A 288,358-nucleotide genomic window follows, 5' to 3' on the forward strand; every position below is an offset into this window, starting at 1 on the left:
TTTTAATTTCTGGTATATATCACAATGACAATTCCGTTGCCAGGAAAAGTGGTACATGTACAGTTCTACCCACTAAAATTAGCTTATTGGAAAGAAAATTTAACAACAAAGATGTTTCCGCAACAGATTTTAACTCTATTTTATATTTCAAAATGGTTTACCGTCGTTAAAAATAATTTTATAAATGAACATGTACCACTTTTACTGGCAACGATTTTCGGTTTCTGTTGCATTTTGTTCCCATTAATAGTGGTACATGTGCATTTTGTTCCAACAAACTTGAAATTTGTAATAAAACTTTGCATATTTCTCATTACTACCTTTAGGTACGCCAGTCATAACAACTTGGTACGTTGAATTGCAGAAAATTAAAAATTTGAATTTTATTGAGGTTTTTGGAAAAATGCGTCTCCTGTAAAATTTACTCAATGTAACATGTACCACTTTCGCTGGCACCGGTTCAATTGTTCAAAAATCATTCTGAATGCCAGCACTTTCTCAGGATTGTATGAAGTAATGCCAAAGTTTTTACTGGATTTTTCCTGAATATCCACATGAAATTCTTTTGAAGCTTTTTCTTAAGATTTATTGTAAAAACGTGAACATTTTTCAAAATTGTAGCTGCAGTCCGCTAATGCAAAAGTGTCTGCGGCGTGATGCCAAAAACCATCTGCGGCGGAATTTTTTTAAAAATATGTTTCGAATTTTTCCTTTCCAATTATGTTTGTGGAAATTGAGACTGAATCGCAGGCTAGGATGGTCAAATAACGCAGATATGCATCGGCGTTTCGACCGACGCTGCGTTACCGGTTTTTTCGATGCATACCTACGTCTTTTTAACGCTCAGTTGAAAAGACGCTACGTGGGCATCGGCCCTAAGATGCGCTTTGCGTTTAATGATTAATTCATTAAATTTTAAAGATTTGTTTTTTTTTACACCGCTAACAATCACCTAAAGTTTTTCGTGTAAAAAAAACCACGTGGTTCGAGAGCAACACCCCACTCCCCCCATGTGGCTTATCGTGGTCATTTTCCCCCCCCCCCCCCCCCATTTACGACCACGTGGTTTCTGGACGGCCCCAAAGACAAATGGTTTGGTCTTTTGATGAAATGAGATGATACTGCCTTTAGCAATGCTAACTGTCATTAAGTTTCTGGAACACCACATTTCAAAACAATCTGCCATCTTCTGAAGCTCCATGCAATCTTGTACACTCTTAATTATCATGTAGGTCTTGACTTGACATCGTCTGCGAAAAACGATCGGCATCCGGGTGGCAACAATATACACCCGGTTCTTTTTTTACACGGGTATGTTTTAATTGATTACGACCTTTAACGTTGAGGAAACTATGAGTTAACCCCATGAAAAAAATCATAAAAAATCAAAGAAAATTCAGGTGGTATTTAAAAAACTGTGAAAAATCAGGTTACCCGGGAAATTAAAGAATACCAACCGTGTAAAAAAATATTGGGTGTTTCGATTTCATTTATGAATAGCACAAAAAGCAATGGGCCCATATTGCTTCCTTGAGGTACTTCGGAAATGTTACAAAACGTTTCAGACTGTTCGGTTCCTTTTTTGACACACAGTGTGCGATTAGACAGGTACGATCCTAACCATGAGACAAAAGTGGGGGAAACGCCAATTTTATCCAATCTAGCTAGTAATATTCCATGGTCAACACAATCAAAGGCTGGTTTGAGGTACAGACAGCATCAACCTGAGCACCAGAATCCATGCTACGTAGGCATGTGGAAAGGAATAATGGAATACTGCAGATTCGAAATGATTTCGGGGAAATGGATCTCGGAGAAGTGTCCCATTCGGAGTTTTCAATTTCGGGGTACTGTCCAATTCGGGGTTGAGGCCTTCAGGGTAATGTTATTCGGGGTATTGGATTGGAGCTATAATATGCAACATCTCTCCTTTGATATAAAAACGACAATAAGTATAACTAATTGAACATATTCGACTTTAGTTCCGAAATTGGTGATTTCACAATTATTATGCCAAATGACCATTATACCAAACGACCATTATGCCAAACGACCTTTATGCCAAACGACTTTATGCCAAATGACCTACCACCTTCGCCGACGACGACTCAGAACCCGGGTTGGGGTTCCCGGGCTGCCCGGTCACTGGTGGGGTAGGGACTTATAGCCTTTTTTTTTTCCTGTCGGGTACAATATCCACTGCGACCAGATATTTGATCTATTGTGGCGGGCCCCTTTTTAATGTATAGTAGAAGTCAGATAGTCTAAAACACTATTGTACTTATAGCCTTGGAGTAACCAAGAAATACCCGAAAGTCTCGAGTTGTGAGAGCTTGCTCCCAAGATTGATCTCGGGGTCCCAGTGAAGCCGTTGAATTAGTCTTCAGTGAAAAGAGCACCCTGTGATGAAATTACGGACAAAAGCAAGGAGGTTGCCGGATCCACGTGCTTGCCGTCGTTGTAGGCGTTCTGCAGTACATCTCCCAGGTATGCGAAGTATGTTCCCGTGCCGTATTCCGGTCGGAACGCGTGTTGGCGGAAGCCGAACCAACCATCGGCTTCTAATTTATCCCTCAGACGACGATTCACTGATCTCTCAACGACCTTGGAGACACAAGATGTTAGTGATTAGGTTTGATCAGACCATGCTTGGTTGATCAACTCCAGAAACCGGATTTTGGCGCAGGGAGGGAGGTTTTTGATCATGGGATAACCAATCCCATCGGGACCTGATGATTTTCCGTTACTCCTTGAGAGGGCGAACGACAGCTCAGGAGCGGAAAATGGAGAATTAAAAGCGGCATTTTGTGAATCCTGAGTAGGGTGGTCGGTATTGGCCATTTTTGACAAATACCGGTATTCGGTATTTGGTGGAATCAATACCGGTAATACCGGTAAAAAACGGTATTTGTGAAAATTTCAGATATAAAAACTTTTGGGCGAAAAACAATATTTATTAATAAACTTCAAGTGTAAAAACCCAAGTTAAAAACCATTGCTGGTTGAGCTGGGCAAAGTGAAATTTAAGTAGACATAACATACTGAGCAATTCATTTCCCAATCCGCATCGGATTTTGTTGACAATGTTTCCAGCTGCTGAGAATGCTTTCTCTGGTTCAATCGAAGTTGGAGGAATGGTTCCAAGAGCGTCGAAAATCAATCTCAAGTACTTGCCTTTAATCGCTTTAGATTCATAGTAGGAGAAATCTTTATGAATTGCTTGCAAGGATCCTGCCATCAAGGTAATTGCCACCAGCAAAGTATTATGCTCTGGTACGGTCTCTTAACGAATTGTTCTTTTACCGATAAACCAGAAAAATCGTCCACAGAGGTATCTTCTATGCATCGGCTGTCAGGGGTGGTCATTGCCTATGAATTCTGCTTCAAGATCTTGTCCACTTGCTTAATCAAAGATGGATGTCTTGAAGAAAATGTCAAAATCAATTATTTCTGATCGTCTCTTGGATTCGTTCTTTGAGAGCATCGCAACGGCGGCAATTTCTGTGGCTTTACTTGCCACGTCGGCAGAGTAGTTCCACAGTAGCTTGAACATGTTCGAGGGCTTGAATTATTTCACCTACCGAAAACAAAAATCATAACCACGGAAGATAAGTTTGGATTGCAGCTTCAAATCGATCAAAGTCTTTTGAAGGGCCCCCTGAAACTCGTAGAACCGTTCGAGCATGGATAACATGCTATTCTAGCGTGACTTAGAGTCAGTCACCAATACAAGTTTTTTTTCCGAATTGAGAACGGACATATTTTTGCAGCAAATCATTTTTCACATGTTATCTCCGGAAGAGAACTATTAAGGCATTTTTAGCGACGAATTTTTAGCTTAACTGAAAACTATTATTCAAGATTTTTTATACCAACAGCGAAATTGAAAATACCGGTATTTTCCGTCTCTAAAACTGGTATTTTCGGTACTCGAAATTGGCCGGTAATACCGGTATTACCGGTTAGACGACCCTAATCCAGAGGAACTCGAAAGTTGGAGAGAGACGAAGAGCTGCTGGCAACAGTCCGCTGAAAATGATCTGCATAGTCGTTGACGGAGACTAAACCAGCAAAATATTCCCCGAGAGCATTGGCCACCTCCGGGGGATCGGAACTGGTACGATCCGGTGTGTCGAGATAGATAGGGGAAGATCTTCGTTTACCGCTGAGTGCGTTCACTTTTCCCCAAAGTTCGGCCGGAAGTCGGGAAAAGCTGTGGGTGTTTTGTGTTGTGTTTCGTTCAAATTTGCGTCGAAGTTGGTGGTCATCATATGCCTCCCAGTCGGCGGCATCATAGCGCCATCTTAGCCTCCGGGTGATGTCCGGGGGCGAAGCGTGGACAGTGACCGAAATCGAATAATGATTGCTCCCGAAAAGGTCAGTGAACACATCCCATTTAAGAGATTGGAGTATGGACCGACTGGCTGCGGTCACGTCGATGGCGGTGGCCGAGTGGCCGTTAAAAACGGTGAACGAACCGCTATTTAGACTTACTAGGGCCGCGTTCTAGAAAAAGTCGAGTAGACCGTACTACGGGGATCAGACATACGATCACCCCAGGCTGGATGATGCGCATTCATATCCCTCATGAGGAGGATAGGGGCGGGGGAGTTGTTGATGATATCGCTTACATTTCTTTCGATGCCTGATTGAGGGCCGCAGGGTAAGTAGAGATTTACCACGCTGACTTTATAACTACCTCGGACACAGACTCCAACAACTGGAAGGTCATCGTCGAGCTGAAGTGCATCGAACGGGATATCCACTGGAGACAGAGATTGTCTTCCAGCGGAAGAGTGGGATCGGGAAGGAAGCAAGTATGCTGTCGTGGTGGAAACCCAGTAGAATGTAGAGGCGAACTGTTCGATGTACCAGTCGAGTTGTGCTGGTCAGAGAGGATGAAACCAGGTGATGCGTTCAGTTGTTATCCCCCAGATAAGACCGGGGGGGAGGGTGTGCCGTAATTGACGGAAGACTCGTGCAAGTTCAGGACTGTATGTTTTCTGGACCCAGGGAAAGGGTCGGAAGAAGGAGCTGGGCCAAATTTCTGGAAGTTATAGGACTTATAACCCAAGTTGGGGTGCCTGGGATGCCTGGGACGCTGGGTCTGGACTTATTGCCCGGGTTGGCGTCCCCGGGGTGCCCGAAAAGCAAAAAAAAACTAACAGTTTTATACAACATGTTTTTCAATTATATTTTTGATTGATTAGGGTTGTTCCATAACACACGAGAAAGGCACAATCACTGCTAGGAGTATAAATCTGGATTTTTTAACCCTTTACAACCCAAATTTTAATTTTCGCTCAAAATCACTATTTTGCTTTCTAAAATCGATCTAAACACGGTTTGGGCAATATTTTTTTTAATGCGCTATTTTATCAATTTCATACTTTGATTTTTAAGAATTTTGTTTAACAAGTTTTCAATCCAATCAAATAATTTCTTGAATCTATTAACTTTTTCTTATTTTTCAACATATTTAGAGTTTAAAAACTCCTATTCAATGCCGGCTCAGGCATTGAAAGCGTAAGTGAAGCGGACGAGCATTGATCTAATTCAATCTTAGCATCCTATGCCAGTGAGTGAACAGCCTGTCTCAGATGGATACCAAACAACGATTATGGGCGATCGTTGCTGCGTAAACAACGAGCAACAGGGTTCGCCAAGCCAAACTTGGTAATGGTATCCAGGGAAGCTACGACTGGAGCATTTGTGTTACGCTTGTTCTACTGGAATAAAACACATTAGGAGTTCTGCTTTATTCACTCTGCTTTCAAGTTGCTTGGATGGAGGAGAGAAAGTATTAAAGCCTCCCATGCAATGTATCAGAGTTCCGTTCTCACAGCGGACTTCATTTTCCTAATGTCTGAAAAGATTTTTCTAACAGAGTGTGGTAACAACACTCATTGTTAGCACGGTGCCCCGGTGGACCGTTATTATGAAATAAAAATGTCCATCAAAACCAAGCACAGGGCTCGATTCCTGTGGTAATTCTGCACCTCTGGACCAATTTTTAAAAAAATCCCTAAGAGGAATCTCGAGCAATCTCGATTTGAAGTTTTTAATTGAGAAATTTCAAAAGAATCTATATTTTTATTCAATAATATCCCCAAAATACCTTCAAAGCCGTCCAAAAAGTGGTCCAAGTTGTTTTCAACCAGTTTGCATTTGTTGTCTTTATTACAATTATAAATTTTTACAACTGGTTAAGCTCACCAAACTGACTTAGGTATGTTTTTTGTATGACTTGAAGCCGCATATCTGCAAGAATGCTATACCTCTCGTTCAGAACCATTCATGAATTCACGTGCAGGCTGCAGATTCTTTGTTGAATGCCATTCAGATTAAAGTTTGTATTTTTTTTATTGTATTCAAAAATGTATTCGAGCATCAGAAGTAAAGATTGGAGTACGGAAAAAAAAATGATGAAAAAAACCAACAGCTTAAAGATTTGTTTAAAGTAGTGTAGTTGTTTAGCATTATATAACAGGTTAGATCTTCGTCAGATGCTGTAACAATTGAATTGACGGAGCTTTATCATATTCTGAGATTTCCCCGCAAAAGGATCATCGGACTGGTGATTACTCCAAAGATGGCGGTAAAGAAAAGCTACGATTTTCAAGAGTGAGCTCTTCATATAGAATGAGATCTCGAGAACCAAGGAAAACATCAGGAAAAATGCACTAGAGAAAGAAAAAAAATTACAAGCTTTGTGTATATTCTTTTGGGTTTTTGGTTACAAAGAAGATAAAATATTCAATTTTTGAACTTTTAAAAACACTTTAATAAAGAAATAAAATGAACCTTTGCTTATCTCCGTCACTACACATCTAATTCGGAATTGTTAATACGATTTTAAAGTTGCTCGAGAAGTGCCATGTTGAGTAAATTTATGGGTGAACCAAGTACAGATGAGGCATCAACAAATTGCATAGAGTTCACTAGAATCCCGATCTTTCGGATTACGTCATTACTCTGCTTAAACATTAACAATTTTCAAATTAATATTTCAATCAGCAGGTTCTGAATGATTTCAAAAAAGTGTACGCAAGATACAGCTCGAGCATGGTTTTGAGGAAGCAATTGATGGCTTTTCTAGCAGCTTCCATTCACGTACCATATCTTGAATTATCATGTTTCAGAGTTCTGTAGAAGTACCGGAATAGGTTTTGGACATGCTTTTTCTAGTCCGTTGATTAGAACTTTGACGAGATTTGACGATTAATAAGTGCTGTGATCGAGTATAACAGCTTCTTACTACTATTATTCTACACGAACTCTGGTCTTACTTCTCTCCATTATGAACATAAACACTAAATTAAAATTAATTTTTATCTTTCATTCTATTAAACATTGAAAGCAACACTTATACTAAACTCGAGCAAGTTAGCCATACAAAAACATACTTAAGTTAGTTTGGTAAGATAAGTCAGTTGTAAATATTTATAGTTCTAATGAAGGCAACGCGTGCTTAGGGCCATCGTTGGCGTTGTGCAAGAGAATGGTGTGTGGCGGCGAAGGATGAAACAAGAGCTCGCCCAGCTCTACGGCGAACCCAGTACCCAGAAGGTAGCTAAAGCTGAAAGGGTACGATTGGCAGGGTATATTTCAAGAATGCCGGACAGCAACCCTGCAAAGCTGGTGGTTACTTCCGACCGGCAGGTACAAGAAGAATTGAAGGACATCTGTCTAGGTGGATTAATCAGGGTTATATGGATATATGGATTCTTTTGAAATTTCTTAACTTTAAACTTCAAATCAAGATTTCTCGAGATTCCTCCTAGGTATTTTTTTAAAAATTGCTCCAGAGGTGCAGAATTACCACAGGAATCGAGCCCTGTACTTGGTTTTGACGGACATTTTTATTTTATAATAACGGTCTACCGGGGCACCGTGGTTAGGTTACCAAGTGATTTGCCTCGCTCTGCTTTCTCCCATTGGTGAGCGTTGAAGATCTTTAAACATTGAATCAACGAACGCCAAATTTCAACGATCTAGAAAGCATCAGCGATTGGGTCGCAGTAGAGCATCAAGTTGGCATGAATGTTTTCGATTTTACTCATGATCTGATTTTTTTCAATGCCAGCCTGGCTTATTGCAATTTTGAAATTTTCAGTGTTATTTTTTTTTTTTCTGTGTAACGAATTCGATAAATATTCACCACTATAACCTTCTATTGAATAAGGTTAGTTGTATAAAAATACTGAACTACACATATTTCACTCTTGAAAGGAATACGAGCGAAAACACACAGGAACAAAATATGAATTTTCAGTATTCTATCTTTTTTTCTTTATCTTCTATATAATAAAAATGAAATGGTCTGTGTTCGTATCCGCATAACTCGAAAACGGCTGGATGGATTTTCTTCATTTCTTCAGCAGATATGTTCGATATCGTTTCCGACGGGTTTATATGATATTTTCTCATGCGAAAATTACGAGTTAGATTGAGTAAATCGTGAAAAAGTAAAATTAAGATTCGTATGGAAATTTCGCACGAGCATATTCGCCTACTATGCAGGACAACGTCTGCCGGGTCGACTAGTATATATATAAAAACCAATCTATGTATGTATGTTCGCCAACTACTTCTGAACCACTTGGCCGATTTCAACCAAATTTGGTACACACATTCTCTATCCTCAGGGAAAGTTAACAAAGGTGTGGGATAGTCATTTGGAAAAGGGGGAGGGGTTTTGTTCAGAAAACTAACAATTCTATGTAACTTTCAACTACCAAGACAGATATAAACCAAATTTTGTACACATATTCACTACGAGAAGGTGGTCATATGGGAGGGGCAGTTGGGCAAGGGGGAGGGGTCTAGAGGGAGAGGTTTTGTTCAGAAAATGGGCTATTCAATTATGAGCCCCTGTACCGATTTCAACCAAATTTGGTACACACATTCTATATCATAAGGATAAGATAACAAAGGGGGTGGGATGGTCATTGGGAAAAAGGGGAGGGTATAGGGGGAGGTGTTGTCTTTGGAAAACGAGCAACTCAGTGTAACTTCCAACCCCCAGGACCGATTTCAATCAAATTTTGTACACATATTCACTATGAGGAGCCGATCATATGGGAGGGTAATTTGGAAAAGGGGGGGTGGGGTTGGAGATTGGGGTATTATTCAGAAAACGGGCAACTTAGTGTAACTTCTAAACCCCTGTACCGATTTCAAGCAAATTTGGTACAGTGATCGTTCGCTAATTGGGGCAAGACCTCACCCCAACTAGCGAATGCCGTTCGCTAATCGGGGCGTTTTGGCAAGCGTCAATGTTGTTTACTTTTTGCATTGAACAAAGGAATATTTTACGCGCCAGAAAATATCGATCCCGCCAAACACGGGAACAAAACGTCAACGCGTTTTTGACATCATATTCTGACGTTTAACTGCTTTTTAATTGGGTTTCGCCCCAATTAGCGAACCCCCAACTAAAAAGTGCCCCAACTAGAAAAAACCCAATTAGCGAACGTTCACTGTATACACATTCTATATCCCAATGAGAAGATAATAATGGGGGTGAAATGGTCATTGAGAAAAGAGGGATGGTAAGGGGGAAGGGGTTGTCTTTTGAAAACAAGTAGTTCTGTGTAACTCCCAACCCCCAGGACTAATTCCAACCAGATTAAATGATTAAATCATTCAACTCTATGATTAAAGATTATGATTAATGATATATTCATTTTTGACAATGATGACTGATAATGATTAACGACCAAATTCATTTTTGACAATGATGAACGATTATGAATAATAAAAAAACCGTTGGAGTATGATTAACGATTACCGATCGTGATTAAATGTTGACACACTATGTGTATGATTAATGATTAATGATTATGAATGATCAAATTGAATGATTTACATAGAGATCAATAATCGAGTAACATTTATTCCAAATTTTAAAAGGTATAAAAATTAAATGATTATGATTAAAGATTAATGAATAAAAGCAAGGTATGCAATGATCCAATGTTCCAGCATAACTTCTGTACCCCTTGCCCGATTTCAACCAAATTTGGAACAAACATAATTTTTCTTAAGAAGGCGAAGATGATAGGGATGATGTTTAGAAAACGGGAAGGTTGTGGAGGGACTGGCATTGTTCAGCTCTCAATCGCCTCAGTGTAACTCCTGACCTCCCCTTAGCCGATTTCAGCAAAATTTTGAACACACATTCTTCATATTAAGGAGACGACGATAGTGGGTTAAGGATGGAAAAGGGAAGGGTGTGGGGGAGTTGTATTGTTTAGTTATCGATCAACTCAACACTTCATCGAAATCATGGTTTGCCCAGTGAAAAGCAATGATTAATGTGTTTCCTTCTGGATGGTGAATGTGATCCTCTCTTTAAAAATATACGTTTTCCCGGAATAAGCCATCGGTGGATGTTTTTCCTTCTTTAGAAATAGACGTTTGCCCGGAATAAGGCGATTTTGGGTTTGATCCCTTTTTCAAAATAAGTCAATGTTTTCAAATGAAATCTGCCTTCTTTTAATCAAATGATGAAGTATCACTAAGAAAATACAATTATCCTTTTGACCAATTGGTTTATTCATTTTCCGATTGTGAAAAAACTGCGAATCAAACTGGCAACTCCGAGCAAGACCGGGTACATACAGCTAGTTTTTTATAAATGTGTAGAACTTTTAAAATTGACTTTAAACCACATTTAAACATGAATTGAAGTTTATATTACTGATCAACATCAAAAACTTTAAGAAATCTGAAAATATAAAAAAATAAACAAAATACCCCGTCTAAAGGCGGTCTTGGGCATTAGCGGGTTAATTCTAGATCAACATTTGAAAAGGGCGTAACAGCCAAAATTTATTCCTTCTGATTATTTCTCTACATATATAGCTATGTATGTAGACGAAGAATCAGAAGGAATAAATTTTAGCTGTTACGCCCTTTTCAAATGTTGGTCTAGAACAGGGTTGTTAACGTTAATTAACGAATAACGCCGTTGCGTTAATTCGTTGACGTTGATTTCAACGATTAACGATTTTTTTTCGTTAATGCCTATAACACGTTATTAAACGGGAACGTTAACGTTTTCCGTTTTTTTTTATGATTTTATTTGCTAATTATCTAATACATGCATTCATCTCTTAGACTAGGTGTTCCGTGTTTTCTTAACACTATCATCCTTATTTACTATGTAATATTTTTAGTTATTATTAATACATTTCAATTACCTCTGGCAGTAAGAATTTTTCCTCTGGTTGAATTGAACCATGTAGGAATTACAATGTTTTCAACTTAAACTAATCTTAACCTATTTTATACTAAGGGTACAAGGAGTTAATCGTTGCAATAGAAGATTGCAACGATTTTTGTCTGAAATTGGAAATTATTTTGTTGGACATTTGTTGCAATGTCTCAATATTAGAAATTCTATGAAGTTCATTGGTACTATACCACGGAGGCAACTTCAGAATCATTTTCAAAATTTTATTTTGAATCCTCTGAAGTGCCTTCTTTCTGGTATTGCAGCAACTAGTCCATATTGGCACAGCATACAACATGGCAGGTCTGAAAATTTGTTTGTAAATCAAAAGTTTGTTCTTAAGACAAAGTTTTGATTTTCTGTTTATAAGTGGATATAGACACTTAATATATTTGTTACATTTGGCTTGAAGGCCTTCAATGTGATTTTTAAAGTTAGTTTTTGGTCCAGCAGAAGTCCTAAGTATTTGGCTTCATAGACCAATTAATTGGAACCCCATTCATAGTGACAATATGTCTGCTAGAAGGTTTCAAATAAGAAGCTCTCGGCTTATTTGGGAAAATTATAAGCTGAGTTTTGGAAGCATTCGGGGAAATTTTCCATTTTTGCAAGTAAGTGGAGAAAATATCCAAACTTTTTTGCAATCTACTACAAATGACACGAAGGCTACGCCCTTTGGCTGAGAGACCTGTGTCATCTGCAAACAAAGATTTTTAACACCCTGGTGGTAAATAAGGTAAGTCAGAAGTAAAAATGTTAGACAGAATGGGCCCCAGTATGCTGCCTTGGGGAACACCAGCTCTTACAGGTAATCTATCAGATTTAGAATTCTGATAGTTTACCTGCAGTGAGCGATCTGATAAATAATTTTGAATCAGTTTAGTAATGTACAGAGGAAAATTAAAATTCATCAGTTTTACAATCAAACCTTCATGCCAAACACTGTCAAATGCTTTCTCTATATCAAGAAGAGCAACTCCAGTCGAATATCCTTCAGATTTGTTGAGCCGAATTAAGTTCGTAACTCTTAATAACTGATGAGTGGTTGAATGCCCATGGCGAAAACCAAATTGCTCATCAGCAAAACTAGAATTGTCATTAATATGAACCATCATTCTATTTAAAATAATCTTTTCAAACAGTTTGCTTATTGAAGAAAGCAAACTGATTGGGCGATAACTAGAAGCCTCAGCTGGATTTTTGTCCGGCTTCAAAATTGGAACAACTTTGGCGTTTTTCCATTTATCTGGAAGTATGCCAATTGAAAACATTTGTTAAATAAATTAACCAAAAAGGATAAAGAGCTCTCAGGAAGTTTTTTGATAAGTATGTAGAAAATACCATCATCACCCGGGGCTTTCATATTTTTAAATTTTCTAGTAATAGATCTCACTTCATCCAAATTAGTTCCCAACGAAGGGTCAAAAACATTATCTTGGTTGGGAATGTCTTCGAAGCTTCGTGTAACCTGATCCTCAATTGGACTAGTGAGACCTAGACTAAAATTATTCTTGCTTTGAGCATTATTCCATGAACGGTGTTTGGCATTGAAGTCACCAATTACGAAGAATTTTGATTTGTTGCGAGTCAGAATTTGAAGATCATCTTTCAACAAATTCTTTTGCTGCCCATTGCATTGAAAAGGCAAATAGGCTGCAATGAAGGAAAATTGACCAATTTTTTGTGTGTACTTTATACCAACCTGCACAGCTTCTGGTATGGTATTTGCTTTGAACATTGCACCAATCATGTGATGCAATATTGTTCAGTTAAAAAATCAAAATCAATAGCAGTCATGCTACCTGAATCGGCAACATGACCATTATTTTCCGTTGGGACATGGGTATAAACCTCATTTTGAGAAGAGAAATTTTGTCTACCAGCAGCGATGTTTGCATACGTAGGTACATTCGAAAAATTGGAATTTACTGAAGTGCTTGCTACCCGTTGACGAGCGGCAAAATTTGTTTGTGAATTGTGGTGGGTATGAATTGCTCGACCGGTAACTGGTTTCGAAATTTGAGCGTTTGAAAAATTTCTACCTGTCGAATCTGGGATCCGATTGGAATTTCCCGTCATCAATTTTGCACGGGAATTCAAAACTTTTTTGCGTGAAGGGCATTCCCAGAAATTGGATTTATGATTTCATATTATTTAGTTCACTTTTGTTAAAATGAACTAAATAAAATTCTTGAGAAATGCCCCTCTGGGAAGTACCAGAGTGGGATTTCTTTTTCATCTTAATTACTTGGACTGGTGAAAATCCAAGTAATTGAGAAATTTCAATTTTAATCTCATCCAGTGATTTATCATCACTGGGGAGACCTTTCAAGACGACTTTGAACAATCGCTCAGTTTTGTCGTCGTATGTGAAGAATTTCTGGCGCTTCTCAGTTAAATACTGAAGAAGACGTTTGCGATCGTCAAAGGATCCCGGCAAAACGCGGCAGTCACCCTTCCTAGCAATCTGAAATGAAACCTTGATCCCCTGAAGGTTACTCAAAATCTCATTCCGGAAGCCAGAAAACTCGGCAACAGATACCACAATTGGCGGAATCCTTTGCTTTTTCGCATGAATCGAATCACCTGGGCTAGGGGTATATTCGATTTGCTCAATTTCATCATTAATCAAATCGAACTGATTGCTCAGTTCGGTTGGAGAAGAATTATTTCCGATATTAGAGTTAGAAGGAAGATCTGAATTCTCCAGCTTCCTTCTATTTATATCTATATATCAGCAAAGAGAGAAAATAGAACCGCACAGCACGAAAGCACGATGCGGTCTCTTAACGTTTTCCGTTAATTTAACGTTAACGGCTTCGTTGTTTTCCCGCTAATGAGTTGCTTTACATGTTATCCAGCCGGAGGGAAATGACAAAAGGTTTTTCCAGCTGACAAAATGTTGAAAAATATGATATATCCCGCAAAAAACAATAACCCGCATAAGTTACCTATGTCGTATTTTTTGCGTTATATGCCGGAAATTTTCGGATTTTTTTTTTCGGCTTGGAAAAACATGTGTCATTCCCACCGGTCCAAAAAATTTAAAACTGCTTAAACAGATTATGATCTATTATTTTCTAAATACTTTTTGGAGATCTATCTTTATAAAATCCGGGAAAACTTTGAATATATATCAAATTAATTTTAAAACATACCCTGCCAAAGCCGTCATTACTCAGCTTTTATCATTTAACCGGTAACGGTATGTTTGGTACAAAAACATTTCATAACGTTAAAAAAAATAAAAGACTTGATGAAACCAATGCTTTAAACTTATTTATTACATATTCGGGATTAATTTCACATTTCATGAGGAATATTACATTCCAATTTCATTTATTGTATTATTGTATGTCATGTGAAAATTCATTTTCCTTTCCAGCGCTAAATTCCCACGGGTGGAACCAACCGTTGTACCTTTTTTTGTGAAAATGGAGACTGGATACCCAGAATTAACTGGTAATTAGTCTAGTGCGGAATGAAAACTCCAGCTTTGAGAGCTGGGATTATTCCAATTTTTTCCTTATATGAAATCTTTAAGGGCACTCCTGACGGAATCCAAGTTTCAAAGTACTCGCGTTTTCAGGGGCACACCATTCGACATGGAAGTAACGCACAACTGTCAATCTTATTTTTTCACGCATGCTGCGACGAAGCAAAGCTGAAATAATAAAAATGACAGTTGTGCGTTGCTTCCGTATCGAATGGTGTGCCCTTGAAAACGCGAGTACTTTGAAAATTGGATTCCGTCAGGAGTGTCCTTAAGGCACATATACTGCATCCATCATACAGATGAGCACATCTTGAGTGTTCTCCGAGAAATGGCGATTTGTCTTATCAGAAAAACTTGACCTCTTTTTCCTATGGCTTAGCAAAACTTGATTTGACTTGAAGCAAAACTGTCAATGGATTTTGTGGCGGTGTAGCGGTGAACTATGATTTAATAATGAAAAGTTTCCATGTTCTATGGAAACCACATTTTGGCTTGGAAACGTGTTGATTGTTGATTGGACGCATTGGACCGATTGCGAAGAAAAATTAACGGGCAAATTATCAAGTCCAGCAAAATATGTCCGATGACGTTGATTCAACGCATCTCGTTATCGTTAACGTTACAATCCAAGCAAGTTAGCACAACGACGTTGACGTTAGCCCAAGTGAAAATCAACGTCACCGGCGTTAATCGTTGATTAACGTTAACAACCCTGGTCTAGAATTTCATTTTGAAAATCTCGCCAAATAACTTTCAAAGCAGGATAGCGAGTTTTTTGAAATTGCCTTCGCCTCACATTTTTAAAACGGATCAGTAGCTGAAGTTCTTCGTCAATTATAATGGAGTTTAATTTAATTTCACATTTGGGAATTGCAATGCCACTGGCTTCTACAATTAAATTTGTCAAAGATACGTGAGCATTATTATTATCACTGTTGGTATCGAGAGGAATATCAACATCAAAATTCCTATCGATATACGTTTTATATAAATCCCAATCAGCTCTATGATAATTATAAGTAGAGCTGATTGGATTATTGAGGGCTTCTTGTGAGATTTCAAACGTCACAGGATGGTGATCATAGTCAAAGTCGGCATGAGTTACCAATTGGCCACACAGCTGACTTGAATCCGTTAAAACTAAATCAATTGTAGAAGGATTTCGTTTGGAAGAAAAACAAGTTGGTCCATTGGGATATTGAATAGTATTATATCCCACGGAACAATATCCGAATAAAATTTTACCTTTGAAATTGCTCTGAGCATTATTCCATGAACGGTGTTTAGCATTGAAGTCACCAATCATAAAAAATTTGGATTGGCTGCGAGTTAAAATTTGAAGATAAGCTTTCAACAAACTCATTTGCTGCGCATTGGATTGGGACAGGACGGACAATGGATTAAGCACACAATGAACCCAAGCCATGCGCACTATTCACCAGGACGTGGACCCGCGGATTGATCTTATCTGGCTCGATCAGGACCAAAATGTTAGCTATAAAACCTTTTCACTGGCCAGACTATAACCCACGGGTCACGAAAACGTTCAGCCTATCTCGGTCCCAACACAAAGTCGCCAAGATTATGGTTCTGGAAAACAGTATCTGTATGAGATCGCGAGATCATAACGGATGTCCTTATTCGTGTCAATCGGGCCGATATTGTGGTCTACGACAAAAGGATGAATCGGTTAACCCTCATCGACATTGCTGTACCGCTAGACCCTAATGTCCAAACATCATTCTCCAACAAAGTACCACGACCTAGCACCTGGAGAACGTGCTTCTAATTCCGGTATTTATCTCCGCAACCGTTATCGTCTCGAAATCTTTTCTGAGATCCTTAGGAGACCTGGAACTGGAATACAGTGGTTCTTGGAACTTGCAGCATTGTAGGAAGGTTCCAGAACCACCACAATTAATATATCCGGTGCAAATCGGCAAATGTGAAGTAAAGAGCATAATCCGCTTTGGCAGGCGAAAATTTCCAGGAAGTGCCAAAACTCTATAATAACTATATCACATAATATCCGTATGCGATAAAATATAATCTGATCAAGACCCTTTTGCATGTTTAACGAGAAAAATTATTTTACACGAATAGAACATTTTCCCTTTCTAGAATTCTGTCTTGTTGTTGGGCAACGATGGTATTTTGGACATCTGAATATATGTTGGACTTTTGGCTATATTTTGTTTATTTTGTTACATAAATATGGTTTGGAATGTGATTATAAACGAGGAAATAGACACATGATTCCTATTTATTTAAAGTAAGCTAAGTAGAAAAACACGCAAAAATAACCAAAAGTCCAAAATATCTCATTTACACAGCCGTCTGCTAGCAAAATAAAAGACTGATATCCCGTCAAAAATTAAGGTTTGTTAGCTGGGTTTCGGCAAATTATTTGCTGATTTTCAGCAATTTTGACAGCTATCTCAGCGAAAAACATGTTTGCTGGGGCTTGGCTGTGCGAATCTCGGTAAAAGTTGAACAATTTGCTGAGATCCCGGTAAATAAAATTAAGTGTGTACGTCTATTATGGCTGAGACTTTACCCATAAGATTTTTTATAATAAAACAAAATGGATGAATAAGTTCAATATGTGTCGACGCACTATTACTTCGTTCTACTAACATACATGTAATGCAGTGGCATCAAAAGATACTACACTAACATTTCTTCCTTGGTCGCCAATAGCCGACGCATTATTAATGATTCGCCAATTGTTCGGAATAATTTTAGGAAATTGTCTTCGGAATCACCGTCTACGTTTACAGCTGATCAAAGCTAAAATGAGTATTTATTACCAATAGTTCAAATGTCAATTGAAGGTTTGCTACTCACAATTTAGTTTCCTATCCGTTATCCTCTTGCGGACGGGTCTCGCTAGGTCGATACTGGCAATATGCAAATACCTATTTTACATAATTCGAAATTAATTGTTCATAGGTAATAAGTTATTGAAATTATAAATAGTTTCCACTTATTGTATATAGGCGTAGGAATAAGGATATTTTGAGAGTAACTTACTATGAATTCACTATAGCAATCCTCAGACCAATGCTGTGTACTTTGCATATAGCCTAACCTGAATTTCGAGTCGTACCTATTTTTCACAATTTAGTTAGTTTTAAGTAGAAATCTTTATCAAATTCAATGCAACTTACTTGTATAGTAACGAATATAATAAATTCTTAATAAAGTAGTATTAAATATCGGATATAATTTAACTTTTCGACGTATTTTAATTTTGCGACACACTTCCACGTTCCTTGAATGCCTATCTATGCTTTGTTTTGCTTTGGGTCTGCAAATATATCTTGCCTCTTCATTGTTTGGAGTTATCAAATTCGCAGTCTCTCGAACCAACGTCACACACTTCTGCAGGGATGTTGTGGTCAGCCCAGTGGTGTTGATCGGAACACCAATGATTGTCCAATGTTACGTGTGCACATAGAAGTTTAATGTTATACTCAATATCCAACCACTGGTACCCTGCGTATTTTTTGTAGTTTTGATCAAAATAGAAATAACACTTACGAATTGTTATCAAGTAGAAATAATCTCACGGCATATTCCAAAAGAAAAATAGAATCTCGTAAAAATAATCAAAAAATAGTCTTCATACAATCCATCTGGGTATAATTTGACTATAATTGACAGCCCAAAAGACGAAAATAGCATGTACGTGAGACGCTCTAGCCTATGGGAGGGGGCAATTTATTCTTTTACCCCATTAGCCAACATATTCAACACATCGGCATAGACTTGAAAATGCTCTGACTCGACACGGCTACCAACAACCAAATCAATCGATACAAATCGTTGTTGGCACAGGTGTATGGCTTACTCATGACCAAAACATTGAGGCAGACCATTATTGTTCGCCCGTCTTGAGTACAGACGTAGAAGGCAATGCGTCTCCATCGTGCCGCGGCAGACGAACCGCATATGCAAGACCTGTTATTAGTGAACCAAATTGAAACAGGGCCGAACGGGCGCTATCGATTATAGTGGGTAAAGTACTTACCATATCCGTTGGCAAACTCGACAATCTTCTCAGAACTCTTGAGCAGTCCGAAGTTACTCCACAAATTATTGATTCGTCGACCAAACGACTTCCTCCGGACTAGTTTGTTGCCACTTCTTTTGGTGCCATTTGTTGATGGCGTTTCTTTCGAGGACGCACTCGGCGGCAACGATTTTCTTTTCATCGGTTTCCTAATCTCGTAACGATTCGCGTCCATCGGTATCGACACGGCAACGACCGCCGACAACTCAGGTGCCTTACCATCGATGGCGATGACATCGTTGGTTCCAATTTGTTTGGCGTTGTTGTTCTCTTCGGTGGAGGAGGTGTTTATCAAAGACGACGGTTCACTTGCTTCTGGATCGGCGATAGGAGCCTTCCCATGGTTAACGGGGAGCACTTTTGTGATTTCTGGTTTTTTGTTCCTTCGAAACAGAGATTTAAAACTATTCACAAATCCGGAACTTTTTCGCGAATCACTACTGCGTACATCGTGCAATTGCGACTGTACCATTTTCACGAATTACGTACCGAACATTCCAGTGCCATTACCCATCCAATACTGAACACTTTCTTACTCCTCGATGCAGGTCAGAAGCACTTCAACTCTTTCCAAAGTCCTGCCGCGGCCAGTTCACTGAACCATACGGGAGAAAATGTAAATTTTCTTCACCCCGTTTTCAAAACAGCAACATGCACGCGAGACCAAATCCCGTTGTGCAATTTTCACACCACATTCAAAACAACATCGAGGCGCGTGGCGGTCGTCGGGGCCTGGGTCAATTGCCCAGTCAAATAGAAGAAAAACGAACCTCGCGCACGAAACGTTCTTCCTGTTCTGTTCTGAGTCATTATGGTCTACGTATCAAACAGTGATGTGCGATGGAGCGTCGTGGTTGTCGTTAGCCGTGGTCGCGAAGGCACACAAATGGCAAAGCGCCTCCTCCTACCCCAACGCAACACGGCCGGGTACTACCGATTGGTACACAAAAGTCGAACAACCAAACACCACCCTTCCTCCGAGGCAAAATTCGTGGGGGTGCTCTGTCCCAACCACAGCAGAAATACACATGCTAATATTGCGATGTTCGGAATCGGCAACTAAACCAGCAACAATGATAGAGTATTGCTGGTAGTTGCTATACGGGAGAAAGCATATTCTTATGGAGCACTTTGTTCGCGTCAGTGTTTCTCAAACTTTGCTTTACTCATTCTTCACGTTTCTACTAAATTGGCCCACATATGTAAGTACACACAACTAGCATCTGTGAGATTTCTTACAATTATATAAAAGAAAGCATAACATAGAATTGGTGATGGTACAAATCGTGGGTAGCTATACAATGTTCAACTAAGCAAACTACTGTATTTTAATTAATAATTATTTGCGAGCGTTTTAGGGGAAAATGTTACACGGTTAAAAAAGCTGTTGTCTTCCTTTTACTTCCACTTATTCGTTTTTTGGTATCAACACAATACAAAAAAAACGAATTAATGGAAATAAAAGGAAGACAACAATTTTTTAAACCGTGTACTGTATTTTGTCGCAAATTGGTAGTTGGGATTACTACCTATTCCGATACAGAAGCAGTTGTATTTATTTATTTATTTATTTATTTCGTCAACCGACGTAAACTAGTACATATACAATATACATGTTTTTCTTTATTTTCTTAATGCTATAAATACGGTATTATAGTGTATAAAAATAAAAATAGTGTTTAATTTTGCGATTTAATGTAAATTTAGATGTGTAGGTTTCGAATTGTTACAAAATATTTTTTTTAGATTCTGCCGAGAGCTTGAGCTTGATTGACTGCTCGTAGTTGCTACTCCATTATGACCAGATCAGCTTTTCTTGCACAGGGAACCAACAGATGTTTGCTTGGGACTAGCACACATCTTCAATGTACAAGTACTGGTGATCTCATTTGTTAGGTCATACTGGCGCCTGCCACGTCAGAATGCAAGTCAATATAGGGAAGGGGGAGGAAATGATGATGCAATCACTCGCCCACTGCAAGCCGAATATACCTCTGCACTTGCCACGAGTTTATGCGGAATTTGTTGGAATTTCTGGGTTAGGTTGGAGAGGCAGAGGTCCGTCTTGGTTAACGAGCTGCCAATGTGATAGATAGGAGAAGGCAACTGATGGAATTTCTAATTGGATGTAGGAAACGAGCTCTATAGTTCATTTTTAATTCTATCAGATTACTGATAGAATACTCAAGTTGAAGGTATAGGAATAGTAATGGAAACGGTATGGAAGTCCATTTCCAGTTCTAACGATTGCTAGAACATGAGAAATAAAGAGAAAGATACAAAGTAGGAGAATGGAACGGTCCTGGGATTGAACCCACGACCTCCTAGCCTTATGACTACCAAGCCCGCTTCATTTTTTTAGGTTCTGCCGAGACATTATAAAGTCAATAGTTTCGCAGTGTTGATTATAGATGGCCATCATCTGATTGAGAGGACCGAGTTTTGCATAATTTGTACGGCAGTGATTAATTAAAAATGTATGTCGATGACGCAGTTGTCGAGATTGTATGTAGAAATTTAATTTCGATAAAATGTTTGTTGAATCAATTCGCTGCGAAACTATATCGTTAATAAATGAAACCATTGCAGTTTCACGACGCTCTTTCAAAGATTGAATGTTTATAAGCTTGCAGCGTACCTCATATGATGGAAGTGGGAATGTTGTCCAACCTAATTTACGAAGAGCAAATAATAGGAATCGTTTTTGTACTGATTCTAATTCTAAAAAATTCTAAATTCTGATTCTACTACAATGCTGCAATATTCCAGTATCGACCTTACATAAGCAATATAGAATGTTTTAATTGTGTATGGGTCATGAAAGTTATAGCACAAACGTTTCATAAAACCCATCATATTATTTGCTTTATGAATGACGGTGTTGTAATGGTCGATGAACGTTTTGTTTGGAGTCTAAGATAATTCCTAAATCCCTAACTCTATCGCATTTCTCTACCTGGGGGACACCAGAAGTGGCTTGAATGGGTTTTGATCTGTTGTTGTTAAATTTTATAATCAATTGGCGATCAGTTAAGTAGGATTCAAGCCATTTGAGTAGTCCCGGCTCAATTCTATTTTTTTCAATTTGAATAGAAGCATGGGTATATCTATGCGATCAAATGCTTTACTGAAGTCAGTATAAAGAGCTTCTACATGGTTTCCTTTATCCATTGCATTCAGGGTATAGTCAACAAATTCAAGAAGATTAGTTGAACTTGAACGCCCTTTAAAGATAAGCCATGCTGTGCGTCTGTTATTCGGTTTTTTACTTGTTTGAATAATTTTTCGTTTACTATGGCCCCAAAAAGTTTTGGAATGCAAGAGATAATTGCTATTCCACGATGATTACGTATGTCTGATTTTTTTCCAGATTTGAAAATGGGTATCAAAAATGAGTTTTTCCATATATTTGGGAATTTTCCTGATTCTAGTGACATATTAAATAGCCAAAATAATGGAGTGGTTAGTTCCACTGCTAGGGTTTTCATAAATATAGGAGGGATTCCATCAGGACCAGGACCTTTCGAAGCATCTAAACTACGTAGGGCCTGCAAAATGTCATGGACATGAAGTTGATTCACTCCAATATCATTTGAAAAGTCTGGAAAAAATGCAAAATAGTCGCGGTCACAATCATTTTCAGAAAATGTAGAATAGGTTTCCTGGAAAAAATCTGCTAAAAGATTACAGTTCTTTTCCGAGCTATCCCCCGCGTTTTCGTCAAGATGCATAATTGATGGAAAGTTATTAGATTTCAGTTTTGTTTTTACGTAATTAAAGAAGTTCTTTGGACAGGACTTTATTTCGCTCTCAGTTTTTGAATTGTAATCTTCCAATGCGTTACTGATAGCGTAGTTCAATTGATCGCATACGTCCAAGTAATATACTAAATTTTCATTACTGTTATGACTTTTGTAAATTTTGTGTGCTTTTTGCTTGCGATTTCTTAAATTCTTGATTTGCCGGTTATACCAAATTGGGTCTTTATTATTGTTATGACGTCGTTTTCGTTTTAGTGGAGTTTCTTGTGAGATTATGTCAGATACCCAAGCAGCACATACCAAGCGAATATGGTTGCAGCAACTTAACTGTGACTGATTAGGGTCACATATAAGTTACTGTGATCTATGTGTAACAAGTGTGCTGCTCGGGTAATAATCTGTAAAAAGTGTTAACAGATGCTTCGACATTTTCTTCATTTCTTAAAACTATTTGCCAGTTTACACTACTTAACCTACCTCGAATATTTTCATAGTTCGCTAAATTGTATTCATCCTCATACTCACAATCGTTGGGTCTTTGTTGTTCATGAATGAATAACGAGTATTCGATTGCAGTGTGGAACGCTTCATTTTTCCACAACGGATTGATAGATTCTGTTACACAGAAATCTTCATAGATATTTGTCAGCAAGAGGTCCAAATAGCATTCCTAGATCCTCGTGTACATCCAGGGAAATTTGACGCAATAGTTGTAAGTCTGTTGGTAGTCCTTCAGATGCTAGCATTGCTGTAGCGCTGGTTTTGGTGGTTCCACGAATGCATACTGTAGGCGTAGGGATTTGATTCAGGTTATATTTATTCTATGTCAAACAGTCATAAAGCTCGTCACTAGGACACCGCTTAAATCCGGTAAATTGATGAGTACTTCATTCATGCCAATGGGAATATGAATCAAGGAGCGTCCGATAGAAAGGGAACGATTTTAATAATGTTTTGTATTCGAATATCACCAGTGCAGTGGTCTCAATTGAATTTTATGATAAAACTGCCGCTGCCGGAGAATATCTGTGTGATTTATATTTATATTTATCTACTATTATGAATCGATTCGTCATTCTCACGTCCGAATGCAACTCATCGAAACTTAATTGAAATGGGTTAATTTCCATATATTTTTTGACTCCTCTTTAATAATTGTGATGATCGATCAATTTTGAGGTTATGAACAGAAGGAAAACAAACGTATATGGCGTCTCAGTATATGCCCAAGCAGCACACATGTTACATTTAAGTTTTAGTGACGCATATGCAACCAATTTTGGTCACATTGAAGTTACTGCATCCAAATCATTGTGGGTTGTGCTACTCGGGTGACGAATCGAACGTTATAGTGTGCGTGCGCCAAACGTCACTCATCTCAATACGTCAAAACAGGTGAACAAGGTTGCCGGTATTTCATGTCCTGGATCATTCAAACGTCAAAAGTGTGCCGAGTGTGCCACACATGTGAATCAAATCCAGCAAATGTGTGCTTGGAACATTGTGCTCAGCGTCCCACCCCTTGTGGCAGCCCCACCAGCGCGATGTAGGTAACGCGACCCCGGTAAGGTAGCTTACTGAAGCCTCTGAAATGTCACAAAAAAATGGATATAGAAGAAAAATAGAACGTTATTGTTGGCAGCCGACCCAGCAACGAAATAAGGACTATGATTGGCAACTCGGTAACTGGAATGGAATGTCTGGACCCTAAATGAGCCTGGACGAGCGAGACTTCTGGCTCGTGAACTGCAGAAGTGAACGTGGCCGCCATTCAAGAAGTCCAATGGCCTAGATCCGGAGAACGTGAATTCCGTGCCGTGGACCCCACGACCAACACTGCATTCAACTATAACATCTATCACAGCGGCGGCGGAAAAGCAGAGCATGGAGTTGGTTTCGTAGTGATGGGCAACCAGATGAAGCGAGTGATGCGGTGGAAACCCATTAGCGAACGAATCTGTGTTGATGATACGGGGCCAATTCTTCAATTACAGCCTAATCAACGTTTACGCACCGACATACGATACATCCGATGATGTGAAGGACACGTTTTATGAATGTCTTGATAAGGCCTATGGAGTGTGCATGATGTGAAAATTGTTCTAGGAGACGCTAACGCTCAGGTCGGTAGATAGGACTTTTTCCGTCCAATAATCGGTAGGGAGAGCCTTCACTCTGCTACCAATAACAACGGCCTATGGCTAGTAAATTTCGCTGCTGCCAGAGGAAGGGCCATCAGTAAAACTCTGTTCAGTTAGGGTCTGTCTCATTTGGAGAATTAAACTGAAATTAAACTTAAAAGTGACATTTCAATAATTATCGAATAACCCTGCTCGCAAAGCATGATTATTTTTGACAGATATCGAATCATGTTGCATCCTCGGTTGCATCGTTGTCTTATTGGAATTCCTGGGTAGCACCAGCCATTTTTATGACCGGGTCATTCGCTGAATTTTCGAACTGTCACTTTTAAGTTTAATTCTCCAAATGAGACAGACCCTTAGAATCCGCACTCATTTATTGTATTGCTGCGGCACGGAAAGCGAACGCTGCAAGAATTATTTTACAGTGGTATGTCTACCTAGACCCCCAGTCTCTGTGGTATTGTGCTTCCAGTTGAAAACCGAAGTGAGCTCTCGCGACAATTGAGTTTTTCCTTATTTCCTGATGTCGCAACTGCATCGCGACTAGTGCGCATCTATGCCACCGTCGTGCGCCATGATGCGCACTAGTCGCGACGTAGTTGCGACAAAAGGAAACGGGAGAAAACTCGATTGTCGCGAGAGCTCACTTCGGTTTTCAACTGGAAGTACAATATAAATTTCATGGTGTTTCGTGCAGCGAGTCAAAAATTATTCCAGATGGAATGGAGAGGAGAGAAAAAAATCTGCGCACCCCCGTTGATAATCCTGCTCATCGACCTGGAACCTACTTCAAAATGGATTTAGGACAGCTACCTGGCCAAAAATTGTACATGGCGACGGCACGAGGAGTTCTTCCTGCGAGATTAAGTTTGCTTTTATGGACAAATTTGCCACACAAAAAACTGATGATTTGGCGAGGGATATACAGCTGCAGAGCAAAGACCAAAGTGTTCGTGACGAATAAGACGATGGACTCTAAGCTGTCCAAGGAAGAATGTCTCAAAAACCGCGTACTAAGTTTCATGAAAGTCCATGAAGGTCCCGTGAAGTTTTGGCCAGATTTGGCGAGTTGCCACTACAGCCGGGAAGTTTTTCCAGTTGTACCGTGGTAATAACGTAGATATCAACAATAAAAACATAATCCACCCAACTGCCTGCAGTTTTGGCCCATCGAGACATAATCTTTTCAGTTTAACATTCTGTATTAATTTCTACAACACTTAAACATGACCTCTTAGCATAGGCCTGGTATTATCAATTTCCCACCTTATCGGCCGCGACGATTTGAAATCGTCGCAAAACAAATTGACGTCAAAGACGTCGCCAGCAGAAATGTTTTTTTTTGTTTTTGTTTATTTCAATTAATAACTTAAGACTAGTTGTCTTATAAATGTTACTCTGTTTATAAAGAAGAACTAGTGTCACGTTAATAAGGCGATAATCTGTAGTCATATTTTTCATCATTATCTTGTATGAGAGTGAATAGAAATTGAAAAAAAAAACTGATTATTGATTATTAAAGATTATTAAAGTGCTCAAAACATTTTTTTCTGAATCGTATAATTGATGTTTCATTGGTTAGATCATTTGGGAGCAAATTCCATGTAGCAACACCTCTGACAAAAAGGGAATTACTAGCAACACTATAGCCAGAGACCGGCGGAGTGAAAAACTGTCGAAATGGCAACGTATGAAAATGCATGAAATCGTGAAAATGATACTGGCAGCACTGGCAGTCGAAATGGAACCGCTTTTGACGGTTCGATTGGAAACAAGATGGCGTCTTCGCCGATCTCTTATTCTAGTATTTCTAGGAATTACCATACTTGGTTGTACGATGGCGGGGAAGGGTGAATTTGGTAAAGCGAATACTTCTACACTGACTAAGTTTGCTGTGTAAATATCTAGGTTGTTGATTTGTTACAATATTTCGAATTTGCAAGCAGCACCTAAGCTTGGCGAAGTTCTCAAAAGGACAACCAATCAGTTTGGACTGCAAATGTGTAACATGGTCGAATCTGCCTAAATTGAAAACGTATCTCACGCATGCATTCAATGCAACACGTAACTTGTTCTTCGTGGACGATGGTATCTGTTGCAATAGAAAATCGCAATTGGTAGGTAAAATACGGAAAAACGAGGCTTTTGAAGAGTTTCAGTTTTATATCAGATGATAAAAAATGTGCACAAAGTTGAAGGGTTCTCAATTTTGAATAAATTTTACCGCATTGGAGAAGAATGTAGTCATCCCATTCAAGATTATTTTTAATTAGGAATCCTAGACTAGTTGTCTTTTCAACGTACCTCAGTGGAGTTTGATTCAATATCAGCGAAGGGACGTTTCCATTGTAAAAGCTTGTTGTTAAAAACATAGCATAAGTTTTCACGACATTAATTGAGAGTTTATTTCTAGAGGACCACTCAAAAATTCGCGACAAATCTTCATTTACGTATCTTCACACAAAAAACAAATATTGTTTCCTGGAATGTTTTGCACTTTACATTTGAAAAGTGCTCCGTTTTCTTAAAAATAAAAATTAAATTGGTCTTTGTAAAAGTAGGTTTCTTAACTCGAAAGTTTTTTTCACCTGCTCCCAATTTAAAATTAAAAGTACAACCATTCAACCTGAAAATGCTAGAAGTGTCTCATCCTCTATCCGTCGCGAAGCTCATCGAAAACAAAATTGTCAACAACAATATCGCGGTAAACATTCGTATTTAATGTTTCGTGGATTTTTACTATTTTGAGATCGCTCTGTTCTCTGAAGATCTCCGGAAAAGCGGTCCCGGAACGAGTGACTGGAATAGAACGGCACAATCAAGCGACAGATTTTCCAGAAGTGCTTGTATCAAACCTGAAAACAGCTTGCTTCATGCCTTTCCCAAGTTTGGTTCTGGCCTTCGGGCATAAAATGGATTGTTGCTTTTACGTGCGAGGAAACATCCAAAGAACCTCACGGAATGGAAGGTAGGTAATAATATATTTTTTTGAACATCATGGAAAATTTGCAAAGCGATAGAATCGCGTCGCGACTGTCGTGTTGCGTGTGTTTGGGGGAACCTTTATGCCAATTTTTTTTTTACAGATCGGTTTCTGGTAATTATGATCATGAAAACATCTATGGCGGCGCAATATTTATCAATGTCTGCAATACGCCACCGACGAGCAACCTTGAGGGTATTTTACGGCGCTGTTATACATTGTAAAGGTTATTTAAAACGCGATTTAAAATCATGAAATAAAACATTAAAAACATTATATTTTGGTAAAATGGAAAAGAAAGGATAAATAGGCAAATGAAGAGGGTGGGAGGCGCGGTGGGAGGTTCCTTCTTTGATTGAAACTATCCTTTCTAAATGAAATAATTCCACTATTTTATTTACGATGTGATCATTTCCATTTGACAGTTCTACAGTTTTGTTTTAAAAGTTCAAACTTTTAATTTCAGAGCGTCATGCAACTTTTGAATCATGGTTGTCGCAAAAGTTACCGTACTTTTATTTTGAGCATTCACTACTCTCTACGAAAAAGAACCAATGCAACTTTTCATTTTTACCAATGTTTTTTTCAATTTTACCAATGATTTTTCTTTCTGTGTTGCAATGGAATCTATACTATAATTAGAACAATCCAAGTATAACTCTACATCATCAGCGTATATATGTATTTTACAATGCTTCAAAATATTGGGTAAATCCAGAGTCTATTATATAGAGTTGCGCAAAGAGGATCTTCTTACTCTTATTCTGAATGATGCTCTTGTTATTATGTTGAAAACTTTCATTTTTGTTCAACCCTTCAAGTGACTTCACGGGAGTGATCACTTCTAAAGCTTTTTAATTCGATAACCAAAGTCACCTACAGAGTGCAAACACGTGAGTTTCTTGTTGCAACTTTATTGGGGGGTGTATTGAAGTTTTTTAAAGCTGTTTCTAGAACAAATCTAATACATTTCAATTCATGAGTTTTAATTCGCCATAATAATCATCAGGCGATAACAATACTTCCGCCTTACCAACAATCATTTGTTTACTTTGCTCGATAGGTAGACGGTTTGACAGTTCAATAGGTAGATTTGGCTTCACTCTTTGCGTAACTCTATATATAATAGACTCTGACTTTTATGAACATCCATTTTTTTTTGGTTGAGTGTGGCAGACCCCTCGTTTATCGATTTGATATTCTGTCGATCAAAAGTCGACAAAAAGATGACATATCGAATTCGATAATGAAAATCAAAACAACCTGAGTTTGCTTCGCTCTTTTACCATCGCATGGGTTTACTTTCTTTCACTTCGTTATTTACTTGAAAAATTGTTTGAAACTGTACACAAATTTTTACATTAGATGATTCTCATAAATTAACATTTGCGAACAAAATTTGGTTTAATTAAAGTTCAACTATGAAAGTTACAAAACACAAAAAAGCGCGGAAGTATATGAGTTTCTACATCAATAACTTCGGATTTCGTGAACCATTGTTAGTCCTTGTGGATGGAACATTTTGCCATGCTGCCTATAAGGTAAGGCAAATACTAAACTTTAGTTTATTGAAAATAATCTCCCAGTAACTAATCCAAACAAATGAATATAAATAAAGTAATATAATTTCATGTTCCAGGCTCGCCTACAAATTGAGGATCAACTCAAGAAATACTTTGGGTGCGAGTTGAAGCCTATTGTAACTGCTTGTATCATCACCGAGACGGAAAACATCGGCGGACCGCTTATCGCTGTGTGCCAACTCCTGAAGAAGTTTCTCCTGCATAAATGTGGTCACGAGAAGAATCCTATTGCAGGATCGGCTTGCATTAAAGCCATGACGAAAACCTGCAATTATATCGTTGCGACACAAGATCGCAACCTGCAGGACTGGATCCAATCCAGGCCGGGCATTCCTCTGTTCTATCTTCACAACAATTTGGTACCCACGCTGGTTCAACCGTCCGAGGCCAGTGCACGGGCTGCCACCAATAAGACCCAAGCAAGGATTGAGGTTCGCGAAGTGGATGAGAAGACGTTGACGTCACTGAAGAAAAGAGAAGGATTGGTAACGGAAGTGACGCCAGAGCCTAGACGAAAACGGAAAAAGAAAAATCCTAACCCATTGTCGTGCAAAAAGTCGAAGAAGGTGAAGAATCACGGTAAATCGTCCGGCGGTGGAAAGACTGAAGCCGTACAGAATCATGGGATTGAAAAAAAGACACGAAAACGAATCAAACTGCCAAAACATGTGATCGAACATTTGAAAGCTAATAAAGAGGTTGTTTGTTGATGCATTCGATTTTGTTTCCCTATGACAAGCAAGTACGTAAGTCGAATCGATATTTAAAAATTTATTATATTTTTGGAACTGAGATTCTAAAAGCTGGATGCAGTCAGTGATATCAAGCTACAGTAATAAAGAAATAATTCGATTTTTTTTCTCAGAATGTTATTGTTGTTTGATTCAGAATAAAAGATTTGTTTTGAATTTCGATTGGATGAGTAATTTAAAAAATATATTCAATGCTCGATAGGCATCTTTCTTCGCGCCAAATTACACCCATCCTGTTAACATCGAAGGAGAGGCAATTCAAATAGTAACGAACGAAATGCAAGAATATTTGATTACGAACTACAACAATAGCGAGATACTTGGAAGCATTGTGAACATCATTGTATTATAGCTTTGAATGAAAAGCTCGAATTGACCGAAATTATTTAAATCGCACTTTTCTTTAATCAAAGTGCTTTAAATCCAAAAATTTAAAAAAAAAACCCGAAGAGATCAGTTTCGATAACATTGTCAAATTGAATGCTTTGTCAGAAAGCATTGCATTTGTTTCCATAAAAAATAGTCAATTCTTTTGAAAGAAGAAAGATACTTCCCGGGAAGATCAGACTTGTTGATGCGCGTCTTCCTTATTTCCACTGATATCAGAATTGTTTGTACGCCAAACCCTTGATAGCAATCATCAGCATCTTCACGCTGGTGGCCAACGGATGGCCCGGGTTGGAGCTGAGATAGTTCTGACAGTTTTGCGTCAATTCTCGCAGCACCTTGGGTGCGTGTTCCTTTGTGATGGGATCCGAAAAGTCCAAAATAACGATCGAATCCGAGAGGTACCTGATGGAAGAAAGTAGAGATGTATTAAGTTTTTTGTAAGTTTATAATAGTGTCCTAAATACCTGTATTTCAACTCGGTGTAGTTTGTCATGTCAGCAGAGATTTGCTGAATGAGGGACAACAGCACGGTTTGTTCGAGCGGGCATGGGTTGAACACCTGTTTGTAATCTGCTTTTTCGAGGATGAACTCAACCAGACTCAGATCGTTTGATATCAGTGCTTTGTGGAAGGCTTGGTTAATCTGTCCGGTTGCGAGGAGTAATCGGATTTGCTCGTGAATGTCCACACTCGACGGGGCCGGAGTTTGTGCTTGCGATCGCACCGCCGAGAGTACGGAGTCTTCCAGGGAGGACGCTTGCGCTTCCAGACCTTTCTCAATTTCCTGCCGGATGTTTTCCCGGATCACCTTCAGAAGGTTCACTTGGAGCAACTTGAAGTCTCGTGACATGTCTTCTCGTAACGTTGTAGCGCTTGCTTTGTATTGCTGGTCAGTATTGGTGTTCACTTGATCGGGTAGCTTCTTCACTAAATCAATTACATCATCGGTTCGGTCGGTGAACTGCTTCTGCTGGCCGATATATTGCTCCAGTTTTTGTAGATCTTGGAATAAATGGACGGAATTGTAGTAAGTTTCAATAGTTAAGATAACATTACATTACAAATACTTACATTCCTTAGTACCTGTTGCAAACGTATAACTAAGCTGGACGAATATCTCTCGCAAAACGCGCTCGTTTTGGGGTAAAATAATTTTGTGCAAGGAATCTGTGTACAGTTTCTCGAGTCCTGATTTTACTCCAGCTTCCACAGCCTGATTCATAGCATCAAGGAAAGCCTGTAAAATGGAACATACAAAACATATTCTAATTAGGCTAAACCTCCGACGCGCTATATAGAGATTAGATCTTACCTGCGATCGACACACATTCTCGATGTTCGTCTTCTGCAGCCTGTCGTTGTAATGCAACCTCCAGTTATTGATATCGTTTTGGAGTAACTTCATCATGCTGTCCAGCTTAGTTCCAACGATTAGTATCAACTGGCTTTGCATATCACGGGCAATGATTGGGCGCAGTTTATCCACGACGACGGTCTGCATCTGTACCAATTCTCGTGAGAGACGATCCTCACCTGCCAGTCTACCCATGTGAAAGGTTTCGTTGAATTTACCGGGTAGCAATGAGAAAATCTTGTTGATTTCATTGTGATGGGATTTGGCATCCTCCAGTCTAGCCCGGTTCAGTTCATGAATCTGCGAACGAAGACCGGAAATTTGATGTGACTGCTCTTGGACGACATCCAGTAGCCGATTCATCTTTTGGGTAACTTCATCAAGCTGTTTGGAGTTCTGCGGCACCGTCGCCATCAACGGAGGTTGTGGAGGTTGAGGTTGATCCGATGGCCCCTCCGGTAGTAGTCGATGCAAGGCTCTAGCAGGTTTCGCTTCTCCATGAGTGACGTTGACCTTCTGCGGCGCCGTCACCACCATCGGAGGTTGCGGAAGTTGAGGTTGTAGCGATGGCGGATGAGGCACCTTCGGTACTTTTGGCCAATTGAGATTGTTGGTGGGTTCTGGTTCCACGAGCTTCTCTTGAGAAGGAAGCTGCTCCAGGTTTTCTGCTAATAGTCCATGCAAGACTCTAGCCGATTCCGGTTCTCCATGAGTAACTTTGACCTTCCGTTGTTGGATAACATCGTCGTCATCATCGTCATCTATGTTCTTAAAATTATAGCCTTCGTCTTCATCGTCATCATCGTTGATCTCATTTTCCAAATCATTCAGCTCATCGTCCTCGGCACCGATTCCATCGGTTTCGTCCAACAAAACGTTATCCGAATCGTAATATTCGTTCAAGCAGTCGTTATCTTTCAGCGAGAGAATCTCCTGAACCTCACGGCTTGGACTGGAGCCGCCACTGGCGAGCATCTCGGCCGAAGGCATCGGCGGCACAGGTGGAGTTTCCAGAAGAGATTTTTGCTGCAGGTCTACTGATTGCCGTACCTTGGCCTGTTCCTGCTCTTCAATCATGGTACTGTTGACGATGTTCAGCATACTCAATGGGGATGGTTTTTCTTTAAAACTATCGTTGGGAGATTCGCCAGATGTTTGCAATTGGTGTTGCTGTTGCTGCTTGGTCACACTGGCCAGCATGAAGAGAGTGTTGAGTACATTTGGATTGACGGTGTCGTCGGTTTTTTGTTTATCTGTAACAGTCAAAATCATAAGTCTCAGTTATTTCTTCAATACAATCTTTTTCGTTAAAATTCTAGCATTTTTGCTTATTTAATTTTTAGCTTATCTAATAGGTACAATTTGCTCAGTTGTTTACGGATTTCCTTTCAATGATTTTTTTTCTTCTTATTTTTATATTTAGGGTATGACGGGGCAAACGAAGCGAAGCTAAACGGATTGGACTAGTCATCAACACGTCGAAGACGAAGTACATGACAAGAATACGCTCAAGAGAGGACAATGTAGGCCACTCACCACGAGTTTGTATTGGTGGTGACGAAATCGAGATGGTTGAAGAATACGTGTACTTGGCCTCACTAGTGACCCCCGATAACGATGCCATTAGCATTAGCATTAACATTAGCATTCAGCAAATTGGCATAAATTCGTAGGTGATTAAAGACTATTGTATGAGAGTAGCATCACTTTCATCCGTTACCACAGATAATGATTTGGGACTAATCACTATCTCTTAGATAGATGGAAGCAATGTACTCTCCAATAGTCGAGATCTGTCCTGGCCACGTCCTTAGCAATCACATTAGCTTTAGGGAGAACCATCCATCTTTCACACCGCGAAAGTCGGAAGACTGTGGTGGGCCAGGCACGTAGTTAGAATGTCGGATAGTAATCCGGGGAAAATGGTTCTCGACAACGATCTGACGGGAACAAGAAGGCGAGGTGCACAGCGAGCAAAGTGGATCGATCAGGTGAAGGACGATTTGCAGGCCCTCCGCAGACTGCGTGGTTGGCGACGTGACGTGCAGCCAAGGAATGAGCTGAATGGAGACGACTTTTATGCACTCCACAGGCCACTCCCTAAGACCGGATAATAAATTTATCTTAAGACTGATAATTTCATTTTGCAGCGTTTGGTGGGGCTATGAGAGTGCAAGTCAATCCAAAGCCGATAATTGAGAGGGTAATGGCAGAAGAGTCCTTGCAGACCACTTGAATGCCATGGGGTAGGACAAGGATTTGTTGAACTGAGGTTCGGATTTGGAATTGACTCGACTCTAATGCAAAATGTAAGTGAATGTAAACTAGTCAATGATAAAAGGTTAAAATGATAATTCCAAAAATTCTTTCTAGTACTACGTTTTCTAATTTTCAAAAGCAATGTTTAAAATACAATGTCTTCTTCTTTTCTTTGGAAAGAGCATTTTTGGGGTGGTTTAAAAAGTCATATACTCTAATTATTAAGTTATTTAGTTTGTTAGCTTTATGTGACCACATTGAAAATATAAAAACTTATTGCGTATCAGTGTTCTATTTTAAACTTTTATGTATGCAGAATGAAAATTAAATACATGTGTTAGGGTGTAGGGTATGCGTTCATCGAATCACTTTGTCATTGTTTCGTACTTGTTCTTAAGCTGTTTCAACACTACAAACTCAATATAAGATATATCATTTAAAAGTGGAAACTGTTAATAGCCTTATACCCAACTAACAATTTTGGTGCTAAAAGCTTCAACTTCTAGCCTTTGGCTATATAATATTTGAATAAAAGCAGTCAATGCTGAATAAAAGAAAAGCCTCTATTACCCAAATATATATCAGCTAGTCAGTTCGTGCCGAATATGTTTCATCTTTTATCGTTTATGCAGCTTTCACATAGTCATAATACAGCTCTGTCAACAAAGCCTATCGGTTAAGAGCTCATGTATGTAATTGAGTTGCTTGTAAGCAACTTGCTATAGAGGTTGCTGACGTTCAATCATCTCTCTCTTTCAATCGCCTACGAAGGATAGGGTTTGTTTTCATCGGGAAACGTTTCCCGATGAAAACAAACCACATCTTTTCAATGCGCTTGAAAGAGAAAGGTGATTGAACGTCAGCAACCCTTATATTACGGTGAGTAGCATTCACAATGAAAACGTTTTCGCTGTTGTTATAGCACTAACAATTCGCTTTGACGCAGCCGAGCTGTTGCCATCTAGCGGCGACGGACGTGTGCGTGAAATCACTGTTTTTCAACATGGTGAAGTATAAGAAGTATATTTTAAAATGCTTTTAAAATGTTATTAACAGTGATATGTTGAAAACTTTTTAATACATAGGGTTAGAATTTTTAAAAACTACATATTAAGCTCCTTAACTACACAATGTGTCATGTTTTTTTAATCAAAATAATTCAACTTTCGTGTTTTAAATTTCTAACCCAAAAATATGAACATTTTTCGGCTAAAATGTGTTTTAACGCTTTAATAAGCATTTTAAAATTGACGTCCTACATCCCTTGCTGGGTGAAATAAAAAAGCATCACTCCACGAACTCATTCAATCGACTGTCACTGAATGTATTTACTATGTGCAGAAAAAAAAAACATAATTAGCATTGTATGTTGATGTTTACCGCTGAAAGTGCCTCGCGGATGAAAATCGGATTCAGTCCTGTGTGATAAATCACTTTACTCATTTGAAACGTGCTCTGATTTCAGAGAATTTATCAATTTGTAAAATGTGCATAAATCAAGCTCTATCTGGAATAAGGGCGAATGTCGCAAGAGAGAATTCTCTTCGCCGACTTCCCCTCTTTTAAATTAAAGTGACAAGCAGATGATTTCGTTGCGGTTTTCCCCCTCAGAATGAAAAAAAACAATGAAAACTTGCATTCTGAGGTGATAAACCACGAAGAAATCCACTGCTTGTCACTTTTATTTAAAAGAGGGGAAGTCGACGAAGAGAATCCTCTCTTGCGACATTCGCCCTTTTACCAGATAGAGCTTGAAATATTCAATGACTAATATTCAACTGAATATTGACTGTCCAGAGCCGACTATGAATGTGTCGGAAGTGATCCGACAAATGAAGAAAAATGGACTTCACTAAAAATTTTTGATTATTTTACACTCTGTCAGCTATAGGATTCACTTTTCGGTGGCAAAGTAAAGCTTCATCACACCTATTCCCTATCTTTTAGTAGAAATTATCGAGAATGAAAGAAATTATCGATTCAAACGTCGATTTGTCCCATCTCATAGCACTCCCACACAAACTATCAACACAGACAGATAGGGGAAGCCTTCGGCTACCTGTTGGTGGTGTTGGTTTGCGTGGGAGTGCCACTCGTGGGCAAGTAAAAAATGCAAACAGATTTTTCGTTCTCCAAATATTTTGTATCCTAAATGAGCATGAGCATGAGCATGATTGATCGCCCACGGTTGCTCCTCCGTCAGCTGTAATTACACAGAGAACCAACAGATGATGTTTGGGGCTAACATAATCTTCAATGTGTAAGAACTGGTGACCCAAATTCAAGCAATACCAGCGCCGGCCGTGTCCGAATGCAGGTCAATTAGGGAATACGTAGGAAACTGTTGACGTGATACTCGCTTTGATGGAAGCCGACGAGTCATCTGCACTTCCACGAGAAATCACTGGGATGTTGGATATATAGGGAAGGGAGTGTGGCAGGGTTCGTTTTGGTAAACGGTATGCCGGGTGTAGCGTGTAGTTTGATCGAGAGTCAAACAAAAACACAATCGGACGCGCACTAATTGATTGACTTACGACCGCACAATGCAGAACAACATATTTTGAAGATCGCGCGATCGTTCTGCGTGCTAAAAGAAAAACTAAAGTTTTACTCGCTAATTGACTCATCCGCACAACGCAGAACATAATATTTCGATGATCGCGCGATCGTTCTGCATACTAGAGAAAACACGATCGGACGCGCACTACACAGAAAAAGTTAAGTACAAAAAAAAAACACTGGGTACAAAGTTTCATTTTTTAACTCTCACTTCTCTTATAAATAATATTGAGGAAAGGAAACACGATCGAACGCGCACTCTTGCATGTACTATTCAAATAAAACTTCAAACTATTGCATTCTCTCGTATGTAATTTTCTTATATGAATCCAATATTTATCTGAATAGACACTTTTTTGACACATATAACCAACACTTACATGAATTTCAACTATATTAGACTCATTACTCATTCAACTTTTATTTAGTTCACTTTAAATTCATCCACACATTTGATTTAAAGTTCAGAGTTTTTGTTGGAAAAAAATGTCTGTCCATTTTGTATTCTTATTAATTTCAATTGCATTTTTGTATGTGTTATAAAGATTAGTGTAATCAATCTTTTATTAGATAGTCTCATAACAACGCGAAAGAAGAAAATAACGAAACAAAGAGGTATTTATTTTATTTCTACAATTAATTTACCTGTAGATTTACCAATAAACAAACATCAAAAATTATTTGGACAGAAAATTTATTAAGGGCTTTATTGTATTTATTCACCTTAACCTCTCCATCGAATATTGGCATCTGAACATGTGTAACGTGTTGAAAGAAGGGTATAGCGCGAGATAATGTTCTGCTTCTTATTGGCATTACATCCCCCACCGGGACACTGCCACCTCGCAATCCAGTACTCATTCAGCACTTCCACAGTTATCAACTGCGAGGTCTCTAAGCCAGACTACCACTTTTACATTCGTATATCATGAGAAAATTCCCAACCCAAAAATTTCATTGACCCACAGCGTGGTCTTGCTTTGCTGTCGGGCATCTCATCGTACGGCTAAGAAGGACTTGATTATGCAACTCATATCAACTATTGTATAAGCTTATCTTACACTTTACTTACACACTCATCCTTTGGATGGGTTGATGTGATGAAAAGCAAACGGATTAGTTTTTCGTACTTGCGATTTCTGACAAGCATACATGCTTGGAGAATCTTGCGACATACTCGACGCTACTCCAGAACATCAAAACAACAACTTAGACGAGATTCCCGAGGTTCCCGATGAAAAAAAACATTTCGTTAAACCCCGAAACAAGATAATTACGAATGAATAATGGTACAATGATGAAATTATGTTGTACATTTCATAAATTCATCCGATTCTGAGGGTGAATATTAAGTTTTTCCATCTATCGTGCGAAAAATAAGAAACAAGCCCACCCGCTTCTCGTCTTTTTTTCCCGGGTAAAATAATGAAAAGCAAAGAAATGATTTTCAGAAAATGTAGCTATGTAAGTTTGTTTTTGTAAGTTGAACACATATGTAAGTTATGTATGAGTAAAAATAATTTCATTCCCGTTATTATTATGTATGTTTTCCGTAGCTCAGAGATTAAACGCGCTTCTATAATGCAAAAATCTTTGGGCTGGGCTCAAATCTCGATCTGTTCGAGGAAAATTTCGGTATTTACTGGGTATATGGATATACATGGCCACCGTACGAAACACGAATGCACAAATGGCCACGTGAACAAGAGACCTCACAACACAAACGACCACTAAACTACAAAATGTCAATATCCCAGTGGTGGAATGCGATGAAAACATGGATAATTGAAATGTGGATTAAATACCTAAAGCGAAAAGTGTCAAACTTCGTTTCGTGCAACACTATTACTCAATATAATGCATTTTTACCATATATGAAAAATTAGAAAGGTCTCACCAAATTACTCGTCTTCCTTCCAACGTAGCTCCTATACATTCCGTTTTCTAAATCCGATATCCATTGGCCATTTCACAAAGTACCACCTCCGATAGTAAAAACTGAAGTCATATTCATCATGGCCAAAACATCACATACATAATAAGAAGATTCACAATAGCAATTTGATTGTTCTAACGCAATACTTTTATGAAATATGCATCCACATAATCACCATCTGGGAGTACAAGCCGAAACACCAGCCGAAACCACAAAAGAAAAATCTTGTCACTAATGTCGTTTTCGTTTTTGCGGTGTAGCTACACTCGTGCTACACTTTTGCACCGAAAATGTTCGTTTTTGATTTTCGTGCTACACCAGTGTAGCATTTTTCTTGCACTGAAACAAGCAGTGTAGCACCAGAAAAAATCAGAGTGTGCCGTGTAGTGTAGTTTGTTGTCAAGTTTCTCACGTTGTTATTGTTTTCTTTTTATGGTATCCAACAGGTATCCATAACAAACAAACCCAACTGCACTCAAAACGTTCGTTTTTGCCGTGCAAAATGCTGCACTAAACGGTGTTGCTACACCTCAAAAACGAAAACGACATAAAATGAAAACACCACTTCTCACGATCATGGCCTCCTCCGAACTCTCCAAATATTTTGTATCCTAAATGGTGCTATAAAAGTATTTTTCAAAGATCTTGTTCGCAGGCATATAAAGATTGGATAGATGATTCGTTATCAGCGATTCTCAACCTCAACCCTTCGAGCTTCTACCTTCATTTTTGCTGTAAATGAAAATTAGCATAACTTATAAGATATATGAAAAACTGACCTGAGAACTAACTGGATATATGGATTCTCAAAAAGTTGCCTGAAATATTCGCTATTCCGTGAAGCTTTCCAATTTAAATTAAGTTTATACGTCAAGCTTCCTATAAGTCCTCAACTTTTGGAGGTTTCCGAACCTTTAAAAGGAGGCTTCCGAGCTACTTAAAATAAGGCATCCGAGCCTCTCGAAATAGAATTTGCGAGCATTTTGAATGGAGAATTTCGTGCCTCTTGAAAGGAGGCTTTCGACCCTCTTGGAAGGAGGCTTTCAAAACTCACGCAAGGAGACTTTCGAGCCTCTTGAAAAAAGGTGCTCGAGCCTCTTGAAAGGAGGCTTTCAAATCTCTTGAAAGAAGGCTTATTATTATTAAGAAGGCTTATTATTATTAAGAAGGCTTCCGATCCTCATAAAAGGATATTTCCGTGCCTCTTAAAAGAAAGTTTCCGAGCCTCTTGAAATTGGCCTTACGAACCTCTTATAAAGGAGGCTTTCGTGCCTCTTTAAGGGGGTGTAAGAGCCTCTTCAAAGGGGACTTTCGATCCTACTAAAAAAAAGGTTCCGAGTTTCCTTAAATTAGGTTTTCGAGTTTCTTAAAAAAAAGGCTTTCGAGCTTCATGAAAGGAGCCTCTCGAAAAGAGGAAGTGGCATTATGGATAAAATACTTGTACAACCATTTTATAAATATAATTGCAAGAATTTTAGATCTGGGAGCTAGAAGGTGACAGCTCTATTGTAACTCCTAAAGCCCGTTTCAAGAACATATGCGTTCCTTAGCTATACTCGTATACAATAAGCCCCGCATGTTTGCACACACATATCATAAGAATATTTGAAGTTTGTTCACACTTCCTGAATCAAAATTAAATCCTTTTGATTCTGGCGCGTATTTAATTATAAAAATATAATTAATAATTTGCAGATCATCATAAAATAGCTTATCTTTTTATCCTTGAACCAGACATGTTCCTTCATTTACATTGCGATTAACGCATGTTCATATTGCATTACCCATTACAATCGATCATCCTATGCTTGCACAAACATGCGCGTGTATGTATATCACTTTTTATGCACTATTCACTATACGTTACATACTATGCATGCATATCTCGCTAAACTTTTCGAAAGGACCTAAGTAACAATTTTTTCCATGAATTAATATAAATATGGCAATCAACAGACCAATGTGAAAGCTTTTGATTGTAGTACTTAAATTAATTTATGAAACAAATGTTACTTAGGTCCTTTTGAAAAGTTAAGCGAGATTTGTTTCGACGGCGGTCACTGCTCAGGCTCTGTTGTTCTACACTCTAAATAATCATCACGTCATATTCACGTGAAAAATCACGTAACTGATCTGTCTTGAACAAACGACGATTTTTACGTGACGTTAGTAATGTTCACCTGAAATTCACGTAACTTTTACTAAAAATCTTGGTGAATATGTTTGTATGTACTCGTAAACAACTTAAGTGAGATTGTTTTAGTGTGATTGCAGCTTCGGCATTTACGGAAAACCAGCAATGTAAACAATCTTCGCGTCAGATTTACCTGAAAACAACCATAGTGGTTACCTAATATCATATAGCTTTCACTAAAAGTTCACGTAACCAGTAAGCAAAAATTACGTAAGGTTCACCTGATCAAACACGTAATTACTTTCAAACTTCACGTCATTAGCACTGGAAAATCCAGTCAGATTCACCTGATAAATCACAAAACTCACCGAATCTAAATTTTGTTCAGGTTACATGACATTCAGATGACACTTACGTGAAAAGTGTGGTGGATGAGAACCACATTTGTTTTCAGGTAAACATGACGTGAAGATTTTTCAAAGTGTACTTTTTGTGCCAAACTGATGCGAAGCACCGCACAAAAGGCAGAGCCCAAAAGCCAATCACACTAGACGAGACGACTGAAATGAGACTTACGTTGCGGACGGGAGTAAGAGGTGCTGCCAAAATGGTCCTATACCCTAGTTCAACGTTAATAATCAAAAGTTTCAATACAACTGGAAAATTGGTGGAGAGTTTCCGAGTCGATTGATATATAAATATCAAAAATCCATCGAAAGATGAATGCGCTAGTAACGTTCATAAACAGCCCATAAACCAAACCTATCAGTGTGACGTTCTTCATGGAGGCCACATAATTTTGCTTCAACAGTATCTATTTTACTTACCCGTTTTCTCAGCAGGTGAACTGAATGAATCCGGTGTCATCAGGTTGAGGGGTTGCTTTGGTGGATTGCTGGCGCTACTGCTCACACTGCCGGCACTATTCGTGGCAGATACTGCTACGGCAATCGCAACGCCCCCGTTGGAACCAGGGGTAGCGATTGCAGCCGACAACGTCACATTTGGTGACCGTATTCGGCCAAGATCCGCGGTAAGTATTGCTTCGCTCGATTTATTGCCACTTTTGTCGGATTTCTCTCCATCGCTTCCGAGGCTGCGATTGGCGATTTCCGCTGCAGTAGTCAACTGATCTTCCTTTTTCATAGAGCTGAGAGACCCGGATGAATTGTGGGAAATATTGCGGTAACCGCTGCTATTGCTGGAGAGAGTGCTAAGCACCTCGGTACCAAGAGGCACACTCGGTTGGTAAAAGAGCATGCACTCCTGAACGCTTTTCGGTTGGACGAGATACATTCGGATCACCACACTGACCACACTAAACAGGGCACTGTTTTCTTCTTCTTCGTAATCGTCCAGTGCTTCGATTAAATACGCATCACTTGTTTTGATCTTGCGAACTGCAACATTCAAAATGCCGAAACTCAATATCGGCGAGGGCAGCGGAAATTCCGCTACCGACGACACAACTGCCTTAGTGACCGGAACCGTATTCGAACCGGAAGTAGTCGAACTGACGGTTGACGCCATGGTGGTGTTTTGTTCTTTACTGTCGCCAGTCTTGGAGCCGTTATAGCTGTCCTCCGATGACTTTCCATTAGTTATGGATTCCCCATTCCCCGATCGGAATGCTTCTTTGCGTATTTGGAGCACGTACAGTTCTCGGGTAACCATATCCGCTAGGATTAGGTAGGACGAGGTGGCATCGATGTCCGCGATGAAGTTCAAGGGTTGATCGATTGAGGGAGCAAATTTGATCGTCTGAGTACACTCCCAGGTTTCGCATGACCAAATCTTGATTTCTGTGTTGTTGTCCGCACAGGTGATGGCGTGTTTCCAAAGAGTTTGACTGTAAGTTAACAAAAAATATTATCAGGGAACGTCGATAAATGACGGAGCATATTTTGTGTGGGGTTGAATGGCCTGGAGGGCAAGGATGTTATCGATCATTTAGTAATCTGCGTTCGATCATTTAGTAGTTTGTCAATAACTCATTCCAGAAGCCTAATTTCAAAATGTATTGTAACAACTTTATTTTAAACAAACATAAAGATGCTCAAGCAACATGAAACAAATAACAATTTAAAATAATGCACGTTCTCTCCTGGAGCCCTAAGAGAGACGGCTTGGTGGTGCCCACTTCGGGAAATGACGAAGTTCCATATGAGATTTTGGTCCATCAGCCGGATCCCGCAAACATATTTTTATTGCGTATTGCGCTTTTTGTCTACAGCAATTAGTTTGCTGTATTCATAGCTGAGCCTTTGTAAAGGATTCTTATCCTATTTGGGCACCACCAAGCCGTCTCTCTTAGGGCTCCAGGAGAGAACGTGCATTATTTTAAATTGTTATTTGTTTCATGTTGCTTGAGCATCTTTATGTTTGTTTAAAATAAAGTTGTTACACTGGCGCCCCACGTTGGGTGCCAATTTTTTTTTTTTTTTTTTTATTCTTTATTTAGGTGTTTTTTTAATTCTAGATTAAGTTCAACACCGATTGGGCGCCAATTTGTAACAGGAGAATCCTGGGTCAAGGCCGAAACAAAACGATACGATACGCTACCAATGTTGCCAAAATAGTCCGGGGTAGCCTGTTACCAGATCCACCTGACTTTTGTAGTGCGCCTTCACTCCACACAGTTACCGACGGAATCGGGTCGGAACTGTAAGCGCGAACTCTTTCCGTTGCGACCAAACCTTAAACCTTCAAAACAAATCCCGCTTATGCGCCAACACACCAGAAGGGAGTGGATTTGGATCTCGGTTACAATAAATTAAAGTAGGAGCATTACATTCAGTTTAGATTCTCTATTGTTTCCCATACATTTTTTCTACTTCCTATCAAACTTCCGCAAGTTACTATCTACTCTAACCTACTCTGCTCGTTGTTAGTCCGATCAAGCCAAGGGACTGGCGATGGACGACAGGCCGGATGGGGGAAGGCCGGACGACGGTAGGGCCGGATGACGATATGCCGGTCGGCGATGGGCCGGTGATTTGTGCACACACCAGCACACGACTCGACCGTACGAGCAACACCACAGCGCACTAGAAGAACGACGGCTCCGGGACCTGCGTAGACCGCACAAAAAAAACCTTCACTTGAAGGTTTAGCCTGGTTAACTTTCGTTCGATAACGCGTTTATACTCTTTTTACGATTCACTTCTTGTCTTCGACTACCGATCACTTTAAGTAAGAGGCTTTGGATCTTTATTCGTTCCTATTTATAATCTACGGCATGAATACCGTAGATAACAATGAGAAGTATTGGCCAACTGATGAGGCTTATCAGATCATTATTAGTTTGTTTATGTTATTAGATCTGCACAAAACTGTTATACGCGGCACGAGTAGGGTTGGTGTCTCAACTAGAAAGGGTACGCTAGTGAGCAGCTACCGTAAAGGTAGTGTTCATAGCCGCCAATTAATAGCATCAGTATCTGTGCTTTGTTGGGAACACAGGTTACCAAATCAAACTGTTACAGTATTGTATGGTGGACTTTTAGTGCGAAGGTTTTTCTACAACTCTCCTTAACAGGTCGATGTTCGAATTCCACTATTAAAGGAGTTACGGTGCTAGTTGCTAAATTTATACTAAATGATAACAAAATATGCAATAATTTAGTCTAAGTTAGTGATACTAGCGCTATAGCTCCGTTATAAGTGAAATTCAAACAACGAACCATACAACACATTTCCACCATACAACACATTTTAAAATTTAGTCTCTGGAATGAGTTATTGACAAACTACTAAATGATCGAAGGCAGATTACTAAATGATCGATAACATTCTTGCTGGAGGGTGAAACAATTAGCCAGGCAGTCAACGGAGCATGTGGAGGTTACACAGAGTGTGGGCTGCTTTGGCGGCAAGTGGGTGGCAGCGGATAGCCCGCACACCCCCAAGTGGTACACATGTGGTACAAGCGAAAGGAAGTTGGGGGTATCGAACGTAGTACCCAAACAGAGTGAGGGACCGTATGTATGGGTGAGCACACAAGTAAGCCTCACATGGTCGGTACTGATAGAATGCGCGAAATCTCGCTAGGCCTGACGGGGGGTTGACGCTCCTGCGGCACTTCAGAAATATGTGTTATATGAATGTGTTATACTGCCTGTAATCGCATAACTGTCCCATATGACTTTTCATCATTTTTGAGGTTTGATGACTAATGGTTATATTTTGGTTTATATTTGTATGCTTTTAAATAAAACTGTGTAATTTGTTCTAAAAATTTCGAAAAATATACTAAGTCGATTTGTCCCATCTTAAAAGTAACAGCATTTCCCATTGTGAAAGTAGCCGTACAATATGTCCCATAAACATGAATTATAACTGACTCTGGTTCAGGAAGATTATCTTTTCTTGTTTTTATTATGACAAATATTCTTAGAACTCTTATCTCGGCCAGCGGATGATGTTTAAGGCCCGGTCATACCAAATTGAGATTGAACAGAGTAGAAACCCATTGGATATTATTTCCCAAAAGATTATTAAACACTTGATCTACCATAAGTCTATACAAACACGTTGGGACAATGTTACATTGTCTTTTGTGGATATACTAATGTACAGAGGATGGTTGGCTTGCTCTGTCGATTCACATGTTCACATGTCGATTCACAACTTTCGTGTTCTCGTTTCACGATCAAAATGAACATTTTTATAATTTGGCTATAGAACTAGTCTAGAACTCTTATTACAAGAAAGTACGATAGCAATTACAATCGTTTTGGTGGAAATGCAGGATTTCTAATTCTTGATGTAACTTCCTACAAAACTCAAAGTAGTGGGACAGGATATGCGATTACTTTCCCTTCCAACAGGCAAAGTAACCGCATATCCTGTCTCATGGATTATTTTCGTAAAAATAAGCTAAAATCGTTTTAATAATGCAAGGCATAGTAAAAGATACATATTTTTACACCACACTGGGGAGAAAAATGGTGGAAAAGCATTTCAATCAAGCAACGCTGAAGAAAATATTGATTATCCCTCCCCTCGGATATGTGATCTTGCCGCGATGGGTGGGCTTACGCCATTAGCACTGATATGGCAACCAAAGACATATGCTGTCGTGGTGGTATCACATATTGACTATTTTTATTCAATGCCGCGTCACAATTTGGCATTGACGCACTGATTTTACGGATGTGCATGTGAACCAACGGACATCGTGTCTTGGAGCTTGGGATAGTAATGCAGTGAGGTGGGCCTCTTTCCTCAGTAATAATGAAGTGAGATCTCCTCCTTTTTTGCAATACTTTTCCTGATGTGTTCCCTGATGATGATGAGTCGTAGCTACGCTTAAATCTAGCTAGATAGGTATATATAGAGAAAATGTAATCAACTTTATCGACATTAATAGAAAATTGACATAAATAGGATTCACTGAGTAGAAGTTTTTTCAAAACTAGGAGCGTGGCGCCTCTCTTATTTTGTTATGTCTCAAATTAAAGAGCCATAATATAAAATACCACACATGACAACTATGGTATACAAACAATCTAATAATGGCTTCATTCTCGATCATTTTTATTAACAGATAGGGAATAGGCGTGATGAAGCTTTATTTTGCCACCGAAAAGTGAATCCTATAGCTGACCACGACTTATATAATGATAGTTATTTTACACTTGCTCGTAAGGATTTATGAGGATTAGAAACGGTAGGGCAAATTTCATTATCTTCGCTCAACTTTAAAGCAATGCTTTTCCAAACTTTTTAACTAGGTTTTTCATCTATGCGGAAACGAGAGATTAGTATTAGACAAATAAAATTAGGGAGATTAGTATTAGATAAATAAAATGAAGGAACGACGCAACATACTCTACAATGAGTATCGACTTAAACTGAATTACGTAGAGAACCCAAAGACTAATAAAGGCAATGTGATAGGTGAATTTGTACAAACTCGTCTTATGACAAGTGAATTTAACAAGTTAAAACAAAATGACATCTTAAGAAATATTAGACAAATTTAGAAGTAAGCTTACTGTTTGACTATTAAAACTTGTAATACCAGACATCACTGCATTTGGTAGAAGACATAAAGATAGGTACAGTTCTCCAAACTACTTCTTTAAACGCATCAAAACAAGGGAAGCTCTTAGATTAAAATTTCGATTCATGATATCATAACTTGTATAAACACTATCAAGATAATATCCCCAATTTAAGTTTGGGTTTGGGGTCTCTAGTTGAAAATTGAAATGCGGCTTCAAAATTCAAGACGTAAGTTTGTATCGAAAATTAGGGATGTTCAAGCTAAGAGGAATATCAAACATTGCTGGTTGATCAATAATTGCCTAACTTACGGGTGTTATCAACCCGGCACTGCATTCATGTTTCTTCAGTATTTTCGTCGTTTTTCGATTGATTTTGATTCTGTTTTTTTTTTTCTAGAAATATGCTACAGTAAGTATTACTACAGATCTTCTAGGTTCTCCAAATTTCCTGGAGTTTAGGTCGTTTGGTCTTCCAGATAAGCTACAGCTGGGGCTACCCCAAACGGCATAATTCCATTTGGCATAACGAGTTGAATAGCCAGGGGCCATTTGGCATAACGACCGTTTGGCATAATAAAGAAAAATAGTCATAATGATTTCAGGGCCATTTGGAGAAGGAGTCATCTACTATTTAGCTTCATACCGGGCAAATACATACTTTTAAACTCTACTACTCTTTTGCCTTATTCTAGGTAAATACGTACTTCTAAAAACGGAAATCATATATTCCTACGATTAACCTTTTTTGTGCCAAATGGTAGTTTTGCCAAACGGCCCATTGTATTTAATACATTTTTCGAGGATTATGCCAAATGGTCTTTATGCTAAAGGGCCTTTAGACATTTAAATCGTTATGCCAAATGGCATTATGACATATGGGCTTCCCCAGCTACAGCTGATTTTTTCATTTAATTTAGTTAACATCTAAACAGATAACACTGAATCAACAATTTGACGCCACAATGCACGGTTCGAGGCCGCATCTCTCCATCCTCGGATACGCCCCACGCTCGCCAAGTCGTTTTGCACCTGGTCTGCCCATCTCGCTCGCTGCGCTCCACGCCGTCTCGTACCTGCCGGATCGGAAGCGAACACCATCTTTGCAGGGTTGCTGTCCGGCATTCTTGCAACATGTCCTGCCCATCGTACCCTTCCGGCTTTAGCTACCTTCTGGATACTGGGTTCGCCGTAGAGTTGGGCGAGCTCATGGTTCATTCTTCGCCGCCACACACCGTTTTCTTGCACACCACCAAAGATGGTCCTAAGCACCCGTCTCTCGAATACTCCGAGTGCTTGCAAGTCCTACTCGAGCATTGTCCATGTTTCTGGCGTCCGTAGAGGACAACCGGTCTTATAAGCGTCTTGTACATGACACATTTGGTGCGGTGGCGAATCTTTTTCGACCGCAGTTTCTTCTGGAGCCCGTAGTAGGCCCGACTTCCACAGATGATGCGCCTTCGTATTTCACGACTAACGTTGTTGTCAGTCGTTAGCAAGGGCCGAGGTAGACGAATTCCTCGACCACCTCAAAGGTATCCCCGTCTATCGTGGATCTGTTGAAAATCGTACCCCGGCTGTTACACCCGGCTCTCCGCATGACACCTTCTAGCACAATGTTGAACAACAGGCACGAAAATCCATCACCTTGTCTTAGTCCCCGGCGCGATTCGAACGAACTGGAGTGTTCGCCCGAAATCTTCACACAGTTTTGCACACCATCCACCGTTGCTTTGATCAGTCTGGTAAGCTTCCCAGGGAAGCTGTTCTCGTCCATAATTTTCCATAGCTCTACGCGGTCTATACTGTCGTATGCCGCCTTGAAGTCAACGAACAGATGGTGCGTTGGGACCTGGTATTCACGACATTTTTGAAGGATTTGCCGTACAGTAAAGATATGGTCCGTTGTCGAGCGGCCGTCAACAAAGCCGGCTTGATAACTTCCCACGAACTCGTTCACTAATGGTGACAGACGACGGAAGATGATCTGGGATATCACTTTGTAAGCGGCATTAAGGATGGTGATCGCTCGAAAGTTCTCACACTCCAGTTTGTCGCCTTTCTTGTAGATGGGGCACATAACCCCTTCGATCCACTCCTCCGGTAGCTGTTCGGTTTCCCAGATTCTGACTATCAGTTTGTGCAGGCAAGTGGCCAGCTTTTCCGGCCCCATCTTGATGAGCTCAGCTCCGATACCATCCTTACCAGCTGCTTTATTGGTCTTTAGCTGTCGAATGGCATCCTTAACTTCCCTCAAGGTGGGGGCTGGTTGACTTCCATCGTCCGTTGAACTGACCTAGTCATCTCTTCCGCTGCCTTGACTTTCACTGCCTGTACTCTCAGCGCCATTCAGATGTTCCTCGTAGTGCTGCTTCCACCTTTCGATCACCACACGTTCGTCCGTCAAGATGCTCCCATCCTTATCCCGGCACATTTCCGCTCGCGGCACGAAGCCTTTGCGGGATGCGTTGAGCTTCTGATAGAACTTGCGTGTATCTTGAGAACGGCACAGCTGTTCCATCTCCTCGCACTCCGCTTCTTCCAGGCGGCGTTTCTACTCCTGAAAAAGGCGGGTCTGCTGTCTCCGCTTCCGTCTATAACGTTCCACGTTCTGCCGGGTACCTTGCTGCAGCGCGACCGCCCGCGCTGCGTCCTTCTCCTCCAGAATCTGTCTGCACTCTTCGTCGAACCAATCGTTCCGTCGACCTCGACCCATATACCCGACGTTGTTCTCCGCTGCGTCGGTAATGGCTGCTTTGACTGTATTCCAGCAGTCCTCAAGAGGGGCCCCATCGAGCTCTCCCCCTTTTCCGGCAACGCTGCCTCGAGATGCTGCGCGTATGCAGTGGCGACATCAGGTTGCTTCAGTCGCTCTAGGTCGTACCGCGGCGGTCGTCGGTACCGAACATTGTTGATGACGGATAGTTTTGGGCGCAGTTTAACCATCACCAGAGTGGTCAGAGTCGATGTTAGCGCCACGATATGTCCTGACGTCGATAATGTCGGAGAAGTGCCGTCCATCAATCAGAACGTGGTCGATTTGTGATTCTGTCTGCAGTGGTGATCTCCAGGTGTACCGATACGGGAGGCTGTGTTGGAAGTAGGTGCTGCGAATGGCCATATTCTGCGAATGGCCATGGCTACAGCTGATATGGGATCGAAATTAACTGTTTTGTCCATACAGGCTCACAGAGTTTAAGGGTATTATTAACAACTAGTTTATTTGTGGACGCAATAGCGCCCGTGGAAAGTGTTTATTTTTATTTTTAAGAGTCTTTTCTGCATTTAAAAAAAATCAAAATTTTCAACGTCTGTTGTCTGTGATTTTTTTCATCAAATGCTGTGTCTGGTTGTCTAAAGTTGTCACTGGCTTTGTTTTCTGCATCCGATAGTAAAAAAAGAATTGAAGTGTCAAATATTTTATTTTTTTGTGAGAATTTCCCCGCGTGCTACGTCTGGTTGGCTAGTCACCGGACAGACAAACAGGGCTATTATATATATGATTCAGTTTTGCCCTGCGCAAATGTTCCAGACACTCCAAAATGTTCTGGAGCTCATACCATTGGCAGTCATCTACATCTGGTTAAGCCGATAGTATACCATAATGGCTATACTGTTCAAAAGATATGATTTACGATACAAATATTCCAGAAAAGGATGTTCTAAATCAGTTGCTCCTATATAGCATGCATACTATCATGGGCTGCACAACTATTTTGAACTGTTGAAGCAGGCCGCAGAATATTTGATTCTTATTCAATATTGAATCACTTATCATAAGATGAGTTACCGTCTTCAATTTCTTGTACGTGCTTCTACTTAACTCATTAGGGACCCCAAACCTTGGATAATTTTTTATTGCATCTTGAATCACGATCTTGTGAAGTAAATAATTAGAAATTTTGGATACCAATCAAATTCTTCCAGACTGACTATTCCCGGATCTCCAAACAAACTTCCGTTTTGGATTACAAAGCCGCGTTCCAGTTTTTCCAAAAAATACTTCACTGCCGATCAAATCAGTTTGCAACAGCCATCGAGCAAGTAAGTGCAGTGCGTGTTTTAGTCGTTGGGAAAATAATAAAACATCCATTTTGTGTTCGGTCGAAACAAGCGCGATCTTCAATAGTTTGCAGTAGCTATTAAGCAAGTAAGAGCAGTACGTGTTTTAGTCGTCAGGAAAATAATAATATATCCATTTTGTGTTCGATGGCTCATGCGCATGTATTGCGCTTTGCTCCGGTCGAAACAAGCGCGATCTTCAATAGTTTGCAGCAGCCATCGAGCAAGTAAGAGCAGTGCGTGTGTTAGTCGTCGGGAAAATAATGAAATAATGATACTTTTTCAAACCCGTTTTCAACAGCATATGGCATCAAATTCATCTAAAAATGTGTGTATCTTCAAAGCTACAAGAAAATGTGTTATTAAAAATGTAAATCTTTTTTTTTTGCATAACGGTGTAGGGGCAGTAGGGGCAATATGAGCCACCCTTAATTTGGCCTTTATAGCATTATTTTTTCAATTATTTGCCATAGGACCTTTAAAAGAATGTTTCAAAGTTGTCCTACTGTGAAAACCTTATCAAAATTCGATTGAGAAAGGAAATCAAAATTGTTCGTTTAATAAATATAACCACTCTCTCATTCAGCTATTACACTACCTATGATCGTATATCAGTCCCATCTTTGCTGGATTTCCTATTCATATGGGACAAATATGCGATTGTGGTCAGTACACTCCTACCCAGTCTGAAATAGTCTTCCTTAGAATATGGGTGAATATGGGTTCCAAATTTGGTGTACATTGGTAAATGGGTTCAGCAGTTATGCTGAATTAATCAATAACTAAACACTACCCGTCTCTCACACCCTCCCCCTTTTAAAATGACCTACCCACATCCACAAAAATCGTTTCCTTAGGACAGACAATATTTGATACAAATTTGGTTCAAATCGATCATGGGGGCTCCAAACAAAATTTCGTTTTGGATTGCAAAGCAAGATTGCAAATGGGGTTGGGGTCCCTGATGAGTCAAGTATTGACTAAGAACTAAATATTCCGCGGCCTGCTTGAATTGTTCAAAATAGTTGTGCAGTTCATGATAGTAGCAACTGCTAGGAGCAACTGATCTAGAACATCCTTTTCTGTAATATTTGTATCGTAAATCATATCTTTTGAACAGTATAGCCATTATGGGATGCTATCTGCTTAACCAGATGTAGATGACTGCCAACGGTATGAGCTTCAGAACAATTTGGAGTGCCTGGAACATTTGCGCAGGGCAAAACTGAATTATTAATAATACCCTTGAACTATGTGAGCCTGTATGGACAAAACAGTTAACTTCAATTCCATATTAGCTGTAGCTTATCTGGAAGACCATTTTATGAAATTTGGCCACAATATTCTTTGTGTGTAATTTGCTAAATTTGAGTATAATTAGTTAGAGGAAACCCCCTGACAATAATAGAACAAAACCTATCGAAGCCGTTATTTCCTTTAATTCATTTACTAGGCATTAAAAAATTTCTCCAAGTTTACTTTAAATTGTTCAGTCGGTTTCATTGATTTGTATCGTTTATCTAAATATCCCCAAAAGAGCATTTACTGATAATGGCGATGTATCAAGGATGTATTGAAAAAAAAAAAACATACAATCAAGTTGAACCAATGTAAGGTCTATACTGCCTGTAACAGCATAGTTGTCCTATGTTTGCTGGATTTCCTATGTTTTCTAATACTTTATTAAAGTGTTTTTTCTCGAGGTAGAATTCACTGAGTTTTCTATTCATATGGGACAGTTGTGTGATGACAGGCAGTATACTATATGCAAATAAATAATGTCTCTACTTACTCTCCACTCTCCTCGGTGTAATTATCCAAGAAAAAGAAGCTGCTTATAGATTTTCCTTCGTGGGGCTTCCACTGGTGTAAACATCGCGGATTGTTATCGTTAGTATGCTGGTAGACCTGGTAGAACCGAATAACTCCATCTTCACAGCTTATCGCCAGGGTTGTTCCGTCGGCCGAAAATATCGCTCCGGTTATCAACGGGAGAGTTTCCCGGAATTTGAACCCACCATCAGAAATATCACTTCCGGAAAGCTCTCCAGTCCCGTAGCTACGGATTACGGTACCAATGCTGTAGCACTGGAACGAACCCCCGCGGGTCCACACCAACAGCTGACTGGCGTAATCATCTACGAACCCGCTGCCCGAAAGGTACGGACACCAGCTAATCTTATCGCACACTGGAATGTGAGTTTCGATGGGATCGTTGATCTTCAGCAGAAGCGTACAAACCACTTTCTCGTTGACGACGTCCACCTTGTGAACCTGTAGCGAGACTTTGTCGATGATACCCAGCAGGACCTTCGACGAGATGTGGGCAAACTGCAGATCGAGCACTTCGCTCTTCATACCCTTTATCAGCGCTCGCTGACCAATGACCAAGTGCAATATGCGGACCATCCCTTCCTGAACCGTTCTACTGGGCACTGAAAAAGAAAACATTATTCATGTCAATGTCCAAAAAGAACATTATCAATCTCGCCGCAATTAATGCAACTTACCTTTAATAGCGTATGCAATCAGCTTTCCTTCATTGTGGCAGGCAATCAGCCGTCCGGGATAGTTTTTCTGCTCCCATTTATAGTCGACGATATTCATCAATTTGACCCGGGAACTTCCATGGTCATGTTTGCCGGTTCCACCGATAATGGTGACATCTTGGCCGCTGATCTCAATGCATTGTTGCTTTTTATCTTTACTAAATACGCTGAAATAAAACAATCAGGATAATATATTCTATAAATGATCATTGGAATTTTTATATGAATTGGGACATCTAGTAATCGAAACTCATTGATGTTAACATCAATATACCTATTAATTGCATTATTCGTCATTTGCAAACAAAAATGAAATTTCTTCAATCTCTTTAAAATATCTAAAACTCGACCGGACCACGGAAATCTAACACATTGCCTCTGACTTCACAAAATACCTTCTCTTTGCGGTTATTTGAAGTCATAAACAGTTCTATAGAATAGAAAACGTATCATTCTTACATTGTAGTCCCAGGATTTGTACTGGTGGAACTGATGTTTCCCATCTTATTGCCGTCCATTCCGAGCAGTGTTTCAACAGCACTTCCAACGCGATGCACCTCCCGTACCGAATAGTTGTTTCCGTTCTCCTCGCCTGCCTGCTGCCCGCCTGTCGACCACAGAAGTCCTCTCACGAACCGACCAAGCTGAACTGTTCCGATGAGAATGATAATTAGCATAGCATCGCTGCCGCTGCCGGAAGTTTGTTTTCGTTTCTTTCTCTATCAAACACGGTAGTTCGGATATTGTTTATATTTCCTTGCAATAAATTCTATTGGTGAAATCCTAACCGGATGGACTCGTTTTGATTGTCTTCGAACCGACAACGCACCAAATGGCAGCAAAATCCGGAACCTAACAAGGCAATATGGTCCATGCAACTTACTGGAGATAGCGGTCTGAGTTCACTGGCACCAACAACCAAGAGGCAGTTGTTTGTATTGAAAACCGAGTGTTACCGGTAAATATACTTTCCCTAGTCCACAAGCGGGCAAGTAATTCACTTATCGTTCTACCTTAGGGTGCTAATATTACTCTTTTTGAAGTGAAATTTGATTCCGCGGCTCGATAGTTGCACTTTGAATATTTTTTAGCTTTTTTCTCCGATCGTCAGCGCTTTTTGCGTCCAAAACGCATAATGTCGACTGTCAAATAGTTTCATCGATTTTTTTTATTTCCATGGGCGCAGACCGCTGACGAGGGGCCGCATGTGTTCAGATTTTTAACCGAAAATAAACACGGTACCTCCTAAGAGCATCACTATCGGTCGCGAGCATTTTAATCACCGACGAACCGACGTGTCACTGGCGCTCTCTGACTGTCTCACGCTTTTTAACGGTCATTTGCTTTTGCGGGCGATCGCTTCTGTCAAATGAGCTAAGACACAACTCCGCAGTAATGTTAATACACGTTGGGTGGAGGCTGAGCTATGAAAACTTTGCGAGCCATAATGGGGGCGGCGGTAGTGTTCGATGATTTTTCATCATGGTGTCGTGGGCAGCAAATTTGAATTATTTTCCATTAAGTGACACGTCGGTTTGTCGGTGTTTTAATCACCCACGCAGCGCTTTCATTTTAGTTTCGTCACTCGTTTCCGTATCGGTCACTATTTTCGGCTCTCAATTTGGTTGTTGTATTCCGTACCGGTGACGTTTGACAGTTGACAGTTCATCAAAAAGCAGCGCTCTTATCGCGCTACCAAATTTGGTCACCTGTCAGTCGCGCTACTGTTATAGCAGCACTTTTAGTAGCGACCAGTAAAGTGTCAAGTAATAATGATACACTGATAGCAACGGCATATAGTAACGTCCACCATATTGAGGGTAAAATTAAAAACATTTTACCACTTGAGTTGTGCAGAACGCAGCTCGTATTTACTTCAACTGTGCTTGTGGTTAATATTATTATTTTTTTTTAATTTTAATAATTTAATAATTAATTTAAATTTACTATGCATTATCAAGTAATTAGAGGTAATAGATTAGACCAGAGTCTATTATATAGAGTTGCGCAAAGAGGATCTTCTTACACTTATTCTGAATGATCTTCTTGTTATTCTGTTTGCAACTTTCAGTTTTGTTCAACCCTTAAAGTGACTTCACGGGAGTGTTCATTGCTAAAGCTTTTTAATTCGATAACCAAGTCACCCACAGAGTGCAAACACGTGAGTATCTTGTTGCTACTTTATTGGGGGGTGTATTGAAGTTTTTTGAAGCTGTTTCTAGAACAAATCTAATACATTTAAATTCATGCGTTTTAATTCGCCATAATAATCATTAGGCGATAACAATACTTCCGCCTTACCAACAAGCAGTTGTTTACTTTGCTCGATAGGTAGACGGTTTGACAGTTCAATAGGTAGATTTGGCTTCACTCTTTGCGTAACTCTATATATAATAGACTCTGGATTATACTATGTTATTGTCAATTCTACTACGTGCTGGTGATGTTGCACATAGTAAATTTAACTGTGAATATGTTACGCGGTTTACTATGGATGAAACAGGTATAGGTTCAGAAAAATATATTAAGCTCGTTTAGTGGAATGTATTAAACCGTCTAAGACGAATTAAGTACTGTCCATTTAATTCCACCAGTTAATTTTCGTTATCTTTGCAGATACGTATTTCGACCACAACTGTGTGGTCGTCTTCAGTGTCTTGTACTTGACTCGACTTCAAGTCAAGTCAAGTCGAGTCAAGTACAAGACACTGAAGACGACCACACAGTTGTGGTCGAAATACGTATCTGCAAAGATAACGAAAATTAACTGGTGGAATTAAATGGACAGTACTTAATTCGTCTTAGACGGTTTAGGTATAGGTTGTCGTAACCGAAAATCAAGAACGCTAATGCCGTGCGTGTAATCAGCTCAAGGTTCGCCAACGGAATGACTACTTTTCTTTGCAATCATAGAATGCGAACTTCATGCAAGTTCAACGAAAAAAACAAACAAATTCACAAAAGCAAACAAACAAATTTTAAGTCTGATTTGTATTGAATTATTATTTTTCAACGTCATCGTAAGGATATCTTTTCATAAAATTCGTTTTCCGGATAATGTACACGACCTCGCACACGACTGAGGAAACGAAACTGCTGGATTTCGTTCTAAATTTACGTTACGCTACGCTACGTATACTACGCTGCCAAACGGCTTAAACTCACCACCGGTAAGGGTCTGTTCACAAATTACGTAACGCTTCTGGGGGGAGGGGGGAGGTCCAACTTGCGTTATACTTTGTTACACTAAAAGGTGGGGGAGGGGGTGGGTACTACCAAATGTTACGCATAACGCGAATAAAAATTTATTTGAATGTTATTTGAATCACTGATTGAAATAATTGCTGTTTATCGTTATCGTATATTAGTCATTATCGAAATCAAGCATGCTGACATAGCGGGACTGATATGCATAAAAATACCAAGCGAATATTGTATTTCTCGACACCACAGTTCCGCAAAACTATGTGAATGGTTATGATCACAAATTATATTATCTTTTCTGTTAGCTGCATTCTTGATATCCTTGATTTTTGATCTTGTGCCGTCCCTATTCTAACAGTGTTAAAAAAATACTAAAACCCAAATGCTTCAGAGAAGGGAAAATAATCTTCCTTTATAATTTTCACAGTTACGCGTTACATGGAGGAGGGGGGGGGTACCTAAAATGTTACTTTTTGTTACGAGGGGGAGGGAGGGGGTCAAAAAATTTGATTTTTGCGTTACGTAATTTGTGAACAGACCCTAATCTTGCTCTAAGAGCATCATTATCGGTCGCGAGCATTTTAATCACCCGCGCAGCGCTGTCATTTTAGTAAATAAATATCGTCACTCGTTTCCGTATCGGTCACTATTTTCGGCTTTCAGCTGGGTTGTTTAGCGAAGAAAAATATGAGGTTTTTTATAGTTTAACATAAAGAGCATGCTTTTCTGATCTCCAACATATTTTTATTTTGTTTGTAAACCTTTTATTTACATTTTTATACAGCAAACAATATGCCATTTCAATCGATAGAATGACACTAACATTCATAGAATGACAGTTCGCCCATGCAACATAAGAACAAATTTTTAGTCCCATATAAATTTAAAATGCAAATAAAAAATAGTTCCGGGGCTCCAAAAATTCTGAAAAATTGGAGTTAGGCTCAGTTTTTCCTACAGATTTAATGTAAAAACATCGATACCCCTTGAAGTTGAAGGATTAACGATGACCCTTAAAGAGTTAAAAAAAATTCTTAAAGACTTAATTCTTAAGACTATTGGAAAGTTCAGCGCTCAAACGAAAACGGCCTACGACTAATTGATTTCGCCGCCTCCAAGAATATGGCCATTCGCTGCATCTACTTCCAACACAGCCTTCCGTATCGGTACACCTGGAGATCACCACTGCAGACAGAATCACAAATCGACCACGTTCTGATTGATGGACGGCACTTATCCGACATTATCGACGACAGGACATATCGTGGCGCTAACATCGCTATCAACTATCCTTCATCAACAATGTTCGGTACCGATGACCGCCGCGGTACGGCCTAGAGCGACTGAAGCAACCTGATGTCGCCACTGCATACGCGCACAATTTCGAGGCAGCGTTGCCGGAAGAGGGTGAGCTCGATGGGGCCTCTCTTGAGGACTGCTGAAATACAGCCAAAGCAGCCATTAACGACGCAGCGGAGAACAACGTCGGGTATAAGGGACGAAGTACGGAACGATTGGTTCGACGAAGAGTGCAGACAGATTCTGGAGGAGAAGGACGCAGCGCGGGCGGTCGGATAGACGGAAGCGGAGACAGCAGACCAGCCGTTTTCAGGAGAAGAAACGCTGCCTGGAAGAACCGGAGTGCGAGGAGATGAAACAGCTGTGCCGTTCTCAAGAAACACGAAAATTCTATCAGAAGCTCAACGCATACCGCAAAGGCTTCGTGCCGCGAGCCGAAATGTGCGGGGATAAGGATGGGAGCATCTTGACGGACGAACGTATGGTGATCGAAAGGTGGAAGCAGCACTACGAAGAGCATTTGAATGGCGCTGAGAGTACAGGTAGTGAAAGTCGAGGCAGCGGAGGAGATGACTACGTCAGTTCAGCGGACGATGGAAGCCAACCAGCCCCCACCTTGAAGGAAGTTAAGGATGTCATCCAACAGCTGAAGACCAATAAAGCAGCTGGTAAGGATGGTATCGGAGCTGAGCTCATCAAGATGGGCCCGGAAAAATCTAGCCACATGCCTGCACAGACTTGTAGTCAGAATCTGGGAAACTGAACAGCTACCGGAGGAGTGGAAGGAAGGGGTTATATGCCCCATCTACAAGAAAGGCGACAAACTGGAGTGTGAGAACTTTCGAGCGATCACCATCCTTAATGCCGCCTACAAAGTGATATCCCAGTTCGAGTTCGTGGGAAGTTATCAAGCCGGCTTCGTTGACGGCCGCTCGACAACTGACCAGATCTTTACTGTACGGCAAATCCTTCAAAAATGCCGTGAATACCAGGTCCCAACGCACCATCTGTTCGTTGATTTCAAGGCGGCATACGACAGTATAGACCGCGTAGAGCTATGGAAAATTATGGACGAGAAAGCTGGGAAGCTTACCAGACTGATCAAAGCAACGGTGGATGGTGTGCAAACTGTGTGAAGATTTCGGGCGAACACTCCAGTTCGTTCGAATCGCACTTTCGAGGACTAAGGCAAGGTGATGGACTTTCGTGCCTGTTGTTCAACATTGTGCTAGAAGGTGTCATGCGGAGAGCCGGGTGTGACAGCCGGGGTACGATTTTCAACAGATCCAGTCAATTTATTTGCTTCGCGGATGACATGGACATTGTCGGCCGAACATTTGCAAAGGTGGCAGAACTGTACACCCGCCTGAAACGTGAAGCAACAAAAGTTGGACTGGTGGTGAATGCGTCAAAGACAAAGTACATGCTTGTGGGCGGAACCGAGCGCGACAGGGCCCGTCTGGGAGGTAGTGTTACGATAGACGGGGATACCTTCGAGGTGGTCGAGGAATTCGTCTACCTCGGATCCTTGCTAACGGCTGTCAACAACGTTAGTCGTGAAATACGAAGGCACATCATCTGTGGAAGTCGGGCCTACTACGGGCTCCAGAAGAAACTGCGCTCGGAAAAGATTCGCCACCGCACCAAATGTGTCATGTACAAGACGCTAATAAGACCGGTTGTCCTCTACGGACATGAAACATGGACAATGCTCGAGGAGGACTTGCAAGCACTCGGAGTATTCGAGAGACGGGTGCTTAGGACCATCTTTGGCGGTGTGCAAGAAGACGGTGTGTGGCGGCGAAGAATGAACCATGAGCTCGCCCAACTCTACGGCGAACCCAGTATCCAGAAGGTAGCTAAAGCCGGAAGGGTACGATGGGCAAGACATGTTGCAAGAATGCCGGACAGCAACCCTGCAAAAATGGTGTTCGTTTCTGATCCGGCAGGTACGAGACGACGTGGAGCGCAGCGAGCGAGATGGGCAGACCAGGTGCAAAACGACTTGGCGAGCGTGGGGCGTATCCGAGGATGGAGAGATGCGGCCTCGAACCGTGTATTGTGGCGTCAAATTGTTGATTCAGTGTTATCTGTTTAGATGTAAACTAAATAAATGAATGAACGTTCCCCCATTAAGCGCAGGTTAAAAGAAAACCTACACAGCTAAAAGGAATACTCAACAGCTTTCACTCAACGAAAATGGCATGTTGAATAATCGCCCCAATAATTAGTAATCGATTTTCAGACCCCTTGCCCCCTTCTATGAATGTTGTCATTCTATCGATTGAAATGGCTTATTGTTTGCTGTATAAAAAAGGAAATAAAAGGTTTACAAACAAAATAAAAATATGTCGGAGATCAGAAAAGCATGCTCTTTATGTTAAACTGCAAAAAAAACTCGATATTTTTCTGAGCTAAACAACCCAATTGGTGGTCAAAAAATTGTTTCAATTCTCATTTTTGTGATTTTTTCAGCAGTGAGCACGCCGGATAAGGGTCTGTTCAAATATTACGTAACGCGAAAAACGTTGTGTTTGAAAACCAACTTGTAGACTACGCTCTGTTTTTAAAACTACCATTAAATTACAGTAAATTGTACCATGGTTTCAGAGAAATTCACCACTGTTTCAGTTCATGTAACAACATTCCGCATGGGCCACAGTTGATTTTTACTGCGCGCATGGTAAAATCAAACGGGTTTGTTATCTGCTGAAAATCGTCGGTGCATATTCTTAAAATAACCCTTGGAATGGTAGTTCCGACTGCAATATTTTTCTGCATGTACCATCTACCAGAGCTGCGGCAACACACAAGAGCTGGGAACAGCTTTCATAGGGCGATCTGCAAAGGCGTGTGATCGAGTGGTGGCCGATCAATGAAAGAATGTGCAGGTTGAGGATCAAAGGCAGGTTTTTCAACTCCAGCATAATCAACGTCCATAGCCCACACTCCGGAAGCACTGATGATTATCAGAACGCATTCTACGCGCAGCTGGAACGTGAGTACGACAGCTGCCTACCCAAGTAACCATGAAGCTATATATCACAGACAAACAGACGTAACACTATAGAAAATACCATCGACCATGACTTTAACGAGCAATTTGAATTTGATTGATTGAGCGTTTTACAACTAGAGGCGCTAGCGTCGGAATCCTTCGAGTTTGGCATTTCACTCTAGCGCCTTCTGGTGACAATGTCATACGAAACATTGTTTCGTGTAACATGCTCGCAAGATGGTGGTAGAGGAGTTGAGCGATAGATTTTTCAGAAAAATGTTCAAGCTGTTACGTCTGTTTGTCTGTGTATATATGCTTGTAAAAAACACAGCCCATGTGTTTTTGTTGAAATCAGGCATTGCAATTTATCCCATCATTCGATCTTCTGAGCAAAGATACTGATGATATGCTGGGATATCGATTTTTTTTTTAACTATCATTTATTTGGAAGGCTCATTTGCCGTGAAGCGTTACGGAGCCGGAATACAATTTTTCATGATTATTATACACTAATGTTAGTTTTGGGGAAATGGGATATCGATCTTAGTTATCTATCTGCTCAGTAAACAAAGGGCAATGTTCGCCATGGAGAAAAGTTGTTTCAATACTTTTGTTGTAGCAACGCCCTCGCAACGTGAACAAACCCCGAACCACGCTGGCTATCAGGATCATCATCAAATGCTCAAATGATAATATCTTTCCAGAGTGCTCTTTGATTAGGGATAATATCTTTGCACAAGCAAAGATGATATCCTGTGCTCAGATGATATGGCAATGCCTGGTTGAAATTAGCAACCCTATAACCAGAGACCGGCGGAGTGAAAAACTGTCGAAATGGCAACGTATGAAAATGCATGAAATCGTGAAAATGATACTGGCAGCACTTGAACTTTTTGCTTGCTTCTTATGGATGCAAAAAGTAAACAAGTCGAAATGGAACCGCTTTTGACGGTTCGATTGGAAACAAGATGGCGTCTTCGCCGATCTCTTATTCTAGTATTTCTAGTTGAAATGAATCATGTTGAAATGAATCATCAGTGATGCATCGCTGCATTTGTAATGCTGATTTAGAGTATTGTTGTCTGACAGTTGATAAATAAATGCAACTTCACATCGTTAAAACTGATCTAATGCAATTAGCAATTAGCATGCCGATTTGTGATTGATATATGTGCAATATTGAAATGCTTTGTGTTACTTGGGTAAGCCACGACGTCAAAATCATCATAGGAGATTAGAACGCTCAGGTTGGCCAAGAGGAGGAGCTTAGACTGACTATTGGAAAGTTCAGCGCTCACCGGATGACGGACGAAAACGGTCTAAACTAATTGATTTCGCCGCCTCCAAGAATATGGCCATTCGCAGCACCTACTTCCAACACAGCCTCCCGTATCGGTACACCTGGAGATCACCACTGCAGACAGAATCACAAATCGATCACGTTCTGATTGATGGACGGCACTTCTCCGACATTATCGACATCAAAACAAACCTCATCAACAATGTTCGGTACCGACGACCACCGCGGTACGACCTAGAGCGACTGAAGCAACCTGATGTCGTCACTGCATACGCGCAGCATCTCAAGACAGCGTTGCCAGAAGAGGGTGAGCTCGATGCAGCTGGAATGCAGTTAAAGCAGCCATTAACGACCCAGCCGAAAACAACGTCGGATATGTGGGACGAAGTCGACGGAACGATTAGATCGACGAAGAGTGCAGACAGATTCTGGAGGAGAAGGACGCAGCGCGTACCCAGCAGAACGTGGAACGTTATAGACTGAATCGCTGCATGGAAGAAGCGGAGTGCGAGGAGATGGAACAGCTGTGTCGTTCTCAAGAAACACTTGCGTTCTATCAGAAGCTCAACGCATCCCCTCAAAGGCTTCGTGCTGCGAGCCGAAATGTGCAGGGATAAGGATGGGAGCATCTTGAAACGTAGAAGCAGCACTACGAGGAACGTTTAAATGGCGCTGAGGGTACAGGCAGTGAAAGTCAAGGCAGCGGAGAAGATGACTACTTCAGTTCAGCGGTCGATGGAAGCCAACCAGCCCCCACCTTGAGGGAAGTTAAGTGTTGGAACGGAAACGTTTTCGGACCCTCTTGTAGCACGCGTGTTTTTAGGTTAGCGAGCTCAAAGCTAGATTTATTAAATAATAAATACATTAGGATAACATTTGTTTATATACGAGAATTTATTCTTACATTTGGTCTTCCTAGTGTTAACTGGATGATATTTCGGGAATCAAACGATCACTAGTTCAATAATTTGTAATTCAGCTCTACCTTTTTTGACTTCACAAAAATAATGGTTTTGAGGAACGAATGATTTGCAGGATTATGACACAACGGATGTCAACGTTTGACAGCCGATATTGATGACGCGGCGCAGGGTTGCGCGCTATCGAGTAGCAGTGACGTAGGGGCGCCCCCAACATCCCCCGACCCGTAATGCACGTCCAGCGCTTTTGGTGGTACTGCGTTACTCTCCACTAGATCGTTGTCTACGACCACAATGTCTAAAACAGCAACCTTGGTCACAGGTCGCCGTAGCACGCCTCCAGACGTCTTCACCAGCACCTGTCTGATTCGCCCATCACGTCCCTTGATGACGGAAATAATCCGTCCGCGCAGCCATCCGTTCCGCACCGATGCATCGACGATGACAGCTAGGTCTCCCACCTTCGGTTCCTTCGCCTCTTCGTACCACTTGGTTCGGCTCGCGATGATCGGGAGGTACTCCTGAATCCAACGACTCCAGAATTGATTCACCAAATTTGTTGCCAGTCGCCAGTTGGTCCGTAGGGACTCCGGGCGTTCCGGAATCAGGATCGGAGGTTGGGTGACGCCTTGCGAGCTCAGGAGCAAGAAATGGTTTGGCGTGAGTGCTTCCTGTGTCTCCGCTTCGAGTGCCACGTACGTCAATGGTCTAGAATTTACTATCCCTTCTGCCTCGGTCATTAATGTGAGAAGAGTCTCGTCATCTGGATTTCGGTTGGTTGTCAGTGTAGAGAATGCTGTTTTAATTGACCTGACGAGCCTCTCCCATGATCCGCCCATGTGGGGAGCGGATGGTGGATTAAACACCCACTTGGTAACTGCGTTGGTGAAAACCTCGGACAGTTGTTGATTCATCTCCTTAATCTGCTGCTGTAACTCTCGGTTGGCGCCAATGAAGTTGGTACCGTTGTCGCTTCGGATTTCCAAGGGGGCTCCCCGACGCACTACGAATCGTCGAATAGCCATCTTACACGCCTCGGTGGATAACGAGTGGACCACCTCTAGATGGACGGCCCTGATGGTAAGGCAGGTAAATAGCGCTACCCATCGCTTGACCAAAGATCGTCCAACCTTGACTAAGATGGGTCCGAAGTAGTCCAGGCCGACGAAGCTAAACGGCCGAATATGCGGACTGAGTCTCGCCTCAGGAAGGGGTGCTTCTCTCGGATACGTCGGTTTCGCTTTCATTACTCTGCACTGCATACACTTTTTTGAGAGATTCCGCACCAGCGTCCGAAGACAGGGGATGTGGAATCGCTGGCGGACTTCATTGATTACGGTTTCGTTGTTTGCGTGCAGGTAGTAACGGTGGTACCACTCGATGACCAGGATGGTTAAACGATGACCTTTCGGAAGAATGATTGGGAATTTGGTGTCGTACGATACGAAGACTGCCTCCGCGATGCGTGTGTCCATCCTAGCGACGCCGGCTTCGTCGATAAACGGCGACAATTTGTAGATGCGACTAGTTTTATCCAGTTTCGTTTTCGCCTTTCTTTCGCCTGCTGTAACTGGAACATTTCCTCCGGAAACTCAGCTTGCTGAGCCAGTCGCCAGAGTGTATTCTCAGCCTTAATGAATTCCTCCTGATTGACATGCGATGACTGTAGTGGCTGCTTTAAAATCTTCCGTCGACAGTTGTCCACGAAGCGGTGAGCATAGGCGACTGTTCGCCTAAGTCTTTCGAACTTGGAGAAGCGGTGCCAATCGATAACTTCGCTCCGCTCCGCAACTAGGTGGACGTTGCACTGTCTGATTTCCTCTTCGACTTGCTCTGGTTCGACTTGATGTGGCCAAAACACTTCTGCCTTCCACAGGAACTCCGGCCCCTTGAACCAACGACTGTCAGATTGCAGATTAGGACCACTTCCCCACTTTGTTCCATCATCTGCCACATTTATCTTTGACGGAACGTATCGCCACTCTTGAGCGTTCGATTTAGATAGTATCTCGCCTATTCGACAGGCGACGAATTGCCGGTAGCGTCGATGATCGGAATTGATCCAAGAAAGGACGGTTTTCGAGTCGGTCCAAAATACTCGTCGCGAAATTGGCAGACTGTGACTATTGCATAGAGTTTTCATCAGCCTACAGCCTATGAGCGCCGCTTGCAGCTCCAATCTGGGAATGGAGAGTGCTTTCAGTGGTGCCACTTTCGTCTTTCCTCCGACGAGCGCACAGTGGAAGTTTCCTTGGATCACGGCCTGAAGTAGGCGACGCAAGCGTAAGCAGTCTCGCTGCCGTCGACGAAGATATGCAGCTGCAAGTCTTCGATGTCTGTTGCTGTTGCGCTCGGGAAATAGGCACGAGGTATCTGTATTGCTCTCAGTTGCTTGAACTTGGTTGCCCAAAGCTGCCAACGCTCCAGAATCGAATCGTCGACCGTATCGTCCCATCCAGCTTTCGTGCGCCAAATATCCTGGATGATAACACGTCCGTGAATGAGGAAGTGTGAGAGGAGCCCCAGTGGATCGAACTGACTCATTACGCAGCGCAAGATGCCCCGCTTGGTGGGAGTGACTGCCGCCACGTCGACTTCGTTGGAGAAAACGAAAACATCCTCGCTCGCCATCCACTGCATGCCCAGTACGCGTTCTATTTGGGAACCGCCATTGTCGACGATCTTCACTGTACCAGCACTGACTTCCCCGACCCGTCGGAGAACTGCCACAGAATTGGACAGCCAGTTGCGGATCGTAAATCCACCACGCCGATGCACCAGCTTGACTTCTTCAACCACCTGGCACGCCTCTTCCTCGCTGTCGAAACTTTGCAGATAGTCGTCAACGTAGTGTCGGCGCTCGATCGCCTCTGCTGCTCTCGGATATTCCTCCGCGTGTTCGGCCGCATTAAGGTTTTTTACGTATTGCGCCGAGCACGGAGAGCTCGTCGAACCAAAGGTTGCTACGTCGATAACGAAGGTCTTCAGAGAGGCAGCATTTTCACCGGGCCAGAGGAACAGTTGACTGTATCGGTCCTCGCGTCGCATTTTCAGCTGGTGGAACATTTCCATGATATCTCCCACCACGGCAATCTTCCGCTCCCGGAATCCCCAGAGTACATCTGGTAGTGGTTGCACTAGATCCGGTCCCTTAAGCAGCATACTGTTCAGGGAGATGCCGTCAACTGTCGCTGCTGCGTCCCACACGATTCTGATCTTGTTCGGCTTTTTGGGGTTCTGCACTATGCCAATCGGAAGGTACCATCGCTTTCCCGGGTCCACTGCTGTCAATTCTTGCTTCGAAGCTTCGTGGATGTATCCCTTCTGCTGGTACTGGACTATTTGGCGTTGGACTTTCTCGAATATCGCAGGATTTGCTTTGAAACGTTTCTCCAAACACCGTAGCCGTCGGACGGCCATGGCATAACTATCCGGGAATTCTACGTTATCGTAGCGCCATAAAAGCCCAGTCTCGAATCCACCTTCGACTCTCCTTGTCGTCCTCTCGAGTATGGCCCTCGCTCGCTGGTCTTCATCCGATTCGGGACACCTATCCACTGAAACGCCTACGTTCTCAGCCGTGAAATATTGTTTTACAAGCTCGTGTAGACTGTCGTCGGATGCGCAACCGCAAACGTGCAAGTTACAGCTGGCGTAGTTGATCCCGTTCGGCATCGATCCATATATTGCCCATCCGAGACGGGTTTTCGCTGCTATCGGTTCGCCCACACGACCTTCCCGGATTTGTTGGGTGGCGGTGAGTCGAGTATTCTTCGCTCCGATAAGTATTCCCGGAGCTTTAGCTTCGAAATCCACAATCGGCAGCTTACGCAGGTGTACAAAACGATCAGAAAGCTCCTTGTAGCGTAGCGTCTGCACCGGCAAGGCCAGGGATTCAACAGTTCTGACGTCGTCCAGCGGATACCGTTTGCCCCCTCCAATGCCCGAAATCTCCACCTCCACTTGACGGGAATATTCTTCTTCACGGCTGATGTTGTTCGTCCACGTCAGGCATAGACGCATTTCCTTCCCTTCGACCTCCAGTGCGTCAGCTATTCCCTTCTCCAGCAGCGTGACCGATGAGCCTTCGTCGATGAAAGCTAGCGTTTCGATACTCCGTCCGTTACTGAAGAGTCGTACCGGCAACATGCGAAACATTGTGGAACTATTGGAATGGTGCGCATTCACTCCTTCAGTTGGATTTCCTCGATGCACCCCGGCGCCTTTTTGCGGTGGTGATTTGGTAGGGATCGATGAACGTCCGGAATCGTCATGTAGAAGCGGATGATGACGCATTTGACACCCTTGCACGTCGCAGCGTGCCGAAGACCGGCAGGGTTTTCTGCCATGTTTACCGAGACAGATCCGACACAGATAGTTGCCGTGAACAGCTTTCCAGCGATCATCCCTATCCATCTTCCTGAACACGTCACACTCCTTCACGCGATGATCCGAATTTCCGCAGACTAAGCAGCTTATTGGCGATGCTGGTTTCGTAGATTCCACCTTGGTTTTGTCCGGAACCGCTGCACCAGATGGAGTAGCGTGGGCATTGACGAATCCTTTCTGCTTGTCTTCCTTCTTCGGTCGTGTTCCCTTTAGATCGAACGAAAGCGTGACTTCGGCAGCTGACGAAACCAAGTTCGCCATATATCGGCTGAATATACGGAGGTCGACCACAGGAAACTGCCGCTTGAAAGTCACCCAGTCTAGCTTCAGATTCGCGGGAAGTTTGTCCACTTGACCTGCCGCCTCCAGATGATCACAGAAATTCTGTACCGCCATCCCGAAGGCCACTACTGTAGACAGATTATCTGCTTTCGGTGCTGGAACTTCTCGAACTTTCTGGAGCAGCGCGTAGATTATTTGCTCCGGACGCCCGTACAGCAGTTGCAGCGTTTGCATCACTTGTGGTACTGATGCAGGTAATAGTAGACGACTGCGAACTGCTTCGAGCGCACCGCCCTTCAAGCACCGTTGTAGACGACCGAGATTTTCCACGTTACTAAAACCGCACGCCTCCGTGGAAGTATTAAAGGCACTGTAAAACATTGGCCACTCTTCCGGGCTGCCACTGAACAACGGCAGTTCTTTTGGCATAACATGTCTCGCCGCCAGTTGACGAGACGTAGGAGCACGGTTGTCGATATGTGCGGATAACATTGTTTGAGCACCGAGCGGTGCCTGCAAAATGTGTGGGTTGGATTGAGGGAGGTATATTGAAGGAGGGAAGGGAGCGTAGACGGATTGTGTATTTATTGTATTTGCTTGGGGATAACCTGACCCTACGCTACAGTTTGCATACTGCAAAAAAGCTACCTGGTATATTGGAGCAAAACTGCTTAACCTTCCGGGACTCGCACCGTTGTAAAAAGTACAACACATTGAGTAAAAATGAGATAACTTTTTAGTCAGTTGACCAATTTGCACCAAACCACCATGTATTCTTTAAAAAATTAGTTCTTCATCAATTGAAAAGATAATAAAAGTGATTCGATAGAAGGCTCGGGTGAATATAGCTAAATAAAAGGCTCAGGTGCACTGGGAAAAGTGACCAGTAATACATTATTTATTTATTTCTTTAACAATCCATCCTAAAGTAACGCGATTTTTTCTATATCATTCCTGATGATAACCTTGAAGTTAATTTGTAGTTCTCACTCACCTATGACCGTAGCTGGCCACGCCTACCGGAAAACCCGGAACGTCCGTAAAGATGGTCATTTTGTGAAGTTCGCCCTAGAGCAGCGCCATTTTTCTAAACCATTTCTGACGGTGATTTTGGATGAAATTCTCAGTCATTACTCTGCTATGACCGCATGTGACCACCAGATGGCCTTCGGGATAATCCGGAACGACCGTAGAAATGATGAATTTGGAAAATTTTTCCTAGAGCAGCGCATTTTTTTCTAAACCTTCTCTGACGGTCTTGGAGATATTTCAAAGTCTTAATCAGCTATGACTGCACGTGGCCACCAGGCGGCCTTCCGAATAATTCGGAAAACCCATAAAATGGTCATTTTGGATGGTTCGTCCTAGATGGTGGTGATGGTGGTCTTAGTGTTAATTCACAGTTCATACTTTGCTACGGCCACAGGTAGCTATCAGGCGGCATTTCCGCAAATCTGGAACGTCCGTGAATGGTCGTTTTGTACAGTTTTGTCCTAGACCAACGATTTTCTTCTAAACCATTTCTGATAATGACCAGGAAGTTGATCAATGCTCTTTACCATTAAATATTGTATAGAGTTGTCCACCTTCGCCAAAGGTATACTAATAGCCCAAAAATATATGTACTACGCAAACAAATGAATAATGAATTCTATCATAATAATACCTAATTAGTAGCCATTGTTGATAATAACCACATTAGAAATCCGAGATATATTGGTCTTATTTGGCCAAAAAGAAGCTATTTCAGCTAAAAAAACTTGGTTGGGATGTGATAGGAACGCAAAATACGGAATTCTAATTGGGTGTAAGAAATAAGTTTTTCCTGCATTTTCAATACTAACAGTTACTGTTAGACTAGTAAAGTTGAAGGTACAGGATTGAAATGGAAACGCTACGGGAATCCATTTCCTGTTCTACCGATTATTGTAACATGAGAAGTATACAAAAAGATACAAAGTAGGCGAATGAAATGGGCCTGAGATCGAACTCAAGGTATCCTGTGTATGAGGCAGAAACGGTAGTTATATGCCACACTTTTCTGAAGACATTGGTTTTCAAATCCAAAATAACTGTAAATGACGGCACTCTTAAATATCCTGCGACATCTAACAAAACTGGTTGTTCCATATATCACCACCCAGTGGATGTAATCCAAACTAAACAGTTTTTCAGAATAATGATTTTCATCCTCGAGCAGTTGTGAAGAAAACGGCCACTCTCTAATATCACAGATCCGGGGTTATATAATCAAACTGGTGGTCTTTCATGTACTATCACTACTCTACGGATGAATTTTAAACTTCACAATATTTCAACATATTCGTTTCCAATCCCCGAACAACTTTGTAGAAAACGGCAATTTTCTAAATCCCCTAGATCCCAAGATATCGAAGAACTGATATCTCATATGCAGTAGCACCTCCTTGCGGATGAATTTTGAATTATTCTGTTTTTCAACATATTGGTTTCCAGTCCTCAAACAATTTTGTTGAAGACGGCAATTTTATAAATATTACAGATCCCGAAATATCGAACTAAACTGTTCTCTCGTATACACTAGCGTCGCCTTGTAAACCTAATTCTGAACTTAACAGTTTCTCAACATATTGGTTTCCAATGCTCAAACAACTTTATAGAAGATAGCAAATTTCCAAAACTAATAGATCTCGAAATATCGAACCAAACTGATCTCTCATATACAGTAGCGCCACCTTGCGGATGAGCATGAGCTTGAGCTGGATTGACTGCTTGTAGTTGCTACTCCATTATGACCAGATCAGCTGTTCTTGCACAAGGAACCAACAGATGTTTGCTTGGGACTAGCACACATCTTCAATGTACAAGTACTGGTGATCTTATTTGTTAGGTCATACTGGCGCCTGCCACGTCAGAATGCAAGTCTATGTAGGGAACGGAGAGGAAATGATGACGCAATCACTCGCCCACTGCAAGCCGAATATACCTTTGCACTTGCCACGAGTTCATGCGGAATTTGTTGGAATTTTTGGGTTAGGTACGAGAGGCAGAGGTCCGTCTTGGTTAACGAGCTGCCAATGTGATAGATAGGAGAACGCAACGGATGTAATTTCTAATTGAATGTAGGAAACGAGCTCTATAGTTCATTTCCAATTCTAGCAGATTACTGTTAGAATACTCAAGTTGAAGGTATAGGAAAAGTAATGGAAACGGTATGGAAGTCGATTGCTAGAACATATAATGGAACGGACCTGGGATTGAACCCACGACCTCCTGCGTATGAGGCAGAAGCAGTAGACATATGACTACCAAGCCCGCTCTACAGTAACGCCACCTTGCGGATGATTTCTAAACTAATTAGCTTCTCCACTTATTGATTTCCAATCCTCGAACAACTTTGTAGAAGACGGCAACTTTCTAAATCCCACAGATCCCGAGATATCGAAAAACTGATCTCTCATATACAGTAACGCCTCCTTGCGGATGAATTATAAATTATTCATTTTTCCAACATTGGTTCTCTGTACTCGAACAACGTTGTAGAAAACGGCAAATTACTAAATCCCACATCCAGATCCCGAGATATCGAACTAAACTGATCTCTCATATATACTAGCATCGCCTTACGGCTCAAATCTGAACTGAACATATTCTCAACATATGGGTTTCCAATGCTTGAACAACTTTATAGAAAATGGCAATTTTCCAAAACTAATAGATCCTGAGATATCAAACCAAACTGATCTCTCATATACAGTAGCGCCACATTGCGGATGAATTTCAAACTAATTAGCTTCTCAACATATTGGATTCTAATCCTCGAACAACTTTGTAGAAGACGACAACCTTCTAATTCCCACAGATCCAGAGATATCTAACCCAACTAATAACTCATATACACTAGCGCCGCCTTACGGCTGAATTCTGAACTTAACAATTTCTCAACTTATTGGTTTCCAATCCTTGAACAACTTTGTAGAAGTCGGAAATTTCCTAAATCCCATAGATCTCGAGATATCGAACCAAACTGGTATTTTCATGTACTCTAGCGCCGCTCAGTGGGAGAATTCTAAATCATTTTTTTTGACTCATAAGGCCGCATGGGATTATAGATGGATTTGGAGTTTTTTTCAGAGTTTTTAGAATTTTTAGAATTTTTATAAAAAAACATTGCGCTATTTATTGTGAAGATGGACTATTTTCACCGGTGTTCCGTTGGTTCCGGATCTTCCGGAGGACCAGCAGAAGATCCATTGGACTTATGAAATGTTCTCAATGAGAGAATATATCCCCATTATTATTTTCCCGAAAAAATAAAGTTGATATCATTTGAATTGGCTTCATTATAATGGATTTTAGGCCTGTTGTACTTTTTACAACACGCGAGTTCTCGTGTAATGAAAGTTGAAGCGAGTTGCGGAAGGTTAAGCTATGTGTTACCTGATACGGTTGACTTACTCTTCCCATCGGGTGATTTTCAAGCTGTCCCACCGAGCTGATGGTTGGCGGAAGACACTGGGTGGAGCTGGTAAGTCCCGTCATTGGAGCGACCCAATTGGCTGTTGTGACCGGCGTCGATGATTCCGGACGATTTGCTCCTCCTCCAGGTTGGAAATCACGCATAAAACTCGTTGCCTGCCCCACTGCATATGCACTCGTCGGCGGGTACAATTGTCGCAAATTCGCCTGTGCCGCCATAGTCGAAGAGGGTTGAGAAACTGGAACTGGTTCGCCGCCGAAAAACGACTCAACAGCTGGTAGCAACGAAGTCAACGGGGTGGGAACTACTCCTCCAGCAGCGGTATGCTGCAGTCTCGTTCCGGAATTTATGATTGGAACCGTCACTGTACTCGCCGGCGCAGAAATTAGCTGATTCTGGCTGACAGCGACCTGGTTCAGTCGATTTACCCAGTCTCCAAGACCACCGGTTGCCGCTTCATCGCCGGTTGTTTCACACCTTCCGTTCAGGATTTCGTAGCGAGCCTTCCACGCTTCTTTTCCAACTGCAACTTCCGACGTTCAAGTTCAGCAGCCTGCTCCAATTCAATTTCCTTTAGTAGGAATGCCTTTCGCTCCTCCAACAGTTCGAGATTAAGCCGGGCGAGCTCCCGATCGCCCCGATCCAACTGTGGACCTGCTTAATTGTTGGTTTCCCACATTAGTTTGCACGCTCGGATGTCCTACGGCGCCGTCGGAAGTGGATTTGGTTACACATCTGGAGCACTTCCAGTTTTCCTCCTTCTGCCCGTCGTCGAAACCCACACATCCATAATGTGACCACTTGCCGCATCCTTCGCACTGCACCATATCGTCGATGTTGTTGGGCTCCTGACAATCCTGACAATCGAATCGACTCGTCTCCGGCATCCTGGTTAACCCGTTTCGATGTTGGTCACAACAAATCTTTGAGTTGTGTTGGAACGGAAACGTTTTCGGACCCTCTTGTAGCACGCGTGTTTTTAGGTTAGCGAGCTCAAAGCTAGATTTATTAAATAATAAATACATTAGGATAACATTTGTTTATATACGAGAATTTATTCTTACATTTGGTCTTCCTAGTGTTAACCGGATGATATTTCGGGAATCAAACGATCACTAGTTCAATAATTTGTAATTCAGCTCTACCTTTTTTGACTTCACAAAAATAATGGTTTTGAGGAACGAATGATTTGCAGGATTATGACACAACGGATGTCAACGTTTGACAGCCGATATTGATGACGCGGCGCAGGGTTGCGCGCTATCGAGTAGCAGTGACGTAGGAGCGCCCCCAACATTAAGGATGTGATCCAACAGCTAAAGACCAATCAAGCAACTGGTAAGGATGGTATCGGAGCTGAGCTCATCAAGGAAAAGCGGGTCACTTACCTGCACAAACTGATAGTCAGAATCTGGGAAACTGAACAGCTACCGGAGGAGTGGAAGGATGGGGTTATATGACCCATCTACAAAAAATGTGACAAGCTGGAGTGTGAGAACTTTCGAGCGATCACCATCCTTAATGCCGCCTACAAAGTGATATCCCAGATCATCTTCGTCGTCCATCACCATTAGTGAATGAGTTCGTGGGAAGTTATTAAGCCGGCTTCGTTGACGACCGCTCGACAACAGACCAGATCTTTACTGTACGGCAAATTCTTCAAAAATGCCTTGAATACCAGGTCCCAACGCACCATTTGTTCATTGATTCCAAGGCGGCATACGACAGTATACACCGCGTAGAGCTATGGAAAATTGACCTTAAATAACATTTGCAAAGGTGGGAGAATCGGAGGAATTCCTGGAGGAACTTCCGGAGGAATTCCTGGAGGAACTTCCGGAGGAATTCCTGGAGGAACTTCCAGAGGAATTCCTGGATGAACTTCCGGAGGAATTCCTGGAGGAACTTCCGGAGGAATTCCTGGAGGAACTTCCGGAGGAATTCCTGGAGGAACTTCCGGAGGAATTCCTGGAGGAACTTTCGGAGAAGTTCCTGGAGGAACTTCCGTAGAAATACCTTGAGGAACGTCCGGAGGAATTCCTGGAGGAACTTCCGGAGGAACTCCTGGAGGAACTCCTGGAGGAACTTCCGGAGGAACTTCCGGAGCAATTCCTGGAGGAACTTCCGGAGGAATTCCTGGAGGAACTTCCGGAGGAATTCCTGGTGAAACTTCCGGAGGAATTCCTGGAGGAACTTCCGTAGAAATTCCTTGAGGAACGTCCGGAGGAATTCCTGGAGGAACTTCCGGAGGAACTCTTGGAGGAACTTCTGGAGGAACTTCGCCACGCCGCTGTCGCTGACTGAAAATGGTCTATCACGTCGTCGCCGATAACATTTCAATATGCGCCAGCTCTAGCATACATAAGCTCGATTTTTAAAATGTCCTCATTGGGTCATCAACTGGAACGATTCAAGGTTCCAGGTCATGAAAAACAAACACACTGAATAAGCTCCATTCCCTTATTCATGAGAAATCACGAATTTTAAGCCGACGAACGGCACCAATATGTTCAATTCCGTAAATTTCCTCTTAGGTTCCCACCGGAACCGGCTCCAAGTTGGCCAACTGATTGTGACCAAACTCACTTTTAAGTACTCACCATTCGCTTATTCGTGAAAAAACAAGAATTATAAGCCGTTGAACGGCACCAATATGATCCAATCCGTAAATGTCCTCATTGGGTTCCCACCGGAACCGGCTCCAGGTTGGCCATCTGAGTGTGACCAAATTCACTTGAAAATATTCGGCATGAGTTCCAATCGCTTATTCGAGTAAAATCCCGAATTTTAAGCCGTCGAACGACACCAATATGATCAAATCCGTAAATGTCCTCTATGGGTTCCCACCGGAACCTACTCCAGGTTGGCCACCTGAAGGTGACCAAAATAATTTGGAAGTACTCAGCATGAGTTCCATTTGCCTTTGTGTGGAAAATCCCAAATTTCAAGCCGTAGAACTGCACCTGCTCAATTCGGAATGTCCTCTTTGGGCTGGTATTCGAGAGACGGGAGCTTAGGACCATCTTTGGCGGCGTGCAAGAAGAAGAGTGTGGCGACGAAGAATGAACCACGAGCTCGCCCAGCTCTACGATGAACCCAGTATCCAGAAGGTAGCTAAAGCCGTTAGGGTACGATGGGCAGGACATGTTTCAAGAATGCCGGAAAGCAACCCTGCAAAGATGGTGTTCGCTACCGATCCGGCAGGTATGAGACGGCGTGGAGCACAGCGAGCAAGGTGGGCAGACCAAGTGCAAAACGACTTGGCGAGCGTGGGGCGCATTCGATGATGGAGAGATGCGGCCTCGAACCGTGTATTGTGGCGTCAAATTGTTGATTCAGTGTTATCTGTTTAGACTAAATAAATGAATGAATAGAGGCTTCAAAAAAAAAATATGGGTTCTTAGATAAAGTTGACCTTAAATAAACCATAGAATTGAATGAGATTTTTAAGATTAAGTTTCCATTCTAACGTTATTTTTTTCAGGACTTGTCAATTGAGATTGAATCCATACGTGATATATGTAGAAATAGTAAAAATTGTAAATTGTAAATTGTAAAAATATCTTTATTCGATTTTGTACTAACATAAAACATAAAAATTCTTCCAAATAATTATGACAAAATAACAACTCACATCTCCCATTTTAAGCTCCAATTATTTGTTCACCAGAACCTAGCGTAATCCCAAGTGAAGATTGACTGCCCAATCAGTTTTGTGCTTTGATATAAATAATGATCACTTATTAGCTCAACTTCCAATAAAAAGAAATTGCTCGATTTGAATAATTCTTGGTTGGTCCTCCCTACAGAGCTATCTACTTTTTATCTATTGTCACTACACGTTCTCTATCGGGTACAAAAGCAGTAAAGTTTCATCCGGTAATCATCCACGCAGTAGCTCTGCTTCCCGTAGAGGTTTGTTCTGCTAACACTCCCCGTCAGTGAGCTCCGGTTGAAGGAATCGATCCGAACCGTGGCCTCGAACTCTGCTTCGCCGGGCCTCGTCAGGAATCGGACGCTGATGTCACTGAATTGGTTGATCGGTTTTTTCGATATAATCTCCTCCGTCGACACACCAAGACTGGCGTCCTCGATTGAGTAAAGGTGCAAAAGCCCGCATTGGGGATACTTTTTGAGCATTTGGTTCAAGCTTTCTACGGTGTAGCGAGCGACGGCAATCACTCGGTAGTCGTTGGTTACGATCGGTTTGTGATCGTGACAGGTGCACCAATGCGGAGCAATACCGGCGTCCTCGCAGGTCCTTGTTGAAGATATCGGTAGAAATAGACTGATGCCTCGAGGGACCGGTTTCGTTTCCAGTAATTCCAGCGACCGTAGCTTGATCGCGGACTGGGACAGTAGAGCAGGGTCGGACAGATCCTTCAAGGTTTCGTACAGATCAAAGTGAGATGTTAATTGTTGTCGATTTTTCCGGAGATTGCGGTATGCTGATGGATATCGGTTTTGGAACCATGTGGGAAGAAGAATGTAGAGAAACGGTTGCCTTTCTTCCATCATTCCTTGATATGTGTTTCGATAATTTCCCCATCGTATTCCGTGATCGCTGAGAAGAATCACGACTGATTTGTTTAAAAAACCTTCTTGTTCCATGTGCTCCAATAGTCCTCGGTAGTCTTCGTCAACCAGAGAAGGGTAATTGAGAAGATCGTGGGTCATGGTACAAGCCCAAAGTAACGAAAAGCTGGAGCGGTTTTTCATAGCTGAGACGACCTTACGGGCGTACTCGACCAATATCTGAGTTGGATTGCGACCACCCAGGCAAAGTTTGGCATTCACTTTCTTATTGTAACCTATGGAAGAGTCTGCCTGTCGGAAGAAACTTCTCAGATAATAGTCAGTCGGTTGATCACGAAAACCTTTCTTCAAGTAGTTGAATGTTTCCATGGTGCTACTGTCTTCGGCGTAAAATGTTCGGTAACCTGATTCACCGAACTTCTTCCAAATGAACGGACACAGGTCGAAAGTACTGTTGGAATATGGAAGACATGAAGCTGACAGCTCATCCACATCTAAACCGGTCAGCGCTGGAACCAGGTTAGGATACGTATTGTCACCCACCTTGTTGTAACCGAATAACTCGACACCTGTAAACATAGTTAATAATATTTTTTAGCGAAATACACAACAATCGTAAAAAATACCTTTTAATCGATCGATCACCATTTCTGCGGTGAGTTTCATCTGACGGTGGAAGTTTAACCTCGATACGCTGTCTATCCCCAAAATCATCATGCTAAGCTTTTCACGGTCGCCATGAAATCGCGCATTCAGCTCATTTCTCGTACTTTCACACCGTTCTTCAACGGCCGGCTTCAACGGTACGAATGCAAAATAATCTCTATAGAACACTTGTTGCTGTTTGGCAGGATGCGTGCAGATAACTGCTATGAACTCGTCAACCACTTCGATTCGCTCACCGTATTCGAAGCATGTCTCTTGTCCGACGATCCGGACAACGCTGTTGGATTTGCGCTCAAAGGGACGATAGCAGCACTGAATCAAGCTGGCGTTACCCAGCTCATAGTGCTTTTCGATGTCTTCTTCGGTCAGCTGGAACCAAATCGAGCTACTGTCGCTCTGGATAAGCGCCGGAGTGCAGTTCAGTGGATCCACCTTCTGGAGGAACTTTTGAACATGCTCATCTACGATCGGTAGACTGGGCATTTTGCAACCTGCGGTGTTCACAAAGTAAGAACTGTTGTAGTTGAAATGCTGTTCATCGTCCTTCGTGATGAACGCCTCCTCCCAGTATGGATTTCCTGTGCCCCCACTGTAGAGCCATGCCGGTAGGCTGATACTGTAGAGAAACACCAGCAGAATGCTTATCAGTATTAAGGCCAGCTTGAATCGGGCTTTCCTCGAGGGTATTTTAAAGTGGTGAACATTGCTGGATGGACTGCCTCGTGCTGTTAGCGTACGGTAGTCGACTCCTTTGGGCATGATTCTGAAAAATAAAATTAAGTTTTCGAATGTTATTGATGAATTTTAATTAATGCATTCAGGTTCGGATCGGGAGTTAGATTTGGTAGTTTTCATGAATTAGTTGACCCGGAAGGCATAGTTGTGAGCTGTGAAAAATTCCCATACAAATAAAAATATCTGTTTTTCACAAGTTTCTCAATTTTACTCGTGATTTTCATATAATTTTTTTTTCTATAAACCCATCGAAGATTATAGTGAATTAATTCGTTCAAGGAATGAAGAAAATCCTTCCACCCGTTTTCAAGATGTGCGTATGAAAATGAACCAATCGTAGCGTAGTTGGATACACGTTCATCTTACAAGCGGATGGTCATGGGTTCGATTCCCAGCCCCACCACCAAACCCTCGTCAGTCGCCAGATGTGCAGCCCGGTGACGTTTTGGGCTTGGGTTTTGGACGACTGACTACTTGTTCTCCAACGTACTCGGATAAATGGCAACCGTACAATGCAACGATCATTGAATGCACGACAATAGATTCTGTGTGGATTCTGCACAGAAGAATACTACAGTATGAATTTAAAAAAATTAACCAATTCATTTTTAAACATAAGAAGAAGAAGAAAATAAATGTGTGGATATTGATTTAGATTTGAATTTGTATATCTGTATGGAATCATCACCTAGCGATGATGATGCCTTTCTTTATTGTTTATTTATTTATTCAGACTAAGGCCGAAGTGGCCTGTGCGGTATATAAGAGTCTTCTCCATTAGGCTCGGTCCATATGGCTACACGTGGCCAACCACGCAGTCTACGGAGGGTCCGCAAGTCATCTTCCACCTGATCGATCCACCTTTCCCGCTGCGCTGCGGTGTGAACGATGGATGGTTCTCCCAGCAGCTCATGCAACTCGTGGTTCATTCGCCTCCTCCACGTACCGTCCGCCATTTGCACCTCACCATAGATGGTACGCAGCACTTTCCTTTCGAAAACTCCAAGTGCGCGTTGGTCCTCCACGAGCATCGTCCAGGTCTCGTGTCCGTAGAGGACTACCGGTCTAATGAGTGTTTTGTAGATTGTCAGTTTGGTACGGCGGCGAACTCTATTCGAGCGGAGCGTCTTGCGTAGTCCAAAGTACGTACGATTTCCAGCAACTATGCGTCTACGAATTTCTCTGCTGGTATCATTTTCGGCAGTCACCAGAGTGAGCCCAAGTTAACAAATTCTTCTACTATAGTATACATACCTCGATGTCGTCATCACCGATGCAAACTCGCGGTGGGTGGCTCACATTGTCTTCTCTTGAGCCTCTTCCTATCATGTACTTCGTCTTCGACGTGATGATGACTAGTCCGATTCGCTTAGCTTCCCTCTTCAGTCTGATGTCGTCGGCGAAGCCAAATAGCTGGACGGACTTATTGAAAATTGTACCACTCGTGTTAATCCCTGCTCTTCGTATTACCCTTTTCAAAGCGATGTTGAATAGCAGGCACGAAAGACCATCACCTTGCCGTAACCCTCTGCGTGTTTCTAAGGTACTCAAGAATGCCCCTGAAACTCGAACTACGCACATCACCCGATCCATCGTCGCTTTGATCAACTGTATCAGTTTATCCGGAAATCCGTGTTCGTGCATTAGCTACCATAGCTGGTCCCGATCGATTGTATCATATGCGGCTTTGAAGTCGATAAATAGATGTGTTGGTACGTTGTATTCGCGGCATTTTTGCAGTACTTGCGAATGGCGAACACCTGGTCCGTAGTGGAACGTTCGCCCATAAAACCTGCCTAATACTGCCCCACGCAACTGCCGCAACTCCCTTGCAATTGGTGCTAGTCGACGGCATAAAATTTGGGAGAGTACCTTGCAGGCGGCATTCAGCAATGTGATTGCGCGGTAGTTGCTACAATCCAGCTTATCGCCCTTTTTGTAGATGGGACACACGACACCTTCTATCCATTCCTGCGGCAAAACTTCCTCCTCCCAAATCTTGGTAATGACCCAGTGCAGCGCTCTAGCTAGTGCCTCACCACCATGTTTAAATAGCTCTCCTGGTAGTTGGTCAACCCCAGGGGCTTTGTTGTTCTTCAGCCGGCCAATCTCCTCCTGGATTTCCTGGAGTTCCGGAGCCGGTAAAACTATGTCCTGCGCACGTTCTCCCAGGTCCATCACCATACCGCCATCTTCGTCTGCCATATCGCCATAGTGCTGCCGCCACATTTGGATCACCTCACGCTCGTTCTTAAGAAGTTCCCGTTTATGTTCTTACACATATCAGGCTGTGACACGTGGTTCTTACGTGAACGGTTTAACTTCTCATAGAAATTTCGTGTGTTATTAGCGCGGTACAGTTGCTACGTCTCTTCACGGTCTGGCGCTTTTTCTTCCGGAAAATCGAGTTTTGTCTGTTCCGCGCCCGTTTATATCGTGCCTCGTTCGCCCTCGTGCGGTGTTGCAGCAACCTCACCCATGCTGCATTCTTCTCTTCTACTAACTGCTCACATTCGCCGTCATACCAGTTGTTTCTCTGATCCGGCGGCACCGTGCCTGCGGTGCTACCAATGACGGATCGAATATCTCTCCAGCCATCTTCAAGAGACGCTGTGCCTAGCTGCTCTTCCGTTGGGAGTGCCACTTCCAGCCGCTGCGCGTAGTCTTGGGCTAGTCTACCGCCTTGTAGCCGCCCAATGTTAAACCGCGGTGCCCGACTTTGATGCGTGTTGTACACCGTCGAGAGTTTTGAATGCAGGCATACTGCAACGAGGTAGAGGTCGGATTCAATATGCGCACTGCGGTAAGGGCGGACGATCGTGATGTCGGAGAAGAATTTACTGTCGATTAGAAAGGGGTCGATTTGGTTTTCCGTTTCTTGGTTAGGTGATCTCCATGTGGCCTTGTGGATATTTTTGCGGGGAAAGAAGGTGCTTCGGACTACCATTTTGCGAGAGGCTGCGAAGTTTATGCATCGTTGGCCGTTGTCGTTCGATACGGTGTGCAGACTACCAGGTCCAATGACCGGTCTATACATTTCCTCCCTTCCTACTTGTGCGTTCATTTCACCGATGACGATTTTGACGTCCCGCAGTGGGCATCCATCGTATGTCTGCTCCAGCTGTGCGTAGAAAGCTTCTTTCTCGTCGTCGGGTCTCCCTTCGTGTGGGCAGTGCACGTTGATGATGCTATAGTCGAAGAAACGGCCTTTAATCCTCAGCTTCCACATCCTTGCGTTGATTGGCTGCCACCCAATCACACGATGGCGCATCTTACCCAGCACTATGATGCCCAGCTCGTTGGTGGTGCCACAGTTTTGGTAGAATTCTTAAGGTAGCCGCTCGATGCCCGCTTTTCCACACTTTCTGTCCTGTGCAGCAAATCTCCGTCGACGTCGAAGTTGCGGGGATGTATTTCATCGTAAATTATCCTGTCGCAACCTGCGAAACCTAGCGACTTGCAGTTCCATGTTCCAAGCTTCCAATCGTGATCCTTTATTCGTCGCCTAGGTCTTTGCCGATTATATCGAGTCGCATTATCTCGTATATTGTTCGTAATTATTGGTTTTCCAGGCGGCTTATTGGGCCTGCGCAAAACTCCTGTCTCGTCGGAGGGCCGTCGGTCAGGGCTGTTTAGCGTCCCACCTAACACCAGGACTTGGGCTTGTGCGCTTTGAGCGGCACACGGTCGCTTTGGTGGGGCCTACTTGCGGATACATGCTGCTTTTTATAGGAAATTAACAGGGCCCACTGTCAAACCCCACCACATCCTAGGCAAGCCCCACAACTCACAGTTGGCCTGGGGAGGGATCGTCAAGCCCTTGGACCTAATCCCTGCTGCAGGCAAAGCAGCACTACGAGGAACATTTGAATGGCGCTGAGAGTACAGGCAGTGAAAGTCAAGGCAGCGGAGGAGATGACAACGTCAGTTCAGCGGACGATGGAAGCCAACCAGCCCCCATCTTGAGGGAAGTTAAGGATGGCATCCAACAGCTAAATACCAATAAGGCAGCTGGTAAGGATTGTATCGGAGCTGAACTCATCAAGATGGGCCCGGAAAAGCTGGCCACTTGCCTGCACAAACTGATAGTCAGAATCTGGGAAACTGAACAGCTACCGGAGAAGTGGAAGGAAGGGATTATATGCCCCATCTAAAAGAAAGGCGACAAGCCGATCACCATCCTTAATGCCGCCTACTAAGTGATATCCCAGATCATCTTCCGACGTCTGTCACCATTAGTAAATGCAGTGGCGTAGCCAAAAAATTGGTCTGGGGGGGGTTTTCTGAACATTTTTTTTTTTTCGACAAAAAAAATTTCTTCTAAAATTTTTGTCTCTGGGGGGGGGTTATGTCCAAAACCACCCCCGTGGCTACGCCACTGAGTTCGTGGGAAGTTATCAAGCGGCTTCGTTGACGGCCGCTCAACAACGGACTAGATATGTATTTGTTGTACGGCAAATCCTTCAAAAATGCTGTGAATACCAGGTCCCAACGCACCATCTGTTTATTAATTTCAAGGCGGCATACGACAGTATATACCAGACTAACCAGGCAAACACTCCAGTTCGTTCGAATCGCGCCGGGGACTAAGACAAGGTGATGGACTTTCATGCCTGTTGTTCAACATTGCACTAGAAGGTGTCATGCGGAGAGCCGGGTGTAATAGCCTGGGTCAAGATCCAGTCAATTTATTTGTTTCTCGGATGACATGGACATTGTCGGTCGAACATTTTCAAAGGTGGCAGAACTGTACACCCGCTTGAAACGTGAAGCAACAAAAGTTGGACTGGTGGTGAATGCATCGAAGACAAAGTACATGCTAGTGGGCGGAACCGAGCGCAACAGGGTCCGCCTGGGAAGCAGTGTTACGATAGACGGAAATACCTTCGAGGTGGTCGAGGAATTCGTCTATCTTGGATCCTTGCTAACGGCTGATAACAATGTTAGTCGTGAAATACGAAGGCGCATCATCTGTGGAAGTTGAGCCTACTGCGGGCTCCAAAAGAAACTGCGATCAAAAAAGATTCACTACCGCACCAAATGTGTCATGTACAAGACGCTGATAAGACCAGTAGTCCTCTACGGACATGAAACATGGACAATGATCGAGGAGGACTTGCAAGCACTCGGAGTATTCGAGAGACAGGTGCTTAGGACCATCTTTGGCGGTGTGTGGCGGCGAAGAATGAACCACGATCTCGCCCAGCTCTACGGCGAACCCAGTATCCAGAAGGTAGCTAAAGCCGGAAGGGTACGATGGGCAGGCCATGTTGCAAAAATGCCGGACAGCAACCCTGCAAAGATGGTGTTTGCTTCCGATCCGGCAGGTACGAGACGGCGTGGTGCAGACCAGGTGCAAAACGACTTGGCGAGCGTGGGGAGCATTCCAGGATGGAGAGATGCGTCCTCGAACCGTTTAATGTGGCGTCAAATTGTTGATTCAGTGTTATCTGTTTAGATGTAAACTAAATAAATTTTCAAAATCATGGAAGGACCACATTCCACGGCAAACATGCATATTTGTTATGCGGCTCCTTGTCTACTTGGGTTCAATCCGGTACAAAAGCAGCACAATCCGGGGACTTACGGATAGGCCATTTCCTAAATTGAGTCAAAGCAGATCATGTCATACCTCAAACATCATGATTTTACAAAACAACGATGGAGATAATATTCTAAGGGTTACTGGGCTACTTGGGTTCAATCCGGATTGAGTATCAAAAATTGGAGTCCATCCGAATCGAATGCAACTTATTGTGAGAAATGTGGTTTTGATAGTAATTTTGATCTTTGAAAGCTCCTTAAAAACAGACGTCAGGGACGGGAAGGTTAACATGCGTTCTATCTAAATTGTTTGCACAGTTAGCCATTCTTACCCACATTGCTACCCCTGAAGACTATACCCAAATTCCTTAATTCGAAAAAATCATAATCTAAAGTCAGGGATTCTTAAAGTTAATAGGCTCCCAAATAGAAGTATTTTTTTCCAGATTCCTAAATTCCCAAAGTCTTAAATCTCTGAACTCTTTAGCTCATATATTCCCAAATTCTAAATTCCCCAAATTCTTGAATTTTCAATTCCTTAATTCTTATATTCCTTAATTCCAAAATTTTTTATTTCTCAAATTCCCAAATTCCAAATAAACAGGTCGAAACGTCAGGCAATGCAAATGTAAACCCGTTTGAATATATTTCAGACTGCAAAAGCTAGAGAACAAATTGATAAGAAAATTATTTTGAGCTTTTTAGTGGAATGTCTTCACTTGTCATAAGACGAGTTAATACAATCCCATTGAATTCCACCACTTAATTGTATCTTGACAGATACGTATTTCGACCTCAACAGTAAGGCCGTCTTCAGTGTCTCGTCGAGTCAAGTCAAGTACGAGACACTGAAGACGGCCTTACTGTTGAGGTCGAAATACGTATCTGTCAAGATACAATTAAGTGGTGGAATTCAATGGGATTGTATTAACTCGTCTTATGACAAGCAGAGAACAAAGTTATTAAGAGCAATTCAGAACTTCACTTGCCATAAGACGAGTAGTACTATCCCATTTAATTCTTATGAAAAGCTAATTTTCTAGACCGGACCGGGAATCTGACGCGGCAATCTTCAGCATGGTCTTGCCTCGTTGCCGAGCCTTATTAATCTTCACATTGCCAAATTCCTAAATTCACAAAATACTAAAAGCAAGGGGCAATTAACTCTAAACTTTCGACAGTATCCAGAAATACTAACAAATACTTGCGAAAAACTACGTCTCATCTACGGTAAATTGATCAAAGAGCCTGTTTGAGAAAGCATGAAACACAACGCACACCCAGTCGATACAGTCCACCCAGTTTTAGACAACACACGATTTCAGTAAATTCTTAAAAAATCACCGAACAACTATTTCTATTACTATTACTTTTTGAGCAATCTTTATGACCCTCGTTTTGATTTGATGGCATTAGAAATATAAAATGCGGTTTGAAAGTTTTTTAGAATCTGTAGAAGGCAGAAATCAGGCGTTTCCAATACGGGGGAGCACTGTATTTCAATAAGTGACAAATGCCATAACAACCGAACTAGCAACCGTTTCTATGTTTGGCGAAAATCGTGGATACTAGAAATATCACGAAATACTATAGCGAGACAATGAGTAAAATTATCACAAAGTTTAGAGTTACTTGCCCCTTGACCAAAAGCCTAAATTTCTAAATTACCAAATTTTCAATAGCTCAACATAACTAGAAGCTATCGGAAAATCGGTTCAGATCTCCGACGTCATCGTCATCCTTGGAATATGGTAGCACAGATGCGCCACGAGTCAACTTCGTTGTGATCAGGTTGTGATCATTGTCTCATCTCCGACATCACGAACGTACGCACTTACCGCAGTGCGAATATTGAATCCGACCACTACCTCGTTGCAGTATGTCTGCGCTCAAAACTCTCGACGGTGATCAACACGCGTCGGAGTCGTCCGCCGCGGCTTAACATTGGGCGGCTACAAGACGGTAGACTAGCACAAGACTACGCGCAGCAGCTGGAAGTGGCACTCCCAACGGAAGAGCAGCTAGGCGCAGCATCTCTTGAAGATGGCTGGAGAGATATTCGATCCGCCATTGGAAGCACCGCAACCGCTGCACTAGGCACGGTGGCTCCGGATCAGAGAAACGACTGGTATGACGGCGAATGTGAGCAGTTAGTTGAGGAGAAGAATGCAGCATGGGCGAGATTGCTGCAACACCGCACGAGGGCGAACGAGGCACGATATCAACTGGCTCGGAACAGACAAAACTCGATTTTCCGGAGGAAAAAGCGCCAGCAGGAAGATCGAGACCGTGAAGAGACGGAGGAACTGTACCGCGCTAATAACGCACGAAAGTTCTATGAGAAGTTGAACCGTTCACGTAAGGGCTACGTGCCACAGCCCGATATGTGTAAGGACATAAACGGGAACCTTCTTACGAACGAGCGTGAGGTGATCCAAAGGTGGCGGCAGCACTACGAAGAGCACCTGAATGGCGATATGGCAGACAACGGTGGCGGTATGGTAATGAACCTAGGAGCACGCGCGCAGGACATGCGACTTCCGGCTCCGAATCTCCAGGAAATCCAGGAGGAGATCGGCCGGCTGAAAAACAACAAAGCCCCTGGAGTTGACCAACTACCAGGAGAGCTGTTTAAACACGGTGGTGAAGCACTGGCTAGAGCGCTGCACTGGGTGATTACCAAGGTTTGGGAGGATGAGGTTCTGCCGCAGGAGTGGATGGAAGGTGTCGTGTGTCCCATCTACAAAAAGGGCGATAAGCTGGATTGTAGCAACTACCGCGCAATCACATTGCTGAACGCCGCCTACAAGGTACTCTCCCAAATTTTATGCCGTCGACTAACACAAATTGCAAGAGAGTTCGTGGGGCAGTACCAGGCGGGTTTTATGGGTGAACGCTCTACCACAGACCAGGTGTTCGCCATACGTCAGGTATTGCAGAAATGCCGCGAATACAACGTGCCCACACATCATCTATTTATCGACTTCAAAGCCGCATATGATACAATCGATCGGGACCAGCTATGGCAGCTAATGCACGAAAACGGATTTCCGGATAAACTGATACGGTTGATCAAGGCGACGATGGATCGGGTGATGTGCGTAGTTCGAGTTTCAGGGGCATTCTCGAGTCCCTTCGAAACCCGTAGAGGTTACGGCAAGGTGATGGTCTTTCGTGTCTGCTATTCAACATCGCTTTGGAGGGAGTAATACGAAGGGCAGGGATTGACACGAGTGGTACGATTTTCACGAAGTCCGTCCAGTTATTTGGTTTCGCCGACGACATTGATATCATGGCACGTAACTTTGAGAGGATGGAGGAAGCCTACATCAGACTGAAAAGCGAAGCTAAACGGATTGGACTAGTCATCAACACGTCGAAGACGAAGTACATGATAGGAAGAGGCTCAAGAGAGGTCAATGTGAGCCACCCACCACGAGGTTCTATCGGTGGTGACGAAATCGAGGTGGTTGAAGAATTCGTGTACTTGGGCTCACTGGTGACCGCCGATAACGATACCAGCAGAGAAATTCGGAGACGCATAGTGGCTGGAAATCGTACGTACTTTGGACTCCGCAAGACGCTCCGATCGAATAGAGTTCGCCGCCGTACCAAACTGACTATCTACAAAACGCTTATAAGACCGGTAGTTCTCTACGGACACGAGACCTGGACGATGCTCGTGGAGGACCAACGCGCACTGGGAGTTTTCGAAAGGAAAGTGTTGCGTACCATCTATGGTGGGTTACAGATGGCGGACGGTACGTGGAGGAGGCGAATGAACCACGAGTTGCATCAGCTGTTGGGAGAACCATCCATCGTTCACACCGCGAAAATCGGAAGACTGCGGTGGGCCGGGCACGTAGCCAGAATGTCGGACAGTAATCCGGTGAAAATGGTTCTCGACAACGATCCGACGGGAACAAGAAGGCGAGGTGTACAGCGGGCAAGGTGGATCGATCAGGTGGAGGACGATTTGCGGACCCTCCGCAGACTGCGTGGTTGGCGAAGTGCAGCCATGAACCGAGCTGAATGGAGAAGTCTTTTATGTGCAGCACAGGCCACTCCGGCCTTAGTCTGATGATAAATAAATAAATTGTCTCATCTTCTTCTTCTTCATTGGCATTACATCCCACACTGGGACAAATGCCGCTTCGCATCTTAGTGTTCATTAAGCACCTTCACAGTTATAACTGCGAGGTTTCTAAGCTAAGTTACCATTTTTTGCTTTCGTATATCACGATGATACATGATGATACACGACGATGATACTTTTATGCCCAGGAAAGTCGAGACAATTTCCAAACCGAAAATTGTCTAGACCGACACCGGGAATCGAACCCAGCCACCCTAAGCGTCAGCATGTTCTTGTTGTGTAGACGCGCATCTTACCGCACGGCTAAGGAGGGCCCTATTTGTGACTATTGTCTCCCTTGTTATTCCCTCATTTCCATTAAATAGGAATATCAACATGATTTCTTTTTCATGTCATTTTCGAATGTTTAACATAATTTTAACTCTTGTTAGGCATAAAATGTTAGCTTAAGTTCAAACGAATTTCTTAGAAGTAACATGATACGGCTTGCAAGCAACATTCCGCAACCTTATGCTAAGTTTAGACAAGGCAGGTGAATTGAATAATTTGCTTGAATTGAACACGAATTGAACGTCTAAACCCCTTCATTCAACTCACTTGACCGAAAAGAAAGTTGAACAAGCTCCAACAAGTTCAACTTTCTTTTCGTTCAAGTGAATTGAATGAAGCTTTTTACACGTTCAATTCGCGTTCAATTCAAGCGACTTGTTCAATCCACATACCTTGTTCAAACTAAGAATTATGCTACGTTTTGACAGGGCAAGTGAATTGAACAACTCAGTTGAATTCAATTGACTTGCCAAAAGTTGAACATGTTCAACTTTCTTTTCGTTCAAGTGAATTGAATTAAGGTGTTTACACGTTCAGTTCGCGTTCGATTCAAGCGACTTGCTCAATTCACTTGCCTTGACTAAACGTAGCATTATGCTACGTTTTGACAGGGCAAGTGAATTGAACAACTCAGTTGAATTCAATTGACTTGCCAAAAGCTAAACATGTTCAACTTTCTTTTCTTTCAAGTGAATTGAATTAAGGTGTTTACACGTTCCATTTGCGTTCGATTCAAGCGACTTGCTCAATTCACTTGCCTTGTCTAAACGTAGCATTATAGTTACGGTTGGATCTCAGCGGCCACTACTGTTTTCACTAGCTGAATTTCGCATATTGTAATGTTCAAATTCAAAAGAATTTTTATTGGCAAATCTAGAATTTCCCGTAGACATCCAGTTTAGTTTTCCCTAGAAATTATAAAAAATCGTGAAAATTTAGAAGAATTTCTCTTGAAGCTCTTCTTCTGAAAAAACTTCCATAAACAGGGTGCGTGACCAATTTTTGCAGTACACAGGATTCTGTTTTTACACGATTTTTTATTCGCTCGTATTTTTGATCGTGTGACATCAATTTACCACCAAAATCTTCGCAACATGTTTAAAAATCCTGAATAAATCAAAGAACATTTAGGATGAGTAGAAAATTGAGAAAATGTAAATCGTGTAAAAACAGAATCCAGTGTAATTTAAAGTGACCAAATTTTTCAATGAGATTTTCCTCCTACAACATCCAATATAATGCTAATCGCTCAATTTGATTTACAATCTAGTGGCTGTGCGGCGCGTGTCGTCTGAACATATTTTGTAGTTATGATGTGTATTATGCGAAGTTCTTAAGGTCACGTTTGCGGAAAAGCCATCAGAATTCGAGCACCAACCTCCACCAATGTTAGCTCGTTGTTGCAAATTAAATATCTTTCGGATACTTGATTTGTACAATCGTCCCATGTGCTTCAATTTTCGTTGATCCTTTATGGATGGAATCTTCAATAGTTAAGATAGGTCATCTGGTCCGTGAATTTTCTACACGATAAATCAATTATCCCGTTGGTCTAATTTGAAATATTGAAAATTATTTAGGTTATTAAAACATTCAAAACTTCATTCTTCATACTCGGTAAACCTTCTAGAATGCTTAAGTTCTTCCTTTTTCTTCTGAATAGTCCAGTCTTTTATAAATTCTCTAAACATACCATTTGCTAATGATTCCTTAGATTTCCTAAACTTTACGGATTCATCATGGAATGCCGGACGTTTTCCGGGACACCAGGAGATGCGAGACAGACAGGCTGAATACGGGACTGTCCCGGACAATCCGGGACGTTTGATCACTTTACAGTAATTGAAACACCAGTTAGTCAAATGTACAGTGTTGCCTGATATTTCTGAATCTTGCTCTGTAATCATAAGAAATTTTATTTGAAATTTACTGCAAGAATATCCAGTGCTACCATCGATATATCTGAATCTTGTTATGCAATTTCAAACATTTACTGCTTTAAAATTTACTGCAAAAATTATCACGCACCCGGTAAATTGAGAAGAATTTCACAAGAAATTGACTAAAATCTTGTAGAAATTTATAACACTTTCCAGAAGCAAAAAAGTTAAAATTCCAGTGGAAAATTTAGGTAGTACTTCGTGAAAATTAGAAGAGTTTCCTGAAGAAATTCATAAAAATTTCCTGTGCATATTTCTAAGAATTTCCATTTGAATTGAAAAATTCAAATAAATTTCACGGGAAAGTTTTTTAAAATTCAAAAATGAATAATTCGTGAACGATAAAAAAATCTTGTAAATACCAGAAACAAATTCTAAACTAGTGAAATTTAAAAGATTCTCCAGGAAAAAATCCAAAAATAGCTCTGAATTATAAAAAAAAACAAAAGCCCGGAATCAACTACCGGGGATACAAACGCAAAAACATCGCCACGCCGATTCACGCCATCCTTGCCGCCACTGCCATCAAATAACGTCCAATACACCTTCAAACAAAAATTAGAGTGGTCTTACAGCCTTATATACATACAATTCGTGTACGAGACAGGCAAAACTATTATGAACGACTTCGGTCACCAGCGAGATTATAGGCATAGTACCCGTTTCTGCTTTGTTTATCAGAAGTTATAATTAACTGATTAGGCAGTACGGTAGTACGGTAGTTTCACGAATTATACGATCACAATGCTCATCATAAGGGGGTATTCGCAATCTTTCAATAAAACTTTTTAATTATATATTTATTCTCGATTCACGATGCGGTAAACACATCGATATTTACGATACGCTGAAGACATTGATATAGAACAGCATTGAAGCGAATCTCCACTAGCGGTGTTTCACCTCTGCTTACTCTCCTCCATCATTTCCTGCGTGGATATGGAGGCAACGCCGTATTTCCCAGTGGAAGCATGAAATCAACAAAATAACCATCCCAACTACTTCCTCTTCCTCGAGCAACAAATAAACCCCATCGCATAGCATCGCATCTTTTATGGCTGCCACGGGGCCTGTTTCCATCCATTCGATGTAAAGACCATCAACCCGACAAAAGCTCTCTACAAACAGCAGACACACAACAGAGCCTATACGAGCTACGAATCCACTACAGAGAGCATGGAATGGAGCCTGAATCGGATGGGGATAGGATATTGGCTACTGGAAGCGGGCCAAAAAACTTTACTGATTTATATCCCGCGCGCCAAAAATAGTTCGCAGTAGCAAATTGAAAAGTGGATTACAATTTGGACTGCTGTATTATTGGTTTCGTGCAGCTTGGATTATTTGTACGCAGTAGGAGATAGTGTAAAATAGTGGATTCCCAATTCTCTAATTATAAATAAATGAAAATAGAAAAAAAAAAAACATGTGTCAAACGTTAGTTATTGTAGCAGAGTGATGCACTTTCTCATCTGAAGTTCTGCATAACGCTTGAAAGTGCAATACCTACCATACTCTTGGTTTCGGGGATAACTTGGCGATCTCCATGCTTTTGAGCTTGAGCTTGATTGACCGCCCATAGTTACTACTACTCCATTATAGTCAACTTGGAACTAGCACTCATCCTCAATGATGATCTCATTTGATAGGTCACACTGGCGCCTGCCACGTCAGAATGCAAGTCAATGTTAATCGTCGTTACTAATGCAAGTCGAATATACTTTTGCAAAGCTTGGAGGGAAGTGTACTTTCGTCCAGTAATTGGAAATGAGAGCCTCCAGAGTTCAATGCGAGATTTCTCTTGTTTCGGACAGCAGAACGATCGCGTGATCTGCCGAAATATTGTGTTCTGCATTGCGCGGACGATAATGAAAATCATTTCAGTGTGTGATTTCTCGTGTTTCAGATTCTCCAGTAATCAGGGCGATCGGCCAGTCATCGAAATTAAGTTTTGCTTTGTGCGGAGTGTGAATAGCAGAACTATCGTGCGATCGGCCGAAATATTGTGTTCTGCATTGCGCGACCGGTGATAAGAGTAGCCATCGAACAAGTAAGTGCAGTGCGTGTTTTAGTCGTCGAGAAAGAAATAAAATATCTATCTTGTTCGGTGGCTCATGCGCATGTCGCGCGCGGTCGAAAAAAGCGCGTTCTTCAATAGTTTGCTGTAGCCATCGAGCAAGTGAGTACAGAGTGCTGCGCTTCGCAGAGTGCGGTCGTCCAAAACGCGAATCTCCTCAGTTTTCATATGCCACCAGGCGTGCATGTTTTAACTTTTCACTCGAATTAGTGCTATTTCCCATCCCATAGATCGCATCGCTTACCAAAGTGAATCCAGATAAATTATCCTTTGTAACTAAAACGATATCCTATCCCAAGACAATCGTGGAGATGCAGAGGTATACTCGGTCTCTAGTAGCAACGAGAGTCGAACTAACAATCTTTCCATTCCTATATGACCGTAAGGACGTGGACGGCGCCGTTATTGACTTTAAATATTTGAGCTCCCGAAACGTGTACAATGAGAATGGGTAGCTTATCCTAAGCACCATTCATTGAGTTCTCTGTACAATTTCGCAAGTTCAGTCAATCACGGAGTAGCAACTACGAATTGCTCATGCTCATGCTCATGTATAATTGGAAATGAGAGCCTCCACGCAATTATCAATGACAACGGCCTGAGGCCAGTCAATATCGCCGCTGCTAAAAATTTTCACGAGGTAATATTCGAAAGCACACCTGGAGACACTCAAATGGCGATACGTGCTCTCAAATCGATCATGGTTTGGTGGTCGGTCGGCATTTCTCAGATGTCATAGATGTGAGGAACTTCCGAGGCCCGAATATCGACTCTGACCACTATCTGGTAGTATGTAAGATAAAGATTTGCCGTGTGATGGAGACGAGCCAGCCTCCGGCTGAAAGTCTCCTTAATAAAGACACAAAAAAAAAAGAGATTTGCCCAAGGCTGTCCAGCATCACCGGGTCTAAGCGCGAGAGAACCATGTGGCTGAACATACAGCGACTGTCGGGCGAGGGCGTTGCGCTTATAAGCTCGACGAACGGATTGAGGGACATCCAACACCCAAATTTGAGCGCATTGTGGGAACAAGTCCACGAGGCGGTCAATACTTGGTACCACAAAATGTGAAGTGTCAAAAAGCAGATGAGAAAAACCAGGCCATGAGTCGTATGCTTGTAGCACCGCCAAAATGGAGAAAGATAAAGAAAAAACTAAGGGCAGCAGAGAAAAAACTCCACCGGCGTAAAACACAGCGGAACGAAGAAAAAATAATCTCAGAGGCAGAAGGAAGCTTAGTCAGTTCTACAATAAGATCAACAACATGCGCAAGAAAAGCGCACCGGCGCCAGTCATGATCAATTACAGTTCCGAAAATGTGTTGAACGACCGAGCACTGGAGCCACCCACGCCAGACGAAATGAAAAAGGCTGTTTGAGAGCTAAAAAACTGTAAGGTCGTTGGGAAGGACGGAATCCCGGCCGAGCTTCTAAAGCATGAGAGTGACCGGCAGAACGAAAAAATCCACCAAGTAATTAAAATTATTCAGGAGGGAGGGATGCTTTCGAGCTGGCCTAATGGTCTCATATGTACCATCTACAAGAAAAGGCACAGACTCAATAATGCTATTAGTTAAACTATCGAGGTATACCAGTCATCAATACCGCCTACAAGGTACTCTCTCAAATTATTTTTAGCGGACTGTGTCCGTTTGCGAAAACTTTTGGCGGCGAATACCAAAGCGGTTTTCGAGAAGGACGACCAACAACGGACCAGATTTTTACTCTTCAATAAATTCCGGATATAGGACTTGCGTACGTCTCAGTGAGACAGAACGAACTGTGGCATATAAAGCCAGAACATGGCTTTCTGGCAAAGCTTATTAAGCTGATTCGTTCAACGATGATGGATTGAAGCGAGACAATGCACAATGGTCCCAGAGTGGAATCTAGCAAGACAAAAATGTTTGCGCCAAAACTATTAGTTTAAGATATATAGTGTCTTTGGGAAAAAAATTAATATTTTTTGACGATTTTTTTCCATGTATTGAAATTGGGGTGGTCCCTATATTTCAGAAGTTCATAATATCAACTTTATAATTTTTCGGTAAAGACTTGTGCAATGTTCCATAAAGTTGTAGAGCAATTAATTTTGAGCAACTTTGCCGATTAAACCATTTTTCTATCACTTATGGTTCACAAGTTATGAGCTTTTTCAATAAATACGTTAGGGCGGTCCCTAAAAATCAGTATTCTTCACATAACTTTTTATACATTCATTTCTCGCATAAACTTTGTTCCGAGCACTTTTAGGACTTTTGAAGACGCACATTTTTGTTAAAGAACCATGGATCTATCTCTATCTGGAGCAAACCGATTTTCAATCTATTGGTTCTATTCGAAAGCTCGCACTTTTCTCCGTTTATGGTGGGAAAACTGAGAGAGCGTTTTTTGTTTAAAGCGCTTTATTTCATTTTGAAAAAAATATGTTTTTTATCGAAAAACGGCTATAACTTGATAAATAAACGAGATAGGTCCATGGGTCTTCAACAAAAAGATGTGCCTTTAGAAGTTCTAAATGTGGTCCATACAAAGTATCCTCCAAAAATCAATACATAAAAATATATTTAAAAAAACGCTTTTCGTAAGGGGCCGTACACTTATTACGTAAGCAATTTTTCTGGGTTTTCGACCCCCCGCCATGTAAGATTTTTTCCATACAAAAGATTTTTATATATATGGAGCGTAAGATATTGACAGAACCCCCCTCCCCCCATAACTGCTTACGTAATATGTGTACGGCCCCTAAGGAAATAAACGTTAGATCGATCAAAGTAGGCTGGTCGACAGAGCGTATGATTTTTAGACGTTATTGTGCCTTGCAACAAAATGACAACTTTCGTGATAACTTTTCAAAGATCTCATAGTTGTGAAAAATTTCTCCGCAGTACAAATAGCACGTGCTATCCAAGCATTCACTGCTAGGATGCACCACGTGGCGGCCAAATTTAAAAAATATCGAAGCAGCTTTTTTATCTGGGGGTATGTTTTTCTTAGGCGACTATCTGGCGCGTATTTTCCGTTGCGACCAAAAATGAGCGGATGAGTAGATTTTTTATGAGCGGTACAGTACATGATTCATTTACAAATTACATAATGCCGAAAAGGACAATTTTCAACCCCTACCCACCTTTTTTACAACTTTGATCTCGTGCTTGATGAAGATTTGCGTCGTTTCAAGGTTTTCCGTTCCGGAATTTCTCCTGGTGTACCTACTTAGTCAAGTTTGTTGCGTTCAAGAAATGCTCTCGTTTCTATTACATCTTCGCTTTCTCCACTGGCGATACCGAAAAAAATCTAATCAAAACAAGGTAGGCTTGTAACAAAGGCTATACTTCAAAAGTGACGTACTTTTAACGCTACATATCCAACAGAAAACCAGGCTGCTACCATTAATATGCATAGTAGCCTGATTTTCTGTTTGATGTTTAGCATGGCACACAAAATTATGAATTTAAACTTATAGCGTCATTACTGTCCTAGCACCAGGTAAACCGAGAAAATGCGCTCTCTAGTTCAGCCTACTTTGATCGATCTGACGTTTATTTCCTTAGGAAAAGCGTTTTTTTAAATATATTTTTATGTATTGATTTTTGAGGGATACTTTGTATGGACCACATTTAGAACTTCTAAAGGCACATCTTTTTGTTGAAGACCCATGGACCAATCTCGTTTATGTACCAAGTTATAGTTGTTTTTCGATAAAAACATATTTTTTTCAAAATGAAATAAAGCGCTTTAAACAAAAAACGCTCTCTCAGTTTTCCCACCATAAACGGAGAAAAGTGCGAGCTTTCGAATAGAACCAATAGATTGAAAATCGGTTTGCTCCATTTTGAAACATACGCATATGGAAAAACATACAAACAAAAACAACATACAAAAACTCGAATAACTTTTTTTTTGTTCTATAACAAAAATGTGCGTCTTCAAAAGTCCTAAAAGTGCTCGGAACAAAATTAATGCGAGAAATAAATGTATAAAAAGTTATGTGAAGAATACCGATTTTTAGGGACCGCCCTAACGTATTTATTGAAAAAGCTCATAACTTGTGAACCATAAGTGATAGAAAAATGGTTTCTTCGGCAAAGTTGCTCAAAATTAATTGCTCTGCAACTTTGTGAAACATTGCACAAGTCTTTACCGAAAAATTATAAAGTTGATATTATGAACTTCTGAAATATAGGGACCACCCTAATTTCACTACATGGAAAAAAATCGTCAAAAAATATTTTTTTTTTTCCCAGAGACACTATATATCTAAAACTAATAGTTTTGGCGCAAACATTTTTGTCTTGCTAGATTCGACTCTGGGACCATTGTGCAATGCGTTCTCTAATCTGCTATTCAAATACAAAAATGCAGACATCGGCGGGCTTATAAAATCTCGGATAAAATACGGCAGATTACAGTGGGATTACAGTCATAAGACAGAGCACAAAGCGCCTTTTTCTATTTCAGGCGACCAAATGAAAGAATCATGGGTTCAATGATCAATTTTGTTTGAAAGGCACTTTAAAATTAATATTTCTAAATTATTCTAATAAATATATGCGATGAATAGTGACTAGTCGATAAATAAATCATATTCCTTTCACCGAGTTGAAAGTTGTAATAAACACAAAAATAAAGCAGATATTGCCCACTTCCATGCCCTGTCACGGAACAAATATTTTTTGAGATTTTTGTAGCATGCCATTCATCCTTCGTGTTTCTATAGATATTGAAAGAGGCAGATATGTAAGTACATAACGATACATACGCTTTTGACCCGTCTACACGGATTATACAATGCATCCGTGATCAATTTCATATTCTCCAAATGTTTTGCTATTCTCATTTCTTAAGGCCTAAATCTGTCTTAATAATTCTCTTACAGTGCTAAAAATAAAGTCGATTGTTCATCATAAGTAAATAGATGTTTCAACCTTATGCGAGTTATGCGCATTACGGTTCTCCCAGCAGTTTTGCAAAATGGCCGATTTCTGGCCTTGTTGTATAATCACCTTAGAATCATTATTTCAGGTTCGTTTTTTTTTAATCATACAAAAGAATCCATTTGAAACTGTTACATCATTTACTTGCTTAAAGGCCTTGTGCACCCCGAGTGGTGCAAAAAGCCAACAATTCCGAATAGTGAGACTTTTTGTAACGCAAATATAATTTATTGAAAAGCCACTTTTGAATTAAAACTACTAATCACAGGTTTAGTATTGTTTGATATCTATCTTTTAACCAACATTTCAATGGGATGATGATAAGCTTCTTGATAATTTGGAGTGGCCTGGAGATATGAAACGTCATATTAGATGTTGAAAATATCAAATAATATAGTTCGCATTTTAAACTGTCTATTTCGTGCGCATTGGCGTAAATAAGGGGCCCCCTCCAGACCTACTTGTGGCCTCCCCCAGAAAATTTTGAAAAGTAATTCCAACTTAGTCAGTTTTTATTTCATTTACATATTTCCTACATATTTCTTAATTTTGATTATGAATTCTATAAGCATATTTTTTGTTGCGTTATCACATCTATGACCATTTGTTCAGCAAAGCATCGAAATATTTAAGTTGGACCCCCGGGAACATTTTTTCGATTTTTAAGCTAAAATCAATGCCGCTTCTAATTCAGTTGCTAGCTTAAAACAATAAATTTGTTCTGCATTTGTTTGACTAGTATCCTGGTCGCAGAAACATAAAACATAATTGTATTAAGATATAAATATTTGTGTTCTATTCAACTACCATCCGCTTCAAAAAAGACTGAAGCAACTACATCAAAATGAGCACATGTACACAAATCCGGTTAATAAAATTTCGAACGACCGAAAAAATTTCGAAAATCTTCGAGTTAATCGCAAGGTATGGCGCAAAACAGTTGATCAAATTCCTATGGAGCTTTTTGCTCTCGCTATATAATTCTGGCACAGAAAGATATACAATTATAAAACTTAAGAATCTTTGTTACAATGACAGAAAAATCAACAACGCATTCCATTGAAAGTATTAGGACAAAACTTAGGCAACCTTCGCACTCACAACAGAGATTGCATTAAAGAAATATTTTTATAATCCTCAAAAGATCTTGTTCCATTTAATTTTTGGCGATTTCATAAGGATCATCGGAAAACTCTTTTGTGCCTGCTTTAGTTAGAATTTGTTTTTTAGGATAAAAAAAATTAGATTTAGAAACCAGTTCGTATCAGAAAACATTTCTTTTGCAGCACAATTCAGATCGATTTGGTTACTTCTCAAGTCTCTTTGATTTTTGCAGAGAAATCTCTCACCTATTCAGAAAGCCATAATAAAGCCTCTTCCTAACGTCAGTAACTACAAAAACCCTAAGTTATTCTGGAATTTGATTTATGACTCATAATTTTATGACTCATGGAATTTATGACTCATAAAAAACACTTTAGGATTCCAAATTTGTGTTCATCGGTACTTAACTATTTCAGCACATAGCATACATTTTGGAATTGCATGAATACTTATATTGATTATGACAAAAATTCGTGGAATTTATTCCACATCTAGAGTTTCAAAAAATTTCAAGTTTAAAAAAAATCGAGATCTTTATGCATTAAGTAATCATGGAAATGCTTGAAAACTTTCAGAAATATACTCATATCGAATTTCATTTATAGATAATTCGAAGAAGATTCTTGAATCTTAGATTACACACTTATCCACATTTAGTAACATGGAGAAGACAAGTTGACACAGACACAGCGTTTTGAAGCAATCACAGCATCATTGGAAATCAATTGTATTATTCGCGATTTTTTATGTTAGTTCTAGGACGAATGAGCGATAAACTTAGTCAAACAATTTCTATTGCAATCCATGCGCACATTGCTTTAAATCGCCTTTGAAAATTACATCCCACCAGCTGGTGCCATGGCCCCCCCTAAACCGAGACTCTAGTTACGCCTATGTTCGTGCGGCTTTGACTGATTGAGAATTAATCTAGAGTGCTTTGAAAATAGGTCGTATGTGCAAAAGAGAGTCTCTCTTTGGATCTATTCTCTTTCGGTAATTACGAAACTATACAAAAGTTTACTTTGAATTTCTTGGCAGATATCCGAAGACAATAGCTTTGTCTATCATGCTGAAGTGGAAATGTAGCAAAACATGCAAAACTAGGCGATATATTAGCGAAAGAGAGCGCGATCAAAGAGAATCTCTCTTTTGCACATACGACCTATTCTCAAAGCAATCTAGATTTATTTAGTACTGATCCATCTGACTACAATGTCTTAATGAATAAAAAAAAAACATACATTTTTGCAATACCACACGAACAATTACTCCTACAACAATGACGAACGAAAAATCTTATTTTTGATCGAAATCGTAGAGATCTTCAACTACCGTGAATGTCCGGATCATCGACGATAGCGGCTCATTGTAGCCGAATGCTGTTCGATGGAATCGGTCCTGTAGCAATGATCGTTGCCGGAGAGGACGTTGAATTGCGCGGAAGTCCAGTAGCGCAAGCAGCTGCGGAGAATCAATTTCGTTGTTCAGTACCTTGGCAACGAATGTTGCCTGCTGCACTCTTCTTCTTCTTTCTAGAGTGTCTATACCAAGCAGTTTACAGCGATCAGGGTATGCTGGAAGATTCATTGGATCACGCCAAGGCAAAGTGCGTAAAGCCGAATGAACCTCCGCTGAACACGTTCAATCCTTAGGAACCACGATACATCATTTGGCGCACACAATAAAGAGACTTGAAGCAATATGGATCGGTAAAATCTTTAGCAATTTTAGCAATAAAGCCAAGCTGACGATTTGCTTTGGAAATTATCGCAGTATAATGAGAGTTGAATGTCAGCTTTGGATCCAGCCTGACTCCAAGATCGAAAACCATCTCAACTCTTTCAAGTATCGTGCCGTCTATCCGGTAATCGAACAATATTGGCTCCTTCAATCGATGGAACGTCATCACGGAACATTTCGGAACACTGATAATAAGTCGGTTCCGATGACACCAGGCTTTGTAATCGGCGACAATCGTTGGCCGATCGAATCACCAAATAAATTTTCAGATCGTCAGCATAAATGATTTTGCAATCTAGTCCAAGTTTTGCAGCGACATCGTTGAATAATAACGTGAACAACAATGGTCCCAAGTTGCTTCCCTGGGGAACACCAGAAGAACTGCAGAAGGACGATGAAACACAGGAATCAATTTTCACTTTCACTTTTCACAATCACAATTTCATCAGCAAAACATGCAAAACTAGCCGAAATATTACCGAAAGAGAGCGTGATCAAAGAGAATCTCTCTTTTGCACATACGACCTATTCTCAAAGCAATCTAGAAATATGGCGACAACAGCGCACTACTGCTATTCACATAGATGGCTATGACCAGGGTATGACCTCATTGGTGGTGACAGGGATTGACCATGGGTCTGATGGTAGAGATTTGCTCATTGCTGTCACGTTGTCGCTGACAATCTTCATTTTCATTTTTTTTTTTTCATTTCATTTATTTAGTCTACATCTAAACATATAACTCTGAATCAGCAATTTGACGCCACAATACACCGTTCGAGGCCGCATCTCTCCATCCTCGAATACGCCCGACGCTCGCCAAGTCATTTTGCACCTGGTCTGCCCATCTCGCTCGCTGCGCTCCACGCCGTCTCGTACCTGCCGGATCGAAAGCGAACACCATCTTTGCAGGATTGCTGTCCGGCATTCTTGCAACATGTCCTGCCAATCGTACCCTTCCGGCTTTAGCTACCTTCTGGATACTGGGTTCGCCGTAGAGCTGGGCGAGCTCGTGGTTCATTCTTCGCCGCCACACACCGTCTTCTTGCACACCGCTAAAGACGGTCCTAAGCACCCGTCTCTCGATTACTCCGAGTGCTGGCAAGTCCTCCTTGAGCATTGTCCAAGTTTCATGTCCGTAGAGGACAACCGGTCTTATTACCGTCTTGTACATGACACATTTGGTGCGGTGGCGAATCATTTTTGACCGCAGTTTCTTCTGGAGCCCGTAGTAGGCCCGACTTCCACAGATGATGCGCCTTCGTATTTCACGACTAACATTTTTATCAGTCGTTAGCAAGGATCTAAGGTAGATGAATTCCTCGACCACCTCGAAGGTATCCCCGTCTATCTGACAATCTGTAGGTCGGATAACAAAAAAGTTAAAAAAGGTCTCTTATTATTTAGTTTTCTTGCTCTCAGCGAGCTACTCAGCTACTCTACATGCAGTTGTTGAAACAGTGATCTATTGTTACCCAGGAGTCACTCGGAAGATCGTATTACTATGCGGCTTTATTTTGGCCTAACCGTTTCAACCAAAACAGGAGAAACAAAAAATATTAATATAGCTCTGTGGAATTCACTTTTGAGATGTGATTTGAGAATCATGAGATATTTAGAAAGCTGGATAAATTGAGCTAGAACAAGAAATTGATGACATCTAATCGCGTGAAAAGTAACCCCAGTGTATACAGTTGTTGTGATACATTTACATAAAAAAAACATGGAAAAATACTTACGATCGTACCACGAAATCGAGCACTCAACTAGACAGATATTTATGTGTACAATTTAACAAAAATTGAAATATGGTTTGGTAATAATATGATCTTCTTAATAGTTGCTAAACTGCTCATGATCGCATATTTGTAACATTTCAATACCAAACATTCAAAACAACTTATCTGCGATTGTAAAAAAAGATTCAGAAGTCGATTTACCGAATCTTATAGCCATCCCACGCAAACCAAACCATCAAGCCTTCATCTACGTTTTGATGGAGTTGGTTTGCATCGGATTGCTATCAGTTTCGTAAAATCAACGTTTGAGTATTTGTTGAAAAACTCAGAAAAATGGTTTTAAATTTGGAATTGATTTGCATTTTTGGCGATTGGAGATAAGCTTAAGAATCGTCTCCAAATTTTTAGTTGTTCGCTGACTTTTCCAGAAAACCCGAAAAAGTACCAAGTTGTTTTGTAACAGAACACTGGACAATACTGTCGCAAATATGGAGTGTTTCTCGAACAAAAAAAATCGCAATTAATTCGCACTTTAATAACAAATCTAGAGAATAGGTCGTATGCGCAAAAAAAAAATTTTTTTGTGGTTCCATTCTCTTTCGATTATTACAAAACTATACAAAAGTTGACTTCGGATTTTCTGCCAGACATCTAAAGACAATAGCTCTGTCTAATGTGCTGAAGTTGAAATGTACCAGAAAATGTAAAACTAGCCGTTCTAGAAGGTTGCTAAAGCTGGAAGGTTACTATGGGCAGGGCATGTTGCAAGAATGTCGGACAGCAACCCTGCAAAGATGATGTTCGCTACAAGAAGGCGTGAAGTGCCGCAAGCGAGGTGGGCTGACAAGGTGCAGAACGACTTGACGAGCGTCGCCAAGAGAGAGATATGGAGAGATGTGACATCGCACCGTGTCTAGTCGCGTCAAATTTTTATTCAGTGTTATCTGTTCAGATGTAAGCTAAATAAATGAAAATGAATGTTCACAAATTTTAACGTTTTATTTCCACCATTCCTAGTTTTGTCGATTGTTACTTAAATATGCGAGTAAAAACGTCAGAAATGAAAAAAAATAGAACTAAATACGAGTTTGGAAAAAGTGAATATAATTGGATAACATAAAAAGGTGTGTATCAATTTCATCAATTGTGAGTCAAGGAAGCACATCACATGCTTTCCTTTTATCGTAATTCCAAAAATCGGTTACTCTTCCCTACGTGGCGTCGTATAGTATAGTAACTATTACATCGTTACACCGTAGATCTGATCTAGTTCCGATTGCAGGAAACTGGACCTACCTACCCATATTACTCGCGGCGAAGCTCAACAGAGCCGTGATAATAGAATTTTCACGTTCGTCGCTTCTTTTTCGGTGGAGGTTGGGAAAGCGGCGAGGAATCACGATTTCGGGTGAAAATGAGATGAGCAACGAGGTGCGAAATAATGGGACCGACAAGGAAAATCGAAGCGGTAATGACGACGGTAGTAGGTAGTTGGGAAATAGTTTGGCCCGGTGTCGTTACGTGAATCAACTATAACATGGATTTGGGCTAAATGGGGAGGTAATTTTCATCGTGACATGGGGGAGTTAAGTAGTGGAAATGATGACAGTAAAAATGATAAATGATGATTTTTGTCGTAATCAGTATGATTGAACAAAACATGAATGAAGAAACGAGACGAATATTGATGAATTTTTCAGTCTTCTTAGCCTGGATGGTGTAAACTGCATTTGTACGAAAACAAGGTTTTCAATGAGAAAATACATAGCCATAGGCGCAAAAGATTAATTTCCTTTATTTTGTATGGTACATTGTGCGGGGCCCTCCCTAGCCTAGCGGTAATTAATTGATTTGTCTATCATAATTACACACATGTCTCATATTTACCTCACACATATTGAAACTGAAAAAAATGTCACACGCTGGGAAATCACTGGCAACGAATTCAGAAGATGACTTTGTAAATTTATTTGATGTTTGTAACTCGCTACGCTAAACAATTCTTGTGATTGAAGCACATCGTATTCCGGTTTTATCTCTGTATGATTTTACTGGGGTAATACCACACAGTATGAATTTTATGGTGTGATAGTTTCAACCTTGACTAGCTTGACTAGCGGTGACCGTAGAACTTTGGCAACAATATTGGTTTGGAAGATATTGGTCACTGACGTGTTATCAACGGGTATTTCGGGTTGTTGTGGTGCCACTGTAACCAGTGGCTCCAAATTGGACTTGCAGCTTCCGTCGCAACGTATATTTTGGTCACATACAAGACCACCGTGTACTCCGACACCCAGTGTAAAAACGTAGTAGCGGTTTGAGCGTGGATAAAAAATTAGAGGCCCCTCTTTGTATCTATATATGCCATGAGATGGATCCCGGAAATGCTGCCAACTGCTTGGGCAACGATCGTTACCCTCGTCATAATTCCCCGTCCTGTTGAGCTCAGCTATTAGCCAAGGTCCCATTAGGTTAGGTACGTGACTACAAGCGGGAGTAGTAGTGCGCGCCGTGTGTTCTCAGTAACTATCAAAAGTAGTGAATTGTAATATTCACATGTGGTGTAGAATCTGATTGTGTTTGTTTTATACAGGAAACTTAAAGTCTAAAAAAATGATCACCTAATAGGAGAGCCAAGAAAAGTGACGTCACATGGGGTCTAATCACGTGGGCCTTTTTCTTTCTGTTCCTCGGTGCTACATGTGGTGGTTTGACATTCCCCAGGGCGAAAGTTGGGACGATTCTCGAACCCGCGCACGCAAATTCCCGCCGCAAGTCATACTCCCGGACCAAGTTGGGGACTTTTCAACGTTGCAGGTGTTCAGGTCGAGGATAGGTTCCGCTATTGTGAAATGGATTAGACGGCGTTTTGTTCCGAGCCATCGGCCATTGATCTCGCCAGTCGTCTACGTTGCCAAACACCACAATCCAGTTCGTATTGTCTGAAATCAAGTCAGAAGCAATCGCCGCTGGGGTTAAATAGTCAAAACAGGTTTCCATGATTCCTTGCAAAACATTTCGGAAATTGAGCAACTGCGGTTTCTCAAATAAATAATTCAATATGCATTAAATTAATAAAAATCTTCCATTCTTCAACATATAATAAAACATATGAAAATATTTATTTTAATTTAGGCCGTTACAAATATTTTATTTAAATTATGTCCCACTGGTCTTTGAAAGGTCGGTATAATATAAAATAAATAATAAAATGAAAAAAATAAAATAAAATAAACTCCTCGGATTTATTGAAGAATGTTTTGAAAATCCGCAAAATCATCTGAATTTTATTTTGTTGCCCTCAAAATATTATTTTTGGGCTAAAAATACGAGGAGGGGGAGAAATTTTTTTTTTAAATATTTGTATCGGCCTTATAGCATTCTAATAAAACAGCAATGACCCACGGTGTAAAAAAATGGATTATTATCGAAGTTTCATGTACCTCTGATTTTTTTCACAGAAAGTTAGGCAAGGTCACTAGAAATGAGGTACAGGGCGTTTAAAAATATTTCTCCGGTGATTTTTTGAAAAAAGTGATTTTAATTGGTTTTTTCCTTAATATACCGTCTAAAAAGTCAATTGACAACTCAGCAATGGAAGAAATTACGTAACGAACTTACTGCCCATAAAATTATGAATGACCCACACAGAAATGGAATCTCTCAAATATAGGACAGTTGTGCTAGTAGCAACAGCTTAGCTTCGGTAGCATGCAGTCGAAAATGAAATTCGCTCTGTATAAAGCCCTACTTCATACGATAGCCTATTTCGGACATGAATCGTGAACTCTGTAAGAAGCAGCCCAGGAAGATTTAAGGCGAAGCCAGAGTAAACGTGACGTGCGATGCGACGCGACGCGACAGTGCAATTTGACAGCCTGTTGATAATGATTGTTATTCTTTTACGTGAGTCGCGTCGCGTTTACTCTGGCGGGCACCTTAGGGTTTTCAAGTATAATTGCTGAACAATATTCAGTGAGGTTCTTGTACATGGCGTGTGCTACAGTAATGATGAGATACTGTATCTAGAGCAGGGTTTGCAGAAATCGCTCTCAATAGATAACGAACAACGGTAAAAAAGAGGCAAAAACTGTTCCGAATCATAACAAGCCATGATAACCAATTTATCAAACTTGTATACAAGTGCGAAAAAACAGAATCGGATAAACAGCCTGTTGTAGCCGAGAGTATATTTCCGAATAACTATATTAATTAAAATACACGGAACTTGATCGGAACATTTTTATTCGCGTTGGTAAAACGTGGTGACGATTCACGGTATCTATAACAACTAACAATAGAGGTAGGTAGGGGAGGCGGGAAACAAGGTTGATACAACTAAAGTCAATATAGCGGCACTTCAGGTGCAACGATTAAAATAACAGTTAAGGTGAAACTATAACAACTCTCCTCCCCTTATGAATGCAACTTATATCTACAAATTTAGTCTTCTAGGTGGTTTGATGACTCTTGTAGATCGTCTTGGAGATGCTTGAAACCTGATATTCTCTGAACGCACATTCGGTGCCTGCCCCCTTGATTCCGATACCGCAGGTGGTATGTCTGGACCGGATAAAACAGGAGCGCTTCCCGAGGAATTTGTTTCGACTGTAAAACTAGTTGCAGGCGTTGAAGTTGTAAAAAGAGATGGCTGTTCTGTTGCATCGATGTTTGGAACTGGGCGGATATCTGGCTCGAAACGGACCGTAGGAAGCTCAGGACATCTAGTCTGCAAGTTTGCTCCCACTTCTCTCAGTTGATCGACATGACGCTTCCAAATTCGACCATCATCCAACTTGACATTGTAATGCAGTTTACCCAGCTTTTCAGCAACGTGACCGTACTTCCACTTTTCTTTGTCCAAATAGTCACGAGCAGCCACCCGCGTCCCCTCGACAAATGATTTGATGGCAACTTCTGGATTGTCCACAGTGCTAGTTGTATTCGGTACCATTAAGTCAAGACGAGACCGGATTTGTCTGTTGAACAGCATCATCGAAGGCGACTTCCCTGTAGCCTGGTGTATAGTTTTCCTGTAGCTAAGCAAGATGTTGCAAAGCTCAGAGTGCATCTTGGACTTATCGCAATTGAGAGCCTTCATTTTGTTCTTAAACGTTTGGATAAAACGCTCTGCCTGCCCGTTCGTAGCCGGGTGGTACGGAGCACCCATCTTGTGGAAGACACCGTTGATCTTCAGAAACCTCTGGAACTCGGCTGACGTAAATTGTACGCCATGATCACTAACGAGCACAGCAGGTATCCCGTAGGCAGCAAAAAATTCACGACACGCGTAGATAGTGGTACTTGTAGTAATGTCTCGCAAAATCTTCACCTCTGGCCATTTCGTATAAGCATCGACGAAAACCATAAAATACGTACCCATGAATGGACCGGCGAAATCAACGTGCACCCTTTCGAAGGGTTCTTTTGCCGTTTCCCAGCAGTGTAGTGGCACTTTAACAGGATCAGGGCGTGTCATCTGGCAGGACGCACAACTTCGTACAAGCTCCTCGATGTCTTTGTCGATTCGTTCCCACCAGACGTACCCTCTAGCGAGCGATTTCAGCCGTGTGGTACCAAAGTGAGTGGAGTGCAATTCCGTTAGTACATTTTGCCGCAGCTCTGGTGGAACGTACACACGAATTCCGCGCATAATGCATCCCTGTTGAAGAGCGAACTCATTTTGGTCGATCCCAAAACGATCTCGCGCATCGATTTTCTTCCCATTCTTCAAACCTTGCAATAGCACCCGTACTGTGCAATCAGCAGCGGTCGATCTGGCAAGATCGTCGACCGTCAATGGCAGTGTCTCAATTATACTGACTTCCAGCATATCAACTTCTTCGACGACGTTGTCTGGTGTCATTGTACTGATCGGCAAGCGGGAAAATGCATCAGCATTATAATGATCCTTCGTTGGGCGAAATTTGATACTGTAGCGGAAAGATGCAAGGAATGTTGCGTAGTGCTGCATTCGTAATGCTGACATCGCCGGCAAACCCTTAGTTTCCGAAAATATCTGCTTCACCGGCTCGTTGTCGGTAACCAGCCAAAATTTCCTTCCGTATAGGTACTGGTAAAACTTCCGTACACCGAAGATTATGGCATACGCTTCCCGGTCGATCTGCTTGTACCTGCGTTGTGTATCGTTCAATGTTTTCGACGCGTACATGATTGGTCGTTCAGTGCCATCTGGCATAACGTGGCTGAGTACAGCACCGACGCCGTATGGAGACGCGTCAGTCGCTAACACCAAGGGTAATTCCGTGCTGTAGTGCACCAAGAATCGGTCGGATTGCATTTCTATCTTTACTTTCGAGAACGCTTCTTCACATTCCTTCGACCACTGGAACGCCACGTTATTACGCAGGAGACGGTTTAACGGATAGATGGTAGTGCTCAAATGAGGAAAGAATCGGCCATAGTAGTTCACTAGGCCAACAAATGAACGCACCTGTTCTTTGTTCCTCGGAGCCGGCATGTCTTGTATAGCATCAATTTTCTTCCGCACCTTATGTATTCCGTCTCGATCAATCAGATACCCGCAGTACTCAATTTGATCAGCAAAGAATTGACACTTTTCCAGGTTGATTCGCATGTTGTACTTACTAAGGCGTTTAAGCACTTCCTCTAGACGCTGTAGGTGGACCTCGTCGTTAGGTCCCGTAACTCGAATGTCATCCAGAAAAACAGTAACTCCTGGAATTCCATTGAGTACCTCCTCCATCAAGCGTTGCCAAATTGCCGGAGCCGAACTGACACCGTACATCAGCCGTGTTGGTCTGTACAAACCCAGATGAGTGCTTAACGTAAGAATCTCCTGATCCTCCACGCTGAGCTCCAGCTGCAGATAGGCTTGCGACAGATCAATCTTTGTAAATTTCTCGCCACCTGCCACATTAGCAAATAGCTCCTCGACGGTGGGCAGTGGGTGCTCGTCAACCACTAGATTTGGATTTACCGAAATCTTATAGTCGCCGCAGAGGCGCACTCTATTGTTCAACTTCATCACTGGGACTACTGGTGTTGCCCAAGCACTGTGATTTACCTTCACTAACACACCGCTTTTTTCTAAAGACTTGATTTCTTTTTCGACTGCATCTCGGATGGAAAACGGAACTGGCCGTGCTCGCAAATATACCGGCCGCACATCCGATTTCAACTGTAGCTTCGCCGTGAGACCTTCGATTTTCCCCATGGATTTTTCACAAACACTACCGTAACGCGCAATGAGCTTTTTTACGGATTCGTCACTATTTTCAACCGTGATCGCATTAACGTTTTCGTAAAACTTTTTCACGTCAATCTTCAGTACTTTCATCCAGCTCCTCCCCAAGAGTGGGTGCTTCTTATTCTTCGCCACATACAGCAGCAGTTCGTGGCTTTTCCCTTCATAGTTCACATCAACAACACACATTCCGGACAGCTCAATCATGTCCCCACTGTAGCTTACCAGAGCAGTATTCGGGTGACGCAATTTGGCCCCAGGTAAGTACCTTTTTTGATCGGATGCACTCATAATCGAGACAGGTGAACCACTGTCCACCTCAAATTTTACCGAAGCTGTGTTGACCGTTAGCTCTAGCCAGAACTTGCCAACGCTGTTGTTGAAATCAGCCGCGTCATACACTCCACAAATCTCATCGGTCTTCACATTTTCTTTGCACTTCTTATCGAAATTTTCCTCGACCTGGTGCGTATCACTTTTCCGGTGGGCACCATCAGCCGCAATCTTCTTTAAACACACTTTCTGTAGGTGACCCGACACTTTGCAGTAGTTACATGTGGTCTTGATGTGCGGACACTTGTTCGCGAAGTGGTTGGAATTTCCGCACCTGAAACACTCCCCCTTCTTCACATCACTATGCACCTGTGCTTGCACTTTCTTCGCTGAAATATTTCCCTTTTTGTAATTCTTCGACTTCGCATGCTTCGTGGGTGGATGTTCCACCAAGTTTAGCTCGGGTTTGCACTGACGCGAATGGATCTCTTGTCCGCCTTTTGCAGATGCCTCCATTGACACAGCAATTTCCCGGGCACGATCTAGTGTGAGACCACGCACCTCCAGCAGACGCGCTTGTATTCCCCGATCCCTAATCCCGAAAACAAATTGGTTCCGCAATGCAGTGCTCAGGTAGTTGCCAAAGTTGCAGGTTATGGCCAACTTTCTCAGAGCGATGAGATAATCGTCAATCGATTCCTCCGCACGGTCGTCGCCTTGCTTGCGACATTTGAACCGAAAATTTTCCAGGATCTCGAGTGGTTCTGGGTTAAAATGATTCTCCAAAATCAAAACAATGTCGTCGTAGGTCTTCGTCTGTGGTTTGACCGGTGCTAGTTTGTCCGAAACAACGTCGTATGTCTCGGCACCCATATAGTGCAGCAGCATCGGCAGCTTCGCAGCATCCCCAACACCGAACAACAAGAATGCACCCTCCAGTCGCTCGACCCAGCGAGACCATTTCATTTTATGGCGATCGAACGGCTCGACTGTAAACATAGACTGCATCGCGACTGGGGCCATCGCAACAGCAGGGGGCGGAGCGCCTCCAACAGGAACTCCTGCACCGGCGGGGATTTGGACATTTGGATTGGCCATTTTCCGTCACCAACGTCCACGTACTCGTCGCCAAAACTGTTGTAGCCGAGAGTATATTTCCGAATAACTATATTAATTAAAATACACGGAACTTGATCGGAACATTTTTATTCGCGTTGGTAAAACGTGGTGACGATTCACGGTATCTATAACAACTAACAATAGAGGTAGGTAGGGGAGGCGGGAAACAAGGTTGATACAACTAAAGTCAATATAGCGGCACTTCAGGTGCAACGATTAAAATAACAGTTAAGGTGAAACTATAACACAGCCCCAACAGAAAAATGGTGATTTTCGCTTTGTTTTTGCTCATTTCGTGCTGGTTACTGCACAGCTGTGTAGAACAAGTTGAAATGCATCATCAGAGTCAGTGCTCCCCGCATTTGGAGCTTTCTAAAAGAAATTTATCATGGGTATAGCCTCCCGAATCAGTTCTTTATCATGACAGCTGACAGTCTCTCGCGGTATGCTACATATCGTATATGTATACAGAGATGATAAGTGAGAGACTTGTTCTTTCTCTTTTGGATTCAATCCCTGATCTAGAGGAAAATATTATGAATCCTATAAAATGTGGCAAACGGATAATGGGCTGGCCATCTAGTGCGAATTTCGGAAGAAAAAATTGTGAATACAACAGATAACCAAGGTTGGAAATAGATGATACTTGCTGAAAAAATTGAAATAAGATTGTCAATAAAGCAAAATAAAACAAATATCAGAAACATACTTTAAAAATTATTAAGATTTTTTTTTGTCCAAAATTTTAGATCCATTTCAAGACAGATTTTCTGTACAAAACAGGCAACAAATAGGTATATTTTTAATTCTGAGGGCTAACTACAATAATTTATCTATTGCTGAGTTATCAGAGGTACATGAAACTTCGATAATAATCCATTTTTTTACACCGTGCCACTCACATAGGAATGCCGAGAAAATATCTAACCTAAAAGTTTCCTAGACTGAACCGGAGATACAACTCAGCCACCTCCAGCATGGTCTTGGCATGCTTATTGCACAGGTAGGTAAAAAGGGTATCCTTGAAAATGTGATAAAAAATCGTTAGGCTTTCAGATATTTAATATTGGAATCCCGTCGTTTTTTGACCTCAATCTCTATGCTGGATTAATCGAACTATTTATGCTAATTTAAATTTAAATCCGAAAAGTATAACAAAAATAAAAGTTAATTGACCAGGGAGAGGTTGCTATTGAAAAATACCAGCAGATTTAACCATTGCAAAACGGTAATGTGCCAAGTGTTGAATCTAGTATTTTCGGCTCCGTTATGCTTCTCCGCATTTGAGCTTTGAAATTAGGTTTAAAATAAAAGAACAAGAAAAATGTTCATTTAGCATTTGATTAATGAAGAATAGGTTAAAAATGAATGAAAAATAACTCGTGACTGGTATTAGATTAGAATGTTGGTTCCAGATATCTGGAAAAGAAAAAAAATTGTTCGACACCACTCGGTAGATTTTTTTTAAATTACCAGGGAATAAAAGATAACAAGCTTTATTTTCACGCAGTTGAAATTCTAGCGATGCTCATTTTTTTCTGTGATAATATTGTTCTACAAAACACTCCGTGTGTACATTGAAGATGAGTGCTAGTTTCAAACAAACATCTGTTGGCTCTCTGTGCAAGAACAGCTGATTTGGTCAAGCTTAAGAAGCTGTATTTGTGAGACGTTGGACCCTAAGAGTCAGGCAGAATCAAAGTTGAATAAAATCTATAACCAGTATTAGAGTTGAAACATAAAAATTGCTTCATCAGACGCAAATAAGAAACACACATCACCCCATCGCCACCTACACAGTTTCATCTTAAAGACCACGAGTTTATATTTCTATTGAAAAATATCATAACTTTATGTTTCGATTATCTTGAATCATTTTAAAACATAATCAAATCAGAATAGTTCATGTCCTACCAGATTTTATAGTATGTCCATTTATTTATATTCATTTACCAGCTTAAGTTATTTTGTCGATTCTTCTAAAATTTCCACTGAGATTGAATTGGTGATGCGATACTTCTATTGCCGATGTTCTGTCAGCTTTTTCACATTTCGGCAAAAATGGCTTTGAATTGAAATTTAGATAGCAGGACCTTCAGAACGGTTTGGAGGTTCAAAACATCTGCTTTAGACATTTATGAATGGAAAATACTACGGACATAAATTTTCAGGTAAAAAATTGCAAAAAAAATAAAAACTTAAGGAATCTTACAATTCCATCTAGATTTCTGAAATTTGGTGGAATAGAGCTGAGATGTTTCCGGCAACGGCAACTACAGTTATTTGATCATATTCTACTACACGTAAAAAAATGTAATGTTATTTATTATTAAGATTTCTAATACTTTTTTCCAAAGCAGGCGCTTAATGATATGTATAAGAAAAAACTTATACATCGCATTAGTCACATACATTCCAAAACTTATACTTTTCATTAACTTATGAATTATTTTGATATGGGATCATTCATTAGGTGGCATAATGAAGAGTATAAGTATTTTCGAATGGTTTTTTGCCATAACATATAAGGTTATTTTTTTACGTGTAGTTTGTCCAAGAAGCTCAAAGATGTAAAACAAAACAGTTTGTGTCGCAGCGTCATCTATGCGGCGAAATTTTCAACTAATACTCGACAGTCGGCGCTGAGTATAATATTTTTCCCAAAACACCATCAATATTGTGTATCCCTTAACCTCTATTAACCTACACCCTATAGGGTATTTTGGCGGGCTAGATTCGCCCTGTGGCCCAATGTGAAGTGGGCCTTGGTTCTATCCCAGTTGGCGCCATTGGAGTTTTCTAAGATGAAAAATGTCTGGTCATGCCTTCCCTTGGATAGCAAGTAAAGCCATAGATCTCGGCGCATATGTATGGTATAATGGATACGTTGTGTAGGGTCATCTTCCTGAAGCGTCAAAATATGATGATGGACAGATAACAATGCAGAGATCCATGGGTCAAATTGGATAAAAACATGAAACAACTTGTTAGTGATTGTTGTTATAGTACTGAGTAGCTGGAGCTACTCCATCAAGAGAAGCTGGATACATTGGTCGCTAGTAGAAGAAATCAATGACCTACAATAAGCGGCCTTCAAAGTTCGAATCACTTCAACATTGTACCTACAATTAGAACAAACGGAATCATTGCAATTAGATACAATCCATAATAAGCAGATCAAATTTGAATCGAATTGCAATGAACTGAATACGACACGAGTTTAATATCCGTGAAAGTCACAGCTGATGCCAGCTTGGTGCAGCACAAGATGGATAATTATGTCACAGTCATCTAACTTATTTATATACAATGCAATACCGGCGTTCGATTTGTCAAGCAATGCTGCAGTGCAAATTGACGATGTTATTCCACACAAAGGGGCATCATTCTCCTTCACAGAATCAATTACCAGTGCAAGAGCAAATGTAATCAAATTACATTAATGTGTTACTTGGCACAGACGTGCTACCAGTGGATAAATTAGCTGCAGTATAAATAAATGTAAATGGAACTGTGGGCCAATAAATTTCAAATGTATCCAACGCAAACACGTGTCAGAGTCGTGTTGGTCGACCGCAGACTCCGAGTCCGTACAGCAGAGTCTCCGGGGAGTGAAAAGCTTGAGCATTCATTCATTTTCCTCGCTCCCCGCTGATCATCGAAGATTGCTGAATGGAAAACTTCATGCAGCAGCACACATGTACGAGAACTTTCAATGCGCCCTAAACAAAGGCATACATTATTGCACATACGACCTCTTTAATAAATTATCAAGTTTGCATCCTATCTTTGGTCATACACAGAGTAGTACGGGGGCGCTCCATACTAGTTCTCAACCGTTGGCGCTGAAAATTGAATTCATAATTGCTTTTTTAATTACCAAGGACTTCCTTTTAATTAAGTTGCTTGTGCAAATAGTTATGGTTTCGTGGTTTCGAACCATTATACCAACAAACGTCCTCTCAGAAGCAAAGTTCTGGTGCATAGTTCTCGTTAAGTATGTAGACGGGCATGCATAGCTGAATAGTTTGTCTGGCCAGAGGAAAGTTTCGCATACAGGCATCTGAATAACAAAGATGCGTTCTATGCGGGCTCTTTGAGCAGTTTGTACGATAGGTATGTGGAATGAGTAGTCCACATCGAAAACTTTGCTTCAAATTCCGAACAGCGTGAAAATGCACTGAAATTTATAATTTCAACGAGTTTGTGTACTTAAATAGATTTGAGGCATTTGAACCTATCGGAAAATTCTTTTAATTTTTAGTTAACATTGTTTTGTTCGATTGGCAATTGGCTCATGATCGAGTCCAGTGTAGAAGGATAATTCCATTCGGCGTAGGTTCATCGAAGAGCTGTAACCCGTTCGCTGTGCCTCAGCAATTACGGTTGAACTTCATCCACGAATTCATGGTGTTTTACGTGTGGAAGGAACGCACCGGTTTCTACGGTGTCTGAGTAACGATAAATTGCATTAAGATCCATCTTATCATGCGCTCAATATTTGAAAATGTTATAGTGTTATTATACTTACAACTTACATAGATGATCAAACAAATCAACCATAAATATGAAAATCATATTCTTCTCTCTACATTACACTTACCCGCTTGAAACGGGAAATAGTGCTATGAAGTACTTATCTATCATTTATCGCCCCAAAAGGAAGCGAATATTTTTCCTTAATCCAAACTCAATGATCCCATCAGAAAACCACCCAAGCACCTTATTTCAATTTCTTCCATCAGCATCTGTCTGACGGTGACGGTAAAGTGGTCCAGTCTAGAGAGAAATCGGCATCCGACACTTTTCATCCGACTGTTTACTTACATACCTACTCTTCTCCTCCACTGCGGAGATGATAATCCTTTTTCTCGCCACTCGCTTTTTTTCCAGGAAGCACAGTTTGCCTCCTGGTTTAGTGAACTTTCAGAGGAAATTGGAACCTAGTGCACCGAGCGTTGTTGGTAAGTATCAGTTTGAATCCCGATTTTATTGTATCTCCGCAGATAACGAGATTTATTCTCGGAGCCAGGAAAACTAGATCTTGAAACACAAAGTAAAAATGATTTTTATAAAACATTAATTGGCGCCTTTTATTCCAATCTCCCCACCCTAGCAGCATTTTCTTTCATGAGTGAATGAAGGACTTTCTTTTCACAACACCGTGTAGGTTCCGTTTGCCAGAGTGAAAAACACGAAGAAGTCAGTAAATAACATTTTTCTTTGATTCGATTCAATCCTGGCATCTTTCACGGTCCATTTCGTTTCGTAAGAGACACTGCGGATAACTTCGACTCGAGTATGAGTTATTGATATTTACAAATTAAGATTTGAGAGAGAGAAGTCGTAGCTGGTATTCTATCATCGCTACGTTTCCTCATCGTAATCGTCGAGATTTTGGTAAGTGCAATTGACCGTGATCCAAACCCCGGGCTGTTATGGCAGCCTATAACCATGGAGCATTTAAACGATTTCGAATTGGCTGATGACGTTGCACTCCACGCTCAACTATGCAGAGTAAGCTCAATGACCTTACCGAGCGCTCCTCTTCGGCAGGTTTAGTCATCAACGTTAACAAAAGTTAACACGGCGACCTCTTAGAGTTTCACAGTAGTCGGGCAATCAGTGGGAAATGTTGAAAGTTTCCAATATCCTGGTAGCAAAATGGTATCAGACGTCTTCTTACTGTTCAATTTGAAACAATTATTGAAATACATTCTCGATTCCCACCTCTCAGATGTAGTACAACCTTTCCTGGTAGACGAAATATGGCACAGTAGTGGCATAGTAAATTGTCATGATCATTCATGTAGGGATCATATCGTCCGCTATAGTCTGAATTTATCAATTATTCATCAATTGTTACTGTTTTCTTCAGTTTACACGATCCTCAGAATTCTCCCGGGGTATTGCAAAATATTGAGTTAATCGAAAATTTAAGCATTTAAAATGTCTAGTCAATATTTGGCAAAAGTTCTCTCGAAGTCTCGAACTGATATCGGTTTGTTTTTGAATCTAAGTCAGCCAATGTCGAGTAAGGTATTGATATTGTGAATTAGGGCTTCCATTCCGAGAAACGATTTCCCGGGAAATCAAATTTCCATGGATTCCCAATTTCCGGGATTTACTAATAAATATTAGTTTCTCGTATTTCCCGGGAAATGAGTATACTAATAATTTTTTTATTTTTATTTTTGGGGTATCAATTGCATTTTTGACTAGCATCTTCCTCCCATTTCCAACGCATATTTTACATCCAAATTAGATCACGACCATTATTATTAAGAATCGAAGTTATAACTGAAGATTCACTGGTGTGTCCTATTACTGTCTAAGGTTTTTTAAACATTCAACCCGTTTTGATTCAATTCCCGAATAGATTCATATGCTGAATTTTCGGCAGGCTAACAGATTAGGTCTCCAGTATTAGGTCATTACAACTGTCTTACAACAAAAACTCGTTGAAATTTTGAAATTTGATGCGTTTTAGGTGCTGTTTGTTATTTCAAACAAAGTTTGACTGGAAAAATTATTCAATTTTGATAGTTACGATCAATAAAGTACGACCATCCAGCGTTCGTCTGAAGAATAGAATAGAACAATTATTTTTCAAAAATATGTTTGTCTTCTGCATCAAATGAATTCAATGTAAAAAGTGTGCCCAAGTGGCCGTAACATAAATAAAAATGGTTTATCGTTCGTTGTTTGTATTTGAAAAAATGTCGCCGAGTTTGAGAATAGTTGGTGTTAGGAAGCTTTCAGCGATAATAGAAGAGAACCTCTCAAAGCCGTCGTCGTTTACTCAATATTGGAGAAAAATACGGACACACCCTAATAAAAATCTAAAAAACGAACTTTATGAAAAAGAAGCACATAGCGGTGCTCATCAGGAGTTAACGCTTTTCGAACTGAACGGAAAACTTTCTCAGGCTTTGAACAATTCTTTCATCATTTGGAGACAAAGTAGCAGGCATCCCTAAAGTGGTGTGTATATTTTCAGCTCAAGCTATTTTTTTAAAAATCATATTGCATGACAAAATGTATCCTACGATTTGCCTATTGTGAATCCAAACTTGATACATGCGCGGGAATTTTTTAAAATCAAGTCAGAAATTTTCAAGAAGAGTTCCCTAAAGAATTTCTGAATGATTTAGTGGAGGAATTCCTTTAGGATTGTCTAAATAAAATTTAGAATTCCCAATCAGTTCTTGAAAATGAACTTTATTAGGAATTTCAAAAGAAATTCCTAGAGGAATTACCAAAGGAGTTCCTGAACGCAATTTTGAAAGAATTCCTAGAGGATTTTAGAAATATTTTCCAATTCCAAATTCTTGTAGAAATACCTACCTATTGCAATTTCTGAAGAAATTCTTTGATTTCTCCTGGAATTCCTTCAGGATCTCCTTCGAGAATTCTTTCTGAAATTGTTCCAGGAATTCCATTTGAAATTTCTGCAGACATTCATTCGAAAATTTCTCCAGGTAGTTATGTCTTGGAAAATTTCTATTTAACATATGTTAAAATTACTCCTAAAATTCTTCTGAAATTTCTGGAGGGATTTATTCAAAACAAGAGGATGAAATAAATCCCATAATTCCTTCGGAAATTCATCCGGGAATACCTTCGGAAATTTCCTTACGAATTCCCAAGGATCTCCAGAAATCCCTGCAATAATTCTGTCGGCAATTCGTTTAGGAATACTTCTCCCAGGAATTCCTTCCAAAGTTCTAGGACAAAATTTGTATTCTCATTCTGCTACCAGAAACCAGACAGAATCTATTTTTAGATTTTCCATTATTCATTGTTGTTGTCATTGCTGGTCCATCTCACCGTGAGCCCATTGTTTCCATTTGTCCGTGTCTTGTATCCAATGATCGTTGCATTGTTCGGTTGCCATCAGGCTTCGGAATTCTCACTCATATGAATGAAAATCTGCGATTAATCTATTGCGGAGTGTGATTTTTCATGGTCCCCTGTGAGGAAGTATTCTTACACAACATTTTTATCCGGATAGAATGGCGGGTGATTAACTCGCGAGCGCCGGCTCGCCGGATCATTTAATTTTCCTTCTCGTCGCCTCAACAGATAAATTTTGCAAGCATATTTACAAAAATTTAGGACCGCAACGGGATTCGAACCCAAAACAATTTCAAAATGTTTAGAGCGCCCACTACAACCACGCCACCACATGAATTGATTGAAAGCGAAGTGAAAAACTGCTGTATTTAACCTTCTGCTTATCGTGGCGCATCGTCAGATTTAATCTGCTTGGAGAGGCAAAGTAAGCAGCATTTGAATTTCGCGAAACATGGGAAGAAGGATAACAATTTTTCGCACCATCGCTTGTGCCGGAGTTTATCGCACTGTAATTCATCCGGCTAAAATGCATAGTGGAGTGATCTATTGTCGCGTGAGTGAGTGAGAAATTCGAACCCTGGTTGCCATTTATCCGGGTAACGTTGGAGGTATGCCTCCGAGAAGAACAGGTTGTCAGTCGTCATCAGGCAGCAGTGACGGTAAGGCGCGTACCCCAAACGCCTCCGTATGGGCTGCGCATCCGGCAACTGACGAGGGTTTGGTGAAGGGGCTGGGAATCGAAACCATGACCATCCGCTTATAAGGCGAACGTGTAGCCAACTACGCTACGGGACCTCCCATATGAACTTCCTTTGTAGAATTTCTTTAATTTCTTAAATTTCTGTTTAAAATTCATGTAGAAATTTCTTTGGATTTTTTAGGAATTCATTTGGGAGTTCCTTAGTAAACTCCACCGAAATTTCAATGAGAATTTTTACAGAATTTTTTAAGAACTTCCTCCAGGAATTCACTCGGAAAATCCTTTATGAAAACATCCACCTTAAGGATTATTTTAAATATTTCTTTGGAAATTCCTTTACGAATTTCCTTGGAAATTCCTTTGGAATATTCCTAGGAATTGTTTTTAAAGCTCCTTTGGAAAATTTATTTAGTAATTCCTTCGTAATATCCTTCAAGAACTCCTTTGTTAATTCTTTTAGGGGCTCCTTCACAAATTTCTTGAGAAATTCGTTCGGAAATTCATTCAGAAATTCTTTCAAAATTTCGTCGGAATTTTATTTAATAACTTTTTTAGACATTTTTCAATGAATGATTTTTTTAGTAATTCATTTGGTTATTTTCTTAGAGAAACTTTTGAAAACTTCTTAAGAAATTGTTCCGCAAATTTCTTTGGGAACTCATTAAGAACTTTCTTCAGAAATTCTGGTATTTAAAACCATTGAGGATTATTTTTTGTAAATTCCTTCACGAATTTCTTCAGGAAATGATTTCCTTTGGAAGCTCATTCAGGAGTCCCTTTTAAAATTCCTTTAGAAAGGGATGTTTTAAATGATTCATTTGGAAATTTCTCAAGAAAAACTTTAAAAGACGCCTTGAGGAATTGTTCCGGAAATTCTTTCGAATCTTTACAGATTTCTTTGGAAATTCCTTTACGGATTTCTTTGGAAATTCCTTCGAAAATTCCTTAATTATTTTGAAATTCTTTCGAAAATTCCTAAGAAATTACTAATTCTTCTTTTTAGATTTTTTTAGATATTCCTTTTGCTATTCCTTCATAAATCCCTTGATTAATTTCACCAGAAACTCCTTTGGAGTTCGTTTATAAACTGTTTAGTTTATCAAATCCTTCACAATTTCCAAGAAATCAGCTTTATCTCAGGATTGTTTTGATGACATAAGATTAAGTAGTTAAAATAAAGTTTCTTTATTGCACATTGCAAATATGATCAGCCCTTTTTGTTCTGAAAAGCAATGCTTTCTTGGAAGACTTTGCGTGATAATACACTCTGTTCGTTCGCTCCAGAATTGCCCAATATTTCACGATTGGGTGAAATGTAGAGCAACTTTGAGGGTCTTTTTCGTCAAATATATGTTCCAGAAATTCATCCAGATTTTTTTTTTCAGAAAACCTTCCAAAACTTTTTTTTGTCAATTACAATGTTTGTCAAATTAATGTTCCCAGTAATTATTTCAACATTTCTTTCAAGATTTTAGTGTGAAACTCTAGGAATTTCTAATAGAATTTCTGAAGTAATTCCTGATAGAATTTCCAAGGAGCTCCAGAAGGAATATTCGACATGTCTAAATTTCTTCAAGAATTCCTTTGGTTATTCCTCAAAGAATACCTCCAGAAACTTCTCCAGGGATATCTTCGGATAACCCTCCGAAAAATTATTTGAAAATGAATTCTGGCTTGTTAGAATTCATTAGAATTTCCCTCAAAAAATTCTTAAAAACTTCCTCTATGAATTCGGAAACTTCAAAAAAACACCGCAAGGAATTGTTCCGGAAATTCCTTCAGAAATTATTTTAGAAATTCATTTGAAAACTTCCTCGGAAATGCTTTTTAAAATTATTTTGGGAATTTATTTAGCAATTCCTTTGTAAAATCCTTCAAGAAATCTTTTGTACTTTCTTTTAAAGGCTCCTTCAAAAAAAATTAGAAATTGCTTCGAAAATGCTTTTGTATAAAACATCGGAAATTCATTCAGAAATTCTTTTTGAATTCCGTCGGAAATTGAGGAGGTCAAGCGCAAAAGGGTGTAAGTGACAGAAAGTTAGTTTTGGGAAAATAGAGCAAAGGTTCTCAGTATTTATCCACTTCTTACAAATCGTATGGAAGTTCAAAAAATTAATAATTTTCTATGAATTTTCACATTTTTTATATACATCATACAAACTATGTCAATAAATTGTCACAAAACTCGAGAATCAAAGCATTTTTTGCTGTAGTCAACTTAATTTTGACCAAAATGTCAATTTATTTATTTTTTTTCATATATTTTTCAAGGAAAATGGTTGGATGGACTCATATGCCCAATCTATAAGAAAGGGCACAGAGTGTGCCAATTACAGAGAGATCACCCTTCGGCGTACAAAATCCTGTCGCGTATCCTGTTTAACAGACTGAGACCGCTTGAGGAGTCCTTCGTCGGTAAATACCAGCCAGGTTTTTTGTGAGGGCTTACCAGACTGATCAAAGCAACGCCAACGGTGGATGGTGTGCAAAACTGTGTGAAGATTTCGGGCGAACACTCCAGTTCGTTCGAATCGCGCCGGGGACTAAGACAAGGTGATGGATATTCGTGCCTGTTGTTCAACATTGCGCTAGAAGGTGTCATGCGGAGAGCCGGGTGTAACAGCCGAGGTACGATTTTCAACAGATCCAGTCAATTTATTTGTTTCGCGGATGACATGGACATTGTCGGCCGAACATTTGCAAAGATGGCAGAACTGTACACCCGCCTGAAACGTGAAGCAATAAAAGTTAGACTGGTGGTGAATGCGTCAAAGACATGTATGTATGCTTGTGAGCGGAACCGAGCGCGACAGGGCCCGGCTGGGAAACAGTGTTACGATACGGGTGGTCGAGGAATTCGTCTACCTTGGAACCTTGCTAACGGCTGACAACAACGTTAGTCGTGAAATACGAAGGCGCATCATCTGTGGAAGTCGGGCCTACTACGGGCTCCAGAAAAACTGCGGTCGAAAAGATTCGCCACCGCACCAAATGTGTCATGTACAAGACGCTAATAAGACCGGTTGTTCTCTACGGACATGAAACATGGACAATGCTCGAGGAGGACTTGCAAGCACTCGGAGTATTCGAGATACGGGTGCTTAGGACCATCTTTGGCAGTGTGCAGGAAGACGGTGTGTGGCGGCGAAGAATGATTCACGAGCTCGCCCAGCTCTACGGCGAACCCAGTATCCAGAAGGTAGCTAAAGCTGGAAGGGTACGATGAGCAGGGCATGTGGCAAGAATGCCGGACAGCAACCCTGCAAAGATGGTGTTCGCTTCCGATCCGGCAGGTACGAGACGACGTGGAGCGCAGCGAGCGAGATGGGCAGACCAGGTGCAAAACGACTTGGCGAGCGTGGGGCGTATTCGAGGATGGAGAGATGCAGCCTCGAACCGTGTATTGTGGCGTCAAATTGTTGATTCAGTGTTATCTGTTTAGATGTAGACTAAATAAATGAATGAATGCTTGGTGAGGGTTTAGCCTGCGAATGATCCTTGAGAGAAACGAGCTGTGCCAGATAATGTCCGAACATGGTTTTCCGGCAAAACTGATTAGACTGATACGTGCAACGCTGGATGGCACAAAATCAAGTATTCGGATTGCAAGCGAAGTGTCAACCTCGTTTATGACCTTAGACGGATTGGAGCAGGGTAATGCACTTTCGAATTCATTGTTCAACATTGCACTCGAAGGCGCTATTAGGAGATCTGGCGTGCAGAGGAACGGCACTTTCATCACACTGTCGCATATGCTCCTGGGCTTTGCGGACTATATCGAACTTATTGGAATCGATCGCAGAGCAGTAGTGGAGGCTTTTGTCCCACTGAAGAGGGAGACGGCGAGGATAGGCTTAACCATTAACTCTACCAAGACAAAGTACATGGTGGCAGGTAGAGATAGGGGAAGAAAAAGTGGTTTTGGTGCAGAGGTAGTGCTTAATGGACATGTGTTTGAAGTTGTGGACAGGGTTGGCCATTTCTCACACTTCGTCTTAAAATGTGTAGAGATTTTACAAGTAAAGAGAAGTGTATTGATTCACACTCGAGAGCGTTCACATATGCGTGTGATTGAACCGAGAGAAACATGATCGGCAAAGAGTGAGAATATTTTCGGTCGCGTGTGTTTTGCTGTTGTGTATAAAAATGTCTATGTTTAAGCGCTCACAACAACGTATTTATATGGAAGATTTAGAATATAGCCTAAATGTATGCATTTCGGTAAACAGCAAATTGTCATTTTCCTGTACTCTTTACACTTGTGGGCTTGTGTGATGATGGGCACGCTCTTTCATACAAAGATAAAGTGTATTTCTGCTAAAAAATGGTTTGTGGCGCAGGCGCATGAATCATGAGCTGAATCATGAGCTGGGGAAACTGGAGGAACATCGGCCAAGACCGAAGATTATGGAGCTCTACAATACGCCAGGCATACAGTATGGCCCATAAAAAAATGCGAAAATATTTTATAACTTATGCCTTTGTACATTAAATGGTTATTTCTTCTATTCATATATATGTGTGTAAGCAAACGTATCATGAAAAAAACATTTGTATCTAGTGAATGTATTAATGAAATAAGTTGTTACTATGTAACATAGTCTCTCAACTATGTAACTACGTAACTATAATTTTTATGTTTTCGCATTTTTTTATGGACCATACTGTAGGTGTATCGACGCTGTAGCCATCTAGGTATCCAGGTAGGTAGGTATTTTTCAAGGAACACCGTTGATTTTTTTAGTAATTCATTCGGTAATTTTTTCAGGGAAACTTTTGAAAACTTCTTAAATAATTGTTCCGGAAACATCTTTGTTAACTCCTTAAGTACTATCTACGGAAGTACCATCAGAAAATCAATTGGGATTTTGTTTCCTTTACAAATTTCTTCAGTAATTTCGTCGGAAATGTCTTCAGAAATTCCTTTTGAAGCTCCTTCAAGTTCCTACGAAAATTCCTTTAGAAAAACCTTCAGAAAATCCAGACAATTTTGACAAGAATTTAGTTGCACAATTCTTAAAAAAAAACTTTAGAAGACGCCGTAATTTCTTCGAAAATTTCTTTAGATATTCCCTTGGAAATTCCTCTATGGATTTCTTTGAAAATACCTAGGATTTTTTTCGGGAATGCATTTAGGAATTTCTTTTGGAAATTCCTTGGAGAATTTCTTCTAAAATTCCTTTAAGAGATTACAGTCGGGATTCGCTGGTTGGGATTTTAATACTTGGGTCACTTTTTAGTTGGGGCTCCGCTGGTTGGGCCATGGCCCAACTAAAAAGCAACAGTTCGTCAAAATTGAATGTAAACACGAAAAACGGTATTGGGCGTCACTGGACATCATTTGTGATGTTCAAGTCGAAGTACACGTGTTCAAATGGCTGTCAGTTGACCCAACTAAAAAACCGAATTCGTTAGTTGGGCCGAGGTCGTGGCCCAACCAGCGAATCGTGACTGTACTTCAAGAAGTCCTTCAAAAATATATTTAGGAAATTATTTCGATTTTGTTTTACAATTTTATCGTAAGTTGTTTAGGAATATCTTCAAAAACTTATCCAGGAATTCCTTTGGAAATTTCTTTAGGCTTTTTTTAGATATTCATTTAGCTATTCCTTTGGAAATTCCTTGATTAAATCCACGGGAAATTCCTTTGAGATTTTTTTTTCATAAATTACTCCAAGAATTTCTTTGGAAATTATTTCTGGATATCATGAAAGGTGTTCTTTTGAAAACTCGTTCGAGCATAGCTTCAGAAATTCCATTAAGAATTCATTCGAACAATTCATCGGATTTTTTTTCGAAAATTAGTTTATCAAATCCTTTAAAAATTCCTTTAGGATTTTTTTTCGAAAATTCATTGAAGAATTTATTTCAAACGTTACAACATTATGTCAGACAGTCAACTGTGACAACGTTGTATCAGACACACATACACAACAACACGTTGCCTCTAAATCCCTGAAGAAGGTGAAATATATACCGAAAAGTCGAAAAATAGAGTTTTTACTGCTTTATAAGACTGGAAGAGCTGATAATAGTCAAACAAAATTTCTACAGAAATTTCTTCAAGAATTTATCTTGAAACTTCTTTGAAAGTCCCCTCATTATTCATTCCATTAAACAATCTTTTAGTAAAACCATACATTCCTGAAAAAATCCAAAAGAATCCTCAAAGGAACTTACGTAGCTATTCATTATGGATTTCCCGAATAAATTTCTCCAGGAATTAGTTCGGAATTTTTTCAAGGAATTTCTGAAGTTTGTCCAGGATTTACCTTGAATATGGCAAAACGTTTTTTTTTTGTCCATAAATCGGAACAACGATCCATAAATTTTCAATACATTTTCAATTGTATGATTTTATTGGTACATTTATTCAAAGTTATGAATAACGTTTTAGGGTGTTTTTATGAGATATTGCGAAAAAAGATTCGGCTGCCGGTGGGACTTGAACCCACACTATTCCATTAGGTACATGGACGTATTACCAATTATACAACAGCTGCCCTAACAGCTCAAAATTGAACAACAGTCGGTTGCGTTTGAATCACAAACATGTGCTTCTATTTGTCGTATTGAGGCGGGTTTGCTTCTGCAAGGACAATAGAGGCTAGCTTGCCACCGAGGCAGCTGTTGTATAATTGGTAATACGTCGATGTACTTAATGGAATAGTGTGGGTTCAAGTCCCACCGGCAGTCGAATCTTTTTTCGCAATATCTCATAAAAACACCCTAAAATGGCAAACTTAACTATGTGTATCAAAATTAAACATATTTTCCAAAAAGGGAAAAAATCTGACTTCCCTCACAAGTCATCAATCAAGAAAAAGAGAAACGATGATACCCTGCAGTATCACACACCGCAGCTGGTCGGACGCTCGGTGGCAAGCTAGCCTCTTTTGTCGTTGCAGAAGCAAACCCGCCTCAATACGACAAATAGAAGCACATGTTTGTGATTCAAACGCAACCGACTGTTGTTCAATTCTGATACACATAGTTGGGTAAAGATAACAGGGTGTGAAATGTTGCCAAAGTAGGTATCTATCGAACCGTGCGGGACCGAAATCCGTACAGCACCGAAATCCATCCACCTCATGAGATATCAATAAATTAAAGAAGGTTAAAGGTAATTAATGTAGGAATAATTAATCTTATCCTGTTCAGATACTTGACAGTAAGCTTCTAGGGCATAGAATTGGAAAGAAGGCTTTGAAATTAAAACAACAAAAATTAAAAACAAATCTCCACCCACCAAACGCGGAGTTTGTGCCGCCATTTTGTTTTCGCAATCATTGCTAATTGCAAATCGTTACATAAGATAAGTGGAATACAAATCGAAGGGATCGCTTCTCAAGGTGCGTATCGAACTATTTACAGAGGTAGTTCAGTCAATAATACTGTTTCAATTTAAATATTTAGTGAAGAAATAGCTGTACGGATTTTGATCCTTTGATTCCAAATCCATCCACGGTGGACGGATTTGGAGTCAGGTAGATGATTTAATTCATTATTTTATCATGTTTTTCGTAGTTTTTAATGAGTAAATGTGAAACACTTCAAAAGTAGAAGCCTTCATGCGCCTATGTCAAAGACAAACGTTTTATTTACATTCGATTCCTGTTTTCTAATGACTTTTTCATATACTAAGGTGCTAAAGTGTACGGATTTCGATGCCCCACTGATATCCCATCGTTATTAGCTGGTTATGGAACAACTTCTCGCAAGGGCAGCTGTTGTATAATTGGTAATACGTCCGTGTACCTAATGGAATAGTTTGGGTTCAAGTCCCACCGGCAGCCGAATCTTTTTTCGCAATATCTCATAAAAACACCCTAAAATGGCAAACTTAACTATGTATATCAAAATTAAACATCTTTTCCAAAAAAAGAAAAAAAACTGACTTCCCTCACAAGTCATCAATCAAGAAAAAGTTCCTACAAAACTTTTGAAAATCTAGTAATATTACATTTGTACAATTTTCCCAGCGAAATGTTCTATCTTTTCATAAACATAAACACAACTAAGCCCAAGGCGAATCGATTAGAGAAAAAATCTTGAAAATCGGTCCTTCCGTTCATGAGTTATATTGCTTCAAAGAAAATGTAAACTCATTTTTATATATAGAAGAAGAAAGAAGATAGAAGAAGAAGAAGACGAAGAAGAAATAAGAAGAAGACTTGCATCTTTTGAGAGAGTTTCACGCAACGGAAAAGCCTCAACACGTACGGACGTGTTTTTTGCTCGCGCATTTTTTCGAAGTGTTTTTTCTCGTTCTTTCGCTGTTTACGTTTTCGCTTGTCGCGTTGGCGTTATTTTCTCCCGGACCCGTCATGGGAGACTCGGTGGCCGATTCGGTCGCTGGAAAAGTGCCTAAGCGCACTGCTCTTGGAGGTGCGGGTAACCCCTCCAAGCAGCTTTTGCAGAGCAACGTGTTCTCGCCGTTGCCGCTTGATGACGCCGGCAATCCGCCGAAAAAGAGGAAGAAGCAGCAATCGCAGCTGCCGCAGGTGCAACCGGAGCGGAAGGAGAAGTGCCTGCCCGTGTTTGTGAAGGGCGATCCGCCGGATTTACGCCCAAAAATTCGCCAGCTGATCGCTAAGGGGCTGAAATGTACTTTTCGGCTCTGCAGCGAGGGCGTGAAAGTGATGCCGGCCAACAGGGACCATCATCAATCCGTCGTGGAGTTCCTCGAGGTCCACAAGTATGAGTACTACACTCGCGACCACCCCGGCACGAAGCCGCTCAAGGCTTTGCTGCGAGGACTTCACGACATGAAGGAGGAAGAGCTCCAAGCAGAGCTTGAAAGTTGCGGACTGAAGCCAGTAGCCGTCCACAAGATCGCTCGTCACGACAAGGCGAGGAAATATCGCGACCAGCTTTACCTGATCCATCTGGAGCACGGCTCCACTACCTGGAAGGACCTGAAGCTGGTTGGCGTTATAAATTACACCGTCGTTGACTGGGAGCGGTATCGGCCAGTGCACCGCGATGTCACGCAATGCACCAACTGCTTCAATTTCGGGCACGGCACCAGGAACTGCCGCATGAAGCCGCGCTGCAACAAGTGTGGCGAACCCCATCCGACGGACGAGTGCGACAAAATGGAGGTGGCCGATCCCAAGTGCGCCAACTGTGGCGACAAACATCGGGCAACCACAAAGGGCTGCCCAAAGCGAGCCGAGTTCCTGGAAATCCGGAAGAAGGCTTCCACCAGGACCATTCCGAAGAAGAACCGTGTTCCTGTAATCAACGGCTCCCCGTCGTGTGATTCCAATACTCCCTTCGCTACAGCCGGTCCAAGCTCCAACATCGTCGGCACCATCCACCAGCGAATGGCCCCCGCTCCCTCCTCCTGGGTTCCGTCGGCAGTCGGAGAACGAAGCCGTCCCACCGGAAGAATCTGCCCCGCTGTACACTCCGGAGCAGCTGATGCCGATCTTCGCGCAGCTCGCCACTCGACTGCGCGGCTGCAAAACCCGATTCGACCAGGTCTTCACACTTGGCATGTTCATCATTGAAAATGGCTGCTAGGGTGGGCCTGGTCAACTGAATGCTTGCTCGCTAAAGAGCAAAACAATCGAGCTGAAGGATTTCCTTGAGGAGAAGGAAATAGACGTGGCGTTCATCACCGAAACGCACCTAAAACCGGAGGTGAACATCAACATCCCGGACTTCCGCATCGTGCGACTCGACCGGCCGACCAGGGAGGTGGTGTGGCCATCGCTCTTCGCTACAACATCAACTGTCGTCTGCTTCCAAGCTTCCAGCTCAGTGTCATCGAGGCCATCGGTGTCGAAATCACCACTTCGGTCGGCACAATCGCGCTCATCGCGGCGTACTGTCCAACGCAAGCCAAAGCCGGCGATGGATCATCGGCTGCCCTTCGGAGGACATCGTCAAGCTGACGCGGAGGCAAGGCCAGTATATCATTGCCGGCGACTTGAATGCCAAACATCAAGCCTGGGGCAACAGTCGCGGCAATCGAAACGGCACCATCTGGAGCAACGACATGGAGGAAGGCCACTACACGATCCTGAGCCCGGATTCCCCACTCGGCTGAGTCGGTCCGGTGCCCACGCAACGCTCGACCTCTACGTAACAAACCTGAGTGACCACGTCTCGCAGCCGGTTGTATACCAGGAGCTCAGTTCGGATCACTATCCGGTGGTGGCGGAACTGGGCTCCTCGGTCAATCGGCACCAGCAGTTACGGCGGAACTACCACCGAGTGAACTGGCAGCGTTTCCAGCAGTGCGTCGATAACACCGTCGACTACGAGATGCGTCCGGAGACGCCGGAAAGTATCGACCGCCAGCTGTGCGCTATCGAGGAGGCGATCACGGCGGCCCGAGAGCAACACGTACCGACGGCTCGGCAGGTAAGCAACTCCTTAAACATCGATACACTCACCAAAGATTTGATTCGATTGCGGAATGTCACTCGCAGGCAGTTTCAGCGTACTGGACTGCCTGAAAAAATATCAGGGCCAGAATGGTGGACCTCAAAAACAACGATTTCTCGAATAAGATCCGCACTCTCCCAGATTATGCTAAGCCGTTCTGGAAAATGACCAAAATTCTAAAATCCAAGCCTCGGCCCATTCCACCTTTGATCCCACTAGACAATAATGGCTCTAAGGATCGCTTGATAACTCCTGCAGAGAAGGTCGCTGAAATAGGTCGTCACTTCGTCAGCTCACACAATCTTGGGCAGAACTTCGTCAGTCCACACGAAGCAGCCGTCAACGAGCATGCTAACAACATCCATTTGATTCCCAACGACTTCTCGGAGGAGTTGGAGATCTCAGCTGACGAATTGACGGCCTATATCAAATCGTCGAAGAACATGAAGGCCCCAGGCTTCGACAGCATCCTGAATCTCGAGCTCAAACACATGAGTGCTCCGTTCTTTGAGCACCTCTCGCTGATCTTTAATCAGTGTCTCCGGCTTAGCTACTTCCCATCGTCCTGGAAGTCAGCGAAAGTCATCCCCATCCGGAAGCCTGGGAAGGATCCTTCCTCCCCAAAAGTTATCGACCCATCAGCCTTCTCTCAGGGTTATCCAAGCTATTCGAAAAAGCTATTCATCATCGGTTACTTGAGTCTGCCGAAAATCTCAACATCTTGCTCGAGGAACAGTTTGGTTTCCGACGCGGTCGGTCAACTGTACACCAACTGACCTGAGTTACCAACGTCCTCAGACGGAACAAGTTTGTCTCGAAAACATCCGCCATGGCCTTACTCGATGTCGAGAAGGCATTTGACAATGTATGGCATGATGGCCTGGTGTACAAACTACAACGCTACAATCTTCCCAGCTACCTGGTGAAAATCATCAACAATTACCTGTCGGCAAGGACATTCCGGGTCTCAATCAGCGGAGCGAGTTCCAATGCGCACAACATCGTCGCAGGCGTTCCCCAGGGCAGTATCCTCAGGCCCCTGCTTTTCAATCTGTTCACCTCCGACATGCCAGAACCTCCAGAAGGCGGTATTCTGTCTCTGTTCGCAGATGACACATCCATCGTCTACAACGGTAGAGTGATCAGAGCGCTAGTGGCAAAACTCCAACGAGGCCTGGATGCCCTGACAGAGTACCTCACCAGCTGGAAGATCTGTATCAACGCGGCGAAGACCCAGGTCATCATTTTCCCCACTCCAAATCCCTAAACTTGTTCCGCCTGGGGACTGTAAAATCATCCTCAATGGCACGACCGTGGAATGGGCCAACGAGGCCGGCTACCTTGGCTTGACCCTCGACAGCAAGCTTATTTTCAGGCAACAGGTTGACAAAACGGTGACAAAGTGTAACGTCTTGTTGAAACTACTGTACCCTTTGATCAACCGCCGGTCGTCATTGTCCCTGAAAAATAAGCTTGCTGTCTACAAGCAAATCATCCTCCCTGTGATCGAATATGGCATGCCGGTCTGGGAGAGCTGCGCTAAAACCCACCACCTCAAACTTCAACGGGTCCAAAACAAATTTCTGAGGATGATCCTCAACACCCCTCCCAGGACAAGAACATCCGAGGTCCACCGTCTGGCCGGAATAAAAACCTTACATGAACGCTTTGGTGAGTGTAAAGAAAAGTTTAGGGTCCGTTGCTTACATTCGGATCAGGCTCCAATTAGGGCGCTAGTTCCAATCTAGGTTATCAAATTTCTTATTGTAAATATTAGTGTACATAGTAGTTAGGTTATCAAATTTAAAAAACACCTCAGCGCCTCCTAAAGGCCGTTATGATATATCATATTAACACTTAAATAACAATGTAAACATAAAAATTTAAAATTGAAGTTGGAGGGCCAAGCCGGCCGAGCACTGTACATGTAAAAAATAATTGTAGAACAGAAAATGAAACAATAAAGAAGAATTTTACTACTTACTAAGAGAGTTTCACGCATGATGTATTGATCCCCGAGCTAACTATCGAGAAAAGTTTATGGTACATTTGACGATTTTAGTGTTCAAAGTAAGGGTTGCCTTCACAAATTCCCCCAGGAATCCTTTCGGAAATTTTTCTAGAAATTCTTTAGGAAGCCTCTCTAGGAGTATATATTCAAACTTCAGGGTAAATGTTCAATTTGGTTGATCACGTTCCTTATCGTGATGCAGTTCATCTCCGTCAGAGAAGAAATCCACGCAATTGTCACGGTGCTACTGAGATGTTTCTTGATTGAAGTTGCTGCTAGCCAAATCTCCAGGAACAGGAACGCGGAACAACGGAAGAATTATTTTTTTCGGCTACTAGTCCATGTACACTACAACACAAGCTAGTCTAATCAAATTGTTTGGGGGATGTTTTTATTATTTTATGTATCACCCAGGCTATAGTATACACGCTTGCCATAGAGGAGCTTCTGTTACTTATGTACGGAGTTAGACCGAATCAAATCGCATTTAAGTTGTTGCAACCAACTCGTTCTGAATTGTGTTACACTTACAGTTGTCAATCGAATTGGACAGCACCTTACTCTCTTAATCTAAAGAGCTGATGTTCAGTAGTGTTCAATTTCAAATCTTTTTTTTTTAATTATGAATATTTTTGATCATATAGTGATGTCTTATTGCGTGAAGTGGTAAATTTAACAAAGTACTGGTTTTCAATTTGTTTAATACACACAGCACTCCCTACATTTTCAACTAAATTGTTCCTGCTCAATTTACTGCCACGGTATTTAAACTATATAGCAACGGTATTTTATTTTTAATAAGTTTTTTTTTATTTTTACCGAAACTTTCAGCCCAAGGCTGGCTCGTCTCGAGGTTTGATAAGTAAATCATTATTATGCTACGGCCCAAATAAAAAAATTAATGCCATGAATTGGGTTTTGTTATATAAATATATCTCGGGTACTTTTTCAAAACGGCGTATGTCGCAAATTGTAAACAAACCCGTTTTCAACAGCATATGGTATAAAATTCATCTAAAAATGTGTATATCTTCAAAGCTACATGAAAATGTGTTATTAAAAATGTAAATCAATTTTTTGCAAAACGGTGTAACATCATTGTTGAAAATATTGCACATACACCGCTTAGCAGAAAATGTACTTTAAAAAGTTTTTCAAACAACTAAATAGTTTAAAACGTGCGTCTGCTTGTACTTTTCATCACTGATTTCAAAATTAAGCATGTTGCTTGAATATGCTGATTTTCGTTAAGAAAACAGTTTACGTTGTTTTTCTGCAGCAAATGTTGTTACGTCGTGTTGTAAGTGTTGCAATTTTTTGTCGCATGTGCGTGAAACGTTTCAACTTGACGCAACATTTCGACGTATCAACAATGCAGCGTACGGAGCAGCGCGTAACATTTCGACGAAAGTAGCATGACCTCGGTCATGCTGACGTATCAAAACGACGTATGTGATTTATCTGTTGCAGAACGTTGTAACATATATTTTTATCAAAATAACTGGAATGTTCACACGCAGTGCAGATTTCAGAGTCAGTGACGATGAACCTTTTCATAATCTATCGTTGAGGTGTATTCAATTGCAATAAAAATGATTAGTTTCTAAATAGGAATAAAAATGAAATCTGAAAACTTCCAAGCTCATTTTCTCAGCTTGATCAAAATGTTACATACGCCGATTTGAAAAAGTTCCCGAGATATACTTATTCACTTAATTTTTTTATGGATGAAATAGAGCAGGCTTTTAACATGAATAAATTATCATACTTTCAAAGGCAATTCACAATTCTTCCAGGTGATTATCATTTTATTCTCCTTTGGTTTGATATGTTAAGTATATATTTATTACGTCTTTTGCATAGGTCGATGGATAAACATTATGCTTTTCTTTTTCATATCAAATAAAAAGCAAACTCTACGTCTACACTGAATATACACTTTCTCTGCATTCCCACTCATCCATACTTAGTACACAACATTCTCCTCGAACTCGGCAGAATAAAACAAAACATCAAGAAAAATCCTCTCCCTCAGTATCCTTTCACTCACCTTCCCTTCGTCATGTGTGTTCGCCTGCGAGAATTCACCAGGCGTATCCACCGAGGAAAGGTCCTTGGTTCCGCTCTGAAAAACACCTCTCCGTCCGATACCCCCACCGTTGCGTGTGAGGGTGTTCCTGTCTGTTTTATCCTCTCGCCTCCCTTACTATTACGCCACAGACACTCTGTGTATTAGCAAGGAAGCAGTTCTGCTGTAAATACTGAGCCAAACGACCACCAGATGAAAACGCACCCACTTTATATTAATTCAATATTATCACATTCCTGGTGGTTTATATTCCAGCATTCTTTGCTTCATGTGTGAGATGTTATCCTTGTACACACTTCAAAACATCTCACCCAATGCAGACAGTTTGGAGTTTTCCCTTGTCCAGTTCCCAATGCTAGTGCGTTTCTTTTTTGCCTTCGGTTCAGTTGAAAAATATTAACATTCCTTCAAGGCATGGTTCCCATTTATCAAACCAACGCAGAAAAAAGGCTTCCTCCAAATACTGCACCCTGGGGCTATAAATCCGCTCCTCTCGGCTGGATGGTGGCCAAGTCCTTGATAGTTCTCACATTACACTGCTATTTATATATCCCGTCGGCCTTGTTAACTTCACATTTCTTGGCTGCACAACTTGCTGCAATTAGGACCTGAATAAAATCCAACCTTCTAGCGTCACTTCAAAGCAATTAACACCAGATCCTGTGCGCAACCAATTTCCCATAAATACAACACCTAATCCAAGATTCACTGGCCGAAGCAAGAGTAATCAACCGTTCGGTCATATCCCGCAAATGGAACACATCTTCTCGCGACAATCTCCAGGCTCCAACTAACCGGAACCTCGTTGTATTGGCACTTCACCAGCATCTTCGCTCCGTACTGATGGAAAGGATGCACTTCGTCACGCTCGAAAAGTAAAAGTCCTGCCAGGAGTGTTACATCCCATCCGCAGCTTCCGTCGAGATGGACGAGAGGAGTGTGTGCTGCAGAAATGTAGACGGTGCCGCGAAATGGAGTAATCATTTGGAATTCAAATACGTTTGGAATTAATATACAGATAGCTCTAGAATAACCAGAAGAATTCGTATAACATAGAATGTTATCAAAAATAAATACTAAACTAAGGCATGCATTAGGCATCAATACTTTAGCATAATGTACACGGTAAGCTAAATGGAGTTATACCAATTACACCCCGTTGGTATCATGGTACAAGAATCTTGAAATGAGTACAATGCCAATTATTGTTTTTATCAAAGATACTCTTGGAATAATTTTCTTGTCCACTTGTACCATGGTACAAGTACCACAGGTGTGTCCTTAGTATTAGACATAATATGAATTCACCATTCCTTTTGCCAAACGCCAATAATATAATGTCAATCGTCTATTACCTATGCCCGACGTATGTTAACGTTCTTTTGTCCATTTACTTAGTTTATTATTAAACTAAGCAGTGAAAATTCATTCAGCCACATCCGCCCGTACAGAGTTCTACGACATCCAACACGTAAAAATCATGAGCAGCAACCAGCTTTTCCAGATACGGATTCTGCGCTCATTTGAAATCCTTCAAGCTCTCTGAGTCTCAACGTAATTCTCCCAGAGTCGTTGCATTGCTATGGAAACGCGTGTGAGCATTGGCTTATCAGAATCAGTACTCACTCCCATCAGCAGCATCCAGACCGATGCTGTTGTTGACCAAAGCGTGCAGTTCTGTAGAAAACATGAAGTGGTGTACCTACCTACGACACCGCCTTCATGCATTTTTCCTCCCAGCGTCGCGCCGTATCATAACAAGCTAAACGGAAAATTAATAGCAGATACAGTAGCACACGCTAAAACTTACTTGCACATATAATATGGTTTCATTGAACGATGAAACTAAAGCACAGGTTTTATGAAGCTATAGACCCAGCTCAGCATTCGAATTTGGCTATTCTGCTGGTGATACACGATATTAGAAAGTTGCAGGGCCACCGTTGTGGAGTCTCCAGCAGCCTTGCGAGCAAAGGCGTAGGATTGCCAGATTGGAGATAGTTCGATTCTCCTCATTAAATGAAAATTCTGTTACAATCCGTTAAGAATCTGCTAAAAAAGTTAAAACAGGTGGAAGACGAAGGATAGTTTTCTTTGACACACATGTCAAAAAATCAACGTGGTAATTTTGGTAAATCCTAGAGAGGTTTCCTGGGGCCCTCCTTAGCCGTGCGGTAAGACGCGCGGCTATAAAGCAAGACCATGCTGAGGGTGGCTGGGTTCGATTCCCGGTGCCGGTCTAGGCAATTTTCGGATTGGAAATTGCCTCGACTTCCCTGGGCATAAAAGTATCATCGTGTTAGCCTCATGATATACGAATGCAAAAATGGTAACTTGGCTTAGAAACCTCGCAGTTAATAACTGTTGAAGTGCTTAATGAACACTAAGCTGCGAAGCGGCTCTGTCCCAGTGTGGGGATGTAATGCCAATAAGAAGAAGAAGAGAGGTTTCCTAATTTTTTGGAGAAATTTCCGAAAGAATTCCTGGGAGAATTTAGGAAGGCAACCCTTACTTTGAACACTAAAATCGTCACTTTTCGCGATAATTGGCCCGGTGCGGTGATCAACACATCATGCGTGAAACTCTCTCAAAAGATGCAAGTATCCATTAAACCTTTTAATTGAGAATGTTTTGAACATTCATGGATCATTGTTCCGATTTATGGGCAAAAAAAAACGTTTTGCTATATTATTCAAAGTAATTCCTGGACAAACTTCAGAAAAATTTTCTAAGCAACTCCTGGAGAAATCTAGGAACTCATTCGGGAAATCCATAATGAATTGCTTCGCAAATTTCTTTGACGATTCCTTCGGATATTGATTCTGGAATGTATAGTTCTTTAATGGAATTCTACTCTTTTGGGTAAATTTAAAAGTGGAATTCATGGCAATATTTTCTAAAATAGGGGTTTTAGTAGTAATTTCCAAATTAATTCTTCGGCGAATTTTCGAGGAGAACCTGTAGGAATTCCAATGGAATTTGTAAAGGATTTGAAAAACTTATTTTCAAAAAAATTTCCGATGGAACGTCCAAATGAATTCTTAAAAGAGTTTTCAAAAGAATTTCTGAAAGTATACTCGAACGAATTCCTAAAAGAACTTCCTTGATGATATTCATAAATAATTTCCAAAGAAATCCCTGGAGTAATTTATGAAAGAATTCCTAAAGGAACTTTCGGTGGATTTGATCAAGGAATTTCCGATTGAATAGCTAAAAGAATATCTTTAAAAAACCTAAAGAAATGTCTAGATAAATTGACGGAATTGCTGAAAAAATTTCCGAAGAAATTCCTAAAAAAATGCGAGAAAATTTTAAAAGAAAAAAGAAAGTATTTCAAAATACTTTATTAAAGAAATTATCGAAGGAATTCTTGAAGTAATCTCTTGAGGGATCTAAAATTCTTCTAAGAATTTCCAAAGGAATTCCCAATTGCATTCCCGAAGAAATTCCTAAAGGAATCTCCAAAGGAGTCTTGAAGATATGTCCAACGTAATAACTGAAGAAATTCGTGAAGAAATTTAGAAAAAAAAATCCTAAGTGGTTTTTTGACGGTATTTCCGTAGAAAGTTCTTAAGGAATTCCCAAAACAATTTCCGGAATAATTCCTTAAGAACTTTTCAAAAATTTGCCTTAAGAAATTACAGAGTGAATTACTTAAAATCAAGGATATTTCTTGACAACCGTTTAAAAAAATATTAAATAAATTTCCGAGAGAATTTTAAAAGAATTTCTAAATTAATTTCCAAGCATTTTACAAAGGTATTTCCACAGGAATTTCTCATAAAATTTTTGAGGGAGCCCTTAAAAGAATTTGGCATCAACATATCAAAAGGGCGAAACTGTTTTTGCAAACAAGAGCTTCTGACGTTGCTGGTGAGCTAATTTGTGCCTACCCACACAATCCAGCGCCATTTAATAAAAGAATAATATATAATAATAATGCAACACTGGAGGAAAACATTTCCGAGGAAATTTCCATAAAGGAATTTCCGAATGAACTCTTGGTTGAAGATCTTAAGGATTTCTTGAGGGAAATTTAGAAGAAATTCTAGCAATCCAGAATTCATCTTCAAATAATTTTAAGGAGGATTTTCCGAAGATATCCCTGGAGAAGTTTCTGAAGGAATTCTTGGAGGAATATCCAAAGGATTTCTTGGAGAATTTTAGAAATGTCGGATATTCCTTCGGGAATTCCTTTGGAAATTCCATCAGAAATTTCTTCAGAATTTCTATTAGGGATTTGTTTAGAAATCCCTAGAGTATCGTACTAAAATCTTGGAAGAAATTTCGAAATAATTACTGGGAAATTTTTCGAAGGGACACATAGAGGAATTCTGAGAGTTCCTAAAAGAATTTCCGAAGAAATTCGTGAAGAAATTTTCGGAAGATTTTCCTTAGAAGGTATTTTAAAAGAAATACCTTAATTTCTTAAGCATTTTAGCACAGATATTTCCAACAACGCGGTACAGTAGGCCTTGCTCCATTTATGTTAGAACTACATTTATGATGCGCTTCAAACCCAAATATTGATTAGAAAAGGGAAAAATATAATCGCATCTACCACTTTCCAGGCTTCTTCCACGAACTGGCTACGTATGTATGTATCGGCTACAAGTGCTATCTTTGGATCCACACTTGCCTGAAATTTTTTAACCTTATTGATATGGAACGAATTTAACCTTATTGATATATTCCTGGCAAGGACAGTCATTCATTTTACGTGAACTTCTGAAAACGAACTGCGCAGATTTATGGATTTTTGTAGTAGGATTATTTCTGACACCTTTAAAAGTGCCTTAAGGTCACTCCTGACAGAATCCAAGTGTCAAAGTGCTCGCGTTTTCGGGGGCACACTATCGATACGGAAGCAACGTACAACTGTCATTTTTATTTTTTCACGCATGCTGCGACGCAGCAAAGCTGAATCAACGAAAATGACAGTTGTCCGCCGCCTCGAAAACGTGAGCACTTTGAAACTTGGATTCTGTCAGGAGTGACCTTAAACGGCTTAACTGGGCAGACCACAATCTACTCGATGCTGCATTTTTTGTCATCATAGCATTAGAAAATAACATAGATCAAGTCGAATTTGTCCATTTTGCGAATGTTATTGGTATATGATCATGACAATAATAATGGGACAAATTTCTTAAGTGATAAACCTTTGTGGTTTTTGTTTAAAGATTCTGAAGCATTTTCAATGCAATTTTTGCTTTCATATAATTTTTCGCCTGGAATCTATGTCACAATTGATGAGTTCGTTGCTTCCTGGGAAAGTTTGGATCTTGGTGGCACAATGAGCATGTATCGGTATCCGTCCACTGCAACTTGAACGCCACGTGTAAGACCATCATATAGAACACTAAATACGTCGAAGTTGTATAAAAACTTTTGCAAGCTGAAATTGAATGCAAAAGTAGACTTGTGAGAATTTAATTTTGTCCATTTAGATTAACCCATTCAGGTCCAAATTTGTCCAAGCGGTATTACCCAGTCAATTTGATATATTCCATTTGCTAGATCAACCAGGGGCCCTCCTTAGCCGTGCGGTAAGACGCGCGGCTACAAAGCAATACCATGCTGAGGGTGGCTGGGTTCGATTCCCGGTGCCGGTTTAGGAAATTTTCGGATTGGAAATTGTCTCGACTTCCCTGGGCATAAAAGTATCATCGTGTTAGCCTCATGATATACGGATGCAAAAATGGTAAACTGGCTTAGAAACCTCGCAGTTAATAACTGTGGAAGTGCTTAATGAACACTAAGCTGCGAGGCGGCTCTATCCCAGTGTGGGGATGTAATGCCAATAAGAAGAAGAAGATCACCCAAACTGTCCTTTAGTCCAGAACTTGCGATTTGCAGCCTCGACATTAACTTTTTCACCACTCCAAGCTTGGATATGTAATCAACCATATCCATAACATATTCCTGAAGATCAAGAGACATAAAAAGATGGTTTTGGGATATCCTGGGTCATCCAAACTGTTTTTGAGTTCAGAGCTTGCGATCTACAGTCATGACACTAGCTGTTTTTCATCACTCCAAGCTTGGATATGTATTCTACCATATCCATAACAAATTCCTGAAGATCAAGAGACATGATAAGATGGTTTTGGGATATCCTTGGTTATCCAAGTTGTCCTTGAGTTCGGAACTTGCGATCTACAACCTGGGCATTAACTTTTTCCATCACTCCAATCTTCGATATGTATTCAAACATATCCAGCAGAGATCTTCATTTCTCCAGCATTTCTCATGCAAATTGATAAGAGTATAGCAGTTCAATGTGTAAGATGATGTAATGTGCCATTAGAGGGTGTGACGCGGTGACATATTAGCGAACACCTTTTTACATCGTGTCCAAGATATTCTCATACAAATTTAAACTCATTTCATATCGGAAATTCGATTTTAAATAGTAATTGTTTTTATTTAAAGTTGGTATAATATGGCAATAATACCGCTTTAAACTTTTGCGAGCAGCTTTAAACACGCACGTTGGACTACGGCTTAGAATTTGGCCAAAGTAGACACTTTATGCTTTTTTCTCGACATGACATGACATGACATAACCCATGAGTCTTACATCTAGTGAACTGAAAAGCCATTCAGCAGTTTTGCACCAAATTCTCTGTATAGGAAGCCATAGATACTTTTTAAAAATGTTGTCTAAGCTTGATCTAACGACATTCTGTAACACTTCTGTAACATTATTAATAGAAAGCATTATTCCGCCATTTTCGATAAAAACAAACGGTAGCTTTCTGCACGTGCAAATAACTTCACCACTACGATGAGATGCAAATGAGAATATATTGGACACGGTGTACATAACGGGTACCAAACCAGGAATCCCTTCTGGTCCCATTTTTAGGAAACCCTTCCTGGGAAATACCTTCTCCCTGAATTCTGGTACATTGATGCTCCAATAAAAAAGGTTATTCCATCTACATGGATTCTGGTGAATTTCACCTTTAATCACCAATTTTGGGGAATTGCTTGCCCTACTATTGCTTCGTCAGGACTTCTGGGGACTTCCTTCTTTTTTAATTCTGAGACAATACTTCCACAGGAATTCTGCGAAATTTCTTCTACACTTATATTACACGAATAAAACATTCTGGTTTAAAGAATTCTTTTCCCCAGAACCTCAGAGCGTTACATGAATTATGGTGTATTATGGGGTATTCTTCCACCAAAAAATCTAAAGTACTTCGGCCTACCCTCTCCTATCCCTTCCTACACAGGTATGGGAAGATCCATTAATTACGTAACGCAAAAATTGGCCATTTTCAACCCCCCCTCCCCCCTATGTCACACTTTTTGTATGAAGCATCCGAAAATTTTGTATGGATCGTCACACTTCAGGCAACCCCCCCTCCCCCCTCAAAGCGTTACGTAATTTATGGATGTTCCCTATTAATTTTCTCGGAAAGGAAATCTCCCCCAGATATATTGAAGATTGTCGGGTCGGGTCAAGCATTGCGATTCATGTAAAAATATCAAACCTGGGGTCCCGAAAACGTTAAATTTAGCGTTACGTATTTTTATAAGAAGGGCAGCAGGGACTATGTCCAAGGGCTTGACGATCCCTCCCTAGGCCATCTGCGAGTTGTGGGTTTGACAGTGGGCTCTGTTAAACTTCTATAAAAAGCTGCATATATCCGCAAGTAGGCTCCGCCAAAGCGACCGCTCAAAGCACACAAGCCCAAGTCCTGGTGTTAGGTGGGACGCTAAATAGACCTGACCGACGGCCCTCCGACGAGACAGGAGATTTGCTCAGGCCCAAAAGGCCGCCTAAAAACAACTATTACGAACGACATAGATAATAATACGACTCGATATAATCGGCTACGACCTAGGCGACCTAGTGCGAATATTGAATCCGACCACTACCTCGTCGCAGTATGTCTGCGCTCAAAACTCTCGACGGCGAACAAGTACAATACGCGTAGGAGTCGTTCGCCGCGGCTAAACATTGGGCGGCTACAAGACGATAGACTACCCCAAGACTACGCGCAGCAGCTGGAAGTGGCACTCCCAACGGCAGAGCAGCTAGGCGCAGCGTCTTTTGAAGATGGCTGGAGAGATATTCGATCCGCCATTGGAAGCACCGCAACCGCTGCACTATGAATGCTCCCGGATCAAAGAAACGACTGGTACCACAGACCAGGTGTTCGCCGTACGTCAGGTATTGCATAAATGCCGCGAATACAACGTGCCCACACATCATCTATTTATCGACTTCAAAGCCGCATATGATACAATCGATCGGGATGAGCTATGGCAGCTAATGCACGAAAACGGATTTCCGGATAAACTGATACTGATCAAGGCGACGATGGATCGGGTGATGTGCGTAGTTCGAGTTTCAGGGGCATTCTCGAGTCACTTCGAAACACACAGAGGGTTACGGCAAGGTGATGGTCTTTCGTATCTGCTATTCAACATCGCTTTTCAGGGAGTAATACGAAGAGCAGGGATTGACACGTGTGGTACGAAAGTAACTTTGAAAGGATGGAGGAAGCCTACATCAGACTGAAAAGCGAAGCTAAACGGATTGGACTAGTCAAGACGAAGTACATGATAGGAAGAGGCTCAAGAGAGGTCAATGTGAGCCACCCACCACGAGTTTCTACCGGTGGTGGCGAAATCGAGGTGGTTGAAGAATTCATGTACTTGGGCTCACTGGTGACCGCCGATAACGATACCAGCAGAGAAACTCGGAGACGCATCATGGCAGGAAATCGTACGTACTTTGGACTCCGCAAAACGCTTCGATCGAATAAAGTTCGCCGCCGTAACAAACTGACTATCTACAAAACGCTTATTAGACCGGTAGTTCTCTACGGACACGAGACCTGGACGATGCTCGTGAAGGACCAACGCGCACTGGGAGTTTTCGAAAGGAAAGTGCTGCGTACCATGGTGGGGTGCAGATGGCGGACGGTACGTGGACGAGTTGCATCAGCTGTTGGGAGCAGAGTGTAAAATAATCGAAAATTGTTGGTGAGTCCACCTTTCTTCACTTGTCAGCTCACTTCCAGGCACATTCAGTTGAATATTAGTCATTGAATATGTTTGCACATTTTACAAATCGATAAATTATCTGAAATCTGAACACGCTTTTAATGAGTAAAGTAAATTATCACATAGTACTGAATCCGAATCCGCGAGGCACTTTCAATGGTAAACATCAATATAAACAATGTTAAATCTGTTTTTTCTGCACATAGTAAGCACACTCAGTGACAGTCGAATGAATGAAGTTGAGAATAATCATGCGATGTTTGTCAAAATTCGGACTGAAGTTGGTTCATGAAGATGAATATTTTAGGCTCTGGTTGGGAGAACCATCCATCGTTCACACCGCGAAAATCGGAAGACTGCGGTGGGCCGAGCACGTAGCCAGAGTGTCGGACAGTAATCCGGTGAAAATGGTTCTCGACAACGATCCGACGGGAACAAGAAGGCGAGGTGCACAGCGGACAAGGTGGATCGATCAGGTGGAGGACGATTTGCGGACCCTCCGCAGACTGCGTGGTTGGCGAAGCCATGGACCAAGCTGAATGGAGAAGACTTGCATGCATCTAGATGTATTCTGGTCATACTTTGTTCAGGATTTTCTCCCTATGCGGATACATTTAAATTTCTAGGCTACTAGACGATTTTTGGACAGTAGCAAACGCATCGAAAACAAGATATTGCTTATGCTGTCAATCTTTAGACTTCTGCGAAAATTTTTGATTGCGGATCATAATTCCTCATCAAAGCAATCTGTCAAATACCGTTAGTCATACCAATAGGGCACTGCACGGACTGCTTTGTCCCTTTCTGGCTGCAAAGAAATTAGAAAACAACAAGGCCAGTAAACGTCGTTCTTCATAAATTTTGACGTTTACTGGCCTTGTTGTTTTCTAATTTCTTTGCAGCGAGAAAGAGACAAAGTAGTCCGTGCAGTGCCCTATTCGAGAATTTGACAAATGCTTATCAGCGTATAGATGAGCAGAGATCCTTGTGAGCCTTCCTTGGATATATATAGCTTTCAAATGGTAGTACTATTAGCAATAATTCGCTAGCTATTAGCAGTACTCAATACTCACTAACTTTAGATAGGGTAACGGTACCAATAGTGGAGGTATTAGTAGATCCACAGAAGAAAATATTTTTTTAAAATTGATAATTGTGGGAAATTAACTGCTTTAATATCTTAGTCAATAGATAAGCTAATAAATTTGCAAAAAAAAAAAGAGATAGATGTTATTTAACATCAACAATTGCCAAATACTGCTTGCACCACTATGGGTACACTGTTCCTTTAGTGGCGGTAAAAATTAATTTCTGTTCCTATAGTGGTGCTATCCATTGGTTTCTTATGAGACTCGCCACTATTGGTACAGTTGCACCACTATAGGTGCAAGGGAGTCAATTTTGTTAAGGAAAATCATTGTTTTCAATAGTTTTTCATGCGAAATCTAAAGATAAGTTGCATTTAACAGGATATTTAAAGCACGACGCATCAACTGAAACCATCATAAAGTGTATAATTATGATAAATCTCATTAAAATCCTACTACCTCCACTAAGGGTACGGTTACCCTATCTTGTGCGTATCCACAATTGCCTTTGTGTTGTGCTTTGAGTCTTGGCACAAGATATTAGTGCTGTCCAATGAGCAGCTCGAAGTAGCTCGAAGTTGTTCCCGTCCTGCTCGTTCTTTTTTGTCAACAAATGGGCATAAGCAGGACAGGGAGAAACTTCGAGCTACTTCAAGCTCTCATTGGACAGCACTATTCTAAACTTATATTGGACATCTACACATTCGAATTGTGGTGCTTTAGTAACGATAAAGAATTGCTTACACGCATCCACTTTACTTACTGAACCGAATCAAATTCAGTTCTACAAAAGTTCTATGTATCTATCAAATTGTTAAAGAATTTTATTTAATTTTACATGTTTAGCTAATGTCAGGTCAAATAAACTGTTTTTTGTTCCATCAGTTCCATCCTCACAAATGATCGAATAAATAACAACAAGCAGGGGTCCCAATTAGCTCCAAAAGCTGCTGCATTTCTCGTTGATATTAGGGGCTCAACGAGTTCAACGAAGAATAGTTTGCAAGCTGTGAAATAGGTATTTGGTTATGAAAGCTGTTGTTTTAATCACTTCATGGCTTATCTCCGGTTAACTATACATTTAAAGGAATTGCTTTCGGAAATTGCTAATACACCTCATTACGACAACAAATCAACAAGTATTTTACGGAATTTGACGGACGAATAATCCGAAGATGAACAAAACAACCCTAGGAAAATCCAAGCAATCACACGTTTCATATTGAGCTGAGGGATCCACGGTGCCCCGGTAGACCCAGATAAAACCCAGATTAATCCACCTAGCAGTGATGATGCCTTTCTCGTGCATTATAAAATATATTGAAAAAATCACTTTAAAAAGGTCAAAAAAGCTCTTTGGGTGAATAGATCACATTTTTTCGATCATTTTTAATATTTTTGCCTTGCCACCATTCAAAAACAATTGTTTTTTGTTTTTTTTTCCAAGGGGGATCTGTGGAAAAAAACAATGATTTTTCAATAATTCCAATAAGTAATGATCGGGCCCATTTTCAATAGCAAACAATTCCCTGTCGAATGCAACTTGTTGCGAGTAAATCGGATAATTCTAAGTTCTAAAACGTGTGTCTACAAAATTTGTACACATACACATACATACACAAAAAAAAAACAGACGTCACCTCAGTTTGTCGAGCTGAGTAGATCGGTATATAACACTATGGGTCTCCGGGCCTTCTATCAAAAGTTTTTTTGGAGCAATCATATAGCCTTTCGGTACAACTTTGTTGTACGAGAAAGGAAAAAATGCATATGTTACAAATATGCGATCGTGGGTAAATAGTACAATAATTAGCGCAGCGGATGGATTAACTGTCCAGACAGCGCGTCTACAATTGTTTTAGGGCCGATTCCCACGTAGTGTTTTTTCACCAATGTAATATTAAAGTTCAATAAAACTAGTTGTATGTCATACATTGATTTTGCATGCCTTTGTGTAATAATTGTACAAGTACATTTGTGAAAATTAACAACACAATTCACATAAATATCAATGGAAAAAAAGCCGCATAATATGGAAATAATGAGGTGTATGTAAAACGAACGTTATGTTCAAATCACCCAAATGCCCAAACTACACCATCATTCCACCCAAACCACCCAACCCAATAAGCAGTTAACCTCAATGACACGCCTCTTCTTTCCTTCCAAAGCAGGAAAAAAATGGCAGCAAACGTAACGAGCGCACGAGAAAGCATGTACGAATGCGATTTTTATTTCCAACGATGAAATTTTTACAACTGTGTTGATGCGAGCGGATAAAGTCATCGGCTTCGGTCTCTATAGCGCGTGTGTTAGTTTTCGTGTTCCACAGCTTTGGAAAGCTTTGCTTGAGAGGTTAGCATCATCAATAAAGCACGAAAGAAGCAACACAAACTTTAATGCTGTCAGTATACACGGTGCGAAATTTATTCATTGAATGTGGAAATGCTACACACTTAATTTGTTTTACTTAATATTGTGCGGTTACTTGCTGAGTTTTTTTAACTTTATTAAACTGTTTTTTTTAATCTACAGATTATATTCAACACCATACTTGCTAAATGAACACGGTCGGTTAAAGTGGCTGGTCCTTTAAACTGTTCGTGAAAGTAGTCGTTAGATTATTCGCTGTTGGTTTGAGCGAGACAGAGTATATGACAAAAAAATCAACCAGCAACTTGCGGTTTTTGGTTCGAAATGAACGTTTGTCAGCAATGGAATAATCCATCTAGATTTTCTACTAGATGGCTTTTTGTTGTATTATAAATCTGCATAACTTTTCAAAGGATTTAAGTAACATTTTTTCATGAATTAATTTGAGTACTGCAATCAACAGAACAACATGAAAACTATTGATTGCAGTATTCAAATTAATTCATGAAAAAATGTTACTTAAGTGCTTTTGAAAAGTTAAGGAGAATTCATGAAAAATGTTACTTAGGTCCTATTGAAAAGTTATGCGAGAAATGTAATAGAAATGCATGAAGCCAAATAGGACTTTTAGGGAACTTGCAAGTGTTCTTATTGTTAAATTGACTTTTGTCAATTTATTGGTCAATACTTAAAAGGTGCTGTAAAAAGAAAAGGGCATACTTAGGTTTTCCAAATCTGATGCAGACTATCTTTTGAAAAGGGTCAAACTTGTTTTTACTGATTTTTCAAATGGATATAATCGATAAACGACGCTTCCTACAAAAAAGTGTTGTATGGGTGACTGTCGCAAAATCATTCAAACTTTCTAATAAAACTTTTTGAAAACTCTAAATAGAACCCTACACTAAAAAATCAATTTAAAAAATAAAAGTCAATTTGCAAAAAACGCTCTTTTGATTTGGAAGAAATTTTGTCTCAAGATAGGTGATTATATTCCCTACCAACCGTCCATACATCGCAAGCCGGGCACTTTTAAGGGAAAAAAGTTTTTCTAACAAAAACTTTTTCTTGACGGAATTGATTTTTTCAGTGTCTTTAAGGGGTGGATTTAACATATGTATACATATATACTCATATTAAGTATTCCTACAGTCAGGCAGAGTACAATGTTTTGGTCGTAACTGGTCGCAACTAAAGAAGCTAATAATGGAATATAATATTTTTTTGAAGATATTGCCCGTTGCATCATTTTTTAGACTTTGACGCAACTTTGGTTTGCTTTGAATTTTTAGCGTGCACACAAATACATTCAAACTATCTTTGTAATTGTTCTTTTGTTGTTGTTATTTATCGGACAAACGTGTTTTTGTTTACTCAAACAAACAGCAAACAGTGTTAATTCATTTGTGAATGTGGCACGCGGAAAATATTCACGCAAATAATTTTCGCGCAGAGGTCTAATAAGGCGGAATCTGCGCAATATAAACCCCTTTTTAATATTACTCTTAATTTAAAAACAAACTATATTTAGTGACTAAATTAGACAATGTATCATAAAAATAGATTTGCTTGGGGTTCTATAAGGATGGCTTTCATTGGTTTATTTTCAGATGAAAATACACTGAAAATAATTCCGACAAGAAAAAGTTTTTGTTAGAAAAACTTTTTTTCCTTAAGAGTGCCCAGCTTGCGATGTATGGACGGTTGGTAGGGAACATAATCACCTATCTTGAGACAAAATTTCATTTAAATAAAAAGAGCATTTTTCGCAAATCGACTTTAAAATTTTTAAACTGATTTTTTCAGTGTAGGGCTCAATTTGGATTGTTTCCGATATTTTCACTAGAAATTTTGACTGATTTTGCGATGGTCACCCATACAACACTTTTTTGTGGGATGCGTCGTTTTTCTATTATATCCATTTGAAAATATTAGCAAAAAAAATTTCAGCTCTTTTCAAAGGATAGTCTAGATTAAATTTGGAAAAACATTTTTGTTTTCATTTCGGATCATCTGGTGATTTTTCATTTCTCATTTTTCATTTCTTACTTCTTACTTTTCACTCCTCACTTCGCACTTCTCACGTCTCACTTTCCACTTCTCACTGCTCACATCGGCCCATAGGGGAAAGAAATGGCAGAAATGACGTTTAACTTTTAAAAAGAACATATGTCACCTTTTTTTCATGAATTAATTTGTGTACCGCAATCAAAAGCTATCATATTGGTCTGTTGATCGCAATATTAAAATTCATTCATGAAAATATGTTTCTTAGGTCATTTTGAAAAAATAAACTAGAATTTTCAGTGTATACATGAAATCTTAAAATAGGTACTTTTTAACTCATTAATGGGTTTCTATGTTTCTTTGTGAAGTTTTTTTCTTCCGTGTAAGCTGTGTATTATATGCTGTCAGTGTGCCGGTTTCGAATAAATTGTGTCTTGGGAGAACATAACCTAGAAAATCGATAGCTTATTTGTTACGAAATAATGATGTCTCATAACTCTTTGAATATTTACTATTTTTGAGCCGTGCCATCATTATGAAATTCAATAGCGAACATGAAAAAAAAACATTCCCCATCGAATGCAACTTGTTGTAGCAAAATCGATTCAGGTTTAGTACTAGAAAATTGTCTAATGTTTCAATGTGCACACACATACGCACACACACACACACACGGACAGACAGACATTTGCTCAGTTTGTCGAGCTGAATCGAATGGTATATAATACTATGGGTCTACAAGCGCTCTATAAAAAGTACGTTTTGGGAGTGAAATGAAAGCCTTTCAGGTACAACTTTGTTGTACGAGAAAGGCAAAAATGTCCATCAAAACCAAGTACAGGGCTCGATTCCTGTGGTAATTCTGCACCTCTGGACAATTTTTTTAAAAATCCCTAGGAGGAATCTCGAGAAATCTTGATTTGAAGTTTTTAGTTAAGAAATTTCAAAAGAATCCATATAAGAATCCAAAAATATCACCAAAAACCCTGATTAATCCACCTAGATAGATGCCTTTCAATTCTTCTTGTACCTGCCGGGTCGGAAGTAACCACCCGGGTAGACGAAAATGGCTCATTAACAGTAAAACTTGATATTGATAACAAAACATGATATGAACTTGATTGAAATAAAAGTAAAAATAACAATCGAAAATACCAAAAATTTGCACCGAAATGTCATAAAAATATCAGGTTATGCCATTAACAAGAACTTATCAATATCTTGAGCTATTAGTTTGTTCTTGTTAATAGAAAAACCTGATATTTTTATAATATTTCGGTGCAAGTTTTTGTTATTTTTACTCTTATTTCAAACAAAGTCATATCATATTTTGTTATCAATATCACGGTTTCTACCCGGGCACCAGCTTTGCAGGGTTGCTGTCCGGCATTCTTGAAGTATGCCCTGCCTATCGTACCCTTCCAGCTTCAGCTACCTTCTGGGTACTGGGTTCGCCATAGAGGTGGGCGAGCTCTTGTTTCATCCTTCGCCGCCACAGCACCATTCTCTTGCACAACGCCAAAGATGGCCCTAAGCACGCGTTGCCGTTAGTAGTACCATACATATTTACAACTGACTTATCTTAAGTATGTTTTTGTATGGCTAACTTGATCGAGTTATAAATGTTGCTTTCCATGTTTAATAGAATGAGAGGTAAAACTTAATTTTAATTTTAATGTTCATAATGGAAAGCAGTAAGACCAGAGTTCGTGTAAAATAATAGTAGTTCCGGTACCTCTACAGAACTCTTAAACATGATTATTCAAGATATGGTACTTTGACGTGAATGAAAGCTGCGGCTTTTTTCAGCTGCTAGCAAAACCATCAATTGCTTCCTCAAAATCATGCTCGAGTTTCAAAGAGCTGTATCTTGCGTACACTTTTTTTAAATCATTCAGAACCTGCTGATTGAAATATTAATTAGAAAATTGTTTAAGCAGAGTAACTTACCGTGACGTAATCCGAAAGATCGGGATTCTAGTGAACTCTATGCAATTTGTTGATGCCTCATCTGTACTTGGTTTACCCATAAATTTACTCAACATGGCGCTTCTCGAGCAGCTTTAAAATCGTATTAACAATTCCGAACTAGATGTGTAGTGGCGGAGATAAGCAAAGGTTCATTTTGTTTCTTTATTAAAGTGTTTTTAAAAGTTCAAAAATTGAATATTTTATCTTCGTCGTAACCGAAAACCCAAAAGAATATGCACAAAGCTTGTAAAATTCTTTCTTTCTCTTGTGCATTTTCCCTGATGTTTTCCTTGGTTCTCGAGATCCCATTCTATATACCGAGCTCACTCTTGAAAATCGTAGCTTTTCCTTACCGCCATATTTGGAGTCATTACCAGTCCGATGATCCTTTTGCGGGGAAATCTCAGAATTTGATAAAGCTCCGTCAATTCAATTGTTACAGCATCTGACGAAGATCTAACCTGTTATATAATGCTAAACAACTACACTACTTTAAACAAATCTTTAAGCTGTTGGTTTTTTTCATCAATTTCTTCCGTACTCCAATCTTTACTTCTGATGCTCGAATACATTTGTGAATACAATAAAAAAATACAAACTTTAATCTGAATGGCATTCAACAAAGAATCTGCAGCCTGCACGTGAATTCATGAATGATTCTGAACGAGAGGTAGCATTCTTGAAGATATACGGCTTCAAGCCATGCAAAAAACAAACTTAAGTCATTTTGGTGAGCTTAATCAGTTGTAAAAATTTATAATTGTAATAAAGGCAACAAATGCGAACTGGTTGAAAACAACTTGGTCCACTTTTTGGACGTCTTTGAAGGTATTTTAGGGATATTATTGAATTAAAATATACATTCTTTTGAAATGTCTTAATAAAAAACTTTAAATCAAGATTTCTCGAAATTCCTCCTAGGGATTTTTTTAAAAATTGGTCCAAAGGTGCAGAATAACCACAGGAATCCTGCCCTGTACTTGGTTTTGATGGACATTTTTATTTTATAATAACGGTCTACCGGCGCACCGTGAGATCATACCTGAGCAAATAATTTCAGCTCAGGAGTCTAATAAAGTGCAAAGTACTCAATATGACATTTGTTTTGTTCTCGTTTTCCATAGATTTCATAGATCAATAGATTTAAAAATAATAATTTCCCACAGAAAGGCAGTATATTTTTTTGGTAAAAGTTAGAAATTTAAGGGATTTTGAGGTCAAATAAGCATCAAAGTGCATTTTAGGTACTTTTTCATGATACAGTCGACTCTCTACATCTCGATGTTTTGTATCTCGATATCTCTCCCTATGCCGATGGTTTCCTCGGTCCCTTAAATCTACATACATTTGTGGAGAGGCGACTGTAATTAATATTCTTTCTGTTCGCTATTGATCTTTTTGGTGGTCATCATCGTCCCAAGCAACATATGTGTTACAGCATTAATATCAAAACTCAAAACAACCATCTTCAAATTTGTTCACTTTGTATTTCCGATTATCAATTCATTTACTCTTCAGCACATATTTACACAAAAACTCTCGTACATCACAAATAAGCATATAACTCATGAATAAATGGAATTCACAAAACTCAAAATCCGGTCCACAAAAATGAACGAAACAAGCTACTTCAAGTAGAGTTGACTTTTAGCATTCGTAACAGCTCTTGCCGAACGCTACTATTGTTAAAGACTGTGTAGTCTGCAATACATTCAACGTAACATTTTCATGTTCCCATCAAAATGCTATTCAGATTTGATTCAATAAATTACATTTTAAAGTTTAGGGTATTTTTACTAGGACGATCAATTTGTTGCATTTAATGTCAATTTATTCTAATGCTTAAGAAGTCTTGTCGATTTCGACTTATGCGCGTGGAGTTACGAAAATCGAAGTCCGTTGTACACCCTGTTGACCGAAGGTTGATTCAGGAGATTTTTGATATCTGCAATAGAATAAAATGTTTAAAAAATTTGTAGGCATGAAATAAAGGAAATGGGTTTACCTTCTTTCTCAGTATCACTGAGTAGAGTCTTGGGGAAGTCAACGTCGAACGTAATGTACATAGTTCCCCGCAGATTATTGTTCTCATAGTTTGGCATACCTTCACCATTCTTACGAATTCTAGCCCCTGGCCAAGTGACTTTCTCCCGTTCGATAGTCACTTTGTGACCATCCAAATGATCGATTTCCATGGTAAATCCTACCAGAGCGTCCTAAAGAGCAAAACAATCGCACAATTTATCAATTAGCTAGTTAATGACTCGCAGGTGATACTACAAACCTGTAAACTGATCGTAACGTTAGTGTAGAGATCATCACCTCGTCGTTCAAACCTCTGATGAGGAACCGTCCTGATTTTCAGAATCAAATCTCCTGGATCACCATCAATATGAGGTTCACCCTCGCCCGAGAACCGAGTTTCCTGTCCATCTTCCATACCCTGCTCGATCTCGATCTCGATGGTGCGCTCTTCGTTGACCAGTTTCACGTTCGGGCACTCATCGCACACGGTTTGCTGCATCATCTGGAACCGACCGGGTCCCAGATTCCGTGTGACCATCTCCTGTCGGCAGTTGCATTTCCGAGTGCCTTGTGCCGGCTTCATGACCGGCTTGTTGCGGGTTATTTCCACAAAATTGCCGTTGTACAGTTCCTCCAACGTCACGAACAAATCCATAACGATGTTGGCTCCGCGCGGCGTCTCCCTCTGTTCTTGACCTCCGCCGAATCCGAAACCGAAATCACCGAAGAAGTGCGCAAACGGATCGGTGTTGTCCATCATACCTTCCTTCTTAACGCACTCCTCACCGCAACGATCGTATAGCTTGCGTTTGTCATCGTCGGACAGCACCTCGTAGGCGGCTCCGAGATCTTGGAATTTCTGTGACGCTTCGGGATCGTCCTGGTTCTTATCGGGGTGAAGCTCTTTGGCGAGTTTTCTAAAAATGAAAGCATGTTGTACAATTTATGGATTTTAGCTACCAAATTAGGCCGATAATATTGAATTTAGAAATACTTAAAAAAAATATGTTTACTTAAAAAGTTATGTTTCGAGGGGGGACCCCTTGTATTTTTTTTTTGCCCAAAAATTATAATTTGAGATAGCAACAATAAAATTTTCGTAAATTTTTGAAGATTTTCAAAACATTCTTTAATGTGTAGGCATAATATTTGAGCATGAATAAAGATGATCTTTAACATGCACCATTTTTAATGAACAAAATCTCAAACTCAATCTCCGAAATAGCTCGAGCTTCAAGGATTTAATTTTCAACAAACAATGGAGCAATATGGATTGTTTGGGGCATGTCTTGATAAAGTATACAAAATCAACTCAATTCAAAGATTTCTGTGAATTTCAAAGTAATTCCAACATCAGAACTGTTAAGTGATTATCTAACCAATTTTCAGTGCTTTTCCCATAATTCAGGTATCGAAATTGCCGAAATTCTGTAAAATTAATTACAGAACAGTTCTGCTGTTTAGAATTAGGTGAAGTTTAACCGAAATCAATAATTCATTCAAGTGTATATGCTTGCTCAACATCAAAATAGATACTTCTAGACAATTTCATAAAACTTTGATTGTTTTATTTTGGCTTTCCACTGATTTATTGTTATAGGGGAACTCTATATTCATCTTATCGCAAAACAAAGAAATACAGCACCAATCTCGTCGCTTCTTTTTGCTAATATGCGTGCTCACTGCTGAAAAAACACAAAAAAGTAAGAAACAAATAAAATTCCTTTTGATTGCTTCGTTTTTGATGGGATGAAAATGGGAGCTATGAGATGAAGTGCCGAACAGTCCCCATACCTTATTACAAAACGAGCAACAGCATATAAAGTTAGTATAAATAACCAAATAGAATGTTAAAAAGAGGCGATTTTTAATTCATTATTATCAGTTTTCTCTTCGGATCAACTGAAGGTGGTTTCGCAATGATAACATCTTCAATACTAATTTAAAGCAAATTTCTAATTCGTAGACTGTTATTGCCTGTCTCGTACATCAAAGTGTAGCGAAAGGCCATATATTCTAAAAATGAACATTTGATTGGATGGCCAAAAGGCCGAGCCCCCTACAGATCCAATAACTTGTTGGTATTTTTCAATTCAATTTAATAAATTAATGCGCTTTCCTCAATACTCTCTAATGCTGCACGAGAAAAATAACATCAATGCTAGGTCATCTAATCTCAGGTTTTTTTCTCCTCATGAAAAAGGTCCTGATTAATATACTTAATTTGACAAAAATATCATTTTAAAACAAGACTAGAAAACGATACTAAGTGTATTAATCAATTTATAATGTGCATTTCTTTTCCTGCTCATGAATGTGCCAACAATGCGAAAGCGATAGAACCCATAAACTTCGTGCCGCCCCTTTTCCATCAACCACCCGGATCCGTTCATACTTGTAACCGAATCAATTTACTTCCGTATTGCTGTTCCATTGTACCCTAGTGCTTACCTGTACGCTTTCTTGATCTCGTTCTTGCCTGCCGACTTCCGGATGCCAAGAATTTTATAGAAATCCCTACCCGCCGAGACTTGCTGGATCAGCACAATCAGTGCTACGTGAAGCAGAACGATACCCCGCACCCCGAACGATTTCATCTTTGTGTTGGATTTATGATGGAACAAATCTGTTTATCTCTACTCGACAACCCGTATTCACCAGCACAGGTTTCACTCGTCGATTGAATTAACAATCTTTTATGAAAAGATTCATCTAATTTATTGCGTTATTTAACAGCTAATTTGACTAAAAAACGATCCCGATTTGTCCCGACGACGACGACGATCTATGCGAATGTTTCCTGTACCGTAATCGTGGAGAAACCCGTCACCAGAATTTTCCCTTAACATTTGACAGTCGGCTCCTGTAAATATCAGTCAGTGTATGGGTATCTTCTTTTTGGCGTGCGCGAAGCTGATTGGTCGATTCAGGTGACGTTTTTGGTGATTTGTTTTGTCAGTACTGCCAACGTAGCGGCCGAAAGCAGTGCTGCCATGATGCGAATGCATGGTATACGAGCTCACAATGGAATGCTGCATTTAAATGGGCAGTTACCCTATAGAACAAGTGGTTTGTGATTTTTTTTATTGGGCTTAAATCTATATAATAAAAATGAAATGGCCTGTGTTCGTATCCGCATAACTCGAAAGCGGCTGGATAGATTTTCTTCATTTCTTCAGCCGAAACATTCGTTATAGTTTCCGACGGGTTTATGTGATATTTCCTAATGCAAAAATTACGAGTAAAGTTGAGCAAATCGTGAAAAGCTAAAATTGTGATTCCTATGCGAACTTTGCATGGGCAATTCGGAACGCACATTCTCGCCTACTATGCAGGACAACGTCTGCCGGGTCGACTAGTCTATATAATAAAAATGAAATGGCCTGTGTTCGTATCCGCATAACTCGAAAACGGCTGGATAGATTTTCTTCATTCCTTCAGCAGAAACGTTTATCATAGTTTCCGACGGGTTTATATGACATTTCCTCATGTGAAAATCATGGGCAGGGTTAAGTAAATCATGAAAAACTAAAATCAACATTCGTATGGAAATTTTGCATGAGCAGTTCACAACACACGCATTTCCGCCTACTATGCAGGACAACGTCTGCCGGGTCAACTAGTTTCCTATAAAAGTGATTATCCTCGTGAGCAATGTAGTGTACTACATTAGGAAATTTACTCGAGTAGGGGGATATCCCTCAGCGCCGGACATCTCCCAATATCGGACACTTCGACACTCGACACGCAGACACTCGCAGAGATTCCTCCACTAACTTATGCAGTACAAAAGGAAGCTATTTAAAAGTCTGTTAACTAAATGGCATATTAAATCCTCATGTTTTAAACTCTGCACAAAATTTGGGATACTTTAGAAGGTGTGTGAATTAACAATATTAAAATCGATCGAATATATTCTGATTATGTGCAGATGGTCAATGTTAGACGATCATGATTTGTTAGATATATTATGTAGGTAACTGTGTGGGCCCTCCTTAGCCGTGTTATTTTGTATTCGACTGGTATATAGGGTAATTATTTCCCATCTTACACTATTTTTATATTCATCTTATTTACCTGAATGCAAACATAAAACACCAATTGCGCGGTTAATTTGTTTATAAATTGGATCTATATTAGAGCTTTTAAAATTGAAACTAGAATGTCTTTTCATTTTTAAGAATGTTTCTAAATCTAAATTTCCGGATGTAAACAAACGTTAAAATAATATCTATCGATGTTTTGGTATCCAACGATATAAATCAATGAACGCGGATGAACTAAAAGTGATAAAGGTGCAGCGTTGTCAACGGTAAAATTCATTGTCAAATTATATCATAACGTTCATATCGTACTCTATCAGAACGTTCCATGACTATTCATATCGTTATGCAATTAATCGACGGGGGGAGGGGGTGTGGGCGTTTTGGGGCCTCTTCCCTTAGCGATGTTCATCTTCGAAATACTTTGTCAAAGTTTATCATTGCGTTGATATTATAATTTATATGGATTGTGATAACGATTCATCAAGATTTGTATGATTTTTGGGAATAATTTAAGGTAAAGATAAAATCATTTAATTTTATATAAATAACTTTGAATAAGTTTGGCGAATTAATTGGTTAGCCGGGCATATTCTAAATCTAATCCAATATCAATTCAATCCAATTCTACATAAAATACTTACCAAATTAAAACTAAAACTGAATTATATTCAATTCCAATCACTAAAATTTAATACAAACGCAATCTATTCAGATTCCAATGAATTCATCAGATTTCAACTAAAATCAAGTCAATTCAAATCCGAATCCAATGCGAACCCGATGCAAACAGAAACCCAATACGAATCTAGTTCAAATGCGAACAAAATCTAGTTTTCATCCAAAACCGATTAGAATCCACCCCATATCCAAATTGGAATCAAACAGAATATCCAAACCCAATTCTAATATAGATTTTTTTAAACTTTATTAATGTGTTTTTTTTTTATTCTAGGATTAAGCTTATATAGATTAAATCCCACCCTAAACAAATCTGATTCGATCGCAATCCAATTAAATCAATTCCATTTCGCATCCAATCTAAATCCAGTTTAAATCAAAATCAAATTCAAATGCAGTCGTAATCTTTACTAAACTCAATTCAATTTCATTCCAAATCTCATTTAAATTGCAATCGAATCCTATCCAAAAGCATGTTAAACCCATTATAAAAAAATATATCAAATCTAATCCTATCTCAATCCCAAATCGTTTTTCATTTAACTTCATTAGTAATACACGTTTCATGAAAAAAAAAAGTTTTTTCTTAACCACCATTTATACTCTCCCTCCTTATTTATGGAACGATTCACGATGTTCTCGACATTCAATTACCTCTGTAACGCTAACAAATAAACCAATCTTTGATATCTCTGTATGTGAAAATCTTAACTTGTGATATTCAATTAAAAAATATGTTTGAAAGCGAAAATCATTTTATGAACACTTTGTTTCGAAGATGGAGGCGCATGTTAATGTAGCTATTTTCATTCCTGTTTTCTAATGCAATTGCAATGTATACCGTCATGGGAGGATGACAATAAGTCATCGCTCTCACCGACAGTCTACTGGAGGGCAGAAAACAAAATCTTTCAAAAAGATCTCTTATAATTTAGATTTCCTCCCTCCAGACACATTCAATCTATTTTACAAGCATTCACTGACGGAGCTAAGCTGGGATACGTGACCCAGTAAATCGAATATTTTCCCTGAAATTTATTTATATACGCCAGCGGTTCTCAACCTTTTTGATGACTGGTACCCCTTGAGGCTTTATCAATGCTTGGGGTATCCCTTAAGATTTTTTTTCTGTAAATCCGAACTTTAGTTAGAATTGCTGCGTAATTTTTAAGCTACCGGCAAATGCACCAGGATTTGATTTGGTTATTCGCATGTTTTTACTTAACTTTAAGTCCAAAAATATATATGAACTGTTCGTTGTTCATAGATATTCCACTATTTAATTTTAAAATTTATTTTCTGCCTTTAACTAAAACTTCAAAAGTTTTTGTACTTCGATAAAGCGGTTGAAATTTTCAAATTAATTGTTAATATTTTTTTGGCGATGCCGACAATAAATGAAAATTATAAAAAACAAAAACTATCAGTTTAATATAAATAATTGAAATAGGATTGATCTTTTGGAATCCTCAGAAATCGTTTGGGACACACAAAATAAAATTTCCATAAATTATTGGACATTGGTTTTCGTTTCTGTAAAAATTTGATTTTATTCCCAAACTTTGATATTATGGAGGGGAAAATCCGAAAATTTTGAAAATTTTATGTAAACAATTTATGAATAATGTATTTTATCTTTCTCGTAGGCTTTAACAACAATCATTAAAAATAAATCAACAACCAACGAACGTGTTTTGGTCGCCAGTTGAAAATGTATCAAATGTACTGTGTTTAGTTTCCAAATTACATTAAACAAAACCTTACCCACCGCAGTACATATCAAAATGTCCGTTTCTCAGTATGTTATGAAACTTTCTACTGGTTTAATTTATTCATTCAGTAAAAAATATGTTTTTGATGCTTTTTTATTCAAAAGCTCTTGGGTTTTTGATTGGGAATCTGAAAATGTAATACTGTGAATTGAATTCTGAGACAATATGATTCAGATTTCAATAATGTTTCAAGAAACTTGGTTGTGATTTGAAAGTTAATTGAAAGTAAATTTATGAATATGGCAATTCACATGGGAAATATGTTTGAATTGTCGTAGAACTTTCAAATAGTGACGAATTTGATTGTTCATCTTCAATTTCCGTAATCAAATAAGTCAGCCAGACATCTCATAAGGTGGATGGATTTAGGTGTTGTACGGATTTCATTACCTCCCAGTACTTTCCACTCCATTTTGTTTCTGTCTTCAGCTATGGTCCGATGATTGACATAGTGTAATATTTTTAAACTCTAGAACCGAGACACTGATGCCTAATTCAAGAAATATTAAATTATATGGAAATATTTTGGTGTCTTTGAGGTCACACTTATAGACAGTTCGGCTACACAGTTTTCTAACAACAACAAAAATCATCGGATTTCAAACATCATCTATGTACCAAAAGTGTGTTATGGATAACAAAGCCTTAATTTCGAAGAAAACCCGCGTTCTCTCCTCTTTGTTATTACATTACAACGAACTCTAAAAGTACCAAAACAAGCCCCGTCGGACGGTAATTCCTTCTAGAAGTAGGCACTGTGAACTATTCAACAAGCTCATTATGTGCAATTGTATCACAAATGAGTTAAAATTAAAAACTAAGGAGTATTTCATCATTTTTTGAAGTTCAATACAATATCCGCCATTATGCATTTTTGTCTCAGGTACCCCCTGAGACCAGCGAAGGTACCCCCAGGGGTACATGTACCCCAGGTTGAGAACCGCTGATATACGCCAAAATCACTGGCGGAGCTAAGCTGGGGCAATTCGGGTATTTTCCATTAAATTTAATTATACCGTCGTGCGGGGCTTCTTTTGACTCCGGGGGCTACCTTGGATTTTTGATTCTCAAACAATTAAACGAAAAAAAAATTCAAATTTGAAACAGAAAATTGCCTTCCAACTATCAACAAGACACCCAAATAGTTATAATAATGGCATTTTGACAGTAATTTACGTAAAATTCCTTGTTTCAAAATGTCCAAAGTAGCCCCCGATTTGTCAAAAGAAGCCCCGCACGACGGTATACGCCAAAATTGCTTTGGAAAAAAATACGATTTTCCTGGAATTTCTTAGAGTTATTTCCGACAGAATTTTTGGATGACAGGCGTGAAAATTCTATTGGAAATTCCTTTGTAAACTCCTGTAATAAATTCGGGAATAACTTTAGCAATTCCTTTAGAAATGTTTTTGCAAAATCTTTCCGATATTTTTAAGGTTTTGTTTTGGAATTTTTTATTGAGAAATAAATCTGAAATTTCTCCAAGAAATTCTTCGATAATTTCTATTGAAAATCCTTCAGAAATTCTTTCCACTTTAGGAATTCCCTCCAGTAATATTTTTGTATAATTATGAATATTGATGTTTTTTCGGAACTTCCTCTTGCTTTTAGTAAAACCATACAAATTCCTTGCAAAATTGCTGCAGGAATTATTCCGGAAACATTGTTGGGAGAAAGCCTGAAGGAATTTCTAATTAATTATTTTTTCAAGAATTCATGGGTGAAATTATGAAGATATACCTAAGAGGAAACTAGAAGTAATTCCAAGAATTTCTTCTTAGACTTTTGGAAGGTATTTCTTAAGGAATTATTGGAAGAATTTATTTGAGAAAATCCTGGAATAATTGCTGCTGAAAATCATTTAAAAAAAATGAAGGAGTTCTTTATTATATTTCGGCAAGAATTCCTAAGGCAATTTCTAATGGAATTCAAATAGTAGTTTGTGCAACAAGTTGCAAAAAGATAATTTTTTTCAGCACTAGTACGTTTATCTAACGAGGCTTGCCGAGTTGGATAAATACTACGCTACGAGTACTGAAAAAATCGAGTTTTGCAACGAGTTGCATACGCTATTTTTTGCAATGACGAACAGTGGGTATTCCGTAAGTGGGTATTCCTTAAACAATTTCGGAAGGTATTCCTGATGGAAATTCCGAAGGATTTTCTATAGGAATTTCCTAAGAATTTTCCAAGGAAACTTCCAAAGGAGCTTTTAAAAGAATTTGTAAAAGCAATTCCAAACGGATTTTCTGAATCAAATTCTGTAGGAATTTCCGACATTCTTAAATTTCTGCATGAATTTCTTTGGACATTCCTCTAAGAATTCTTTCGGAATATCTTGGGATTTCTTCTGAAAATCCTCTGGAAATTGCATTGGTCCTAAATCCAGAAATTTCTTTGGATAGTCCTCATAATATTCCTTTGAAAATTCAAAGAAGGAATTATAAGAATATTTTGGAAGATCATTTTTCTAGGATTTTTTTCAGTAACATACGGAAATTGTCTTAGGAATACCTTTGGAAATTCCTTTAGGAATTTCCTCGGCATAAGTTTTAACCAGTACTGCCAGCACGTTCTCAAAAAATCCTTTTGGAAACTCTAGGAAGAAATTCCTGAAATTCCTTCGAAATTTCCTTCAGGAATTTCTTCGGAATTCCTCCAGGATTTGTTTCAAGAATTCGTTTAAGTATTCATTCGGTTATTCTTTCGGATTTATTTAGCAGTTCTTACAGAAATTCCTTTGGACCTTCTTTCTAAATTCCTTCGTAATTTTCTTCGCGCATTCTTTCGGGAATCTCTTCAGAATTTCGTTTAAGGTGATTTCACAACAAAGCCACAAATCGGTCATTTTGGAAGCCTCGTGCTTTTTGCTGAAATTTTCCGAGAGCACGAGTTGAGAGAACCATAAAGCACATATGAAGTGAGACAACATTTATTCACTCATGCTTAACAATCGACTTAAATTTCAGGTCTGTTCAAAGATTATTACGCTTGATTTATTTTTATTTTTTATGGGAGTTGGAAATGGTCGATTTTTGCGTTTCGTAATTAATGCATCTTCCCAAAGGCCTATTGGGAGGTTTTAAGGAAGATTCCATGGAGGAATATCCAAATGAGCTACGGTGGAAATTTTTATTATTCTTGAAAAAGTTCCCGAAAGAATTTTTGGAGTATTTGCTGGAGAAAATTTAGAATAAATTCCTGGAGGCATTTTCAAATGTATTTCAGGAAGAACTTCCAGGGAATAACCTGAATAGATTTGGGACCAGAATTTCCAAACGAATTTATGAAGGAATTATTAAAGGAATTTTCTAAGAAACTATTAAAAAAAACCTCTAAAGAATCGGAAATTGCTATGAAAATTTGGTCGGACATACTAACGGAAATTGCTTCAGGTAAATCTTCGGAAATTCCCTTAGGAGAATTTCTTAAGAAATTTCTCCATGATTTCTTTTGGAAATGGCTTTAGGAATATCTGCGGAAATTGGTTTAGGAATTCCTTCGAACTTTTTTTAGAAATTGCTTCTGCGATTATTTCATGAATTTCTTAAAAAAGTTCTTCCAATATTCCAATTATTATTATTGGAGTTCTTACGAAAATTCTTTAAAACTTCATCCAGGAATTCTCTCGATTTTTTTTTTAATTGCTTCGGACATTCCTTTGGACATTCCTTCGGAAATTTAATTAGACATTCCTTGAGACCTTCGGATATTCCTTGCAGATTTTTTTTCGGGAGTCGCTTCTGAATTTCATTCATAAATTCTTAAAAGATCATTCGGAAATTACTTTAAGAGTTCTTTCGTAAATTTCATCTGGACATTCCTTGAAATTTTAGAAACTTTTTTGAAAATTCCTGAAGTACTTTCTATGTCATACTTTAATAAATTCTCAGAAAAAATCTTCCAATCAAATTTCCGGAATAGTTCCTGCAGGAATTTCATATGGTTTTACTAAAATAATTTCCGAAGGATTTCCTGGGGGAAGTTTCTAAGGTATTTCCGAAGAAATCTTCAAAATGAATTCCTAAAGGAATTTCCGAAGAAATTTCTAAAAAAAAATCTGAATATTTTTTTAAAAGAACTCGTAAAGTAATTTCAGAAAAAAAATTCGAAGTTGTCTAAGTACTGCTTCTTTGAATTTTCAAAAGAATGTCTTAGAGAATCTTCAAAAGAATTGCTGGACTTATCTCCGAAGTCCGAAGTTATTTCCAGAGTTTTTTTTCTGCAAAAATCCCTAGCTTAAATTCCGGAAAAAAAAATACTTGGAGGAATGTCCAAAGATATTCTTGGACAAATTTAATGTCCGAAATGCCTTCAGGAGTTCGTTCACTTCGTTAGCAATTCATTCGTAAACTCTTAGACTAAAATTTTGTCTTAGGTTTTTTGAAGGGATTTTTGCTGCTAATTCCGGAAGACTTACTGAAGAAATCTCCGAGGGAACGGAATTTCCGATGGTATCCGAAAGAATACCTGAAATAATTTTTGAATTAAATTTCAAGAAATTATACGATTGCTTTGCATTTTATAGACAATAAAATGAATACAAATTTCGTATTATTTAAATTGTCTGACATTTTTTCCTTGATTTATCGCTTGACTGATTACGCCCCCAAGGATCTGGATCAAAAAGGTGGCTTGAAAAGACACGGTGCTCCCCTGACCGTTATTAACAAAAAAAATTCTCCATCAAAACTAATACCCGGAGCTGAATTCTGGGGCTATACTGCATCTCTGGGCGAAATTTGAAAAAAAAAACGTAGGGCCCGTTTTGGAGTTACGCCCTTTTTAAGACGTAACTGATATATATCGAAGAAATTCACAGGGTTCTGTTTCAACACGATCTAAATTTTCTAAGTTGTATCCCCATCTAAAATGATTATCGTATATAAATAATCATCTGACTTTTCTCTGGATTATTAGTGGTTTTAGGAACATGTTGCATGGATTTTGGTCATAAATTAAAGCCACACGATAAAAAAATCGACCGAAACAAAATCGTGTGAAAAACAGAATTCTGTGTATAGCATCTCATCAAATAGGGGAACGGTTCGCCACTTCATCTCATAGCTCCTATTTCCATCCCATCAAAAATAAAGCAATGGAAAGGAATTTGGTTTGTTTACTATTTTTGTGATTTTTTTCAGCAGTGAGAACGCATGTTGACAAAAAAAGAGCAACGAATTTGGTGCCGTATTTCTTTGTTTAGCGATGAGATGGATATATGTACAGTGAGATGGAGATCGGAACAGTTCCCCTACATATTTCTCAAATTCCAAGGCTTCGTCAGCGATAGAAAAAAAAGATTTATTTTTGTTATAGCCCTTAGAATTCTATACAAAATTGTTGACTATGACGATAAGTAATATGAGATTTGTCTAAGAACATTTAAAAATAAGATTAGCTTCATCTTAAGTCTACATTCAATTCTAGTCAACTACGTATGATTAACCCTTTTTATTTATGTTTAAATTTAATGGACAATATCAAATGCACACATATCTTCTCTTCGCAATAAATTTCAGCTCACAAGAGATGGGTTTTATACAACTTCGGCGTATATGTCGATATATACTCTTGTGCCATCCCTGCCCATGGCCGAATGTATTAAAAAATCCTTTTATATGAAACTTTGGGATATGATATTTGGAGGTCTTCGTAAGATCCTAACTTTCCCAGGAGACAACGAACTTATCAATTGCGACATAGAATCCAGGTGAAGGTTCATATAAGGAGTTGCAAACATTTTGAAAATGCTTCAAAACCTTTAAACAAAAACCACAGATGTCATTCACATAGGGTAATTGTACCACTATTAATAACATGCTCCGATAACGCCAACAATTTTAGATTTAGAGAAATGACATATTAGAAAAAAGTTTTAAGGTCCATTAAGGGCTACTTGTTTATATAAAAACACAATTGTACATAACATGTGACAAAAGTTATTCTATATAAAAGTTATTGATTTCAACTTGATACGTGTCATTTCCAATGCTCCCGTGCATGCTTACTGCTGAAAAAAATAACAAAAATAAGAGCAACGCAATTTGCACTTCAATTCTATGTTTTTTATTGATATTGGTATGGGTATATGCATTCAAGGAGCAGTAATCCATCTGTTCTTTACTAAAGCTTCATCCATACATACGTCAACAAACTTTCTCAAATCCGCATTATTTAACAAAATGTGCGCAGTACCGAGAAGATAATGGTATGCTCAGTGAAGCCGTTTTTATGCTTAAGATACCTTTGAGGTATCAGACATAGCCCTACACCTTAAACCCATAAATCTGCCCAGCTCGTTTTAACACTGCTTTTATGTAACGTTAACGAACAAAGAGTGTTCACGTGGATTGAAAGAGGAGGACACTTCATCAATATAGAATCACTGTCCTTGTCGGGAATTAGATGTATTTTTCGCAGCATGCCCGACTTTTTCAATTTTTATTAGTAACTGAATGTTTACAATAGTCCTGGAAACGCCGCTCTCAAGTTTTTCTCGGCTTCGCAATTAGTTATTATTCCTATTATCAGGTTTATAATCTTAAGGTCACCTGCAATAATGTACTAGAAATGGTTCAATTTGACAAACTGTTCCATATAAATACGGTTCGAATTTTCCAGGTAATAAGTGTGGATACAAAAACAGCACTTGTAGCCGATTGTCGCCAGGTTTTGAAATTTTTGTTTGATCTGGAATTATTGAAATCGATAACATTTTCACATTTTCGTCAAGGATATGTCTATTGTTTTTAATACATTGAATCAAAGCTGGTACATTATTGTAGTATGCAACTGGTATATCAGCAAACTACATCCGATTCTGTTTTTACACGGCCGTGTAAAAAAAATCCCATACAAAATTTTTGCAAAGTTGCTCCATTTTGCATGATTTGTCGAGAAATCATAAAACATTTTTTACATGGATTTTAGAATTTTTAACTGAATTTTTTTTTTTACGCGGAACGCATCCTCCGTGTAAAAAAAGAATCGGGTGTACTTTTATAGCTGACGACTCAATGGAAGTTGAGAAATATGCATAAGACGAGATATTATATTGATTTTCTTCGATATCATACAGTTACGTCTTAAAAAGGGCGTAACTCCAAAACGGGCCCTACGATTTTTTTCAAATTTCGTCCAGAAATGCAGTATAGCCCCAGAATTCAGCTCCGGGTATTAGTTTTGATGGAGAATTTTTTTTGTTAATAACGCTCAGGGGAGCACCGTGAAAGAGTTACCGCGTGACCAGATGTGCAAAGTTAGTACAAATGTCAAAAAAGAGGATTTAAAGACTGGCAAGCCAAGTCTGATCTCTTGAAATATAAGCCTAACAGATATTTTTCTCATTTTCTTGATATGAGCGGTTCATAATATGTCCAAGAGGAGATTCAAAATAGGATCAGGTGGTCCAAACACAAAATCAAACAACCAGAGTGCTGTAGTGAATCAAAGAGAGATAAGATGAAGTGATCCACACCCACAGTTCAACGGCAAAATCAAACTCGACTCAGTTATCCTTTTCAGCAACTTCATAAAACCGCTGAATCAGACCAACAACAAGGATAATCAGTGGCGCACGTTTGTATTGCGTCGTATTATCGTGTCTAGTCCTTGTATTGTTATAATATTACCGATTATCACCTTGCATTACATATTCTTGGATTCAACTATGTCAATCTGGCAACACGGAATATAATAAAAACGCGCAGTCTAATTCTATACTCTTATAGTAAAGACGTACTTTTCTCTGTATCCGAAACACCAACAAAACATGGTGTCAGAGACGCTCATAAGAAAAAACCAACAGTAGCACTGAAAACTTGAATTCGTAAAAAGTCGTAAAGTAGCTGAAACGTGAGTGGAAAAAAATGCCATCCGATGACGAGTTCGAAGACTCCGTGGAGAGTGATCTCGGTGGACCCAGTGTGCGGAAAAATACGGCGGTGAAACTAACCTCAACCTCTGCAAACGTAGCCGCTGCAGCAAGTTCCGTCGTTACGAGAGTGATAAACAATAATGTACCGTTTCCCGAACCACTTTCTTTGTCGGGAAATGTTCGTCAGAATGTGAATGATTTCATAGAAGGTTTCGAAATATATCTAATCGCGTCGGGACTGGAAAATCAGGAAGAGAGAGTGAAAGTGGCCACATTCAAAGCGGCTCTTGGGCTAGAAGCGAGGAAAATTTTTAACAACTGGCCGCTCTTGCCAGCAGAAACAAATAGTGTAAGTGCTTGTATGGAATCGGTGAAGAAATACATGGTGCCCAAAAGAAACGTCAAACTCGCCCGGTATGAGTTTTTGCAGTGCAAACAACAAGTAGCCGACGGTGCTGGTGATGGTGAAACGATGTCACAATTCATCAATAGAGCCAGGGCGCTTGTTAAAGATTGCAACTGGGGTAACATGGAAGAAGAAATGCTTCGTGATATCATAGTGGCTGGTTTGAGTGACACTCGGCTGAAGAAAGCGTTTATTGATAAACCAGAGCTTACTGCTAAACAAGTGATCGACCAGTGTATGTCCGAAGAGGCTACAAGGAAGGAGCTAGAGAAGAATAAATGGATGGAAGAGAAACACGTTGTAAACAAAATATATAGAAAGCATATGAAATCGAAGCTGTGCTCTTACTGTGGGAACGAGTATCATAAGAGTTTGGCTGATTGTCCCGCTCAGGGCAGTGAATGTCGCTATTGTAAACAGCGGAATCACTTCGAAGTCATGTGTTGGAAAAAGCGAGAAGATATGGAAAAGAAGAAGAAAAATGAGAAGCAGAGTAGGAAGAATAAGAGTGGACGATTCAACAAAAAAGTGCATACGATTGGGGAAGAAAATTCCAACGAAAGCAGCACAGAAGAAGAGTTGGAAGAAGAAGTCATAGACTCAATCGAATTTCTGTACAGTGTGGAACAAGGACATTCTGGACTCCTGAAGGCCGACTTGACCTTTCTGGACAGTGGAAATCATTCAAAACAGGTCCACTGCATTTTGGATACAGGAGCTTCGTGCAACGTCGTGGGCCTACCGTCGCTTTTGGAAATTCTGAATACGAAATCAATTTCCCTCGATAGAAATCGAGTTATCCTGAAGGGATTTGGCGGCTCTTCGATTAGCACTGTAGGAAGAACAACCGTCGATGTTCGACATAAAGGAAACTATATAAGGCAGTGTTCAACGTAGTACAGTTTCCTCAGATGCCAATCCTATCCAAGCACACATGTCTTAAGCTGGAGCTAGTTAAACTTTGTATGACCGTGATGGAGCAACAAGAAACAGAGGCCAGAAATATTGTGTCTCGATTTTCGACTGTATTTCAAGGCTTAGGTAGACTCGAAGGCGACGTGCATCTCGAGGTAGATTCATCCATCAAACCAATTATACAGACTGCTCGCCGTATCCCAGTCACAATGCGGGAAGAGCTCAAACAACAGCTAGACGAAATGGAAAAAATGGAGATTGTCGTTAGGGTGGAAGAGCCCACGGATTGGGTGAGTAATCTTGTCCTTGTGAAACGAAGTGGTAAAATTCGAATATGCATAGACCCAATTTTATTGAACACCGCTCTCAAAAGACCGCATTACCCAATTCCCACCATAAATGAACTATTACCAGAACTCTCAAATGCTAAGATTTTCACTACAGTTGACGCTAAATCTGGTTTTGGCAGGTAAAACTGGATGACGAGAGCTCAAAGCTGACCACTTTCTGGACTCCATTTGGGCGTTATCGTTGGTTGCGAATGCCGTTTGGAATCTCGCCCGCGCCAGAAATCTTTCAACGAAAGTTGCACGAAGCAGTTCATGGCCTTAAGGGCGTGCGTGCATTGGCCGATGATATTCTTATCTTTGGATGCGGACAAAGTACAGAAGAAGCTATGGTAGACCACAAACCGAAATCTGCAAGCGTTTCTAGAGAGGATGGCGAAAAAGAATGTAAAGCTGAATAATGAGAAGATTCGTTTGTGCCAGCCCATGGTCAAATTTTTCGGACACGTGCTCACTCCCGATGGTGTTAAACCAGATCACGACAAGATTCACAGTATCAAGGTGATGGAAGAACCTCAAGACGAGGCTGCTCTTCTTCGATTCTTAGGAATGGTAACATACCTAACAAGTTACCTTCCTAAGCTAGCCACAGTAGCCGAACCACTGAGACGCCTGACTAAGAAAGATGAACCATGGAAGTGGGACACAGAACATCGACAAGCCTTTGAACGCGTGAAGGCTTTGGTGACAAAGGCACCAGTACTGAAATATTTTGATATTCGAAAAGACGTGACCATTCAATGCGACAGTAGCAGTGTTGGGCTTGGAGCTGTCCTTCTTCAAGGCGGACAACCAGTGTGCTACGCTTCAAAATCGCTCACACCAACGGAGAGGCGGTACGCACAGATAGAAAAAGAGACGTTGGCAATACTGTACGCATGTCGTAAGTTTGAATTTTACATTATTGGAAAAAAAGTAACTGTACAAACGGATCACCAACCGCTATTGAGAATTTTCAAAAGGCCACTGACCGAAGCTCCCATGAGACTGCAGCGGATGCTTCTCGCCCTCCAACGATACAAAATCACATTGCAGTTCAAGCCAGGGAAGGAAATTGTGATTGCGGATATGCTATCGAGGGCAGCTTTCGCTGCAGGAGATGGTACGAACCAGGATATTTACGACATCTACACGATAGATATGGATTTTTCTTTCGAAGAGTTTGAGCAAATAAACGTGATGGATTATGCCCCGATTTCGGACTACCGGCTGGATCAAATACGCAAAGAATCTCATCAGGACGAGGATATCCAATGGATAATCCGGGCAATCGTGGAAGGATGGCCCAGCAGACCACAAGAAGCACCGGACCGTGTTCAAGTTTTTTGGAAATACAAAGACGATTTGAGTGTTCAGGGTGGCATTGTCTACAGAAACGATCGGATTTTAGTTCCTTCGAATCTGAGGTCAGAAATTCTAAAGCGTTTACATGCTTCTCACTCTGGAATTGAGGCCACAATGAAGCTAGCTCGGGACACAGTATTCTGGCCGGGAATCAACCGCGACATAAAAGAACGTATTCAGAATTGTAACATTTGCATCAAGTACTCCTCCAGTCAACAACATCAACCAATGCAAACTCATCAAATTCCAAATTATCCGTTCCAAAAGGTTAGTATGGACCTATGTGAAGTGCATTCTGGGGACAAGAAACACGTATACTTAATCACAGTGGACCATTTTTCGGATTTCATTGAAGTTGACGAGCTGAAACGGGGGGCAACTGCAGGTATCGTCATTGAAAAATGTCGACAGAACTTTGCGCGGTATGGTACACCAATGTACGTAACGACGGATGGTGGTCCGCAGTTTGATTGTGAGGAATTTCACAGATTCGCTGAAAGATGGGAATTCAACCACACCATGTCGGCCCCTTATCACCCACAAGGGAATGGTAAAGCGGAGTCCGCCGTGAAGATTGTGAAAAGACTGTTAAAGAAATCTTTGGAGACAAAAAGTGATTTTTGGCAGTCACTTCTACAATGGCGGAACATACCAAATAGCTGCGGAAGCTCTCCAGCTCAGCGAATGTTTAGCCGGCGTACGCGGTTCAATGTCCCTATGGCAGATGGTAAATTCAACCCAAAAATACAGGAAGGAGTGAAGGAGCAGATCAAACAAAATCGACGACATGCAAAATACTACTACGATCGTACAGTTAGGAACCTGCCGACTTTGGAAGTCGGGCAGCCAGTATTCGTGAAGAAGAAAACATCGGATAGCACCTGGAGTGAAGGCACCGTTCATAGTACTTTCAATGATCGTTCCACTGTTGTTGATGTGCAAGGACAAAAATATCGAAGAGACAACGTCATGATTAAGCCGGCGGGTATTAGGAGCGTTGCCGGACGATCACAGGAATTTATGGAACGCTCGGCTACACCGGAACCAGAGGTAAAGCAGCAAGCCGAGGAGTCTGATACTAGCGCGGCTACCAGTAACGATATTGTCAAACCTACACCAGAGACGGCAACAACATCGACGAAGCACGACCGTCCGAGACGTAATATTCGGCAACCAGACTGGTTTAAAGATTATCAAATGTGTTGACTTGTTTTTATTTAATTTTATTTGAAGGGAGATGTTATAATATTACCGATTATCACCTTGCATTACATATTCTTGGATTCAACTATGTCAATCTGGCAACACGGAATATAATAAAAACGCGCAGTCTAATTCTATACTCTTATAGTAAAGACGTACTTTTCTCTGTATCCGAAACACCAACAAAACATGTATCACCACCACAACTATTGCGAGTCCTGTGTGTACAAATCGGCAAACGAAAGGACCCGTTGCCAGTAACTTTCGTGCCGAGGATGTACTCTGTCGTGTATCGTAAAGGTAGCAAACATTCAGGCGCTGCATAGTGGAACTCCTTCCATTTTTTTTTCCTATTGGATTTTACAAGTGAACCCAGCGGCTACCCAGAGGCAGAAAATCTCCACAATCAAGAAACTATCCGAAATAGAAACCTTGGTGAATATTCCATGATACTGCGAGAATAGTTCCAGCCAGCGGAAGTGCTGATCCTGAAAGAAAAGTGGACTAAATTTTCTTCTCACCCCCATCATATATGAAAGAGGATTATGAATGTGGACTAAATCAATTAACATCGAGGTAAATACCAGGGCCTAGAATGGGGAGTGGGTAATGAAAAAAAAAAAGTGACACAGAGTCAGTACAAAGTGTACCTAAGAAGGACACTCAAAGGTGGTGATATCATAATGTAGACATCTATATAGCCTCCTTGAGAGATATCGACCTCCTCATACGAACGTGTATATTTCACTCACCTTTTTACATTGTTTTCCCATGTCGTCTTCCACCCCTCTACTTATCATCGCTACACGGCTGTCCCCCTTGCAGTTGCAAAACCCACCTTACCGAACGACCAACCTGCTGATACGGGAATGGGTATACCTACTAATAGTTGCGCTTCGACCTGGAGAATCTTTTCGCAATTAATCATTTGCTCTCACAGGTAGTTTTTTTTCCTCAAATTTATCAAACTGTTTACTGCGGTTAAGCTGTTGAATCGCTCACAGGGGTTCGATGAAAAACTTTTCAATTTGTTGATTTGCCACTCTGTCGCTGGGGCTCATGAATGCAGGCAACAGCCTATTAGGAGCGAGATGGCTAAGGGCCAAAATTATTTTCGTTTACCATTTAACCCTTGCTTGGGCCAAACTGGGTTTGCAGTGTGGCTGGCGACAGAACAGGCAATCAGTTTGATGTAGATACTTCGAACTATTGCTAGCTTGAACGACAATCGATAAAATTATTCCGGAACGAAGGTTAATAAAAACAGGATATATAACGTGTACAGTGGGTTGATTCTAATCAATCAATTGACTATTATAATTGATATTGGATTTATCTCGGTTTATTCTGATCATAGTTATAAAAGCATAATTGATAAGTGTTTCTTTCAATATTAACAATCTTATAATTTATTAACTCATAAACTTATGATGCAACCATGTTGTTGTTATCAAATTATCGAAATGCGAGATATCATCAGCCCAAAACATGTTACACCTAGCTGTAAAACGAACAATAATGTAAAGGCAAAAAGCATTGTGATCCCAAGTAACATTTCAAGTTTTATTCCGCTCTAGAAATGGTTTTCAAGATCGAATTACAAGAACTGACAATAAAACCCATTACTACAGGATTACCTTCTGATGACCACTATAAGAGTAAGATATGTCCAAGTGGCCCTCTCTAGATTACCACTATAAACCTCTTATAAGAGTATATAAAAATCCGTTTCAAGCCGCCCGCAAAAAAGGGAATTTGGCTGCGGCAGCTGCCAAAAATTTGCTTTGAAAAAAGAGAAACAAAATCTTGCAAACAAATAATAACAAAATAAAGTGTTGATGAAAATCATGATAAGGATGACTACAAAATAATACTTTTTTAAGTTTTTTCTCCAATGTACTTTCATGGAAATGAGGTGCGCGCTCGATTTCATGGTGAAAGCTAGTGCAAAAATGAGATTAAGCACTACGCGCCCGCAAAATAATATAGTTTTGGGCAATGAATTTATAATTATTATAATATCAATAACGTAAATCTTCACTAAACTAATTGATATTACACTTAGATATGATTGTTTTTTATATCCTTTACCAAAAACGTTCTTTTGCGGCGAAAACACCGTCTAATCATAAATTCCAGTGATAAATTTCACTGACTTGAAGATGGTTCTCCATTTCCAATATGGCTATCATAGATTTCGATCTGAAAAATGTTGCTCTTATTAAACACCGTTATAAACCCTTTGCAATGTAAATATTCTTATTGGGGTTGTTCATTTGACCACATTACGACCCAAAATTATGGCTTTGATCAAGCTTTGAAAATTGGACTTATTATGCTCTTCGTTACAACCGTAGAGCTGCTAACAAGACCAGTCGGCATTTGACGTTTAAAGCTTTTCGAACAGATTTATTAGAGGTTTATTGATAGCAATAAGATCGCCAATAAATCTGAGCAACTAGCCATGGTGACTGTTGTCATAAATCCGCTATAAGAATTAAATAAATCTAACAAGCATGAAAATTGTTACTTGGGATATACAATAAATTCGTATAGTTGCTATTTCAATTCTACTTTCCACTAGAACCAAGACCACCCTGGCTTACAGGGTAGGTAAAAATACCTTTAAAATACATGCAGGAATTCAGGAATACTGAAAATGCCCACAATTTTCATAACATGTAATGATTTTGCGAATTCCATCGCGATACTAAACAACGACTCTACACATACACGCCTCCACGCACTTTCCACACCTAGAAAGGAAGCGGACGCGTGGTGCGTTGTCCCGAGAAGACGAAAATAGCTCAATATTATCGAATCTTGATAATCTAGCAAAATGAGATATGGACATGATTGATATAAGAGATAAAAAATCAGACAACAATTTATTTATAAGAAGTAATCAATATCATTAATATCATGTGCTATTGGGGCCCTCCTTAGCCGTGCGGTAAGACGTGCGACTACAAAGCAAGACCATGCTGAGGGTGGCTCGATTTCCCTAGGCATAAAAGTATCATCGTGTTAGCCTCATGATATACGAATGCAAAAATGGTAACTTGGCTTAGAAACCTCGCAGTTAATAACTGTGGAAGTGCTAAATGAACACTAAGCTGCGAGGCGGCACTGTCCCACTGGGGGATGTAACGCCAATAAGAAGAAGAAGATCATGTGCTATTGGCTTGTTCTTATCCATAGCATATTTTGATATGGGAAGATCCATAAAGTACGTAACGCAAATTTTGACGATTTACAACCCCCTCCCCCCTTCGTCACACTTTTTGTATAAAACTTCTATTTTTTTGTATGAATCGTCACGCTGCTCTGAACCCCACCCCCTCCCCCCTAGGAGCGTGACGTACTTTGTGGATGGCCCCTATTGATATTTCTTCCAGTATCTTTCGATAGGACGCAGTTTAGGGCAGTTTGGTGGATTTTGGCATTTTTCGACAAAATCGACTTCTTCCTTCTTCAGCATCTCCAACATAGTAGAAGCGTAGTGAGCCGATGCCAGATCTGGACTAGAAAGGCAAGAAATGTGCTCTGATTTCAATTGAGAAATCTAGAAAATAATTCCTTTAGGGGAAACTGGACACACGTGACCCCTGGGGACACATGATCCCGCCCTGTTTTCTCGAAAACTAATAAGATTAAACGGAAGATGATCTGGGATATCACTTTGTAGGCGGGTGATGGCTCGAAAGTTCTCACACTCCAGCTTGTCGCCTTTCTTGTAGATGGGGCATATAACCCCTTCCTTCCACTCCTCCGGTAGCTGTTCAGTTTCCTAGATTCTGACTATCAATTTGTTCAGGCAAGTGGCTAGCTTTTCCGGGCCCATCTTGATGAGCTCAGCTCCGATACCATCCTTACCAGTTGCTTTATTGGTCTCCTCCGCTGCCTTGACTTTCACTGCCTGTACTCTCAGCGCCATTTAAACGTTCCTCATAGTGCTGCTTCCACCTTTCGATCACCGCACGTTCGTCCGTCAAGATGCTCCCATCCTTATCGCAGCACGAAGCGGGATGTGTTGAGCTTCTGGTAGAACTTGCGTGTTTCTTGAGAACGGCACAGCTGTTCCATCTCCTCGCACTCCGCTTCTTCCAGGCGGCGTTTCTTCTCCTGAAAAAGGCGGGTCTACTGTCTACGCTTCCGTCTATAACGTTCCACGTTCTGCCGGGTACCTTGCTGCAGTGCGACCGCCCGCGCTGCGTCCTTTTCCTCCAGAATCTGTCTGCACTCTTCGTCGAACCAACCAATCCGTCGACTTCGTTCCATATACCCGACGTTGTTCTCCGCTGCGTCGTTAATGGCTGCTTTGACTGTATTCCAGCAGTCCTCAAGAGGGGCCCCAGCGAGCTCACCCTCTTCCGGCAACGCTGCCTCGAGATGCGGCGCGTATGCAGTGGCGACATCAGGTTGCTTCAGTCGCTCTAGGTCGTACCGCGGTGTTCGTCGGTACCGAACATTGTTGATGACGGATAGTTTTGGGCGCAGTTTAACCATCACCAGATAGTGGTCAGAGTCGATGTTAGCGCCACGATATGTCCTGACGTCGATAATGTCGGAGAAGTGCCGTCCATCAATCAGAACGTGGTCGATTTGCGATTCTGTCTGCAGTGATGATCTCCAGGTGTACCGATACGGGAGGCTGTGTTGGAAGTAGGTGCTGCGAATGGCCATATTCTTGGAGGCGGTGAAATCAATCAGTCGTAGGCCGTTTTCGTTCGTCAGCCGGTGAGCGTTGAACTTTCCAATAGTCGGTCTAAACTCAACCTCTTGGCCAACCTGAGCGTTCAAATATCCTATGATGATTTTAACGTCGTGGCTTGGGCAGCTGTCGTACTCACGTTCCAGCTGCGTGTAGAATGCGTCGCTATCATCATCAGTGCTTCCGGAGTGTGGGCTATGGACGTTGATTATGCTGAAGTTGAAGAACCGACGTTTGATCCTCCTGCACATTCTCTCATTGATCGGCCACCACCCGATCACGCGCCTCTGCATATCGCCCATCACTATGGAAGCTGTTCCTAACTCGTGTGTGTGTTGCCCCAGCTCTGATAGATGGTGTGGTTACCTCTAAACGTTCACACCATTGATCCCTTCCAACAAACCTCCTGCAGCGCTACGATGCCGAATCCACGGTCCTTGAGCACATCGGCGAGTATGCGTGTGCTCCCGATGAAGTTGAGAGATTTGCAGTTCCACGAACCGAGTTTCCAATCGCTAGTCCCTTTTCGTCGCAATGGTCTTCGCCGATGGTTCCGGTCCGTACTCTCTTGTTGATTGTTCGTTGCTTATGTTTTTTTAAAGGCTGGCTCGCAGGGCCTGACACCAAACCCCCTAAATTTCCAGGGGACCATTCCTCCTTATTCCCGGTTGACCGTGAGGCACAGTTTCATTTGGAGTCCCTGGCTGGCACTCGGACGATGATCAGCCACCCCTAACATGAAGAACAGACGCTGTTGTGAGCCGATCCTGACATGGAGAACAGACGCTCAGTAAGATTTGCACCTCCGGAGAGGGGCAAACGGGCAAACCCCCCCTTTCCTGTCAGCATACGATAGGAGTTGGGATAGGAGTTGCTGGGTAAGAGGCTAAGGACCGCGAGGTGGGGTCTATTTTATTCCTTCAGGTACGCGAAGTACCAATGGTACGCTTTACCCAGCATTTGCCGTGCCAGTTTCAAATTAGAAACAGGATAATGAATAAAAAATAACAAAGGTACATTTATGTATCGATCGACCAGTTTTGGTACCATAACTGTATTAATCACAAAGAGAAATCCTCTTAGAAACCATCCTATGGACGCAATTCCCGGCTCACTGCACATAAAACTTATTATTTATACTGTTTGGAAGCCGTAGGTTTATGTTTGATAATTTAAAAATTGTCTCCTATTATAGAAAATAAAAATGTAAATTTCAAATTCTCACTCTTCGTTGCAACACCACTGAGCCGGAGTGATTCTTTCCACTTTTACAAAATGGTATCATCAAATAAACACCTACCTGAAAATCGCCACAGTGCTGGATACAACCATTGCTTGAAGCTGTTAATAACCACACAATAATGCTAAACTCATGCACTTCAATCTTTTCTATTTGTGCGTATCACTAGAACTTATATAAACATATTATAATACATTTAAAAACGTATTCTGAAACCGAACAAAAAATCACCTCGGCCCAAGAACTTCAAGCCGTACCGTGCTGCCAAAAGGTCAGGAGCCTTATTTTAGTATGAAAATAATCCTTCATCGTTAATAGGAAAACTGTCTAATACGTTGACGCTGTCATATTATTTATAATTATCTCGATTTCAAGAAGTGAAATAAATATTTTTTCAAGTGTTTGGAAGGAATTTTGATGAGTGAATATATCTTCTCAAAGATATAAAAAATATCATGAATAATACCATCTGGCATCAAGTTGTCGTGGAACGTGCATATTTTTGTTTACATCGCATTTCCTACTGTCCCGAGAGAGAGAATGAGAGTAAGATGTTGAGAGAATGACTAAAATATTGCGTATGCCGAAGAGACTTGGGGTATGCCGGAAAAGCCATCGTTGTGACTGAAATGAGTGCTGCACCTTATTAATTTAAATCAGCGGTTCTCAACCTTTTCCTTGCGAGGTACCCCTTCAAACTTATGCTTTCATTGAGGTACCCCTATTTTATTTTCGCTGTAAATAAAAAAAAGCGTATTTCATTAGATATATGGATCATTGAGAATTCCGAGCCTCTCGAAAGGAGGCTTCCAAGCGTTTTGGAAGGAGGTTTCCGAGCCTCTTGGAAGCATGCTTCCAAGCCTTTTGAAAGGAGGCTTCCGAGCCTCTTGAAAGGAGGCTTCCGAGCCTCTTGAAAGGAGGCTTCCGAGCCTCTTGAAAGGAGGCTTCCGTTCCTCTTGAAAGGAGGCTTCCGAGCCTCTTGAAAGGAGGCTCTGAGCCTCTTGAAAGGAGGCTTGAGGCCTCTTGAAAGGAGGCTTCTGAGCCTCTTGAAAGGAGGCTTCCAGGCCTCTTGAAAGGAGGCTTCTGAGCCTCTTGAAAGGAGGCTTCCGAGCCTCTTGAAAGGAGGCTTCCTGAGCCTCTTGAAAGGAGGCTTCCAGCCTCTTGAAAGGAGGCTTCTGAGCCTCTTGAAAGGAGGCTTCCAGAGCCTCTTGAAAGGAGGCTCTGAGCCTCTTGAAAGGAGGCTCTGAGCCTCTTGAAAGGAGGCTTCTGAGCCTCTTGAAAGGAGGCTCTGAGCCTCTTGAAGGAGGCCTGAGCCTCTTGAAAGGAGGCTTCCTGAGCCTCTTGAAAGGAGGCTTCCGAGCCTCTTGAAAGGAGGCTTCCGAGCCTCTTGAAAGGAGGCTTCCGAGCCTCTTGAAAGGAGGCTTCCGAGGCTCTTGAAAGGAGGCTCTGAGCCTCTTGAAAGGAGGCTTCCAGCCTCTTGAAAGGAGGCTTCCTGAGCCTCTTGAAAGGAGGCTTCTGAGCCTCTTGAAAGGAGGCTTCCAGGCCTCTTGAAAGGAGGCTTCCTGAGCCTCTTGAAAGGAGGCTTCCAGCCTCTTGAAAGGAGGCTTCTGAGCCTCTTGAAAGGAGGCTTGAGCCTCTTGAAAGGAGGCTTCCGAGCCTCTTGAAAGGAGGCTTGAGCCTCTTGAAAGGAGGCTTCCGGGCCTCTTGAAAGGAGGCTTCCGAGCCTCTTGAAAGGGAGGCTTCCGAGCCTCTTGAAAGGGAGGCTTCCGAGCCTCTTGAAAGGGAGGCTTCCGAGCCTCTTGAAAGGGAGGCTTCCGAGCCTCTTGAAAGGAGGCTTCCGAGCCTCCTGAAAGGAGGCTTCCGAGCCTCTTGAAAGGGAGGCTTCCGAGCCTCTTGAAAGGGAGGCTTCCGAGCCTCTTGAAAGGGAGGCTTCCGAGCCTCTTGAAAGGGAGGCTTCCGAGCCTCTTGAAAGGGAGGCTTCCGAGCCTCTTGAAAGGGAGGCTTCCGAGCCTCTTGAAAGGAAGGATTCCGAGCCTCTTGAAAGAAGGCTTCCGAGCCTCCTGAAAGGAGACTTCCGAGCCTCTTGAAAGGGAGGCTTCCGAGCCTCTTGTAAGGGAGGCTTCCGAGCCTCTTGAAAGGGAGGCTTCCGAGCCTCTTGAAAGGAGGCTTCCGAGCCTCTTGTCAGGGAGGCTTCCAAGCCTCTTGAAAGGGAGGCTTCCAAACCTCTTGAAAGGAGGCTTCCAAACCTCTTGAAAGGAGGCTTCCAAACCTCTTGAAAGGAGGCTTCCGAGCCTCTTGAAAGGAGGCTTCCAAGCCACTTGAAAGGAGGCTTCCAAGCATCTTGAATGGAGGCTTCCGAGCCTCTTGAAAGGGGGCTTCCGAGCCTCTCGAAGGGAGGCTTCCGAGCCTCTTGAAAGAAGGCTTCCGAGCCTCTTGAAAGAAGGCTTCCGAGCCTCTTGAAAGAAGGCTTCCGAGCCTCTTGAAAAGGGGGCTTTGAGCCTTGAAAGGGGGCTTGAGCCTCTTGAAAGGAGGCTTCTGAGCCTCTTGAAAGGAGGCTTGAGCCTCTTGAAAGGAGGCTTCCTGAGCCTCTTGAAAGGAGGCTTCTGAGTCTCTTGAAAGGAGGCTTCCAGGCCACTTGAAAGGAGGCTTCTGAGCCTCTTGAAAGGAGGCTTCCGAGCCTCTTGAAAGGAGGCTTCTGAGCTCTCTTGAAAGGAGGCTTCTGAGCCTCTTGAAAGGAGGCTTCTGAGCCTCTTGAAAGGAGGCTTCCAGCCTCTTGAAAGGAGGCTTTGAGCCTCTTGAAAGGAGGCTTCTGAGCCTCTTGAAAGGAGGCTTCTGAGCCTCTTGAAAGGAGGCTTGAGCTCTTGAAAGGAGGCTTTGAGCCTCTTGGAAAGGAGGCTTCTGAGCCTCTTGAAAGGAGGCTTCTGAGCCTCTTGAAAGGAGGCTTGAGCCTCTTGAAAGGAGGCTTCCTGAGCCTCTTGAAAGGAGGCTTGAGCTCTTGAAAGGAGGCCTGAGCCTCTTGAAAGGAGGCTTCCTGAGCCTCTTGAAAGGAGGCTTCTGAGCCTCTTGAAAGGAGGCTTCCGAGCCTCTTGAAAGGAGGCTCTGAGCCTCTTGAAAGGAGGCTTCTGAGCCTCTTGAAAGGAGGCTTCCTGAGCCTCTTGAAAGGAGGCTCTGAGCCTCTTGAAAGGAGGCTTCTGAGCCTCTTGAAAGGAGGCTTCCTGAGCCTCTTGAAAGGAGGCTTCCAGCCTCTTGAAAGGAGGCTTCTGAGCCTCTTGAAAGGAGGCTTCTGAGCCTCTTGAAAGGAGGCCTGAGCCTCTTGAAAGGAGGCTTCCTGAGCCTCTTGAAAGGAGGCTTCTGAGCCTCTTGAAAGGAGGCTTCCAGCCTCTTGAAGGAGGCTTCCTGAGCCTCTTGAAAGGAGGCTTCTGGAGCCTCTTGAAAGGAGGCTTCCGAGCCTCTTGAAAGGAGGCTTCTGAGCCTCTTGAAAGGAGGCTTCCAGGCCTCTTGAAAGGAGGCTTCTGAGCCTCTTGAAAGGAGGCCTGAGCCTCTTGAAAGGAGGCTTCTGAGCCTCTTGAAAGGAGGCTTCCGAGCCTCTTGAAAGGAGGCTCTGAGCCTCTTGAAAGGAGGCTCTGAGCTCTTGAAAGGAGGCTTCCGAGTCTCTTGAAAGGAGGCTTCCGAGCCTCTTGACAGGAGGCTTCCGAGCCTCTTGAAAGGAGGCTTCCGAGTCTCTTGAAAGGAGGCTTCCGAGCCTCTTGAAAGGTGGCTTCCGAGCCTTTTGAAGAGGCTTCCGAGCCTCTTCAAAGAAGGCTTCCGAGCCTCTTGGACAAAGTTTAAGTCTTCTTTTGAAAGGAGGCTTCCGAGCCTTTTGAGAAGAGGCTTCCGAGCCTCTTGAAAGGAGGCTTCCAAGCTTCTTTAAAGATTCCGAACCTCTTGAAAAATTCCGAACCTCTTGAAGAGAGGCATTCAAGCCTCTTGAAAAAGGACTTCGGAGTCTCTTGAAAGGAGGCATATTGAAAGGCAGCTTTCGACCCTCTTGAAAAAAAAGGCTTCTGAGTCTCTTAAAAAGAGGCTTCTAATCCCCTTGAAAGATGTATTCCGAAGAAATCTTGAAACGAGGTATCCGAGCATTTTGAAATAAGGCTTTCGAGCCTCTTGAAACGAGGCTTCCGAGCAGGAGGTTTCCGAGCTTATTGGCAGGAGCCTTCCGAGCTTCTTGAAAGGAGGCTTACGAGTTGCTTCAGAAGAAGCCTTTTGAAAGCAGGTTTTCAAGCTTCTTGCAACGTAGCTACTAGCTACTGAGCTTTTCGGAAAAAAGGCCTTCATGTCTTTCAACTGGAGGCTTCCGAACCTTTAAATTCTTGATTTTAGTTTGGAGTCATGTTATTCAATATTTTGTCTCGGTCAGGTAGAATACATTGAAGATTTTTGAAATTTGTTCATTCGACGTTTTGTCCTTATGATCTTTTGACCCACAGCCCTTCATACATTGCTCTTCTTTGCGTAGATAGGATTCAAAAGTCTTTGATCTACTGATCGCCATGTATATTATGTGCAATACAAAGTTTTGGAAAAATATTTTTTTCGTAGTTAAAGTTATTCCACAGTAATGTTGTATTCATTGAATTACGAGCATGTGATGGGTAATAGACCTTAGATACTTGCTCTTTCGTAACAATAGCAATGGCATTTTCCGGCGCCAGCTTAGTCATAACAACCCTCTCCTATCTGGAGTGGCAGTGTGCTCGACGAAACGAAATCGGAAAATGCCATCATGTATAAATTACGCCGTGGTGAACTCGAAGAGTTTTTCCGCTGCCATCGCCGTCTACTTACCTACCATACAGAGAGAACTATATCGTGCGGGGTTGGAGTCGATGCCTTAGTTACCTGGAACAGTTGTTCAGCAACCAGCCAAAAATAACAGCAGTGTAGATGGATTTCCACTTCGGATGCCCTTATCACAGACTATAATAAAACCAACATAAAAGTCATACACAGCTATCTGAATATTATTTGGTTGCATTGTGCACACGTTTTCATACTAAAAGAACAAAGAAGAATTAGTTATTGATATTGTTAGAAGAAACATAATATATTCTAACTTATAACTAAGAAAGTATATATGCCATTATTTTTTTCACTCAATGTGTTGATAATAATCCAAAACTAGTCAAATGAAATTTCTTGAATAATATCAATAAGGCCGATACAAATATTTGAAATCCATTTTGTCTCCCCCACCCGGATTTTTTTTCCAAAAATAATATTTTGAGGGGGCAACAAAATAAAATTCGGATAATTTTTTGAGGATTTTCAAAACACTCTTCAATAAATCCGAGGAGTTTATTGATTTTTCTCATTTTAATATTCATTTTTTATTATCCCCCCGTCCCCTTGACCTTAGCGAGACCAGTAGGACAAAAAGCTAATTAAATATTTTTAACGGCCTAAATAATGGCACATAATGATAAAGTTATTAATTTATTATTAATGTGAGTAACTTTATGTCAAATGAATTGAAAATTGATTTTGACCTTCGCACAACTTATTTTCCTTTCCAAAGCTTATTCACATAACATCGAAACTCTATGCTGCATGTGTCTCTAATTAAGGCTTAATAAATGTGTAGCACCATTTCGCAATTAACACTATACAGTGCCTTGTAATCATCCACTGTGCCGTGGCATAAACTGGGGCTAATTGTTCATGTTCCGCATTGCTTTTGTATTGTTTGATGGTGTACCACCATTAAGAAGGTCAACGAAAAGAAGTTTCTTTTCCGATCCGAGAATTTTCGTGGAAGCCATTTCCGAACTGTTCGAAGCCAATTATTATTTTCATTTTTTTATTGTAGGGCGAATTTCGTTTTTCCGATTTGCATAATATCAAGAAATTTGCATCCCGCAGTAAAAAATTATACGGTACCGTAAATGTAGGAAAATGGAGCAAAAGGGTGAAAATGATTCTCAGGTCACAAGATATATGAAACCAAGTTGTATTCACTTTCATTATTGCTTCAATTGCTTCCATGAATATGATGTTATAATAATTCGGTGTAATATGCGGATATTGTTTAATTGTTTTCAAATTTTTCGGATTACCAGACGAATATAATTAATTAACCTTGAATTTTGGGGTGATAAAATAGGAAATGTGACCAAATAGGTTTTTTTTTTAAATTTTTAAATTCGTTTCACAAATATGAATCAGTTTATGCTTTGGAAAGGTAAAATGCGTGAACGGTACCCGTTATTTCTTGTCGAAAAGACTTAAAAATCCTCGACAAGTACTCAGAAATAATAATTCATAATGATTCACGATGAAAGTTATAACATGAAAATAATGGTTGTTTGCGGCATTATTTACAAAAATGAATAGAACGACTAAATTTTTCATTTTTTTTTGGGGTGACAAAATCGGCTCGAAAACGTGACAAAATCGCGACGAGCAATATGACCATAACATGTGTCCTTGCAATTGTTTAGTGCTGATATGTTTTTAAGAAATAAACTATTTGTGTTGATAATTCGACGTTCATTCTTGACCCGTAACGCTGGGTATCAGGTATCAGAACGTCGGCTCCAGGGGTACGTTCACCTCAATTCGGGAGATTTGTGCCATCGCCTTCACAGCCTTTCTCATCACGCGACGCACCTGACGGAAAAGGAAGTGAATAAAAAGGAAAGGAATATGAATGGGAGAAAATGGGATAATTGGGAAAGGGACCTTGAAGAGGGTATACAACGTATAAAACAAGTACAAAAGATCATAGCTCCTTACCACAACGGATTATGAACAACAGAATACTTTGGAGGTTCTGGTTTCTGTAGTCAATTTCACTTAATAAGTGTTTACCGTCAACTGGGGAAGATGATCATTTTTAAGACAAAACATGCAATAACAATGTTTGTTTACATTTTAAATCGAAACAAATATTTTCAAAACATGTACTGCTATACATTGTAATAATCAACAACTTTAGTTTTCTGAAATGAGTTCCCATTTATTAAAATAAATTAAATTATCAAACATTTTTTGAGTAATCTGGTTTGGGGTGAAGTTGATCAAGACAGCTCTACTAAAATCATTATGACCTAGTAGTCAAAATACACTAGGTTATTTGTATGAATGTTGAATTCACTACGTAAAGAATTCGACGAAGTCAATATTTGAAACGAAAATAGCGTCATTTATGACTATCTCTCTCTTTCTTCCACAAAATACATTTTCATGATTATAATCGAAACACTCGGATGTCTACCTAACGGTAACATTACGGAGAATATTGTTGACTACCGTTTCATAAATTAAAATGGCACTTTTGACTGACACATCAAATGATCATCTTCACCTCAATGATCATCTTCCCCCCAGTTGACGGTACCAAATATTTGGAAACGCAGTTGTGCATAAACTGGACAGTTACATATTAGATGATAAGAAGTTCCATAATCGGATTCACAACCATCACAGACAAAAGATTCAACACGTTGAATATTTGCCATGTGATAGTTTAGTCGGCAGTGACCTGTCAAGGCCTTGACTAAAACACTGCAATTCTGTTTAGACAGATTAGCTAAATAGTTTGCTACTACCGGAGATGGCTCTCGGATATACAATTTTGTTTGTCGACATGAATCCAAACTACTCCAATACCGATTGTGCTGAGTGGAAGCCCAAGAGCTAATCAAACGCTTCACCCAACACTTAGATATTGGAATAGCTGGCTCAGGACCAAAAAAGTCTTGTGATGCTCCAGTGCGAGCTAACTCATCAGCCAATTCGTTTCCAGCTATGGAAGAATGGCCAGGTACCCATATAAGGTGCAACGTATTAACTGAATTCAGTTCCTCAATTTGAGTTCGACATGCGATTACTAACTTCGACCTTGAGTTGGCCGAAGCGAGGGCTTTGATAGCTGCTTGGCTATCTGAACAGAAGTATATTAGTCGAATGATGTTTCGTAAAATGACACTTGGTCGGAAAGACATTACGTCGAATAGGCATTAGGTCATATGACTATCTGGTCAAAATTAACTTTTCGGCGAATTTGCGAATTATGGTTGGAAGTGAATTTTATGCTGAAATATTTGTTGTATAATTATTGATTAAAGGAAAGAGTATCAATGAAAAGAATAAGATAACAATTTCCATTCGACAAAATGTCCCTTCGACTAAACGTCATTTTGACGAGATATCATCTTGGACCAAAAGTCCTTTTGTACGATGATGTATTGGCAAAATAACATTGATATTATTGGTTTTTGTGCCAAAAAATAGAATAGAGGATAAATATTTCACTAAAAAATGTACTTTCGGTTAAATATCCTTTTGACTAAATGTCAATTCGACCAAATGTCCTTTCGACTAAGTGTCATTCGACTAAACGTCATTCGACGAACTGTCCCAAAGCCCTTGTAGATTGGCTAAAGTAGACCTCAGGCAAGAGATATATTGAAAATACTTTTCACATCAAACGTGGCCGTAGCTGAAGAAAAATTCCAATTTTACGAATCAAATACCGGTATTGCCCACAAAAAACGCACACATTCAACCGTCGTTGACTCCTGTGGGCAAACTGCGGGGGAGATGAGAAAAAATATTGAAAAGAATATCAAACTTTTCTTATTTCCATCAATATTTACTCTTTACTGAAAGAGTTTGTCAAACTTTTCCTGTCGTCTGGGGTCTGCTTGATACAAAACTGCAAAAACATAACACACATACCTTCAGGGCCGAACTTTGCCCTGGAGGCGACAGTTTTCGGTGACCCCTTAATGTACGAAACAGGTTGATTTTGGAACCTAAGGATTTTGGTACATGAGGGGGCCATGTCCCAACCATGAACTGGAAATGAAATTTTCATTTGTTGTTTGAGGTACGACTAATTCATTTGAATTCCGATTAAGTTGTCCAAATATTCCCTTTTACTCTAACAATTTATGCAAATGCAAACTTTCTTGCCGGGTCGCATTTTTCCGTTACCCGTCCATTTTAAATGGTGCATGCAAGCGAATCACTGGGTCACGTAGGCGAGAAAACTGTCAACAAAAAATGCCTGCACATAAGACCTGGTGGAATGGTGGAAATTGCGTGCACGATGGAAATCGCTTTCAAACGATTCAGCAACAGCCACCCGCTGCTGTCCACATATTTCTCCTAGCCTCTAAGGATTATCCTAAGGTTTGAGTCGCGTGTGATCCGCGCGAACCCCACTGATAACAATAAGTGAAAGCTGCTGAGCAATTTGGTCGACGCCGCCGGCGGCGCCTCATTCCCAAAATAGAACATTTTGAAATTGTTCTAGCTGCCAGACTCTAGAGAGGGGTGTTGAACATGTCCCTCGGGGGCGGAAGAGGGATATCCAACACTCCAACAGAGGAACCGATTAATTAGCGCTTTCGGAAATGGGGAGGGGAGGCCGCCGCTGGAGCGTGCCAATTCTTGTTCTACATTTTTGGCAGCTCCGAGCGTGAATGTTTCAAGCCCAGAACTAAAACCGGATGCGACAGGGGGGGGGACAACTAACGAACAAAGTCTGATGGGGAAGGATAAAGTGAAAGTTGAGTTTTGTGTTGGTTTCGCTAGAAAAGTGCTAGGCATTTAAAAATGTTCTTTAGTGTAGTGAGTGCACTCCAACAGTAATCACCCAAGACGGAAATACAGTAAACCTCCAAATAGGTGTACGCTTTTTACACGGATGGATTTCATCGATTTCCCGGTTCACCTCAATTTCAACTACTTTTAGATACCACCTGATTTTTCTTCGATTTTTAGTGGATTTTTTCGTAAAACATGTACAATGTTGGCACTAGTTTCTAGGTTTATGCTTACACATTTTCTTTTGTATTTTTTTTAAACATAACTGGACCGTTTGTTTGAGACAGACTTTTGGACAGACAGACATAGGTATTTTGCTTACATTGCCGAGCTGAGTCGATGTGTATATTGCACTATGGGCCTTTGAGCGTCCTATAAAAAGTTCGTATTCGAAGTGGAATGATAACCTTTTTGGTACAACTTTCAAAAATTTTATTAGTCTGAAAATTCCAATGTGTATTATCATCTGTGGTATCTTTTCGATTAGTATTTCACCTATTTTATTATCCTTAAAGAATGTGCAACGCGCAACACAACATCCCATTGCTAACAAATTTGGTAAAGTACCTATTGAGCTATATTTAGTAAGCAGCTATTGCTTTGGTATGGTAGTAAACTGCCACTTAGAACGATTGCGTAATCACCATCGACAGTACTTCTAGAGGTTTGACAACATTGTAGGTACACGGTTAAGGGTATCAGCAAGCGTGTGCATTATCGCAAGGCCACCGTTGTCGGGTGGCGAGGCGGAAGGAATTGAGGCACGCGAGAAAGCTCAATGGTTCAAAATATCCTGCAGGTGTCGGAAATGGGGTGCCGTGACACATCCTGCTTCTATTTCGGTGATTTGAAGAGAAAGATTGACGTGCAAGGAAATAATTAAGCCACGATTCGTACTTTTAAGTGGTTCCCCAGAAAGTGGATGTTACAATGATTTAAATCCTTTATTAGAGGTGTTCAAAATTTGGAAACTGGTAGTAATTGTTCAAAATATGAAAACATCTGTTTGTATTACTTAGATTTGACTGAACAGATTTTCCGAACATTATTTAAACCGATACAATTACATTATATTTTTCGGTCAAAAATGCAAATTTAAAGTGCCATCAGTCAATTACAAATTTCGAATTACCGAATTTCATGGTTCTTTGAAAATTGCTTGATACAAGTGGAGTAGCATTATTTGTATCACTAACAATGCACAAAATCTGATTCGAGGTTTGAAAATAACATAACACCAAACAAAACCTGTTGACCTCTTGTAGAATAAATATATTATTTACACTGTAAACGAAAAAATATCGTCTAGTTATTTAACCATTGCTCTTCTTCACGTGGAAGATAATTAAGATAATTAAGAATGTAAAATACACATTTGGTAATTACCTGCACAATACTTGTTAACAACGAAACTAACGATATAAATTGCATCTGATTCAGATCCATATGATATATGAGTGTCGAAGTTATTTTCACTAGACAACAATCTAAAAACAGTTCAAATTTTTCTATCGAGAATATTGTTCAAATATGTCCCACTTGCCACATGTTACCAAACTCAAGGGCAAGCGAAAATTGCAGACTTTAGCTTAAATTAAAACTTTTAAATCGTTTTCGATGTCTCACAATTATTTAATTGCTCAAAAAGGGGGGTCCCGTAGCGTAGTTGGCTATACGTTCGCCTTACAAGCGAATGGCCATGGGTTCGATTCCCAGTGCCTCCACCAAACCCTCGTCAGTCGTCTGATGCGCAGCCCATACGGTAGCGTATTGGGAGACGCGCCTTATCGTCACGGCTGCCTGATGACGAGACGACTGACAACTTGTTCTTCTCGGAGGTATTCCTCCAACGTACCTGGAAAAATGGCAACCGAACAATGCAACGATCATTGGATGCTCGAAATGGACAAACAAAAGATATTTTAGTTACCAGATAAAGATTGTCGCTTCGGTTCCCTTTGTTCTGCTGTCCGTATGGATTTTCCTTCTTTACCATTTAGCTCCCCTATCCTCCCCAGCAAAAGATGTTCCGAACAGCGAGGACAGCGACAATCTTTATCTATAGTAACTAAAATATCTTTTGGACAAACGGACACAATGGACTTACGATGAGATGGACTGGCAACAACAACGGTAATGGTAATGGCAATCTAAAAATAGATTCTGTGTGGATTCTGTACAGCAGAATACCACAGTAGATATCGGCACAGTAGCGGTTAAGTAACACAGGGTGCCTAACAAATAAAGAAATGAATAGAAAAAATTCTCAAAATAATCACTTTCCACATAAATGAAAAAATTAGAAACGACTATTTTGTTGGCAGTCCATTGAATTAAAATAAAAGTAATAGCTTTTCAAGGTAGATGAAAGTCACGATCAAGCAATAACAATGCTATAATGCCTCAACAAAGGGTTTCGATTCAAGTTTTGAATTTTTGGACATTTTAGTGTTGTGGTTCGGTTGTTGGATTAAACTTTTTCCATCAATTTACATATATTGCATTCATTTATATACATCGCAGGCAAATTTTTTTTTTAATTTCGAGTTTTTCTTCTCAATGAGGGGTCCCTATGAAAATGAATGATAATTTGTCAACAACTTCGGAAGGCAATTTCTGAAAGGTCCAATTTTAAAAGACCAACAATATGACTGAATTCCCCGTCGAATGCAACTTGTTGCGTATAAATCGGTCAACGCTTAGTTCCAAAAACCGCATATACAATGGTTAGATGCGCTTAAAATACAAATAAATAATAATACTTATTATTATTATAAATTATGACTGAATAATTCGAAGCAAATGCATAAAAACAGCATAATAATAAGTTTGTTGCTATGTTTCTTTATAAGCTTTAGTGATATTGAACGATTTGTTAATAAAAAGAGGGTGCCCATAACCTTACCAATAAAGGTGCCCACAACCGAATCTAGCAGCGTTTCAGGAAAGTGATGAAAAAAAAATGTACTAAAATTTTGATGGAAATTTTTATTGAACCACAAAATAGACTAAATTTACCGTATGAATACGCATTAGAACTCACTTTTTCAATTCAATCACACCATTTTATGACACTTTGACAAAGGTCAAACAAAATGTTCGTGTTGATTTTTATATAGAAAAAAATTATTCGTTCATAGTTCAAAGTAGAAGTGTCTATCTAGTTTGGTATTCTGCACAAAACATCGTGTTTCGATAGCAAATGAATGACAGATGACAGAATAACAGTATCTGCTTTCTGTCAAAAGATACGTGGGGGTGCCCACAACTGAACGGTGCCCACAACCGAACCACCTCCCCTACCATTAAAAACGTTCATCGATTCATCGACAGCCATAGTACCTCTTACCCCGTATTTTCACTTGCCCCGGTGTACCTTATCCAGAAGCATTCAGAATCCATAGAGGATCTACAGAACAAAGTTGTACAGAAGTTTTCTTACTATTAGGCATTCCAGAAGGATCTTTCAATATAAATTTGCGATTGAAGTTTTTAATAAATCAAAATAATTTCGATAAATATACATAAAATTATGCAAATTCCCCTTGAACAATTTTTAATATAATCCTTTAAAAACTGATTCTTGAAAAAAACCTGAATAATTTCATGTGGAGGAACATGAATTTCTTAAGCTTAAGCTTCATACATGTTTTAGGTTTGCTAAAAGTTTAAAAATACTATACTTTTTTATAAACCTGGAGAAGATAAGTTACAAACTACAGATTGCCGCTGGCGTCCATTGGTCGTTCTTCGATAAAAGCCAAATAAAAATTCAAACAACCCATAATCCATACGTTTCGACAGTTTTGAACTATCCAATATGTTTAGGAGAAAAAATGAGGGGAACCAAAGCTACATTTATTTTCGGTCGTTTATAACCTCTTAAATCTGGAGAAACGAAAAGAGTTTGTTTGCGTTTATAGGAAACATATTGAGCATTTTTTTAAATAACGTCCAAAATAACCCCAATGGCGAGGATTATAGCTCGGATATGAAAAACTTGATACATGTATTTAGTTGATATCGAATCTGTCTGTTTCATTCCTGAAATTTAAACTGGAAAAGAACCTTTTTTTAGTTGGGTTTTCAAGAAGAAATGAAAATGCTTTAAAATTTCGAAATCAGAATTTTGACAGTCAGAATCTCAGAAGATACATCGGTAATCAAGAAGTTCCATAGACCAAAGTTCTTCAAATTCAAAGTTCTTCAAATTCAAAACAATTTTATTTGTCTGTCCAAATCTAAATTATCCAAAACCAAGATCCAAATTAGAATTTTGTATTTTAAATTTTTTGCTTGTTGACAGAAAATTGTATAGGACATTTTCAGTAATACATACCATACAAATTTCATCCTCTATCAGTAGTTAATAAGTTATGAGTAGCGGTGGTGTGGATAAGCGAAAATAAACAATAAAATTATCATAGAAAATGATTATTTAATGTTATTCATGGCCTAAAATTTGATCAAATACAAAATAAGAAAATCGATAATTGATTCAATAATAAATATAAAAAAAAATTAGAATGAATTTAATTCATTCAGTGAGTACCATTAAATACTTGAACGCGTTTCGTACCACATTGAATCGACTCTACGCGCTTACAGCCAAGAATCTACTCTACGTGTTTTCGTCTAAGAACACCCCAACAAAGCAGTTACCCAATTATTCAAATCTTGTGCCCCATCAGCCTGGTGCTGGTAAATCTATTATAATTCATGCATGTGTTGCTGGTGATGGCGCGGACATTTTTTCTCACTTCTCATCAACTTTTTTTTTTGCGCGCGCCTTTCCTGCAACAGGAAGCACCTGACGGAGAGGCACCCCGTCATTCCGCACTAACGACCGCGTGGCATGAAAATTTTGACCCAACTAACTGTTGGTCGTAGGAGTGCCTCTTCATAAGTTTATGGTGCTTCTGAACAACAACAACAGCGTTGTAAATTTAGTCGTCAGAAGAGACCCGTCCGCGCCACAGACTGAAAGGATATCGTCTTGACGTCAAGTTAATAAGAGTGAGAATAAGTGCCACGCGGTGATCCAGCAATCGTTTGGAATTGGAACCGATCGCTGAGAAAGGATGTGTTGCATTTTTATAAAATCCTACTTTGTCATCATTCTTACCAAGGTGAATGTTCGACAAGACTTAGTGTCCTCGTTCCGCTCCATACATAGGCGTTTGTTGAGTGTTACCGTTTCATTCATAAATAAAGTTGATAGTTTCACGTTTCCCTACTTGCTTATGCTCGCTTCCGCCAAATCATAGCTTAGTTTGGGAGTTCAATAGCATACCGTGTGCTGTGCGACATCAATGTGACTATAAATATTTAATTTGGCTATAAATCGGTGCACATTTACTATGGTACTACATTGCCATGTCTTTTATTTTAAATAAATGAACGAATACAGACATGGTGTGATCATTTAGTCTAAGTTTGACTCATTGTTAATACATGTAGCTTATTTTTTTTACCGCTGCTCCTTTTGGAGCCGGAGCCCACCTTCAACATATGACGCGTCTTCGTATTTCACTACTAACATTAGCCGTTAGCAAGAATCAAAATTAGTCATGGTCCTCGACCACCGTAACCCCATCTATTGTAACACTGCTTTTTAGGCGAGGCCTGTCGGGGTCGGTTCCATCCACTAGCATGAACCTGTTCAACTTTTGTTCCCTCACGTTCCAGGCGGGTGAATAGATCTGTCAGCTTTTCAAATGTTTGACCAACAATGTTCATATCATCCGCAAAACAAACAAATTGACTGGATCTGTAGAAAACTGTACATCGGCTCTTCGCATGACACCTTCTAGCGTAATATTCAATAGGCATTGTTTGTACATCCAGAATTTGAATTAAATTTGAAATAATTGATTATTATTGCAATTTATATGCATACAGATTTGGAATGGATTGGAATTAATTTATGTTGATGAATGAAGATTGAATATTAATTGTATTTGCACAGTAAAAAGTTGCGTACTGGCTGAGAACTAAGGACTGATTAAGTTTGTATAAAGTCTGTATTGGATTTGGTTTGAAATAGATTGTGTTTAGAATTTGGATTTGATATGGATGTGATTTTGATTCAAATTGGATTTGGAGTGGATTTTGATGAATTTGTATTCGATTTTTGTTATGTAAATTGTTATGAAGTGTATACTGGATTTGGAATAAAATTAGATTGAACAAATTTGGATTTGATTTTGATTAAGTTTGAATTGATCTTTTTCATCAAAAATCTTTATTCGCTCAATCGTTTCTATATTTTATTTAAGGTCAATTTTGACAAAGAACCAAGCAAAAAACTCATGTTTTTGACACCTTTAAGTATTTTTAAAATTTAAAACAAAAAATCGAGAAAGTGCTGTTTTTCAAGTTTGGCCTAACATTTGCCCGATTTTGAACGAACATCGGGTGAATTTTTTCAGACAGGTTACTCGTGCACTGCCGTAATCTGGAAAAGTGACGTAACAGCCATTTTACAACATGCATGTTTTCCATTTTTCTGTTAAAGAGCTCGATGAGTAGTACTCGTTAATACCATTTTTGGAAAATGGCGTATACGTCACTTTTTCAGATTACGGCAGTGCAGCACTTTTTCGTTTTTTTTTTCGATTATTATAATAGTTTAGAGGCTTTAAAAAATATGGGTTCTTTGGAAAAGTTGACCTTAAATAAGCCAAAGAGTCGACTGAGACAATAAAACGAGATACAATTTTGAATTTAGAATAGACTTGAAATAGTTTTATGCATATGGACAGAATTCAAATTGTATTTTTGTATTGGAAGTGTATGCCAAATTCGGAATTTATTTGAAGTGGATATTGATGAGTTTGGATTTAATATTAAATCAATTTAGATTGAATAATAATTTAACTTCGAATAAATTTGTTCAATGTATGCGAAAAATTTGAATAAAACCTGGATTTGATTTTAATTTTAATGGATCTGTATTGCGTTGAATTTGCATTAGTAGTATACGACAAACATTTATTAAAACATTTAAACATGGCAAGATGCGTGCCTCGACACAGGCCGACTCGGCTGGTCTGGAGGGCAACAACCCAGCAGTGGCTTGATGTACACGTAAGTCCCAGGCCGTAGTGAAGGCGACTATCAAAGGTAGACTGACCAATCCGTTGTCGGCCCTTTGTGGTTGTGACAGCGTTTGGACTAGGTTCACCCTAGTTCTGCAGCTAACCTTGACTTCGCGAAAATGTGGCAGGAAGGTGACACCCCGGTTAATAGAGACTTCGAGCACCATAACTACATTCCAATTGTGGACCGGATTTTACCCCAACTTCATGCTCGGACTGGATAACTGATAACTCGGACCGGATAAAGACGCATTTGCTTGCGGTCATGAAAAGCCACAATGAAGTAGCCTAGCGAAGGACAGTGCTAACGGCGGATTGGGTTCTTATACACGTCTGTGCGGAGGTGTCACAGACGACAGCCAACAAAATGCCGTTGGCGTAAACAAAAATATAATTTTTTGGTGGTAGTAAGCGAAACAAACCATTCATGACAACTGGATAAAGCGTAATTGCCAAAAACAAAACCTTGGGGAACGTCGGTTTTTTCTTGGAAAACTATCGAAGCTTAATTTCCAATGAGCATTTGGTAGTAGCGCCAGTGAAAATTCCGGACGAAAGCAAGGATATTGCCGGAGAATCTCCACTCACTAAGCTGCTGAAGAACAAATGGCGTCCATTGATCGCCTATATGTCGAGGAACACATGGTTCGCGTGTTATCTCTCCTCGAAGGCTTCCTGTAGGACGTCTCCTCCTAGGCCAGCAAAGTAGGAGCCCTTTTCATAGCTTTTCCCGTAGCCGAAGGTTCACTAATCTCTAGATTACCTTGGACACACATGAGGTTAACAAGGTTAGCCGGAATTTCGAAACATCCGAAAAAGACGCTGTTTTTCGGGATTGGAATGACGATACTACGCCACTACTAGTCCGGGAAGGTTTGGTCAGAGCAGGGTTGGTTGACAAAATCGAAAAATCAAGATTTTAGGGGTTGGAGTGAAATTCGATAGTTGTGAAAGGCTGAATAAACGGGGAATTCGGAGTCCGGAGGAACTCGGAAGTTTGCCAGAGTACACGATCTGGCTGCGATGATCCGCTTGAACTCGGCTGAGTAATGGCTTACCATCTAGAGGAGATCGGAAATAGTACGTTCTGGAATGTTGAGGTTGTCAAATGGTATGGGGGAAGACCTGCGGAAGAGTGCTTCTCTCTATAGTGCTCTATATGTCTACAACGCACGGTCCTTGTCTAGATGACTAACGAGAAACCTCCTGAGCACCCGGGGAGCCTTTGTATTCAACTAGTTTGTGGTATGGACGCACCAGCAGTATCTATGACAGTCTGGGTGAAGTCGGGTAGTGTTGGCGGTATGTTTTGCTTTAATGTGCGTCGAATGTAATTAGAGGGTCTTGTTCGGGAAATCTCGGGATGTAATGCATCTCAGATCTCGGGATTTTCATGCAAATCCCGGGATTTTCCGAAAATATAAAAATACATTATAACAAAAATATTTAAGATAAATTTATGTATGTATGTTCTGCATAATTGCACCGATTCTAGTTTGTTAGGAAATCGGATTTTATTTTGCCCGCATATCTTATGCGTACCCATACATATAAACATACACAAACAAGCAATCACAGATATCTTCTCTATTCGTCGAGAGAGTGATGGGTAACACTATGGGTCTCCTAGCCTTCTGACTATTTTGTTTTTGGAGCGAACAAAATCGAAACGCCATCCGATGTATAACTGCGGCTAAGAAATTGTCTTCAATGTCACAACTTATTAACAGCTGTTCCACGGATTGCTTTATCTTGTCCGCCGGAAACGATCCGTAAAGCCGTGTCCCAAGTTGTCGCACCTCGCTATTAATGACGTTCTTCATCGAAGTCCCCCAAGTCCAAGACGATCATGTCGGAATCAAAATGATGATTGTTTCAACGAGATCAACGGTAGTGAAGAATCAGATGACGAGGTCAACTCGTTCCCATTTGGTAATATCTGAAATTTATATTATATTGATTTTCTTAACCAATTGCTGAATTTAATTCACGATTATATAAAACCGATTTTGAAGAAATGTTCAAACGGATCCGAAACATTGCTCGAACTCAATATTCCAGAGAAAGGATGAACAACGGTTTAGGGAACAACTTCAACTTGTTCAAGATGTTCTGAAAACTAGTGAACTGTGAAAGCGCTCACCAAACTCCATAGAATAAAAGTACGTAGGGGGAAAGACGGCTTTAGCAGGTTTTGTTCTATTATTGGCAGGGGGGTTTTTGTCGACCAAATTTTATGAAATTTGGCCACAATATTCTTTGATATGCAAAGAATGTTTAGAACAATTTTGAGCCTAGTCAGTCATAAAAAAAAACCCTGCCAATAATAGAACAAAACCTGCCAAAGCCGTCATTTCCCCTACACTGAGGATACTTACGGCCAGTATCCTCAGTGTACATAATCAAAAATTATCTGATTCTAGTTCAATCGATATTCGACACTCTACAGCCTGTTGGGGTGATATCGGAGGCGCTGGAGGGTCGTGACGTAATGTTGTTAACTAGACTTTTGCTATCTAAACTGAATAGCCAGTAATACCTTTTCACCTCGAAATTGCACTATGCAATTCTAAAACGAGTAGATAAGCGTCGAAACATCAAACTTTTCTCAATTATGAGATGGCTTCAAAGTGAAGAAAAATAATTTTCGAATTTTGCTGAGATTTTGATCGCTTCTCGTCACTAGCTGATTAAGTTTGTTAAAGTTGCCGATCCACACATCATTTTCTGAATCTGCGTCGTAGTTTGAATGATTTCATCAATAATAAGGAGCATGCACTTTGTTGAATGGAGGAAGTGACGGTGCATCGGTGAACAGAATAAATATTAGCGACGATGGACAAGCTGTGGAGTCACCTACACTAGATGAGGTTAAAAAAGCTGTTAAAGAGCTGAAAAACAATAAGGCTGCGGGAAGGACCAGCTCCCGGCTGAACTTCTCAAACATGGCAGTGAGCAGCTTTATGAAGTTCTGCACCATATTATGTCGAAAATATGGGAAGACGAGGAAATGCCTGCTAGCTGGTTGGAAGGCCTCATTTGCCCTCTCTTTAAGAAAGGGCACAGACTGGAGTGCGCCAATTACCGAGGAATAACCCTCCTTAATTCGGCGTACAAAATTATGTCCCGTATTCTGTTCAACAGATTGAGACCGCTTGAAGAGTCCTTCGTCGGCGAATACCAAGCAGGTTTTCGTGAGGGCCGATCAACGACGGATCAAATGTTTACCCTGAGACAAATCCTTGATAAATTCCGGGAGTACAACTTGCAGACCCATCATCTGTTTATTGATTTCAAGGCGGCGTACGATTCAGTGAAACGGAATGAATTATGGCAAATTATGCAAGAACATGGTTTTCCGGCGAAACTGATACGGCTAATTAGTATAATTTTGGGCGGATCAAAATCAAGTGTAAGAGTTGCGGATGAAATATCGACATCATTTGTTACCTTAGATGGATTAAAGCAGGGGAATGCACTCTCGAATCTACTGTTCAATATAGCGCTCGAAGGAGCGATTAGGAGAGCTGGTGTGCAAAAAAGCGGTACCATTATCACAAGATCGCATATTCTCCTGGGATTTGCGGACGGTATCGATATTATCAGGATTGATCGCCGTGCCGTGGAAGAGGCTTTTGAGCCTTTTAAGAGGGAGACAGCGAGGATTGGACTCACGATCAATACCAGCAAAACGAAGTACATGGTCGCTGGCAATCAACGTGGGTTCATTAGTGGTGGTGGTAGCGAAATGGTGCTGGATGGTGAAAAAATTTGGAGTGGTAGAAGAATTTGTGTATCTTGGAACATTAGTAACGTGCGATAATGATGTTACCCGCGAGGTGAAAAGGCGTATTGCAGCTGCAAATAGGGCTTATTACGGACTTCGTAACCAGCTTAAGTCCCGTAGTCTGCAAACGAAAACAAAACTCGCGCTATATACTACTCTGATTCTTCCGGTGGCTTTATACGGCCATGAGACATGGACGTTAAAGGAGGCTGATCGGAGAGCTCTCGGAGTGTTTGAGCGTAAGGTGCTGCGGACAATACTCGGCGGTAAACAGGAGAACGGTATCTGGCGGCGTCGCATGAATCACGAATTGTACCAGGTGTATAAAGGGCTGGATATTATTGCTTATACAACACGGCAGACTACGGTGGGCTGGTCACGTTGTTCGTATGCCGGAAGAACGTCAAGCGAAGATAATATTTAGTAGAGAACCCGGAAGAGGCCGCAGGCTTCGTGGAAGGCCGCGTACACGATGGCTTTTTGCAGTTGAAGAGGACCTGAGGGCGCTCAATGTTCAGGGCGACTGGAAGCGATTGGCCCAGGATCGAGTCCAGTGGAGAATGATACTCCATTCGGCGTAGGTTCATCGAAGAGCTGTAGCCCATCAAGTATCAAGGAGCATGCTCTGTTTTAAGTAACTGAAGAACTAGCATCGAGTCTACAGAAGGTTTTGATGGCATTGAACCATTAAACCCACTTCGATTGATACACCCAACCAGTGACTGTTAGATTTTCATACACTTCTGAATAAGGACCTACCAAAACTTGTATAATAACTGGGCATATGCAACACTGTTAGATTCTTATACATAAAATGTAAGCTCACAAACAAATATTGTAAGAAAAGCTTGCAAAATTGTAAGGTTCATACAATATTTGTAAAAGAATCTAGCGTTTCCGCGTATGCCCAGTTCTCATACAGGTTTTGGTAGGTTCTTATACAGAAAATTCACCAATCACCGGTTGAGCGAGCGGGTGTTCTCTGATTCTAATTCTGAAATAACTGCACTAAGAAGAAGTCTTTATTGTCGGATACAAGCATCAACGCCTTAACGTTTCTAAAACCGTATTGCAAGCGACGGAGGTCCTTCGTAGCTTAGTTGGTTAAAGCACCAGTCTAGCGTACTGTAGGGTCATGGGTTCGAGTCCCATCGAAGGGAAAGTGGTTACTAGAGATGTCGCAAATTAATCGATTACTTCGATTAATCGATTCATCGTTGTGATAATCGATTAATGTTGAATCGATTATTACCCAACGATTAATCGATTCAATAATCGAGAGGATTGGTGAGTAATCGATTAGTTACTAATCGATTAATCAGAATTTTACGACATCATAAGGATGTCGAAAATTAATTGATTATTTCGATTAATCGATTCATCGTTGTGATAATCGATTAATTTTGAATCGATTACTATACAATGATTAATCGATTCAATAATCGACAAGAATCAAGAGTAATCGATTAGTAACTAATCGATTAATCTGGATTTTACGACATCTCTAGTGGTTACCCCCAATACATTTTTCAAATCAATATCTTCCACATAACGTACATATTCACATATGAGTTTCCATAACATTGTAAATTAACGTCCAGGTCGGGTGGTTTAATCCCCGGAAATAGGCAATTAACTTTGATTGAACTGAAAAATTTAATCCCGAATCCCGGGACTTTTTATAGTTCGGGAAACAAGACCCTCTAAATGTGATGGTCCTATGACTTCCAGTGGGCGGCATCGCACGCTGTCGTGGCTTCCGGGAGATGTTTAGAGGAGAGACGCATTGGGAAGCGATTGCTTCGATGTTTGTGTATGAATGTCCATTTTGTTGTAGTGAGGTTTGTTACCAATTCCGCAGACAGACGTTCAAGCTCGACTCATTAACTTGTGTAAAAAACATGGCCGCCTGATTGCCAAGTAGCAATAAGCGAAGAGATGGCGCCACATGTCAAAGCAGCATTCGTTATTTGATTTTCTGTTTTGATTTTCGATTCCATCAGAATTATTTAGTTTCTTGGATCTGCTTGATGGAACTCATTCATAAAAATGTTTGAATCATGACCACGTGCGCTGTTGATTTTTGTACATCACTATTGACAAATCGCACGATCAGCACGCCAGAAATAGTATTTGCGACTCAGGAGAGGTTATTTCATTTGTGATTTTTAGATTCTTCATGTCCTACATGCACTATGGGTTGGTTTTGCAATAAAAATCTACGATTCTCGGTCCAGACTCATGTTTTCGAAGTACAATCGCAAACAAAAAATCACGCCTATTAAAGGATTCAAAACAACCTAAGCGAAAGTTCCGGACACGGTAACAGCTCACAATTTATATACGTAGCTTTGCAATCATTTACTCAAGACATAAACTGCAATGCAAGTAAAGTGATTCGCTTAGTTATATTGTAAAATTCGATTGTTTAAACGTTTAAAGTTGAATATAAAGTCAAGCAGATAAAAATGCTTTTTTACAGCCGTTCGGGAAGTTTTTTGCGTTGATTGTTTCTGTGTTGCTTCCATTATTCGTAGAGAGGCAAACGGGGGTGAGGTAGAACTGTGAAAGGCGATAAGGCAAAACGTCGGTTTTCATGTAGCAATAAGTTGTGTAGGCGGCGCTGGCATGCTATGCAATTCCAACGTATTTAGATTTGAAAATTTACACAAGAAAATTGAATTCAAATGTATGAACATAAACGTCTGTCTGCGCCAATTCCTTTGACGTTCTTACGTCTGTGGAGTAGACGTCCGCACATCCCAAACTAGCTCACCACGGAATTCACTTCTCAGGGCCGGCTATAGGCCTGCTTGAGGGACCCAACAACACTAAAGGCGGAGAAGCGGGGGACAATACAACAAAGTTATCGGCGCAGTTGCATGCCAGGGAAGCGTTTAATTAACTTAAGAACAAAAAACATTTTACTTATTTATTTTTAATTGGTTCCCTTCATTTTCTTGGATTTCAGTGGTTAGTTTCATGTTAGTACCGTTGCGGCCAATTTTTGATTTTTCTACCTTACGGTTAGGCGGGTATTCGCCGAGCGAGGGGACTGGTGATATCCGTTTCGTGTTGGGTTCGAATTTGAGTCTGGGCGGTCGGAGCCAAGGTTGTCTTACAGAGCTTGACTTGGTCTCCTACCGGGTCCGAGGTATCGGCAGATGGTTTTCATGTCGGAAACGATGTACCAGGACTTGGCTCTACACTTCTCTATAGCAGTCAGTTTAGCCTAGGACCGGGTACCGAGGTTTTAAACTAATTGCTTGAAAAGTTGTTTCCGCTGCATACAGTCTAGCCTCAAACAATAGGCATTCGAGTCTTTCAACCAAGGATGTTAACGATCATTCAGTAATTTGCTTTCGATCATTTAGCAGTTTGTCAATAACACATTCCAGAAGCTGAATTTCAAAATATGTTGTATGGTGGACTTCTAATACGAAGGTTTTTCTACAACTTCGCCTTATGGTTCGTTATTAGAATTCAATTAATAACGGAGTTAAAGCGCTAGTTACAGTAACTTAAACTAAATGATTGAAATTTTGTTATCATTTAGTCTGAGTTACTGAAACTATATATATAGCTATAACTCCTATATAGCTTTTTACAGCTATAACTCCCTTAATAGTGGAATTTAAACAACGAACCATTAGGCAGAGTTGTAGAAAAACTTTCGCACTAGAAGTCCACCATACAACATATTTTGAAATTCTGGAATGTGTTATTGACAAACTACTAAATGATCAAACGCAAATTACTGAATGATCGTTAACATCCTTGCTTTCAACTGTGTGCAAGGTAACATTAATTATGTTTTATTTCTGAGACTGCTGTTGGTAGCGAGGACTAAATACGATGAATCCTTAATTACCACAACTTATTGTCCTGGCTAGAAAAATGGATTAAGCTAGGGCTCTGTTTGGTAGATCTTACACCGCAACACACTACGTCAAAGTGATCCGATGTTCAAAAGGGCCTCGGTGGAGCTCGACATCGGCCTTTACTCGTTTTACCGTCGGATGCTCGCTACCATAGCCGGAGAATACGTTCACGAGTAAAGTTGAATTAACTGGACGTCTCCTGGAAATCAGCTAAATGTGGCTGGATTGGACAGCAAGCCACACGGACACAGTGCTCAAAATGGATCGCGAGGTGGCACGTGCTCACAAACTCTCTCGATGCGATGGATACTTTTTGACAGCTTGCGGTGGAGATTTTTTGACAATCATTTTGACTCTATCCACAGCTCCCAGGGTCGGAGGCTTATCGATTTCCCCAACCGATGGATGGGGGGAGGGGGTTGATTCCTTGGTTGCACTGAACCGGCTTCCGGTTTGGCGATTGTACGGATTTACTACTGGAACGATTCCAATAGAGCAAGTCACGGAGGTCCGACCTGAAACCGCCCAGGCCGGAAAGTACGCATCCTAACCAGTTGCTTTATTGTTTTTTAGCTGACCGTCACTCGATCACCTTACGTTTCGATCACCTTATACGTTCGTCCGCCATCAACAATGTTCGGTACCGACGACCGCCGCGGTACGACCTAGAGCGACTGAAGCAACCTGATGTCGCCACTGCATACGCGCAGCATCTCGAGGCAGCGTTGCCGGAAGAGGGTAAGCTCGATGGGGCCCCTCTTGAGGACTGCTGGACTGCTACAGTTAAAGCAGCCATTAACGTCGCAGCGGAGAACAACGTCGGGTGTATGGAACGAAGTCGACGGAACGATTGGTTCGACGAAGAGTGCAGACAGATTCTGGAGGAGAAGGACGCAGCGCGGGCGGTCGCGCTGCAGCAAGGTACCCGGCAGAACGTGGAACGTTATAGACGGAAGCGGAGACAGCAGACCCGCCTTTTCAGGAGAAGAAACGCCGCCTGGAAGAAGCGGAGTGCGAGGAGATGGAACAGCTGTGCCGTTCTCAAGAAACACGCAAGTTCTACCAGAAGCTCAACGCATCCCGCAAAGGCTTCGTGCCGCGAGCCGAAATGTGCCGGGATAAGGATGGGAGCATCTTGACGGACGAACGTGTGGTGATCGAAAGGTGGAAGCAGCACTACGAGGAACATCTGAATGGCGCTGAGAGTACAGGCAGTGAAAGTCAAGGCAGCGGAGGAGATGACTACGTCAGTTCAGCGGACGATGGAAGCCAACCAGCCCCCACCTTGAGGGAAGTTACGGATGCCATTCAACAGCTAAAGACCAATAAAGCAGCTGGTAAGGATGGTATCGGAGCTGAGCTCATCAAGATGGGCCCGGAAAAGCTGGCCACTTGCCTGCACAAACTGATAGTCAGAATCTGGGAAACCGAACAGCTACCGGAGGAGTGGAAGGAAGGGGTTATATGCCCCATCTACAAGAAAGGCGACAAACTGGAGTGTGAGAACTTTCGAGCGATCACCATCCTTAATGCCGCCTACAAAGTGATATCCCAGATCATCTTCCGTCGTCTGTCACCATTAGTGAACGAGTTCGTGGGAAGTTATCAAGCCGGCTTCGTTGACGGCCGCTCGACAACGGACCAGATCTTTACTGTACGGCAAATCCTTCAAAATGCCGTGAATACCAGGTCCCAACGCACCATCTGTTCGTTGATTTCAAGGCGGCATATGACAGTATAGACCGCGTAGAGCTATGGAAAATTATGGACGAGAACAGCTTCCCTGGGAAGCTTACCAGACTGATCAAAGCAACGGTGGATGGTGTGCAAAACTGTGTGAAGATTTCGGGCGAACACTCCAGTTCGTTCGAATCGCGCCGGGGACTAAGACAAGGTGATGGACTTTCGTGTCTGTTGTTCAACATTGCGCTAGAAGGTGTCATGCGGAGAGCCGGGTGTAACAGCCGGGGTACGATTTTCAACAGATCCAGTCAATTTATTTGCTTCGCGGATGACATGGACATTGTCGGCCGAACATTTGCAAAGGTGGCAGAACTGTACACCCGCCTGAAACGTGAAGCAACAAAAGTTGGACTGGTGGTGAATGCGTCAAAGACAAAGTACATGCTTGTGGGCGGAACCGAGCGCGACAGGGCCCGCCTGGGAAGCAGTGTTACGATAGACGGGGATACCTTCGAGGTGGTCGAGGAATTCGTCTACCTCGGATCCTTGTTAACGGCTGACAACAACGTTAGTCGTGAAATACGAAGGCGCATCATCTGTGGAAGTCGGGCCTACTACGGGCTCCAGAAGAAACTGCGGTCGAAAAAGATTCGCCACCGCACCAAATGTGTCATGTACAAGACGTTAATAAGACCGGTAGTCCTCTACGGACATGAAACATGGACAATGCTCGAGGAGGACTTGCAAGCACTCGGAGTATTCGAGAGACGGGTGCTTAGGACCATCTTTGGCGGTGTGCAAGAAGACGGTGTGTGGCGGCGAAGAATGAACCATGAGCTCGCCCAACTCTACGGCGAACCCAGTATCCAGAAGGTAGCTAAAGCCGGAAGGGTACGATGGGCAGGACATGTTGCAAGAATGCCGGACAGCAACCCTGCAAAGATGGTGTTCGCTTCCGATCCGGCAGGTACGAGACGGCGTGGAGCGCAGCGAGCGAGATGGGCAGACCAGGTGCAGAACGACTTGGGGAGCGTGGGGCGTATCCGAGGATGGAGAGATGCGGCCTCGAACCGTGCATTGTGGCGTCAAATTGTTGATTCAGTGTTATCTGTTTAGATGTTAACTAAATAAATGAAAATGAAAATGAAACGTTCGTCCGCCAAGATGCTCCCATCCCCATTCTCCGCAACGTGGCTGCCCAAACTGCGGCATTGGTGTATTTATTTTCCGAAAAAAGCACAACAATGACACAAAAATTAGATAAAAATTTCGCCAATGAGTGTTTTAATAGCTAAGTGTCTACGACAAAGTGGCAGAGTAGCCAATAAAAAGAATCTGAAAAGATAGCAGTCTCCCCATTCAATATCAATGTTAACTTCTTCGTCCTATTTAAAATTATTTTTGGTCAGGCGACATATTTTTGACCCATCATATCCCTGGAAAACACCATGTGCTACGATTGTGAAATACTATATCTATAAGTTCATCCGGCCATTCAATTTATGTTGAGTGCAGTCCACCAAAAGTTAGTTTGGCGCAGTGATAGTGCCAATCACAGCCAGGACGAAATTTGTCGGACAATTGTTGTATCTGATTCTGTTTTCTGTACTCGAGAATTATGGCTCTTTGGCTCTATGGACGGTATACTCTACGTCGACTAGGCACCCCCTTCCAAAGTTGAAACTCAAACGAACAGAGGATACCAAAGAGTGGACGGCATGGGTGATTTTGGAAAATGTGATAATGAAGAGGAAATTGTGCAACACGGACGTATTTTCTGCATAGAATTGCTACCCTAATTGAGATCAAATGAATAGTAAATGCTGCATGAATGGCTATGTGAATGTAAACCAAAACAATAAATTTAAACTACTTCTAGGACTTCCAGAAAAAAATAACTACATTGCGATGAATGTGCCTTGCTCGTGCATTATAAAAGATTACCTGCGGAAAGCGGATTGGAAAGATAAAAACATAGCATTTAATTTATTAAACGTGTCTTTAATTTTACTTTAATTTAATTACATTAAGGGCCGATTTCTTCACCTCCGCTTAGGCCTTAAACCAGGTTTAAACGTATGGGTAAGCACCGCTTAAGAGTTAAGCGAAGGTGAAGGAATTGGCCCTAACTGTATTGATTTATACACATCGTCGCTTTTAAAGAAATCAAAATTGCGATTTCGGTTGAGAAAAGGGTGATCACTTAGAATATTCCGGGACTTAAATCTGGCGCAATAAAATCTACAGCAGCGGTTGTCAACCTGGGGTACATGCTGATCCTGGTCCTAGGGGGTACCTCGGACAAAAATGCGTAATGGCGGACGTATTACAAATACAATCAAAACTTATTTATAAAGTTTTGGCAATTTCAAAACTTTGTCTTGTATATAATATGCATTATTATTTTTATTTTTCAGACTGTGGTCTGTACAGTGCATAAAAGTGATCTCCATTCAGTTCGCCTTCTCCACCATCTGCACCCCACCTAATAAGCGTTTTTTAGATAGTCAGTTTGGTACGGCGGCGAACTCTATTCGATCGCAGCGCTTTGCTTCTCGGAAGAATTCACCTAGACAGCTTGAAGGCCTCCTTCAAAGATGTTCAGAAGTTTTCTTTCGAGAGGCTTGGAAGCATCCTTTCAAGATGCTTGGAAATCTTCCTTCAAGAGGCTTGGAAGCCTCCTTTCAAGAGGCCTGCAAGCCTTCTTTCAAGAGGCCCGGAAGCCTCACTTTAAGATGCCTGGAGTCCTCTTTTCAATAGGCTCGGAAGCCTCCTTTTAAGAATCGGAAGCCTTCTTTCAATAGCTCGGAAGACTCCTTTCAAAAGGCTCGAAAGGTTCTTTTTCAAAGGCTTGGATAACTACTTTCAAGAGGCCGGAAGCCTTGTTTTAAGATGCTCGGAAGTCTACTTTCAAGAGGCTCGGAAGTCGCCTTTTAAAAGAGTCGGAAGACTTTTTTCAAAAAGCTCTGAAAGCTCCTTCAAGAGGCTCGGGAAGCTACTTTCGAAAGGTCTGGAAGCTTCGCTTTGAGAGACCTGAAATTCTCAAAAGGCTCAAAAGCCTCCTTTCAAGAATGTCGGAAGCCTTCTTTCAAAAAGCTCAGAAGACTCCTTTCAAGAGACTCGAAAAGTTCTTTTCAAAAGGCTCGGAAAACTCCTTTTGAGAGGCTCGGAAGCCTCTTTACAATAGGCTCAGATGCCTTTCTTCAGTAGGCTCGGAAGCCTCCTTTCAAGAGGGCTGAAAGCCGTCTTCCAAGAAGCCCGGAAGCCTGCTTTCAAGAGGCTAAGAAGCTTCTTCTTAACAGGCTGGGAAGCCTCTTTTCAAGAGGCCGGAAGTCTTGTTTTAAGACGCCCGGAAGTCTACTTTCAAGAGGCTCGGAAGCCGCCTTTTAAAAGGGTGGGAAGCCTTCTTTCAAAAAGCTTGGATGGCTCCTTTCAAGAGGCTCGGGAAGCTCCTTTCAAAAGGCTTGTAAGCCTCCTTTTAGCAGGCTAGGAAGCCTCCTTTTAACAGGCTCGGAAGCCTATTTTCAAGAGGATCGGAAGCCTATTTTCAAGAGGCTCGGAAGCTTATTTTCAATAGGCTCGAAAGCCTACTTTCAAGTGGCTCGAGAGCCTGCTTTCAAGAGGCTCGTCTTCCAAGAAGCTCGGAAGCCTGCTTCCAAGAGGCTGGGAAGCTTCTCTTCAACAGCCTTTTTTAAAGAGGCCGGAAGCCTTGTTTTAAGGCACCCGGAAGTCTACTTTCAAGAGGCTCCGGAAGCCGCCTTTTAAAAGGGTAGGAAGCCTTCTTTCAAAAAGCTTTGGCTCCTTTCAAGATGATCGGGAAGCTCCCTTCAAGAGGCTCGGAAGCCTCCTTCCAAGAGGCTTGTAAGCCTCAATTTAACAGGCTCGGAAGCCTATTTCAAGAGGCTCGCAAGCCTATTTCCAAGAGGCTCGGAAGCTTATTTTCAAAAGGCTCGAAAGCCTACTTTCAAGTTGCTCGGAGGCCAGTTTTCTAGAGGTCTCCCTCCAATAGGCTTGCAAGCATACTTTCAAGAGGCTCAGAAGCGTCCTTTCGAGATGCAAAGGAAGTCAGCTTTTAAGTGGCTCGAAAGCCGCCATGCAAGAAGCTCGAAAGCTATGCAAGAGGCTCAGAAGTCTCTTATCAAGGTAGCCTACTTTCAAGAGATTCAAGGGCTAGGAATTGTCCTTTCAAAAGACCTGGAAGCCTACTTTCAGGAGGGGGTACTTCAATTAATGCAATAGTTTGAAGATGTACCTCTCAAGAAAAAGGTTGAGAACAGCTGATCTAGAGGATGAGGCTGCATTAAGATTAGAATAATGGAAGGTTTCATAAGCCTTCCCCTTGGATATGTTACCTTGCCGCGGTGGATCGACTAATTTACGGCATTTGCATGTGATCCAACGGATCTCGTGTCTTGGAGCCTTGAATGGTAGTGCAGCCAGGCAGAGGCCTTTTTCATCAGTGATAATGATGTGAGTTCTCTTCTTTTCGGCAATACTTTTCTGATGCGTTCCCTGTGACGATGAGTCGTAGCCACGCTTACATTTAGCTAGCTAGGCATTTATTTAAAAACAAAGTATTCAAGACATTCGTAGGGAATCGACTGCTGGATTCACTGAGTAGAAGTTTTTTCAAAACTAGGAACGTGGTGCCAGTTTTATTTTGTTATGCCTCACTTCGAAGAGCAATAATAAAAAATACCACACATTATAATGATGGTATATGAACAATCTTATGACGGCTTCATTCACGATAATTTTTACTTATAGTAGGGAATAGGCGTAATGAAGCTTTACTTTGCCACCGAAAAGTGAATCCTATAGCTGACTCATAACTTATCATTAGTACATGATAGATAATGACAGTTAGTTTGGAAACGATCAAGCTACTTATTAGAACATAATAATAGTAATACCTTGACAAAGGAATAACAATAAAATAGACTAAATGCACGAACAGTTTCCACTTTTTTCAAGACATAACTTACATTGTGTTTGTTAGTATTGACACAGGATGAAACAATAACTTAGGCAAACAAAGTAATTCAAGGAACGCATACTTCATACCTTCTGACTATAAATACAAGAATGACATCGTACAGATCAATCTATATGATTCGGCAATTGAGCCTCCAAAATAAACGAAAGAATAAAAAAAATCTATATGATTAGGAATGAGATAATGGGAGAGAGTATCTATTAGAGTTGTAAATGCAATGTCTTTTGAGCCAGTTCAACAGTGTCTTAACCTTCCGGGACTCGCATAGTCCTGGATCACTCACGCAGGCCCGCCGCTCTTGTGAACGACAAGCGTGCTTTTTTCGAAGGTGTTGTACTTTTTACAACGGTGCGAGTCCCGGAAGGTTAATGGACGACATGATCCTTGTACGGCTGGAAAACTGCTTCGAAAGTTATTAACTTGTAATTTTTTTTATAAATCGGGGATTGAACACTTTCTTATACTTGATAAAAAAAAACTTCTGACTCAGTTTCTTTGATGAAGCATTGGGCAACATGTTCCATGTGAGTTGAAAAAACTGCTTCGGTCGATTTCGAGCGCGTACAATGACAATAGACGTCTAAATAGCATAAAAAACTGACAACATAGTTTGACTCTGACAATAAAATGACAAAAATAGCTTTAAACTATAACGATGTTAGTTAGCATGAGACCTGTCTGACTATTTATGAACGTAATTCCCTCTGATTCAGTTGCAACAGCGTCTTCTTGGACGACATGTTCCGTGTACGGCTGGCAAACTGCTTCGAAAGGAATTGCAACGGTATCATCAAAGGCCTGGTGCCATAGGCGTAACTAGAGTCTCGGTCTAGGGGGGGCATGGCCCCAGCTGGTGGGATGTAATTTTCAAAGGCGATTTAAAGCACTGTGCGAATGGATTGCAATAGAAATTGTTTGAATAAGTTTATCGCTCATTCGTCCTAGAACTAACATAAAAAAATCGTGAATAATACAATTGATTTCCAATGATGCTGTGATTGCTTCAAAACGCTGTGTCTGTGTCAACTTGTCTTCTCCATGTTACTAAATGTGGATAAGTGTGTAATCTAAGATTCATGAATCTTCTTCGAATTATCTATAAATGAAATTCGATATGAGTATATTTCTGAAAGTTTTCAAGCATTTCCATGATTACCGTCAACTGGGGGGAAGATGATCATTGAGGTGAAGATGATCATTTGATGTGTCAGTTAAAAGTGCCAAATTTTTTTATGAAACGGTAGTCAACAATATTCTCATTTCTAGTAATGTTACCGCTAGGTAGAAATCCGAGTTTTTCGATTATAATCATGAAAATGTATTTTGTGGAAGAAAGAGAGAGATAGTCATAAATAACGCTATTTTCGTTTCAAATATTGACTTCGTAGACTTCTTTACGTAGTAAATTCAACATTCATACAACTAGGTTATTTGTATTTTGACTACTAGGTCATAATGATTTTAGTAGACCTGTCTTGATCAACTTCACCCCAAATCAGATTACTCAAAAATGTGTGATAATTTAATTTATTTTAATAAATGCGAACGCATTTCAGGAAACTAAAGTTGTAGATTATTGCAACGTATAGCAGTACATGTTTTGAACATATTTGTTTCGATTTAAAATGTAAACACACATTGTTATTGCATGTTTTGTCTTAAAAATGATCATCTTCCCCCCAGTTGACGGTACTTCATGCATAAAGATCTCGATTTTTTTGAAACTTGAAATTTTTGGAACTCTTTAGACGTGGAATAAATTCCACGAAATTTTGTCATAATCAATATAAGTATTCATGCAATTCCAAAATGTATGCTATGTGCTGAAATAGTTAAGTACCGATGAACACAAATTTGGAATCCTAAAGTGTTTTTTATGAGTCATAAATTCCATGAGTCATAAAATTATGAGTCATAAATCAAATTCCAGAATAACATAGGGTTTTTTGTAGTTACTGACGTTAGGAAGAGGCTTTATTATGGTTTTCTGAATAGGTGAGAGATTTCTCTGCAAAAATCAAAGAGACTTGAGAAGCAACCAAATCGATCTGAATTGTGCTGCAAAAGAAATGTTTTCTGATACGAACTGGTTTCTAAATCTATTTTTTTTTATCCTAAAAAACAAATTCTAACTAAAGCAGGCACAAAAGAGTTTTCCGATGATCCTTATGAAATCGCCAAAAAATTAAATGGAACAAGATCTTTTGAGGATTATAAAAATATTTCTTTAATGCAATCTCTGTTGTTAGTGCGAAGGTTGCCTAAGTTTTGTCCTAATACTTTCAATGGAATGCGTTGTTGATTTTTCTGTCATTGTAACAAAGATTCTTAAGTTTTATAATTTTATATCTTTCTGTGCCAGAATTATATAGCGAGAGCAAAAAGCTCCATAGGAATTTGATCAACTATTTTGCGGCATACCTTGCGATTAACTCGAAGATTTTCGAAAGAAGGGTCGTTCGAAATTTCATTGACCGGGTTTGTGGACATGTGCTCATTTTGATGTAGTTGCTTCAGTCTTTTTTGAAGCGGATGGTACTTTAATAGAACAGAAATATTTATATCTTAATACAATTATGTTTTTATGTTTCTGCGACCAGGATACTAGTCAAACAAATGCAGAACAAATTTATTATTTTAAGCTAGCAACTGAATTAGAAGCGGCATTGATTTTAGCTTAAAAATCGAGAAAATGTTCCCGGGGGTCCAACTTAAATATTTCGATGCTATGCTGAACAAATGGTCATAGATGTGATAACGCAACAAACAATATGTTTATAGAATTCATAATCAAAATTAAGAAATATGTAGGAAATATGTAAATGAAATAAAAACTGACTAAGTTGGAATTACTCTTCAAAATTCTCTGGGGGGGGCACAAGTAGGTCTGGAGGGGGCCAGGCCCCCCGGCCCCCCTTATTTACGCCAATGCCTGGTGCAGAGGTTTCTACTCTATTCAGAGTCCCGCCAGTAAACCGTCAAAACAAAAAAAAATGGAAGGTTTCATAAGCCTTAGTTCTCTTAGGGCCAATTTCTTCACCTTCGCTTAACTTTTAAGCGATGCTTACTTATACGTTTAAACCTTCCATTAATCTAATCTTAATGCAGCCTCATCCTCTAGATTTTATTGCGCCAGAATCTAAAGTATACTGCGAAGCGTTATAGACAGTCTTCGTGCGTTTTGCCTTTTCGTATAATAAATATACTGCTGGTCTACGCATAACTGTCCCATGTACATAGAAAATCCCAGCAAACATGGGACAAATATGCGTATGACGGCAGTATAGGTAAAGGCTATTTTCCCTGATTTTAGAATAGGTAAATTTTGCCGAAGGCGATGCTAAAGAGTGTTTTTCAGAATAAGGTTTATAAAAGAAAACTTAGGAAACTTTGCCTCTATTCTCTACAGTTTCCTCATCGAACTTAAACTTCTAATTTATATATCGCTTTTCTTCATTTCAGGTGATAGTTATCTGCTTTCTATCGATCATCCCATGGCCCGGTCCGAGCGTGTTCAAGATATCCTGCTCCCGCGACAGTTCGCGAGTGGTGCGCAAAATAGTGCAATCCAAATGGCTGCCGATACTGGAAAAGTACCAGGTCCAGCTTCCACTGGAGTGTCCGTTTCATCCGTTGCGCGATATCTTCGGGCCCCAGCAGGCAGCCAAAAAGCAGAACCGCCCGAGCCAATGGACCTGCGGTCTGTGTGGTAAGAGTTTCTTCGAGGAGAAACATCTCGACATGCACTTCGAAAACCGCCACAAAAGCAACATCAACATGGCGGAGGACGCCGTCTGCCTGGCGGACTACTGCGATATGATGCGTTGCGAGGTGCTCGTTGCCAAGGATGCTACCCTGTCGTTCGGGGGCGATCCGAACATGATGTCTACGGACATCGAGGTGTGGAACGAGGCAACCGCCTATCGGACAGCCCTATCCACTGCGGGACCAAGGGACTTGGCGAAGGTGCCTGCTAGGTTAGTTTTCATATTGTTACTCAATAGAACACACAGTTCGAAACTAACTTTTCAATTCTAGGAAATCTATACTTCCAAAGATCCTACAAACTATAAAGAATGAAATTCTTAATGAACGGAAGCCCCCGATTTCGGCGCTAACCGCGAAAGGCTTATCCAATTGCGAAGCCAGTGCCGACAAACGAAGTTCCCGCGTGAGAGAGCATTCGGGTAGCGATGGTAATGTGACCGGTATCTTTCGGAGGCCATTGTTGCATTTCTTTTTTTCAGATGATCACGAGATTGAGGTTGATGACGAAGACGATGAAGATGAGGACGATGACGATGAGGATGAGGAGACTGACAACGATAGCAATGCGACGTCACAGTGTGACCAGAATCTGGTTGATTCTTCGCTACCTCCGGTAGATCGAAAGCAGCAGAAGCTATCGGAGATGCAACGAATGAAAGCCAACTGCAAAACGGAAGAGTTGGATCAGCTAAAGACGCGTTGTGAAATTCTGGTTCGAGACTGTATTGTTGGGCTGCTGGTTCAGCTATCCTTAGAGGACTTTAAGAGCATGGAGGAAGAGATGAATCGTGCCGTCTGTTGGTACCTGACGTGTGAGCGATACTGGGAAGATGGCCCTCTGGATCAGAGACCATTTCCCTGGGGACTAGTATTCGTCCTAGTGATGGTTCTATCGTTGGGCGTATGTCTCTGCTACTACATAATCTGGATACTGTTTGAGTAAGTATTGTAGTAAGTCCAGTTGCTGAGAATGATCAAATTTTAACTTCAACTATGATCTTTGGAATTGTTTTGATAGTATTTGAACGTTTTTCTTTTCATGTCTTTTATTCCACAATTGGTACATTTCTCACTTGTGTGTTATGTTCTATGTGTTTGTGTTGATGTGACTTAAAACAAACAGCGAAGACCATAGTCCAATGACAAGTAACCAGATAACGGCTCATCCGAGTCCAACACATGGGCGGCACTATCTGCAGCCGCAGGCCAGCCTCTACCATTTGGCGGATGGCGGACATTCGGCTACCAGTCTGAATAGTTTGAGCCAGATGTCAAACATGAACGTGACGCCGGTGGGCGTTTCGAGCGGAACGGATCTACAGCATACTCCGCAGATCCATGCCACACAGGTGCCGTACGGAGATGAGGGTGGCTACGGCTATGCCACCGGCAGTGCATCGAACGCTGTCGTATCCGATGGGGCGCCCATCGCCGGTGCAACCATGGCCGGAGAGTTCAGCGAACTGGGCCAAAGCGAGCATTACATCTACGTGACGTACCCTCCAGAACTGAAACGAAGACTACTAGAAAGGTATGGTAGTGACATCTATATGCAACTCTTGCGGAAAAATGCCTATGAGTACTATTAGCAGTTTTCTTTCGGTGTCGTGATGCGTGTGTGCCACCTTTGTATCTGTTGCTCCCAATGTAACCATTTTTCTCTTTGTACAATGTCATCTCTTGTTTTCATATAATACGTATTGAATGATCGCCTCACCCGAAAGATGCTACTACCAATCGATCTTGTCATGTACCACCCAAGATGGTGCAGGTTGCAGAATAACGTTAAAAAACTTGACGAGTTCGGCAATTTGTCAGAAAGAAAAATGAATTAGGTACAGCTGATCGCGGTACTTTTTGTCATGGGTGAAGAATCCCAACGACTTCGGCCTGGGAGGAGAAAATAATTCAATAATACTCAATTCCATTGTTGATTTCTTACTCTAATATAAACTTGCCTTGCATAAGACGTAAAATACCAAATAGTAATACCAAAAATGAATAGAATAGAAAAAACTCATGCGGAAATTTTGAAGGAAATCGGAGAAATCCAAAGAATTTCTCGTTTGTACCGGAAAGGATTGTTCGGCAGAAAGACATATGACCGAAGACTACAAGTTGTTTGGTCGAATATGTCGCTTGACCAAATAGACCATTTGGTAAAAGACTATCTAGCTTAAAGTTATTTGGCCTTCGTCATTTGGTCGAACAGTTCATTTCGCTGAAAAAATCGGTTGCCGAATAGCTCAATTGGCCGAAATGACATTTTGCCAAAAGTTTCGTTCGGCTACAGCCCATTTTGGTTATTTTCAAGACATTACCGGAAGAATGTTTTAAATTTCGCCGGAAAAATCGGATCATGGCCATTCGTACCATTTTGGCATACGACCAAATGTCAATTACTGAACGGATCATTGTGGTCAAAACTGGCCACTCGTTTGGTTAAATGGCCATTTTGAAAAATGATCATTAAAGAAATTCCGTAACCTCTACTTTTTAAGTCGATACTGGCCATCAAGCCAAACGTCATCCAGCCAAATTCCATTCAGCCGACTGACTGTTATCAGGTCGACAATGGTTTAGCTGCAAATGTAGTTTGGTCGAAAGCGACATACAGCATAAAGGAAAATTCGGCCGAACTGAAAATTTGACCAAAAAAATTGTTTTGCCCTAACAGGTAGGGATGAAACGATACCACTGAGGTATCGATACTTTTACTTCAAAGTAGTATCGTATAAAAGTATCGATAACACTAAATATCAAATGAAAAGTATCGATACCTACTCGTATCATATGAGTACTCATATACTTGAAGTAATATTCAAAAATGATCGTTTTGTTACTCTCAAGCTTATTTCATTACTATTTATTCTTTAATACTTTAATTCACTTATCTCGAGATTATATTGAGTAATTCTCGCTGAGATCGGGCCACTATTTGCACGAGGTTCTTAAAAATGCCTGAATTTATGTTCATTCGAAAGCATTCGGCGAGTATATTAAGGATCCAAGTTAAATTCATCAGAAAGATGGACCCCTTGAAATCACTTTTATGGACCCCTCGATTTTTGTCAGTTCTTGATTCACCAAAACTGTCATAACTCCAACATTTCTCACCCAATCTAAGAGATCAGCTTATCATTGGAAAGAGGAAGAGTATATCCACAATTTGCAATAATAAAAAATGAGGTAGCCATATTGAATTCGGCCGCCATCTTGTATTTATTTTTGAAAACTATTTTTCCGCATGGTTCACAACAACCGATTTTGAATATTATTACATCGATAGAAAGCTTATATTGTGCATTTTGGCCAATAATGTATCAGGTGTATGTTTTTTCTATCAAAAGTTATGTACGGTTTACCAAATTATTTTTTAGGGCCCATCTGATCAACGAACATTATTTTTATGGCTAATATGATACTAAGGCATCAGTTCATTGTTTTCATACACTATTATACGCTAAATATGTTTTAAAAATAAAAAAACATATTTACAACAGTATTTTATTTGAAGGGCTCAAAAGTTTTGAGCATAACGGAGCCGTATTCTTGTATTAAATAAGTTTGTTTAACGGCAATTTTTTATAACAGAGGTTGTTATAAAACATGTACCATTAGTAGTTAAAATAGCAAAAATTATAACCAATGTTTTCAGAATATTTTGACATATTTTTCATTCCGTACAAATTAATTTTCAATATTTCCACATTATCCAGACTCTTAAGGTTATTCAAATGCTTTTAGATTCAAAAGATTTTCACTGATTCCTAGGATTTTCTACGGATTCCATAGTCTCTCGAATTCTTAGATTCATCATGGAATGCGGGACGTTTTCCGACACGCCTGCAATGCGGGACAACTAAACTGAATTCGGAACTTTCCCACATAATACGAGACGTCTGGTCACTTTAGAATTGTGAATAGGTCACATTTACGGTCCTAAATTTTGAGTAAATCATAATAAATCTATAAAACAAAGCTAAGTTCACTTTTGTGAATTTCACTAATAATACACTGTAATTATCACAAATAAGTGTTACTAAAATTTAGATGATTATTTCGAAGAAAATACGAATGTTTCTATTAAGATTTATTAGGTTTAAGTACTTCAATTCGATACTTACTTGGTATCGGATATTAAAGTATCGATTCCAAAAGTACTTGGTATCGAATCAAAAGTATCGAGTCAACACAGTCAACACAAAATCGTATATGATGCAACGTAAGATGCTAAAGTGGAGGCGATATACGTACATATTGCATGGGGAAGTACCTATATGGCCTCCATTTTAGCATGTTATGTGGAATCATATACGATCTTGTGTTGACCGGGTTACTTGTATCGATTCATCCCTACTAACAGGTCATTTGACTAAAAGTGCCATTCGGCTGAAAAAGTCGTTTGACCAATTAGATCATTTGACCAAAAATGCAATTTGGTAAGAATGGTCATTTGACAGAAAGAGCCATTTCGTCAAAAAATGTCTTTTAAAAAAACAACCATTTCGGCCAAATGGCATTTTTTGCGAAAAGTTTACCCGTAATGCTGGGTAGACACCTTTACGTGGTGTGTTACGGGGTAAGATCTACCACGGTTACATTGCCAGCTACAGGCAAATCCTGACCCAACGAATACCTTCCTCATTATCCAACTCCGTGGTACTTATGAGGGTGTCTCTAAGTCGGTGGCCTCTCGTTAAGTAAGTACTACATCAACACTTCCTTCCTCTCCCTAGTTACGGTGAAGATGGGCGTGGCCAGGAGTAGTAATCCTCATGCTTTTGTTATTTTTGTTTAAGACTGGAATCAAGGACCACTCCCCTTCTTGATTTCTGATAGCATTCTAGATAAGGATCTCAAAATTAAAACATGAGTATCACTAGTGTCCAATCTACGAATTACACCGTAACAATGCTAATGCTAATGGCATTTTCTGCGAAAAGTGTCGTTCGGCTTAATCGATCATTTGGTCAAAAAGTTGTATAGCCGATTAGATAATGTGTCAAAAAATGCATTTTGGCCGAAAGGGTTGTTTTGCACAAATGACATTTTCGTGTCAAATAATTCCATCCTTGTCAAGGGGAGTGCTAACCTCCTCTCCTTTCAAAAGACACAGCATCAAATAATTCTTTCTGTCAAATGGCCATTCCTACCAAACGGCATTTTCAGTCGAATGTTCTATTCGCTCTAACGGTTTTTAACGGCCAAATTACCAGTTCGGCTTGATGTCCTTTTCGGCTATATTTTCAGAAAATTCGACCTGATAACAGTTTCGGATGTGCGTTCAATTCGGCTTAGTAAGATGTGGTTAGATTACTTTTGACTTAAAGGCCAGTATCGACTTAATAAGAAGAGGTTAAAAAAATTCGTTCAATGGACATCTGACGAAAAGGTTATTTCACCGAAAATGTCATTTGGTCAAACGGGTGGATATTTTTGACCATATTATCCATTCAGTAATTGACATTTGGTAGTAAGACGGCCAAACGGACCATTCTGTCAAACGACCATTTCGGCCATACGGAATTTTCGGGCTGATGACATATTCGGCCAAACGACCTGTTAGGGAAAACGAGTTTTTCGCCAAAATTACAAGTTTGGGCCGTATTTTGCTTTTTTAGGCAATGGAATTTCCCCAGAATTTCTTATGGACAATACACTAGTTGTTAGATATCTGCAACATGTTTACGTTTCAGTTAGCGAATACCATTCGATAACTGTAACGCATTCTAGACGTCAAACGGTTGTCAGTCGACGTCAGCTGCAACAGAAGTGTAATTGAATTGCAGTTAAATTACTTGCAGTTATCGAACGTTTCCTGCACCAAGAATTTCTCGAAGAAATCTATAAAAATCCTTAAAAATCTGAGCAATTTTCCATTGAATTCTACAGTTTGAACAATCTTCCTCAGAAATTCTCGGAATTTCTCATGAAAATACCAAATAATTTCCCTCGAAAACCCCTCTCTATACTATTCTATGCCAAACTAGCCGTCTTAATGATTCTAGGCTGAACAATCCAACATTAAAACACCCATTCTACGAGCCGCACTCTTATTATTATTATTTATTCAGACTAAGGCCGAAGTGGCCTGTGCGGTATATAAGAGTCTTCTCCATTCAGCTCGGTCCATGGCTACACGTCGCCAACCACGCAGTCTACGGAGGGTCCGCAAGTCATCTTCCACCTGATCGATCCACCTTGCCCGCTGCGCACCTCGCCTTCTTGTGCCCGTCGGATCGTTGTCGAGAACCATTTTCACCGGGTTACTGTCCGACATTCTGGCTACGTGCCCGGCCCATCGCAGTCGTCCGATTTTCGCGGTGTGAACGATGGATGGTTCTCCCAACAGCTGATGCAATTCGTGGTTCATTCGCCTCCTCCACGTACCGTCCGCCATCTGCACCCCACCATAGATGGTACGCAGCACTTTCCTTTCGAAAACTCAAGTGCGCGTTGGTCCTCCACGAGCATCGTCCAGGTCTCGTGTCCGTAGAGGACTACCGGTCTAATTAGCGTTTTGTAGATTGTCAGTTTGGTACGGCGGCGAACTCTATTCGATCGGAGCGTCTTGCGGAGTCCAAAGTACGTACGATTTCCGCACTCTTCTAAATACAATTATAAAGAATTGTCTATGTAAATATTGAAAAATACTCAACAGGAACGTTCCGTGGATATTCCGAAACTTTTTCTGTAGAAATTCGGAACAATTTCACGTGAAAATTCTGAAGAATTTTGTTTGTAAATTCCAAATGAATATTTTGGAAAACTTAAAGAATTTTCTAGAGATGTTCATCAGATTTTTAGGCGAAATATACACCCTTATTCTTGTTTACGGACGAACGATACTTTCGAACGAATGCGATTCGTTCGAACCGTTTCTCCATTTGATTTTGCTGGCGTAAACGGGAATGCGCTTCAACTTTCGTTCGGAAGCACGTTCGTACGTAAACAAGAATATGGGTGATAAAAGATTCTTCCGTTAATGGAAAATATCCCGAAAAATAAGCAAAAGAAAATCTTGAAGAAACATTACAAAAATCGCCACGCCGATTCACGCCGCCGCCGACTAAAATTCTGAAAAACGCCGCCACCGCCGAATTTCGGACCGGCGCACACCCAATTATTATTCGTTTCGTATTAAAATACCTAAGCATGTTATTCCTGAAGTATTTTGCATATTAATTGCTCTGGAGCTCTGGAGCACCTTCTACATGCTGGTTCACGTAAGTCACCACCAGTACGACAATATGCACTTGTCATAAGACGAGTTCGTACAATTCCATCTAATTCCACCACTTGATTGTACCTTTGACAAATACGTAGTTCTATCTCAACAGTAAGGCCGTCTCTCGTATTTGACTGAAGTCGAGTCAAGTTATCATTGGTAGTGGCGCGGAGGCTCTCCTTTCCAATGACTGTGCGAAAGAACTCTTAACTTCCGGTCCCCCTGAAGTGCTGGAACCTCCCCCTCATCTTTTGCAGCTCTCGGGCAAGGCGGATTCCTAACGTTCCAAGTATCGAGTTTCCAATCAGTTAAACATTGCCGTATCATTTGCTGATTGTTCAATCCTGTATTTTTGATTTTCCGATGTTGATTGTTGGTTTTTCGCCGCCTTACCAGAGCTGCGATACCTGGCCACGTGATGGGGCTGCCATCTTAGGAATAGCTGACGTGACACCGCATTTCTTGTTCAGCCGCACGCTACGGGTTAGACGTTGTTTTGGGCCGCCCCTAACATGTAGGTTTGGTTAGAGTCCCCCACTTAGGACCTCCGTCGGCCTTCGCAACTCAGTGGCTACTGAATGAGCCCGAGATTCCCAAATCAGACGAATGAAAGCGATTACCTCCAATACATTTTTCAAATCAAAAACTTCCACATAATGTACATATTCACATCGGAGTTTTTCAGAACATTATAAATTAAAAGATTCCTACATGTTGAAGAGTCTTTATCAATTGATAATTTAAAAGTAAGATCGCGTGTGAGTTTTGATCATCCGCGATTTTTTGAAAATAAGATCTTTCCCATCCCTGAGACTGGCATTTTTATATTTGTCATTCTATACAATGCTCGATTACTAGAACACCAAATCATGAAGTCTGATTGGGTCTGTATCACATCATAACGACTACGAAACCGATATTAAACCATTATCAGACTAGTCAAAATCCAATTTTTTAAACGCAAGCAAGGAAGAGGTTATTAGTAAAGTAGTTAAAATTCTGCCAATCCGATTTATAACACGCTTCAAAATTATTGGACCATACTAAATGTTAATATTAAAGTTTCTGATAATAATAGACTGTGATTACTATGTTGAAGCAGAAGCACCCTCGATTCGTACAATAAATCCATTTGGTAGTAGCATCAACGGATTTTATCATCAAGTAGCATCGTTACAAAATGAACAAACGGTTTCATCTAGTCAAAATAGTCGAATTTTCAATTGATCTTCGAACATACGTATTCCAATACATTCTGCATGCCTTTAATTCTATTTCAATAAAATCTGTAACCTATTTACATCAGCTGCAAATAATAAGAGGTACGTTTTCCAATATAAATTCCTGAAACCAACCCAAACTAGTTAGAATAAATAGACTGAAACAGATCGAGATAGTCGATCGTATAGTTAAGGTCCTGAACACTTTGTTTTGTATAACTACTCCGAACTTTTCATCGAAATAAATGAAAATATGACCGAAATAATCTCTATTTAATGTGTCGTATTAAACTTCCATATCCTCAAACTCAGTAGGTAGAATTTGTTCCAACATTTGTTTCCAAATCTAGTCCTACGTAGCAAACAATTCTAACGTATCTCTTGTCAAGCATAACCAATCCATAACCGTAGTTGCTTGTGCATTTCCTGCCAACTTTTTGTTTCCGATCGCTATTCATCGTGGTGTGTGTCCCACTGAGTCGCCCAACAACATTTGAACTAGTTAGTAAATCGAACATTTTCTCGTTTTCTTCTTTTCTTGTTTCATTCATGTTCTTTTCTTCCTTTAGCTGCTACAATAGAACGACCCGTCTATGAAATTAAATTGATACCGAGTGGTCTAGACAAACCAAACTAAAATTATGAACAAAGACAAACATATAAATATAAAGCAAGAACACCTATTTTAGGAACACCTGCACAAACTTCAAGTAGCCCAAACTTTTGGAAGGTTGAAAAAAAAACACTGACTTTTTGCCGAACTTTTAGGACTAAATTGCAATAGAATCACTACATTGAACTGTTTTACACATTGTCCGATAGCAACTTTTTGTTTTAGATTTGAGATGAAATCACGGAAATGGCTTTGGGAAATCTTGAATGATATGCAATGGCTTTAACTTAGAGAAGATTTATTTTAAGAACAATTGTAGCAGTGGTAGTGCCCTGCATAGGTAAGTTTTAGCACATGTTTGTTATTCCTCTTATGGTACTTACCTAGAACTTTTAGATAAGTTAGTATGTAGCGAACACTTTAAATTCGGTTTAGAAAACATAGATTTCCAGGAACTATTCATTTATAATACCTACACTTTCAAACCATGACCAAGCTGAAAGGCATTTAGGTTCTATTTAAAAACAAAATGGAAGCTAAAATCCAGAATCGCGAACTTCGAGTTATCTTTAACAACTTTAAAGTACAAACCATGCGCTGAAAAAGCTTACTAGGGAATAAAAACTCGAACTTTTTGCTCTGTACCACTTGCATAAGACCAGTTCGGGATTTCGTTCTAGATTTTCTGAAAATTTCCGAAATTGAAAATCTGAAATTCTCCGAACGCGAAATTGAACCTAAACATTTTGAAACACTTCACAAAACTACTAAACTACTACGACGTTTTAAAACCGTCATGCCGAGCTAAACACTAAAGAAAACGAAACAAAACTAAGGGTTGAACCGATAGTTGTAGAAAAAGGATAATCAATTTTTCAAATATGTACTATATAGTAAAAAAATCGCATATAAAAATAGTGAATAAAATCTATTATTAATAGTATTAATTTTTCCTTAACCTGCATTCTTTTGTAACCCCCAGCAAAAACAGAACTAGTCATATAAAAAAACAAACAAACAAATAAACTGATGCGATAGTGACACTATGATTATAGTGTATATAAAATCTAGGGAAATGTTCTAGTATTATGAAAGTTACTCAACAACAACTGATGGGGGTAGTTTACGAAGATAAGGTAAATTCATCATATAAATAAAGAAAATTTATAAAAAGGGAAACGAATGTTTAGTTCTTTGTGATATCACATTTTAATGATTTCAACTGAATCCAGGGTGTATAGCTCGAACCCTGGCCTAATATGCTGCGGTTGAGAACATTTATCGTTATAAATCTTCATAAATAAAACCAAAATTATTCCACCACACGGCTTGCTTACACCCAATATTTTTTCTTTCATTTTTTGTGAATTTTTTCATGGGGTTAACTCATAGTTTCATTAACGCTGAAGGTTGTAATCAACTAAAAAACCCACCCGTGTAAAAATAGAACTGGGTGTACTTACAGCACCGACGAACCGACGTGTCACTGGCGCTCTCTGATTGTCTCACACTTTTTAACGGCATTCCCTTTTGCGGGCGATCGCTCCTGTCAAATGAGCTGAGACAAAACTCCGCTGCAATGTTAATATACGTAGGTTGGTGGCTGAGCAACGAAAACATCGCGTAGTGTTCAATGATTTTTCATCATGGCGTCGTGGGCAGCAAATTTGAATTATTTTCCATTAGGTGACACGTCGGTTCGTATACGAGCTCGGTGGTCTAGTGGCTACCGCTTCTGCCTTATAAGCAGGAGGTCGTGGGTTAATTAAGGCTCATCCCTTTCCTACTTTGAATTTCTATAGTAGTTCTTTCTGTATATCACGTTCTACCAAAACGATTCCTATTGTCAAAACTTTCCACACAATCCCAAAACCTCCTGTGGCATCTATGAGAGGTCGTGAAGTTCTCTGCATCTTTCTTAAGTAGATGTCCAACTAACCATAGCGAATAATCAACCGCCGACTGATAACTGAGCTGGAATCGGCTGGACGGCTTGATAAGCGCCAACACGCTTTCCGCTCAGGCCTTGGCACCGATACCTACTTTGCCGAACTGGAGAGATCACTACCAACCGTTGACGAGCACTGCCTGATAGCCTCGCTGGACCTGTCAAAGGCATATGATACCACCTGGCGGCATGGCATACTGCGTACTCTTAAGTCATGGCGGATACGTGGTCGGATGATGAACATGCTGCGAAGCTTTCTTTCGGAGCGAACGTTCCAAGTGTCCGTGGGAGGACATCTGTCTCGTGAGCACCAACTGGAAAACGGAGTGCCGCAGGGATCAGTTCTCTCCGTAACGCTATTTCTCGTTGCGATGCAACCCATCTACCGAATACTGCCGAGCGGAGTTGACATTCTCCTGTATGCGGACGACATTCTTCTCGTTGTACGTAGACAAAAAACCGAAGGACTGCAACGTAAACTGCAGGCTGCCGCCAAGGCTGCTCGACAAATGGACCAAGAGTGCCGGATTCGCGGTGTCAGCAACGAGGTCTCAAATATTCTACTGCAGCCCGAATGCGCGTCGTGAACCAGCGCAGAATATCACCATTGACCGGAAAGCCATACCAAGGACAAACAGACTGAGGATCCTGGGCGTAACCTTGGATCGAACGCTGACCTTCAAGCCACATTGCCAGATGATGAAGAAATCATGCGAGTCTCGACTACGGATTCTGCAAATAATCGGCGCCAAGCTTCTGCGTGGCAATCGAACGACTTTGCTGCAGGTCGGCTCCGCCTTAGTGACCTCGAAACTTACCTACGGGATCGGCCTGGTGAGCTTAGGAGGTCCAGGAACATTACAAACACTTGCTCCCACTTACAACAAAATACAAGCTAAAAACCGAAATAACGATACCCTTCCTATAGTTCGACGAATATTCGATCGTTTGACTGAATTGACGGATACAGCGCTCCCCGTAATTAGTCGCCTTACTAGGTATGGTGATCATGAGTGGAATTCATGAAAACCGACGATTGTGTGGGATGTGAAGAAAACTGTTCGGGCAGGTGACCCCCCGGAGAAAGTACGACCAGTTGTTCAACAGCTACTAGCTTCCAGGTTCCACCACTCGACAATTATATACACTGACGGTTCCAAGAGTGAAGATGCCGTAGGAGCCGCATTATACAACACTGGGTTCACAAGGACGTATAGCCTTCCGAAAGAGTGCAGCGTTTTCTCTGCGGAAGCATACGCCATTAAAATGACCGTTTCGATCCCAAATATTGAAGATGTGGTGATCCTTACGGATTCGGCTAGTTGCTTGGTGGCTTTAAAAGCAGGTAGATCCCGACACCCGTGGATCCAAGATATTGAAAACGTCATAAAACATAAAGCTGTACGATTTTGCTGGATTCCAGGGCATGCTGGCATCACTGGAAACATGGAAGCCGATCGCCTAGCTAACGAGGCGAGAAGCCAACATCCTATGAATATACCCATTCCAAGCGAGGACTCACTGAAAGTTGTGAAGCATGCCATACGTCGTCACTGGGACTACGAATGGTACGAATCCAGAGATGCAAAATTAAGAGAAGTGAAAAACGACACCTATAGATGGACAGACCACAATATCACGATGGATCAGCGCGTTTTAACGCGATTGAGAATCGGCCATACCCGGTACACTCACTCGTTTCTTCTGAAAAAGGAACCCCCGCCAATCTGCGAATGCTGCGGAACCGTGCTGGATGTTCGGCACCTTATTTTAGAATGCAAGAAGCACGAAAAGGAAAGACGTGAAATAAACATCGGCGATAGTTTACGCGAGGCCCTGGGTAATGCAGAAACTTCAACTGAAAACCTATTGAATTATTTGCACCAAACACAATTGTACGAAAAACTTTAGAATTGTAAGAGAACTTATTTTTTGACACAAATGCACCCCTCTGGTGTAACGTGTCAGTAATAAACAAACAAACAAACAAACTAACTAACTAACCATCCTTCCCCTTCCTCAGCATTCGCAAGGACGTGGCCAGGACAGATCTCGACTATTGGAGGGTACATTGCTTCCATCTAAGAGATAGTGATTAATCCCAAATCAATATCTTTGGTAACGGATGAAAGTGATGCTACTCTCATACAATAGTCTTGGCTTGTACCACCTACGAATTTGTGCGAATTGCTCAATGCTAATGCTAATGCAATGCTAATTAGGTGACACGTCGGTTCGTCGGTGCTTACAGTTACAGACCCCAATCGATTGAGAATAGAAGTATCGCTGACTAATTTTTTTCATGAGTTCTCGCTTAACAATTGATAAGGGCCTACAGTAAAAAGTAAACAAATTCAATTTTAATACCGAAACGACTCATGCAGCAATCCGGCAAAGGCGCTCAGCGCAAAGCCAAACGACGTGCGACCAAAAAAGGCCAAACGTCGTCTGGACGGAGCAGATCAGGGTGCAGAGGAACCCAAAGTGCGTCGACCCGAGAAGGTAAAAGGCGAAATGCGCCAACCAAACGCAAGAGGGTATTAGCCGACCTGTGCCATCAGCACAAGGGACCGAAAATCCCTGGCAACTAGTCAGTAGGGCAAAGCGAAAGTCGAACGCACCTAGACCCGCAAAGAAAGCTAAGGACAGGGGCGAGGCCTTGTTGGTGAAAACTGATAAGCCAAAGTACGCTGAAGCCGTAAGCCGGTCGTCATAGCTTGATGTGTCTCAGAGTGATGTCTGCCTACCGCCTGCGAACGCATCAGGGTGGCTTCGGTTGCCAGATGGCAGCGCGAGTGGGATAACTCTTCTAAAGATAGGTGGAACCACCGGCTGATACCTAACATATCGCGCTGGGTGGGAGACCCCATGGGGAAGTTCACTTCCATCTGACACAATTCCTGTGGCTGCTTCCGGCAGTACCTCCACAGGTTTAGGCACGCTGAGAGCCCCGTCTGCCCAGGTGTCGATGAAACTGCTGAGCACATACTTTTCGTGTGTCCTCGTTTCGACATCGAAAAACGAGCTATGCTACACTACACGTTTGCGGTCGGAACCCGTATCCAGAGGATGTGCCAAGCGGTGAAGAAGTGGAACGCAGTTTCGACTGCAACCACTCAGATTGCCTGCAGCTTGCAGAGAATCTGGCGCGCCGAGCAGCAGTCGACAAGCATGACTAACTTGTGATTGGTTAGTTGAAGCGAAAGCAGGCTGAGCGCGGGGAAGTGAATGAGAAGTTTGTACATGTCGATGTAAGAGTGTCGCAGCGGGTGGCAACCGCAGTCGCCTCCACGAAGCATGGCAGAAGAGTAAGCGCACAGGTGTTAGCATGGACTGCATATGCCGAGGTAGGAGGGCTGAAGCGTAGAACTGTTGGTACCTATCGCTATCGACACCTCCTCGAGGCATGGCAGAGGAGAGTAGAGTGAGCATCCAAGTCAGCCTCACGTGATATGTTAGAGGTGAGCACCCTAGTCAGACTCGCTTGGCATGTCAGCAGTGAGAACCTAAGTAAGTCCCACATGGTGTGTCAGAGCGTGTGTCAGAAGGAGTGGCAAGGTGTGCTAGAGTGAGCACCCAAATAAGTCTCAAATTGGTGCGCTAGAGCATGAATCAGATGATAGGGTGAGCATTCAAGTTAGTCTCACATGGTGCGTAAAGAGTGAGCACCCAAATTAGACTCACATGGTATGTCAGTGGTGAGCATCCAAGAAAAACTCATATGGTACGTCAGAAAGAGTGTCAGAGGGAGGGTATGTTAGAGAGAGCATCCAAGTAAGCGTCATACCGGATGAGTGCTTGTGTGAGCGTGAATGAGCGAGTACATTAAGTTCTGCCTATGCCCCAGAAGTAATGCTGGGAGGCAGTTCCTGGGAGAACCAGGGTATTAGCAGAGAGGGTAACGCAAGTAACCTTCCGCTACTAGGGTGGGCTTAGTGGGTCGGCCATCTGTCAACCCCACCCCACTTCATCCCTCTAAAAAAACAGATCAATCCACCTAGTGTTGGTGGTGCCTTTCGCGTACATTAAAAAAAAAAAAGAAAAACACATAAGATAGATCGAAATAGCACTTTAGGGGGATAGATTTTACTTTTTCTTTTCCATCAAATCATATTCATTTGCGGTCATTTGAATACATTGCTGCAATCTTTGAAAAAAAAAATCGTTTTTCGAATGTTTCTTCCAAGGAGGGACCCTTGGCAAAAAACAATGTTTTTTTTAATAACTTTGAAACGCAATAACCAATCGAACTAATTTTTAACAACTAGACCGCAATCCGCGTCGATTGCAATCTGTTGCGAGCAAACCGGATAATGCTAAATACCAAAAAGTGTGGCTCACATTTTTGTACACATACACACACACACATACAGGCATCACCTCAATTCGTCGAGCTGAGTTGATTGGTTGATTGGGCCTTCAACGTGTTATTTTCAAAATATGTGTGTCCAACCTAAAAAACGGCCAAGCCACTCGTTTTGTTTTTCTGTCAGGGATAAGACTTCTCCAACTTCGGGCCGAAACGGGATTTCTTTCTGAACCAATCAGACAATTTTCCGTTATACCTGTTTTTAGAACAACGCGCCGGTAATTGCTCGGAAGACATCTTTAATCTTTTTAGAGATTTCTTCCAAGAAATATACACCACCTTTTCGGAACAAAATCGCGACCTTGATTTTTTTGCGCCTGTCCCAGAATTTGCTAGGGATATTGGTGTTAATCAGATCATGGTAAACAATATTCTAAACGCTTTTAAAAACATAGATGCATCTAAAGGCTGTGGCCCTGACGGTATTCCACCGGTATTTTTTGAGAGTCTGGCTAAAGAGCTGACGGCACCTTTATTTTGGCTATTCAGATTGTCACTGGAATCCGGAAGTTTTCCCAGGGTATGGAAAAGCTCCTACCTTGTGCCCATCTTAAAATCAGGTAAAAAATCTGACATTCGTAATGAAGGACCGACTGTTTACTTCAATGAAATTTCCTTGCAGCAGCCGTAAAAAGTGTAAACAACAACTTTCCGTGCACCGGCCAGTGTTGCCACATTTAAATCTGTATTTCGGAAGTAAAAAATCTTTCTCATCTGTATTATAATTAAAAAATCTGTATATGAAATCTGTATGATAGAATTTGTCAATGACGGATAAATATCCCAATATTAAAATGTGCTTTTCATTATTTATATATTATTTATAAAATTATTTATATTTCTATCAATTTCAAACAATCACACCAATCTCTTCTTCAATAATGTTCTGGTGGTTCTATAACTTCCAGATTCAATTGTATGAAAAAATAACATCCTTATAATACGGTTTGACGTAAGATTTGGTTTTCAAAATTGTTTTGAAAGAAGTGGCTCGATTCTTAGATTTAAAAGTGTTCCTGCCTTAGGTTTAAAAATTTTGTGCAATGAGATGTGCTCTTCAGCTACTGATGATTGAGGTATAAATGAACAATTGCAGTATGAATGCTACACACTTAGATTCATTTTCGGAGTTCGGTAAGATATATTACCGAAAAAATCCTGTAAATTTCGATTTTACAGACTTTTCGGTAATCAAGCAATATTTTACCGAATAACTGTAAAACCTAACCGAAGTTTCGGTTCCGAGAGTGTCAATAGCAAAATAGCTGTCAGAAAATCACCGAAAGATCAGCAAATGAGCAAATCTACCGAAATCTGTAACGACAGGTACCGGACGAACAGTAAAGAAAGCCGAGAATTCGGTAGCCGTCGTGACACTGCCACGCCATCCACGCCAGAAGCTTTTTGAGCGGTTCTACATTGTACGCTTTTGTCAATCCAGGTAGTTAAAGATCTTTCGTGTTTGATTCAAGCATAATTTGTTTCTGTTTTTGCAGACTTGCCATCAGTATCATGACATTCGAGTTCCTACATGCAATCGAACATTGCTGAAAAATTTCTGCCTAATGGTTCGGATGTTTTCTTGCGATTTCTATATGTGCCCAGCCTCGGAGTATATCAACCAAAATTTGCAACTACACGATCTTCTGTAATGATATGATTTCCGATTTTGTGTGATTTATGTATTTGAATCCGTTTTGTGGAAATAAATGTATTTGTCTTCAACTCTATTTTTTTGATTATATCTCCAACAAAATATCAAACCAAAACAGAAATGATCAAAATATTCATCATTACTGACCATTTCGGTAATGATTAAAAAATTACCGAAGTGCTCGGTAATTTTGACATTTCATGGGATGAATCAGTTTACCGATCGTTCGGTTGTTTCGTTATTTACCGAACAGGTTACCGAACGTTCAGCTGTTGAGAATTCGGTAAACGAATTACCGAAGTCGGTAATTTATTCTAAGTGTGTATGCTTTAAAAGGCATAGCGTTGCTAATCCGGAGAGGACGAGTTTGATTCTCGGTCCGGCCTTGTATATTTTTGGGCGAGTAAAATACTCGTCTCTCTGGGTATAGTGTTTTGATTGTACTCGCCACACAAGATACATATTCATGCAATTGGCGGGCATAGATACGCCTTCAATTGATAACTGTGGAAATGCTAATAGAACACTGTGTTTAAAAGCAGGTCAAGTTCCAATTTCAATTAAGAGCCATTTTTGTGAGAAATTAATTTTGTTCTGTAATGTAAAAAATCTCTTTGAAATCTGTTGATTTCTGAAAAATCTGTAATCTGTATTTACAGATTCTTGGTTCAATATAGACCCAAAAATCTGTATCATTACAAAAAATATGTATATGTGGCAACACTGGCACCGGCCCGGTCATCGGCCCGAGCTCGGAGAGAGATACATTCTCTCTTCCAAAGAGCTTTAAGGCTCCCCCAGACCTAAGCGATTTCATCGCCGCGACGGCGACAACTAGTCGCCGCGATTCTATCGTTGGGTCGCTGCAGACAATGTTCCATTTACGCTTCCGTACTAACGGCGAAAGAATCGCTGTCGCCAAGCGATAAAATCGCGTCGCGACTGTCGCGTCGCGTGTGTTTGGGGGAGCCTTTATTCCATATTTACGTTTGGAAAATGCCATAAACAAAGGGTCTATGAATGACAAGCAAACACAGAATGACTTATCAAGAAGACCTATTCCGGAGAAAAAATGAAAATAGACTCAGGGTCTATCTCATTTGGAGAATTAAACTTAAAAGTGGCAATTCGAAAATTAGAAAATCACCCGGTCATAAGAATGGCTGGTGCTACCCACGGGACTGACACTTGTATACCTCTACCACAGTTCATTTCGTAGCCAACATAGAAATTTCCGCACTGACAGCCATAAAAAGAATCATGGGAAAGAAAGAGATAGGTGCGTTCCGCACTGACAGTTCCATAAACGACAAGCAGAAGAACGGAGACTGCATCTACACTACGAAAACACAACCAAAACATCAGACCCCCGGTGCTACCCAGCAATTCCAATAAAACATCAATGTAAAATGATTCGATATCTATCAAAAGTAATCTTGCTCTGCCAGCAGGATTCTTCGATAATTATTGAAATGTCACTTTTAAGTTTAATTTCAGTTTAATTCTCCAAACGAGTAGCCTTAGTAGATTTTGCTGCTTAAAATATCATAAACCTGTACAATAGGAATTCAAACTGTTATAGCCTATTCAGATTACGCCATTAATGGCATAAAAATTGGCGTTTCAGGGTAAATACGCTTTATGATGTCATTATTTACGTAATATTCCATACATTTTGCGCTGTCAAAAGATACCCGCTAAAAATAATTTATTACGAACAATATTATTACGAGAGAGCTTTCGTTCTAACTGGGATGCAGGGAGAAATTCAACAAAACAAAACTGACAAGCGTCACGCTCTCTTTGCCAGAGAGAAAATTCTCTCTGTTTTCATTTCGTTTCGTACTTGACAGTCATGCTCTTTCTGTCGCAGCAGGGTCGAATGCATGTTAGATGGAAATCTTCTGAGCGCTGAAGAATAACTCGGATTGTGATGGTTTTGTGGAAAGCATTTTATATGATGAAAAATAATGATGATAATTATTTATTCTCCACTTATTCAACATGAATTGTTTAAAAAACAGATGCTCTCTAGAATTAACATGAAGTATCTAACTTCAACCTAGATTTAATAGAACAAATCGAATAAATTTTCAAAGTTCAAGGGCCAATGCGGAAGACAATTTAAAACGTAGGAATGGTTGTAAAACGAATATATTTGATGAATAAACATGATTTCATAAATTGTTTCAATTCTGCTCCTTGAATGGCTTAATATACTTTGGATTTCAACATTTTCCACGTGGGACAACTGTACGATTTGAATGGGATGTATATATAAAGTAGAATAACTTTAAATAAAACATGGATTGGTAATGCATTAATTCATCCAAAATCCAGTTTAAATTATATCACATTCACACGATTCGATTTTGTTAAAAGCTGTATCATTGATTGTCGAGTAGAACGCAGTGGTTCAGTTTCCATTTTTGAAAAATAATTAAATTGCTGAGTTGCCCTTCATACATGGAAATACATTTTAGTTCGATAATATTTCTTGAAAATTAGTACAATCGTCCTTTTTTTTATTTATTTGTGAGAATTCCCAAAAGTATCTAATTTTTACTATAAATCTCCGTTCGATCATAGTACAGCATCAAAATACTTTTTAAACTTAAAAATAAATTGAGGAATAGTCTGATTCCCCGAAGAACGGCGCACCCAACTAATGAATGTAGCTTCGCTCATTATCCTTAATGAGAGCTTCAACTATTCTTCGAAAATCCCTTTTCATATATTTTTTATATTTTTTTTCGTAGAAACTTTGTTCAGAAAAAAATGTTCGATTGTCGCCACACAAATGCTTGATTTCGCAAATTAAATTTTAAAACTCCTCCTTGAATTCAACCCTGTATTAGCGTGCAAATTAGGAAACATGGAAACGTCAAGATATATTATCTTGCTGCAGTCTGAACACCTCGTAATAATTGGATACCCTCTCACTTAACAAAGTCATAAATAGCCCAATCTGAATAGGCTATTATGTACTTTTTTCAAACATCATTTTCTCAATGTTTACGGTACGGATGTAGGCTCTTTTTAAATGTTAAGCTAGAGTTCTCCAATCAAGGTCAGGGTTTGCAGAAATCGCTTTCAATAGATAACGAACAACGATAAAAGAGAGGCAAAAACCATTGGCGTAAATAAGTGGGGGCTGAGGGGGGCTAAGCCCCCTCTAGAATTTATTTAGCCCCCCCTAGGATTTTGAAGCTTTTTCTAGATTCAATACCTTCATTGAACTAAATTTCAAAAATCTTAGTGCAGAGTGAAAAATTGAAACCGAGTTATGGTTATTCTTTCAATCTCGGCAAGTTCTATAGATAGTTTTCAAAGGTTTTTGGAGTGTTTAAACATGTCTTATGAGATAAAAAAGTGTTTATAAACTTTTTTGTTCATCTGCTTGTCACCTTTATTTAAAAAAAGGAAGTCGACGAAGAGAAGCCTCTTCTCCGACATTCGCTCTTTTACCAGATAGAGCGTGAGATGAATAAATAAATAAATCTGCTGTACTATATAAAAGACTCGAATTCCATGCTTTTTTATCGAGGTACGAAACGTATCATTGGTCTGTCTTAATGATCTGCGACAGGTGGGCTCAAGCAATCATATTCAAACATACGAGGTTGTAGCTGCGATGAATAAATGCGATGGATAAATGCGATGGATAAGCAATTCAACAATTTGGAACTCGCCAAGAGTATAGATTGTTTTCAACTGCTTGATTTGGAAGGAGGTAGATTGTTCATCAATACGTATAAGGAAGAAGCTGGAATCGATGTAAGTGAGGTGAATGTTTACAGGAGCTTTTTGGGAAAAATGAAAAAGGAGCCCGAGTGGAATGCTGAGTTCATCCGTACTCATGATGATTCAAAACTCATGCCAAAGGATTGATGCTGACCGTTTCCATTCCCGTTGGTTCTGCTGCGGCAGAGAGAAGTTTTTCGGCGATGCAGCGAATCAAAACATGGTTGAGATCCACAATGGGTCAGGAACAAATTGATCAATATAAATAAAATTAGAACACTATTATATTCATTTTATTCAGAATTAGTGTATGTATTCCGAACATCTGAATAAAATGGGGCTTAAGCCCCCCTAGGCTCACAGCCAAGTTACGCCAATGCAAAAACCTCTTCAATCCATAACAAGCCATGAAAACAAAAATATCGCACTTGTATACAAGTTGAAAAAAAACTGATTCGGATAGGCGGCACCTACCGATGGGGTTTGATAAATCGCTTTGTTCTCGCCCATTTCATTTTGGGGACCATTTTTTTCGCACAGCTGTTTGAGTTGAAATGCATCATCAGAACCAGTGGCCGCACCCCCCTCCCCCAATTTGGTCTTATTGAAAGATATTTATCATGGGTTGTAACCCCCCCCATCCCCCCCCCCCCCGAATCAGTTCATTATCGTAACAGCTACCGTAAAACGTCTCTCAAGGTACGCTACCTATCAAGAGTGCATATGTTTCGAAAAACTTCAAATCGATCGACATATAACCGCGAAGAATGTGTAAGGTAGCTTACCGTGAAAACGATCAGCTCACGGTTGACAAACTCGCTCCATCGCTCCTGGAGGCATTCCACGGGGGCATGTCAGTCGATCCTGAGCGACCATTTCGAAAATATTTGAAACGCTGCACAGTTTTTCAATTTCATCTAAATCGTCATTTTTCGATATCAAATCTTCATATTGAGTCACGACTAACTTTTCAAAAGGGTGTATGTGAAAATGGTTCAAAAATATTTAAAAAGCTGCACAGCAAAACGGAATGTTCGATTGTTATGATTTTTTCAGCAAAGTTAGACAACTAAATGGTGATTCTTAAGAAAATGTGCACAGTAAAAAAAATTTTTTGCCTTTAAAAATATCATTTTTGTCACAAAACTCAAATATCTAAAAACCCTATCTTTTTTCGAACGTAATGTTTTTAGGGTAAACGAACTATTATATTAGCTATCTATCGTAGAAATTTGGCGTTGGCAAACTATTAAACAAAAAAGTTATGGCATTTCAAACATTTCACAATTTAGTAAAAAAATTTTTTTTCTCTGTAAGTTATTTCGAGAATTGCAGTTTGATGCAGATTTTATTGTTAAGGGACGTGATTTAAACAAGTTTTTTTCATGATATTTTGATTTAATTATTCATAGCATCTATAAGAAACTTAGACACGATCCAGTGTTGTGATCAAAAGTATTGATAGTGTCATAATTTTCATTGCACGTGACTGGCGAAAAATTCTTTTAATAGTGTTGAAACCTGTTGATAATAACGTTGATAGAAACATATCAGAAATGTTATTTTAAGACAAAAGCTGCAAAATCAAAGATTTATATACACGTGTACGTCTATAGTTTACCTGCAAAAATATACCTCTTAGAGAATAGACTTTATGATCGGGAGGAAACAGGTATCTTCAACAACAACAAATGCATGATAGGTACATACCATGACAATGTTTCACGAAAAAGCAAAAAATTACTACTACTAAGGTTGTTAAAGATCTTATAGTAATTTTTTCTTCAGTCAAGCAAATGACACCAAACTAGTCAGTAAAAACTTAAAAGTGATTTTGTTTATTGAAATATTACGAACAACATGAGTAGCCGCTTTCTCAACTGTTGTAGGCCGTTTGATGGAAAAAAGTGTTCAAAAGAGTTACGAAATCTCACCGAAAGCACCATAGATAAACTGAAAGCGACTGGTTATGCTCCAATGTCCACATTGAATACAAATTTACGCATTTGCACGTCCTGCCGTCTAAACGTTGACAAAAGAGCAATCTGTATATCATCGGTTGAGCAGAGCGCAGGAAGTTCGAAAACGACAGCAACTGAGGAATTGCCAGATGTATCGACAACAACTGAGGAATTACCAGAAGTATTAAGTGCTGAGAGCCTTGCCACCGTACCATCAGCGAAATCTGTTTCAACAAATCAATCGGAAGATGAGTGTATCCAAAAGGTCAACATCGAACGCTTTAACGAGGGCATAGCTGGGATAAAAGTGACTCCGATTAAATGGAGTAAGATGGACTACGTTTATTACCCGGAGAAAAATACCGTGAAATAAACGAAGCTGTACGAAGAAACCTCTTCAAATTAGGACCTGATGATGTGGAAAATACAGACTACGATGAGGTAATTATAAATATGAAGGAAAGGTTCTCGAATGCAGCCACGACAAGGAAAGAAAATTATTGATTTTGTCGATGCTGCCAAGTTCGTGGTCTATTCAGGATGCCATTGATGAGTTCAAAACCAATAGAAATACAGTAAAAGAGGCAAAACAATTGAAGAATAACTGTCTTTCAACCAAAAATACTAGGTCTAGTACTGCATTAACAGATGAGACAAAAGAAATAGTAGTTCAATATTTTGAAGATGATGAAGTAAGTCGAGCTATGCCTGGTCAAAAAGATTATGTATCAGTAAAAAAAGATGGAAAGCGTCAAGCAATCCAAAAACGATTAATGATGACGACTTTGAAAGAAGCGTACACACGTTTCAAGGAAATTCACGATAATATTAAAATAGGTTTTTCCTCATTTGCAAGCCTTCGGCCAAGGCAATGTAAGCTTCTTTCCAATTCAGGAACACATAATGTGTGTGTGTGCACAACCCATGAGAATATTAATCTTATTTTACATAGTTTGAAAAGAATCAATTTAACAAAGGATATTAAAATGTTAACTGGTAGTCTTTTGTGTGAAAATACAACATCAAATTGCTATCTACGATCTTGTTCGGATTGTCCAGATTCTTCATCATTGGAAAATACTTTATTCGCTGAGTTTGAAGAAAAATATATTGATCAGTTATCATTTGAGCAATGGGTGACCACGGATAGGTGTGACATAGAAACTATTGTAAAACCTGTAGATGAGTTTGTGTCATATTTTTGCTTGAAATTAGAAAGTTTAATCCCTCACGATTTCATTAAAACAGAACAATCCAGCTTTTTAATACGAAATACGAAAAATACATTACAAAATGGTGAATTTTTAGTCATTTGTGATTTTTCTGAAAATTACAGCTTTGTATTGCAAGATGAAGTGCAGTCCCATCACTGGAACGTACAACAAGCTACAATTCATCCATTCGTTATTTATTTTAATGGAAGTACGCAAATTGAACACTTAAGTTTTATTATAATTTCCGAAGATTTAAGACACGATTCAGTATCCGATTAACTTTTTACGCGTTGATAAGCATAAAGAAGTCAAAAAGATATATTTCATGTCTGATGGAGCAGCGTCGCAGTACAAAAATCGTAAGAATTTTTCGAGCCTATGTCAATTTAAATCAATGTACGGAATTGATGCAGAATGGCATTTTTTTGCTACATCACATGGCAAAGGTCCTTGTGATGCTATTGGAGGAACAATAAAGCGCATGGCCACAAGAACAAGTTTAGCCAAAGAACGTGAGCATCCAATTAAAACTGCGAAAGAACTTTTTGATTGGGCAAATCGTAGAAAAGAAAAGATTTAGCCAAATTATCATTTTGTTTTACTACTACTGAAGAGTACGAAATAAAGGCTTCAGAGCTCAGCGAGCAATTTAATAACGCGAAAACGATCCAAGGAACCCAAAAATTTCACTGTTTCATTCCATTGTCGGAAAATAAAATTAAAGCAAAACTATACTCAAACTGTGCTGATAATAATTCAAAAGTGTTCGATATTTTAAAAAATTTGAATAAAATAAAATAAAAATAAGTATTAATAAACTGTTTTCATGATATCATAACCCATACCAAAATTCAAACCCAAAACTCTTAGAGTTTCTATAACAACATTGTGTAACTGCCACATTTAATTTAATACTTAGGATAATATTAATTCATTTTTATTTATTTATACATATAATATTTATACATATAATATACATAATATCGATGAATACATAAATATGGAATATCATACAAACAACTTGTTTAACTCACGCAAGGCCCTTAATAATAAAATCAGCATCAAACTGCGATTCTTGAAAAAAAATACATGGAATTTTTTTTTTGTTTACTATATGTGAAAATTGTGAAATGTTTGAAATGTCATAACTTTTTGTTTATTAGTTTACCATCACCAAATTTTTATGGTAGATAGCTAATATAATGGACCGTTTTCCCTAAAAAATTACGTTCGAAAAAGATAGGGTTTTGAGATATTTGAGTTTTTGTGACAAAAATGATATTTTTAAAGGCAAAAATTTTTTTTTACTGTGCGCATTTTCTTAAGAATCACCATTTAGTTGTCTAACTTTGCTGAAAAATCATAACAATCGAACATTCCGTTTTTGCTGTGCAGCTTTTAAATATTTTTGAACCATTTTCACATACACCCTTTTGAAAAGTTAGTCGTGACTCAATATGAAGATTTGATATCGAAAATGACGATTTAGATGAAATTGAAAAACTGTGCAAAGTTTCAACTCAATAGAAAATCATGAATTAAAAATTTTCTTAAATTTTGATGCTGTTGCTTGGAATCGCTCTCCTTAACCACACGTGTCTGCTTAGCAATCACCTGGCAATCACGTATCAAAAAGCAAATTTAATAAAAACTGATCATGGACATTTCTTTCACAAATATTTTACTATGAACATTATTATAAATTATAGTTCATGGTGTTGCTATTTATTGACCATTATGATTTTCTCCTTATTCAATTTAAAATTTAATTTGATTGCATCTGAAGAATCATAGCTCAGCTTACCTGTAAAAACAAAAAAATACTCTTTAGACTAGCATTTATAAGAATATCTCATATTGGAAGCGAATCTTGTCAGAACATACAATTGATTTTTCATTGTTCTTACTCAAATAATGTAGGTAAGGTAATTTATTGTTTTAACTCATCATTGAGGTAAAATAGAGCAGGTATATGTACGAAAGTAAACTTACCTTTTTGGATATGGTATTACGGTGATTTGATGTACAAAGTCGTTCAGGGAGTTCTCTGTGAAACAAAAAGCAAAATGGAGCTATATAGATTTTCTCAAGATACATCGGTTGTCTGATTGTATTAAATCAAACTGATTCAGATTATCAATCTTTTCATGATTTTTCAAGTAATGTAGGTAAGGTAATTTAGAGCTTTGATCATCATTAAAAACTACTAAAGTATTAAACATTTAGGAACAATTTATCACTCACCTTCGACAAACGATTTTCCGTTTGAATTGTTTTTGTCCAACCAATCGAAACTGTCGAATGAAGAAAGAGTTTGTTAAGCTTGTATGCATTTGCGATATTTTCAAATTTGAAAGCTAGCCAAATGTAGCCAATGCATCCAAGATGACGTCAACTAAAAGGTCAACATCATCCAACAGGATTGTCAAAGGATTCATTTTCTTGTCCATCTCGAGACCGCCAGACTTTGCGTTGTACAGTCTGGTGGCTCTAGTCAGGACTTTTCAGTTTTATTGACATATATAAAAGCCTCAATTTACCTCATTTAACCGCTGCTGGAGTTTCACAGCAAGTTGTGTCTGTGCTGTAATCCATCGAAAAGTGAAACTGTAAAAAATAATAAAATAAATTAGTATGTATTAGAATCGCAAGTGGTTTTTTTTGTCGACAGTAAATAGAGAAGATGAAACTGTTGCTCCAAGATTGACTTCAAGCTCGAGGAACGATCTTGAAAGGATAGGGTTTGTAAGCAAGATGCTATCGTCCATAACGGAGATCGTGCAACTATGCAGTTTGCTTGAATTGCACGACTGACTAAAGTAGGACGTTGATCGATAGAAGAGTTGGGCCAAAATTTTTTATGTACAGGTTTTCCGACTTGTCAATATCCCCAACTCAGCCATCTTGGATTTTGTATGGAATTTATGCTCGTTTGTTTACGTTTTGCACTGAAAATGTATGTTTCCCCCCCGCGCTGGTTATTCCCATCTACTGACGAAGTCGGATAATCTGTACATAAAAAAATCTTGAGTTGGGCAAAGAGTGGTGAAACAGTGTAAACAACAACGCCTATGTTCAATTGGCCATGGTTGATAAGACACAATAGAATAATTTCTGTATGTTGTTCGGCAATGTTCTACCATAGTTCAGTCAGTAATAAAGAGCAACCGAAAACATCTGCTCAACACACTCGTCAAATATGGTACTACTTAAAAAATGTTATATGTACTGAAATACCTACCATTCAGTTGTACACAGTGAACGTTTGGACATTCTCCTCTGGAGAAAATATTATTCGAATGACCATCTGGAATGAAATTTATTACAATTATCAGCATGATGAAGATAGCAGAAACAGGAGAAAATGTTTTCAGTAACATGTCAGAACGAATTTCTATCAGCACTTTTTTCCTCAGACAGGGATAACTGAATAATTCTGAGTCATCACGGAAACATTAAACAATATTGGATAGTTCGGGTGAATAAACTTACCTATCATATGGCGGTGGTACCAGTGTTTAGATTTTGGTAAATCTGTGAAATGAGAAGAAAAAGAAAACGATTAGGCATAGCAAATCAACGGATGCGAGTAATCTTTTACGAAAGTTCGAGTCAGATTAGAACTAACAACATATGAACTTTCAGCCTGGAGCGGTACATCAATGTTCTAAAGTAAATTGCTTTCATCATGTACAGCACACTATACTGGAAAAAAGTATTAATTTTTGCTCACCTTGAGATTTCCGACCGATTGTTATCCATTTTGGAAGAATACTTGAATAATGTCATCTGAAAATGTACAAACAAAAATGTTATTTTTAAAAATCATACAACAAGGAATATGATGTAAACACATAGAAGCAAAATGATAACGATGAAAGTGAATGATGGTGAAATAAATTAAAAACCCAGATTAATCCTCCTAGCGGTGACGATGCCTTTCTAGATTCAATCGTTTGGCTTCGCCTTAGTGTGATACACATCATAAATCTACATCACGGCTCTTGCAAACGCTGTATAACGAATCAACCATCCAAGCTTTTTTCACAACTTTTGAACGCAATGACCGATCGTGATTATATTCAATAGTGATCAACAAGGGTGCGTCTTCCATCGAATGCAACTTGTTGTGAGAAAATTGGTTAAGAATTACTATATGAAAAAGTGGCTGATGTTTTTCGGTTTTTGCGTGGGCCATTTGAACAGCCAGACTCAGCTCGCCCAGCTGAGTCGATTGATATATAACATCATGGGTCTCTGTGACTATGACAGTCCTTCGAAAACAACATAAGGTCGATACTTATATGACTTGCGGCGATTCACGTAAGAGTCCCATGTCGATTTTGACGATTTTGATTTTCTTCCATAATTTTTCGCTATTGAAAATTGGCCCAACCAACCATTGCGTCCCGGAGTTATTAAAAAAAAACATTGTAAGTAATTGTAATTGGAGTAATTTACATTTCCGCCTAATTCCTAAGTTCGTGATTTAAATGAAGAAATAATGAATTTGCCTTATTTCTGAAAAATGTGATTTTTAAAGAAGTAGTCATTTACTCGTGCTGGAGGAATGATCTACTCATTAGAATTCTTCTAAGCAAATGCGTGCGATCTTTTGCGTTATAAGGAGAAATAAAAGAGGAAATATAAAGAAGGAGTCATCTACTATTTTGCCTTATTCCGAGCAAATGTGTACTATTAAAGAAGGGGCTATCTACTCTTTCGCCTTATTCTGGGCAAATGCATACTTTTGAGGAAGAAGTCATCTACTCTTTTGCCTTATTCCGAGCAAATGCGTATTATTAAAAAAGGGGTCATATAATCTATCGCCCTATTCCGGGCATATACGTAAAAAAAGAGCTCATCTACTCTTTTGGCTTATTCCGGTCAAAAACATAGGGGGAAAGACGGCTTTGGCAGGTTTTGTTCTATTATTGGCAGGGGGGTTTTTGTCGACCGAATTTTATGAAATTTCGCCACAATATTCTTTGATATGCAAAGAATGTTTAGGCCAAATTTGAGCCTAGTCAGTCATAATAAAAACCCCTGCCAATAATAGAACAAAACCTGCCAAAGCCGTCATTCCCCCTACTTCTAAAGATATTCATACGATTAACTTTTTTGTTGTGGGCATTGTGCCAAATGGCCCATTGTATTTGATACAACTTTTTAACGATTATGCCAAATGGCCAAATGGAAATGGCCTGTAGACATATACTGCCGTCATACGCATACTTGTCCCATGTTTTCTGGGATTCCCTATATACATGGGACAGTTATGTGTATAACGGCAGTATAGGTTGTTATGCCAAATGACATTATGCCAAACGGGATTATGCCAAATGGGATTTTGCCATATGGGCTTTCCCCGCATACATGATGCTTATTATGCCTTGCTAAGAGCAAATGCGTGTCTTCAAAGAAGGGATCATCCTCTCTTGCCTTGCTCCGAACAAATGCAAAAATGGGATGACATCCTCGTTTGCCTCATTCCGGGAAAATGCGTTCTTTCAAAGATGGAGTCATAACCTCTTTTGGCCCAAACGGAAATGCGTGCATCCAAATAATTCACATCCTTTTTTGCACAGAAAAACATATCATATACCCAATTGGATTTCTTCGAGAAAAAAGTGTTCATTTTTTAATATCTTTTAGTTTATCCACATGCTTTCAAAGATTATTGATTTATGATAAATATTAAAGATGCCTTCAAGAGGAGTTTTGTGTAGAACGTGTATATCAAAAACTACTCAGAAAGATGAGAAGTTGACGGAAGCCATCCCTCGGAAGGTTGAGATGGGACCGCTCTGATACGATGAGACTGGACACCGTAACCCAAATCTCCGTAACACGACAATATGGTGTTGGTTCTTTTCTTGTGCTTTATAAAAGATAAAAACTTTTGATTGATCCATCTAGCGATGTTTGTGCCTTTCTCGTGCATTAGATAGATTAAAAAAATGAGTGAAATTTCTTTAGCGAGTTTTATGTATGAAAATTGTATTTTGGCCATAACTTTAGATCCCATAGTCCAATCTGACTAATTTTCAATAGGAAATAATGGGAAACTATTCGATTGATGTATGAGAAAGACGAAACATCATATAAGAAATGTTCTCAATAACACTGATAGGAGAATAGATCGCATTATTCACATTCGTTCAAAATCATTTCAAGAATCCCAGTCTCAGGCAGGTTTAGGGGATCATGGTCATAATTTCTACGATGAACTTTTATATATAGGTTAGAGTGGCTCAAAAAACACTTTTTCAAATTTTTTGATGGGCCGCCCTCTTATTCGGTTCTATTTGATGCTCTGATGCTCTGGACAAAATTTCAGCCAAATCGATCAACGTTTGGGCGGTGCTAAACTCGTTGGAAGTTTATATGGGAAAATGTATGCAGAAACATCCAAAAACAGTGATTTGCAGTTGGACGACACAATTTACGGTCAAGAATCATGATACTCATTCAGTTATTGTAGAATTAAATACAGAATGTTATGCTGAAAACCGCGAGAAGATTAGAGTTTATTAGACAAAGATATTAGCATTTTACTGGAGTGTTGTAGGGGTGAATTTATTTCTTTTCAAAGGTAAAAGAAACGAAATTTGCTCAAACCCCACTTCAGAGAAATGCTAATAACTTAGCCGGGCAAACTCTTATCTTCTCGCGGTTTTCTGCATAACATTATGTATTAAATTCGTCAAGATCTGGATGAGTATCATAATTCTGCATCATAAGTTGTACCGTCCAACTGCAATTCACTGTTTTTAGATGTTTCTGCATACATTTTTGCATATAAACTTCCAACGAGTTTAGCACCGCCCAAACGTTGACCGATTTGGCTGAAATTTTGTCCAGAGCATCATGGCATCAAATAGAATCGAATAAGAGAGCGGCCCATCAAAAATATTGAAAAAAGTTTTTCCCATACTAATTTGAGCCACCCTAATATAAGTGCTTAGCATCCATGCGTAAGTGTGTCACGAATCAAGTCACTTAGTAATGATGAAACATCATGAAACAATAACGATCAAACGAAGGATAAACATGACAATCCAATGATGATGGAAAATGATGGATGAGTGAATGGGTGAACGAGAGTAATGTTTTTCGCATTCCGAAGCCATCCATACTCGCCACAATTCGAGGCTCATACAATCAGCCAGAATACAAAATATTCATCTTCGTCCCGATTATCCTCTTTCGTTGCAAGGAAAAAACAAAACAACCAAAGCGTAAAGCGAAGGACGACAACAATAAACCAAATGTCTGTCACCATAGATGGGAATTGTTTCAAGGAAGCTTACCATTGTAGGCGGCGAACAATCCAGTTGATGTCAGTGATAGTGTTGAATTCCTAAAACAATAGAAAAACAATAAATTATTCATCAATGCTCGAAAGAGAATCTTAACTGTTTACATAAGTTATCGGAAAGGATTGTAGCTGCACCGAGTAAAGAACCACCCTAGAATCAAATACGGGTGACCCTTTTATTAGCGCATCCAGTTCCTTTTGTCCACGTCGGAGATCACTTAACTACCCGTTTGTGTATGGTTCGCGTTAAGTGACTGACTAGTAGAGGACCAATTAAACAAAATAAAAAAAAACTAAATCTAGTTGTTGACGACTTACCCGAATAAACTATTGTTGAATAATCGCCATTTCGTTATTATTATCATCAATGTTAATTCGTAAATGAAACCTCTCCAAGGTAATTTATGTGGAACGAATCTTAGGAACCATCAACTGAAAGTAAAGAAATAAGATTTGTTAACAAACTTGACATTGTTTAAAATAACGGAAAGTTGGTTTTGGTATGGCGTAAGTGTAGTTGCAACTTAAGCTGACAGAGAAACGACACCAAAGGATTCGTCCCTGTGGATGAAGCAACAGTTCACTATTGTCTCACCGAAAAACAATAATTCCTATTTATCAGATTGGAGTTATCGTCTGTGTTGAGACGTCTTGAAAGTGTGAAGTGTACAAGAATTGAATCTTACCTTGGATAATTGAGGTCGCGAACCATCCAGGGTACCGATAGTTGATTCGATCTGAAAAACAATAAAGAATTAAACCATAAATATTAGTGAGTGGAACTTTGATGAATGATGTTTAGAAAACGTCTCTTTACGAGAAAAGCTAATGTAACAGTAGTTTCCACGGTGAAGGTCAGCGGAGAGATTTGACAATCACCAGAATAATAAAGTATTTTATTCTTGTCCAACAGCGAAGCAGGTGCAGTTCAGTGTCTAACCGCAGCCACATTAGGATGGACGACCACGAAATCGAGTTCGCGGAGAGTAATGACTAATAAAAACTTACCTTGTCGAGATTGGAGAGAATGGTTTCGTAGAAATAGGATGAATACTGTACGCCATCTGTTGAAATAACAAATTTATCGATTAAAATAGATGCACTACATTACTTGCGGAGATGATTAAACACGTAAAACACGATCAGATAGGGCAAGTCTGGGTGAACTAAAGTTTCAACAACGTTACATTCTGTCCCCGTTTGCGTATATTGTGTTTAAAAATCATCATTCAAGGGTGTTTAAATCAACGGATAAGTGAAAGAAGGACTTACCGTAAATGGAACAACTGTGCTAAGGTGATCCACGTTATCCAAAAGAAAACATTCCACTGCAAAGGAAACAAAATCAGCGTTAGACAATTGCTCCGTTATTTTATTAAGAAATGATGAATTCCATTATGGTTCAGTAAGACCAATCGAATATTTTAATCAACACAATATTTATGTAATATTCATGATTTCATCATTAAAATATGGAGATATTTGAAAATATGTGGATATGATTCTTACCTTACATGGGATGCATGTCCAAATTCGGAATTTTTGAGAACACTGTAAAGAAAGAAGAAATATGATTAGGAATTATGAAGGACAACGAACATATTCCTCTAAAATATGCATTGCTTGCTTGCAATTCAAATCTATTCGGACCTTACTGCAATTTTATCTATCAAAGCAATACAATAACGACTTTAACAGGATTTTTTAAAAACTCAATTTGGCTTAAATTAATTTTTCGCGTTAGAAGCTTTTGGTTGCAGAACGATAGATTGATCCACAGACCATATTCCAATATTTGGCAAAATAGAACACGAATACGAGAAAGACGATCAACAATAAAACTACTCGACTGCTAAAGCCATAATTTCTCTTGCTAAAATTCCGTCCAGCATAGATGTGAGATTGAAGCAAATGTTTCATTGTGAATCAGATAGGGCAAGTCTGGGTGAACTAAAGTTTCAACAACATAAATTCTGTCCCCGTTTGCGTATATTGTGTTTAAAAATCATCATTCAAAAATGTTTTCCTTGAAATTGTTATTACATTATTATTTTCTTACCTTATGAAACCTTGTTTGGTATGACGACTTGCGGATTTGTGATTCTCACAATCTTATCTGCAAATTAGACATAAAAATGAATTATTAGAGCAATTCTTTTCCATTCATTGCATATGAAAGGTTGTAGGAAGGTTCAGAATTTAAAAATAGTCAGCACTATTCCTAAGACAGGGATAACTGAAAAATGATGCGATCATCATGGGAAGAAAATACTTCTTGCTGTGAAAATGAAAATACGTACCTACTGTTTAACATCTTGGCGACTCGTTATCGAGAATAGAACAATCCGTCTATCTGTAATTCGAATGAGAAAGAAATCCCTGATTAGAAAACTTGTCAGAAAATCACTCTAAAACAGCTATTGCTGTTGTTTGCACCATCCAAAAATCAGATTAGAACTAACAACATATAAACGTTCAGCCTGGAGCGGTACATCGATTGTTCTAATTATCATAAATATCATCATACAAGTTGAAATAAAAGATGGTGTAAGCAAACAATTACAGTGACGTGTGAACACATTCAAAACTTACCATTGGAACATATTTTCCTTTATCTTCTTCTTATCACATTCGTTTGACTGAAATAAAATTGAAAAAAAAACAATGTTAATCGTTAGCACAGCAATGTTATAAGTAGTGTTGCTCCCGTTTTAGTGAAAATATCAGTTTATGGAAAACAACACATATTCCTTCTGCCTGGAGCGGTACAAATAAAATCCAGAGATCATCATGTGCAAAACGAAACGTAGTTTGTCCAACATTCAAACAGTCCACAGGTAAACAGTAGAATAATTTCTCACTTGACGGTTCAAAAGGAAAAAACGGAGCGGAGTAGCAATGGGAAAATCATCCTCGGAGTGCCTCCTCGTCTGGTTAATCACAATTCAAAAGTAGAACTCGGCTTTCAAATACTTTTTCCTACCTTAGCCACGATTTTAATAAAGTTAAATTCTATCATTTGATCCATTTCTTCAGGGACTCTACAAACTTTACTTTGTAGCGGGATTATGTTTATGTAGAAGATTTAATTATTAGTTGTAGCTTTTTGTGGGTGGGACAGTCGATTGTTTATCGTACAACGTAAAATAAAAAGAGCCTTCTACCGACGGAGATGTGTCGTTGTAGACTAGATTTCATTATAGAGCCCTGAATCTTGCAGGAAACGAAAAACGCTTTTGAGGTCTGTCCAGAAATCGTTGTTACCCCGTCAGCTGAATCGTTGAGCACTAAAGATGGGTTATTCTGAGGGGGATGTGGCTGACGATGATCGCTTGTGCCACTTGAAACCGTTTAGTTCACAACCTATCTCTTCCAGCGAAAGATGTTTCGCCAGTGACGATAACGACCATGTTCCTCTATGATTTATTACCTCTACTGGTACGACAGTTAGCTTTTACGGTATCGAAATGTTACTTAAAATCAGGCTTGACAAAACTCCTCACCCTCGCTAGAGTCAAATAAAATTATCATCAGCAAATGCTGCCTTCGCATCCTCACAAATGAGTGGAAGCGTAAAAAAGCAGAGGTACAAAAACGCAGAGTGAGCAAAAGCAAAATAAAAACACATGTGAGTGAGGCGTCGGGCGAAAGAACATTCATTGAGCCTCCGGAGCGACGCGTTGTATAAGTGAGTGACGCACCACAAAAAAAAGATGAACAGATAGACTCGCTCTTGTTTTGCTACGCACATGCTCGGGTTCAATGATGCACAATGTTGTGAGTTTTGATGCCTACTACATCTGCTCCTCAAAAAACTCTTGCTCTTGCTCATTTTCTACTCGGCGAGGAGTTTTTGGCAAGCCTGCTTCAAAGAGAGACCTCTGTCGATCAGAATATCGTTGGCGTAGAGCAGTGGTTCTCAACCTGGGGTACATGTACCCCTGGGAGTACCTTCACTGGTCCCAGGGGGTACCTCGGACAAAAATGCGTAATGACGGATGTATTACAATTTCAATAAATGCTCATTGATACAGTTTTGATAACTGTGTAATATTTGATTCTCACACTTTGTATTGAACATAATATGCATGGCGATCAGTAAATCAAAATCTATTGAATGCTGTCACTACAGCCAACACAGTGTGTGAAGGGCTGTGGGACAAAATATCGAAATGACAAAACGTCGAGTGACTAAATTCTTGTATATAAATTAAGGTTCGGAACAGTGTTGTGCTGAATCATTCGATATTGACGATATTGATCGCAATTATTTATTTGAGAGATTTTCAAATGAGAGCAATAAATTAGATGTCGCCAGCGCTAACTTCTTTAATTTTGCTTTAATTATCATTCAATTAACCTTACTAATATTAGCTAAATGTCAACAGTCCCGTCTAAATCTATTAAGCATGCTTTAATTTTCCCATCCCTGGTTTGAAAGCCACCATTCTAGAGGCTCGGGAGACTACTTCCAAGAAGCTTCCTATCAAGAAGCGCGGAAACCTACTTACTGGCTCGGAAGCCTCCTTTTAAGAGGCTCAAAAATCTCTGTTCGCTAATTGAGTTTTTTTTTAGTTGGGGCGCTTTTAAGTTTGGGGTTCGCTAATTGGGACGAAACCCAATTAAAAAGCAGCTAAACGTCAAAATGTGATGTCAAAACCGCGTTGACATTTTGTTTCCGTGTTTGGCGTGAGCGATATTTTCTTCCGCGTAAAATTTTCTTTTGTTGAATGCAAAAAGTAAACAACATTGACGCTTGTCAAACCGCCCCAATTAGCGAACGGCATTCGCTAGTTGGGGTGAGGTCGTGCCCCAATTAGCGAACGATCACTGTAAACTTAATTTGGAAAGAAAAGTATAGGGGATACCTCAAAAATGTGTGCATCAAAAGAATGTATCACTAATTTGCCTTTTTCCGAGCATATGCGTATTTTTGCGTATTTATTCATTAACCTTACTCGGGCAAATTCGTGTTTTTCAAAAAGGAGTCATTTACGCATATTCCTTTATCAGAAAAAAGAAAGAGAGAAGAACAAACGCGTGCCTCAAAAGAAGGAATAATTTTCTTGGTTTCCGTGCTCCGGGCGAATGCGTATAAAGAAGAATAATTTATCTACTGATGTGTCTTGTTCTGGACAAACGCGTGTGTAACATTATGAAATTAAAGATTACCCGACTAGAAGAGCCTAACAGAAACTGAACACAATATTAACATATTGTGATATTTATAACTTATTTTGATACAATTTTGTTCTTACTAGCCATTATCTTTCAAATGTTGTAACAGGATTTTATCATAATATGATTTAAAATATGCTTAACACCGAATTGCCCAACAGTAGGCAATTAAAATAGATGTAGCAAAATCTTCCAGCCATATAGATATCACAACGCTGATATAATTTGCAAAGGTTGCCTTATTTGTAATGTTGTTAGTTTCATGTTCTCGAAAAATATTCTTGTTCAGACAAAACAAAGTTTCTGATTGTTGATCACAATCTGAAGACCTATCACTGTAAACCAGAGTCTCTTAATTCTCGTGTATACATGGATGAGACAGTGTGCCATGAGCTCTCAAAGCTCACGTAGCACCGATTCAGTGCGACGAGAGAAGCTAGCGCGCATGAAATAACTAAGTGAGCGTGTCTCAATGTACGTCTCATGAGACTCATCTCATGCGCTAGAAATGCATAGCTGGCGTTACTTAGGCGACGATATTATTGAATGAAAATTTCCCGCCCAAGCTGTTTTACGCATCTCCGCTGTTGTTTGCAAAGGTTTGCCATGGCAAACAGCGCATGAGCTGATCGCATTGAGATGTCTCAATGCGACTCACCAATGTTAATGTGAGGTACACAAGCTTCGTGAGACTCGCGCGCGCTAAATTTTATGTGCGCGTAGCAGTCGTTGCTCAATCTCATCCTTTTTTGTACGCGTGCATGATGTCTCCTGTAAACTGTAAAAAATTTGCAACTGCACAAAACAATATATTTTGTATCTGATTCGGTTATAAATTTATAACAAAATATGTTATTTTTATGATAAAATTGTAACAAAATTTGATAGTTTTTTGTTTCCAGTAGTGTAATTTTTGATAGAAATTTAGATATTTTAACAACATCCTGCACCACGTTTCTAACAAATTTTGTTATAAAAATTTAGAATAACATAATAACATAGGTTGATATAATTTTGATATGACCTCCTAGTCGGATCATTTACATTATTCCGCTTTTTAAAAGAAGGAATCATCTTCTTATTTGCCTTATTCCGAAAAAATACGTGGGTCTCTATTTGTCTCCCTAGTCAGCGCATGCTTCGGAATAATAAGCTTTTTACTATTTCTGTTATAGCCTAATACAGATTACGAGGTTGATTAATGACATGATAAAAAGTATCTTGAGTTGATTCATCTCATTTTCATTTCATATGATATCACGTAAAATACCTCGTAATATGAATAGCCTTATAGAGTTATTGTGCCAAAAATCCCATCGTATTCAAGGGCGTAGCCAGAGGGGGACAGGGGGGGGGGGGGCGTCGCCCCCCCTACATGGTGGAATGATTGAACGGGTACTGAAATGAATTCGCTTAAACATGGGCACTTTAAGATCCAATCATATTCAGAAATAGGTTTTTGAAATTCAAAAGATTCCCAAAAAAAACTTATAAGGGTATCCAGGATCCATACTATAAGAAATTTCAAAACAACTCTAAACATTTCGGGCTCAAGAATTCTCCTAGAAATCCTTCTAGAAGCTCCCCTGGGAACTTCTAAATTCCTCCGGAAAGTTATCCACAAATTCCTCTGAAAATTGTTTGAAAATCCTTCTCCTGTAATTGTAAATTCTCCTTATCTAGAAATCCCCAACTAATTTTTTTAGGAGATTCATGTGGAAGTTTCTTGAAGATTTCTTTTCTTTACTTCAAGTTTTACTTCTAGACATTTCTTCGGCTATTCTTCCAGGAAAATCTGCGACATTTCCTTCAGGAATTCATTCTAGAGTTTCTCCAAGAATACATACGGAATTTCCTCCCAAAATTCCACTAGAAGTTTCTTCAGTAATTTATGAACTCTTCATTAAATTCCTCCGGGATAACTTCCAGGACTTTTTCCGGGAATACCTCTATAAATTCAATAGCGAAATCCTCTAGAATTACATTTTGGAATTCTTTCTGCAATTATTTCAGAATATCCTTCAAGAATTCCTCTAGAAATTTCTTTAGGAATTTCTCCAAGAATTCGTCCAAGTATTTCCCTGGAAATTCTTCTCTTCCTTCAGGAATTTCTCCGGGATTTTTTCCGCGAAATTGTCCTAGAATTCTTTCCAGACTTCACTCGGAATTTACTCCAGAATTTAATTCGGAAATTAATGTTAGAGTTCCTCCAGGATATCTTCCACGAATTATTCCAGGAATTTCTTCAGAACAAATAAAGAACAGTAATTCATCTGGGAATCCTTTCTGGATTTCATCTGGTAATTTCTGCATTAATTCCTCCTGGTGTTTTTTCGGGAATTCCTTCTGATTTCTCCAGAAATTCCTTCATTAACTTCTCCAATAATTATTTCAGTACTACCTTGTGACTTCCTCTGGAAGTGCTTGTGATAGTTCCTCTGACAGTTCTTCCGAAAATTCCTCTGATACTTTCTCCGGGAATTCCTACAGAAATTCCTCTGGGAGTTCCTCCGGAAATGACTCCGGGAGTTCCTTCTCAAAGGAACTGTCGGCGAAACTCCCAGAGAAATGCTCATAAAAACTGCTAGTGGATCACCCGGAGGAATTCACGTAGGAACTGCCGGAGGAATTTCAGGAGAAACTCCTAGAAGAATTCCTAGAGGACCTCCAGAGGATCTCCCAGAAAAACTATCGGAAGAACCAGCTAATTTTCTGAAAAAAAGCCTAAATGATTTCCTGAAAAAAGCCTGAATGATCTCCTGGAAGAGCTACTGGTGGAACACCCGGAGGAATTTCTAAAGAAACTCCCGGGAGAATTTTTAAATGAACCTCCGGAGGAACTGCCAGTGAATCTACCAGAAGACTTCTCGGAAAAAATCTTGGAGAATTGATTCATCTTATAGACAAATCTCATCTAGCAGGACCACCATCATTATTAGAGGACCTCCCGGAAAATTCCTTGAAGAGTTCCCAGAGAAATTCTCGGAGGAGCTTCTGGAGGAATTTCTGTATAATTCCCGGAAGAATTTTTAGAGAGCCCCCCTAGGAACTACCGATAGAACTACCGGAATAATTCTCGGAGGAAATCCTGGAGGAATTCTTGAAGGATCTGCCGGTTGAACTCCTGGAAGAATTCCCGGAGGAATTTTCGAAGAAACCACCGGAATTCTTTCTGGATTTCTTTGGGAATTAATCTAGAACTCCTCCAAAATTCCATTGATTTTATTTTCGGTGTTATTTCTGCATACGTTTTCGGTGGAATTCCTGGAGAAATTCTTTGAAATTTTCACAAGAAATTATTCGAAACTTTCACAGAAAAAAATTATGGAATTTACACACAGGAAGTTCGAAGATTTTTCGCAAAATTCTCAGGAATGTTTATTGGCAATTCTGCGGAATTTCCACGGAATATTCTTAGGAATTCCACGGTGCAATTGTTCAGATTTTTTATGAGATACAGCACGAAAGAATTATCTGAAGAATTCCCTGCAGAACTTATTAAAGAATTCGTGAAGCATTTCTTGGAGTGGTGGAATTTTCGGTCAATTCCCGGCGAAATTGATGGTGGAATTCCTGAAGACATTGCCGAAGAAATTGCTGGAGGCATTCCTGAAGAATCCGGGCGTGAATGCGTTACGTTTTAGTACAAAACGCTGACGCGCAACGCGCTGTTGAGATTCAGCATTTACTGTTGGTTGTGGATTTGGTTTCAAAGTGTTTGAAGCTTAGAAGAAAAAAGTACCAAGCACTAATATTCATGTGTTTTTAAAAAACTACTATAAAACTACGATTCAGAAGAGCTAAAAAAATTGCCCCCCCTCCTCGCACCCCCTAATCGAAATCCTGGCTACGCTCATGATCGTATTTGAGTCTTGTTTCTAACAATTATGCTAAAGGGCATTTGCACCTCCAACTCATTAAAATAAACGACTGTATGTCGAACAGGATTATGTCATATGGGCTCCTTGTGTGGAATTAAATGCTGTCCAATGAGCAGCTTGAAGTAGCTCGAAGTTATTCTCATCCTGCTCATGTCCAGTTGTTGTCGGGATAATCTTCGAGCTACTTTAAGCTGTTCATTGGACAGCAGTACTGTACGATATCTTGCAGCTTCGTCCAGTGAACTTAACCACCTTTGCATGATTCCCCAGAAAGTTCTACGATTTGTGTCAAAATTTCAGTGCAATCCGCCAGTATCGAACCGAGATATTGAATTTATTCGCGTTATGGACATTTTTTCCCCATTGTGCAACGTTATGAAAATGGTAATATCATCTTCAAAACTTAGACGTACATGTTCATAATAGAATTAGAGGCGAAAGTATACACGCACAGCTGAAAGTATGCTCTTTTGGGCAGAAATACACTCTTTTCCGGCAGACTGGGACTATCCACAAAAGGAGTAAAATTTGATGCATAAAAAGAATAAGTTTTACACACTTTTCCTGTTTTTATGCATAAATGTTAATCATTTGTGAATATAAGATAGTCAGAATTGTGCATAATAGAAACAAGAAAAGTTTTTGTTAGAAAAACTTTTTTCCTTCAAAGTGCCCAGCTTGCGATGTATGGACGGTTGGTAGGGAACATAATCACCTATCTTGAGACACAATTTCATACAAATCAAAAAAGCGTTTTTCGCAAATCGAGTTTTAATTTTTGAAACTGTTGAAACTGTTTTTTATCAGTGTAGGGCTCAATTTGAATTGTTTCCGATATCTTTATTAGAAACTTTGACTGATTTTGCGATAGTCACCCATATAAAACTTTTTGTAGGATGCGTCGTTTTTGATTGTATCCATTTGAAAAAATCAATAAAAAAATTTGGCCTTTTTCAAAAGATAGTCTGGATCAAATTGGTAAAAACTTAGTTAGAGCCATTCACAAATACGGCCCATACAAATTTCAGAACCCTCCCATACAAAATACGTTACGAGAGGGTGGGTGGGGCTTTCAGCCCCAGGTCCATTTGAGCGTTATGTAATTTGTGAATGAACCCTTAATTTAACTATTGATTTATCCAATTTATCGATTAAAACGACGTCAGTCCAATCAAACGACATCAAAATCAATCAATAACGGTGCTCACCTGCACTTTTGACAGCTGACCGACCTGATGCTCTTTATGGCTCTCAGCATGTGGTTGTCAATCTGGGTGTCACGCTTATCGAAGGTACTCACGTGTCAGCTTCTACATGTCACGATGCGCTTGCAGTGATTGTCAGTAAAGAACATCGTTTAAAAGCGTGTTGGGTTTTGTTTTCATATCTGATCATCTGGTGATGGTCACGACATTTTGCAAGACTGGCAGGCATTAAGAACAGGGTGACCACTCTAGCCGACAAAATAAATTCCCGGGTTTTTCCCGGTAGGTTTTCCAAAATTTTCCCGGAAAAACCTGATAATGTTTTGAGCACTTTAATCCATGTTACGTGAAAAATGTATTTTATTTGAACGAAGAGAATAGTTTCTTGGTATGCATATACAATGTTCAGCATCTTTTGTAAGTATCGATTAAGTTATTTTATAATAAGCATTGCGCTCTAACATTCCAACAGACTGCTGCAAAAGACTTTAAGTTCTAACTGCTGCTTCGTCCAAAAAGCTTTTTGAGATATTGATTGTGGTCTAGAACCTATGTGGCTAGCTCTGAGGTAGCCTCTATCCATCTCTGGCCACGCTCTATGAAAATAACGAAAACCGCACATGTAGGAAAAAATATAAAAATATTTCAACATGGTGTATTGATGAGTCATTTATCCATTTTTATCTAAATAATGTTCATATACCTAATTGTTTCTCTGCCTTCTCGCATTGATAGTCAAACAGTACCAACAGCCTGTTTGCTCTACCAGTCTTTTGCTGTAAAAAGGCAAGCGAGGACTTCATTTCTAATCAACCTTGAGCTTGAGCTTCTTGAGCTTTATTGACTGACCATGACTGATCATGATCAGATCAGCTGTTCTTGCGCAAAGAACAAAAGATGTTTTGCTAGGGAAGGGGAGGAATTGATGTTGTATTCACTGACCCACTGCAAACCGAATATACCTCTGCAATTGCCACCAGTTCATGCGGAATTTTATAGATTTTTTTTGGGTGAGGTTGGCGGGCAGAGGTTTGTCTTGGTCCACGAGTTGCCATTGTGGTAGAAGAAAGCTATTGATGGAATTCTAATTGGATATAGGAAGCTAGCATTCCGATCATTTTCAATTCTAGCAGTTACTACTAAAATAGTCAATTTGAAGATGTAGGATAGAAATGGAAACGGTATGGAAGTCCATTTCCTGTTCTAGCGATTGTAGACAGTGCTAGTGTGTTGTCCAAGATTGGTGAGATTTTACGCGTTTTGTATTCGTGTAAATTGCAAACAAAAAGGAAAATAATCGTTAAGTGTAAAATGTCCCTGCTCCCATGAACCTTACGAACGCAGACAACACTACACTGTCCCATGAAAGGACGACAGTGATACCGCTACTCACCACCAGGGACGCCTAGAAAGACATCGAATGGGCGGCCATGGGGGGTGGCGAGTTGGGTGGTCAGCATGTGGCGGAATTCATGGTCGACAACAGGTCAACGGTCAGAGGCTTGGGGTCAACGTACACAAGAACGACAAATCACTAGCCTGGTGATTGACGAAAGGCAAGGTTGATTTGAGAGGCAGAAAAAGTTATTAAGCTAGCAGAGAAAAGTTGGAAAATTGAAGAAGTTGGTAGAAGAGAAAGTTAAAAGGAGTTAGTGTAAAAGACTGGACATCTAGGACCTCGCGGTTTTTGTTTTAAAAACCCCCTTGTGGTTTCCCATAAACGCCATTCTGGGAAAGCCGTTACACAACCCGATACCTGCTTTAGTGATGTGTGTCGACCTAGTGCTCCAAAAACCCAGGATTTTCCAGCACGTCTACGGACTGCTGAAGCCTCGTGTCCGTTATCATACTCGAGGAGCGCACGACATAGACAGAGGGTCCACAAGAAGTAACATATACTTTTGGAATATAAATTTAATATAAATTTGAAAGAATGTAAATTTGAAGAAATTCCCGGTAACATGTTCAAATTCCCGGGTTTTTCCCGGATTTCTCCCAATGATTTCAAATTCCCGTGTTTTTCCCGGTTTTCCCGGATTCCCGGGTGAGTGGCCACCCTGCAGGCATTAACAAGTCCACTAAGAATCCACATAGAAGTGGATTTGAAAGCGAAATCATTTCCATCTATTATACATCTTATTTTCTGGGGAATGGAATTCTGGGGTACAGTATAGACCCAGGGAGAATACTTCCACTTCCTGCCAGAAAATACTACAGTGGACGGTTGGTTTTTACGGGTCTACTACGAAAGGCCGAATCACAAAAGGCCGAATCACGAATGGCCGAATTACAAAAGGCCGAAAGCAAAAAAGACCGAATGCACAAAAGGCCGAAACCACAAAAGGCCGAAACCACATAAGGCCGAATCACAAAAGGCCGAATGAACTCGGCAGACCAACAAAGTGGATCGGAGCAAGCGCGCGCTCGCTCCGGTCCACTTTGTTGGTCTGCCGAGTTTATTCTGACTTTTTTTTATTCAAATACTTAATATAATTTAGATTATTCGGATTTTTTCTGATTTCTTACCAAAAGTCAGTTTCTCTTAAATTAGGAGAAAATTAAATACAATTGAGAACACCGCGTTACAGTGAGTTATACAGCTTTTAGTTAAAAACGTAATAATTGGAAAAGTTGATTTTGTTTAGCTTCTGATGTCGCAATTAGATCGTGAGTAGTGCCCATTATTGGCACAACCATGCGTCATGAAGCGCACAACTCCTTCATTTATGCGAATCGGAGATTCGATTCTGTAAGCTAAGATCCGGTAGATTTTAACTCGGGCCCTTGCATTAGATTTGGGAATTTGATTTTTCTCAATACTACTGATGATCATTAGTTTACTGAATCAGCACTTTAAAGTGCTAATATTTATATGTATACAGTGTTCAGTTATGTTAATCCTTTCATTACTGCAATGAAGATTCATTAATTTATTATGCAATATATAAGGATTAAAATTGACTTTGTAAACACCGTCACACAACTTCTTTCAATTGAAAGATTAAACTTCGACGTTCAACTGACGTTAATACCTCAACTGAATAAGATTGATTAAATCGCCGCTGGACAAGTTTTTCTTTATGGGGCAGCATAATAAAAGTAAACGTTGATTTTTGAGTATTCCAAATTCTCTTAGTTGGAAGATTGAAACTTTTGTAATGATTCGGCCTTTTGTGTTATTCAGCCTTTTGAGATTCGGCCTTTTGTATCATTCGGCCTTTCGTGGTTCGGCCTTATGGGTTTTCGGCCTTTTGTGGTATGCTAGAACATTTTCGGCCTTTTGTGATTCGGCCTTCTATGGTTCGGCCTTTTGTGATTCGGCCTTTTGTACTGATCCCGTTTTTACACACCCTTAAGCTGCTTATACGCAGCGTGGAAAACTGACGGATAACAAGCTGTTTCGTTTTCGTGGAGTTGTGCAACTTTTACATAGATGCGAATTCTCGCTCGGCGGTGAAATGGAATCGACACAAAAACGTTTCTCCAGTAAATTTAAAAAAAAATGCGAAAATTCAAACGTAGACAAACTACTTCGATTGATTAATATTAATGTTACAGTTGATTTGTGCTTACCCGTTGCAATTACATCAACCAGTACTATTGCGAAGACAGCCTTCCTCATTCATATCGGATCTGCAATGCTATATGAAACAATCGGAAAAGTAAAACATTTCCATTAAGTAACTGATCACCAAAAGAAGAAGGCAGTGGTTTGACATGATATTTAACTTCAGTTTATGGAAAACAACATGTATTCTTTCTGCCTGGAGCGGTACAAATAAAATCCAGAGATCATCACAGAATAGGCGAACTGTAGTTTGTCAAGTTGACTTCAGTGTGGTTACCAATTTGGACTAAATTCACATTGGACTTTTATCGCATTAACACCCGGAGTGTATGCAAAGCTCGCTGAACGTTCTCAAAATATGTTTCATTTATAGGACACTGGGATAGCTATCAAATCAATCAAATTATGAATGCATCAATTAAAAAAAAAACAAGTTTTAGAAATCTTTAAGCGCAAGTAGATTGTTAAGGAAAGGTAGTCTGTTGAAGGTTTTGATTTGATGGTCAAAATGACGTCAGTTTTTGTTTAAAATAGCAGATAAATCAGAAACTTGTCTTTGAACTTGTGCACGGTAAAAGGAGAAGAATTTTGATAAATTTGAAAAGTCAGTCAAATTGGTTTGTGGTAAAAGAAGTCCAATGATTTTAAGGCATACATTTTAATGAATACAACTGACAAACTACTTTTAATTATTTCATTTTCTTGTGCACTTACCCTTCAAAATAGTTAGGATGAAGATGAGTTCAACCATAAAAATGTATCCTGAAAGGTAAAAAGAAATCCCATTATTAACAAATCTAAACAATGTTCGGATTCAGTTGCAATTCAAACAAATGAATCAAATTGAATACAGTGTTATTGGCCTTGTGATGGGTACTTAAAATTGCTCTGAAAATACCCTGCAAAGTAACCAACTATTGTTCTTGTCCACTGGGAATTGTCCATTCGAACCAATTTTGATCGGTCCGACTGACATTTGGCATTTGGCCAACAAAGACTAGTGGACGAATCTTAGGTGTATTTCAAAGATTTTTAATAAAAGTTTACCTGTTTATGATGGGCCTGTTGCTTTATCTAATAATCTTCATCACGGGCTGCAACAACCTGAAAATATAAAATCAATTAGTCTCAACCAGAATAAATAAAAAATTATTTCAAACAGAGCAATGTTGTCGATGCGTATTTCAGGCAAATGTCCTAATGGATTCGGGACAAATGACGAAGGATAGCAAACGTTGCTCTAGTCAGAAGCGTCCTTTTGAACTGGATATTCGGAGAGATCCAGCCCAAATGGTTTGCCCTGACACATATCCGTCAGATTGGTCAAAGTCATGTTGATAATTACCTTCTTTGGAAGAGTGTGTCGTCGGCCCTAAAGATGTTCGTAAAGTTGCTGCAGTTCCTGAAACCAATTAAAAAATACGACATTAGTCATACTATTTCTATTGAGAAAAATAATTGCTGGTGTTTGAAAGCAACTGTAGGCGATAACCATAAAAGATCTAATCCGTAAGCGGATCTCTCGATCCGGCGACTAGATCCCTAGAAGAATACACCCGAAGTTTGCTGTTGTCCTTTCAGCGTCAGAATAGTTCCACGAGTGGGATCGATTACTGTGTCATGAAGGACCAACGAAATGGAATTTGGAATCGACAAATAAACGACACTCACCTTGAGGTTCATCATGCGACATGATGCCGAATCCTGACAAGCAATTCACCTGTAACGAAATAGTAAACAACCCATGTAATAATTTGCTGAAAATTCGAGTTGCAATGTGCTGTACCATTGAGCACTAATGTAATTTGAGCGAGAAAACAAAAAAGTAAGTTGAACTTAAATGTGGCAAATTTTCACTGAAAACTGGTTTGTTCTCTGTCTTGTATTGGTTTCCCGCTCTTGATGTAGCGAGTGGGAAATTTCAGCAAAGACAGTTGCTAACTATTTCCTTATGTCTAAACTCAACTTACTTGCTCATTTGCCTCCATTTTCGATGCGACATCTCATACCTGAAACAAGGAAAACAACGATTTAAATGTCAATGTTCAACGCGAGGACATCTTAGATTTTCAAAGTAAATGTCGTTACACCGTGCGATGTAGAGTCACAAATAAGCTCGAGACTCCAAGATACCTGAGAACATTGATCTGGTCCGAAGTCGCAATGCTCAATCGAATTGAAAGTGGAAAAAGCTTTGAAAGTCATTCGGACCCATGTTCCAACCGTTATAATTTTTATTAGTTTAAAAAGGAAGAAACTTACCGTTCATTCAAGTTATTCCATGATTCCGACGCTGAAATTGAAAAGCATAAAGAACTTGGAATTAGAATCGACATTCGAAATTAGCAAATATTACAAAGAATGATCATGTTTAATGTGGCAGATTTTGCGAGAAAGAAATCCGAATTGGGTCGAATTTCTTTGCAGATTATCTTCATTGATCTTGTCCAGCAGAAACGAACATCAACCGTGGTAGACGAGGTCAACATTCATCAGTAACTGGACGGAGCTGATGGAATCTTGCTGTGAACGGAAGAAGCGTTCTTACGATATCTATTTTTTGCTAATCATTCGAGCAAAAATTCATTCAAATAATCTTTGGCAAGGTATGAAATGAACAAAATTACAAATTACAATTTGCGCTGGAGCAAACATTTAGAAAACTTGAAATATCTAAAGCGACTTCCGTTCTTCAAGATTGGTTATTTAGGGTCTGTCTCAATTGGATAATTAAACTGAAATTAAACTTAAAAGTGACATTTCAATAATTATCAAATAACCCTGCTCGCAGAGCAAGATTACTTTTGACAGATATCGAATCATTTTCCATCGATGTCCTATTGGAATTGCTTTTTAATTTTCGAACTGTCACTTTTAAGTTTAATTCTCCAAATGAGACAGACCCTTATTCATCATTAAATTGTGTCACAGAAAGGAATTATATCGAGTGTTTATCAATAGACGAACATTTAATCAACATTGGATGTTTTGTTCTAATTTAGAAAGACACAATTTAATGATTACTCTAATTTGTCAATTTCCTCGATAGTATAATGGTCAGTACACCCTCCCAATAGTAACCATAATTTGACTTACCTTCACTTGCGCCAGAAGCAATCCTAAAGCGGTTCAGAGAAAAGTTGTGGGATCCAGTGTTACAACCTATTTAGAAACAATAAATGCAAAAGAATACACCAACCCTCCCTTATTTTTGAATTCTGCGAATGGAAAAATCGAACAATTTACAATCACACTTGACCGTTAAAACATTTTATGAACTTTTCAATTCTTCAAAAGAGAATGCAAAAAAATATCTGGAAGGCAGACCATCACATTGTCAAAGAGTTTGTCAAAATGTACATTTTAGAAGGAGGTGGTGAGCATCAAACTCGAAAGTCATTGAAACATCTTAGTTTTGTCTGCATAGGATAGTAACAACGAGACGTTTTATTATTTCGATCTAAGATCTTTTACATAGATCCACCTTATCGGTTAGACTTGGCGACACGTTCCAATTCATCCTTCTTCTTGATGGCGTACGAGTTGGAGGAACCCTGAAAAAAAAGAAGATACGACAAATCATGGTTAGGATTTTGCTGCTACTCAGATGTTGTACTTGTGGAAACCATGGAAGATTGGCAAAAAAAAACGTTTTTTGATCATTTGGAAAAATAAGTCTTTTGAAAGCATAAGTCTTACAAAAGATTTGTCTTCATTTGGATAAAGCAAATATCATTTGTTTCGTATTTTTCGGCCCATTTCTGTCCATGTGGTAGGCACAGAAAGGTTCCTAATACAAGATTTACTCTTCCCCGACGATAGTGTATTAAGAGCAGTTACCATTGCTCATCTGGCACCCGAAATTGACACAAGACGATCAATCCGAGCGTGGCCGTGGGGTTACTTAGGTTACAATAGGTTTCTCTTCTGTCCGAAAAACGTTGATTGTGTTGCTTCCGGTTCACTGTACTCTTATAATGAACCATCAAAAGGCGCGTACATTAGCAGCGTTGATCAGTTCATTAGTGTTTTAGAAATTATGTAATTATAAGGAATAAAATATAATAAGGTGAAAAGATTTTCTACTGCAATTAGCACTAATTTAGTGGTTTTATAATGATGAAATTTTGATTTTACTACCACTGAGTCAACACAATTTCTTGCATGCAACATTTCGACTGGTAACTGATTTACGAATTCGTGAGGTAGGAAGAAGATATGTGATCGTACGAAGCAACAAAATCGTTCTGCATGCAGGGATGCCAGACATACAGACATGTCTGTATTTATACAGACATTTGGTCTTGCATACAGACATCATACAGATTACAGACATTATACAGACTTTTGATTTAAGTTACAGACTTTTACAGACATTCAGTTTTCGAAAAATTTGGGCGGCCAAACAGAATCCTGTTGGGCTATCCAATTAAACCATTTTGGTTTTCCAAACAAAATTGTTATGGGATTTCGTAAGGATTTTTATAAAAATTCCAAACGGTAACATTTTGTAATTCCTGGCGGAGCCTTTTAGGCTTCTGAACGGAATTCCTTCTGGGTGTCAAAAAGAATTCTTTTAGAATTTCAAACGGATAGATTATTTAATTCGTTTGTGAAACCTTAAAAGATTCCATTCAGAAGTCCAAAATTCATCCATTCTGAAACACAAAATGATCCCTCTCGAAAGCCCAAAAAGAATTCAATTACGGTGCCCAAAAGACATCCATTCGTACGGATTTCTGAACAGAATTATGTGAACTTCCGAACGTAATCCTCCTGGGTTTACTAACGGAATCCCTTCGAGTTTTCGAACGAAATTCTTTTGGGCTTACGAAAGGAATCATCCAACGGAATTCTGAACATAATCTTTCTTGAATCAGGAATGGAATACTTTTGGTCTTCCGAACGGAATCCAGAAAGTCCAGAATTTCCAAAGAAATACTTCTAGACTTTCGATTGGAGCTTTCAGGGCTTCTGAACGGAATCTTTTTTAGCTTTTGAACAAGGGATTCCCATTAGAATACTTGAGCGATTTCCTACCGAAGCATTGAAAAGATTTTGCTCGGAACTGCAAAAGGAATCGCTTAAAAAACCCAGAAGAGTTCTTTCCGAAAGCCAAGAAGAGCTCCGTTCAGTTCTTTTTTAAGTGATGAACTTTGTACTGAACTTAAAAATCATTCTAATAAAGCTACGTAAAAAAAGCTCCGTTCAGAGAACCAAAAAAAAAAATCTCGGTTCGTAAATCCAAATGAGTCCTTTCTATGGGTTTCTGAACGAAATGATTAGGGATTCTGGAAGGAATTCTTTTATATTTCTGAACGAAGGCTTCCAAAACAGAGTTCTTTTGGGTTTCCTAACGGAACCTTATTGGGCTGCTGAACGAAATTATTTTGGACTTTACTTTCGAACGGATTCCTTCTAGACTTTCAAAAGGAATACTATTGGAATACCGAGTGGAGTCGATTTTTTTTCTCATTCTGTATAAGGGATATCCTTTTGGAATTCCGAAGCCTTAAAAAATTCCGTTAGGAAGCCAAAGGTATTTTGTTCGAAAGCGCAAAGCTTACTTGTCTTCAGTATCTCGTACTTGACTCGACTAAGTATTACAATGATATTCTACGTTTTCAAAAGTGCACTGTTTTTCAATAATTGTCTATACAGACAAATACAGACATTTTGCTGAGATTGATACAGACTTATCAAAAATGTATCAGGCATCCCTGTCTGCATGACAAAGAATAGGACGACGATTTTAAAATGCCCGAAAGAAATTGAAATAAATCTTTAGGTAACAGAAAAATTAGGTTTTCCATTTTTCTCGCACTTAACGTTTCTTCTATTACATACGATTAGGGCTTTAAAGCCCTGTTTCGATGATTCTGAGCCCATGATGCCTCGTTCACGCAAACCAACATCACTAACAGCTAGACGAGAGCTGATAGATTGCCCGAAAGAAGGAAAAAGGGCTCAGAATTAGCGAAAGAAAGTTTTGTTTATTTTTGCCGTAGTCGTAGTTTATCGCCCAAAACTTTGCCATGATAGATTTTATTTCTTTCCGTCGTATTTCTTCTTATTTCTACCACTCGAATTCGTCAATTCCCGGATCAATTAAATTATTCTTAAGATCAATTGTTTCGTATTTTTCGGCCCATTTCCGTCCATGTGGTAGGCACAGAAAGGTTCCTAATACAAGATTTACTCTTCCCCGACGATAGTGTATTAAGAGCAGTTACCATTGCTCATCTGGCACCCGAAATTGACACAAGACGATCAATCCGAGCGTGGCCGTGGGGTTACTTAGGTTACAATAGGTTTCTTTTCTGTTCGAAAAACGTTTTGTTGTGTTGCTTCCGATTCACGGTTCTCTTATCATAATCCATAAAAATGAACGCAGCTTAGCAGCGTTGATCAGTTCATTAGTAATTAGTATTCTAGAGATTATGTAATTATAAGCAATAAAGTATTGAAAAGATTATTTAGATATTATTTTGATTTTACTACCACTAAATCAACAGATTGTATGTCATACCCCAGAAACCCATTGCCCAGAAAGTGATTCCCCAGAAATTAATTCCCCTGAATCCCCCGGGCAAATGCGTACTTTTAAAGAAGGAGTCATCTACTCTTTTGCCTTATTCCGGGCGAAAGCATAATTTTAAGGAGGAGTCATCTACTCTTTTGCTTCATCCCGGGCAAATGCGTACTTTTAAAGAAGGAGTCATTTACTCTTCTGCCTTTTTCCTGGCAAATGCATACTTTTGAAGAAGTAGTTATCTACTCGTTTGCCTTTTTCCGGGCAAACGCATACTTTTAAAGAAGGAGTCATCTACTCTTTTGTCTTATTCCAGGTAAATACATTCTTCTAAAAATGGAAATCATATATTCTTACGACCCATTGCATTTCATACTCTTTTCAACGATTATGCCAAATGGTCATTATGCCAAACGGCTTTATGCAAAACGGCATTATGCCAAATGGCATTATGCCATATGGGCTTTCCCCAATATGAACAACGAGTATAATGGATTATATGCTCCTTCGTATTATATGTGAGCCCTAACAAACATATCAAATGGGCTCTATTCCGGGCAAATGCGTGCTTTAAAGTAAGGCAGCATATGTCGTTTTGCCTTATTCCGGGCAAATTCGTACTTCAATATAAATATTTTTACATAGAAATATAGTATCTAGTATTTTTAATTTATAGAAATGACAGCGAAAAACATAGTTTCTTAGACTGATACTTTTTTCTGGGGAACGGGTCATTCTGGGTTTTTGGTTTCTGGGGAATGGGTCATTCGGGTTTTTTTTTTCTGGGGAATAGGTCATTCTGGGGATTTCTTTTCGGGGAAATGGTGCTTTCTGGGAAATATCATTCTGGAGAATTTTTCGTTCTGGGAAATGGAATTCTGGGAAATACCATTCTGGGGAACTGATTCTGGGCATTGGTATTCTGGGCATTGACATACAACCAATCAACACCATCTTTCGCATGCAACATTTCGACTGATAACTTATTTACGAATTCGTGAGGTATGAAGAAAAATACATGTGATCGTACGAGGCAACAAAATCATTGTGCATGACAAAGTATAGGACGACGATTTTAAAATGCCGGTAAGAAATTCAAATAAATATTCAGGTACGAGAAAAAAGAAAAGCTACATTGAGAACATTTCAAAATAATTGATTTTTTCCTAATATAATGCTCCTAAAATGAGGTTTTCTATTTTTCTCGTATTCTACATTTTCTTCTATTACTTACGATTAGGGCCTAAAAGCTAAACGTAAACAAAGCCTTGTTTCGATGGGTCTGAGCCCATGATGCCTCTTTCACGCAAACCAACATCACTAACAGATAGACGAGGGCTGGTAGATTGCCCAAAGGAAAAAAATTAGCTCCGAATCAGCGAAGAAGGCTTCGTTTACCTTTGGTTTATAAGCCATAGTCACGGTTTACGTGAGATTTATTAGTTTTTGATTTTAATTCGTTTGGAATTCTAAGCGGGCTTTTTATCGCCCAAAACTTTGCCATGATGGATTTTGTTATTTCTCACCATCACATGTCTTCTTCTTTTTACCACTCGAATTTGTCATTTCCCGAATGAATTAAATTATTCTTAAGATCAATTGTTTCGTATTTTTCGGCCCATTTCCGTCCATATGGTAGGCACAGAAAGGTTCCTAATACGAGATTTACTCTTCCCCGACGATAGTGTATTAAGAGCAGTTACCATTGCTCATCTGGCACCCGAAATTGACACAAGACGATCAATCCGAGCGTGGCCGTGGGGTTACTTAGGTTTCAATAGGTTTCTCTTCTGTCCGAAAAACGTTTGGTTGTGTTGCTTCCGGTTCACGGTACTCTTATAATGAACCATAAGAATGGGCGCACCTTAGCAGTGTGATCAGTTCATTAGTAATTAGTGTTTTAGAGATTATGTAATTATAAGGAATAAAGTATTGAAAAGATTATTTAGATTTTACTAGCACTAAATCAACACCATCTTTCGCATGCAACATTTCGACTGATAACTTATTTAACGAATTCGTGAGGTAAGAAGAAGACTTCTGATCGTACGAAGCAACAAAATCATTGTATAGGACGACGATTTTAAAATGCCGGTAAGAAATTCAAATTCTATTACATACGATTAGGGCCTAAGCTGGATTTTATTATTTCTTACCATCGCATGTCTTCTTATTTTTACCACTCGAATTCGTCAATTCCCAAATCAATTAAATTACCCTCAAGATCAATTTGTTTCGTATTTTTCGGCCCATTTCCGTCCATGTGGTAGGCACAGAAAGGTTCCTAATACAAGATTTACTCTTCCCCGACGATAGTGTATTAAGAGCAGTTACCATTGCTCATCTGGCACCCGAAATCGACACAAGACGATCAATCCGAGCGTGGCCGTGGGGTTACTTTCCGAACACGTTTGATTATGATACTTCCGGTTAACGGTACCCTTATAATAAATCATAAAAACAAGCGTACCTTAGCAGCGTTGATCAGCTCATCAGCCAAACATTCAGCGATGGTCTTGATGTTACGGAATGCAGCTTCGCGGGCACCAGTACACAGCAGCCAGATAGCCTAAAAGTCGATACGATGGAAAAAAAATTAGCCAACACGTTCCGTTGATTGGTAATTATGTTTTTAGATATAAATGGATATTCACGTTTCCTCACTCAAATAGCATAACACATCAATACAATCTTCCATTTCAATCATTATTCACGCTAATGTATGATGTTTGAATTACCAAAATGATTAAATTGTAACTGGGTGACTAGAACACCTGATTCAGAATCCGAACCAAGCGACTTCAGTCATCCATACTGGAGGTTACTTTCCGATTCCAATGGAATTGAAGGAGAACATGCTTTCATGAAGAAAGATTCACCCAATATGCCTGCATAGAATCGGTTTCTTCCTGAACCCACCCCACAGATACTGAAGTTGACCAACTAGAACACGAAAAAAGCCCGGCAACGATTGAAAATACAAAACAGAACTCAATACATTAGCTTTTTAAAAAATGTCCTTAGACGTGAAACTGTCCAGAATCCAAACAAAAGAAGTGATAAACCTAATAGAAAGATCGTCCTTGATGCGATTCCCTTTATTGTTCTTCTTCCCAAACCGGTTGGGTATCTTTTTTGTCAAAATGTATGAATTTTCGGAATCGGAAACGGACCGGATAACGGAAGCGAAGCGACCATCTTTCTCTCTTGCTTATCCTCTTTTACTCATCATAATCACAATGCATCTCACATTTTCAAAGGCGCCAAAAGCAAAGGACAACAACGGCATCATGCGTTTATCAAAATATGAAACTTCTAATACTCAAGATTTTTTTGTTACTTTGATGTTAGCGCAAACGTGAAATTGAAGAGCGGCCATGTTTGAATTCTGGAAAGTTTCTCCTTACACAGTTTTAATATTCTAAACCAATGTATTTACCATTTTCCTTTAGTAACATTTTTGAAAATTCTAATCTTCTAACTGTGAAAATTATTACTTTAGGCCTATTCCGCGTTCTGCCCCAGTCTACACCCAATCCGCATACCCCCCCGCCCCACTCACCTGGTTGACACGACGGAGCGGCGACACGTCGACGGCTTGACGACGGACGGTACCGGCACGGCCGATACGGGTCGAGTCTTCACGTGGTCCGGAGTTGATGATGGCCTGAACCACGATCTGCAGCGGGTTCTCCCCGGTCAGCAGGTGCATGATCTCGAACGCGTGGCGCACGATGCGGACGGCCTTCAGCTTCTTGCCGTTGTTGCGGCCCTTCATCATCAGCGAGTTGGTCAAGCGTTCCACGATCGGGCACTGGGCCTTGCGGAAACGCTTGGCGGCATAACGGCCAGCCGAATGGGGCAGATATTTGGCGTGCTTTTCCTTGACGGCGATGTAGTCCGACACGGAAATATCCGAAATGTGGATATCGTCGCTGCTCCAGCGACCGAACAGCTTAATGTCCGGAAGTTCCGCTGGCTGCACCACCGGGGCCTGATCGAAGACCTGGGGCTGTTCCTCCTCGAAGTTATCGAACGCTTCCACTTCAGACATGGTGCCGCTGCAAAAGATCCAGAATTCCTTCGATCAATCCTCTGTCCGTTAAATTCGGGCAGCTTCCGTTCCAACCGAGCGCGATCCTACTCAATGGTCACTTTATAACACCAACTAGTTTATTTTTCCTCGAACTTGTAATCTTCATGCGGTAAGAGCTTCCGACGGAACCAACGTAAAGTACAACACGTGCCTGTGACAGTCGGCGAGCAAATGAACGAGTCAAGAAGAGAACGGCTTCTCCTCTCCTCGACCGAACCGATTTCACCGACTGATTCCTACGATGCGAACACCGGCGGTTTTCACTGATTTTCACGGATTTACACACCGTTCACGTAATGTTTTTTGCACGGAACCGCTGGGTTGGAACGTTTGGCTGCTATATATTGAGTCTATTCTTAAATTTAATGCTATTTTCACAATAAAAAACTAAAAGAATATTCACTTATTTATATTTTACACGTCTGTGTTTGACAATGGCGTAAGCCGGAAAGAGGAAACTTCACATTTTTGATGTGGAATGTTGGTAGAACTGTGAAGGGATTTGACAACTTGTCAAACGAAGTGAGATGTGAAGCGTTTGTCAAAAAGTCGATACAGAGATGAGTGACGTTTAGCGCTCGCACACTAATGTGCAATTCGTCATGTGTAAATACATGTTTGTTTTCCTTCTGCTCATAAATAACCTCAAAAATGATCGGATCATTACAATGATTTCAAAAGAGTCAAAAACTATATGGAAATATACTCATTTTTACCCAATCTTTTGCTGAGTTGCACCATCTAGGAGTGTTTGTTTTCCTTTTATCGCCACTCACACATTCGGACGTGAGAATCTCAACACGGAGAACCAAAACTCAAGACAAAATTTTCAAGACTATAGTTCAAGACAAAATTTTCAAAACGACTTATCTGCTTTTGTAATCAAAGATTCAAACGACGATTTGACGAATCTGATAGCTCTCCCACGCAAACCAACACCATCAACAGGTATCGGAATCCTTCACCTACCTATTGATGATGTTGGTTTGCGTGGGAAAGCTATCAGATTAGTCAAAATTTGACGAATCTGATAGCTTTCCGATTTAATCGTCGTTTGAATCTTTGTTTACAAAAACAGATAAGTCGTTTTGAAAATTTTGTCTTGAGTTGTATACAGCCCGACCACGGGACTGACACTTGTATACCTCCACCACAGTTCATTCCGTAGCCAACATAGAAAATTCCGCACTGACAGCCATAAGAAGAATCATGTGAAAGAAAGAGATAGGTGCGTTCCACACTGACAGTTCTATAAACGACAAGCAGAAGAAACGAAACTGCATCTACACTACGAAAACACAACCAAAACATCAGACCCCCGAGCCCGACCAACCTGTACACTGAACAAAACCATCCGTCACCTGCTGTATGATTTTCGCCTCATCCAACCCGAATAAAAAATAGTATAGAAAAACAATACAATTTATTGTAACATCACTATACAACACAATAAATTAACAATAGATTTTATTGTAGATGAAATAATAGAAATACATTAGAATGTATTGTTATGAACCATTCATTAAATTGTAAATGAAGTTTTCGCATTAGAACGTACGGGTTGTTAAGTATCATAACTATACAAAATCTGAGATTTTTTCCTACACTTTTTTTGTCAAACAATAGAGTGTATCGTAAATATATTGTTGAAATATCTAAAGAAAACCGTTCAAATTACATTAGATTGAATTGTATTTTTATAGTAAAACAATACAATATTGGATTTCTTAATTATGACGGCTTTACCGTTCAACAATGAAATTTGAAGAAAAATTATGCATATTTGCGGCAATGGAATAAATATTGTTATATTGCTTATATGCAATTCGAACAAAATTTTCAGAAGTTATCAATGATTAAAATTTATGCACTAAATGTTCTAAAAACAATTGGAAGTATTGTTACATTAGAGAACTATGTTGACGTATTATATCCACGGTGTTGATACAATATGGACAACCATCAAGAAACAATATATCCTATTGTATAGCGTAGAGAGTATGGTAATTCAATTGTTTACACTGTTGAGCCTATGGTACACTTTTATCCGGGATGCAACTCGAATCGATTTGAAATAAATCTAGCTTTTGTATGCAATGTGTTTGCCTTGTATAGGTTTAGATAAAAAATATTATTCAAAATTGAATTGGATTGCATATTGATAAAGTGTGGAAAAACAAATAAAAATCCATGTTTTCATATTTATTAATTTGAATTAGCTTCTAAATATAATCCAACTGATTTTTTATTTTTAGTTACATTAATAGAGTACAGAAGGGAGAAGATGTAGAGAATATGATGTTCGATAACTGATATGTAAATGTTTTATGATAAATAATCTTAAAAAACATGATAAGTAAACAATCATGATTTAGTTTTTTAAAAATCAGAGTGTGCTGTGAATTACTGAAAAACACAAAATATTTGGAACAACGATCATTCTTCAGACTAATTTTGCGACAGATAGTCGTGTTTACTTCGTTGTCAAGAAATTGTCAATACTTTAATTCACCACACAACCATTCGTCATACTATACAATATTGTACGTGGATTTCCCTATTGGACCCGACCGTTCGAAATAGTCGCTTCTTGAACGGTCGTTCACGTACAAAAATTAAATGTTAATTATTATTAAGATTTCTAATACTTTTTTGCCAAAGCAGGCACTCAATGATATGTATAAGAAAAAACTTATACATCGCATTAGCCACATACATTCCAAAACTTATACTTTTCATTAACTTATGAATGTTATTAGCTTTATGGGATGGGATCATTCATTAGGTGGCATAATGAAGAGTATAAGTATTTTCGAATGGTTTTTTGCCAAAACATATAAGGTTATTTTTTTACGTGTTGAAATCGCCGTTTTCACCTTCACACCCGTCTTCATAGTAAAATCTGTCAAAACTGACAAGACTGCCACGTGCTTTTTGCTGTTTTTCTCGGACTTTTCTTTCTTTTTCCGCCCGCATAAATCTTAACCATACATGGACCTTCACCATTAATTTCCATAACCATTAGTAAATACATCTCAACATTGTCATAAAACGTCGTTCGCAACTATAAGTCCACACTACCAATAATGGTTTTGACATCATATGAAATGGTTATTAGCCGAATGACAATATGGGGAACGGGTTGTTAAGTTAGGTTACCATACAAAAATGGCCATTTTCGCGAACAAAATTTTCGCTTCATTCTTTGACAAATGGTTGAGATATAATCCATTTTTAGAAACTCGAACCATATGACTTATTTGTTAAGCATAGTTGAAGTATATACAAGGGTCGAGCAGATTATCCCCCTTCCAGATCAGACAAATTGAAAAAAAAAACAACACTTGTCATAAGACGAGTTAATACCACTTAATGCCACCACTTAATTGTATCTTGACAGATACGTATTTCGACCTCAACAGTAAGTGTCTCGTACTTGACTCGACTTGAAAAAAATTATCGCAGCTTACACTATTTATACTATGCGTAGGGATAATAATTTATCTAGGTACTTACCTAGGTACATTTACTACTGTGCTTACTTCTACTCGCTTGTTGCGCTTAATGCTTAGGTATAAACTTGAAGAGACAGGAGCTACCATTTCCTTGATCTTTATCGCGTTTGTACCTGTCGGTAGATTTCCAAGCCCTCAGCAACATCAAGTTTCCACGGAGAAGAGACATTTCTTAAAATTTTAATGTTTGATTTCGTAATTGAATGATTTTCCTGATATACATGTTCAGCTACCTTCTACTCTATCATTTGTGGAGCCCAACAGTGTCTTCAGTTGGTTGCTTCTGTTGGAGAATACTAAATCGATGCCGAATTTCCTCAGTCGATGGCGTAGCTGGTGGGTGATGTGTCGATCGTAGGGGACCGATACCCTCTTCAGCGGTTCATCGATCGGTGTCAGTGTTGTCAGTTCGTTTTTCCGTAGGTTCCTCTGCTTCTTGTTGATGATTGCTTGTATTGTTCTTTCCTTGTATCCGTTGATCTTTGCTGTTTCCATGATGTGTTATAGCTCCTTCGTTTTTCCTTCTTCGCTCAGGGAGATCGTCTGCATCCTGTGGATCATGTGATGAAAAGCTGGCATGTTATGCTGATCCGAATGATCTGATGTGTATGGGATGACTCTCATGGTGTTGGTGGGCTTCCTGTAGATTTCGAAGTCTAATGTTGCATTTGTTCCCTTGATAACCAGTAGATCCAAGAAAGGTAATTTACCTTCCTTTTCCTCCTCGTGGGTGAATTTGATGTCTTTATGCACGTTGTTTATCGCTCCCAAAATCCTGGGTAGATCTTTCCGGTTGATAATGCTGAAAATGTCGTCCACGTATCTCCACCATTTCTCGGGTAGTACTCCTTGTTCCTCTAGGTTGTCCTCCAAATTCGCCATGAATAATTCGCACAAAAACGGTGATAGCGGATTTCCCATAGGTGCACCCTTCGTTTGTTTGTAGAAGCTTCCACGGAATGTAAAGTAGTTCTCATTCATGCATAATCTTGCAAGCTTGAGATACATCTTTACTTTTCCTCGCCATGCTGTATCCGTCCGTTGTTCTATTAGCCAATCCTCCAAAAGGTTCAGAGCATCCTTCACTGGAACGCTTGGGAACAATGCCACTACTTCGAATGATACCATGATGTCCTCTTCTCCGATGTTCCCTGACTCCAATATCCTCTTGGTGAACTCCTGGACAAAACAAGAACCGAACAATATCAAGAGTTTAGTCTTTTAAACAACATTTATTTGAACATAAATTAATTATTCTTGAAAACAACTTTTACATTCGTCCTGTGGAACATTGATTGGGAAAAGGTATTCGTGCGGACTCCGGCGGACTCCGTCCAGATACGAAAATAATCTCTCCTGGCAGAGCAACTGAAGATTTGCAGCACATATGATTTTTTTTTAGTTTTTATACGATAATTACCTTTTAACTCGCTTTTTAGTTCAGTCAATAGGTCAGCTCTTCCTCAGCACGATTTTTTTGTTTGCCAGAATCTCGGCCAGAATAAAGCGATGCAAAGTTTACTTACACGAACACCACCAAAACATAACAGTAACTGTTAAATTTCTTCAGATGTTAAACTATAAAATGTGTGTGATTGTGTGCGTGGTATGATGAAATTTGTTTTCAACTGAAACGATATGTAACCTTGTGTGGAACATATATTGAACCGTTAACATTATGTAATATATGTCACATATAGGTAACTATATAGTTTGCCACTAAGATTCGTATGGATTTTGGAACAGCAAAAAATGCTCTATAACCTCATACCTTACATTGACTGTACACTGGATTTTGTTTTTACACGATTTACATTTTTCCAATTTTGCACTCATCCTGAATGTTTAACGCATATTAATTATCATGTGATTTTTCTTTGATTTATTCTGGATTTTTTGAAACATGTTGCGAAGATTATGGTGGTAAGTTGAAGTAATACGATCAAAAACACGAGCGAAAAAAAATCGTGTAAAAACAAAATCCTGTGTATATCATAGAATAGGTTTACGTTTCTATGAAGTAGATGCTAGACAGACATTTATAGTGCCACGCTAAAATACCGGTATCACAAATATGAACGATATGAATTAAACCATTGACGAATACATAGACGGAGTGGTGGCCATTTTTTCGGGCACCACTATATACCCCTGGGGAGTGACGGATTACAATTATTACAATCACTCGACCATTGAGAAGCCCTCAATTCAAATCACGTCAGTTTGACAACAGTTGTCATTTCCATTTTGTTTACCTCCTGTTTCTGATTCAATGAATCGAGACGAGTATCATCATATGTATCTGAATCCATCGTATGTAGCAGAAGGAAATGGAACTAAACCGCCGATAATAATCCACATCGATGATATCATCAGAAAGAACGATATCCCTTGGACAGACTTGGATCTTTTCCTTGCACGGAAAGCCCTCAACGTCCTCCTTGATATAGTGGTCGCTGACTCAGGAATTCGGAACACAATTATCCAGACTGACAATGCCTAAGCAAGTTTTTATATCTGTGGAGATATCAGAGGAAATGGAGGAAATCGTTGTTCCTAGTGGGCTCACTTGTCACTTCCACTCCGAATGCCGTTGCGTTTGTAAAAGTTTCATCTGTTGTATGTCCCGATAGCGCCTGCACTCGATAATCCTGTGAGTGCGTGAAGAAAAAGGAAGACGCTAAGAGGTGAGATTCTAACGAATGTTTAATGTATATGTACTTATAACAAGCTACAACTTCTCTTTCCTTCTAGAAAAGATATCAATCAGCTGAAGAAATCGCTGCTCACCATACCGTTCGAAACTGCAGAAAAGCTAAAGCTAATCGTCGTCGAACATTGCGCATATTAAGAAATATCAACAGCAACTCGGTCGTTAACATAATTGAACGGGAAATCAATTAGGTAAGCACTGAGTGATGTATTGATGATATATGATGTACATGATACACATAATACTGCATCAATAAACATCAATAACTGTATTATTGAAACGTACTAAAAAAATGTTTCTTTTCTATTTCAGTCAAATTACATATATACTACTTGGGGATTCTAAACTGAGAACTTTTCTGGAAGATGGAATATTCAGCTGCTAAAATTCTTGACAGCTTGTGAAGGACGGCCTGTGGTGCAAATGTATTGTTCTGTGAGCCATAATCGGGTAACTAGCGTCTCGACAAATATTTATGACGGCAGCTCATCGCTATTGCATCTCGATGGCAACTGTCTGTTCCAAAAGAAGATTATTGTGAACCGGATGTCGTTTTGTATGCCCCATCAACGATCGTAAAGTTAGGAATGACACTGGCTACCAACCAGTAACCGTGGAGGACGTTGCTAGGTAACATACTTTCACTCGGAAGACTTTCTAAATGCCAAACGTCTTCTAAATGACATGATTAACACACGATGTCTTTGCTCTTTCAGATGCTACAGTATTTCTTCTTTTGAGCTTGAATTTCGACATTACTCCTTGGGAGTATAGCTTGCGATAACTTGCGGCAACTCGACACGGACGACAAACTCGGATTTAGTGAATAAGCTCTTCAGAACTGCGGATATGAGATGAGATCTGCTGGGCCAATATTTATCGCAGATATTAGGTTGTGACTACAGAGGCAGCTTATACGATCGTAGCTTGGCAGCAAGCCATTGCACATGACTCAACTCAGCTGATAGAGATATAGTTTCATCTAGGTGTAGTAGTGTACTGCCGCTAACCGAAAACCAGGCTAACCTGGATACGGTATCCATATACAGATAAGTCTGACTTGCGGTTAGCGGCAGTGTAGGTTTAAATACAACACTTCTATTTCAGAACTTTTCCTGAAACGATATTTAACGTAACACAAAATTACTCAGTTATCAGCAAGTGATTCTTCTTCGTGCTATAAATTGTTCAAATAAAGATATTATTATTGACAACAAACTATATCATTCTTTCGTTTTGAATTTAATTGTTAAATAACAAATTTCTAAAATATTTTCATACTTATTAAATAAGTATTTCATAAATCAGTAATCAAAAAATCAGTAAAATCAGTTGGTAATTTGTTTGATTGGTTGCTTGACTGGTTGATTGATTGGTTGGTCGGCTCGTTAGTTCATATGTTGTTTTGTTGGTTGCTTGACTGGTTGATTAGTTGGTTGGTTGAATGATTGCTTGGTTGATTGGTAGCTTGCTTTAAAGGTTGGTTATTTGATTGATTGATGCTTGATTTGTTAGTTGGTAGAATGGTTGATTGGTTGGTTGATTGCTTGATTGGTTGGTAATTTGGTTGATTGGTTGCTTTACTGGTTGATTGGCTGGTCGGCTGGTTAGTTGATATGTTGTTTTGTTGGTTGCTTCAATGGTTGCTTGGTTGGTTAATTAGTTGATTTGTTGCCTGATTGATTGGTAGCTTGCTTGAATGGCTGATAGCTGGATTAGTTGGTTGGTAGCTTAATTGGTTGGTTATTTGGTTGATGGGTTGCTTTCAGAGCATAAAATATTCACTTTCATGAAGCACATTCACTCCGACTTTTGACATTCGTGTTTTGATTATTCAAAACATAGAATGACTCACTCAGTTTACTTCTTCATAAATTCATTCAATTGATTACCACTGAGTATGGTAATTGCGCGCGAAAAAAACAAAATTAGCCTTAATTATATTGACATTTGACGCTAAAAATGCCCCTCAATTGAACGTCGGGATTAGATCTATGCGTGTAGTTAAATATTTAAATCATCAAAAATGTGTTCAGTTTTACGATTATTTAATAATTTGTGATATTCAAATAAATACTCACTGACCCATATTCATCATGAAAATTGACGGTGCAGAGCCGAATATGAATATGTTTAGAAGTGAAGTGACAAAAAGGCCGATGGGCTTCATAAAAATAATCGAATATTTACAGCTCTGGTTGCTTTACCGTTTGATTGAATTGTTGGTCGGCTGATTGGTTGATTAGTTTTTTTTGGTTTCTTGATTGGTTGATTAGTTGATTGATTGATTGATTGGTTGGTTGCTGCTTGATTTGTTAGTTGGAATAATGGTTGATTTGTTGGTTTCTTTTTTGTTTATTGATTACTTGATTGGTTCATAATTTGGTTGATTGGTTGCTTCAATGGTTGATTAGTTGGTTGGTTGAATGATTGCTTGGTTGATTGGTAGCTTGCTTGAATGGTGGGTTGCTTGATTGATTGGTAGTTTGCTTGAATGGTTGGTTATTTGATTGATTGCTGCTTGATTTGTTAGATAGTAGAATAATTGATTGGTTGGTTGATTGCTTGCTTGATTGGTTGGTCGGCTGGTTAGTTGACATGTTGTTTTGTTGGTTGCTTGGTTGGTTGATTAGTTGATTCGTTGCTTGATTGATTGGTGGCTTACTTGAATGGCTGATTGCTGGATTAGTTGGTTGGTTATTTGGTTGATGGGTTGCTTTACCGTTTGATTGAATGGTTGGTCGGCTGGTTGGTTGATTAGTTGTTTTGTTGGTTTCTTGATTGGTTGATTAGTTGATTGATTGGTTTGTTATGCTTGATTAGTTAGTTGGTAGAACTGTTGATTAGTTGATTCCTTGATAGTTGGCTGGTTGCATAATTGGTTGGTTGGTTGCTTCATTGTTTATTGGTTGCTTGGTTGGTTATTTAATTGATTGGTTGCTTGATTGGCTAATCCAGCAATCAGCCATTCAAGCAAGCTACCAATCATCCAAGCATCGAATCAACTAATCAACCAACCAAGCAACCATTGAAGCAACGAACAAATCAACTAATCAACTAACCAGCCGACCAGCTAATCAAGCAACCAAACAATCAACCAGTCAAGCAACCAATCAACCAAATTACCAACCAATAAATCAATCAACGAACAATGAAGCAACCATCCAATCAACCATTCTACCAACTAACAAATCAAGCAGCAATCAACCAACCCATCAACCAAACAACTAACCAATCAAGAAACCTAGCAAACAAACATATTAACCAATCAACCAAGAAACCAACAAAACAACTAATCAACTAACCAGCCGACCAACAATCAATCAACCAGTTAAGCAACCAACCAACAATGAAGCAACCAACCAACTATAAACCATTCAACAGTTCTACCAACTAACAAATCAAGCAGCAACCAACCAATCAATCATTCTACCAACTAACAAATCAAGCAACCAACCAATAATCAGGCAACCAACCAACTAATCTACCAATCAAGTAATCAACAAAACAACTAATCAACCCATCAAGCAACCGACCAACAATCAACCAACCAACTAATCAACCAATCAACTAATCAATCAACCAATCAGGCAACCAATCAACTGAATAATTAACTAGTCAACGATTCCAGCAACCAACCAATCAAGCAATCAACTAATCAGCCATTCAAGCAACCAACAAAACAACTAATCAACTAACCAGCCGACCAACCAATCAATCAACCAGTCATACAACCAATCAACCAAATAACCTCTCCCTCTCCCCCACGGACAACTTAGGCATTGCCTTGCGCCATTCGTGCACATGAGGAAACTTGCCTCTGTCTATCGAACACTCTTCGAGCACATTCAACACATCCACGTCCTGCTTGCTTGGTTCCTGCCCCTCAATAAATAATTTGTAACGTTTCTTTGTGCCATCACTGCTATCGCTCCCACTACCACTACTTCTAAAATCATCCCCACGTTATTCCACATCAAGGAACTGGTCTTCGTCCGCACTCAGCATCGCTTTGTCCTCACCTGAACGTAACAATGTGGTTAAATCGAATTCGTTTGATTTGTTCGAGAAAACAAAGGACTCGATGGAGGTGTCTAATAAGTCACGTTTGGGTCATTCAAATTGGAATCGCTCTCTAGTTCGGAATCACTGCAACTAAAATACACGTCTTCTTCCTCGACGGACTGCTCCCCAAACGCCGTGACGGTTGGATTCCGATACATATCGAAATTCCCCAACTGCGTCCCTATAGCAGCTCGACCCAGACTGGAAACCGTTTACTCAGAGCCGTGGCTGAACTGCTGCTGTTACTGATACCGCTCGATGCTGTACCGCCAACTTCCGTTGCTCGCGCCGTTTGGTTGAGCACTTGGCGTGAACCCCGTTGAACCGGTAGTTGCAACAGTGCACCAGCGGATCTTCACGCCACGGCCGACTGCTACATGCTTCTGACGATTCCTGTCTGGATCGGATGTGCCCGCTGTAGGGATCGTAAAGAATTATAAAATGAATAAGAAGTATAAATATATATATAGAAGAAAAATATAAAAATATTATAGAAGTATAAATAATAACCTGGCTGTTGGCGACCATAAGTTCGTCCTTCTTGTGGATGTAGAAATCAAGGAAGTTTTGCAAACAAATCAGACTGTCGTGCAGACCAGCCGAATTCAACTCTCGACTTTTGTCCAGCAGAACTTTTAGACGATGTTGATCACCGCTACCTGGGCATAGCGCAAGTGCACCTTGCTGGAATCTATCGACCCGAACGCGGCATCCTTTCGGTAGTTGTCGGCCATGGTGACTTCCGAACGCATTCCACTACCGCCTGCTGGAAAACCCACTTAAATCCAGCATAATGGTGCTGTTGCTGCTTTCGTCCAGGTTCTTGACGTTTTGGCAAACACCTGCAGCGAATTATGCGTAATTAACAGGTACGGATTGCTGATTTTTTAGCGGATGAGTTCCGGTGTTGACGACGTCTGATTGCCTAAACGTTTCCGTTTCCTAAACGTTTTATCTGAAACAAACTTAACCAACCGATCGGACTCCACTGCTGGTCGATCGTTGATGTCCTTCCGTTGGGAGCTGAGGAATTTCACCGTTTCGGTGGCACCGGTGGCACAGTCTGATTTCTTTTGACAGATGATGCACGCGTACACTGAAACAAATTAGAGCGGGATTGAACAGGCGAGATTTGAAATGATTCAAAAGATTCAGAAAAATTTACAAAAATACAAAATGATAAAAAAATTAATCAAAAGATTCAAGTGTCTAACCCCCTGCTAGAGTTCGTTATTCATCATCTTACCTTATGTGTTATCTGCGCCCTCATCCGCAACTCAGGCGATTCCTCCTCGGACCACCACGATTATCAGATGGTCTTCCTTCAGTCCCTCCTCGGTGAGGTTTTGACATGTTCGTTTCAACAATTTTGTCGAAAAATCGCTTGGCGGGAATGAGTAGAGCACACCGGTTGCTTCCGTTTCCTTATTGAGTGAGGATATAACGCCGGCCGCTTCTTTCTGCTTCAAGTAGGACACGAGATTACGCAGTGGACGCGTCTGAACGCTGGCATCATCCGACGATGCTACCGATGACGTCGATCCCGGCAGGCCGAGGAAGATTGCGTGCGACGATGACGTCGATATGCGCTACTGCACATCTTCCAACTTGGGTTGATCGAGGCGTAGTCGCTGAGTAATACGAAGGTGGTGTTTACCTTCCTCGTCCTTCATCAGGCTGTCCACTATTTCGTTGTTTCCGTCCGTTAGGTGCAACTTGGTGGGGAATAGTGAACTCTTCAAAATCAGCGCCCTTGCCAGAATGTGGTAGATTTCCGTGCGACTTCTGGTAACGTTCTTGCATTCGATAACATGCCATTCCTATGAGAAGACGAATCAGAATCCGAATCAGCCGGACTGCGTCGCCTCGGTGAACGGGAGCGAGATCTATCGATTCCTGGTTCACGTGATCCAGAACGACGGCGTGAATCATATTCGCCATCGGCTCCTGATCGACGCCATTCATCATTGTCCCCGTGGTGCGGTGGGCCATCACTATGAAAACTGCCACGGAAACCACCACGCCCGCGGAATCCTCCTCTGCCGCGGAATCCTCCTCTGCCGCGGAACGGTCTTCCACCATAGCCGTACAATGAATTTTCCTCGTATGATGCACCACCTTCCGGATATTCGTAGTCGGGGGCGCGACGATACTCACCGCCTTCCTCAAAACATCCACTGCGCTTTGAGAACGATGGTGTTGTTCCGTTGTCAGCAAAATCGATACGAATACGACGATCCGGTGCCCCTAACGGGAATCCACGCATTTCCTTCACAGCAGCCGTAGCAGCATCAATAGAATCGTACAGAATGTAGGCCTGGGTGTCCCCTTTGTTATATTCGATCTTGTCGGTGGCATCAGAACGGTCGGACTCACGCTTGACGGGAGTAACGAAAGGAACAAACAACAAACGAACCGAAACGACGTCACAAGGTGAGGGAGAAAACAAACAAACTGTCAAAACGTCAAGAGGGTAAGTCAGCGCTCGTAAAATATTTATGTAATTCGTCACCCACGAGGGGTATTTTCTTCAAATGAAGAAGAAGACATGGTGCCCGATTTTCTGATGGCTTTGTACCGGACATTTAGGTCTATGTATTCGTCAATGGTTTAATGTTGTAACAATACAGTGAAGGGTTTTTTTTACTATGCGGCGATGTTTTGACATCTGTTTTGATAGACAAGGAGCAGAAACATTTATTGAGTTTGGCAAGCCTTGCTGGGAAAGGGAACGTTTGAAATAGGCAAGTGAACCGACCTTCGAATCCATTGGTCAAGTAAATCCACAATATATTTAACACCGTCTATGTTTATGCTATCAGATTCGTCAAATTGACGTTTGAATCTTTATTTACAAATGCAGATAAGTCCTTTTGAAAACTCTGATACGAATTGTTTCGTATTTCCGTGTGCGGGTTTTGAAATATCGACTGACATCTCATGTGTTTTTGGCATGTCGATGCATGCTGGAACATGGCATCACTGTCCAACTGATTTTCTTTTTGCTTTCCAAAAAACAATCCAGAGCTGCAATGTTTTGATTGAAAATTAAGTGCGCCGTGCAAAAGGGAGTGCCAAATCATCAAAATTAAAGACTTTTTTACGTGAATTTGTGTACAAATTAAAATCTGATAATGCCCCAAGGTCGCAGAAAGGTTCCATTTAGTGGAAAGCAGAAAAAGCAGCAACTAATCGCTAAAAAGCAAGCTAAATGTAAGTTTTTAAAATACGAAAATTGTAATCGGCCGAAAGCAATTTATTTCATAACGATTGTGTAAACACAATGCCCGGTTTCTCGACAGCTAGCACATCGCATAACATTATCCGTAAATTACGCGACGAGGAATCTAGCGACATCAGCGAGGACAGTGACTTTCCGAAAACGTTTCACGAAAATGTCGAAAAGATCAACCTCCAACCGACGAAAGACCCCCGCAGCAAGGCCAATCGTTACGTTTTGCAGTTCCATCGGGAAACCGGCAAGGAGCTGCGCGAAATGAAGGAGGAAGCACTAAAGGCTCTGGTGCCTTGCCAACCGGAGGAATTAGAGCTGGCTGACAACTACTTCGTCGGGTATGAGTTTCCCAAGCGACCCAAGTGGACCTACGAAATGTCCAAAGAGCAGCTGGATAGTAACGAGAATCGATACTTTTTCGTGAGTTGAAGTTGCTATAAGCCAACGCACTGCAATGTAGATTAGATATTCAAACAGCCTTATAATTGCAGAAATACATCACATACATGGAGAAGACACACTATGACGATATGAAATCGTTGAGTTTTTGCGAGCTTAATTTGGAAACTTGGCGACAGTTGTGGAGGGTGCTTGAACTATCCGACATTGTGCTGGTGATCGTTGATGCTCGCTTTCCTGTGAGAAATTCTTGAAATGGTATATTATTCATTAGAATCAATCATTTTTGTATTATTTTACAGACGCTGATGTTTCCACCATCGCTATATCACTATGTGACGAACGATCTTGGAAAAGGGATGATACTGGTTATTAACAAAGTAGATCTTGTGGATCCGGAAGCGGTTCTAGCCTGGAAACGTTATTTTCAACAAACGTACAAAGATATAAAAATTGTCCTCTTTACGTCCTATCCTTCATATAATCTGCGTGGAAAGCAGGAGAGCAAACAGGGTCTGAAAATCAGACGTCGCAAGGGACGAATGCGTATGGCCGCTGAAGGTGCGCAGCAAATTTACGGCATTTGTCGCGAGTACGTGGGAGATGAGGTGAATCTGAGCTCGTGGCAGCAGAAAATTCTCGAAGAACGATGCGCCCCAATGGATGTGGACGGTGACGACGACGACGCTTGCGAGGCGGAACACATTCACGAAGAAGAGAAAGATTTCTCTTTCGAAGAGCATATCAAATTTAAAGATGGAGTACTAACAATCGGGTGCATCGGATTTCCCAATGTTGGAAAATCTTCCTTGCTCAACGCGGTTATGGGTAAAAAGGTAGTTTCGGTAAGCCGAACTCCAGGCCATACGAAACATTTTCAAACTATCTTCCTAACCAATACGGTTCGCCTCTGTGATTGTCCGGGTTTGGTCTTCCCATCTGCCATCCCTCGCAAGCTTCAGGTTCTCATGGGCAGCTATCCGATAGCCCAGTTGCGCGAACCCTATGCCTCCATAAAGTTCCTAGCCGAACGATTGGATCTTCCGGCCTTACTCTCGTTGAAGCATCCGTCGAATGACAACAGCGAGCAATGGTCAGCCATAGACGTTTGCGATGCTTGGGCAACTAAACGTGGCTTCCTCACCGCTAAAACGGCCCGTCCAGATACCTACCGTGCCGCCAACAACATCCTGAGAATGGCTCTTGACGGAAAGATCACCCTCTCGCTCAAACCTCCAGGTTTTCATCAACTGCAAGAACAGCTACATTCGGATCCTGAGCTAGTGGCAGTGAGAGAAATTCAAGCCCTGGCTGAAAACAACGACAGAGAAGACGACGACGACTACATATCGGACACAGATACGGAAGACGTTGCCGGCGCCGCTAGTAACGATGCCGACAACGAGGAGGACGAGGAAGGCAACTCGACTATATCACCGATCAGTTCTAAAATGTCCAATCCCTTCTCCTTGCTCGGCAGTCCAGAGTAACTCAATGTACTCAATGTTATCATGAAAGGTTTTTGAAATACCTACTTATACGCTTTTTACTCTATACATTATATTCATATATTTTACTATAAATGTAGTGAACAAAAAGTAGAAAGCTCGGGCGATGAAGTGAGAATAAGACTATGAAAGAACGAAAGTGCGCAGAGTGGTGCTCTTGTGTATAAATTAAGAATTTGCACGCGTTTGTTACGTATATTTATTGTTACACACTCCACACGATTTGCAGAAGTCTCAAATGCATTCTAAAACAGAATACCTGGTACTGTATTTTGCCTATTCGCAATAAAGAGGTCATATGTAGCGGCAGCAGCATGATGGGCGTTTCATGTTTAGGATGACAATCATCTTCTTCATAATATTGATTACGTGAAGAACTAGTTTCTAAGAATAAATTTTTTAAAAGAAAACCATAATGTTCGCACAATTATTATGAGCCCAAAGAACAGGCATATTGCCCCCTTGGCCCTTATACAAGTACGATCAAAACGGAATCCGAAAAGCAGCTTCATCAAAATCTGATATAATGACTCGTTTAGACAAGGAATTGAGCAAGTCGCTGACAGAAAAGTTTGTATGAAAGTCAAAGGAATACCCTCTGAAAAAAAATAGTTATAATTCGAGTCTTTGATTTGAATTATTGGCATATCAATCAAATATCAAAGAAGCAAAGCAACTTCATTAAATTATTCTCTTCTGAATTCAGTTTCACAAGAATCGTATCTTAGTTTTTCAGAAATACCAGAAAGCTTTTCGGAAGTTAGTATTTGGAAATACAAAGAATTTCCTAAAGAATACCAGTATCGAAAAATTTCCGCTCAGATCAGCTTCGAACCATTGACGTCGAGAATAAGAAGCCCCAACCTATACCTCGCATCCATAGTCGCTTCGTTGCATTGTGTGTGTAATGCAACGTACACACCAGTCAAGCAGTTTGACGAACATTGACTCCGCCCCCAAGAAAACGCTTCGGTTGCTGCTTTGTTTGAACGTGTGTGAAGTTGTTCGAACAACCATTTGACAGTTGGCGGCTCGGTTGGAAAAAATTAAAACGGTTTGATTTTGGTTTGAGTTGTCGGGGGTGGAGTCAAGGTTCGCCGAACGTGTTTGAGCATTTGTAGTGAAGTTGCACAAACCCCCATATATTTTTTGATGGTTAGTGCTCGAGTTGGTGCTTCGGTCGTTCGTGTGTGATATTGTTGGTCGAATAAATTGATTGTTCGTGTCGCTGTTGGTAAAACTTGAGGGATGTTTGAATAAACGAGAGGTGGAGTCAATGTTGGTCAAACTGCTTGACCGTGTGTACGTTCCATAATGCAACGTACACACCAGTCAAGCAGTTGGTGACGAACATTGACTCCGCCCCCAAGAAAACGCTTCGGTTGCTGCTTCGTTCGAGCGTGTGTGAAGTTGTTCGAACAACCATTTGACAGTTGGCGGCTCTGTTGGAAAAAATTAAAACGGTTTGATTTTGGTTTGAGTTGTCGGGGGTGGAGTCAAGGTACGCCGAACATGTTTGAGCATTTGTAGTGAAGTTTCACAAACCCCCATATATTTTTTAATGGTTGGTGCTCGAGTTGGCGCTTCGGTCGTTCGTGTGTGATATTGTTGGTCGAATAAATTGATTGTTCGTGCCGCTGTTGGTAAAACTTGATGGATGTTTGAATAAACGAGAGGTGGAGTCAATATTAGTCAAACTGCTTGTACGTTCCATAAAGTGTGCGTTACATGCCTCTTCTTGTTAATCACAGTTCATTAAAATTTGGTTGAATTTCTTCTACCTAGAAGGACGAAGACTCAAACAGCAAGCCCAATTAACGTATCCCTAGTAACCCGCTTTTCATTCATGCTAAGCGAATCCTCCACAAACAACAGCAAGCAGCAGACGGCAGTGATGCTGGAACAAAAAGTGCAATGAGCCTTGCGTTCATACAGCAATTAGTTTTATGAAAATAACATTTTTCACGAGCGTCGGATCATTTTGCGGTCTTCCAATGAAAGTTTGCTGGTAAAATTTCCTATGTTGTTGGATCGATTTATCGTTAGAGAACAATGGGACACCTAGGAGATTTTTGCTTTGTGAAGGTAAATTTCCCCATAGTAAATCCTATGGAAAATTAAAATCGCCGGCGCTAAAATATAGTTTCACCGATCGATCTGAAATTTCGTACATGCATTGTAAGACCCAAAAGGCTTCTGAAAAATATGAGGGAACGAAAATTTATTTTTTTATATATTCATGTGGCTAATGCCCACACGCTGGGCCCATAACCTTTTGCAGAGTGAAATGAAAACGACCAGTTAGAATGAATGACTAACGACTAATGAAAAATTTATTTCAGTTCAAACCACAGGTTGCTACGATTTGCCATGTGTTGCTATGGTAACTTAGATTATATAACAGAAGGTACATAACGGACTAGCTCGATGCTTATTCAAAGTCAATGACTATACTGCAATTGCAACACAGCCAATCAACGCAAGGATGTGCAAGCTAAGGAAAAAAGGCCCACACGAAAAGCGACCCGACGACGAGAAAAAAGCATTTTATGCACAGCTGGAGCAGACATACGCTCAGGTGGGAAGAGAGGAAATGTATACAGACCGGTGGTGGATAGTCTTCATATCTACCTGTTTGGTTACGACGTCTACACACCTATGACTGCGTATTATAGAGCTCCATAAACGGCGGACCGCAGATCGGACGTTACGCTGGGATATGGATACTCTGAAGTAGTGCGTAACGGTGTAAATCCGGTCATATCGCCAGGCTCGGTTCAACTCTGAAGCTGACAATATGACGTCCCAAAATCCCCAAGGGCTGTCCTTACTTCGGTAGGGTAAGCGCGTGGGCTACTTCGGCAGTAGAGCGAGTGATCTGCTTGTGCCGAGGTAAGAGTGTCGTAGCGTAGACTACACATGCTGAGGTAGGAGTGACTTGGCGTAGTATCTGTTGGCCCAGGCAATTACCGCCATTGACTCTTCGAGGCATGGCAGTGGAGTGTTAGAGTGAGCATCCAAGTAGGTCTCAAATAGTGAGTGCATGTGTGAATGAGTACATTCAGTACAGCCTATCCCCCAGGCGTAATGCTGGAAAGCTGTCCCGAAGGGAATCAGGTTTGATGCCCAAGAAGGATTTAGTGGTGAGAATTCCTACTCTCCGATAAACTGCCATGTGGTAGCTTGGCAACTACTACGCGTGTGCTGGGTCAGTGCATAATGCATTACTCGTTGTAAAAAAACCAATAATAATAATCGTCGGTCTTGAGCCATGTTCCTTCAGTTTCCCCGAACGTTTAAGGTCCCGAGGTCCGATTCAATCACGTGCAGCCAGCATGATGGTGGTCTTCCACGAAGTCACCGACCTCTTTTGAATATTGTTTTCGCTATTCTTTCTTCCGACATTCGCACTAAGTGACCAGCCTACTGAAGTCTGCCATATTTTATACGATTCATTTTCTTCACGAGCTTCCGAGCCTCTTGAAAGGAGGCTTCCGAGCCTCTTGAAAGGAGGCTTCCGAGCCTCTTGAAAGGAGGCTTCCGAGCCTCTTGAAAGGAGGCTTCCGAGCCTCTTGAAGGGGGCTTCCGAGCCTCTTGAAAGGAGGCTTCCGAGCCTCTTGAAAGGAGGCTTCCGAGCCTCTTGAAAGGAGGCTTCCGAGCCTCTTGAAAGGAGGCTTCCGAGCAGTGTTGGGAAATGTACAGTAAAACACTGTGATTATGCGAATGTTTACATTTTATCCGGACAAATTTCACGCCCCGCACAAACCGAAACGGTTTTCCAAAAAAAAAATGTACGCCTCATTGTGACATTTTTTTACCGATGAGGCAAACTGTTTGTATGTTCCTGCCTGCTGCTGCGTGATAGTCGAGCCGTCGGTGCAGTCAGCAGATTTCCTGTTTCTGGTTTGTGCGCAGCACAAACAGAACAGAATCGAGTTAAATTGCCTGTGGCGCAAAGCCTAGAAAGAATGCTAGCCGTTGGTACTAATTCATTAGTTCTAGCCTCTAAAATGAGCAAGGAGTAAAGAAATAATCATTTACCACCAAAACGGTCATGTCGTCGTGAAATGAGCGTACAGAAACATTAATTGTGGGGAGAGAAAATAATAAAATCATGTGCTGACTGTCGTCTGCTTGCTCGTGGCTGATGCTGCGGCTGCCGTGTTTTGTTTTTCTTTACTTCTTGGCAGATTGAATGATAAAAAGAAATGTCAACTGTTCCTGTCCCTGCTTCCGAGCTCTCTTGAAAGGAGGCTTTCAAGCCTCTTGAAAGGAGGCTTCCAAGCCTCTTGAAAGGAGGCTTCCAAGCCTCTTGAAAGGAGGAATCTGAGCCTCTTGAAAGAAGACTTCCGAGCCTCTTGAAAGAAGCTTCCCGAGCCTCTTGAAAGGAGGCTTCCGAGCCTCTTGAAAGGAGGCTTCCTGAGCCTCTTGAAAGGAGGCTTCCTGAGCCTCTTGAAAGGAGGCTTGAGCCTTCTTGAAAGGAGGCTTCTGAGCCTCTTGAAAGGGAGGCTTCTGAGCCTCTTGAAAGGAGGCTTCTGAGCCTCTTGAAAGGAGGCTTGGAGCCTCTTGAAAGGAGGCTTCCTGAGCCTCTTGAAAGGAGGCTTCTGAGCCTCTTGAAAGGAGGCTTCTGAGCCTCTTGAAAGGAGGCCTGAGCCTCTTGAAAGGGAGGCCTTTGAGCTCTTGAAAGGAGGCTTCCTGAGCCTCTTGAAAGGAGGCTTGAGACTCTTGAAAGGAGGCTTCCTGAGCCTCTTGAAAGGAGGCTTTGAGCCTCTTGAAAGGAGACTCTGAGCCTCTTGAAAGAAGACTCTGAGCCTCTTGAAAGAAGGCTTCCAGCCTCTTGAAAGGAGGCTTCGAGCCCTCTTGAAAGGAGGCTTCTGAGCCTCTTGAAAGGAGGCTTCCTGAGCCTCTGAAAGGAGGCTTCCTGAGCCCTCTTGAAGAAGGCTTTGAGCCTCTTGAAAGGAGGCTTCCTGAGCCTCTTGAAAGGGAGGCTTCTGAGCCTCTTGAAAGGAGGCTTCTGAGCCTCTTGAAAGGAGGCCTGGAGCCTCTTGAAAGGAGGCTTCCTGAGCCTCTTGAAAGGGAGGCTCTGAGCCTCTTGAAAGGAGGCTTCCTGAGCCTCTTGAAAGGAGGCTCTGAGCCTCTTGAAAGGAGGCTTCCGAGACTCTTGAAAGGAGGCTTCTGAGCCTCTTGAAAGGAGGCCTGGAGCCTCTTGAAAGGAGACTCTGAGCCTCTTGAAAGAAGACTTGAGCCCTCTTGAAAGAAGGCTTCCAGCCTCTTGAAAGAAGACTTCTGAGCCTCTTGAAAGGAGGATTTTGAGCCTCTTGAAAGGAGGCTTCCAGGCCTCTTGAAAGGAGGCTTCTGAGGCCTCTTGAAAGGAGGCTTCCGGGCCTCTTGAAAGGAGGCTTGAGCCTCTTGGAAAGGAGGCTTCTGAGCCTCTTGAAAGGAGGCTTCCTGAGCCTCTTGAAAGGAGGCTTCCTGAGCCTCTTGAAAGGAGGCTTCCTGAGCCTCTTGAAAGGAGGCTTCGAGCCTCTTGAAAGGAGGCTTCCTGAGCCTCTTGAAAGGAGGCTTCCAACCTCTTTAAAATGGGCTTCCTGAGCCTTTTAAAAGAGGCTTCTGAGCCTCTTGAAAGGAGGCTTCCTGAACCTCTTGAAAGAAGACTTCTGAGCCTCTTGAAATGAGGCTTGAGCCTCTTGAAAGGAGGCTTGAGCTCTTAAAAGGAGGCTTCCTCGCCTCTTGAAAGGAGATTTTGAGCCTCTTGAAAGGAGGCTTGAGCCTCTTGGAAGGAGGCTTCTGAGCCTCTTGAAAGGAGGCTTGAGCCTCTTGAAAGAAGGCTTCCGAGGCCTCTTGACAGGAGGCTTCCGAGCCTCTTAAAGAGGCTTCCAGGCCTCTTGAAAGAAGGCTTCCTGAGCCTCTTGAAAGGAGGCTTCCGAGCCTCTTGAAAGGAGGCTGAGCCTCTTGAAAGGAGGCTTCTGAGGCCTCTTGAAAGGAGGCTTGAGCCTCTTGAAAGGAGGCTTCTGAGCCTCTTGAAAGGAGGCTCTGAGCCTCTTGAAAGGAGGCTTGAGCTCTTGAAAGGAGGCCTGAGCCTTGA

The 288,358-nt window shown here is 40.3% G+C and overlaps 12 protein-coding genes, 1 long non-coding RNA gene, 1 other non-coding gene and 2 pseudogenes across 20 annotated transcripts in view; 5 read left to right on the top strand and 11 right to left on the bottom strand.

Moving 5' to 3' along the window:
* Window positions 1–19,342, bottom strand: part of LOC134212741 (protein PALS2) — a 161,065-nt gene extending 141,723 nt beyond the window's left edge. Inside the window, exon 1 of the mRNA XM_062690856.1 lies at window positions 18,769–19,342. Within this exon, the coding sequence (XP_062546840.1) occupies window positions 18,769–19,282 (514 nt within the window). The 5' untranslated portion in view covers window positions 19,283–19,342. The remainder of the gene's footprint in view (window positions 1–18,768) is intronic.
* A 9,611-nt stretch (window positions 19,343–28,953) lies between these two features.
* LOC134212745 (rRNA-processing protein UTP23 homolog) lies at window positions 28,954–29,995 on the top strand. The gene is made up of 2 exons (XM_062690863.1): window positions 28,954–29,239; window positions 29,338–29,995. Exons 1-2 carry the CDS (start codon window positions 29,120–29,122, stop codon window positions 29,989–29,991), a joined length of 774 nt encoding a protein of 257 aa, XP_062546847.1. The 5' UTR covers window positions 28,954–29,119; the 3' UTR covers window positions 29,992–29,995.
* A 133-nt stretch (window positions 29,996–30,128) lies between these two features.
* On the bottom strand, window positions 30,129–54,426 carry LOC134212743 (enhancer of mRNA-decapping protein 4 homolog). Of its 3 annotated transcripts, none has more exons than XM_062690862.1 (9): window positions 54,171–54,426; window positions 53,747–53,936; window positions 53,249–53,454; window positions 52,531–53,173; window positions 41,496–42,517; window positions 31,736–33,030; window positions 31,495–31,660; window positions 30,888–31,425; window positions 30,129–30,825 (listed from the first exon to the last, which is right to left on the bottom strand). In XM_062690862.1, exons 2-9 carry the CDS (start codon window positions 53,803–53,805, stop codon window positions 30,636–30,638), a joined length of 4,119 nt encoding a protein of 1,372 aa, XP_062546846.1. In that variant the 5' UTR covers window positions 53,806–53,936; window positions 54,171–54,426; the 3' UTR covers window positions 30,129–30,635. The 3 variants fall into 3 exon arrangements, with proteins under 3 accessions (XP_062546846.1, XP_062546845.1, XP_062546844.1); XM_062690861.1 differs by having other exon boundaries at window positions 53,747–54,006; window positions 54,076–54,426; XM_062690860.1 differs by having other exon boundaries at window positions 53,747–54,426.
* Window positions 54,427–63,142: 8,716 nt separating this feature from the next.
* LOC134209969 (uncharacterized) lies at window positions 63,143–64,483 on the bottom strand. Its single transcript, XM_062685987.1, has one exon. The coding sequence runs from the start codon at window positions 64,481–64,483 to the stop codon at window positions 63,143–63,145; it is 1,341 nt and encodes a 446-aa protein (XP_062541971.1).
* Window positions 64,484–65,264: 781 nt separating this feature from the next.
* On the bottom strand, window positions 65,265–72,356 carry LOC134209970 (uncharacterized). Its single transcript, XM_062685988.1, has 2 exons — window positions 72,117–72,356; window positions 65,265–68,192 (listed from the first exon to the last, which is right to left on the bottom strand). The coding sequence occupies exons 1-2, from the start codon at window positions 72,354–72,356 to the stop codon at window positions 65,265–65,267; spliced, it is 3,168 nt and encodes a 1,055-aa protein (XP_062541972.1).
* A 3,349-nt stretch (window positions 72,357–75,705) lies between these two features.
* On the bottom strand, window positions 75,706–134,099 carry LOC134216920 (uncharacterized). Of its 3 annotated transcripts, XM_062695683.1 has the most exons (4): window positions 133,884–134,099; window positions 133,221–133,431; window positions 77,301–78,103; window positions 75,708–77,243 (listed from the first exon to the last, which is right to left on the bottom strand). In XM_062695683.1, exons 2-4 carry the CDS (start codon window positions 133,232–133,234, stop codon window positions 75,985–75,987), a joined length of 2,076 nt encoding a protein of 691 aa, XP_062551667.1. In that variant the 5' UTR covers window positions 133,235–133,431; window positions 133,884–134,099; the 3' UTR covers window positions 75,708–75,984. The 3 variants fall into 3 exon arrangements, with proteins under 3 accessions (XP_062551669.1, XP_062551668.1, XP_062551667.1); XM_062695685.1 differs by lacking the exons at window positions 133,221–133,431; window positions 133,884–134,099 and adding an exon at window positions 90,463–90,548 and having other exon boundaries at window positions 75,706–77,243; XM_062695684.1 differs by lacking the exons at window positions 133,221–133,431; window positions 133,884–134,099 and adding an exon at window positions 115,036–115,194 and having other exon boundaries at window positions 75,707–77,243.
* Window positions 134,100–151,192: 17,093 nt separating this feature from the next.
* Window positions 151,193–154,638, bottom strand: LOC134212746 (dnaJ homolog shv). The gene is made up of 4 exons (XM_062690864.1): window positions 154,202–154,638; window positions 152,010–152,667; window positions 151,731–151,941; window positions 151,193–151,670 (listed from the first exon to the last, which is right to left on the bottom strand). Exons 1-4 carry the CDS (start codon window positions 154,345–154,347, stop codon window positions 151,606–151,608), a joined length of 1,080 nt encoding a protein of 359 aa, XP_062546848.1. The 5' UTR covers window positions 154,348–154,638; the 3' UTR covers window positions 151,193–151,605.
* Window positions 154,639–165,951: 11,313 nt separating this feature from the next.
* On the top strand, window positions 165,952–168,123 carry LOC134212747 (uncharacterized). Its single transcript, XM_062690866.1, has 2 exons — window positions 165,952–167,736; window positions 167,916–168,123. The coding sequence occupies exon 1, from the start codon at window positions 166,118–166,120 to the stop codon at window positions 167,426–167,428; it is 1,311 nt and encodes a 436-aa protein (XP_062546850.1). The 5' UTR covers window positions 165,952–166,117; the 3' UTR covers window positions 167,429–167,736; window positions 167,916–168,123.
* A 2,479-nt stretch (window positions 168,124–170,602) lies between these two features.
* On the top strand, window positions 170,603–221,181 carry LOC134212748 (uncharacterized). Of its 3 annotated transcripts, none has more exons than XM_062690869.1 (6): window positions 170,603–170,916; window positions 210,798–211,312; window positions 211,374–211,531; window positions 211,583–212,042; window positions 212,227–212,634; window positions 220,124–221,181. In XM_062690869.1, exons 1-6 carry the CDS (start codon window positions 170,890–170,892, stop codon window positions 220,149–220,151), a joined length of 1,596 nt encoding a protein of 531 aa, XP_062546853.1. In that variant the 5' UTR covers window positions 170,603–170,889; the 3' UTR covers window positions 220,152–221,181. The 3 variants fall into 3 exon arrangements, with proteins under 3 accessions (XP_062546853.1, XP_062546852.1, XP_062546851.1); XM_062690868.1 differs by lacking the exon at window positions 170,603–170,916 and adding an exon at window positions 190,902–191,017 and having other exon boundaries at window positions 211,374–211,522; XM_062690867.1 differs by lacking the exon at window positions 170,603–170,916 and adding an exon at window positions 190,905–191,017.
* LOC134218680 (U6atac minor spliceosomal RNA) lies at window positions 216,098–216,220 on the bottom strand. Its single transcript, XR_009981441.1, has one exon. It is a non-coding gene; the product is annotated as a U6atac minor spliceosomal RNA (small nuclear RNA).
* Window positions 221,182–259,623: 38,442 nt separating the features above from the next.
* LOC134212749 (small ribosomal subunit protein uS7) lies at window positions 259,624–267,374 on the bottom strand. The gene is made up of 4 exons (XM_062690870.1): window positions 267,242–267,374; window positions 266,305–266,803; window positions 265,213–265,311; window positions 259,624–259,764 (listed from the first exon to the last, which is right to left on the bottom strand). The coding sequence occupies exons 2-4, from the start codon at window positions 266,794–266,796 to the stop codon at window positions 259,696–259,698; spliced, it is 660 nt and encodes a 219-aa protein (XP_062546854.1). The 5' UTR covers window positions 266,797–266,803; window positions 267,242–267,374; the 3' UTR covers window positions 259,624–259,695.
* A 3,756-nt stretch (window positions 267,375–271,130) lies between these two features.
* Window positions 271,131–288,358, bottom strand: part of LOC134212750 (zinc finger protein 14-like) — a 36,945-nt gene continuing 19,717 nt past the window's right edge. Inside the window, exon 5 of the mRNA XM_062690871.1 lies at window positions 271,131–271,532. The gene's annotated coding sequence lies outside the window, so the exon portion shown is untranslated. The remainder of the gene's footprint in view (window positions 271,533–288,358) is intronic.
* On the top strand, window positions 273,022–273,632 carry LOC134216921 (uncharacterized). Its single transcript, XR_009980879.1, has 3 exons — window positions 273,022–273,040; window positions 273,108–273,257; window positions 273,379–273,632. It is a non-coding gene; the product is annotated as an uncharacterized LOC134216921 (long non-coding RNA).
* On the bottom strand, window positions 276,335–278,401 carry LOC134209971 (ankyrin repeat and LEM domain-containing protein 2 homolog; annotated as a pseudogene).
* LOC134209972 (RNA-binding protein spenito-like) lies at window positions 278,409–280,073 on the bottom strand (annotated as a pseudogene).
* LOC134216922 (guanine nucleotide-binding protein-like 1) lies at window positions 280,103–282,588 on the top strand. Its single transcript, XM_062695686.1, has 4 exons — window positions 280,103–280,344; window positions 280,434–280,786; window positions 280,858–281,004; window positions 281,068–282,588. Exons 1-4 carry the CDS (start codon window positions 280,266–280,268, stop codon window positions 282,253–282,255), a joined length of 1,767 nt encoding a protein of 588 aa, XP_062551670.1. The 5' UTR covers window positions 280,103–280,265; the 3' UTR covers window positions 282,256–282,588.

The sequence above is a fragment of the Armigeres subalbatus genome, chromosome 2, assembly GCF_024139115.2.
Source record: "Armigeres subalbatus isolate Guangzhou_Male chromosome 2, GZ_Asu_2, whole genome shotgun sequence".
Classification (NCBI taxonomy): Eukaryota; Metazoa; Arthropoda; class Insecta; order Diptera; family Culicidae; genus Armigeres; species Armigeres subalbatus.

Coding starts and splice junctions, on each gene's coding strand:
- LOC134212745 (XM_062690863.1), top strand. CDS start 29,120: ATGAAAGTTACAAAACACAAAAAAGCGCGGAAGTATATGAGTTTCTAC. Junction 29,240..29,337: donor TTTGCCATGCTGCCTATAAG/GTAAGGCAAATA, acceptor TTCATGTTCCAG/GCTCGCCTACAAATTGAGGA.
- LOC134212743 (XM_062690861.1), bottom strand. CDS start 53,964: ATGCTAATTATCATTCTCATCGGAACAGTTCAGCTTGGTCGGTTCGTG. Junction 31,661..31,735: donor AGAATGTGTGTCGATCGCAG/GTAAGATCTAAT, acceptor TCCATTTTACAG/GCTTTCCTTGATGCTATGAA. Junction 31,426..31,494: donor TGCAACAGGTACTAAGGAAT/GTAAGTATTTGT, acceptor ATTTATTCCAAG/ATCTACAAAAACTGGAGCAA.
- LOC134209969 (XM_062685987.1), bottom strand. CDS start 64,483: ATGGACACACGCATCGCGGAGGCAGTCTTCGTATCGTACGACACCAAA.
- LOC134209970 (XM_062685988.1), bottom strand. CDS start 72,356: ATGGCGGCACAGGCGAATTTGCGACAATTGTACCCGCCGACGAGTGCA. Junction 68,193..72,116: donor AAAATCACCCGATGGGAAGA/GTAAGTCAACCG, acceptor CACATTTTGCAG/GCACCGCTCGGTGCTCAAAC.
- LOC134216920 (XM_062695683.1), bottom strand. Junction 77,244..77,300: donor GGTGATCGATCGATTAAAAG/GTATTTTTTACG, acceptor CTATGTTTACAG/GTGTCGAGTTATTCGGTTAC.
- LOC134212746 (XM_062690864.1), bottom strand. CDS start 154,347: ATGAAATCGTTCGGGGTGCGGGGTATCGTTCTGCTTCACGTAGCACTG. Junction 152,668..154,201: donor GAGATCAAGAAAGCGTACAG/GTAAGCACTAGG, acceptor TTTCATTTTTAG/AAAACTCGCCAAAGAGCTTC. Junction 151,671..151,730: donor CAGTGATACTGAGAAAGAAG/GTAAACCCATTT, acceptor ATTCTATTGCAG/ATATCAAAAATCTCCTGAAT.
- LOC134212747 (XM_062690866.1), top strand. CDS start 166,118: ATGCCATCCGATGACGAGTTCGAAGACTCCGTGGAGAGTGATCTCGGT.
- LOC134212748 (XM_062690867.1), top strand. CDS start 190,970: ATGTGTTGCATTTTTATAAAATCCTACTTTGTCATCATTCTTACCAAG. Junction 211,532..211,582: donor AGAGCATTCGGGTAGCGATG/GTAATGTGACCG, acceptor TCTTTTTTTCAG/ATGATCACGAGATTGAGGTT. Junction 212,635..220,123: donor AAACGAAGACTACTAGAAAG/GTATGGTAGTGA, acceptor TTCTTCCTTTAG/CTGCTACAATAGAACGACCC.
- LOC134212749 (XM_062690870.1), bottom strand. CDS start 266,796: ATGTCTGAAGTGGAAGCGTTCGATAACTTCGAGGAGGAACAGCCCCAG. Junction 265,312..266,304: donor CGCTCCGTCGTGTCAACCAG/GTGAGTGGGGCG, acceptor ATCGACTTTTAG/GCTATCTGGCTGCTGTGTAC. Junction 259,765..265,212: donor AGCTGATCAACGCTGCTAAG/GTACGCTTGTTT, acceptor CTTTTTTTTCAG/GGTTCCTCCAACTCGTACGC.
- LOC134216922 (XM_062695686.1), top strand. CDS start 280,266: ATGCCCCAAGGTCGCAGAAAGGTTCCATTTAGTGGAAAGCAGAAAAAG. Junction 280,345..280,433: donor CGCTAAAAAGCAAGCTAAAT/GTAAGTTTTTAA, acceptor GTTTCTCGACAG/CTAGCACATCGCATAACATT. Junction 281,005..281,067: donor TCGTTGATGCTCGCTTTCCT/GTGAGAAATTCT, acceptor ATTATTTTACAG/ACGCTGATGTTTCCACCATC.